The sequence below is a fragment of the Monodelphis domestica genome, chromosome 1 (genome assembly GCF_027887165.1).
Source record: "Monodelphis domestica isolate mMonDom1 chromosome 1, mMonDom1.pri, whole genome shotgun sequence".
NCBI classification, from domain to species: Eukaryota; Metazoa; Chordata; class Mammalia; order Didelphimorphia; family Didelphidae; genus Monodelphis; species Monodelphis domestica.
The window spans coordinates 244,581,009-244,869,366 of record NC_077227.1 but is presented as its reverse complement, the minus strand read 5'-3'; the positions used below and the strand labels follow the sequence as shown (position 1 = coordinate 244,869,366).

Genomic DNA, 288,358 nt, shown 5'->3' with positions numbered 1-288,358 from the left:
CTCAATTCAGGAACGGTTTGTAATCTTACAGATTTATAAAGTTCTCTATACATTTGAGAAATGAATTCTTTCTCAGAGCCACTTGCTTAAAAAGAATAACAACAAAATATATATATATTTTTTAATTTTTTGCCAGTAATTTTCCCTTCTAATCTTGGTTGCATTATTTTTGTTTCTGAAAATTTTTTTAACTTAATGTCACCAAAGTTATCTAGTTTGCATCTCATAATGGTCTCTATATCTTGCCTGGACAGACAATATCCATAGATCTGACTGTTAAATTAGATCTGTGTTGGTGAAGGTGTGGCATGGGTTCCCATGTATGCTAAAGGGACCTAATCCATTACCCCTCTCCACAGTGCCCAAGGATATGTTTCACATGCTCCACTCCTCCTCCAAGTAGCAGAATTCAAGAACTTTCTCTCTCTGCTGTCTAGGGTAATGTAGGCAGGGGCAAGGGAGAGGGGTACATGTTGGGGAGGGGTCTAACAGGCAGCTTGAAAGTACAGTTTGGGCACATACTCATGAAAACATTTGCCAATGCTAGAATAGATCCTGCTCCTCTAATTTGTTTTTGGTATCACACTTTATTTCTAAATCATGCATCATTTTTGACTTAATATGAGTACATAGCATGAGATACTGGTCTTTGCCTAGTTTCTTCCATATTATTTTCCAGCTTTCTTTGAAATCTTTGTCAAATAATGAGTTCTTCCAAAATGTTATATCTTTGAGTTTGTTGAACACTGTATATTGAGTGTCTAATCTATTTCACTGGTTCTCCTTTTTCTTAACTAGTACCAGATTGTTTTGATAGTGACTATTTTATTCCCCAGTTTGAGATCTATTAGAACTAAAGCATCTTTATGTGTTTTTTTTTTATTACTTTGATATATTTGTCATTTTTTCCTCCCAAATGAATGACATTATTTTTTTTCTATCTCTGTGAAATATTTTTTGGTTAGTTTGACTGGTATGGAGCTGAATAGGAAAATTAATTTAGGTAGAATTGTTATGATTGTGGAAAGGAAAACTGAATCAAGCTCTGGACTTTCTGCCACTGAGGTGGAGCAAACAGCAGTTGGAAGGGTAGAGTGAAATTGATGAACAGCAATGACAGTTGGTGGGGGGAGGGGTGACAGAGAGTGATGGTTGCTCTTGAAGGACGCTCTCTTCCCTGGCCCTCAGACTGGAAGGAATGTATTCTCCCTATCACTGGATAGAAACACCTCTATTCCTGGATTTTCCCAACTGTGGGCTCTACCTGGATTCTTGTGATCCTGTCATCAAACAAAAGAATTTAATGGGAATAGTTTGAATTGTAAGGCCTGTCTTTAGGGGCATTAGCCCAAAGCGACAGGCCCAACCAGCTCTTAAGATCAGAACCTTTTCTTTTTCTTGCTCTATACTGCTAAAGACTTTGAACTTAAGAAAACTAGCACAGATTAGCATAGACAGGAAAAAAAGAAACCCTCCACCAGCCTGAGAGGCCTAGCCTCAGCTCAAAAGCTGAGAGAGACCCAAACCCAATCTATAGAAATCCCAATTCAACTGCAATAATTAAAGGGATTGTATAGGATTGAAGAGGAAAAAGAGATAAGGAAGGTTTTATAATAGGGAATGGGACAGTTGAAGGGACAGAGGAAATATGGATGCTAGTGAGGTAAAAGGAGAGAGAGAGATACCCCTGCTGAGAGGCTATCTTTCAAAAATGGGGTTCCTGAGAAATGGGCCAACTATGATAACCTGAGGGGATGTCTTCTCTATTGACTGATGTTAAAGATATCCCAGAGACTCACCTGAGGGACAACCCCACCCTAAGGTCCCCAGAAGGGGTCCAATAAGGACCATTTATGGTTGAATGGCTTATCTTAGGTTCATCTCCCTCTATGTTTCCCTGAAATGATAGTCCTATTATCTGTCTGTGGGTTATTTAACTCAAGATGAATTTAATAACAAGTTTGTATTGGGAAAATATCAGGAAAGATGGAATTGGGATTTCTCTAGCTTGGGTTTGAGGCTCTCTCAGCTTCTGAGCTGAGGCCAGGCCTCTCAGGCTGGTGGAAGGTTTCTTTTATTCCTTTCTAATCTATTCCAGTTTTCTTAAATTCAAAGTCTTTAGCAGTAGACAACAAGAGGAAGAAAAAGTTCTGACCTTGATTCCCCTAAAGGCTGTTCAAACCACTCCCCTTAAATACTTTTTTTTTTCAGACTTTCAAGATCTACTGTTGTAAATGGTTTATGTTTTAATATGAATTATGCCGCTGTCTGGTTGTAGGCTTGTTTGATCTCTTAGTGGCAATATTGGTATTCCCTCTTCGGCCCCACTGTATTTTTTTTTGCTCAGTTACATTGTTATTTTTAGGTATGTCTTGTTGTGGGTTAATATCTTTGCAACTTTGTTTCTCCTTAGTCAGTTGCTTAATCACTTGCTTTTGTTGCTAAAATCATCACTGCCATTTCATTGTCTTTTGCTTTTTTCCCATAAACTAAATGCATACCTTTTTTTCACAGCATAGAATAATTGTATTAAGGAGAATAATTTTCCAGCATATGTGAGAATGAATAAAATCAAGCAATCTACACTAATCTCCAGCCATTGAAAATTTTCACAGATGTTAAGCAGAAAATAAACATAATCTGGAATCATGACAAAAAATAAGTTGTAAACCATATAAAAGAAATGTCCAATCAAGGCTAGATAACCCATGTCAAGTAATACTTTCTTTGCTGTCTTATATCTTGAAAAGCCTTTTGCAAAGAAAAAAATGTTTTTAACTCTGGCCCTTTATGAATTGCCTCTATTTAAAAAAAGAATGAAAAGAAGGGAATTTTTGTGCCCGAGGGAAGCTTGTACTTTTGGTATGGAGAGGGGGAAAGATGGAACCCCCTTTCAAAGTGGGGAACATGAGAGACAGCAGCTATAGTGAGTTGTCTCAGAGAGAGGAGAGGATGTTTGAAGATTTTTCCCCTTCTGCATTCCCCCCTTAGATAAAGCTGCTCTCTCCAATTCACTCTTGTCTCTCTTGCCCCGCCCTCTACTTCTAGAGACCAAAAGGTCTCCCCTTGATCTGTTCACTCACACTCATCTTGGGGAACAGATAACTTTTAATGTTAACTCAATGAGATAATACAAAAGGAATAATGGGCAGGGAACAATGGGAAAAAGAAAGTGGAGAAAAGGGGTCCCTGTATCTATCTAAACTCTTTCCCCTCCATCCTCAAGTTTGTCAGTGGCGGGGTAAGGGGGGGGACTCAGGCCTTGGAAGCTTGAGCCCCCTGAGGGAAAGTCAGGTTGACTCACCCCTGGGCAACAGGAGCTGAGGTAAAGTCTGCTCAGGTTTCTCTTCAGAAAAGTCCCTTCATTTGGGAAGTATTAGGGGGAAAGATTTCCAATTACCAGCAGGAAAAATGGGTAACCCTCAGCAGAAAGTCTTTTCCCCATCTTCTCTCTTTGATGTCTCAAGACAGAGAGATACTCACTGCTCTCTCTGCCAGAGACTACACCTCCCCCCGGATTCCCCTCCTGGGGCCCCTTCCCCACTGAAGTGATCAGTTTCACATAATCTTCAATCTTGGTACTTTTTCTCTATTGCCAGCCTCTGTCACACCTGCTCCCTCCAGAAAGAGTGGTTTCTTATTGTCTGTGGTGTTGCTAGGAAAATTAGCTGCACTCAACACTGCTCTCAAAATGGCTACTTTCCGCAGTCACACAGGCGTTTGAAATGTATGTAGGCCTGATTTCTCTGAAACTTCCCTCACACCTCCAACTGCCCTCTTCTTCCCAAATTCTTGGCAAAATAGTCTGGAAAAACCTAGCTTGCCATGAAAACCAGGAAGGCATCCTTTATTACATTGACTCAGACTATGTATGAGTAATTAAAGTTTTTCCAATTGTTTAGAGCTGATTATTTGTGTGAAAAATGTTTTGTAGATGTCTGGTGTGTCTTTGCAGGTGGACTCCCAGGTATTTTATATTTTATATTTTCTACAACTATTTTAAACAGGATTTTTCTTTCTATCTCTTGCTGTTGGAATTTATTGGCAACATAGAGAAATTCTGATGATTTGTATGATTTTATTTTAAAGTTTGAATCATTGTTACTTTGTTAATTATATCAATCAGGTTTTTTGTTTATTCTCCAGGATTCTGTAAGTATATATTTCTCATATCATCTGCAAAGATCAATAATTTTATTTTCTCATTACCTATTCTAATTGCTTCTATTTCTTCTTTTCTTATTGCTATAGTGAACATTTCTAGTACAATATTTAATGAGGGGGATAATGGACATCCTTGCAGCAACTTCTTTTGCACTTTCTAACTCCAAAGAGTACCCATTTGCTAGATTTCTGACAAGACTTATTTTTTTAAAATATCATTTTGTTTGGGAGGATGAAGTAGTCAGGTAAAGGAACATTAGCAAACAGAGATTCACTACAAAGTAACTTAAATTCTATTTTTACTTCAAGGCAACAACTATGAAAAGGATGAGACAATTATAAATATCTGAACTCAAGTGTTTTGAAATTGCTGGTTTGTAAGTTCAAAAGGTTGCGCTAAAAAGGAGAGTTATCAAGAGTAAATTAGCATTGTATAACTTGGCTGTACTTTAAGACAGATGACATAAAAATCATTAGAAGAGAAATTATTTTCCCCAATAAAACTCATATCAATATGTAATATAGAATTTACCATTAATGGCATTCTATTTCTTACTGCACTACTCTTTTCTGAATATTAACATTTACCTAATTTGGATTATAAAATGTTTCATCTATACTATTCCCATAACTCAGAGATAGGAATGGGGTATTTTGGTTTATAGTATTCAGTATAGTAGGAGAATTGGAGCTTTTCTTCAATTCATTTCTCTAACATGTTTACATGGTGTAATTAGAGCTGAATTATATATCTATCTAATCATATCATTATTGGAGAATGATGATCTTCACAAAATATAGTACAGGTTTTCATTCTAACATGAAATCTTTCCTGATGTTCTTCATCATCCCTATCCTGCACCCAGTCCAATCAACATACTCATCATACATTTTCTCCTTGATATTGAGAGAGAGGCATCTGAGTCAGTAAAACCTGTGTTCAATGCTCTCTAAAATATCTAACACTTATGTGCTGTGTGCATCAGGGTGCATCACTTAACTTAGAGCCTCAGGCACAAAATTCTTTATGTGAGTTTATTTTACACACACATACACACAACTCAAATGCTGAAGAATATATGCTCCTTGATGGAAGAAATATTTCTTTGAATCTTTTCTTTTTTCCTTTATACTACTTACTCTAATAATAATATTTTTCACAAAGAAGGCACTTAATATTTGTTTATTAAGCTGAGCTAAGTATTAGAAGTTATAAAATTTTGCCTTCCATTAGAACTTTATAAATCAGAATATGTTTCAACAAATGTTATGTAATTTCCTGGATCTGTTTTTCTGCTACCAAGTATATTAGACTCTAAGATTTGTTTCTTATCAAGACTTAGTCTAACACTATATAAGTTTGAACTCATTTCACTCAGTAGTTCAGGGTTGAGAACTCACAAAATATTGCCATTTTTCATGACATTGTGTGATCTTGTCAACAATAAGATAGGTATAGTAATGTTGCCTGATGACCATCTAAAGAGTTATTTATCAGGTAAGGGTGATTTATCAAACTAAGTGTCTCTCAGTAAGATGATAGAGCCTTTTTGGTATTGAAAAGGAGGCAAGTAACCAACATATATTGAAATAAATTATAATTATATTGACCTATTCCAAATGGGGCTCCTGATTTCTTAAATAAGATGCCTAAATATATAGAATGAATGGAAAGGAGAACTAAAAGAATGACAGAATGCTAAAATATTATCTTTCATATATAAATGGATATATAGGTTTCAATTTCCCTACGCAAAGTTATTAATTTCCTATATACTAGTGGTTCATAAGCAAATATTAACTTCCCAGAAACAATGAATAGAGCTACAGATTATAATATTAGTAGAGAAAAATATTTTCAATTAATAAGCTCTAAAGAATAACATTAGAAAGTGGAAACAATTACTTTGGTCACAAAAAGAATCCTAGCAATGCATATTAGGCTCTCTTATTCTCTAAAGGAACAAAAGAATATTATTACATTGAATAAAATAAGATCAATCAATCATTCTATATGCATTTATTATGTGCTACCTATGCATCAGAAACTGTGCTACATGCTAAAAAAATGTTCCTTATTTTCAAGGAGTTTACATTTTTGTTTGTCTTGTTCATTTGTTTAGGATACACTAAATATTAACTAAAAATTATGAAGATTATATACAGAAAAAATTCAAACTAATTTCAGGAAGCAATGCATAGGAACTAAAGAATTGGGAGAGGTTGCATGTAGAAGATGGTATTGAAAAAATCAATATAAATAAATTCCTATTTTGAGAGATTTAAGCAACCTCAACATAAGAAATCCATGTCCTATAGAATTACAATGCAATATAAATTAGACAGAAAGAAAACTTATTATCAACAGAATTCATAGAAATTTTATCCAAGAAGCTAAAAGATCTTAATAGCCATGCATTTATTAATGATCATTTTTATCTTATCTTGAGAAATCAATAAATACCTGTGATGACAGACAAGTCAAGGTAGAAAAGCCATATTACACAATTGAAATAGTTAAAAATAGAACTCAGGTCCTTTAATTTTTTCTCATTATGTTACTAATTATTCTTCATTGACTAACTTAGTTTTCTCAAGTGAATCTAAATGGAGATTTAATAAAATACTAATGACAATAAAATTTATTTGTTTTCTTTTCTTTAAGGTTATTTTCTCATAAAGAATTCAAGTGTCATCAGCATTGGAAAACTATTTCAAATTCATGAACACATCTCTTAGCTGGTGTTGAGAACCTACAGTCTATGCCATTATTTAACTAGTTTTAGACTTAAATTACTGGGTTCGTTATGGTGAAGTGCCATGAGCAGGCACTGAATTGAGGAGATAAAGTTGGTCATTTTTTGCATAAACCAAATGCAATTTCTATATTGGGGTGTAAGGGGGGTGGGGAAGGCCTACAAGTCCAAGTGGATTAAAAATAATTCTTTCTCATATAGAAGTTTTTGCACAATATTTTCCTTGACAAATATATATACATATATATATATATATATATATATATATATATATATATATATATAAACTCTGTAAGGTAGGTCTTATTTTGGAAATGAGGAAATTGATAGACTTGGGTTAAGTAATTTTCTCAGGGTCCCATAGGTAGTTAGTTATAGCATGGTGCTTGAATCCATTTCTCAACTACAAGTCCAATGGTCCATTTAATTATTACATTATGTTTCATAGCTTGGAATAAAAAGCTCAATATTAATCATAAGTATGTTGTAGAAACAAAAAGTTGATCTTAAACTTTTTTATCTATAATATTTTTCTATGGCTACATGATTTATGATTTTTCCCACCTTTCTTTCCTCCCCCATCCTGGATCTGGGTTATACATGTACCATTTGTTCAAAACCTATTTCCATGTTATTCATATTTGCAGTAGAGTTATCTTTTAACATGAAAACCCTAATCATATCCCCATTGAACCATGCGATTAATCATTTGTTTTTCTTCTGTGTTTTTGTTCCCATACTTCTTTCTCTGGATGTAGATAGAGTTTTTTCTCATATGTTTCCCTGGATTGTCCTGGGTCATTGCATTGCTGGTAGTAGAAATGCCTATTACATTTGACTGTAGCACAGTGTATTAATCTCTGGGCATAATGTTCTCCTGATTCTGCTCCTTTCACTCTGCATCAATTCCTGGAAGTCTTTCCAATTCACATAGAAATCCTCCTGTTCATCAACATCTTTTATATTAAGGCTCTGTGACAAAGTCTTCAGTTCTAAAATATATAGAAAATTGATTCAAATTTATAGTAATAATAACAAAACATTCCCAATTGCCAAATGGTCAAAGAACATAAATAGGAAATTCTTAGATGAAGAAATTAAAACTCTCTTTAGTCATATGTAAAAAGGCTCCAAAACACTATTGATAATAGAAATACAAATTAAAAGAATTCTAAGATATCACCTCACAACCATCATACTGGCTAATAAAGCAAAAAAGGAAAATGACAAATGTTGGAGGAGATGTGGTAAAAATCTGGATATTAATAGTCTACTGGTGGAGTTGATGATTGATACAACCATTCTAGAGAGAAATCAGGAACCATGACCAAAGAGCCATCATATTGTGCATACCCTTTGACCAAGCAATACCACTAATGGGACTGTATCCCAAAGATCATAAAGATAGGGAAAATAACTTACCCATATATACATATTTAGAGCAGATCTTTTTCTCATGGCAAAGAGGTGTCTGTAAATTGGGGAATGGCTGAACAGGTTGTGTTATATGTTTGTAATTGAATACTTATTGGGACATAAGAAAAAAAATGACAAACAAAATCATCACCAAAAACTTATAAAGACTTAGAAAAAGTGAAGTAAAGTAAAGGGAGCAGAACAAGGAGAATGTTATACATTTTTGCTAACATAATAATATGTAATGATCAGCTTTTAATGACTTAAAATGAGCAAAGATCCAGGACAACTCAGAGACTTATGAAAAAAAGGGATATCCACTGCAAGAGAAGGATCAGAATGCATCAGAATACAAATTAAAGCATAACATATTTTAGGAAGGTGGGGTTGGAACAAAAGAGTGTACATGTACAAAATTTCAGAAAACAAATATTGAGAAATTATATTGGCATAATCTAGAATAAAGATTATAACAAAAAAGGCACAGAAGAGCTATTACAATTGTGACAAGGAAATCACTTTAAAAGACTGATATATATTAATTTAAGGTCGCCAAGGAATTCAGCTATGTAATTCCTAAATGAAAACTCAAGTCAGCCGTCAGCCTTTTATAGAGTTTAATTACAAACAGGAGGAAGAAAGGAATAAGAGAGAGAGAGAGAGAGAGAGAGAGAGAGAGAGAGAGAGAGAGAGAGAGAGAGAGAGAGAAGGGGAGAGAAGGGAATAGGGCTTAAATACCACCCTCTGTTTAGGCTGGGCCAAAAGGCCCAAGCCCTTAGAGAGCTGGGGCAAAGAAAGGAGATCAGTCCCTATTACTCACATGACCAAAAGAAAAAAAAAGGGATAAGGATGAGAGAAGGGAGAGCATATAGTACAGAAGAAGGATTGGGGAAGTTGATAATCAAAAGTAAAACACTTCTGAAGAAGGTCAGTTTGAAACAGGAGAGTGAGAAGAACAGAGGGAAAATAGGATGGGGGAAATACACAGTTAATTATCATAATTGTAAATGTGAATGGTATAAAATCACTCATAAAATGGAAACAGAAAGCAAAATGGATTAAAAACCAGGATCCTAAAATATATTTACAAAAATATATCTGAAGCATTGAGTCAAAGAGTAAAGGTAAATGACTGAAGTAGAATTTATTCAGCTGAAGTAACAAAAGAAAAGCAGAGTAGCAATAAAGATCTCAGATGAATCTAAAGTAAAATTATGTCTAATTAAAAGCAAGAGGAAAATTAATCTTAGTAAAAGTTACCAAATACTATAAAGAAATATCTAACTAAAATTTTATGAATCATGTGATTTAGCATCAAAATATAAAAATAAATAAATGAGTTACAGGAAGAAATAGAGTTCAACTATAGTAGTTGTGAGGAGGCTCAATTTTTCCCAAGATTAATTTAAAATAAAAATTTTAAATAAAAATAAACAAGAAAAAAGTTACAGAAATTAATAGAATTTTAGAAAAGTTAGATATGACAAACTTCTGGAGAAATTTAAATGACATATTAAATGGACACTGAAAAAGAAACTTGAAGTGATAACTAATTGCCTGTCAGAATGAAAGAATGATGGTCCAAATAGCCTATGATTTTTCATTAAACTATATGAAAAATCAAAATTTTTGTCCCTCCTTATATTTCCTATGATGAACTAAGATAATTGCTTATTTTTTTTTTCTTTTTAGGGTCCTTTAAGAGATTATAAGATAAAAAATGAAAGGAAAACTTTATTGTAGTTCAGAATAGGAAAGATCACCTTAAACTAATGAAATATCAACTCTAATTCCTCTTTCTTTTTAATAAAACTTTACAGAACCATTGGCATCAATTTGTTTGCAAATTAACACAGATAACCATAGATGTTTCAATTTCTCTACTTTAAAATTGAGAATACCCTATTTGCACAAAGAATGTGAATATTTCAAAATTTTTAATTTATCTAAGCACTTTCAAGTGGAATAAAGGAAATGAAATCATGTTTTTACCACGCTCACTCCTAACCCTCTCATAAGATTTTTGTAAAATTCCTAGACTACTGCTATTTTCTGTTCTGAGTAGAATTCTAAGTTCAAACATAAGTGACATAGGCCAGCTAATTAAGCACAAAAAGACAAAGGAAAATGTTCTAACAAACAAAAAGGACAAAAATGCTTCAAATAATGTTTATTCTTGCTTTTAAAAATAATTTCCTGAATACTTGCAATTGACCTTCATTACCCCACAAGCATTTTACCTCTGTTCTGGATTTCTTTCTGAAAACCTTAGGCTGGATAAAACAATTCCCTAGCCTGTTTAAAATGTACTCAAAGAGAATAATTAGTATTTCCAGAGAAGAGTATCCATTAGGGGTTAACTTAATCTAATTTGGATCTAAAAGGGTATATTTTCCTGAGAAGTAATTCAAGTGAAACTAAATTGGAATTATGTGGGAGAAAAGTGTGTTACTTTTCATGACTTTTCCTTTTACTTATGTACTCTCTATTTTAGTATAGTATTGCAACAAATGTTAGATTATTGGTTTTCTTTCTGATATTTAAATATGTTTGTGAATATTAGGAAGTACCAATCTATTATATAAAAAAGCAGTGCAATATTCAGACCAATATGAAATCTATAGAAAATATCTTATCTACACTTGGAATAAAGACTAATTCAGAACCGGATTAATTCTAGGATTATTCAAAGTACTCAACTATTTGGTTAAAATTGACAACAATGTGGTATAATGAAAAGTGTACTGAATTTGGAATTAGAGGATTTAGTTTTGAAGACTGGATCTCTTGCCTAATACTTGTGTAGGTTCCATTTAGAAATTTCATCTTTCTGGTCATTATTTCATCTATAAAATAAGCTTCTTGTACCAGATGACTTCCAAGGTTCCACTTAACTCTGAGTCTCTGATGATATGGCCTCTGTGATGCCTTCTAGAATATTAGCAAAATTATAACAAGTTATCTCTTAATTGTTTATTTTTATTGCCTCCAATATTGCTTCCTCAGAATAAAAACTCAGAATTAAAAGTATGTAAAATGTTCCTTATTGTTATCATTATATATCTTTTTGTCTATGCTGACAGGTGATCTCAGAACCACTTTAAGTTATTTATGAACAGAGTCAAAAAAAGGAAATCAGAGGGCTATGAACACACTAGTCTTGGTTGTTTTTCTTCCCCAATCCATTTAATAATAGGACAATGTTTCATTTGCTCTTTTTAGTCAGAGACTACTTTGCTACTGGCTTGGTTATTTTTTAGAGGTTGAATAATTTTGCTTCCATGATTCAATCCTATACTTTCGTTTTCTGTTTCTGAATATGGTCTATATACAGTGGTGAATATTCAGTTTCCCTGTTTGTTAAATTTGCATATAAGGTCCATAGAGATCTCAGTTATTTTAGAGGACTATAAATAACAAATGCAAAAATTTTTATTCATGTTTATGTCTACAATAAAATATTACCTGAAACAAGGGAATCAATCATATGAATTAAGTGAAATCCTTCCTTTTATATTTAGCTTTTAGAAAATAGAGGAGGGATTCAAGTTGGCACCTTAGAGACAGCAAAAGTTCAGACCTCTCAAAACCCTTCCTCACCAATTAAAAGCAAAATGCTTCTAGGGGTATGAAAACCAAATCTAATAACAGGACAGAGCTAAGAAACCCTCCTGATGGACTGAATATATAAGGTACACCCCCAAAAAGTCTGAATTTGAAAACAGTTGTGTTAAAGGGGAAGAAGGAAGGTCTTAGGGCCCCTGGCCCACTTACAGTACTGATCCTCCAGCAGTGGGTGGAATCTCTGGACCAGCAAGGGTACCAGTCAGGAGGGAGTACCTTGTGGGCAAAACTATGCCAGGTTCAGAGCTTTGAACACAGGCAGTGGGGAGATAGCTAGAGGAGAAGTGCAGAGAAGGCAGCCCAATCACAGTCAAGACATTCCATAGTACCCCCTCTTCCCAAGGTTTTGACCTCAGGGAACATCCAGCTCTAAAAGATCAATTCTGCTGGGCTTAATCTTATCAAGTCTTCAGAGGTCAGGAAAGCTCAAGCTCCTACACCCCTGTTCCATAAACTACTCTGAGAGCCTTGCTAACCATTCTCAAAAAGTGAAGGCTCCAACTACTACAGAACATCTTAATAATAATGTGGGAAGTCCAGCTCCTTTTTCAGCTTCTGCTGACAGCTGGGGAAGATCTGATATCAGGACCCAATCTGACCAATCAGAAGAGCAGAGAAGTCCCTTCAGGGCAAAAAAGCCCAAACCCATAGATCTAGCACAAAATAAGAGAAGTAAGACTACAGGCAAATACAAGAGGTAAAGAAGGGGAAAATATGAGAAAACAGCAGAAATAGAAAAAAGAAATTTCAATTGACAGCTTCTATCTAGCGATGAACAAAGAGCAAATAAAAAGGAGGAAGATCAAGGAACACCAAGCAAAAAGACAGAAACTCCACTGATTTTGGATACAGTCTTTGGAAGAACTTAAAAATACAATTCAAAACACAATTAAGAGAGGCTTAAGACAACTGGGAAAATAATTTAAAAAGAAAGGTAAGACATCTGGAAACAGAGGCACATTGAACTAAAATGAGAAAATAGTGTCTTTAAAGCCAAAATTAATCAGCTTGAAAATGAAGCAAAGGAGATGAAAGATGAGGCAAAGGAAATGAAACATGACCAAAGAAAATCAGACCAGAAGGAAAGGGATGACCAAAAAGGCAGGATGAAATTCAGTCTTTAAAAATTAGAATACAAAAATTAGAAGAAAGTAACATCGCAAAGCAGCAGGATACTATAAAACAAAATCAAAAGAATGAAAAATAATTGAGGAAAATGTGAACTACCTGATCCACAAAACAAAAGATTTAGAAAACAGATCCAAGAGAGACAATTAAGAATTATTAGTCTACCAGAAGAGCATGACAAATGAAAAAGCCTGGACATCATAGTACAGAAAATTATTCAAGAAAACTGCCCCAACATTCTAGAACAAGAGGGAAAAATGGAGTTTGAAAGAATCCACAGACCACCTCTTGTACTTAATCCCCAACTGACAACACCCAGGAATGTTATAGACAAATTCAAGAACTACTGGACTAAGGAAAAACTATTACAAGATGCTAAGAAGAAGTTGTTCAGTTACCATAGAACTACAGTGAGGATAACACAGGATTTGTTTGCATCTACACTGAGGGACTGAAAGGCATGGGATATGATAATATGGAAAGTAAGGGAACTAGGTCTACAACCAAGAATCAACTACCCAGCAAAACTGACTATATTCTTACAGGGGAAACTATGGTCAATTAACAAAATAGAAGACTTTCAAGCATTTGTAAATAAAAGACCATACCTGAACAGAAAATTTAATGCCCAAACAGAGAACTCAAGAGAATCATCAATAGTTAATTAAGAAAGGGGGAAAAAAACCTTTTTTAAAGGGACGCAATTAGTTAAAATATGTGTCCCTAGAAGAAAAGAAGATACTGGTAACTCTAAAAACTTATTACCACTTGGGTAGCAAGAAGAATTATACATAGAGGGAACAATGACAAAATATATAGGATGAAATGCTAAGACAAAAATATGTATATAGGTATATGTATGCAAATAACTAGAGTTTAAATAAAAGAAGTTAATACTAAGAGAAATGGGAAAGGAAACATAATGGGATGAATTTATATGTCATAAAGAAGTGCATTGAGGGAGTCAGGGAGAATACCAATGCACTAGAAGAGTTAAAAGGTTGGACATAGGAAATACTCTATTCTTATGTGCAGTGAAATTGACTCAAAGTGGGAAGAGCAAAAAAAAAAACATTGGGGCAGAGAATTTATTTGAGCCCTATATGGAAGTAGAAAAGTAACAAACAGACTGGTGGGGAGGGAAGCAATACAAGGAAGGGAGAGGGTGGGGAGGCAGTTTAAAAAAACTGTAAACAAAATAAAAGTGGAATAAGAAGGAATGGGGAGGATTATAAAGGGAAATAAAATAAAGGTGGGAATTAGGGGGACTGATTAAAAACAAAACATTGGTTTAAAAGGAAATAGTGAAAAAAGAAAGGGCAGGACTAGGAGAGGAAATCAAAATGTTGGAAAATTCACAGCTAGTAATCATAAATCTAAAAGTGAATGGCTTATAATCACCCTTAAAATGCAAACAAATAGCAGAGTGGAATAGAAACCAAAATCCTACCAAATGTTGTCTACAAGAAACACATGGGGAAGGTAAACAAACATAGCTAAAGGTAAGCAGATAGAACAAAATCTATTGGGCATCAACTGAGGGAAAAAATGCAGGGGCTGAAATCATGATATCTGACAAAGTCAAAGTAAAATAGATCTAGTTAAAAGAGATAAGGCATACAAATTAAAAAAAAAGAACATGAACAAATTAAAAATACTCTAATGAAAACTAACTTAAAGGTCCTAAAAATCAAAGGAGAAAGAAATAAAATTAAAAGTCAATGAACTATTGATTTAATAAATAAAACTAGAAGGTGGTACTTTGAAAAAACAAATAATATAGACAAAGTACTTGTTAATCTAATTAAAAAAGAAAAGAAGAAAACCAAATTAACAGTATCCAAGATGAAAAGGGAGACTTTACCTCTAAAGAAAAGGAAAGTAAGGCAAACATTAAAAAACTACTATGCCCAATTAAATGGCAATAAATATGGCAATCTAGGTGATATGGATGACTACTTACAAAAATAAATAATGCCTAGTTTAACAGAAGAAATAGAATATCTAAACAACCCCATATCAGAAAGAGAAATTGAACAAGCCATCAAAGAACTCCCTAAGAAAAAATCCCCAGGACCATCTGGATTCACAAATGAATTCTATCAAACATTCAAAGAATAACTAATCGCAATATTATACAAACTGTTTGACAGAATAAGCAAAAAAAGAGTTCTATCAAATTGCTTTTATAACACAAATATGGTACTATTCCAAAGTCAGGTAGATAAAAAAACAGAGAAAGAAAAGACCAATCTCCTTAATGAACATAGATGCAAAATCTTAAAAAGAATACTAGCAAAAAGACTCTAGCAAGTGATCATGAGGGTTACTCATTATGACCAGGTAGGATTTATACCAGGAATGCAAGGATGGTTCAATATTAGGGAAAACCATCCCTGTAATTGACCATATTAACAAACAAACCAACAAAAATCACATGATTATTTCAATAGATTCAGAAAAAGACTTTGACAAAATATATCACTCATCCCTATTGAAAATACTAGAAAGCATAGGAATAAAAGAGCCTTTCTTAAAAATAATAAACAATACATTTCTAAAACCATCAGTGAACAGCATCTGCAGTGGGAATAAAGTAGAAGCATATGATATGATGGTCTATTTAAAAAATTGTAGAGAATGAATTAAAAAGCTAGTCGAAATAATCAATATCTTTAGCAAAGTTGCAGGATACAAAATAAACCCACATAAGTTCTCAGCATTTCTAGATATTTCCAACACATCTCAGCAGCAAGAATTAGGAGAAAAGATTCCATTTAAAATCACCCTAGGCAATAAAAACAAAAATAAAAACACCTACTTAGCCATCTATCTGCCGAGACAAAGATAGGAATTATATGAACACAACTGCAAAATACTCTCTACACAATTAAAACTAGATCTAAACAACTGGAAAAACATCAACTGCTTATGTGTAGGACAAACTAACATAATAAAAATGACAATCTTACCCAAATTAATATACCTATTTAATGCCATACCCATAGAACTACCAAAAACCTTTTTTACTGAATTAGAAAAAAGCATAAGAAAGTTCATTTGGAAGAACAAATATCATGGATATCCAGGGAAATAATGAAAAAAAATATGAATGAAGTTGGTGGTGGAATACCAGATATCAAACTATATTATAAAGAAAGACAATATGGTACTGGCTAAGAGACAGAATGAAGGATCAGTGGAATAATCTATGGGTAAGTAACCTCAGGTAGACAGTTATAAGCCCAATGACTCCAGCTTTTGGACCCAAAATCCACTACTTTACAAAAACTTTGGAAAATTGAAAGACAGTATATGAGAGATTGAATTTGGATCAATATGTCATACCCTACACCAAGATAAACTCAGAATGGGTGAATGACTTAAATATAAATAAGGAAACTATAAGTAAATTAGGTGATCACAGAATAGTATAAATGTCAGATCTTTGGGGAAATGAAAGATTTTTTAAAACAAACAAGAGTTAGAAGAAATCACAAAATGTAAAATAAGTAATTTTGATTATATTAAATTAAAAAGTTTTTGTACAAACAAAACCAATGCAACCAAAATTAGAAGAGAAAACTCAAATTGTGAAACTATCTTCATAACAAAAACCTCAGACAAAGGTCCAATTACTCCAATTTTTAGAGCTATATCACGTAATAGGTAATATTAGAGTGGCTATATTGGATGCGTAAATGGTAATTAACAAATCAGGTAGCTATATTTCTTTTGTCTTACCTTCCTCCATCTTTATCTCCCTTACTCCCTTTTCATCCATCTCTCTCAAAACCGCCATCTTCAGCCTGTTCAGCTTCCCACTCATTTGTCTTCTTCTTCTCCTTCTAAGTCACTCAAGGAAAGTTATGATGTTTCAGAGGAAATACTCTTTCACTTCTTTTTCTCAAGTAAGGGTTTATTGGGGGAAATTGGAAAAGATGAAGAATGGAGGTAAGAGAGTTGGAGGTTTCCCAGTTATCTACAGTGAATCTTCGGTTGGAGGATATTGAGAGAAATGGCAATTCAATCACTACCATGAAACAGAGCAAGTCAGAGAGAGATATATGGACTATTGTCTTTCTTCTTCTGCCTTCATGTCAGCCAGGCCACCTTGAAATTGATTACCCCAAGTATCAGAGATAAACCCAGCTTCTTCCTTCAAAGTCACCACCATCAGCCAAGAAGCCAAGAAATCAGTCAGCAATTGGCTTTGCCTTCCACTGTTTCCTGGTAACATTCCAAATGGAACTTTGGTTTGATTCACAGGTCACCACTCAGCTACTGCTTCTTGTCTTGCTGCATGCCTTTCCCAATTCCTCTTTCACAACTGGTTGGAGGGAAAGAAAATATACTCAAGAAAAATAGTTACTACAATGGGATGAATTAAAAAGGAGTCACAGAAATCCAATGAAAAAAGCAACACATTAAAAAGGAGAATTGGCCAAAGGAAAAAAGGAAGCATACAAAATCAAGGAAGAAATTAATTTCCTAAAAATTAAAATTGGGCAAATGGAGGCTATGCTTCCACAAGATATCATGAAACAAATATAATCAAAAGTTTGAAAAAAGTAGCTAAAAAAATCTTAACTTCATTGGAAAATCAACTTCCTTGAAAATAGATCCAGGATAGATAACTTAAGAATCATTGGAACACTTGAAAGTCATGATCAAAAAATAATTTTGGAATCATATGATAAGAAATAATTAAAGAAAACTGCTTTGATATTCTTAAAAAAAGAGGAAAAAGATAGAAATTGAAAAAAATCTACTGATTACCTTTTGAAAGAGAATATCTCCCTCAATAAAAAATCCCATCCAGGACTATTAGAGCCAAATTGTAGAAACTCCAGATCAAGAGGAATATTATTATAAGCAGTCAGAATGAAACAAATAATATATTGTGGAGCCACAATAAAGATTACAAAGGACCTAAGAGTTTTAACATGAAAGGACTAGAGTGTATGTAATATGATATTGTGAAAGGCAAAGAATATAGGATTACAACTCAACAATACTGAGCATAATCCTACTTGGGGGAAATAGATATTTAATGAAATATAGGACTTCTAGTTAAACAGGACAGAGGTGGGAAACCCTTTTTCTGGAATCAAATCAAAAGGAACGCCCCCCAAAAGCAGGAATCTGAGAACACTCGGGTCTAAGGAGAAAACAGAAGGAAGGTCCCATGACCCCTCACCCGAAACCCAGAGAGCTGAGCCCCCAGCAGCAGCGGGAACATCTGGGCCAGCAAAGATGCTTTTCTGAAGGGTGCACCTTGAAAATAACCTGGGCCAGGCTCGGGGAGTCCAACATAGACAGCAGGGAATCAGCCGGAGAGAGACAGGGGAAGCCTGCAGCCCAGTGGTTGGGTCCTTCCATCAGAGTCTCACCAGAGACTTTTGCCTCGGGGCACATCTAGACCAACCCAGTTGAACATAATCCCATCAGGAGTCCTCAGAGCTTTGGGAGACCAGGACCTCTCCCCCCTTGGAGTGCAGGGCCTCCCGGAAGTACAGGAATGTTGGGGTGGGCAAAGGCACTGGGGTTCCTTGGGGACAGTGCTGTCCCAGGATCAGAGCATGGAAGTAAGGCAGCAGAGAAGCAGTTTGAGAGAATTGAGAGCAGTAACAATCGAAATGCCAGCAGGCAGGGGAGAGCAGATCCTGAGCTTCCCCGGGAATATAGCGCAGCTTCAGAGAACGGACAATTTGCCTGAGGTTAAAGCCTTGATTGATCATTAGACCCATACATTGAGAGACAGCCCTCCTCACTCAGATTTCTGAGTGGAAAGGGGAGGAAAAACCATAGAAATGGAAAACAGTGCTGAGGGTCAGCCTCCCAACACCAACAAGCAAGAACAAGTGGGTGACCTTTGACACATTTTATGGAGCAAAATCACAAAATACAGAGGAAATAGCAGAGGAAACAAAAACAAATGCTCCAAAGCCTTCCAAAAAAAATGGAAATTCTCCACAAGCTCTTGAAGAATTTAAATTGGAAATTATCAAAAAGATGGAAGTCTTCGGGCAGGAAAAATGGGAAATAATGCAAAAGGAACTCAGCAATCTGAGGGACCAAACTATGCAAATGCAGAAACAACTCAAAGCCTCAAAAAATAGATCAGACCAAACTAAAAAGGAAAACCAGTCTTTAAAGGTCAGAATCAGGCAACTGGAAGACAATGATTTTGCAAAAGAGTAAGAATTAATAAAGGAAAGTCAAAAGACTAAGGAATTAGAAGATAACATGAAATATCTCACTGACAAGGTGACAGACCTGGAAATCAGAGGAAAGAGAGACAATGAGAGAAGCATTGGTCTACCAGAAAAGCCAGAAATAAACAGTAATCTTGATATCATAATACATAATATCATCAAAGAAAACTGCCTGGAGATTCTAGAACAAGGGGACAAAATATGCATTGAATGAGTTCACAGAACACCCTCTAAACTAAATCCTAAAAAGACAACTCCCAGGAAGGTAATTGCCAAATTCCAAAGGTTCCAAGCAAAAGGAAAAAATCTTACAAGAAGCCAGAAAAAGACAATTCACATATACAGGAACATCAATCAGGGTCACAAAGGTCCTAGCAATCTCCACTCTGAATGACCGTAAGGCATGGAACATGATATTCAGAAAAGCAAGAGAGCTGAGTCTTCAACCAAGAATCAGCTATCCATCAAAACTAACTATATACTTCCAGGGGAAAGTATGGTCATATAGCATAGCAGATGCTATATATATATATATATATATATATATATATATATATATATATATATATATATATATATGTATGTATATATGCAGGTCAATAGCAGAATGGATTAGAATCCAAAACCCTACCATATGTTGTCTTCAAGAAACACACATGAGGCGGTAGATACTCACAAGTTCAGAGTTAAAGGATGGAGTAAGACCTTCTGGGCCTCAACTGACAGAAAGAAGGCAGGGGTTGCAATCATGATATCTGATAAAGCCAAAGCAAAAATAGACCTGATTAAAAGGGATAGGGAAGGAAATTATATTTTGTTAAAAGGGACTTTAGATAATGAGGAAATATCACTAATCAACATGTATGCACCAAATGGTATAGCACCCAAATTTCTAATGGAGAAAATAGGAGATTTGAAGGAGGAAATAGACAGTCGAACCATATTAGTCGGAGTTCTGAACCAACCACTATCAAATTTAGGTAAATGAAATCAAAAAAGAAATAAGAAAGAGGTAAAAGAAGTGAATGAAATCTTGGGAAAATTAGAGTTAATAGACATATGGAGAAAAATAAATAGTGACAAAAAGGAATACACCTTCATCTCAGCAGCACATGGCACATTCACAAAGATTGACCATTCACTATGTCACAGAAACATGGCATACAAATGCAGAAAAGCAGAAATAATAAATGCAGCCTTTTCAGAACATAAGGCAATAAAAATCATGATCAGTAAGAGTACATGGATAGTCAAATCAAAAATTAATTGTAAATTAAATAATGTGATACTCCAAAATCCGTTAGTTAGAGAACAAATCATAGAAACAATTAATAGTTTCATCGAGGAAATTGACAATGGTGAGACATCCATTCAATCCTTATGGGATGCAGCCAAAGCAGTACTCAGAAGAAAATTCATATCCCTGAGTGCTTATATTAACATATTAGGGAGAGTAGAGATCAATGAATTGGAAATGCAAATAAAAAAAACTTGAAAGCAAACAAATTAAAAACTCTGAGAAGAAAACCAAACTAGAGATTCTAAAAACTAAGGGACAAATTAATAAAATTGAAAGTGATAGAACTATTGAACTAATAAATAAGACTAGAAACTGTTATTTTGAGAAAACAAACAAAACAGACAAAGTACTGATCAATCTAATTTAAAAAAGAAAAGAAGAAAAGCAAATTAATAGCATCAAAAATGAAAAGAGGGAACTTATCTTGAATGAAGAGGAAATCAAGGCAATCATTAAAAACTACTTTTCCCAATTATATGACAATAAATATACCAATCTAGGCGGTATGGATGAATATTTACAAAAATATAAATTACCTAGAGTAACAGAAGAAGAAATAGAATTTTTAAATAATCCCATATCAGAAAAAGAAATCCAACAGTCCATCAAAGACCTCCCTAAGAAAAAATCCCCAGGGCCCAATGGATTCACAAGTGAATTCTATCAAACATTCAGAGAACAGTTAATCCCAATACTATACAAACTATTTGACATAATAATTAAAAATGGAATTATACCAAATTCCTTTTATGACACAAACATGGTACTGATTCCAAAGCCAGGCAGGCCAAAAACAGAGAATGAAAGCTATAGACCAATCTCCCTAATGAATATAGATGCAAAAATCTTAAATAGGATATTAGCAAAAAGACTCCAGCAAGTGATCAGAAGAGTCATTCACCATGATCAAGTAGGATTTATACCAGGGATGCAGGGCTGGTTCAATATTAGGAAAACCATCCACATAATTGACCACATCAACAAGCAAACCAACAAAAATCACATGATTATTTCAATAGACCCAGAAAAAGCCTTTGATAAAATACAACATGTATTCCTATTAAAAACACTAGAAAGCATACAAATAGAAGGGTCCTTCCTAAAAATAATAAACAGTATATATCTAAAACCATCAATTAACATCATCTTCAATGGAGATAAACTAGATGTATTCCCAATAAGATCAGGAGTGAAACAAGGATGCCCATTATCAACTCTATTATTTTACATTGTACTAGAAACACTTATAGTAGCAATTAGAGAAGAAAAAGAAATTGAAGGCATTAAAATAGGCAAAGAGAAGACCAAGTTATCACTCCTTGTGGATGATATGATGGTCTACTTAAAGAATCCTAGAGAATCAACAAAAAAATCAACAAAAAAAGCTAAACTTTTTTGTAGCTAAAAAAGTTAAGTATAAAATTCAAAATAATGAATCAGTAGCAAATATAGCAAAATATATCAATGCAAAGAATTATCCTTTAAGATTAAACATCCCTAGTTATTACATCATTCACTCCTGTTATGTTCTTGACTGAGAACAAGTCAATGAATTAGTTAGTTGATAATTAACTAGGGAACAATGGAAGATTACGTAACATTTACAGTCACAAAAATCATATATTGCAGAGTTGGGCCTCAGATCCAAGTCTTCTGACCAGCTTATTGGAGACTATATAATATTGTCTCTGCTTTCGTGAATTAATTTTGAGGGATATTATTTTAACATTCATGTTTTCAGATTAATATAGTATTGAGTTAAATAATTCAAAATAATAATTCAAAATTTTTGCATGAGTTTGGATCATGCTGGTTTTTTCCATAAAATTGTACCATTTTTCCTGGCATAGTATTTTAATAAAATTTACATTCCTTAAGTTCACAATAATTAATGATAAAAGGAAATAACTCATTTGGGATGTCAGTTTGGTATTAAAATTTATTATGTCAATCCATTTGTGGACAAACAGTATTAGATTCCAACAACCATAATTGGTAGACTGGGACTCTAACATTCAGTTCCCATCTTAACGCCTTGCTCAGTGAACTGACATCTGAGATTCTAATTAGGTAGTCTTAGGAAGTAAAATACCTATTATAATTTCCATTAATTAGCCTGGGGAACAAAAATGTAGCCACAACCATAATTTAGAATTTTTTCAAGTTTTACAAATGTTGTCTTCAATGTACCTTAAGAAGATTCAAGTCATTAACTAAATAAACTATTAAAACTAAAGGAGAAAACAAGAAAAACCCACTTGTTTATTGTTAGGCATTAAAAAATCAAGATTAACTAGCAAAATAAGAAATTTTATTTATTTTTTCTAATTTGAAAGCTAAATGTTGATATAATTATGGCATTTGGTCTTAAGATTGTTAAAGCAAAAAAGTATATTTATTGAGATTTATAGTGTAAAAATAAATACATCTTATAATGTTTAAACACCCTTCTTCAAAGTAAATATGCATATATTTCTAAGGGTTATAAACAAAAGCCAGATCCCTTAATTTAGATTTTAATTCAATTCAATATGTAATCATAGAATACATGAAACAGAAAAGGCAATGTGCTAAAGTATCTATATTTATAGATAAATGAATACAGTTTTAGCCACACCACAATGGTGCACAAACAGTAATAAAACAATTATGAACATGTTTCTAAGGGGAACTCAGAGTCTAAGTCATAGTATCATACATTTATAATTGGAAGGGACCTTAAAGGCCACCTAATTTGCTTCCTGCCTCTTCATTTTACAAATGAGGAAACTGATACAGATATGTTGTGACTTGATCAATTATATCTAAACTATATCTGTAAAGAATCAATTTAGATAAGACAAAGTCTGACCTCTTGACTCAGCAATAATCTCTTCTCCCGTGACCTACTTCTATTGCCAAACTTTGAAATTAAGCCATTGATCTAACCAATCTTATTGGCTCATCTTATGAAGTTCATAAGGAGGAAGTCACACACATAAAATAACTTTATGATCAATACATTTATGTTAGTTCATCTGAAATGGGCATTCTTTACATTGTGACTGTATTTTTATCTTCCTAGAGTTACCAACAAAAGTTTTGTAACTGTATTCCAAATGTTCTTTCTCCTTGTGCCTGCTATGCCAACTCTTTAATATTTCTCAAAAGATATTACTTTATGAGATTACTCTTTTCCAGTACTCCATATCTCAAAACCCTTTACTTATAACTCCAATTCCTTTGGCTTTACACTGGAGAAGATGCGGCTCTTCCCTGTACCAAAAACTTATTTTTCCTTTTTATTCTATTCTTTCTTTATCTCTTACTGAGACAATAGTCATTGATTATTATCATTTTTCCTATTATATTCAGTCTCTCCACAGTTACTATCTCCTTCCCTACTGTCAGAAACATGTTCAAATGTTCTTCATCTAATAATAAAATCCAGTGATATTTTATTATGCTAAAATTTTGAGCTACATTTTTAGGGAGTTGTGTGTACTCAGGGATTTCACTTCCTTACCCCATATTCAAGTTTTAATATTTATAATTTTAACACCATAATGAAGTGAGTTCTTCCAAATATTCAATATAATCATTTAATTGTTAAATCCAATGACTTTTTGAAGACCTTATCATATTTGACTACCCTTCATATTCTGACACTATTAAACAAACCATTATCCTGGATACATGCTCATCCTATGGCTTTTTGACACTATCCTACTAATCTGACCACTTATCCATGCCATTTGCTAGATTTTTAAAATTTTGCTCAATTGGTTGTGTTTCAAGTCATTTTCTTTTCTTTTCCTTTCCTTTCCTTTCCTTTTTTTTCTTTTTTTGCTCTTGCTATACTCTTTTTGGTGATCTGAGGGGCAGGGTGGTATAGTGGAAAGATATATAGATTTGGAATGAGATTACTTTTATTCAAAATCTTATTTTGAATCTTAAAACTTGAATGACATTAAGCAAGTCACCTGATATTTCTGTGCCTTGTTTTCATTATAATATGAGAGGTTGGGACTAGATAATCTGAAAAGTTTCCTTTTTCCTATATATCAGTCTTTGATTCCATCAGTTAACATTAATTAATGTATCCATTCTGTGCAAATGATACCTAATTTTATATATTTTTTTCTTGACCTCCAGTCCAAATGACTTATAGACTCAATAAATAACATAATTTCAGAGTGGAAATTGTTTAGTACAAGACATTACTAAGAAAGAATCTTACCAACAACACTTTTTTTTAAAACCCTTACCTTCCATCTTGGAGTCAATACTGCGTATTGGCTCCAAGGCAGAAGAGTGGTAAGGGCTAGGCAATGGGAATGAAGTGACTTGCCCAGGGTCACATAGCTAGGAAGTGTCTGAGGCCAGATTTGAACCTAAGACCTCTCGTCTGTAGGCCTGGTTCTCAATCCACTGAACTACCCAGCTGCCCCCTATCTACAATACTTTTTAACATATGGTCACCTACTCTTTGCTTAAAATTTTTAAAGGGAAGTTCTTGTCTGAAGAATTATCTTATTTTTTAATATCTCTAAACAAAAGTATGTTTAAAAAAGTGTTAAAAAGTGTGTCCTTGGTGCAGAGCCAAATGGAAGAAAAGGAAGCATTTCAATTAATCTCTCTGATCCTTACCTTTTTAAAACAACTTTAAAATACCATAAATTAAATTCTGGAGTGGGAGAGGCAAAAAAAAGTCATAGTGAGACATTTTCTTGTCCAAGACAATATAGGAGGTAGGAAGGAGAAAGTCTTTTACACTGGGGTCAGTGCTATCCTGCTGCCAGTGTTGCTACATTGCCAAATATGGGCCTTAAAGGTGGCAACAGTGATAGCACCTTTGGGAGTTGGCAAACCAATGAAAGTTATGTAATTGGTCAGTTGTAAGAAATATACTAAAGGAAACACCTGTATTAGCAATGATAGCAGGAAAGAGCACAATTTGAAAACTCCATTGCTTATATACAGTTTTGGGTAAAAGTTCCAGGGCAGAGAGGGCATCATACAGTCACATGGGATCAGGGAATCTGGAAATCCATATTAATTGTTTATCAAGGGAGCGGAGGACCCGAGGAGCAATACTACTTCCAATTGGAAGGGAGTAGTTACCACATCTCTCTCTAGATCATTTTTCCTTTTACCTTAAATCTCCAAACATCAAGGTCTCTTCCAATGTGTAGTCATACTTTCTCATTATGTGACCAATGTGTATAAGTTTCAGCTCCAATATTTGCCCTTTCAGTGAATATTTGGAATTAATTTCTTTAAATATGGAATGATTGGACCTCCTTGCTATACAAAAGATTATCAAAAGTCTTTTCCAGCAATACAACTCTAAAGTTTAGTTTCTGCTGAACTTAGTTTTTCTTATTTTTTTGCTTTCACAGCTATATGACACTATAGGAAAAATCATGGCTTTAAATATTTAGACTTTTATCAGCAAAGTGATATCTCCTTCTTAGCATATTATCTGGTTTTGACATTGATTTCCTTGCAAGAAGCAAGTGTTTTGGTGTTTTTATTTGTTTGTTCCTTTTAATTTCATGACTACAGTAACTACCTATAGTGATCTTTGAGTACAAGAATATAAAATCTGACACTTCCATTATTTTTTTCCTCTCTTTGCTAGGAAGTGGTAGAACCAATTGCCAAGATCTCAGTTTTTATTTTTATGTGAATGTCAAAAGTAAATCTCTTCCTCTTCCCTGATGTCATCTGGAGGCCAAATAACAAGTGAGTTGAGATAAATGGGCCATTGGAAGTTAAGAACCAACAAGATAGAAAATAATGAGGTAAAAAAAAAACAAAGATGGCAGAGTGATTCCACAGGCACTCCCCCAGTGACCTAGTCAAATTAAGAAACTATGGTTGGTTCCTGAGATGTGATATATGAGAGTTAGTGGGTCAAGAAAAAGATTTATAAGTGAAGGCTAGGAGGAAGTGAGGGTCTTGGGGGTGGATGTGGAGGAGCAAACTAAATGCATGGGGGAGTATAAGTAGAAACCCCATAATGATGGCCACAGATTAGAAAAGCTAAGTACCTCTCTACCTCTCTCCTACTTTTCCTTCTCTTCACCACCACTACTACTACTACTTTTGATTTAATAAAATTCTTAAGCTGCAACCAACTCATAATTATTAATTCTTACAGTTAAGCTTTAAACCAACTTTTATACTTTTCTTTAACTCTTGTCAAAGACTTCTTACTCTTCCTTTACTTTCTGCCATCTAAGTGGTATTGTTTGCATTTCTGTATTTATTTATACTTCTCCTAACAACTTTGATACTGACTTTTGATTTTTTCAGTCTGGCATTTCTCATGATGTACTATGCATATGAGTTCAATAAAAAAGGTGACATTATACATTATTCAAGCTTTGTAGAACTCCTTTTCTAACCTTCAACCAATCAGTTGTTACATATTTGGTTTTAATAAAAATTAAAAGTATGGTAAAATGAGGCATAAATAGCCTTAAAAAAGAGAGCAAATAGTTGAAGTGGAAAAAAGAGGTTCAAAATCTTACTGAGGAAAATAATTACTTAAAAACTTTAATTGAGTAAACATGGCTGCAATCTAGATGTGAATCGCTTCCTCTTCCCAGTACTGAATGAAATAGACTACCTCAAAAGAGCATAACAATCATCTTGGGAAGAAGGGAGGGACTCTCTCATACCCCACATAAACAAAGGTATGTGGGGTTTGAACATTGGCATACAATAAGAAGGAGGAAAAGCTTGCTCAAAAACGTGAACTGAGCCGCCCTTCCCTGCCTCTCTTCCCCCACAGCAACAGAGTAGGGGGTCAGAACGCTCACCAGGACAGTGAGTGAGTGAAGAACATCTCTGTCTGGCGAGGGCACATCAGGGTCCTTGGGATCTAAAGACTGCTAGGAAATGACCTCTCAGGGCAGTTTCACGGGAGTACCCTGTTTACTGCAGAGCAGAAATAGGAAAGCAAGAGCTCAGAGGGTGGGGATCCTGCAAACTTCTAACAGTGAGGAGTCCTGAGAGTCTGGAAAAAGTGCCTAAGGCCAAAGCATTGCTCCTCACTGTAGTGAGGGCAGGGAGCATGCCATGATCCCTGGAAACTGACTGGGATCACCAGAGATCCACCCCTCAGAGCAGTTTTACAGGAGATTCCTGCAATGATAAGAGGTCACAGAGCACCTGGGCCAGTGCGCTGAGCACGGTGGGGGTAGGGGGGGGCGGGAAAAAAACAAAGAAGCTGTGAAGAACTAGTCTGAGGCAACGTAAATTCACAGAAAATCCACCCATATCAACCAGACCTCAGACCAAAAAAGAAAGGGAACAAAAACAACTGAAGGGATGGCTCACACAGCCCAAAATCAAGCCTCCAAGAAAAAAGGGAAAAAAAGTGACCATTGAAAACTTTTATGGTGAGAGTACCCAAGGAAAAGAAGAGAAAGAGGATGAACTTCAAACAAAATCAAAACATTCCCCCCAAATTGGAAATTATCCACAAGCTCTGGAAGAACTCAAATTGGAGTTAATCCAAAAGATGGAAACCTTTTGGAAAGAAAAATGGGAAAAAAACAAGAAAGAGGTCCCAGCCTGATACACAAGACCTCACAATTGGATAAAGAGCTGGAAGACTCTAAAAGAAGGGCAGAACAAACTGAAAACTAATCCAGTCCTTAAAGACCAGAAATAAGCAACTGGAAGACAGTGAGCTAGCAAAACAGCAAGAATTAATAAATCAAAGCCAAAAAATTAATGAATTAGAAGAAAATATAAAATATCTCACTGACAAGGTGACAGACCAGGAAAACAGAGGAAGAAGAGAAAACTTGAGAATTATTGGTCTACTCAAAAACCAGAGATAAACAAAAACCTCTATTCTATACAACATGAGATTATAGAAGAAAATTGCCACATGTTCTGGAGCAAGGGGGCAAAATAGAAATAGAAAGGGTTCATAGAACATCCTCTATACTAAATCCCCAAAAGACAATCCCCAGGAATGTGATCACCAAATTCAAGAGCTTCCAAGTTAAGGAGAAAATCTTACAAGAAGCCAAGAAGAGGAGCTTCCGATTTAGAGGGGCCCTATAAGGATCACACATGACTTAGCTACTGACACTCTAAGAGACTGCAAAGCATGGAACACAATATTTAGAAAGGCAAGAGAGCTGGGTCTCTAACGAAAAATCAACTACCCAGCAAAATTGACTATATACTTGCAGGGGAAAGTATGGTCATTCAACAAAATAGAAGATTTCCAAGCATGTGCTAAGAAAAGACAAGAACTTAGTGGAAAATTCAACATCCAATCACAGAAAGCAAGAGAAACTTGAAAAGGTAAATATAAAAGAAAGGGAAAAGGAGAAAAATCTTATCTTTTTCCTTTAAGTAAAACTCTCTTCTATAAAGACAACATTTATATCAAATTATATATATATATATGAATATATATATATATATATTAATATGTGGGGAAATGTATTGTGTAACTCAAATTTGTATGAATCATAAGAGTAGTTAGAAGAATCATGCATAGGGAAAGATTGGGGGATTAAGAAGATTTGGTGAAAGGGGGGGAAAAGAAAGAAAAAGGGAAGGGGGAATCAATGATACTAAGATTTACTTCAAGAAATAGAGGGGGGAGAAAAAAATAGAATAATTGTGAAAAGGAAATCACTTAAAAGACTGATATATATTAATTTAAGGTCGCATAGGAATTCAGCTATGTAATTCCTTAATGAAAACTCAAGTCAGCAGTCAACCTTTTATGGAGTTTAATTACAAACAGGAGGAAGAAAGGTATTAGAGAGAGAGAGAGAAAAGGGAGAGAAGGGAATAGGGCTTAAATACCCCCTCTGTTTAGGCTGGGCCAAAAGGCCTAAGCCCTTAGATAGCTGAGGCAGGAAAAAGAGATCAGTCCCTATCACTCAGGTGACCAAAATGGAGAAACAGTCTCAGGGGCCTCCACCTCAAACTTCCTTCGGAGCAAGCTTCTCAGAGCACAACCTCTCAGAGCAAAAGCTCTCCAAACTCAACCAATCCTCAGACCACTCTATCTTTAAGGAAACCATCTCAGTTCCCTCCCCTCAGTTCTCATATCTACCAATCACTGTCCATGTCTTCCCTGTGCCAATGGTGGCTCTAGCTTAACCCAGGACAGCCCAGAGGTCTATGGCTTTGCACATGTCTGTTGAAGGTCATATTCTCAAATAATTAAATCTTTATCCTTTGCTGTAGCCTTTCCTAAATCCTGTTACCCTGAGTAGGGTGGAGATTGGAAGTTCCAAGACCTGGTTCTGTCATTCCAAGTATCTCTATTGTATCAATTCTAAAATCAACCATGACTCAAAGAACTTCCTGTTCTATGCTTAAGCATAGGTCAAAGCCCATTCCATTGTTCAGCAAAAGATTTCTGTCCTAAAATAATCTTAAGTAGGGAGGAGAAGGAACCTCCTATGCCAATGGGGTTAACATTCCAATAGAGTTCCCACTATCAGTAGGAAATTCTTCAAGAATGAAATTTCCCAATGGTGAAATTTCCAACATTTATAAGTCTAAGAAATTTTAAGGTTTACATAATCTTTCCCACACAGAGATACACAAGGGAAGGGGAAGGGAAGAATTCTCATATGAGAAGGAGAGGAAGAGTGTGCGAAGTGGTATTATTTAAACCTTACTCTCAGTGAAATCAACTCTGAGAGGGAATAGCATCTAGATCCTTTGGGATCCTGAGTTCTATCTTATCCAACAGAGTAACAGAGAAAGGAAAATTAAGGAGGGGAAGGGGAGAGGAAGAATCAAAAGGGAGGGAAGGAGAGGGGAGAGGGGAAGGGAACAAAAGAGGGAGGAGCCAGAAAGGGAAGCATAACAAGGGAGGAAACTAGGGGGACTGACCTAAAGTAAATTACTGTTATAAAAGTCTATAGCTAAAGAAGAAAGGTCAGAATTAGGGGACAAAATCAAAATGCCAGGAAATCCACAAGTGACAATCATAACTTTGAATGTGAATGGGATGAACTCACCCATAAAATATAGACAAATAGCAGATTGGATTAGAAGCCAAAACACTACCATATGTTGTCTTCAGGAAACACATATGAGGTGGGTTACTACTCACAAGGTTAGAATTAAAGGATGGAGTAAGACCTATTGGGCCTCAATTGATAGAAAGAAAGCAGGAGTGGCAATCATGATATCTGACAAACCAAAGTAAAAATAGACATGATCAAAAGGGATAGGGAAGGTAAATATATTCTTTTAAAAGGGAGTATAGACAATGAGGAAATATCACTAATCAACATGTGTGCACCAAATGGTATAGCATCCAATTTCTAATGGAGAAACTAGGAGAATTGAAGGAGGAAATAGACAGTCAAACAATATTAGTGGGAGACTTGAACCAACCACTATCAAATTTAGATAAATCAAACCAAAAAATAAATAAGAAAGAGGTAAAAAAGGTGAATGAAATCTTAGAAAAAAATTGGAGCTAATAGACATATGGAGAAAAATAAATAGGGACAAAAAGGAATACACCTTCTTCTCATCACCACATCGCACATTCACAAAGATAGATTATACACTAGGTCACAGAAACATGGCACTCAGATGCAGAAAAGCAGAAATAATGAATGCAACCTTTTCAGATCATAAGGCAATAAAAATATTGATCAGTAAGGGTATGAGGAGAACCAAATAAAAAATTAATTGGAAATTAAATAATATGATACTCCAAAATTGGTTTGTTAGAGAAGAAATCATAGAAACAATTAATTTCATTGAGGAAAATGACAATGGTGAGACATCCTTTCAAACCTTATGGGATGCAGCCAAAGCAGTAATCAGAGGAAAATTCATATCCTTGAGTGTATATATTAACAAATTAGGGAAGGCAGAGATCAATGAATTGGAAATACAAATCAAAAAACTTTAGAGCAAACAAATTAAAAACCCCCAGAAGAAAACCAAGCTAGGGATCCTAAAAATTAAGGGAGAAATTAAAAAAAATCAAAAGTGATAGAACTATTAAACTAATAAACAAGACTAGAAGCTGGTACTTTGAAAAAACAAACAAAATAGAAAAAGTATTGATCAATCAAATTAAAAAAAGGAAAGAAGAAAGGCAAATTAGCAACATCAAAGATGAAAAGGGTGACATCACCTACAATGAAGAGGAAATTAAGGAAATCATTAAAAATTACTTTGCCCAACTATATGGCAATAAATATACCAACCTAGGTGATATGGATGAATATTTACAGAAATATAAAATGCCTAGACTAACAGGAGAAGAAACAGAATTCTTAAATACTCCCACATCAGAAAGAGAAATCCAACAGGCCATCAAAGAACTCCCTAAGAAAAAATTCCCAGGTCCTGATGGATTCACAAGTGAATTCTATCAAACATTAAAAGAACAGCTAACCCCAATACTATACAAACTATTTGATATAATAATTAAAGAGGGAGTTCTACCAAATTCCTTTTATGACACAAACATGGTACTGATTCCAAAACCAGGAATGTCAAATACAGAGAAAGAAAATCATAGACCAATCTCCCTAATGAATATAGATGCAAAAATCTTAAATAGGATACTAAAAAAAGACTCCATCAAGTGATCAGAATGGTCATTCACCATGATCAAGTAGGATTTATACCAGGGATGCAGGGCTGGTTCAATATTAGAAAGACCATCCACATAATTGACCACATCAACAAGCATACCAACAAAAATCACATGATTATTTCAATAGACGCAGAAAAAGCCTTTGATAAAATACCACACCCATTCCTATTAAAAACACTAGAAAGCATATGAATAGAAGGGTCGGTCCTAAAAATAATAAACAGTATATATGTAAAACCATCAAAATATATAAGATCAGGAGTGAATCATGGATGTCCATTATCAACTCTATTATTTGACATTGTACTATAAACAGTAGCAGTAGAAATTAGAGAAGAAAAAGTAATTGAAGGCATTAAAATAGGCAAAGAGGAGACCAAGTTATCACTCATTGTGGATGACATGATGGTCTACTTAAAGAATCCTAGAGATTCAACCAAAAAGCTAATTGAAATAATCAACAACTTTAGCAAAGTTGCAGGATACAAAATATACCCGCATAAGTCATCAGCATTCCTATATATTTCCAACAGAGTTCAGCAGCAACAACCAGAAAGAGAAATCCAATTCAAAATTACCTTAGACAAAATAAAATACCTAGGAATCTACCTCCCGAGACAAACACAGGAACTATATGAACATAACTACAAAATACTTTCCACACAAGTAAAACTAGACTTGAAAAATTGGAAAAACATTAACTTCCCATGGGTAGGAGGAGCCAATATAATTAAAATGACCATCCTACTCAAACTTATTTATCGATTTAGTGCCATACCCATGGAACTTCCAAAAAATTTTTTTACTGATTTAGAAAAAATCATAACAAAGTTCATTTGGAAGAACAAAGGATCAAGGGTATCCAGGGAAATAATGGGAAAATTGGTATTCTTGGTATTCAAGGAAGGGGGCCTTGCAGTCCCAGATCTCAGACTATATTATAAAGCAGGAGTCATCAAAACAATTAGGTACTGGCTAAGAGACAGAAAGGAAGATCAGTGGAATAGACTCGGCGTAAGTGACCTCAGCAACACAGTATATGACAAACCCAATAATCCCAGCTTTTGGGTCAAAAATCCACTATTCGATAAAAACTGCTGGGAAAATTGGAAGACAGTATGGGAAAAATCATGTTTAGATCAACACCTCACACCTTATACCAAGATAAATTCCAAATGGATAAATGACTTGAACACAAAAAAGGAAACTATAAGAAAATTAGGTGAACACAGAATAGCATACATGTCAGATCTTTGGTAAAGGAAAAATTTTAAAACCAATCAAGATTTAGAAAGAGTCACAAAATGCAAAATAAATAATTTTTTAAACATTATTTTATTTGGTTATTTACAAACATTATTCATTGGAAACACTGATCATTATCTTTTCCTCCCCCCTCCCCCCTCCCACCACTTCTCCCATAGCCACTGCACAATTCCACTGGGTTTCACAGGTGTTCTTGGTTTGAACCCATTTCCATGTATTTGGTATTTGAACTAGAGTGTTCATTCAGAGTCTCTCCTCAGTCATTTCCTCTCAGCCCCTATAGTCAAGCAGTTGCTTTTCATCGGTGTTTTTACTCCCACACTTTATCCTCTGCTTGTGGATAGTGTTTTTTATATCCCTGCAGACTGTTCAGAGACATGGTATTGTCCCTAGTGGAGGAGTCCATTACCTTCAGTTGTACCACAGTGTATCAGTCTCTGTGTACAATGTTTTCCTGGTTCTGCACCTTATGCTTTGCATCACTTCTTGGAGGTTGTTCTAGTCTCTGTGGAATTCCTTCACTTTATTATTCCTTTTAGCACAATAGTATTCCATCACCAACATATGGCACAATTTGTTCAGCCATTCCCTAATTGAAGGGCATCCCTTCATATTCCAATTTTTGGCCACCAAAAAGAGCACAACTATGAATATTCTTGTACAAGTCTTTTTCCTTATTTTCTCTTTGGGGGACAAACCCAGCAGTGCTATGGCTGGATCAAAGGGCAGACAGTCTTTTATCACACTTTGGGCATAGTTTCAAATTGCCCTGCAGAATGGTTGGATCAGTTCACAACTCTACCAGCAATGAATTAATGTCCCTACTTTGCCTCATCCCTTCCAGCATTCATTACTTTCCATAGCTATCATGTTAGCCAATCTGCTAGGTGTGAGGTGATACCTCAGAGTTGTTTTGATTTGCATCTCTCTGATTATAAGAGATGTAGAGCACTTTTTCATGTGCTTACTAATAGTTTTGATTACTTTGGCTGAGAACTGCCTGTTCATGTCCCTTGCCCATTTATCAGTTGGAGAATGGCTTGATTTTTTGTACAATTGATTTAGATATTTGTTAATTTGAGTAATTAAACCTTTGTCAGAGGTTTTTATAAAGATTGCTTCCCAATTTGTTGCTTTCCTTCTGATTTTAGTTATATTGGCTTTGTTTGCACAAAAGCTTTTTAATTTGATGTAGTCTAAATTATTTATTTTACATTTTGTGACTCTTTCTATGTCTTGCTTAGTTTTAAAATCTTTCCCTTCCAAAAGGTCTGACATATATACTATTCTGTGTTTACCTAATTTACTTATAGTTTCCTTCTTTATATTCATGTCAGTCACCCATTTTGAATTTATCTTGGTGTAGGGTGTGAGGTGTTGATCTAATCTTAATCTCTCCCACACTGTCTTCCAGTTTTCCCAACAGTTTTTATCGAACAGTGGATTTTTGACCCAAAAGCTGGGATCTTTGGGTTTCTCTTATATTGTCTTGCTGAGGTCACTTGCCCCAAGTCTATTCTATTGATCCTCCTTTCTGTCCCTTAGCCAGTACCAAATTGTTTTGATGACTTCTGCTTTGTAATATAGTTTGAGATCTGGGACTGCAAGACCCCCTTCCTTTGTATTTTTTTCATTATTTCCCAGGATATTATTGATCCTTTATTGTTCCAAATGAACTTGGTTATGGTTTTTTCTAAATCAGTAAAGAAATTTTTTGGAAGTTCCATGGGTATGGCACTAAATAGATAGATAAGTTTGGGTAGGATGGTCATTTTTACTATATTGGCTCATCCTACCCATGAGCAGTTAATGTTTTTCCAATTGCTCAAGTCTAGTTTTAGTTGTGTGAAGAGTGTTTTGTAGTTGTGTTCATATAGTTCCTGTGTTTGTCTCAGCAGATAGATTCCTAGGTATTTTATTTTGTCTAAGGTGATTTTGAATGGGATTTCTCTTTCTGGTTTTTGCTGCTGAACTATGTTGGAGATGTATAGAAAAGCTGATGACTTATGTGGGTTTATTTTGTATCCTGCAACTTTGCTAAAGTTGTTGATTATTTCAATTAGCTTTTTTTGTTGAATCTCTAGGATTCTTTAAGTAGACCATCATGTCATCTGCAAAGTGCAATAGCTTAGTCTCCTCCTTGCCTATTTTGATGCCTTCAATTTTTTTTCTCCTCTAATTGCTACTGCTAGCAATTAGATATATAAATTAGATACATATATAAAAATATATTGTTTATTATTTTTAGGAATTACCCTCCTATTCCTTTGCTTTCTAGTGTTTTCAATAGGAATGGATGTTGTATTTTATCAAAGGCTTTTTCTGCGTCTATTGAAATAATCATGTGATTTTTGATGGTTTGCTTGTTGATATGGTCGATTATGTGGATGGCTTTCCTAATATTGAACCAGCCCTGCATCCTTGGTATAAATCATACTTGATCATTTTGGATGACGCTTCTGATCACTTGCTGGAGTCTTTTTGCTAGTATCCTATTTAAGATTTTTGCATCTGTATTCATCAGGGAGATTGGTCTATAATTTGCTTTCTCTGTTTTTGATCTGCCTGGTTTTTGGAATCAGTACCATGTTTGTGTCATAAAAAGAGTTTGGTAGAATTCCCTCCTTGTCTATTATGTCAAATAGTTTGTATAGTATTGGGATTAACTGTTCTCTGAATGTTTGATAGAATTCACTTGGAGGGGAGAAATTAATAAAATAGAAAGTGATAGAACTATTGATTTAATAAATAAGACTAGAAGTTGGCACTTTGAAAAAACGAACAAAATAGACAAAGTACTGGTCAATCTAATTAAAAAAAGGAAAGAAGAAAAAGCAAATTAACAGCATCAAAGATCAACAATTCAAAAATAAATAATTTTGATTACATCAAATTAAAAAAGTTTTTCTACAAACAAAACCAATGTAACCAAAATCAGAAGGGAAGCAACAAATTGGGAAAGAATCCTCATAAGAACCTCAGACAAAGGTTTATTTACTCAAATTTACAAAGAGCTAAATCAATTGTACAAAAAAATCAAGCCATTCTCCAGTTGATAAATGGGCAAGGGACATGAATAGGCAGTTTTCAGATAAAGAATTCAAAGCTATCAATAGGCACATAAGAAAGTGTTCTAAATCTCTCATAGTCAGAGAGATGCAAATCAAAACAACTCTGAGGTATCACTTCACACCTAACAGATTGGCTAACATGACAGCAAAGGAAAGTAATAATGCAGGAGGGGACGTGGTCAACCATTCTGAAGGTCAATTTAGAACTATGCCCAAAGGGCAATAAAAGACTGTCTGCCCTTTTATTCAGCCATTGCACTGCTGGGTTTGTCCCCCAAAGAGATAATAAGGAAACAGACATGTGCAAGAATATTCATAGCTGCGCTCTTTGTGGTGGCCAAAAATTGGAAAATGATGGGATGCCCATCAATTGGGGAATGGCTGAACCAATTGTGGTATATGTTGGTGATGGAATACTATTGTGCTAAAAGGAATAATAAAGTGGAGGAATTCCATGGAGACTGGAACAACCTCCAGGAAGTGATGCAGTGTGAAAGGAGCAGAACCAGGAAAACATTGTACAGAGAGACTGACACACTGTGGTACAATCAAACGTAATGGATTTCTCCATTAGTGGCAAAGTATTGTCCCTGAACAATCTTCAGGGGTCTAGGAGAAAGAAAAAAAAACACTATCCACAAGGAGAGGACAAACTGTGGGATAAAAACATCGAGGAAAAGCAACTGGTTGACCACAGGGGTTGAGGGGATATGACTGAGTAGAGACTCTAAATGAAAACTCTAATGCAAATACGAACAACATGGAAATGGGTTCGAATCAAGATTACATATGATACCCAATGGAATGGCACGTCTGCTATGAGATAGTTGGGGGGAGGGGTGTATAAAATGATCTTCGTATCTAATGAATAATGCTCAGAAATGGCCAAATAAAATAATGTCAATAAAAAAAAAACTGTCATTGTGCAAATGGAAGATAACGACTCCATGAAAATCAAGAAGTCTTAAGAAGAAAAAGAATTAAAAATTATTTGAAAAAGTGAAATATGACTTAGGAAAAATAAATTGCCTAAAAAATAGATCGAGAAGAGATAGTTTAAGAATTATTGGACTTGAGGCAGTTAAGTAGTTTAGCGGATTCATAGGTAAACCTAGAGTTGGGAGTTCCTTTGTTTGAATCTTGCCTTGAACACTTTCTAGCTGTTTGATTCTGGGCAAGCTCCCATTGTCTAGCTTTTAGTGTTTTTCTGCCTTGGAACCAATACAATGTATTGAATCTCAGATATAAGGTAAGGGTTCAAAATAATTAGTGGATTATCTTAAAGTCATGTTCAAAGAAAGATCCTAGACCTCACATTTCAAGAAATCATAAAGAAAAACTGTCCCCAAATTCTAGAAGTAGAATGAAAAACAGAAGTTGAAAGTCTCAACCTATTATCTTCTAAAAAGCATCACCAAATAAAAATTCCCATTAATACAATAATCATATTACAGAGGTTTGGTCCTAGGCCAAAGAAAAAATATTTCAAGTAGGCAGAAAAGCCACTCAAATATTGTAGAGTCAGAGTCTGAATCAAACACTATTTAGGAGATACTATTGGTTAATTTATTTATGAAAAACGATCTAAATTAGCATTATCAAACATGAAAAGCGTGAGTGCACCACTAGTGTAGATGAAATTAAAACAATTATTCAATGTTATTTTGCACAATTCTATGCCAGCTAAACTGACAATCTAAGTAATATCAATGAGTATTTGCAAAAAATATAAATTGTCCAGAATAATGGGAGATGGAAAATAATACTTAAATTACCCTTAGGCAGAAATAAATTCAGAATCGGTCAGCAACTAGTATCTTAAGAAAAATATCATGAACCAGATTAATTTATAAGAAAATTCTGTAAAATATGTTAAGAACAATTACCTACAATTCTATAGGAAGTCTTTGAAAAAATAGACAAAAACTGCCCTAAAAATTAATATCATGACAAAAATATCAGTTGGCTAAGAAAATTGTGGACTGGGACAAAAATGGAGAAATAAAATTATAGGAAAATTTATGTAATCAATAGTAATGCCAAATTTTAAAATAAAATGATAGGAGATTACATAAATATATAAAAAAAATAACATGCTATGGCCAAGTGGGATTTATAAAAGTAATAAAGAGGGCTAATTCAATATTGGGAAAATCTAAGTATGATTGGATTCATTGATAATACAACAAACAAAAGCATGAAATTCTCACTAAATAAAGGAAAACGCATTATCCCAAACACAACATTCACTCTTATTGAAAAAAAAAATTAGAATTCTTAAGCTTAAATTGAAAAATATATATGAACATATATGTATTCATCTTTTGCTTATTTGGTTTCCTTTTTTAATATAATTAAATTAACTAGTGATATCTGCTAAATCTTGTGAGAACCAGATTCTGACATTACAGTATTTGAGTGGTTTCTTTCTAGGAGCTTTAAATATTTTCTCTTTTTTATATATGACTATAATATTGCTTGGAGTTTTTTTCTGAGGAATATCTTTTGGGAGGTGATAAGTAGAATATTTTATATAGAATGATGGTAATTATAACTACTAAAAACTTTTTTTTTTCATTATCAAGGTAGTTAAGAGGATTTGTACATAGAGAAAGCACACTAGTTTAAGCTGACTATGGTGGGATGATTTTTTAAAAGTAAGGAGAAAGTGGAATTCACCAGGACAAGAAGGATGGGGAGAAAGAATGAGGAAATTATCCCACATAAAAGGGATACAAAAGTACTAGCTTTTCAAATGTAAGGAAATATATGAGGGAATGGGTAGGTACACCACACTTCAAACTCATTCTCATTAGAATGGGCTCACAAACATACACAGTTGAGTCTAAAAAGCTAGCTTCTGATGGAAGAAAGCACAGATTAAGGGAGGTTGTGGCCAGAAGTGAAACAAACTGAGGATGGAAAGAGTAAAAGAAAAAAGAAAAGAATAAAGAAGGAAACACAGAATAGAGGGAAATACATAGTTAATAACCATAACTATGAATGCAAAACATACTAATGTATAATATTAAACAGAATGTTACCCAAAATGGTATTTTGCAACTAAATACAGTTTAAAAGCCAAAAACCAAATTGTATAGATTTCACTTTGATACTCACAATAACTTTGTGAGATAGGTAATACAAGTAATATTTCCCTCATTTTACAGATGTGGATACTGAGACCAAAAAAGTTTAAATTACTTGTTCAAAATTACATAATAAGTCAGAAAGAAGAATTCAAATCCAGTGATTTGTACTTACTAGTTGTGTGACTCTGGGAAAGTAACAGACTATCTGTTACGGGTTTTTCAACCATAAAATGGGGGTATTTATACCTAACTTTCAAAATTTGGGGGAAATCTCAAATAATATAATATTGGGAATTGCTTGTCACATTTTGCAACAATGGTAAGAATTTTTTTAATCCTTCCTTCAGTATTTCTTTCTTCCATTGTTTCTTCATTCATTTGTTGCTTCCTACCCTTAATTTCCTTTCTTTCTTCAACATAAATTCTTCTGCTTCTCTTTCAAATCTTTTCCAACTAGACTCCATGTATTATAGGACCTTGAATCAATACCCAAGATATGTCATATTTTGTGTTGATGATTATCTGGTTTAGATAAATCTTTAGAAATTCACCTAATAAAAAATAAACACAGTCTAACTTTGAGTCAGCAAATACTTTAAGAATACTGTCCTAAAATATCGTGAGTAAAAGTCATTTAAATAAATGCAAAACTTTCAGATTTCTATTAAACACTTGACTGGAGTTCCATTACATTAGGGGTTTTAATATTTTCTTTCCATATCTCCATTTGCTATTACCAATGTGACTACTCAGTGCTCTCCAATTACATGCTTGCTATTTACAATGAAGTCAGAGTACCCCATTAATTCTCTAATGAATTTATATTGACTTTTTTTTTCTTGTATGTGAGTTGGCAATGCTTCAGAAATCACTGTTCCTGCATTTTCAAAATGAACATCAATGAATTTTCTCTTTGGCAGAAACTGCAAAAAAAAATCAATTAAAAATCTAATTGGTTTAATAACACCTGGTTTCAAATTATGTGCTGGGCTGAGGCCAAATACTCTTGATTCTCAGGGCTTTCACTGAGAATCTTTCCATATGGATACATCATCTTTTAGGCAAAGGAAAATTATTTTGATAGGAAAATAGAAATCCTAGAAACTATACTAAATTTCATTTCAATTTCTCATACTTCAAATATGTCTAACTTCTCTACCCCAATATCATTGGCATTCCCTTCTTCCTCCTCTCTTCAATAGACTATTGGATTGGTATACATAGCACAACTTAGTTGAATAAATATGTTATTGAGTTCCCACAAAGGGAAAGGGTGTAAAAGTGTGTGGATAAATATGTTCATCAAATTAATGAGTTTCTCAAGTTTTCTGGCAACTCAAGTAGACTTTCTAGATAAAGAATAATAGTAGTAAATAGCAATAAAAATTAATAATAATAATAATAATAACCAAATCATCATTATTACTACCAAATTTCCATGGAAGAGGGCAGCCATCCTCCAGACAGCAGTCATGGTTAGGATCTCAGCAACTGCAACACATCTTTCAGGCCATAGTCTAATTAGGAAGATGTGTAGCACTATAAGCAGGCCCTGCTCTAAAAATACTAAAGACCAGCCTGCTTTGAAACCTCAGGCCTGCAACTATATCTACTACAACTTCTAGATTCTGCAATCCCCTTCCCTCTATGAGGGCTTGTGTAAAGTAGATAGAGTATTTATTAATTCCCTCTACCACACAGGCCAACTCGAATAAAAGGACTGAAATTTGAAAGTTCTCAGCAATTTCAGAGCACAAGGAATTATTTCTCACTAACTTAAAACCAAGAAAAGGAACCATATGTTGTAGAATTCACAATCAGTCATCTATGCAATGAACTGTACAGAAGGAATATATAAAATATTCCTGGAGTGGTGGCATTTAACGAAGAAACTGGAGCAAAAATGAAAAAAAAATCTTATGTCTGCATATCTGCATAGGTTTATCTGCATGTTTATGTATATGTCATCTCATCATCAATCTATGTAGGTGTTATCTATCATCTATCACCTACCTATTTATACATATATATGTATGTATGTTTCTAGATGCATGCAGATGCATTGATTTATCTCCTGGATTCAAGATCAGTGAGGCATAGGAACATAACTCTAAGGTTGGAAGTGATATCCGAGGTCACCAAGTCCAAACCCTATATTTAATAATGTTGAGGAAACAGGTTGAGGAAAATCAAATGATTGTACCAATGTTACATATAGGGACTTGGGTTGCATTACTTGTTCCATCTTTGTCTTTTCTTAAATATGTGACATTGATCAGGAAAGGAGCATTATTGAACAAAGACATTTCTTGTTATATTTTTTTCCTGAATATTTTGAGCTATTCTAGTACTGGTGGCAAAATTCTACTAGAGGATCATTAGAAATCCTTAAGTAGGAAAATTAGAGAAATGTAAAATAAGTCATTGTTTACATAAATTTTAACATTACATACATACATTGCATAATTAAAGAAGCCTTTTTATAGAGAATGACCAGAAATAAATTCTGATAACTACTAAGAAAGTTGCACTTCACTTCTTAAAGTTTAAGGCTATTAAATTATAAACTAATTAGCATATATGTGATATGCATATATATCAAGTTTGTGTGTCAGTATATGAATGTGCGTATATGTATGTAGTATGTATGTGTATATATATATATACTTCTGATAGAAGTACATATCACATAGTAGGAGAACAGTAAATGCTTTTTCATTGACTAAATGATCATAAAGTTCAAATTGGAAGCAGTCTTAGGTATTCTGACTGAGAGAACACAGAAGTAAAAATATTTCAGAAAAGCATAGTTAAAAGAGCATTAGGATTATAATCAGGAAACTTGTTTTATATTCTTAATTTTGCTATAAACTTATATGAACCTATTGGACATCTGACCCCCAGTATTCTGATCTATAAATTAAATGGTTTTATTTGACTATTAGTTTCTTAAAACATTTTTTCAGCATCAAAATTTCATGATTCTATATTATGACTAAGGCAGGTTTTTGTCTCTATATAGAGACGAGAAGAAAAATCAGATTATAAAAGCAGTTTAATATGTCATAGTGTTGTGTATGTGTGCACATATGCTTGGTTTATTTTCTAAACAAAGAGGAGATAAAAAGGAATGCAGTAGTAAAAAAATGTCAAAACTTACCATAAAACAGAAAGGTGAGTGATAAAAATGGGCAGATTAAATAAAAGAATATAATCAAAGAGGTTTCTGGAGCCACAAATACTATGATTTGACTTCCATAAGAGAAGAAAATGGGGTACCACAGTTAATGATAGTCCCATGGGAAACTTCTCTCTGACCTTGCAGAAAGGGGTTCTATTGAAGTTCTTTCCTTCTTCTGAATCAATACATGTAAATAAATGAATGAAAAGGCATATATTAAGGACTTATTGCATGTGAAATGCTACACAAAATGCTGGGGATACAAATAGAAAGGTCAAATACTCCTTGATCGCAAGAGGCTCACAAATGAGAAAGAATATATATGGGAATATTTAGCTAAAAATCAGATGAAAAGTTTCCAACATGTTTAGAGGCCCAGTTGCCAGACTACATCTCTACATAGATTGCTCCCCTAGATGATGATGGGAGATATTGGGGATTTGGAAGCAGAGCAAGTAGATTGGTGTGATTTTCATTCCCAAAGTTTTTGTTACTTTATTGAGCAGTTTAGCAGTAGATGATAGCTGGTTTTGGATACAATGATATATATTCCTTCTTCACAAAGTTCAGGTCCAAGAATGATGGCTGGAGTTGGCTTATGTTGAGCGTGTTTTAGATCAGGAGAGACACTTTTATTCCCAAAATTTTGCACTTGGAATTCTGACTTTTATGCTGAGTGGCATGCTCTCAGGGTCCTTTCTACTTCAGGTAGAGGTGTGGTGAGACCTCAGTTATTCAAATGTGATTGGACATTGTGCCCTTAATGACTAGTCTCTCCACTTTTAAATTTCTGTAGACAAAGGGCATAGATGTTTCTCACAAACAAGCCAAGAGGAATATATATGTCTAGACCAAAAACCCACTCCATCTCAACAAGATAGGATATTTTGGATTATTCACAAAAGCCCCAAAATTGATGAGGATACTATGTCATTTAGACATCTACACAATAGATCAAAAATGTTTTTAATTATTTTTGAGAATAAATTTTTAAATGTTGAATGATCACAAAATTAAAAACAAAAGTCATTTCATGACTTCTGCTAATTATGGTTCACTGGCCTAGTAAAGTCAAGACAAATAAAGGTTATATTTGCTACAAGCCCAGTCATGTGAGAGATTTAAAACAGAACTGGAAAGAAATATAAATATATTATATTTAATTACATGGCACTGATAGGAGATAGGCTAATGTATCTTTTGGATATCAAATCTCAGTGATTCCCAGGCTGGACATTGTGGGATTTTAATGTCATTAAGCTTAACAATTTTCCATTTTTATTTTTGTCTTAAAATGAATTTAATTTCCCTAATTAAAATGTCCACAATACAAAATCATTTGATGACTTAAAGGACAAACTTGGTCTATTTTAGGAAACCCAAACCTGATTAAGTTGAATCATTCAGTACAAGGGAAAGGAAATTCAATTATTAATTTTAGAAACTGAAAAAGAAAACTTTCCTAGTATTGCAATAACTTTAAAAACAATGGCAATTGATATGAAAGTCACTCTAGCTTTTTTCTTTTGAGTGTGACATATATAATACTTGGGTTATGGTCTAATTTTCCAAGACCTAAAAGAATTCAAGGACAGGTTAATGAAAATAAGACAATATATTCCAAAGGAAATTGGGAAGCAGAGCTAAAGTATACATATTCCTTTTTCCTATGTAAAATATGAGTTCACACATTAGATTTTCTATAATGGGTAGAAAACACTTGACCCTTATTATCCTGACACATTACATGGGTAAAAATATATAAATGAGTAGAAGATGAATCCATGGATAAAAGATGAATATTTGTAATGGAATTTTTTTGGTCAATGAATTAATCAATGATAATTAAGGTAAGCATTTTAGGAGGTGCTTTGAATGAAATAAAACCAATGAAAAACATGATCCCTACTTTCCAGGATTTTAAGTTTATTTACTATGCTCTCAATTTATTTACTATGCTCTCAAGGTAAGTATCAAGTTGTCTTTAATGCTGAAGCTTACATTACTATTGCGGTTATTGTAAATTATTCTGTATCTCTGTGTATTAAACTACAAACTCTATGAATTTTATTCCTGTTCCTTTATGTACACCAGCTTTTGAAAGATTGTGAAAAGTTTTTGGATATTGAAGCCCAAATGTTTCCATGGCAAACAGATTGCAAATGTAGAAGACAAAAAGGTTAGTTTTGAGGAGGGAGAATTTGTGGTAGATATCTGGCAATCTGTTGGAACCGATTCAGATTTTATTAGCTTGCAAGAACTTAATGACTCAGGGGAATTGGTCTTATGGTGTTGAACATGTAGAATATTTTAGTTTATGCAATTTTACCCATTTGGGATGTCTTTTTTCCTCTCCTCTTATCTACTCATTCTTCAAGAACTAATCAAATCCCTTCTTTTTCTAAATGCCTTATCTGAGACATTTGGCCAAAAGTGACAAATCTGTCCTCTGCTCTCCTAGAACACTTACTATAGATTAAAAAATGATAATTTGTCAATATTATATTGAAGTATTTTATCTTAGTAATTAAATCCTGTATTATTGAATTCACCTCATATTTTGTAGTCACTCTCAACTAGACTGTAAGCTCTTTAAAATCAAAAGATATATATTATAATAATTTATAATTTTAATATGTCTAGCACAGTACCCTGCAAAAAAGTTCATAATAGATGCTAATTTGATGTCAAATAACTAAACACATACATGTAACTGTTATCGCAAGAGATGAAAGAAGACTACTTCCATCAAAATAACATGCTTTCAATTGTATATATATATATATATACATATATATATGTATATATATATATATATATATATATATATATATATAAGCAATTTGGAACCATACTCAAAGGGCAATAAACTGCATATCTTTAAACAAGAAATACCATTACTAGATCTGTATCTCAATGAGATCACATCCAGAGGAAAAGGACCTAATTGTGCAAAAATATTGACAGCAACTCTTTTTGCAGTTGCAAAGAATTGGAAACTGAAGATATATCCATCAATTGGGGGATGGCTGAACAATTAGTGACATATGATTGTAGTGGAATATTATTGTGTCCTAAGAAATGGCAAACAAGAGATCAGAAAAAAAAAACAAGCAAAATAAAACTTTGAAATACATATAAAGTTGTTAAACTGGAAAAAAAAAAAACACAGAACTATTAAATAGCCAGAAAACCCAAATCTTTAATCAAGAGAGGGATAAGGTCCAAATATTTAGGCCCCCTCAGTCACTCACTCAAAACTACACAGTCAAAGGCTCTGGCTACTCTGGAAGTTACACTGAGCTAGATGACAGCTCCAAGGAAAAAACGAATTTGGGGAATTTATATAACTTTTGGGAAACCAAGGGACAGGGAAATATGATTGATTGACATTACCATGGCTACAAAGAAATGATAGTGTCCAAACTACTCTGAAAGGATACAGGAAGGCTTGGGAAAGGAACCATAGCCAGGGACTAGGGAGTCAGGGAGTGGACTACTTACAATGGACACTAAAGGGAAACATCCAGAAAAAGGTTGGACTTCCTGAGAAATGGATTTTGATACAGGGAGACCTTACTGAGACAAAAAGGTTACTTAACATCTGATCGAAACTTCTAGCTCCACCTAAATTATTTTAAGGTTTATTGTTAGTCTGGAACTCTGAATTTGGTATCTCCCTCTGGGAGAACTCTTATGTGACAAGGTCAAACTTTGAATCTCAAGATCTCAAGTTGCTACACACTTGGGGCTTCTACATTGGTTCCTAGATTCCACATTGACACAGTAATGCAAAGTGAATTGAAAAGGATCAGGTCAATGTTATACACAGTAACAGCAATAATGCATGATTATCAACTTTGAATACCCTGATTTCAGCAATACAAAGAAATAATATAACTCCAAATGACTCATGGCAAAAAAAATATATCCACCACCAAGAAGGAAATGATAGAGTGTGAGTGCAGATTGAAACATACCATTTTACCTTTTATCTTCTTTTTTCTCATATAATCAATGTGTCTTTTTTTACATCACAAACCTAGAAATATTTCATGATAGCACAAATATAATTCAAATCATATTACATGTTGTCTCAGGAAATGGGAAGAGGTAGGAAGGAGAAAGAGAATAAGGGTCACAAAAAGTAAAATAAACAATTATTAAACATTGTTTAAACATGAAATTTAGAAAATGTATTAAATATTATAAACTAAAATTCAAGTAGAATTTTTCTTTGTAGTAATAGTCAGCTGAATGCAGTATGATTTGTAGATTTGGATTGGACACTTGATATAGGTCAGGTAGCCCAGCATTTCATTTTAGAGATGAGAAAACTATATCCAAGAAAATCAAAGGGAGTCAAGGAGTAGAAAAAGGCTATATACTTAGGCTCTTTTCAAGCCTAATACACTTCTCATTCTACTATTTTGAAAATCCCCTTTACTAGATTTTCAATCTCTCTCACATTCAATGATGATTTTAAAAAAGCACTTTCCTTTCCCTTCTTCAGCAATTAGAAGTAAAATTTTGAATAATTTTATCACTTTGTGGTCAATATCTTCCTTTAAGTATTTAACTTCTTTCTCATACAAAGTTTTTTTGTTTCCAATTGATTTTATAGCTTTTAATTGTTCTTTCCTCCTTTTAGTCTTTTATTCAAAAGTTGAAATCTGATCACCTTTGACTTTGGTCTTATTCTCTACCATCAACTTCTTTCTTTTCACTCTTAATATGACTGGCACATGTCCACTTGTGGAATGTGTATGCCTCCTTTTTTTCCTATATGTCCTCTCAGTGTGATATTTTAGGATAGTTGAGGCAAACACATACCAAAAATAATAATAACCCTGATTTGAGCTGGTTAGATGACTCTGGGGATTGGTAATCACTGTAAAATTGGTAATCATTCCAAATCACACTAAAAAACGTTGCTCTCCAACAAGTTGATTAGGAGCCACAGGAATTCGTGGGACAGCTTCCGTAATGAATGAATTCACTTTCCTTCTCAGGTCAGCAAAAGCTGAGATGCTTCACAGGAAACAGCCCTCATCTGAATGATTAAAAGAACAACTCTGGATGTAAATATATCCCTGCTGAGTTCTCTCATTTGAAAACATGATATGTGGATGTGACAACTTGACCCAAAGGACTCTAAAGCAATATGCAAGAAATAGGGAATGATGGAATCTTTCTTTTGGAGGCTGGGTGAGTCAGAGGGGTAATGTAAGAAAATATTGATTAAGGCTTTGCACACTACAAATTCAGGTGTTTTTAAATGTGTGGTAAAATCCACAAATTCAGTCTCCATAAATTCATATTTATGTTCATTAAGAGAAGAACTAGGCTACTTTAATTTTGTCTAGTAATTTTTCCTTAAATAGTGCAAATTCATAAGTTGAAAATTAATGCAAAAGGAAATATTTTTAAAAAGGGAATAAAATGACTTCAAGTATTTCAGAAGCAACATTTACATTCCTAGTTGAAGCATCAATTATTAATTTCATCCAGTCATTTATTAGGCTACACAATTTACCTATCGACAAGTATCTTCTATATAATTCTGTATCAATATGTGGCTGTGTTAAAATGTGATCAATTTATAGTTTAGTTTAGACTTAAGTCTGACATGATATGGGACACTGAGTTCTACATCTTCCTTAGCAAGCAGATGAGAGTTCAGAATGACATAATAAATGTTCTCAATCATCAGAATGTATCACTTTTATTCCTACGTATGTGCTATTGAATGAAAGCTGAGAAGATTATGCAACTATTCTGATTGGTTCCACTACAAATTTAGGTTACATTACTTCACTACACAGCTAAGCAATCCTACTATATAATTTACTCTTTAACTCATTCTTCATAATATTGTTTTCACTTCATCTATGTTCAAATCTCCTGTGATTTTCACCTTTTCTCTTAGAGAGATCCTTGGCTGATATTTGATAGAAAAAAAAAATGAGGCCATTTGCCATGCTCTTTCTCTTATCCATTCTTCTTCATCTCATAGCACTCATATACCTTCTTTAACTTCCTCCTTTACACTTGTATCATCCCAAAAGAGGATTTTACTTCTTATCAAGGCTAATCCCTCTAACAGTTCAAGTGATCCCATTATATATCATATCCTCCAAAAGATTTCCCTCTCATCCTCAATATAGATACATATTTTTAAATTCAAAAATACATTATTTTCCCAATTATTACATGTGATAACAATTTTCAACATATTTTCTGAAATTATAAGATCCAAATTATCTTCCTTCCTCCTTTCCTTTCCCCCTTTCAGATATGGTAAGCAATTTGATCTGGATTATACATGGATTATTGTGCAAAACATACTCATTTTGGTTATTGTTGTATGAGAATACTCATATAAAATCAAAACCCCAAAATAAAACTGTAAATAAATGAATTTGAAAGATAATATGTTTTGATGTGCATCTGAATCTAAAAGTTCTTTTCATGGAGCTGGAAAGCATTCTTTGTCATAACTTCTTTAAACTGGCCCAGATCATTGTATTGTCAAGAATAGCTAATTCTTTCACAGTTGATCATTGTACAATATTGTTGTTTTGTGTACAATGTTGTCTTGGGTCTGCTTATTTCCCTCTATATCAGTTCATGTAGATCTTTCCAGATTTTTCTGAAATAATCCTACTTGTTTCATATAGCACAATAATAGTATATCACATATATATATATATATTATTAATATTATTATTAGAATTTGTTTGGCCATTCCACAATTGATGGACATCCCCTCAATTTCCAATACTTTGTAATCTCTAAAAGAGTTGCTATGAATATTTTTGTACAAGTAGGTTCTTTCTCCATTTTTATGATCTCTTTGGAATTCAGATCCAGTAGTGTTAATAAAGGATGAAGGGTATGCAGTATTATATCCCATTGAGCATAGATCCAGACTGCCTTCCAGAATGGTTGGATCAGTTCACAAATCCACCAACAATGCATTCATGTCCTAATATTGTCCCACATCCCCTCCAATATTTATCACTTTACTGTCACATTGGCCAATCTGATAGGTATGAGTTGTTCCCTCAGGGTTGTTTTAATTTGCATTTCTCTAATCAAGAGTTATTTAGCTGATTTTAATATGATACAATTATTAATAGCTTTAATCTCTGGAAATTGCTTGTTCATATCCTTTGACAACTTGTGGATTAGGGAATGGCTTGCATTTTATACATTTAACTTATTTCTCTACAAATCTGAGATAAGATTTCAATCAGAGAAATTTGTTTTAAAATTTTTCTCTGAGTTTCTTCTTTTCCTTCTAATCTTCATTACATTGGGTTTGTTTGTAGAAAGGCTCTTTAATTCAAAATAATCAAAATTATTCATTTTAATACATCTTATAATGTCCTCTATGTCATGTTTTGTCATAATTTTTTCCTACTCCATTTCACTACCAGGTAAACTATTCTATGTATCTTTAATTTAGTTATGGCAGCACTTTTTTTTGTATCTAAATCATTTAATTATTTTGACCTTACTTGATACAGGATGTGATATATTGGTCTATACTTAGTTTCTAACATATTTTTTGCTACTTTCCCCAGCAGTTTATATTAAATAGAGAGTTCTTATCCCCAAAACTGCAATGTCTGAGTTTATGAAACACTATGTTAAGCTCATTTACCACAGTATACTGTGTTTCTAATCTATTCCATCAACCTATCAATATATTTCTTAGTCAGTACAAGATTGTTCTGATGATTACTGCTTTATACTGAAGTTTGAGATCTGGTGCTACTAGGATACCATGTACACTTTTTTTTTAATTCATTCCCATGATATTCTTGAACTTTTGTTCTTCCAGATGAGTTTTATAATTTTTTAAATTCTGTACAATTATTTTTTTTTTATTTTTTGGCATGACACTGAGTCAGTAAATACATTTGGATAGAATTGTTATTTTTTATATTAGCTCAACTTATCCATATACAACTAATTTTTTCAGTTGTTGAAATCTGACTTTATTTGTGTGAAAAGTGTTAAAAAGCAGTGTTTATATAATTCCTGGATTCATCTTGGCCAAAAGATTACAAGGTATTTTATATTGTCTAGAGTTCTTTTAATTAACTAATTTGATTAAATTATTTTTCCATGGTTACATGATTCATGTTCTTTCCCTCCCCTCTTCTCTCCCTCCTCACCAAGCTGACAAACAGTTTCACTGGGTTATCTAATCAAATCTTCATTGAACCACGGAGTTGATCATATGTTTTTCTTCTGCATTTCTACTTCCCCAGTCCTTTCTCTAGAGGTGGATGTCATTCTTTTTCATAAATTCCTCTGGATTGACTTGGATAATTGTACTACTAGTAGTAGAAAAGACTGTTATATTTGATTATAATACCATGAAACAATCACTGTGTACAATGTTTTCCTGATCCTGCTCATTTTGCTCCTCATGAATTCCTGGAGGTGTTTCCAGTTGACTTAGAAATCCTCCAATTCATCATTCCTTTAAGAACAATAGTATTCCTTCACCATCAGATACCACAACTTGTTCAGCCATTCCCCAATTGAGGGACAACCTTTCATTTTCCAATGTTTTGCCACCACAAAGAGCACAGCTATACATTTGTTTGTAAAAGTATTTTTCCTTATTATCACTTTGGGATACAAACTCTGAAGTTGTATGGCTAGATCAAAAGATATGCTGTCATTTAAAGCCCTTTGGGGATAATTCCAAATTGCCCTCCAGAACAGTTGAATTAATTCACTACTTTAAGAGTAGTGTATTAGTATCCCAATCTTGCCACTTCCCTTCCAACATTAATCACTTTCCTTTGCTACCAGATTGGCTAGCCTGCTAAGTATTAGGTGGTACTTCAGTTGGATTTAATTTGCATTTCTCTAATTATAAGAGATTTAGAACACTTTTTTTCATGTGCTAATTGATAGTTTTTATTTCTTCATGTGAAAACTGTCTATTCATATCCTTTTACCATTTGTTGATTGGGGAATGGCTTTATTTTTTTTTCAATTTGACTTAGTTCCTTATATGTTTGGGAAATTAAATCTTTATTAGAGGGTTTTGTTATGAGAATTTTTTACCAATTTGTTGCTTTCCTGTTAATTTTGGTTGCATTGGTTTTATTTGTACAAAAACTTTTTAATTAGATATAATCAAGGTCATTCATTTTACATTTTGTAATGTTCTCTCTTTCTTGGATGGTATTAAATTCCTTTCTTTCCCACATATCTGACAGGTATACTATTCTATGTTCACCTAATTTATTTATGATTTCCCTCTTTATATTTAAGTCATTTACCCATTTTGAATTTCTTGGTATACAGTATAAGATGTTCTTCAGAACCTATTTTTCCCATACTGTTTTCCAATTTTCCCAGCAGATTTTGTCAAATAGTGAATTCTTGTCCCCAGAACTGGGATCTTTGAATATATTGAACACTAGTTTGCTGAGGTTATTTATCCCTAGTCTATTCCATTGATCCACCCTTTTGGCTCTTAGCCAGTACAATATTATTTTGATAAACACTGGTCTCTTTTAGTTGCTTGCCCAATTCATTTGTCTGCTTTTTCTGTATTTTGCTGATGTAAGTGTTTAGAGCTATAAATTTTCCCCTAAGTACTGTTTTGGATGCATCTAATGAATTTTGTTATGTTGCATACTCATTCCCATTCTTATTAGTGAAATTATTTATTATTTCTATAATTGGTTCTTTGAACCAACCCATTTTAAGCATTTGATTATTTAGTCTCCAAATAATTTTTATTTGTCATTCCAAGGATTTTATTTATTTTAATCTTATTGTTATGATGTGGAAAGTATTGATTTATTATTTCTGCTTTTCTGCATTTGGTAAATTTTTGTGGAGGAAGCATTTTCAACAGAGAAGAGGGTATATTCCTTTCAATTTCCATTCAATTTTTTCAAGAGATCTTTTAGTTCAATCTTTTTCTAAACTTTTATTTACTTCCTTTACTTCTTTCTTATTTTTGGTTTGATTTCTCTAGATAAGAAGAGGGAAGTTGAGGTTCCCCAGTGGTATAGTTTTTCTATATTGAAATTTATTTCATTTCTCATTTAAAAATTTGTAAGCTATAACACTTGGTGGATATAGGTTAAGTAATGATATTACTTCATTATCTATAGTGCCATTAGGAAGGTATAATTTTTTTCCTTATGTTTTTTAATCAGATCTATTTTTGCTTTAGCTTTGTCTGAGAACATGATTGCTACTCCTACTTTTTGTTGTTTTTTTTTTTAACTTCAGATGATGCACAATAAATTTTGTATCCTCTCCTTACCTTTATTCTATGCATGTCACCTTTCCTCCAATGTGTTTCTTTTTCTAAACCCTTACCTTCCATCTTAGAATCAATACTGGTTATTGGTTTTAAGGCATAAGAGTGGTAAGGGCTAGGCAGTGGTGATTAAGTGACTCGCCCAGGGTCACACAGCTAGGGAATATCTGAGACCAGATTTGAACCCAGGACCTCCCATCTCTGGACCTGACTCTCAATCCACTGAGTCACTCAGATGCCCCCTTAATGTGTTTCTTGTAAAAAAACCTAGTAGGAGAATTCTGGTTTTTAATCTACTCTGCTGTTTCCTTCTGTTTTATGGGTAGATTTGTGCTATTCACATTCACAGTTATGATTACCAATTGTGCATTCCTCACCATTATGATTGTCAGCTTTAGGAGGGGGGAGGAATGAGTGGGGGGGCGATCATGAATCATATAACCATAGAAAAATATTCTAAATTTAAAAAAAATTTAAAAAGAAAAAGTCACTCATGACTAGAATGTCTAAAACTGTAAGGAGTCAAGTAACAGGAGAAAGGGGGAGATCATTTCATACAAGCTATAAGTAAATTATAACTGACCTTTACTAAAATTCTTGATATATGTTTCAGTTGAATTGATTTTTCCAGTTCACATGAAGATTTTCATTAATAAATTTTTGTATTATATAAATAACTGATTTAAAGACTTGCAAAAATTTTAACATATATTATCTAATTTTTTGATAACCCTTTGAGAATTCCAAAGAAGGTATGAGTTCCATTTGAGATATGTAGAAAAAGACACTATCATCTTTGGAGAATCTCATATTCAAAATGAAATCCCCATGGGAAATAAATTTCACTCTGACCTGTAATAGTAAAATTGCCATACCTTGGAGTAAAGGGCCTTTCTTGGGAACTTCTAATATTTCGTCAAAATTCAACAGAGTGGACCTTTATGTAGCAATTTTAAAACAATTCCAGTTAAATTCTATTAATCTTCCAAGGAGAATTTTTTGTGGAAAAAATGAAAGTAAAGATGTTCAGATAAATTAGAAATCATATGACCAAACATCTCTCTATGAATATATATGACTGATCATTTCCATTCAGGACATTATTTTCTTCTAACTATTTTTTTTCCTCCAAAAATTCCTAGGAAATTTAGGACTTCCTTTTATTTTTGCATAAAAAATCCATTTTGAATGTCAATATGAAGCACTAATTCTGATTCATAGAATATTTATTAATCACCTACTGTGTATAGAATACTTTGCTAAGCCATGGCATTAGTAAAAATTTGAGATAAGACTAGCTTCCTCTTTTTATAGAACTTTCACTCTATTATGCATATAAGACACAAAGTCATGTCACTGTTGTATATAGTATTATTTGCTAAGTACACTAAAGTTTCTCATTACAAAGTGTGAAAAGTCTGAGAAGAACATTTTTACTGCATAAGAGAGGATTTTAAAGAAGGGGAAATAGTTATATTGCATTTGTAAAGATGAGTTGAATGGGTAGAGGCAAGGCAGCAGAGAAGGTATACAGTTTACACAATCTCTACCAAATTACCTTCCATTAAAACTATGATATAATGCCTCAAACATATGCTGGAGTTGAATAATCCACCAAATGATGGAGTGAAATAAGTTTTCATCCCAAAGTGACTTAGAAGTGCAGCACAAAAGATCTAGTGCACAAGGGTGGAAGTGGAGCACAAAACAGCATCACATGATAGCCCCAACCACAGCAAAGGGTCTTAGGGACAGCTGGATCAGCAGCAAAGGCTTCCAAAGCTTTCAGTCAATGATGGTGAGGGGAGTTGGATAGCTGCTCAGAAGAAGAATGCAAGGGCCTCTGATGGCACTGAAACTAAACAGGGGGAAATAGGATGAGGAGTAATAAACAGCAATCATAATGGTGATTCTTTTTACTTGTCTATTTTAAAAGCCTCATATCTTAAGTATATGGAGAAATGAGTAGTCAAATGAATAATAATGAGTCATTCCCCAAGAGATACATCATGAAAGAATATGAACAATTTTGAAAGACCTTAAGGAAAAATGAAGTCCACTATACCTTTGGACTAGATGGAGATGTGTAAGCTCCAGGATAACTCAGTTAGATAGAACTATTTAAAAGAATGTACCCAAAGAGCATTTTATTAAATAACCTTTACCTTCCATCTTAAAATCAACACTGGGTATTGGTTCTAAGAAAGAAGAGTGGTAAGGACAAGGCAATGGGGCTTAAGTGACATTCCCAGGATCACACAGACAGGAAGTGTCTGAGGTCAGATTTGAACCCTGGATCTCCTGTCTCTAAAGAGCATTTATTAATTGGTTGTTGCAAATTTAAAAGGAAGACCTCAAGAGTGGCTCAAGGATCCATATTTGAGCCTATCTTCTTCTACTAATACATTGAACAAAGACTTCATTGGCATACTAAATATAGGGAAGACATGGAACAGGATTCCATGATTGTGATAAACTAGAATCAAAGGTCAACTCTAAAATGAAAATAATTAGGGCTACATAAAATATTATCTTTATATAGACAGATCATTATACTTATCTGATGATAAGATACATGGGAAAACAATTGTACATGGGTTGCTATATGCATCTCAGAAAGGAGATATTTCATTTCCTGGACATACATGGAAAGTACTATAATTGTGTTAACATGTTTAACTTAATAAATTAAAAATAAATGAAGCTTAGGCATAGTTGTAGCAGAAATTTCCAAGATTCATGGTTTGTTAAGCAAAAAATAAAATTCAAACTGAGATTTAATTAAAGGATAAAAGGTATCTAGAATATGAGAGATGGATATTGCACTTAATTCTGCCAGAGCCAGAATATGTCTGAAATACTTTATTCATTTAGTAGTGAAATGAAAAAATATATATATTGTGCAAATTAATTGCATCCAGCAGGGGAAAGTGAGGATTTCAAAGCAACTGAAGGCAACCCTTTTTGAGGAAGCGCTAAAAAATTGGGAATGTTTGGCCTTAAGAAAATAGAAAACTTTGGAAGGTTATGAAGATATTTCATAATAAGTATTTTAAGTGTTTGAAGGTTTTACAAATGGCAAAGAGTTTGGAGTTATTTTGCTTATCTACAGAAGGTAAAATAATTGTGAATCAATTAGTGTAAGATGAAGAAACAGGTTTTTTTTTATTGAAACTAGTTGTGATTCAGAGTACATAAAAAGAAATAAAAATTAAAAATAAATTAGGATTTAGAAAGTAAACACATGGTAATAAAATATAGTATATTAAGTAATAAGATAAAGTTTTTGAGGGAGAAAATCAGAGATCCTGAATTTATTTATATTAATTTAATCTATCTTTGTTTTATAATAGGATAAAATATACCTATCTCACTTTATTTCAATTGTGAAACTAAATCTACTTCATTGGATGTCTGTACATAAGTCAACAGGAAAAGTAGATGAAAAAGCCTTGTTTGTTTTGTAAAAGAATTATTGAATACTCACACATTCTAGGAGTTAATTTGTACAAAGAAACACATATACATTAATAGCCAATGGTAAACCAAATGAATATTTTCTTGTGGCTGTGGGCTTAATTTTTAAAAGTACTGACATTTATTAAGTATGTAAATTGCTATCTAATTAACTTGCCTCAGCTATCTTATTAAATGCCAATTAAACATATTAAAATTTCTTATAATTTTAATATATCAATAAGAATTTAACTGTACCTTTATTGCCATTGTAATTTTTAGTTAATTACATGGCTAGATGATTTATCTTTTGCATAATTATTAAGTCTTTGCCTCTGTTCTTTATAATAATAAAGGTTTTTATTTAATAATAAATATAGTTATAAAGCTTTTTGATAGGTTCTCTAGAATTTAACCTCATTTTAAACTCCGATGTAGATTCTGATTAGAAAATATTCATTTCCTCTTTTCAGCTGAAATCACATATTGATTCTAGTTTCCTCTTCACATGTAGAATATGTACCACTATAACATGCACTTACTACAATTGTTTAGTATTTTTATGTTTAGGTATTCAATTATTTTTTTCATTGTAAGTCAAGCACTCTTTTAATTAAAAGTGAAAATAGAACCTTCTTTAAAGAAAAAGCCTGTTTGAATCCTTCCACAGGGAAAAGTTCTTATGTTCTTATGCTTTTTTACATCTAACCCAGTACCTTTGCAGTTTTAAGTACTTGGAAACACTTGATGAATAAATGAATGAATATATCCTTCACCCTCACCATATTTACATTTCTAATAAAAAAAACCTACCCCTATGATTTGTTCTCATTATAGCTATCCAAACCTATTATGAATTTGTATACAGAATTAAGTCTAGCTTGTTAATTACATGAGATCCTGTTGTCTCAGATGAGGCAAGAAGGTGAACATTTACATCAAATTCACTATCATATTTCTATTGACTTCATTTTAAAAATGAGGAAACATCTTCAGAGAATTGAAAGTCACCTGAGCATTAATAACTGATAGTTACATAATTTTCTAAGTTTGCAAGGTACTTTAGATGAAGTAATTTATTTGACCATATAATAATATTGCAGAAAATATATGTATTAAAAGACTCATTAGAGCCATTTTGTTGGTCAAAAATGTTAAGCTAAGAAATTCAGTGACTCATCTAGTGCCATAAAATTTTTAAGTATCAAAGAAGAAATTTTAATCATGTTACCTTGACTTTCAGTCTACTGGTTTTCACTATGTCAAACTCCTTTTCAGAGACAAGAATCAGAATGAAAATCCATATACTCTTAATTCAGATAAAGTTTTATTTCCATGAAGCCTTACTACTCTCTAACCTAGGTCACAAATATAGTCATTTTACCTAAGTTATGTATATCATCACTAGACATGGAGAAAGCTTTCTACCCAAGCCCATATCCTGTTCATAAGAGCAAGAACTTCTAAAGATCTAAATGACTGGCATTGAATACTTAGGGGAGAAAATAATACTTCTCTGGGAACAGAAATTGGAGAGAAGTTAGAAGAGACCTAATATCACATATTCTAATTATTTCACTTTGTACATGAGGAGATAAATGCTAAAAAGTGGAAAAAATTATATGTTCAATTATATAATAAATAGGAGTTTTAGAAATTATTCAAATAATAATTTATTTTACATATATAAATATAATTATTTAAAACTGAAATCTTATCATTCTAAACCCAGCACCTAGATACTCATCATATTTTCTTCTCCATTTGAAAGGCAAAGACAAAGAAAGGCTTCTGTGATTTAACTGAGCAATATCACATGTCATTTATTAACACATCAAATTTTTAGCATCAAAAGGGGATTCAAAAGAAGAAAAAGAAAAAATGTTTAATAAAATAAGTTCTGTTCAAAAGGATGTTTATAGGACATGGGTTAGTGTATCAATAGAAAAATGGTTTTTTTGTGTAACTAAATCAAAATTACTTGGGGTAATGAAGATAGCATACATTTTTATAGTATTATTTTGAATAGAGTAAAAATTCAGTAAAAACACTGAAGTAGCTATCTTCAGTTCACTCATTTGGGAAGTGGATTTTAGTTACACAAAGTAAGGAGTTAGTTACAACAGAAGTTTCTGTTCACAACCTCTCTGGTCCTTAATATGATCATTTATAAAATAGGATCATTTGGGAGAAAGAATTAAACTGCTATTAGGAGGAATGTTTAGTTTGATCTGTTCTAAGATCTCTTCTCATTCTCTATAAGAGGTTATCAAATAGTTGCATATTAGAGTTTATCTCTCTCTTTAGCATTTTGAATTGAACTACTTAATTCCCATGACTGTGACTGGAATGAGGAGAAAAATTCAGTAATGCATGTTCTAAACTAAGTGAAGTAAAACAATTCTTTTTCCTACTCTGCTGAAGATTTGTTCTCCTCCTAGACAATTAAAGACCATTTCCTACTGATGGGTGTTTGTTATTTCTTTCCAAATCTTTTCTTGCTTAAGTCTTCCATAAAAATTATTTTAAGCATTATTTTATTTGGTTATTTACAAACATTATTCATTGGAAACAATGATCATTATCTTTTCCTCCCCTCAACCCCCTCCCACCACTTCTCTCATAGCCGGTGCACAATTCCACTGGGTTTCACATGTGTTCTTGGTTTGAACCCATTTCCATTTTGTTGGTATTTGCACTAGAGTGTTCATTTAGAGTCTCTACTCAGTCATTTCCCCTCAGCCCCTGTAGTCAAGCAGTTGCTTTTCATTGGTGTTTTTACTCCCACAGTTTATCCTCTGCTTGTGGGTAGTGTTTTTTAGATCCCTGCAGATTGTTGAGAGATATTGCATTGTCCCTAGTGGAGGAGTCCATTACCTTCGATTGTACCACAGTGTATCAGTCTCTGTGTACAATGTTCACCTGGTTCTGCTCCTTTTGCACTGCATCACTTCCTGGAGGTTGTTCCAGTCTCCGTGGAATTCCTCCACTTTATTATTCCTTTTAGCACAATAGTATTCTATCACCAACATATACCACAATTTGTTCAGCCATTCCCCAATGGAAGGGCATCCCCTCATTTTCCAATTTTTTCCCCCACAGAGAGCGCAGCTATGAATATTGTTGTACAAGTCTTTTTCCTTATTATATCTTTGGGGGACAAACCCAGCAGTGCTATGGCTAGATCAAAGGGCAGACAGTCTTTTATCACACTTTGGGCATAGTTCCAAATTGCCCTCCAGAATGGTTGGATCAGTTCACAACTCCACCAGCAATGAATTAATGTCCCTACTTTGCCACATCCCCTCCAGCATTCATTACTTTCCTTTGCTGTCATGTTAGCCAATCTGCTAGGTGTGAGGTGATACCTCAGAGTTGTTTTGATTTGCATCTCTCTGATTATAAGAGATTTAGAACACTTCTTAATGTGCTTGTTAATAGTTTTGATTTCTTTATCTGAGAACTGCCTATCCATTTCCCTTGCCCATTTATCAATTGGAGAATGGCTTGATTTTTTGTACAATTGATTTAGCTCATTATAAATATGAGTAATTAAACCTTTGTCAGAGGTTTCTATTAAGATTTTTTCCCAATTTGTTGTTTCCCTTCTGATTTTAGTTATATTGGTTTTGTTTGTACAAAAGCTTTTTAGTTTGATGTAGTTGAAATTATTTATTTTACATTTTGTGACTCTTTCTATGTCTTGCTTGGTTTTAAAATCTTTCCCTTCCCAAGGGTCTCACATGTATACTATTCTGTGTTTTCCTAATCTACTTATAGTTTCCTTCTTTATGTTCATGTCAGTCACCCATTTTGAATTTATCTTGGTGTAGGGTATGAGGTGTTGATCAATTCCTAATCTCTCCCACACTATCTCCCAGTTTTCCCAGCAGTTTTTATCGAATAGTGGATTTTTGTCCCAAAAGCTGGGATCTTTGGGTTTCTAATATATTGTCTTGCTGAGGTCACTTGCCCCAAGTCTATTCCACTGATCCTCCTTTCTGTTTCTTAGCCAGTACCAAATTGTTTTGATGACTGCTGCTTTGTAATATAGTTTGAGATCTGGGACTGCAAGACCCCTTTCCTTTCTATTTTTTTTTTTCATTATTTCCCTGGATATCCTTGATCCTTTGTTATTCCAAATGAACTTTGTTATGGCTTTTTTCTAAATCAGTAAAAAAAAAATATTTGGAAGTTCCTTGAGTATGGCACTAAATAGATAAATAAGTTTGGGTAGGATGGTCATTTTTACTATATTGGCTCTTCCTACCCATGAGCAGGTAATGCTTTTCCAATTGCTCAAGTCTAGTTTTAGTTGTGTGGAGAGTGTTTTATAGTTCTGTTCATATAGTTCCTCTGTTTGTCTCGGGAGATAGATTCCTAGGTATTTTCTTTTGTCTAAGGTGATTTAGAATGGGATTTCTCTTTCTAGGTTTTGTTACTGAACTATGTTGGAGATGTATAGAAATGCTGATGACTTATGCAAGTTTATTTTGTATCCTGTAACTTTGCTAAAGTTGTTGATTTTTTCGATTAGCTTTTTGGTTGAATCTCTAGGATTCTTTAAGTAGACCATCATGTCATCTGCAAAGTGGGATAGCTTATTTTGCCTATTTTGATGCCTTCAATTTCTTTTTCTTCTCTAATTGCTACTGCTAGTGTTTCTAGTACAACGTCAAATATTATAGGTGATAATGGGCATCCTTGTTTCACTCACGATCTTATTGGGAATGCATTTAGTTTATCCTCATTGCAGATGATATTGGCTGATGGTTTTAGATATATACTGTTTATTATTTTTACAAACGACCCTCCTATTCCTATACTTTCTAGTGTTTTCAATAGGAATGGATGTTATATTTTATCAAAGTCTTTTCCTGCATCTATTGAAATAATCATGTGATTTTTGTTGGTTTGCTTGTTTATATGGTCAATTATGTGGATAGTTTTCCAAATATTGAACCATCCCTGGTATAAATCCTACTTGATCATGTTGGATGATCCTTCTGATCACTTGCTGGAGTCTTTTTGCTAGTATCCTATTTAAGATTTTTGCATCTATATTCATTAGGGAGATTGGTCTATAATTTTCTTTCTCTGTTTTTGATCTGCCTGATTTTTGGAATCAGTACCATGTTTGTGTCATAAAAGAAGTTTGGTAGAATTCCCTCTTTGCTTATTATGTCAAATCGTTTGTATAGTATTGGGATTAGCTATTCTCTGAATGTTTGATAGAATTCACTTGTGAATCTGTCAGGCCCTGGGGATTTTTTCTTAGGGAGTTCTTTGATGGCCTGATGAATTTCATTTTTTGATATGGGATTATTTAAGAATTCTATTTCTTCATCTGTTAGTCTAGGCAGTTGTTATTTATATATATATTCATCCATATCCCCTAGATTGCTGTATTTATTGCCATATAATTGGGCAAAGTAATTTTTATTGATTGCCTTGATTTCCTCTTCATTGGAGATGTCCCCCTTTTCATCTTTGATGCTTTTAATTTGCTTTTCTTCTTTCCTTTTTTTAATTAGATTGACCAGTACTTTGTTCATTTTGTTTGTTTCTTGAAAGTATCAGCTTCTAGTCTTATTTATTAAATCAATCTTTCAATCACTTTCTATTTTATTAATTTGTCCCTTAGTTTTTATGATTTCTAGTTTGGTTTTCTGCTGGAGGTTTATAATTTGATTACTTTCGAGTTTTTTTATTTGCATTTCCAATTGATTGATTTCTGCTCTCCCTAGTTTATTAATATATGCACTAAGGGATATGAATTTACCTCTGATTACCACTTTGGCTGCATCCCAAAAGGCTTGAAAGGATGTCTCACTGTTGTCATTTTCCTTGATGATATTATTAATTGTTTCTCTTATTTCTTCTCTAATTAAATGATTTTGGAGTATCATATTGTTTAATTTCCAATTAATTTTTTATTTGGATTTCCATGTACCATTACTGATCATTATTTTTATTGCCTTGTTATCTGAAAAGGCTGCATTTATTATTTCTGCTATTCTGCATTTGTATGCCATGTTTCTGTGACCTAATATATGGTCAATCTTTGTGAATGTGCCATGTGGTGCTGAGAAGAAGGTGTATTCCTTTTTATCCCTATTTATTTTTCTCCATATGTCTATTAATTCTAATCCTTCTAAGATTTCATTCACTTCTTTTACCTCTTTCTTATTTATTTTTTGATTTGATTTACCTAAATTTGATAAAGGTTGGTTCAAATCTCCCACTAATATTGCTTTACTGTCTATATCTTCCTTCAATTCACCTAGTTTCTCCATTAGAAATTTGGGTGCTTTATTATTTGGTGCATACATGTTGATTAGTGATATTTCCTCATTATCTAAAGTTCCTTTTAACAAAATATAACTACCTTCCCTATCCCTTTTTATCAGGTCTATTTTTGCTTTGGCTTTATCAGATATCATGATTGCAACTCCTCCCTTCTTTCTGTCAGTTGAGGCCCAGAAGGTCTTACTCCATCCTTTAATTCTGACCTTGTGGGTGTCAACCCGCCTCATGTGTGTTTCTTGAAAACAATATATGTTAGGATTTTCGATTCTAACCCATTCTGTGATTCTTCTATGTTTTATGGGTGAGTTCATCCCATTCACATTCAAAGTTATGATTGTGACTTGTGAATACTCTGACATTTTGATATCCTTCCCTAATTCTAACCTTTCTTCTTTAGCTCTAACCTTTTAATCCAGTGATTTACTTTAAATCAATCCCCCTTGTCCCCTCCCTTGATGTGTTTCCCTTTCCAGCCCCTCCCTTTTTTTCCCTCTACCTGCCCCCTCTCCTTCCCTCCCCTTTTTTTTCCTCCCCCCTCCACCCCTTGGTTTACCCTTCTCCTTACCCTTGTTGGGTAAGATAGAATTCAAGATCCCAATGGATCTGGATGTTTTTCCCTCTCACAGTTGATTTATCTGAGAGTGAGGCTTAAGTAAAAACTATCTTCCTCTCCTTCTTATAGGAGTTTTCTTCCCCTCCCCTTCCCCTGTAAATCTTTGTGTGAGAAAGATTATTCTATTTGATTTTTCTTTTCCCCCTATTTACACATTACATTTCCATATATAAATATATATAGATTGATATAAATTTAGTCCATATAGAAGAGAGTTTGAATAAATGAAAAGATAACAATTTTCTCCTTTTCCCATTCCATCATATTTACCTCTTCAGGTATTCCATGCTCATTGTTTTTCGATATCAAACTTTCCACAGAACTCTGGTCTTTTCTTTGCAAAAACTTGGAAATCTTCTATTTTGTTGAGTGCCCGTACTTTCCCTTGGAAGTATATAGTCAGTTTTGCTGGATAGCTGATTCTTGGTTGAAGACCCAGCTCTCTTGCCTTTCTGAAAATCATGTTCCATGCCTTATTATCATTCAGAGTGGAACTTGCAAGGTCTTGTGTGATGCTGATTGGCATTCCTTTATATCTAAATTGTCTTTTTCTGGCTTCATGTAGGATTTTTTCATTTGCTTGAAAGCTTTGGAATTTGGCAATTACATTCCTGGGAGTTGTCTTTTGGGGATTTAGTGTAGAGTGTGCTATGTGAACTCTTTCAATGCCTGTATTGCCCTCTTGTTCTAGGATCTCTGGGCAATTTTCTTTGATTATCTCTTGTATTAAGATGTCGAGTTTGGTGTTTATTTCTGGCTTTTCTGGTAGTCCAATTATTCTTAAATTGTCTCTTCTCCCTCTTGGAAAATACCAAGTCTGTCACCTTGTCAGTGAGATATTATATGTTCTCTTCTAATTTCTTGATCTTTTGGCTTTGCTTTTTTGATTCTTGCTCTTTTACCTGCTCGTTGTCTTCCAGTTGCCTAATTCTGATCTTTAAAGCCTGGCTTTCCTTTTCAGTTTGGTCAAACTGGTTTTGTAGATGCGTGAAATTCTTTTGCATTAATTCCCACTTTTCCTGCCAGAAGGCTTCCATCTTTTTGATCATTTTTGATTCAAATTCTTCAAAAGTTTGTGGAGAGTTTCCATTTCCTTTGAAGGTTTCGGTGCATTTGCTTTTGTTTCTTCTCCTATCGCCTCTGTATTTTGTATTTTTGCTCCATAAAATGTGTCCAAAGTTGCCCCCTTCTTGTTTTTCTTGTTGTTTTGAGGCTTTTTTGCTTCTGTGCTGTTTGCCATCTCTATCTGAGTGAGGGGGGCTGGCTCTTCTGTTATCTGTCTGGTGTTCAGTGGCTTTAGCCCCAGGCAAATTGTCTGTCTTCCCAAGGAAGCCCAGAATTGCTGGTGTTTCAGTGTTTTGGTGTTACTACCCTCCTCAGTTCCCTCCCGATGCTTCTCTGTTGCCTTGCTTCTATGTTCTGTGCCTGGCTTGACACTCTCTGATGTATTTCAATGCCTTTGCTCGCCAGTGGAGCCTGCACTCTGAGGGGGAGTGGCCATGGCTTCCTGGAGCTCCAAGGGCTGGTGATAGGATTAACCTTAGACTGTGTATGCCCTGAGGCAGGGACCTTTGGTGAGACTCAAATGGAAGGATCTGGTCAGGGGGCTACAGGCTCCCCCCATCTCTCTCTTTTTTCCTGTTGTCTGGGTGCCCCTGAGACTGGCTCAGGTTGTTTTCAGGGTGCGGCCTTCAGAATAGCCAGCTCCCGAGGCCCTTTTGCTTGCCCTGAGGTTACTGCTGCTGCCTCGGATTCAGCTTTCTGTTTTGGGGGGCATGGGTCCTCTGACCTTCCTTTTGCCTACCCCTTAGATCAGAGTGATCTTGGGTTCTGACTTTTAGGGGGCCATACCTTTTGATCCAGGTCCAGGAGGAGTGTTCCCGGGGTCTATTCTGTTGTTTGTTTTGAATTTTGGTGTCCTAGGAGCATTCAGTTTGAGATCTGTAAGGAAGGGTTTCTGGAGCGCCGAACTTTAGCTTTCTCTAAGCTGCCATCTTGATGGGAAGTCCCTTCCATAAAATTCTAAATAAAACTGCCCATAAAGTTATCAGGTGTCAAGAGCAATAATAAAATGTGCTGTTAACAAAATAACCCCAATGAAATAGGGGAAAAATCTGAAGGCCTCTTCCAGATGCTTCCAGTTAAAAATGTTTCCTCTGATTTGCAGTTGTTTATAGAACTGTTAATGATGGAATTTACTCTGAAATGAATGTCTTTCTGATTGCATTTATTTATGGGGTCAATGAGCATATTAGCACCTCATACACTGAATTCTTTAAGGAGTGTGAGGCCTAAGTTCATTGGGTGTCAACATGAAATTCAGTGATGGGATTTCTTCAGCATCTTCAAAATAAGATAGTCATTTCACTATGATATTGGTTGATAAGTATAAGAAGATACCATCACTAAAAAGGCAGGAAGTTTATTAAGGTTATCTTAATGATTTCAGTGTGACTTCACATAAGCAATATTATTCCAAATAGAGATTATGATCTTTTAAACCATCAGAATAATGAAAACAAAATTGTTTCTACATTAGAAAAAAATCTGCATTTATTAAAGAAGTCACTCAATTCTCTTTTTCAGCTCTCTATCTCTTCACTGTCAGGGTCAAATAAATTGGAGTTTTCATTTTATTTTAATAGTCTTTTATTTAATTGAGTTAAATTTAAAGCCACAAACATTTATTAGTACCAATTACAAAGTAAATTTATTTAAAATCATCTTGTAAAAACCGTGTAGCTCTGTATGTTATAGAACCAGAGTAAATATTGTGACCAAAGAAATATATAAGAAAAAAAATGCTGATCTATTCTAGGGTGAAAGGTAGAAGTTGGATACTCTGAAAACTTAATTAGTATCCTCATGAAGTCAAAAGAAAGTAAGAAACACTCCCATTACATTGGGTAGAGTCCTTTTGATGAACCTTTGGGTGTTCATGGAAATGAGTAACCTTGAATGGGCGGATTTTATCTTAGGTGCTAGGATTGCAAAGACAAAAATTAAACAGTCCTTACCACTGAGGGGTTTAGATTGTATTCTCAAATGACAAAAAGAATCATGATTCTTCCCACTAAAGACAGCACAGATATTTAGCTCCTCTCAAGGATGATGATTTTTCATTAATCTGAAAGCTTATTTTATTTTAATTCAATTGAATCATTTTGTTATAAGATGACCTCATCTCCCATCAAATCATCCTATTTCCCCTGTCAAATTATAATTCTTAAATAGTTATTTCTCCCAATTCAATCTTTCTCCAATGATATCAGGATATCATGTAGACCCTTGAAATATCAAATTATAACTTTATATTATCACAAGATAGAAACTGATCTCTAAAAATAAAATCCACTGGCCAGTTATAAGCCATGGATAAATATAATTATACCAAAAAATGCCTTGGCACCATTCAAAATAAATTTATCATGAAGATATCATAGAAAAGGTTGTGATTAAATGTGTTAAAAAGTCTAAAATAGGATGAACATACTCAAACAATCTACAACTTACAAAGTATCAGAATTTTTTAAAAATATTTTTAAAAAATATATGCAATATTAATGAAGCCCAGGCATATTGTTAAAAAGTTATAGAAATAGTTAGATTTCATTATTAAAAAAAAGTAAAACTAAACATAAGAAAATTTAGAAAAATTAATTATGTGAAAAAATAAATTTAAAAATGTTTCTATAACTGGTAGTTATCATTTTACTAAGTAATAATAAAGGCTGGGACACCTAAACATTATTGATTAGTCAGATGTGACAAAACATGAATAATTTTCAGATGAAATTCATGCAGCCTCTAAGATCCTAGGGAAGCATTCACATTCATTCTGTGGTCAAATTCCTCATGTACTCAATGAATGAAATGTGGATATCAAATGATTGTCTCACAAAATTTATTTTTGAAAACAGTGACATTTTCAGTGATAATTCAGAATACTGTAATTGCTACCCAAAATTAAATTAAAGTTATAATTTCAGAATCCAGATTAAGTGATTGATATAAATTATGTAAGGAAATATTAGAAACTATACATCATATCACTATGTAACACCCTAGGATATGGTAAATACTTAGCAAGTCATGATCTGTTATTTTTAATTACATCCCAGAAACTTGATGATTTAATGGAAATTAAATCTTTATGTGGTTAAAAAAAATCTGTCTTTGAAACTAGAACAGTATTTTTAATGTTCTAATTATAAGTAATACTTTTAAAACGTATTTTGCAAGATGTTTGCAAATGTATCTAATATTACCTTGATTATAAAACATATTCTTCAATATTATGAAAAATAATAATAGTTTTGTACCCTGAATTTTCCAATTAACATATTTGTTTATTTTTCTTTTTGTGAAAATGTCTTTTTTATTTAAATTTCAAAACAAATTAAAATACAGATTCTTATATTAAATCATTATATTGGAACTGTAGAGGTTAAAAATCACAGAATTGTGGGCAGCTGGGTAGCTCAGTGGATTGAGACCCAGACACTGGTGGTCCTAGGTTCAAATCTAGCCTCAGACACTTCCCAGCTGTGTGACCTTGGGCAAGTCACTTGACCCCCATTGCTTAGCTCTTGCCATTCTTCTGCCTTGGAACCAAAACACAGTATTGATTCTAAGATGGAAGGTAAGGTTTAAAAAAAAAAAACATTGAAGATCTAAATAAAACAAATTATATTGGAAATAGACCATTATCAGAAGACTTGTTCCTTACCCATGATTATTTCAATATAACATTAATTGTGAAACATTTCAAAATAAATTTTTCATTGCTCATGAATTCCAAGTTACCTTAAATGAAAATATTTTAAAATGTAATGACATAGAAAAGGAGAGTAAATTTATGGTACAGTAAAAAGCTGAGAATAATATCCTTTTCTCCCTAGATGCTACCGACTGTACATCAACAATGCTTTTGATAAACCTTAAGAGAATGAATTTCTACTCAAATATTTCTCAGACAGCAATAAAACAGTTGTTTTTATTAATCTATTCAGTGGTATTAAATAATTGTTGAAAAAGAGATCATATATTTTATGAATCTTAAGTTTCTATTAATAAAGGAATTTTCCATAATTATTTTTTAGACAATTAGGGAATATCTCATTTTTTAAATTCTACCAACATATCCCTTACAATCTGTTCTGTAAACTAAAGAATATTTGAATAGTACTTGTATGTTTCATTTTTGAGGGGGAGGAGTCAGGTGTCCATAATTGTATTAATATATGAATTATTCTTACTCTTTTTTTCCATTGCATTTATCACTTTTGGCATGCAAAGTAGAGCCATGTTGAAAAATTATTATTTTTTAATCCTTTATTTAGCAAATGAGTTTTTTTTTTAGGTTGAGTGAGTTCAGTTTTGAACTATTGTAGTAGCCTTTGTATTGCTTTCTCTCCCCCATTGCTCTCAGTTCATCCTCCACACAGTGATAAATTATTCTTTTTTAAACACAGATTTGATAATATGGAAATTGATTTTGAACAAGTACACACGTAAAACCCAGTGTAATTGCATGTCAGCTATGGGAAGGGGTGGGAGAAGGAGAGGGAAAGAACATGATTCTTGTAACCAAGGAAAATGTTTTAAATTAACTAAATAAAATTTTCAAAAAATTAAAAAAATTAAAAAATATAGAGGTGACCAGGTCATTCCCAACTTCCATTCAGTAAATTAGAATTATTCTCTATCAACTGAAGTATTAAAATTAAAAATTATGTTTGAAATTTAGATGTCTCCTTACACCTTTCTAATCTCATGCATTACTCATACCTAGGTACTTTGTGATACAATGAATCTGGTCTCTTTACTGTTTGCCACAAATACAAATAAAGAACAACAAAAAAATAGTCCCTTCTCCCAAGACATTTTTATTGTCTGTTTCTGATGTCTAGAATTGTCTTTCTCCTTATCTCTACCTACTTGCTTCCCTGGATATCTGACAAGTCTAACATCCTATCTTTTAAAAGAAGCTTTTCTTGATCCTTATTCTTTTTCCAGTGCCAATGCCTTCCTTCCCTTTGTTGATATTCTCAACTTGCTCTGTATGTCATATAGTTGGTTAGTAAATAAGTGTTTTCATAATGTGTCTCTCATCAAACTGTGAGTTCCTTCAGAGAGCTCAGTTTTGAACTATTGTAACAGCTATACTGTAGTATAGTTGTCTTGTCTTGCCTTGTTTTGTTTTTGTAGCTTTAATGCTCAGCAAAGTGCCTAGAACTTAGCATATACTTTACACATATTTATTTATGGACTTTTGATTACTATATATAAACATGTCTGGGGGTATTCATATAATTGTAGTATGATAACAGGTATTACTTTTTTTAGAATTAGCAATGGGTTTCTTAGGGTTTCTAATGTTTTGGGGGTCTCCTAGTCCTGATAGGAACTGCTTTAGTGAAAGTTATAAAAAAAGTTATAGAGTGAATGAAAGGATTAAACTTTATATTCTTTCTGTTTGATCTTATAGACACATCATACAAAATACCTAAAAATGCAATATAGGAAAATTGATAAAACTCAATCTAATTTTTGGCCTTAAGAAGACTTTTTGTTGAGTGGAAGGAAGAAACTAGAAAAATCTTTGAGAGTTGTGTCATGTTAGTATGAGAAATTCTTCTCCAGCCAAAATTAAAATATTTTAATTTCATTGTATACTTACAGAAGATATTACATCATTTTGATAGAGGTGATAGAAAGATAAGTATATTCCTATGAATTATCTAAAATCATTACATAGGTTTTAATTCTCATAGCATTTATTCACTTAAAACCAGGATTTTTAAAACCATATAACAGAGTCTAATGGAACAAAATTTTCCAAAATTATTTTTTCATTTCTGAGGTAGATGCATTCACTTTAAATAAGAGCAGTTTTCCCTTACAGAATTCACAGGCTTCCATTTTAAAAGAAGAAAAAAATGATTAAGGAAAAAAAAAGATTAAGATCCTCTTCAAAGAGGATGTATATAGTAAGTACCAAGAAAAGGAAATGTAACATTGAAAGCAGGAGAATGCTTTACCAGCTTAATCATTTCTGTGTAGAAGAAGTCAGGTGAGAAAATCACCAAGGAAATCCAGTTTAGCAAAAGAAGTAACTGAGAGAAGAAGCTTGTTCCCAGCCGGTCAACAAAATGTTAAAAAAGGGTTTCAAATAAAATGATAAAATAAATAACTAGTGCCGTATATTAACCTCTCCTGATCTCATTTCAACATTACTGAATATGCTCAACACTTTCTTCATTTATTTTCCTTTGCAAAAAAAATCATTTTAGGTCACAGAAAATTTCCATTAGTCAAAGTCATTTTGCCCTAAGTGGGGTAGATTATGGACCTACAATATTAATAATGTGAGAAATTATCTTTGTGAATAACTCTGTATGGTATTTCCTGCACCAATTTAGATGGACAATTTGCATCTAACTTAGAATATTAGAGTAATTATTTGAGTCCCTGAAAGATGTACTAATTTGCCTATGTTCACACAACCACTGTCTCAGATTGGATATGAATACATGTTGTTTGTACTCTTTAAAAATCTATCCACTACACTACAACAAATCATCTAATTATTTTTCCAAAAGGTCAAAGAATAGTGGAGCTAAATAGGAACTTAGAAATGTTCTATTTTGACTCCTTTATTAAGTAAAAAATGTTAAATTGAGGTCTAATGAAATATGACTTTTCAAAAGTAGATTATTTGTATAGTCATAACCAGAAATCATCTTCTGTGATGATTTCTTGAAAGTATTCCACATCTACTTATTTCCCTTAATTTTTGTTTGTTTGATTTTTAGTGTTATAAAAATTCAAGTGACTAGAACTTAGTAGGGTTGCCGTTAGTAAGATGTTTTCCTATAGAAATGACACCTCATTCAAAGGGTTATGTATATAGTACTCTTTGATTGTAACCCCAACATGATAAATTGCAATTTTATTAATTTCCTGTTACCGTAAGCTATGCATAAATATGGCCTGAACTATAAACATTAGTGATGAAAGTAACTTACTTGGTCACATTTTATCTCCTTGTAAGGCTCCATCTTGAGGAAAGAATTCCTTAGAAACAAATTTGGAAGATGGATTGCCTTCCAGAAGTGGAGCTTTGTGGAATGACATCAAAGAAACAATACTAAATATTTCATGGAGTTTTCTAAGATCTGGGTGGTGGTTGAATTGGTTCTGGGATGGGGGTGGGGGTGGGGAATATGAAGTGAGTCTCCAGAGAAAATAAATTATGCACTAAGCAGCAGAGGGATAAGGGCATTTTCTCTGTAATCACAGTTCTTTCTAAAGGCATATAGACCCTATAAAATGAGATAATAAAGTAACTCCACATTTATTCCTTCAGTTCCCTGGAGTTTGAAGTGTATTAATACCTATTGGATTCAGAATAAATAAACTGGATGGCAAAATCATTATGTGAGTTCTATTTTCCAAATATCAATTTGGTTCCTAAGCACTCCAATAACTTACCCTTAATTTCCAACTTAAAGCATGTCAAAAAGCCACTGAAATATAGGACATTATTCCTCTCTCTCTCCCCCTAGCTATAGTAAGGTGACAATAGTAAGATGATGGCCAAGTTTATTAAGACTGGATTCATAAGATGATTTATCTCCTAATATATTTTTCAGATTGAATTTCACTATTTGGGAACACATAATCAAAATGCTTTGAGGGGGAAAAAAGACTGAAAAGGCCTTATGATTAGCCTCCTTTCTATTCATTAAAGAAAATGACATAGCGTGAACCTGATAGGTTTCTAAGTTACAATAATAGTTATCAAATGGGAATTCTATTCAAGAGAATTACATTTTAGGATCTATAATTTTTAAAACTCTTTTGAGTTTATATACATTATTTCTTATTTACTAGGAAGCAAGTGGTGAAGTAATTTTATTTGATGGCTGAAAGTTACATTTTGAAACTAGAATAGGGATTGTTTGGGGGAGTGACAGAATACATGATATAATCAGAGGCAGGAGAAATCATTTCTGCTTAACTTGTTCATCATGGAAAAATGTTGATAATGAAAAGAAATTCAACAAATTAGGATGGAAAAATAGATTTCTGGAATATGTTATACTATTAGCAAAAACATAGGAGCACCAATACACTCTTGGTGGAGCTGTGAACTGATTAAGCTACTTTGGGGAAGTTTTTGGAATCATGCACAAAGGGTAATAAAACTATGTATGCCTTTTGATTCAGCAAAGCAATTACTAGGTTTGTGTCCCAAAGAGATCAAAACAGAAGAAAAGAACATACTTGTACAAAAATATTTTTAGCAGCACTTTTAGAGGTGGTGAATAACAAGAAATTGCAGCAATATTCATTAACTGGGGAATGACTGAACAAGTTGTGATATATTATTGTGATGGAATGCTATCATGTCATAAGAAATAACAAATAAGATAAACACAAACAAAAATCCTGTAAAACTTTTATTAAATGATGCAAAGTGAAGTGAGCAGAAGTAGGAAAATGAAGTACACAGTAACAGCAATGATAAAAGTTTATTAACTTGAAATACCTTAACTATTATCACCAACACAAGGCATCAGGAAACTCTAAGGGACTCATGATCAAAAAGGTTTTTTAAGAATCTTTTCTTTAGTATAATTAATTTGTTTTATTTTTAACAATATGACGAATGTGGAAATATGCATTGTATAACACTTGTACAACACATATCATATTACATGATGTCTTGCAGAGGTGGGAGGGGTGAAGAGAGAGAGAATATGGATCATAAAAATTCAGGACACAAGTATAAATATGTAATCAGGAAAAAATAAAATAATTTAAAAAGGCTTAGGAAGAGGAAAAAAAAACATATCCCATTTATGTGAAATCAGAGGTGGAAGTTGGGAAATGAAAAACCAAGAGATATTTAATTTAAAATAACCACAAGGATAATAAAATACCTGGGAATACATCTATCAAAATGAACACAGAAACTACATAAACACAATTATTAAATATTTTTACACAAATAAAGAAAGGTACAAGTCACTGGGGAATTTTAATCGTTTATGGATAGGCAGAGCCAGTATTATTAAAATGATAAAATCATCCAAACTAATCTACTTATTCAATGCCATCCTAATCAATTCATCAAAAAAATTATACTGAGATAAAATTAATAACAAAAGTCATGTGGAAGAACAAAAAAAAATTAAGAAAAGTAAAATAAGTAATGGAAGTATATAAAGGAAGGAGCTCCAGCAGTACTGTGGTAAATATCAAAACTATCTGGTACTTGCCAAGAAACAGAAAAGTAGATCAATAGGACAGAGCAGACATAAAGCAAATAGTAATAAAAGATTATAGTAGCCTTATATTTAACAAAAAATATAGATTCATCATATTGGGATAAGAAATCAGAATTTAGTAAAAATTACCAGGACAAATTAAAGTATTTTGGCAGAAATCATTTATAGATTAGTATCTTAAACCATTCTCTAATATAAGATCAAAATGAATACATTATATAGACTTAAAAGGAGATATCATAAACAAATTAGAAGAATAAGAAACATATTACCTATCAGATTTAGATAGGAGAGGAATTTGTGAGTAAACAAGAAATTGACAGTGTTGTGATACATAAAATGGATAATATGGAATGCATTAAATTGAATAGGTTTTGTACAAATAAAATAATGATTAGAGAAACACAACAGAAAATTATGAATATTTTTTCATCAACAGTCTCTTCCCTAGATGTCTTCTATCTTAACTATACTGATTGTACTGTTAAATTTATAAGAATAAAAACCATCCCACAATTGAAAACTGGGAAAGAAATACGAACAGTTTTCAGATGAAGAAATCAAAGTCATATATAGACATATGAATAAAAGGCTCTGAATCATTACTGATTAGAGAAATGCAAACCAAAACAATTCTGAGGCATCAATTCCCACAAATCATATTGGCAAAATTGCAAAAGGGTAAAATGACAAATATTGGAAGGGATGTGGGGAAATGGGAGAACTGATACATTATTGATATAACTGTTAGTGATCCAACCATTTTGGAGAGTAATTTGAAATTATGCCTAGAGATTCCCTTAGATCTAGCAATAACATTGCTGAATCTGCTTACCAGGGACATCACTGGAAAATAGAAAAAAAAACTGTAGCAATATATTTATAACAGGTATCTTTGTAGTTGCAAACAGCTGGAAATTGAGAGGATGTCCATCAATTGGGGAATAGATAAATGAACTGTTATTTTATTGTGAAGAAATACTAGTGTGACATAAGAAAAGATGAGCAGATTAATAAAAAAGAACTTATAAATAACTACATGATATCATAAAGACAGAAATGAGCAGAACCAAGAAAACATTTCCTACAGCTACAGATTTCTAATCTGAATAATATTTGTGGATGTTCACCTCCAGACAATGACCTGAAAATGGAAAGGTGAAACAGATAATCCATGTATGCCTTTTTGGTTGCAGAAATATGCCTTTTATCAAGTGGGGTGGGTAGGAAGGTACTTAGATATCTGAAAATAATTTCTAGTAATAAAATTTTAAAAACATATCCAATAAAAAGATAGTATTTAGTTATTTTCTTCATGAAGTGTTTCCTAATATGTAGTGAATTTCTAGTATTCTCTCTCTTAAACCACTTTTTATATTTTCATAAATATGTTAACTTTATACTTATGGAATTACTCGAAAGCATATATGTATTCACATATTATATATAATTCTTTTTACTGCCCCTTTAAAAGTAGTAATATTTCATTTTTTTGTAATTGTATACCTAGAACTCAATAGAGTGATTTACTGAAAGAACTTAATAAATAAATATTAAGAGATTTTTTTTTAAATGATTGATTGAAACAGTGTGGCATGATTCAGAATGCTGACTTGGGAGGCAGAGATATTTAGTTTGAAAGTCTATCTCTGACACCTAATACTAATGTGCCACTAGGAAGTCATCTAACCTCAGCTTTGTTTCATCCTCTGTAAAACTGAAATATCAATACTTGTCATTTAACTCATATTGAGGTAAGGATCTAAGAAAATAATTTTTATCAGCTCTTTGAAAAACTTAAAGCCACACATAGAGACTTGTACACACATAACAAAAATTATTTTATGTATCAGTACAATGATAAGACTCTTTTCCAATAAATAATAGTGTGATATTACAAAAATGTTAATTTCTGTAGCATTGTAAGATGACTCACTATTATGGCTGGACTGATCATTTTCTTTGTATACCCTTAACTGGAATTCCTGGTACCCTGACTCTGAAAGAGCTTCAGATCAATGATTTTGTAATAACAATCACCTATTGCCAGGAGCCATCCGGCCTTGTTGTCTTGACAAGGTCATTCGTGGATGCCAAGAGGTCACAGAGTGACTCTTTGGCAGGATGGAATTGCCCACTCAGCCCCCTTTGCATGACTCCATTCATCAATATCCCTTACTAACGTAATTGATATGATTATTGTTCTTTTCCTAGTCTCAGACAATGTAATATAAGAGCAAAGTATTTCCCTAAAATATCACCAAAAAAGTAGACTCACAAAATCAAACCCAAAAGACTATTATGGGTTAACTTTTGCTTAGGTATATAATTCCCAACAAAAGCTGTACACACAAGCCAAGCCCAGAATATCTCCTACTGCCCCTGTACAGAAACTCATTCTCCTAAAGCCAGTACATATATCATTCCTAAGGAGAGACTTGAACAGGTACACCCAGGGTGGAAAGTGTAAAAAATAGAATCGAATACAGGACTACAATCCCCATGAGCCTTTGCTCCACTTCCCCAGAATGCCTTGTAATCTCACCTGGGCCGAGATCGAGAAGGTATTTAAGTTGATTCAAAGGCTTTTGAAAGGCGCTTGGCTCTTTTTGGACTTCCGTTTTGGAGCAGACATGGCTCTTTCCATAATGTAGGTGAGGTCTAGGCCTCTGGCCTAGACATGTGTTTTTTCTTATCCTGTATTTTCTTTTAATCCTTAACTTTAATAAACCTCTAAAAAATATAATACTCCTTGCAGAGAGAAACTAATTTCTACCTGCCTCAGTCTCCCCATATTCCATAAATTTTAATCTTTACAAAAGGTAACTAGACTGATAATTTGTGGGGGAAGGGGCCAGCTGGGAGTGGCAGTGGGGTATTGTGACTAGCACTTCCTGCCTGCCAGGGGGGTCTTGCTTCCTGGTGTTGGAGGAGAGAGGATCTTGGGTCAGCCCAGTCTGGAGTGGCATGGTCTTCTTGGTTCAGCTGGAAGACACAGGCTTCTGAAGGTCAGCTTTGTTCTTGTTTGCTTTCTGTGTACTGCTAAGATTCTGAATTAGACAAATGAGAGTAGACGGGAGTGGGACAAACACTCCACCAGCCTCTGGGGCCTGGCCTCAGGTCTGAAGCTGAGAAAAAACTCCAATCCCAACTAGTTATTAAACTTTATGTTATTTGAATTCGCAGTCAGATAAGTGTACTATCTTTTCTGGTCATAGAGGGAGCTGAACTTCAGTTCAGTCATTCCAGGACAAACCATCCTTACTGGACCCCTGCTGTTTCTTCTCAGCAGGGGGCATCTCCCTCCCTTGCCTCACCAAGTGATATACCCTCTCTCCCCTCTCTCCTCCATACCCTGCTACAAACCTCAAGTTATCCCCTATTTTTCCAATCCTATTTCCTTTCCCAATAAATATTACAGTTTTTGGCAGAGCCAGCTAGGTTTTCCAACCTATTTTGTCAAGAATTTGGGAAAAAGAAGGCAATTGGAGTTGTCAGAGAAGTCAGGCCTGCATACATTTCAAAAGCCTGTGTGACTATGAAAAGTAACCATTTTGAGAGCAGTGCTGAGTGCAACTAATCTGCCTAGTAATACCACGCCCAAAAGAAACCACACCTCCTGAAGGGAGGAGGGGACTCTTAAAAGGCCAGACTTAAAAATATTTTTTTCTGTTGCAAAAAAACTTTTCAAGATACAAGACGGCAAAGAAACTATTACTTGCCATGGGTTATCTAGCCTGGATTGCATATTTCTTGTGTATGTTTTACAACTTATTTTTGTCACGATTCCAGATTATATTTATTTTCTGCTTAGCATCTATGAAACTTTGCAATGGCTGAATATAAGTACGTATCTCTTGATTTCATTCACTCCCACAGATGCTGGAGCATTATTCTTCATAACCCAATTATACCATGCCCTAAAAAAAGGTGTGCATCTAATTTTTGGGAAAATGGCTGTGACGATTTTAGCCATTAAAGAGGAGATGATGCAAATAAAGGAATTGATTAAGCAACTGAGTAAAGAGATACAATGTGGCAAAGGTATTAACACACAACAAGACACCTAAAAATAACAATGTAGTTCAGCAAGAAAATACAGATGGGGCTGAAGATGGAATACCAATATTGCCACTAAGAGATCAAACAAGCCTACAACCAGATAGCGGCATAATTCATATTAAAACACATAAACCATTTACAACAACTGACCTTGAAAGTCTGAAAAGCCTTCCTGGTTTTCAGAACCAATGAGATGTTTAAAAGAATTTAAATAAAATTTAAAAGAATTTAAATAAAAGAGCAATTAGGCTTTATGATCCAGATTTCCAGGACACTGAAATTCTTCTCTCAGAATTATTTTCCAAAAGGGAAAAATAATTCCTTGATGAAACTAGAAAAAAATCCAAATTTAACATCATGGCCATAGGAAGGAACAGACTTACATTCACTTAAAATCCTGAGCTACCACTTTTTTGTAGATTAAAATCTAAAAATAGATTGTGTATTACAAATCAATCTTCCCAATAAAGGAAGAGCTAAATACCTTCATTGTTACAACCAGGGGATTACAATTTAATCATCACAATAAAGGAAGAGCTAAGTATCTTCATTGTTATAATCAGTAGATAGCTAAATATATTCATCACAGTATTAACCTCTTATTTATATATGTGTATGAATACATATATTCATATACATATATATTTATACATATTGATATCTTGGCATTTCATCCTATGCAGTTTGTTACTGTTCCCTCTAATTCTTCTAGCTACCCAAGTGATAATAACAATTTTTAAGAGTTACCAATATCCTCTTTTCTTGTAGGGACATATATCATTTTATCTTATTGAGTCCCTTAATATAGTTTTATTCCCCTCCCTTTCTTAATTACATTTTTGTGATTTTTGTGAGATCTGTTTTGGGGCATAAAATTTTCTGTTCAGGTCTGGTCTTTACTTTATGAATGCTTGGAATTCTTGTATTTTATTAAATGACTATACTATAATCATATTCTGTGCCTTTTGGTCATTCAGAGTAGATGCAGCCAGAGCCTGTGTTATAATAACTGTAGTTTCATGGTTTCTGAATTACTTCTCATCAGCTTGTAATTTTTTTTCCTTGGCCTAGTAGATTTTGAATTTGGCTATAACATTCCTGGGTGTTGTCAGTTGGGGATTAATTATAGGAGATATTTTTTTATGGGAGGTGGAGATTCTTTCAATCTCCACTTTTCCTTCTTGCTCTAAATTGTCAGGGCAGTTTTCTAGGATAATTTCCTGTAGGATTATGTCCAGGCTTTTTCTTTTATCATGAAGAACAATGAACAATGATTCTTCAGTTGACTCTCCTTGATATGTTTCCTAAATGTTCTGTTTTTTGGATGAGGTGTTTCATATTTTCCTCAATTTTTTTCATTCTTTTGATTTTGTTTTATAATTTCCTGCTGCCTTGTATAGTTCGTTGCTTCTAGTTGTTATAGTCTCATTTTTGAAGACTGAATTTCATCCCTGACTTTTTTGGTCATCATTACTCTTCTGGTCTGATTTTCTTTGAAGGTCATTTTTCATTTTCTTTACCTTATCTTTCATCTCTTTTGCCTCATTTTCAAACTGATTATTTTTCATTTCAAGACACTATTTTCTGTTTCCAGATGATTTATTTTTCTTTTTAAGATTTTTTTCCCAGTTGTCTTCAGCCTCTCTTAATTGTGTTTTGAATTGTATTTTGAGATCTTCCAAAGCCTGTGTCCAATTCACTGGAATTTCTGTGTTTTTGTAAGGCACTCCTCTTTTCCATTTGGTCTTTGTTCATTGCCTGGAAAGAAACTTTCATTTGTAATTCCTTTTGTCTTTTTCTGTTGTTTACTCATATTTCCCTTTCCTTTTCCCCTTTAGTTGCCTGTAGTCTTGCTTTTCTCATTTTGTGCTGGATCTGTGAGTTTAGGCTGTTCTGTTCTGAAGGGTCTCCTTCTCTGTTGTCCTGTTTGATCAGGTAGTCTGATATTCCCTGGCTGACAGCAGAAGCTGAGAAGGATCTGGGCTTCCTGACCTGTGGTCAAGGTTGTTGCCTATAGTTTGTTGCAACCTTTACCCCCTTGGATCTCAATCAGCAAGGCTCTCAGATTAGTCTGTGGGGGAGGGGTGTTGGAGCTTGAGCTTCTCTGCACTCTGAAGGGTTCTTATATGCCCTTATGAATAAGACTGAGCCAGAGTAGAGTTGATCTGCAAAGCTGGCTGTGCCCTGTGACCAAAACCTCCAGAAGTTGGGGGTAAGATGGAGAGTTTCAGATTGACCAGGCTGCCTGCTCTGTGTTTCTTCTCTAGCTGTCTCCTCTCAGCTTGTGTTCTAAGCCCTGAGGCTGACACAACTTTTCCAGCAAGGTTCTCCCTCTGGCCTAGCATCATTGCCTGCCCAGAGACTCCAGCCACCCCTGGAGGCTCAGCATTGTAGTTGGGGGAGGTGTCCTGGGACCTTGCTTCTTCTTTCCTCTTAAATATAAATGCATTAGAGTCCAGGCTTTTTTGGGGGTGTACCTTTTAAGTTGAGTACAGGAGGAGGGTTCAATAGCTCTGTCCTGTTCTTATGTTTGGTTTTCAGTCCCTTGGAAGCACTGTTGTTTTGATCGTTGAAGAAGGGTTTTTGGAGGTCTGAATTTTTTCTGCTTCTAAGCCGCCATCTTGACTCCACCTCCAGTTATAGGCATTTAGAGGTAGATATAGGCAGTTTTAAGAAATAATTATAGGTAGTTTAAGATAAATAATATAGACAAGAGGAAATCTTCTGTTTCTATCTATTTCCTATATTTCTCTCCCTTACTATATTCATTTTATTATATTACTTTACTATCTATTTTTATTAAACTACATTAATTGTTAAAAGCTGCTAGAAGTTTTCTTTTCTCTGGATTAAAGGAATAATATTAATTTATAACTCTACCATATTCTCATTAAAATTGAAATTATTAATAACTGCTCTATTATTTTGTCAAAACTCTAAATTTAATCCTCATAACTGAGTGCGTACTCCCACACAATAAAGAGGGAGAAGATTAATGAATTGGGATTACAACTTTAAAAAATTAGAAAAAAAGAACAAAATAAAAATACTAAGATAAAAACTAAATTGGAAATCCTAAAAATTAAAAAAAAATAATCAAATTGAAAGTAAAATAATTAATAAATTAATAAATAAGACTAGGATCTGGTGCTTTAAAAAACAGTTAAAATAAAGTACTAGTTAATCTAATAAAAAAGAAAGGAGAAAATCAAATTAGCAGTATCAAAAATGAAAAAAAACATCTCAACTTTAATGAAAAAGAAATTAAGATAATTATTTTAAATAATATTATATTTGATCATTTCCAAGCATTATTCATTAAAGACAAAGGTCATTTTCTTTTCCTCCCCCCCAACCCGCATAGCTGACGCGTGATTTCACTGGGTATCATATGTGTTCTTTATTCGAACCCATTGTCATGTTGTTAGTATTTGCATTAGAGTGTTCCTTTAGAGACTCTACTCTGTCATGTCCCCTCAATAGCTGTAGTTGGACAGGTGCTTTTCCTCGGTGTTTTTACTCCCACAGTTCGTCCTCTGCTTATGAATAGTGTTTTTTCTCCTAGATCCCTGCAGATTGTTCAGGGACATTACACTGCTACTAATGGAGAAGTCCATTATGTTCGATTATACCACAGTGTATTAGTCTCTGTGTACAATGTTCTCCTGGTTCTGCTCCTCTCACTCAGCATCACTTCCTGGAGGTTGTTATAGTCTCCATGGAATTCCTCCACTTTATTATTCCTTTTAGCACAATAGTATTCCATCACCAACATATACCACAATTTGTTCAGCAATTCCCCAATTGAAGGGCAACCCCTCGTTTTCCAATTTTTGGCCACCACAAAGAGCGCAGCTATGAATATTTTGTACAAGTCTTTTTGTCCATTATCTCTTTGGGGTCCAAACCCAGCAGTGCTATGGCTGGATCAAAGGGCAGACATTGTTTAATTTCCAATTAGTTTTTTATTTGGTTTTCCATGTACCATTACTGATCATTATTTTTATTGCCTTATGATCTGAAAAGGCTGCATTTATTATTTCTGCTTTTCTGCATTTGTGTGCCATGTTTCTGTGACCTAATGTATGGTCAATCTTTGTGAATGTGCCATGTTGTGCTGAGAAGAAGGTGTATTCCTTTTTATCCCTATTTATTTTTTTCCATATCTCTATTACTTCTAATTTTTCTAAGATTTCATTCACTTCTTTTACCTCTTTCTTATTCATTTTTTTATTTGATTTATCTAAATTTGATAATGGTTGGTTTAAGTCTCCAACTAATATGGTTTTACTGTCTATATCTTCCTTCAATTCTCCTAGTTTCTCCATTAAAAATTTGGGTACTATATTAGTTGGTGCATACATGTTGATTAGTGATATTTCCTCATTACCTAAAGTCCCTTTTAACAAAATATAATTACCTTCCCTATCCCTTTTAATCAGGTCTATTTTTGCTTTGGTTTTTTCAGATATCATGATTGCCACTCTTGCTTTCTTTCTGTCAGTTGAGGCCCAGAAGTCTTACTCCATCCTTTAATTCTGACCATGTGGGTGTTTACCTGCCTCATGTGTGTTTCTTGAAGACAATATATGGTAGGATTTTGGATTCTAACCCATTCTGCGATTTGTCTATGTTTTATTGGTGAGTTCATCCCATTCACATTCAAAGTTATGATTGTGACTTGTGAATACTCTGACATTTTGATATCCTTCCCTAATTCTAACCTTTTCTTCTTTAGCTCTAACCTTTTAATCCAGTGATTTACTTTAAATCAGTCCCCCTTGTCCCCTCCCTTGATGTGTTTCCCTTTCCAGCCCCTCCCTTTTTTCCCTCTCCCTGCCCCCTCTCCTTCCCTCCCCTTTTTTTTCCTCCCCCCTCCACCCCTTGGTGTTCCCTTCTCCTTACCCTAGTTGGGTAAGATAGAATTCAAGATCCCAATGGATCTAGATGTTCTTCCCTCTCAGAGTTGATTTCCATGAGAGTAAGGATTAAGTAAACACTCTCTTCCTCTCCTTCTTATAGGAGTTTCCTTCCCCTCCCCTTCCCGTGTGAATCTTTGTGTGAAAAAGATTATTCTATTTGGTCTTTCTTTTCCCCGTATTTACACATTACATTTTCCGCACATGTTAGTATACATAGATTGATATAAATGTAATCCTTATAGAAGAAAGTTTGGATAAAAGGAAAAGATAACATTTTTCTCCTTTTCCCTTTCCTTCATATTTACCTTTCAAGGTATTCCATGCTCTTTGTTTTTTGATATCGAACTTTCCACAGAACTCTGGTCTTTTCTTTGCAAAAACTTGGAAATTTTCTATTTTGTTGAATGCCTGTACTTTCCCTTGGAAGTATATAGTCAGTTTTGCTGGATAGCTGATTCTTGGTTGAAGACCCAGCTCTCTTGCATTTCTGAAAATCATGTTCCATGCCTTACGATCATTCAGAGTGGAACTTGCAAGGTCTTATGTGACCCTGATTGGCATTCCTTTATATCTAAATTATCTTTTTCTGGCTTCTTGAAGGACTTTTTCTTTTGTTTGAAAGCTTTGGAATTTGACGATTACATTCCTGGGAGTTGTCTTTTGGGGATTTAGTGTAGAGGGTGTTCTGTGTGCTCTGTCAGTGGCTGTATTGCCCCCTTGTTCTAGAATCTCTGGGCAATTTTCTTTGATTATATCTTGTATTACGATGTCGAGTTTGCTGTTTATTTCCGGCTTTTCTAGAAGTCCAATTATTCTTAAATTATCTCTTCTTCCTCTATTTTCCAAGTCTGTCACCTTGTCAGTGAGATATTTTATGTTCTCTTCTAATTTCTTGATTTTTTGGCTTTGCTTTTTTGATTCTTGCTCTTTTACCTGCTCGTTGTCTTCAAGTTGCCTAATTCTGACCTTTAAAGCCTGGTTTTCCTTTTCAGTTTGGTCAAACTGGTTTTGTAGATGAGTGAATTTCTTTTGCATTAATTCCCACTTTTCCTCCCAGAAGGCTTCCACCTTTTTGATCATTTCTGATTCAAATTCTTCATATCAGGAATTTATGAGAAAGAATGCTATCCACATCAAGTAAAAGAACTGTAGGAACAGAAAAGCAGAAAAAAAACATATGATTCATTACATGTTTTGATGGGAATATAATTAGTGTTAACATGTTAAAAAATACTCTACTGCAAAAATGAATATAGGTTTTGAACAATGATACTTGTTTAACCAAGTGGAACTGCTTGTCAGTTCCTGGGGGCAGGATGGAGGGAGGAAAAACCTGGGGAGGGGAATCATCAATCATGTCACCATGAAAAAAGTCCAAAATAATAAATCTTAAAAAATGATACTATAACCTTGGAGATGAACAAATTAAATTGAAATTTTCATTATACTAGAAAGTGAAGAGGGGAAAATAAACTAAAAGCTATGGAAAATAGAATGGATTAATATGGAAAATGTCCAATTGAGTTTTTGAGAGAATCAGTAGTCCTGACAGTCAAAGAAGAGAAAGCAGTACCCTTCTTATTTTACTGAACAGTCAGTGCCAGACCCTAAGTTAGGAGTTGAAGATTTGTAAATAAGGAATAAAAGAAATCTAGTTTGACTGTATTTTATTGAGTGGAAAAAAGGAGGAATGTGTTAATGTTAAATATCTCTAAGAATGTTGCAAGTAAGAATGGCCAGGAATGTTAATATAAGAATGTTAAAGGAGGGAAGTTAGGAACAGTATTTTTTACTGCCTGTAATAGATTGGGCAGGTGCCTAACAGCTTGTGGCTACTGAAGCTCCATGTAAGTGTTTTGGGCCAAAACAAAATAAAAATCTCTATTTAATAAATATTGGAAAAGGTTTGAGGAAAGATAAGGAAAGGTAACAAAAGTTGAGGTTTAGGATTGATTCCCTAGTCTTTAAGCCGTCTAAGCTTTTTCCCATACCACTAGCCTGCAAAGGTTTGCTTCCTGCTCAAAGAACTTGAACCTCCTTAAAATCTTCCTTAAAACTATCACTAAAAACCTGGGGTCTATAATAAATTAATTCTGCTAATTAATACTCCTCTCAGTTATATAAGTAAGTTTAGTGCCTCCTTGAATCCCATTCAGTTTTAAATCAGTTCAGTTATTCACTCCCTCTACCCAATACAAGCCTTTCCAACTCTAGCTAGGTTTTTCAGCCTAAGCAGCTCACAAAATGGCTTGAACCTCTCAGCAGCCACACAAAGGAAAAATAGTCTCTCTTCTCTTTTCTGTTGATTTCCCCCACAAACTTATTCCAGAAACTCTAACCTGTTCTCCTCCTTCACCTATCACTGTTTTTTTTTCCCCCAGGGAACAGAAACACCAGCCTCCTTCTAAAGAAATCTTCTAGTTCATGCTCTAAGACATTTTTTCCATGATGCCTTCACTGATTATCCTTGTCCATATCAACCTCTTCTTTCGTCCTTATATAACATTAAAAAAAAGTTTAATGAGCTTATTTAGGAAAAACCCCAACCAACTCAGGTTATCCAGAATTACAACTGGCCCCTTTCCCAAGATTCTGTTTGGCCTTAAAGAAAGCTTACCCCCTATTCTTTACCCTGTCCTTACCTGCTAAGATCCCAATTACTCCAAATAGTCCTCATTAGACCTATGGTTTAATTAATCCTAATAATTGTGTAATAAGATTTCAAAGGTAGATATATCAAACTCTGAAGGAATTTAAATGCCACAAAAATTACTTTATGATTTATACTAGATGTGATAGTAAGTCACTCTATAACATGGAACTTATTCAAAATTTGGATCTCCCCTCACCTTACAAGTAAATTTCAGATTCTTAGTCTAGTAGTCAAGTTTGTCCATAATCTAGAACCATTTAGCCTCACTTCAAATTTCTGCTCCCTTATTTATTTTCTCCTATGTTGCTTTTAGTCATGATTTCTCTATGTCTGGGATAGCCCTCTTCATCTTCCTTCTCTTCATTACTTATTCCTTTTTGTTCTCTAAAGTTCATGCTGAAAGACATTTTCTCCATGATGCCTTCACTGATTATCCTTGTCCATATCAGCCTCTTCTTTCGTCCTTATATAACATTTAAAAAATGTTTAATGAGCTTATTTAGGACTGTTATTTTGTGCATTATAGAGTATTGACTCCATATCATATCATCATAAGTTCCACGATGGCAAGAACTATAACATACATAAAATGTATAGCTCCACCAGTGCTTGCTTTTGGTGGTTTTCAATGTATAGGCTGTTTCACAATTCTTAGTGCAGTTTTGTATTATTAAACTTTAAGTAGGGTGGGATAAGTTATGAATCTTATTAAGATTAAAAAATGTACTGACACATGTAGATATGATATATATCATAGATGCTTAAGAAATGGTTAATATCATGCAGGTAAAATATCTGAAATAAGAAATTGTGTGTCTTTCCTTCAGGAAAATTATCTATGCCTCAGATTTCAAGTGAGGTATGAGTTTACAACATTTACCTTCACACTGACAAACCTTAGTGCAGACATTCTTATTTTGGGGACCAGAGGGAGTAAGGAGCATATTGGACAAACTTTAGGGTACCCACAAACATATAACTAATATTTAAAATTGTATTTCAATAAATTTGCTTTATTTTATAATTATAAACATTTTATTTAAAAATATATTATGAGAAGGGGTCCTTAGGCTTCACCAAAGGTCCAAAGGTACCCATGACATGCTCAGAATATTTAAGAACACCTGCCTTAAAAGGTTATTTTTGTGATTCAGCAATTGAAAAATAATCATCTTGTGACCTACTACCTGAGGTTAAGGCTCTATTAATTTTGTTGCCTGGTCCTAAGGCCTCAAAATTATTGTATATGTGAAGAATTTTGTGATACATTTAAGAACTTATGATCAGCTACAACAGCCTCAAATCAATATCATAAGGGTTTCCCAGGGAGAAAAAAACAAATATTGCATACTATTAAACTCTGAATTCTAGATAAAATGATATAAAGTGATTTTGCTTACTATTTCCAGTTTAGATACCAATGATGCTGAAACGAAAAGAAAACTTAGTGTACTTTAAAAAAAATTCACGTGGGTCTGGAAATTGGATAAACCAAAGCAACTTCTAAGTGTCATTAAGCTAGATTAAAGTCAGACATATTAAGTTTCTCTTAAACTATGCTAAAGAAAAACTATGCTAATGGCTCTCTAGATTAAATTATAATAATTTAACTGTCATCCCCTCTGAGTTAATGGAGACAGCAATTAAATGGGGTCCTTTTTCAGGGCCAATGTTCTACTAAAAGGTCAATAGTGAACATGCTAGATTGCAAGAGATTAATGAAAAAAATCACAATTCACAGTTGAAGGACAGTATTTCATTTGTCACTTAAATATATCTAGGTGCTCCAAGGTCCTCCAAGCACCATTACTCGATCAATCCATTATTTTAATTTCTAACCAAGAAGAATCCTTTTTTTGATCCAAGAAATTTTGTGGTAAAGTCAAGAATTTTCAAAGTTGTTTTTTCAATGGATTGATTTGAGAACTGAATTTACATATCTCCTTGTTACTATCTCTGCCAGATTGAGCACCTCCAATTACAAATGAACACATTGAAATAAATAACATAAAGGGATCAAAAGAGATACAAGTATTAGAAATGAATACCACTGAGGAGGAAAAGAAGAATAGCCACGAGGTTAAAAAGTTAGGAAAATGCTAAAGGAAAACTAATACAGCTGCCCAGAACATGGAGAAAGCCTTGTGGGAATTCATAATAAATGAACAAAGGTGATTAAATTTAGTTCAGTGCTTGATAGTACCCATGGGCTAAGTCTGACTCTCAGTATATAAAATATATAACATAGTGTTAGCTTGAACATCCACTGCTAGGTTACAGGAAACACACTTAAATTCTACCCTTGACCATCTTTCACCTGAGGAGTAATTTATTGCAAGAATTTCCCCTTTTCTTGGGTTCACAGCTCAAATTACTGGTTTCTCTCATGTGTTCAGTGTGTTAATTTTCCTCAGAAATGACTTGTTTTGTTGGTACAGGATGCCTGAACTATGTGAAGAGACAAAAAGCAATTGGGATTAGAATCCAAACTATTCACACCTATGCATGCCATTTTGTGAATGTAAAGTTCTATCTCTGTTTATGCAGACTGCCTACTGCACTCAGATGGAACTATGCATGCATAAATACACAAAGTATTTTTTTTATTTGTTAGCACACACATTTTCTGTGATGAAAACTCCATCTACCAAAATATTTTGGACACTTATGTGACTTAATATGGTGCCCAAAGGTAATAAAAATATTCATGACTGTTATGCCTAAAGTCATATATAGTGACATACTATATGCCAAGGAAAGTACTTGAACCCATCACTTCCTGATTCCAATTACAGTGTTTTATTAACTTTGGAATTATGCCTCTCTAGACAGTCTAATGCATTCAGATGGAACTATCATTTCCAATATATTCACGAATAGATAAAGTATTTTTTAAAATGTTGTTAGCATAGGGAAAGCCCAAAGTGGGAACTCCCTTTAGATCTGTCAATCTAATGTGACTTAGAATGTTGTATGAGTATAATGAAAACTTTAATAACTGCCATACTTAGAATCATACATAGTGACAAATTATGTGCTAAGGGAAGTACTTGATTCCCTCTTTTCCTGATTGCAAGGCCAGCTTTTTTTTTTTTTAATTTGCACTCTAATTCTTTCTTTCTAACTAAGGCAATATGGTATAGTGAATAGATAGATGACTCAAAGTCTTTGACAAATTGATTTTATAAGTGACCTCTGACATTACAAGAATGAACTTTTGCTTTGTTTTTCATCTTCCTAGACCAATGGTATCAAAGATCCAATCACTAGTTTATGATAATCACTGTTATGATAATTTTAAAATATCTATCACACTCTTTAATTAGACAAGTAAATGAGAGATCAATTAATCAATTAAGAATCATTTATTAAGTATGGTACAGTGCCAGAAACTATATTAGAAGAAAATGGAAATTGATTCAGATTGATCAATGAGATAATATTAAACACTTTAAAAACTTTGAAGTGCATGAGACTCCTAATGAAAGTGGTCATATGAAAGAGCATAGAAAACCCCAACTCACTTAAATCTGTTTCATGTATCTTTTGTAATTTATCTATATGCCTATATCCATACATATGCATATATATATATATATATGTTTGTTATAATAGCATTCAAAATGGAACCAGAACAATAATGATCAAGAAATACATAAAAAAGAAAGAATAAAATATTTTACCCTCCTCAGGATTGCAGAAAAAGATAGGCAGAAATATCAGGCTAGAGTGATATGGTCCTTGAAGGGAAAATAATATAAGTTCCAATAATTAGTCCTGAATTCCACTGCTGTGTTCTAATCAAGAACACCCCACAGATTTGAAAAGTGCTCAGTGCCTTAACGAGGATGGTCTGAAACTAAAGTTCACTTCAAGGGATACCAGAAAGCACAAAGCTGTCACTGGGGATCTTAAAGTCTACTGGAATATTGAGCTCAATTATACTTGTGTTGTTAGATGTTTTCAGGAAAATATACTAAAATCTGGGAAAGGCTTAAATGGTGCATTATCTTTCCATATAAAATACAACAGGAGCTCAAGATCCAAGCTTCTGGATGAACTCACTTTTAGGGGAAAAAACTGCTAAGAAAATAGGAAACCTATGGTGGAAACTAAGCACAAAGTGACATCTCCCACCAGTTCACTAGGTAAAGTCAAAATGAATAGATGATTTGGAAATAAAAAGTGACTTCATAAACAAATTAGGAGAGCTTGGGGTAGTTTACTTGTCATATATAGAATTTATGTCAAAATAAGACAGAGAATACTACAAGATGTAAAAGAAATAACTTTATATTAAACAAAACAGGGTTTGCAGAAACAAAACCAATGCAACAGAGAATAGAAGGAAAATATCATCTGGGAAAAATATTTTTTTAAATAAATAGCTCTGAAAAAGACCTCATTTCTCAAGTATGTAGAGAAATGAGTTAAATTTATCAGAATACAAAGCACCCCCTATTGACAAATTATCAAAGAACACAAGCAAGAAATTGTAATTGAAATTAAAACTCTCTTTAGTCATATATATATATATATATATATATATATATATATATATATATAAACAGGCTCGAAATTGCCATTGATTAAAGAAATAAAAATTGAAATAATTCTGAGATACCTCCATATACCTATCAGATTGGCTAATATGAAAAAAATGAAAATGAAAACTTTTGAAAGCAATGTGGTAAAACTGGTACACTAATACATTTAATAGAGCTGTGAGCTGATATAGCTATTCTTAAAACAATTTGGAGCCATCCCCATAGGGTAATAAAACCCATAATAAAATAAATCATAAAAAATAAAAAAAAACATCAATACCACTATTGGGTCTACATCTTAAAGAGATCAAAGAAAGGGGAAAAGGAACTAAATACTGACAGAAAAATAGTTAGGAACTTTTTTTTTTGTCATGGCAATGAACTATAAACTACCTCAATAAGTTATGGTATATGACAAACCAAAGCATGGAAAGACATAAGAAATTGCTCATATCAGGGATTCAAGGATGGTTCACCATTAAGAAAAAATATATATAATTAATTTTATTAAAAACCAAAGTTTCAACATAACCTGAAACCAGGCAAAACAAAGACTAAATTTAAAAAGGTAGCAATATTATAAGGATTATGGAAAGAGAAGTATTTTATATATTATTTGTTGAGCTACTAATAATATTAGAAGTCAATTTGGAATTATGGTAATAAATTAAACAAGTGGTCCATACTCTTTGAGCCAGTGAGAGAGATTATCAGACAATAGTTAACCACTTTGTGGGATATAAATATAATGGACTACTACTGTGTCTTAATAAGTGATGCTTGTAATCAATTTAGCTAGAAAAAGATCTGTATAAGCTGTGGAGTTAAGTATATTTAAAATATATACACTGTTACTATAACATAAATGACAAAATGACAACTATAATTTAAAAATAAATGTAACAAAATTATAGAAATTAAATGAGACTTAAAGGAAAAAATGAGAGAAATTATCCACAAAGTCCTCCTTTTTTCAGGTGGTGGGTCCACAAGTGATACAGATTGTAAGTGTTTTTGGTCTGTTAAATATTTGTATCAATATACCAACTTTATTTCACTTTAATTTTACTTTTTAAGCCCTTACCTTCCATCTTATAATCAATACTTCATATTGGTTCTAAGACAGAACAGCAATGGCTAGGCAATTCGGGTTAAGTTACTTGCCCAGGTCACATAGAAACGAATCTTTTTCCTCTTTAAAAGTATATGTTACATACTATGGCTCCTAGACAAGAGGAGTTGGAGAAACATATTGACAAAATAATTTCTAATAATTTCCTTTATTTTCTCTTTATTTGTTTTGAATTTTTGTTAGAAATCAGGTTTTCTTCTTCCTGATTTTGAATTGCTGAACCATTGATCAATTTTATTGAGTTTTTTTAATTCACACTTAGCTCTTATTAAGCCATTAACTAGACATTTTTGTGATATTTTCTTTAATTTTTACTATTGTTCTATTTGTATTTGAATTTTTTCTTATTTTCTAATTTAATAAAATGTTTTTCAAAACATATTTTGACTAAATATTTTTAGCATATTGATCTATTCATGAAATTTACTATTTTCCTATTTTTGATGAAAATGTTTATGACTATGCATATATTGTCCTCTAAGAACTTCTTTTGTGGAAATCCCAAAGCTTTGGTTATCTTATAAATTGTTTGTCATGTTTTTCATGAAATTGTCCATTATTTTTGATACTTCGATTATTTTCTCAGCAGTTCCTTAGAATTAAATTATTTAAGTTCAAATACTTCATTCAAATGCCTTTAGTCTTTAATCTTTAAGGAAGTAAGGGTAGAGAGAGGTTATGTGAAACAGGTAGAGCTATGAACTTTATGTTAGTAAGACTTGATTTGAAATCCCAACTCACAAATTCACTACTTATTTGATCCTGGACAATTTACTTAATGAGGGAGTTATATTTTATAGTCTCTAGATTCTTGGGCACCTCTAAATCTTTTATGCTATCATATCTATGATGTTCTATTTCTCATTTATTCCAACACAGTTCACTTCCAATTTATTTTTTCATTTTTCATTCATTTCTTTTTAAAATTTATTTTATCATTCAACCCAGAAATTCATATCCATCGTTTGTTGTAAGATCATACTCATACAGAACCAAAACCTACAAGTAGAACAGTAAATACCCAAATGTGAAAGATAGTATGCTTTTTCTGAATCCATCTGACTCCAGCAGTTCTTTCTCTGGAAGTAGATATCATTCTCCAGTCTTTCAGGATTGTCCCAGATCATTACATTGCTGAACATAGCCAAATTTTTATAGTTGATCATCTTACAATATTGCTGTTGCTACATACCATATTCTTCCTGTTCTGCTTATTTTGTTCTGCCTCTGTTCATGCAGATCTTCCCAGCTTTTTCTGAAATCATCTTGGTTATCATTTCTTATAGCAATTCATTTCTCCCAATAACTTTCAAAGTACCTGTTTTATAGCTCTTTTGTTATTTTTTCTCTGCTTATTTTCCTGATACTCTGCTTGTATTTGCAAAATACTTATTTTGGGTTTTTATGTCAAAATTTTGGTATAATTTTATATTCACAATTTTCTATTGTTTACTCATTTCTTCTTTCACATTTCCCTTTCTTTTCTACTTTTTTCATATTACATATACATACATACATATAGATACTTTACATCTATGCCTATATATTTATATACATGCATATGAATATATAATTGACTCATATATTTCATCCCCTAGCATATCAAAATTAAAGTGATAACTGTTCAAGTGTGAAATCATGTCCAAAGGGCCATAAAACTGTGCATACCCTTTGACCCAGAAATATTACTACTAGATTTCTATCCCAAAAAGATCAGAGGTGGCAGAAAGGACATACTTGTACAAAAATATTCATAATGGCTTTTTTTATGTGGTGGCAAATACTGGAAAACAGAGGAGATATCCTTCAATTGGAGAGTAGTTTAACAAGTTGTGTTACTTGGTGGTAATGGAATACTGATGTGTCATAAGAAATGAGAAATAAGATAGTTACCAAAAAAAAAAAAAAGAAAATCCTGGGCATTTATATGAAGTGATGCAAAATGAAGTTAGCACAACTCAGACAATGTTGTACATAGTAACAGCAATAAAGTATAATAATCAATGGTGAATTACACATTTTATCAGCAATGCAAGGATCCAGGGCAACTCAAAGGGACTCATGATGAAAAAAGGCTATCCACCCCCATAGAAGGAACTAATGTAGAATGTATGCACATTCTTCATTTCATTTTTTCCATTAATTTTTCTCTGGTGTAAGTAGTATGCCTTCTTTCACAACATGATGAATATGGAAATATGTATTATATAAAACACACATACAACCTAGAGTATAAAACCTCCTGTCTTGTGGAGTTGGGAGGAGTCAGAGGGAGAGAAAGAACATGTATTTCACAGCAAATGTTTATGAAAAATTATATTGATATATAATCTGGAAATATAAAATTAAAATGTAAAAAGAAATCAGAACAGAGTAGGGAATTTAGGGAAATAATAGACCTTGTTATAAAGTTGATAATATCATGAAGGTGGGAACAATATAATTAGGTACATAGCTGGGTTGTGAGGAAAAATATGATTGGTAGGAAGTGGGAAAACATAGGCTAGAAACAATTCACTCCTTCCCTCCAGTGACTAAAAAAATCACTTGAGTGTAAATTCAAGATTAAAGATAGAGGATGGGACTCTGTATAACAAGGCAAATATTCTCCTTGAAGGATAGCTTGGCGGTGTAAAGAGAATAGACCAGAGTCCCATGGTGCCCACTCATTCCTCAAGGATAGCATATTTCCCTGAGGCAGGAATATAACAGTGATTAGCAGGAGATCTAGATTCCTTAAATTAATACAGGACAGTTAAATTTATGCACTATGTTCAGAAAGGAAGAACCAGCATTTAAATAGTAATAGAAAAAAAGCAATAAACTGTAAATGAGATGAATAAAAATGATATAAAAACAATTTAATCTCCTCAGAAACAATTGTAGGTTGGTGAATTTTAAGTTATTTTAATAATGAAGATGAAAATGACTGATATGTCTAAAACTGACTCAGTTGTGGTTCTAATACTTCTTTCATAAATGTTATCACTGGATTAAGATAAATACTTCAACTATTAATTAATATTTGATAGCGCTTTGAGGTTTCCAAAGTGCTTTAAAATATTTCATTTTATCTTCATAACAACCTTAGGATAGAAATGATACTATTATCATGATTTTGCAGATGAGGAAACTGAGGTTGAAGGAAGGGAAATGACTTTCCCAGGGTCACTTAACTAATACATATTTGTGTCTGGATTTGAACTCAGGTCTTTCTAACACTGCATTCCCTCCTTTGTACCAACTAGCTGTCTCATGATGCCATGAAAGAAAACATGTGAGGTTTTCAAGTGTGAAAATTTAATTGTAATTCTATTATCATATATTTTCCACTATAATGGGTACTCTGAGGGTGGAGAGACTTCATACTGCTCAGTTTTGCTACACCAAAGCAAATAATACATTCCGTAAGTGAGTATAGAATTGTCGAGGATAGGAAACTAGAATAGGAGAGTCTGAGGAATCACAGCTTAGCATGAAATGACAGTACCTGGAAGAAGAGCTAAAATGATTAAGAGAAAAAGGGGCATAGAAAGAAGAACTGGAAGGATATCAAAGTGAAATTTGCCTGAATTTAAGAATATATTTCAAAAAATCATAATTTTCCTTCCATGAATCATTTTACAATTTTAAAATTTTTAATCTTTTAGGCATTTAATTTTATTATAACATATTTAATTTTTATAACCATTACTTTCTGTTAAGTATCAGTTCTAAAGCAAAAGAGATGCAAAGGCTAGATAATTGGGGTTAAGTGAGTTGCATGGGATTTTGTAGATTGGGACCAGATTCAAGGCCAGATTTGATTCTTTCTGACGGGAGTTCTCATACTTAATCCAACTGGGCTACCTAGCTGCCCCAATCCTCACTTATTTTATACTTATTCATTTAAATATACATAAATGTACATATATTTTTGTATATATATACATATATATCCTTGTCTATTAAAATATAAATTTATTTAACCTAGGGCTTGTTATTGGGGGGTGAAGTTAAAATGTCTAATTTCTAATATTTTCTTGTATACACAAAGTCAATAGACATCATGCATTTATTTGGTGCTTGCTATTAACAAGATACTATCATTTGCTGAATTGTTAATGATTTTGAGTTACTATGAATTCTCTCTCTGTCTGTCTTTTTGTCTCTGTCTCTCTCTGTCTCTCTCTTTCTGTCTCTCTCTCTCTCCCTCTGTCTCTCTCTATACATACATACATACATACATACATACATACATATATACATACATACATACATACATATATATAACAATTTTCCCCAAACATCAATTATCTCTTTTAATGGAAATCTTCAGGAGAAATGTAGCACCTTCACCTTAAGTATAAGCTCAAGAATTCTGTAAGATGCCTTTTCCTTATAGCATCATATCATGTTATTACACATAAAAAGTTGCTCAATCTATGATACATATGCTTCTCCTGCATTTATTTTTCCATAGTATTTTATTGATTTTAAAAAAAAATGTTTGCATGGTTACATGATTCATGTTTTCTACCTACCCCTTTTCCTCCCCCTCCCAAAGCAATTCCACTGGTTTATAAATGTCTTATTACTCAAAACCTAGTTCCATATTATTCATATTGGTAAAAGAGTATTCTTTTAAAAATAACAACCACAAATAATATACCCATATAACCAAGTGAGAAATCATGCTTTTCTTCTGGGTTTCTATTCCCATAGTTCTTTCTCTAGCTGTGGATAATATTTTTTTCATGAATTTCATGAGATTTTTCTTGATCATTGCAATGCTATTTAGTAGCAGAGTCTATTTATTACATTTTATCATCCTGGTGTATACTGGTTCTGTTCATTTCACTCTATGTCAGTTCATGGTGGTCATTCCAGCTCATATAGAAATGAAGTAGTTCATCATTCCTAATAGCACTATAGTATTCTATAACCATCAAATACCACAACATATTCAGCCATTCCCTAATCAAGGGACACTCCCTCATTTTCCAATTTTTGCTAACATAAAGTATACCAATAAATCTTTTTGTGCAAATTTATTTTTTATCCTTTTAGGTGTGACAGAGACTGGCACATAAGAAAAATGCCAGGTTGAATAGTGTGTGAAATTGATCACCTTAATGGGGGAGGGTCCCCAGGAGTTTGGAATCTGGAGAAGGAGAAGACTCTGGCTGGGAGAGGAGTTAGTCTTTCTCTCAGTCTTGAGAAGCTAAAAACAGAAGGTGGGAAAAAGTCTTTCTCCTGAGGGTTACCCCATTTTTCCTGCTGGTGACTGGAAATCCTCCCCCCCAAAAAAACTTTTCAATTGAAGGGACTTTCTGAAGAGAAACCTGAGCAGACATTACCTCAGCTCCTTTTGCCCAAGGGTGAGTCAACCTGATTTTATCTTATATGAGATACCATCTCATATACACCATCATACACAATCATACACCATCAGCCACACAAAACCTTCTTCTTGCCTCCCCTCTTCCAAAGCCAAGAGACTTCAGCCTAGGACAGAAGCTAACATGGATCTGTTCGGAGCTTTTTCCCCCTTCAGCTTGGCTTGCCTATAACTGATTTTCCTGGGAATATTCACCTTCATTGACAAATGAAGTCCCCATGTTTTGTCTGTCTTGCATGCATAAAATTCTCTCTTCCTTCCACATCCTCCCATTTTTTTTTTCGAAAAAAATGCACCTTCCATTTTTAATGATACTTACCTTTAATATAATTCTATCTATTCTCAACTCTGTATTATCTGAAATATACCATTATCTTCCCAAAATAACAAAATCCCAACTAAACTTAGCTATTCTGTCAACCTAGATGCTAAGCTAAGAGTGGGTATTGGAAAGAGGTTTAGGTAAGGGATTTACACAAACATAGTTATTTCATAACAAATCCTGTAACAAGTTTTCAAATCATTCCAACAATTTCACTAACACTGAGAATATGCAACTGTCCTATCTCCTAATACCTATAAATTTAACAAAGAAAATTCCAACCACTAACAAATACTAACATACACTAACAATGCAATCTAACTTCTATACGTAAGAACTATGTCTGTCTCTACTTTCTTAAGACTTGTACAAATTCTCTAGGCTGTCACTATAGTTAATCATTAGAATATATTAATAAATTACTCTAATATAGTTAGCTTGTTAGCCAATTAGTATTTACATGTGTGCATAGGTTGAACTTATTACATTTGTATATCCTTCTAGATTTCTGGTCAAACTCATGCAGATAAGAAATTTCTTAGTCTGTATGATATTTTTACAGAAATTCTATCAGTGTCTTTTTGTTATTCTACTATGCATATTGTATACTTACCCATTCCATATCTTCCTATGTAGCATGTGGATGCATATACATGATGTTAACATGTATGATGCATTCTTACATATCCTTATGACCAAAACTTACAAAATTTCAAAGTCCTTCCATGTCCTTTTATGTTGCTTATAGAACCTTTTTCTTCCTCTCTGGTCAGCATATCACTCTTCTATCTTCTTTCACTTTTGATTGAAGACTTGTGTTCTTCAAATCAGGATCTATCTGGAGTAATCAGGAACCAGGAATACAGGGGAACATGTATGCATGCTAGACTTGTACATGTGCATGCATGCTAGAGTGAAGTTTACATTTGCATGGAAGTAAGTTGATATCTTCATGAATGCTTGTTAGAATTTATCAATAATTCTTCATGTCTACAAGTAAGTCATACATATGTTCTCTTTATGCATGGGGGTAAAATTTCCATATGTGTATCTTTATGAATGCAAATAAGCTATACATGCATGTTCCATGGGTGGGTGTGAGCATTATGCCTAAGTTCTCAAGATTTTTATTAAGAATACTGATTTGAAGTTGTTTCTAATATTTTGCGGTGACTTTTTTTTCATTTGAATTAGTTTTTTTAGTCAATTTAGAATAGTATTCCTTGGTTACAATAATCATATTGTTTCCCTCCATCACCTCCACCCACCTTTCCCACAACCAACTCACAATTTCATTGGTTATTACATGTGTCCTTGATCAGAAGCTATTTCCATGTTGTTGTTTGCACTAGGATGTTCATTTAGAGTCTGCATTCTCAACCACATTCCCTCGACCTATGTATTCAAGCAGCTGTTTTTCTTTGGTGTTTTTACTCCCACAGTGTCTCCTCAGGATGTGGATAGTGGTTTTTCTCATAGATTCCTCCAGGTTGTTCGGGGTCATTGGATTGACACTAATAGGGAAGTCCATTACATTCGATTGTACCACAATGTATCAGTCTCTGTACAGTGTTTTCCTGGTTCTGCTCCTCTCACTCTGCATCAGTTCCTGAAGGTTGTTCCAGTCCGCATGGAATTCCTCCACTTTATTATTCCTTTGAGCGCAATAGTATTCCATCACCAACATATACCACAATTTGTTCAGTCATTCCCCAATTGAAGGACATCCCCTCATTTTCCAATTTTGAGAGACCACAAAGAGCACAGCTATGAATATTTTTGTACATGTCTTTTTCCTTCTTATCTCTTTGGGGTACAAACCCAGCAGTGCTATGGATGTCCTTTGTCCTTTGTCCTTTTCGTGTCCTTTGCCCATTTATCAATTGGAGAATGGCTCGATTTTTTGTACAATTGGTTTACTCTTTATAAATTTGAGTAATTAGACCTTTGTCAGATGCTTTTGTAATGAATACTATTTCCCAATTTGTTGCTTCCCTTCTAATTTTGGATGCATTAGTTTTGTTTGTACAAAAAATTTTAATTTAATGTAATCAAAGTTTTTTAATTTACATTTTGTGATTTTTTCTAACTCTTGCTTGGTTTTAAAATCTTTCCTTTCCCAAAGATCTTACAAGTATTCTATTCTTTATTTGCCTAACTTGCTCATAGTTTCCTTCTTTGTATTCAGGTCATTCACCCATTCTGAGTTTATCTTGGTGTAGGGTGTGAGATGTTGATCTAAACCTAATCTCTCCCATACTGTCTTCCAATTTTCCCAGCAGTTTTTATCAAATAGTAGGTTTTGGTCCCCAAAACTGGGAACATTGGACTGATCATAGACTGTTTTGCTGAGGTCATTTACCCCAGGACTATTCCACTGATCCTCCTTTCTATCTCTTAGCCAGTACCAAATTGTTTTGATGACCACTACTTTATAGTATAGTTTGAGATCTGGGATTTCAAGTCCTCCTTCCATTGCACTTTTTTTTTCATGATTTCCCTGGATATCCTTGATCTTTTGTTCTTCCAAATGAACTTTGCTATAGTTTTCTTCTAATTCAGTAAAAAAGTTTTTTGGTAGTTCAATGAGCCTAATAATAACTAAATAAGTAAATTAATTTGGGTAGGATTGTTATTTTTAATATTTTAGCTCATCCTACCCATGACAATCAATATTTTTTTCAATTGTTTATATCTAGTTTTAATTGTGTGGAGATTGTTTTGTAGTTGTGTTCATATAGTTCCTCTGTTTACCTCGGCAGATATATTCCTAAGTATTTTGTATTGTCTAGGGTGATTTTAAATGGAATTTCTCTTTCTAATTCTTGCTGCTGAAATTGGTTAGAAATATATAGAAATGCTGATGACTTATGCAGGTATATTTTATATCCTGCAACTTTGCTAAAATTGTTGATAGTTTCAACTAGCTTTTTGGTTGATTCTCTAGGATTCTTAAAATAAACCATCATATCATCCACAAAGAGAGTTAGCTTAGTCTCCACATTGCCAATTTTAATATATTTAATTTCTTTTCCTTCTCTAATTGCTACTGCTAGTGTTTCTAGTACAATGTTAAATAATAGAGGTGATAATGGGCATCCTTGTTTTACTCCTGATCTTATTAGAAAGGATTCTAGTTCATCCCCATTGCAGATGTTTGCTGATGGTTTTAGGTATATACTGTTTATTATTTTTAGGAAAGGCCCTTCTATTCCTATACTTTCTAGTGTTTTCAATAGGAATGGGTGTTGTATTGTATCAAAGTCTTTTTCTGCATCTTTTGAAATAATCATGTTTTTTTTTTTTCAGTTTGCTTGTTAATATGGTCAATTATGTGGATGGTTTTCCTAATATTGAACCATCCTTGCAATCCTGGTATGAATCCTACCTGGTCATAATGAATAACCCTTGTAATGACTTACTGGAGTCTATTTGCTAGTATCCTATTTAAGATATTTGCATCTATATTCCTTAAGGAGATTCGTCTATAGTTTTCTTTCTCTGTTTTGAACTTGCCTGGTTTTGGGATCAGTACCTTGTGTCATAAAATGAATTTGGTAGAATTCCTTCTTTGCTTATTCTTTCAAATAATTTGTATAATATTGGGATTTTTGTTCATGACTGTTTGATAGAATTCATTTGTGAATCCATCAGGCCCTAGGGATTTTTTTCTTAGGGAGTTTTTTGATGGCTTGTTCATTTTCTTTTTCTAATATGGGGTTATTTAGCTAATCTATTTCTTCCTCCATTAGTAGAGGCAATTTATATTTCTGTAAGTATTCATCCATATCACCTAGATTGCCGTATTTATTGCCATATAATTAGGCATAATAGTTTTTAATGATTGCCTTAATTTCTTCTGCATTAGAGGTGAGGTCTCCATTTTCATCTTGGATATTGTCAATTTGGTTTTGTTCTTTCCTTTTTTAATTAGACTGACCAGTGCTTGGTATATTTTATTTGTTTTTTTCAAAGTAACAGCTTCTACTCTTATTTAGTAAATCAATAGCTCTTTGACTTTCAAGTTTATTAATCTCTCCTTTGATTTTTAGGATTTCTAATTTAGTCTTCTTCTGAGGATTTTTAATTTGTTCACTTTCTAGTTTTTTAATTTGCATGCCCCATTCATTGACCTCTGCCCTCCCTAGTTTGTTAATATATGAACTCAAGGATATAAAGTTCCCCCTGAGTACTGTTTTGGCTGCATCCCATAGATTTTGAAAGGCTTTCTCATCATTGTCATTTTCTTCAATGAAATTATTGTTTCTATGATTTGTTCTTTGACTAACTGTGTTTGGAGAATCATATTCTTCAATTTCCAATTAATTTTTTATTTACCTCTCCATATAGTTTTACTAAATATTATTTTCATTGCATTGGAATCTGAGAAGATTACATTTATTATTTCTACTCTATTGCACTTGGTTGCCATTTTTTATGCACTAATACATGGTCAATTTTTGTGAATGTACCATGTCCTGCTGAAAAGAAGGTGTATTCCTCTTTGTCCCCATTTATTTTTGTCCACATGTCTACTAACTCTAATTTTTCTAAGATTTCATTCACTTCTCTTACCTCTTATTTATTTTTTGGTTGGATTCATCATGTTCTGATAGAGGAAGGTTCAGATCTCCCGTAGTATAATTTTTTTCTATCTATTTCATCCTTGATCTCCACTAATTTCTCCTTTAGAAATTTGGATGTTATGCAATTTGGTGCATACATGTTCAACATTGATATTTCCTCATTGTCTATACTGCCTTTTATCAGGATATAATTACCTTCCCTATCTCTTTTAAGTAGATTTATTTTTACTTTTGCTTTGTCAGATATCAAAATTGCGACTCCTGCCTTCTTTTCATCAGTTGATGCCCAATAGATTTGGCTCTATCCTCTTACTTTCACCCTATGAGTATCTACCTTCCCCTTGTGTGTTAGTTGTACAGCATATGGTAGGGTTTTAGATTCTAATCCACTCTGTTATTCTCTTGCATTTTATGGGTGAGTTCATTCGATTCACATTCAGAGTTACAATTACCAGCTGTGTATTTCCTAGCATTTTGATTTCTCATCCTAGTCCTGCCATTTCTTCTTTTACTATTTCCTTCTACACCAATTTACCACACTGTTTTTAATCAGTCCCCCTAGTTCCCACCCTTATTTTACTTCCCTTTCAACCCCCCTTCTTTCTTATCCCCCCTCTTATTTTCTTTGCAGTCTTTTTAAAACTATCATTCCACCCTCTCCCTCCCTTATACTGCTTCCCTACCAGTCCATGCATTACCTCTATAGGGCATGAATCTATTCTTGTTGTTCCCTCTTTGGGTCAATTTTAAAGCACATAAGAGTTGAGTATTTCATATCTCCAACCTCTTTACCCTTCCAGTGTATTAATGTTCTCTCCCCTCCTGTCATGAGCTTCTTTGAGACATATAAATTTACCTCCTTTTGTTTCTTTTCCCATTTCTTTTACTATTAACCTCTTTTTTAACTCTAGTTGTATATACATATATATATGTATATATATATACACATGTATTGTATTTATGCATGCAAATATTTATATACCTATTTATGTCTTATCCTTTAATCCTATACAGTTTGTCACTGTTCCCTCTAAGTGTAATTCTTCTAGCTGCCCAGGTGATAATAACAATTTTTAAGAGTTACCAATGACCTCTTTTCTTATGGGGATATATATATATATATATATAATTTTAACTCATTGAGTCTTTTAAAAAAAAGTTTTTCATGTTTTTTGTTTTGTTTTGTTTTATTTTGTTTTTCTTTGTTCCCTCTTTTTTACTTACATTTTGATGATTCTCTTGAGTTCTGTTCTTAGACAACAAATTTTCTATTCAGGTCTGGTCTTTTCTTTACAGATTCTTGAAATTCTTCTATTTTGTTGAATTATCATGATTTCCCCTTTAAGAATATAGTCAGGGACTTCCGGTCAAGATGGCGGTGTAGAAGCAGCGAAAGTTCAGACCTCCGAAACCCTTCCCTACCGATCGCAAACAGAGTGCTCCTAGGCCACCGAAATTCAAGCTGAACAACAGGATAGACCTGGGGAAACCTCCTCCTGGACCTGGATCAAAAGGTACCGCACCCCAAAAGCCAGAACCCTAGATCACTCAGATCTAAGGGGTAGACAGAAAGAAGGTCCCAGGACCCATCCCCCCCAACCCAGAGTGCTGAGCCCACGGCAGCAGCGGGAACCTCAGGGCTCTGAGGACTCACCTTGAAAGCAACCTGAGCCAGTCTCTGGAGCGCCCAACACAGACGGCAGGGAAGCATAGAGAGAAGGGGGAAGCCTGTGGCCTCCTGGCTGGGTTCTTCCCTCTGGGTCTCGGGGGAGGTCCCAGCTTCGGGGCACCATCTGAGCCCAATCCCATCGGGAGCCCTCAGAGCTACTGAAAGGACAGAGGGCTCAGGGCTGGCAAAGGGGTGGCTCCGAAGAGCCTACCTTGAAAGTAACCCGGGCCAGTTTCTGGGCACTCAACACAGACTGAGGAAGAGGAGGTTGCTGCTTTTCTCTATCTTCTTTTTTGGCTCCAGGATCATTCGGCCCACACTACCTGAACCTAATCCCATCAGGAGCCATCAGAGTCCAGGCAAGCCACTACCCCTCCCCTCTTAGAGAGCAGGGTCTTCTGAAAGAACCAGTTGAACCTAATCCCATCAGGAGCCCTTAGAGCTGCTGAGAGGACGGAGAACTCAGGGCTGGCAAGGGGGGTGCTCCGGGGAGCTTGCCTTGAAAGTAACCCGGGCCAGTTTCCGGGCATTCAACACAGACTGTAGAAGAGGAGGTGGCTGCTTTTCTCTTTCTTCTTTTTTGGCTCCGGGATCATTCGGCCCACACTACCTGAACCTAATCCCATCAGGAGCCATTAGAGTCCAGGCAAGCCACGACCCCTCCCCCCTTAGAGAGCTGGGTCTTCTGAAAAAACAGAAACCTAGAGGCGAAGTCAAGATGGCAGCCTAGAAGGAGCATAGACCTGGCAGCCTGGCTAGAGCTTTAGAGATCCTCCATATCTGCTCCAGCCGTCCAGGAAGTTTAAAACTCAGAATAAATCCATCCCAAATAAGCTGAACTAAATCCCATCAAAAGTCTCCAGAACACAGGGAAGCCCAGGCTCCCCATCCATCCTCACTGACTGCTGAACTTTAAGCCAATCAAAAGCCTCCAGAGGACAGGAAAGCTCAAACCCCCAACAACCCTCCCTCAGAGTTTACACCAAGAGATCCTCTGTTAAAGCTCCAAGAGGAGAGACTGATAGAAGTCCCTAAAAAACAGAAAAATGAGAGGAACAAGAGCACAGACAAATACAGGGAGGAAAGAAGGGGTGAATTTGAACAAACAACAGAAACAGAAGAAAGAAACTACAATAGACAGCTACTACTCACCAAATGGAACAGAGGGGGAGAGATCAGCAAACGATAAACCAGAAATCCCAGCAAATTGGATACAGGCTGTGGAAGAACTCAAAACACAGCTAAGAGAGGCTGAAGACAATTGGGAAAAGAACTTAAAAATTAAGATAAGTCATCTGGAAACAGAGGCACTTGAACTAAAACAAGAAAATAGTGTCCTGAAAGCCAAAATCATCCAGCTGGAAAATGAGGCAAAGGAGATGAAAGATGAAGCAAAGGAGATGAAAGACAAGATAAAGAGGATGAAAGACAATCTTCAAAGAAACTCAGACCAGAAGGAAAAAGACGACCAAAAAGCCAAAGATGAAATCCAATCTTTAAGAACCCGAGTAAAACAACTAGAATCAAGTGACCTCACAAGGCAGCAGGACACTATAAGACAAAACAAAAAGAATGAAAAAATTGAGGAAAATGTGAAGCATCTCATTCACAAAACAGACGATTTAGAAAATCGTTCAAGAAGAGACAATTTAAGAATAATTGGACTACCAGAAGACCACGACAAAAGAAAAAGCCTGGACATAATACTAGAGGAAATTATCCAGGAAAACTGTCCCGAAATCCTAGAACAAGAGGGGAAAGTGGAGATTGAAAGAATCCACAGATCACCCCCTGTTTTTAATCCCCAACTGACAACACCAAGAAATGTTATAGCCAAATTCAAAAACAATCAGATAAAAGAACAGGTATTACAAGCTGCCAAAAAGAAACCATTCAGATACCATGGAAACATGGTGAGGATAACACAGGATCTTTCTGCATCCACACTGAAGGACCGAAAGGCATGGAATATGATATTCCGGAAAGCAAGGGAACTAGGCCTACAGCCAAGAATAAAATACCCATCAAAACTGACTATATTCTTACAGGGGAAAGTATGGTCATTTAACACAACAGAGGAATTCCAAGCATTCATAAATAAAAGACCAGACCTGAACAGAAAATTTGAAGTCCAACCACAGAATTCAAGAGAATCATCAAAAGGTAATTAAAAAAGAGGGGAAAAACAACAACAACAACAAAGGTTTTTTTTAAGAGACTCAATAAGTTAAAATGATATGTATCCCTATAAGAAAAGAGGTCATTGGCAACTCTTAAAAACTGTTGCTATCACCTAAGCAGCTAGAAGAACTACACTCAGAGGGAAGGGACAAACTGTATAGGATGAAAGGACAAGACATAAATAGGTATATAGAGATATGCATGCATAAATACATTTACATGTGTATGTATATATATATATATATACATGACTAAAGCTAAAAAAGAAAAGAGGTTATGACTAAAAGAAATGGGAAAAGAAACAAATGGGGGTAAATTTATATGTCACAAAGAAGCTCATGGCGGGAGGGGGGAGAACATCGATACACTGGAAGGGTAAAGAGGTCGGAGATAGGAAATATTCAACTCTTACGTACTTTGAAACTGACCCAAAGAGGGAAGAACAATCCAATCCATTGGGGAAGAGAATAGATTTGCGCCCTATAGAGGAGTAGAAGGGTAAAAAACAGACTGGTGGGGAGGGAAGCCGTACAAGGGAGGGAGAGGGTGGGGGGGGGAATTTTTAAAAAGACTACAGGGGAAAATAAGGGAGGGAATTAAAAGGGAGGGGGGTAGAAAGGGAAATACAAGGGGGACTGATTTAAAGTAAATCACTGGACTAAAAGGTAGAGCTGAAGAAGAAAGGTTAGAATTAGGGAAGGATATCAAAATGCCAGGGAGTCCACAAGTGACAGTCATAACATTGAACGTGAATGGGATGAACTCACCCATAAAACGTAAACAAATAGAAGAATGGATTAGAATCCAAAACCCTACCATATGTTGTCTCCAAGAAACACACATGAGGCGGATAGACACCCACAAGGTCAGAATTAAAGGATGGAGTAAGACCTTCTGGGCCTCAAGTGACAGAAAGAAGGCAGGAGTGGCAATCATGATATCTGATAAAGCCAAAGCAAAAATAGACCTGATCAAAAGGGATAGGGAAGGTTATTATATTTTGTTAAAAGGGACTTTAGATAATGAGGAAATATCACTAATCAACATATATGCACCAAATAATATAGCACCCAAATTTCTAATGGAGAAACTAGGAGAATTGAAGGAAGAAATAGACAGTAAAACCATATTAGTGGGAGACTTAAACCAACCATTATCAAATTTAGATAAATCAAATCAAAAAATAAATAAGAAAGAGGTAAAAGAAGTGAATGAAATCTTAGAAAAATTAGAATTAATAGACATATGGAGAAAAATAAATAGGGATAAAAAGGAATACACCTTCTTCTCAGCACCACATGGCACATTCACAAAGATTGACCATACATTAGGTCACAGAAACATGGCACACAAATGCAGAAAAGCAGAAATAATAAATGCAGCCTTTTCAGACCACAAGGCAATAAAAATAACGATCAGTAATGGTACATGGAAAACCAAATCAAAAACTAATTGGAAACTAAACAATATGATACTCCAAAATCGTTTAGTTAGAGAAGAAATCATAGAAACAATTAATAATTTCATCGAGGAAAATGACAATGGCGAGACATCCTTTCAAACCTTTTGGGATGCAGCCAAAGCAGTAATCAGAGGTAAATTCATATCCCTGAGTGCATATATTAACAAACTAGGGAGAGCAGAGATCAATCAATTGGAAATGCAAATAAAAAAACTCGAAAGTGACCAAATTAAAAACCCCCAGCAGAAAACCAAACTAGAAATCCTAAAAATTAAGGGAGAAATTAATAAAATTGAAAGTGATAGAACTATTGATTTAATAAATAAGACAAGAAGCTGGTACTTTGAAAAAACAAACAAAATAGACAAAGTACTGGTCAATCTAATTAAAAAAAGGAAGGAAGAAAAGCAAATTAACAGCATCAAAGATGAAAAGGGGGACATCACCTCTGAGGAAGAGGAAATTAAGGCAATCATTAGAAATTACTTTGCCCAATTATATGGCAATAAATATACCAATTTAAGTGATATGGACGAATATATACAAAAATACAAACTGCCTAGACTAACAGAAGAGGAAATAGAATTCTTAAATAATCCCATATCAGAAAATGAAATCCACCAAGCCATCAAAGAACTTCCTAAGAAAAAATCCCCAGGGCCTGATGGATTCACCAGTGAATTCTATCAAACATTCAGAGAACAGTTAATCCCAATACTATACAAACTATTTGACATAATAAGCAAAGAGGGAGTACTACCAAACTCCTTTTATGACACAAACATGGTACTGATTCCAAAACCAGGCAGGTCAAAAACAGAGAAAGAAAACTATAGACCAATCTCCCTAATGAATATAGATGCAAAAATCTTAAATAGGATACTAGCAAAAAGACTTCAGCAAGTGATCAGAAGGGTCATCCACCATGATCAAGTAGGATTTATACCAGGGATGCAGGGCTGGTTCAATATTAGGAAAACCATCCACATAATTGACCACATTAACAAGCAAACCAACAAGAACCACATGATTATCTCAATAGATGCAGAAAAAGCCTTTGATAAAATACAACACCCATTCCTATTAAAAACACTAGAAAGCATAGGAATAGAAGGGTCATTCCTAAAAATAATAAACAGTATATATCTAAAACCATTAGCTAATATCATTTGCAATGGGGATAAACTAGATGCATTCCCAATAAGATCAGGAGTGAAACAAGGATGCCCATTATCACCTCTATTATTTGACATCGTACTAGAAACACTAGCAGTAGCAATTAGAGAAGAAAAAGAAATTGAAGGCATCAAAATAGGCAAGGAGGAGACCAAGTTATCACTCTTTGCAGATGACATGATGGTCTACTTAAAGAATCCTAGAGATTCAACCAAAAAGCTAATCGAAATAATCAACAACTTTAGCAAAGTTGCAGGATACAAAATAAACCCACATAAGTCATCAGCTTTTCTATATATCTCCAACACAGCTCAGCAGCAAAAACTAGAAAGAGAAATCCCATTCAAAATCACCTTAGACAAAATAAAATACCTAGGAATCTACCTCCCAAGACAAACACAGGAACTATATGAACACAACTACAAAACACTCTCCACACAACTAAAACTAGACTTGAGCAATTGGAAAAACATTAACTGCTCATGGGTAGGACGAGCCAACATAATAAAAATGACTATCCTGCCCAAACTTATTTATCTATTTAGTGCCATACCCATGGAACTCCCAAAAAATTTCTTTACTGATTTGGAAAAAAGCATAACAAAGTTCATTTGGAATAACAAAAGATCAAGGATATCCAGGGAAATAATGAAAAAAAACACTAATGAGGGGGGCCTAGCAGTCCCAGACCTCAAACTATATTACAAAGCAGCAGTCATCAAAACAATTTGGTACTGGCTAAGAGACAGAAAGGAGGATCAGTGGAATAGACTGGGGGAAAGCGACCTCAGCCAGATAGTATACGATAAACCCAAAGATCCCAGGTCTTGGGACAAAAATTCACTATTTGATAAGAACTGCTGGGAAAATTGGAAGACAGTGTGGGAGAGATTAGGAATTGATCAACACCTCACACCCTACACCAAGATAAATTCAAAATGGGTGAAAGACTTAAACATAAAGAAGGAAACCATAAGTAAATTGGGTAAACACAGAATAGTATACATGTCAGATCTTTGGGAAGGGAAAGACTTTAAAACCAAGCAAGACATAGAGAGAATCACAAAATGTAAAATAAATAATTTCGACTACATCAAATTAAAAGGCTTTTGTACAAACAAAAGCAATGTAACTAAAATCAGAAGGAAAACAACAAGTTGGGAAAAAATCTTCATAAAAACCTCTGACAAAGGTTTAATTACTCAAATTTATAAAGAGCTAAATCAATTGTACAAAAAATCAAGCCATTCCCCAATTGATAAATGGGCAAGGGACATGGATAGACAGTTTTCAGATAAAGAAATCAAAACTATTAACAAGCACATGAAGAAGTGCTCTACATCTCTTATAATCAGAGAGATGCAAATCAAAACAACTCTGAGGTATCACCTCACACCTAGCAGATTGGCTAACATTACAGCAAAGGAAAGTAATGAATGCTGGAGGGGATGTGGCAAAGTAGGGACATTAATTCATTGCTGGTGGAGTTGTGAACTGATCCAGCCATTCTGGAGGGCAATTTGGAACTATGCACAAAGGGCGATAAAAGAATGTCTACCCTTTGATCCAGCCATAGCACTGCTGGGTTTGTACCCCAAAGAGATAATGGACAAAAAGACTTGTACAAAAATATTCATAGCTGCGCTCTTTGTGGTGGCCAAAAATTGGAAAATGAGGGGATGCCCATCAATTGGGGAATGGCTGAACAAATTGTGGTATATGTTGGTGATGGAATACTATTGTGCCCAAAGGAATAATAAAGTGGAGGATTTCCATGTGAACTGGAACAACCTCCAGGAAGTGATGCAGAGCGAGAGGAGCAGAACCAGGAGAACATTGTACACAGAGACAAACACACTGTGGTATCATCGAACGTAATGGACTTCTCCATTAGTGGTGGTGTAATGTCCCTGCACAATCTGCAGGGATCAAGGAGAAAAATACACTATCCAAAAGCAGAGGACAAACTGAGGGAATAGAAACACCAAGGAAAAGCAACTGCCTGACTACAATGGCTGAGGGGACATGACAGAGGAAAGACTCGGAGCGAACACTCTGATGCAAATACTAACAACATGGCAATGGGTTCAAGTCAAGAACACATATGATACCAGTGGAATCACACGTCGGCCACGGGGGGTGGGAGGGAGGAAAAGAAAATGATCTTTGTCTTTAATGAAAAATGCATGGAAATGATCAAATAAAATACTATAAAAAAAGAAAAATATTAAAAAAAAAAAAAAAAGAATATAGTCAGTTTTGCTGGGTAGTTGATTCTTGGTTGTAGACCTAGTTCCCTTGCTTTCCAGAATATCATATTCCATGCCTTTCAGTCCTTCAGTGTAGAGGCAGCTAAATCCTATGTTATCCTCACTGTGGTTCCATGATATCTGAATGACTTTTTCTTAGCAGTTTGTAATATATTTTCTTTAGTCTAGTAGTTCTTGAATTTGGCTCTAACATTCCTGGGTGTTGTCAGATGGGTACTAAATACAGGAGGTGATCTGTGGATTCTTTCAATCTTCACTTATCCCTCTTTTTCTAGAATATTGGGACAGTTTTCCTGAATCATTTCCTGTATTATTATGTACTGGCTATTTCTCTTGTCATGGTCTTCTGGTAGACCAATGATTCTTAAGTTGTCTCTCCTCGAACAATGTTTAAATCTTCTGTTTTGTTAATGAGATGCTTCATATCTTCCTCAATTTTTTCATTCTGTTGGCTTTGTTTTATAATGTCCTGCTGCCATGTGAGGTCACTTATTTCTAGTTTTAGTATTATGGTTCTTAAAAACTGGATTTCATCCCTAGATTTTTGGTCATCCTTCTCCTTCTGGTCTGATTTTCTTTGGAGGTCATCTTACATCCTTTTTACTTCATCTTTCATCTCCTTTAGCTAATCTTTTATCTTCTTTTTCTCATCTTTCATCTCCTTTGCCTTATTTTCAAGCTGGTTGCCTTTGGCTTTCAGGAGACTATTTTCTGTTTCTAGATTACTCATCTTAGTTTGTAAGTTTTTTGTCCCAATTGTCTTCAGCTTCTCTTAATTGTGTTTTGAATTGCATTTTGAGTTTTTCAAAAGCCTGTATCCAATTCTCTGGGATTGCTGATTTATTGTTTCATGATCCCTCTTCCTCTGTTTCATTTACTCTTTGTTTATTGCCTGTATAGAAGCTGTTGATCTTAATTTCTTTCTTCTTTTTCTGTTCTTTGCTCATATTTATGCCTTCTTATTACCTGTATTAGTCTGTGCTCTTGCTCCTCTCATTTTTTTTTGGTTTTGGGGTTTTCTGTCAGTCTCCCCTCTTGTAGCTTTGACAAAAGATCTCTCTGTGCAGTCTGTGGAGGAGGGATGTTGGAGTTTCAGCTTCCCTGTCCTCTGGAGGCTTTTGATTAGATTAAAGTCCAGCAGTCTGTGGGGGAGCGGTGTTGGAGCTTGGGTTTCCCTGACCTCTGAAGACTTTTGATGGGATTAATTTCAGCTGGGTTGGGCTGGATGTGCCCTAAGGCCAAAACCTCTTGGAAGCATAGAGCAATATGGAGAGTGTCCACCTCTCTAACCAGGCTGCCTGCTCTTTGCTCCCTCTCCAGCTCCTTCCCCACCACCTGTGTCTGATGCTCTGAGCCTTTCACAGCCCTGCCCACAAGCTACACCCTCCAGACAAGAGCCTTTGCCTGCCGAGAGGTTCCTGCTGCCTCTGGAGGCTTTGCATTCTAGGGGGGTGAGGAGGGAAGGGTCCTGGGACCTTCCTTCTGCCTTCCCCTTAAACCTGAGTGTTCTTGAATTTAGGCTGTTGGGGGACATACCTTTTGGATTGAGTCTAGCAGGAAGGTTCCTTTGCTCTGTCTTGTTGTTAGGCTTGATTTTCAGTCCCCTATGATCATTCAGTTTGTGATTGGTAAGGAAGGGTTTTCAGAGGTCTGATATTTTGCTGCTTCTATGCCACCATCTTGACTCTGCCTCCTCAGTCATTTCTAATGAAAACATATATCTAATCCCTCCCTTATCCTAAACCTCCAAAGGGACCCTTGGGACACTTTTATTCCTTTTTGAGGTTACCACTAAGATGTTACTTTGGTACACGGCACTGTGGAGATATTGAAATTACATGCACTTTTTATGATTAACTCATATGTGTTTAAGTTGCATTGTATTTTAGGATTATAAAATATAAAACACATATTACCTCATTCCATTTGTCTCCGGGAAAGAAAGGTAATATGAATGCTACTACTGAGACAACTGAGAATAAGAACAATCAAGGAATTTACCCAATGATACTTAGGAAGTTAATGTTAGAACTAGTATTTCCTGGTCTAACGCGCAACCCAGCATTCTTTCTACAATGCTGTGCTGCTTTAGTGCCATATTTAAGGAAAGACACTGACAACTAGGTGAACCTATAAGAAGATAACAAAGATGGAGAGGGCAGTGGAGAAGGCTCCTAATAGGAAGGGTGATACATGTATATAAATGAATATATTGCAAGTTACAGAAATATTTGTAAGTTACATCAGAAAATAAAGAGAAAATAGAGAGAAAGAGGAATGGCCCCTACTTGAAGAGATCATAGAAGAATATGAGCTATTCATAAGCTGGACCTTGGAATAAAAGTATAGTTTAAACAGAAAGAGATATAAATGGGGTTTATTCCAAATTGTTGAGACTTTGCACAAGTTTTCAGAAAGGTAAGAGGAAGCTAATGGATGTTAAGGAATGACTAGATAATCAATTTGATTATTTGCAGAACTGGGAATTGAAAGGAATATTTCTATGACTCCTTTGAACTTCAAATCAATGATCAAATATTTCTTTGATAACAATATTTTATATAAGAATAATATGGAATAAATATTAAAAAAGATTGGAATTAGATCAAGGAAGATATGAATCTCAGGATAAGGAATTTACATTTATGTTTATTAGGTTGTTATTTTTAAAATTTAAATTCAATATTATTAAGTTTATATATAAGTAAATGACAAGCTACTATTTTTCAGCAATGGATTAAAATGTTCAAAGGTATTTATTGAGATAGTGATTTTTATATTGATATGAGATATATTCAAATGAAGATAATCTGGAGTCAGAAAGTATTTAGGAAGCTATTGTAAAAGCCAGGAGAGAAAAAAAATAATGGCCCAAATTAGGATGTTGACATTAGAAACAAAAAAAAAGAAGGAAACAGAGTAGATATACCACAAAAGTTGAACTGAAGACTTGGCAACTGATTGCATTAAAAGATGAAAGAGAGTTCTATTTTCTCATAACATTGTCAGTCTTATTTCATATCCATGATGGAAAACTACAATGTAATGCAAAATATATTTCAATTGCTGTATCTAATGGAAAAGAGCTAATGATGAAAGGAAATAATCTGAAGCTCAGCAATTTAAAAAGGGCAGTTTTGATGGATTATTTCCTTCTGCAGATATTGAAAATCAGAATGGTATTTCAGAAATATTGGGGCAATATACAATTAATTATAAATCATTACTATAAAAAGGACACTATAAAATTGCATTGACAGATAGGTTTTCTTTAATTTTTCTCACTCTTCTCAAGGGTCCAATAACTGTTTTTGGTAATATACCAGAAACATGCATAGTTGATTCTCTGCCCCCATGGAATTAATTATTGCAGAAACCATTCTGTCTCTATTCCTTCAAATTTAGAAAACCAGGTTTTGAGATCAGACACTGATGTGTAAAAGAGTAATATGGCACCACAACCTTTGCCTTACTTTTTGCTTTTTTAATAATAGCATTACCTCCAACAGTTGACTTCTGTTTTTCCTATATGTTATATCAAATTCATCTGTTAAGCAAAATCTGAAGCTCCTCTGAAGTTGCATTATAGAATTTGAGTAGTATTTTTACACTAAATATATTATTGTATGCAACATAAGGTTTATAAAGTACTTTTTCACAATAGTTTGATAGTCAATAAGGAAAATGAGATTAGTTAAATTAGGAATCTGGGTATAAACTCACATGTGTGACTTAAAATATACTATTCTTTTTATTATACCATAATACTCTTTTCATACTACTTCTCTCAATTTAAATATGTTATCACTTCTCCAAATGTTCTTAAAACCTCAGAGTAAGTAGAAATAAGCTATTTAATTTTCTTATTCTTTCTCAGTGATCATTCTACCCAGAATCTGTATTTCAGTATAACAATATGCCTATCTTTGGCTCGTGCCTTTAAAAATCTGTTCATTCACCTATACATCATATAAATAACTGAATTCTAGACATTCAACTCACAACTTGGAAATGGATAGCTTTCACGTCTATATTCCCTCCATCAGCCAAAATGGAAAAAAAAAAGCTGTTTTACTTAATATGGGCTTATTCAATAATATTTGTTCAGTATAGTTATAGGGGGAAAGCACCAGAATATAACAGTATTTAAAACCCAGTACATTAAACTGATTCACTGTAACAGAATAACATTGAATACATTAATATATGAACTTAAAACCATAAAATTAAATCTTAAATAAAACAATCAGCAAAATACAATAAAATAGAGAGGCTTTTATAAAACATTGGAGTCTGAAAAGTCTTAAAATATATCTTCCAGTCTCTTTAATGTTCCTTTTTCTATCTATTTAGATCCCTATTATCAGTGCTCTTGGGTCTCCTGTAGCGAGGGAGAACTCCTTGCTAAGCATAGTGTGAAAGAATTCCAAATTGAATGAATCTTAGAGACTGGGAAGGCCAGAACTGCAAAGGGTTGATTCTCCTCTGAATCTAAAGCAAGATAAATAAAAGGATCAGTGAACTCATGGAAAAGCATCCTAAAGCTGGAAGCTATATGAAACAGGCAATGCACTACTCTCATAGAATATGCTGTGCTTGTAATCAACTTCCTGTTTGGAAAAATCTCTTCCTTATCCTCATCCCCCCATTCCCCAGATACCCTGCCACAAGGAGGCTATTTTTTGCCTAAGGAAAGAACATTCCACTTTTAACAAGTTGGTTTGTGATTTCAAAGACACAGTGGCAGCTCCCAGCAGTCTGGGTCGTAAGGCTGGGCCTGGGATTGGATGAGATATCTGGGGTGGAGGCCAGAGATGAGGAGTAGAGTTGTTTGGGCCTGAGGCTGGGGCTGGGGACAGGGCCATAGCCAGGTGAGCAATCTGGGTCAAGAAGGCCAGGAGCAGATGGCAGGAGGCAGGAGCAGGCAGTAGGAACAGGAGGAGAAGCAAGACTAGAAGCAAGCTGCTGGGATTTAGCAGCAGGAACAAGAAGAATCAGGAGAAGTGGCTTTGCAAAGGTGGGTGGGGTGGACAAAAAGCCTTGGCAGGAGAAACGTGGCTTTAAAATAATTATCTAGGCTATCTTAAAAAAAAAATTGAGAAGTTCTCATCTGACTAGTGGTTGCCAAAACTGTAAAAATTAAATTTGTATCTCTAATAATAAAAATATTATGTTTTATGAGGTTTATTAAGGATCACTAGAAATAAAGGAATAAAGAGGATACAAAAGAAAAACCATATGTCCATGGATGGTTAGCCATTTTCAAAATTTCCCCACCTTACCACCTTCACTGCTGATGCTACATCATGCAAAAGAAACCAAACAAACAAACAAAAAAAAACATGGGAGGTGTTACTGCCAGTTAAATACCAATAACAGGATTTCATCAATATGGAGCCACAGGAGAGTTTATAGGGAATTCTGGGAAATACCAATGATTTCTGGGGAATGAAGTCAAAGTTTCAAAATCTCCATTTATAGAACTGTTAATCTCTATTCATGTATGTGTCTTCCTCCACCCTCCTAAATTCAAATTCATTTTCCCTCCATAATTTTGTTCTAGGCTGTATTGTGGTAGGCTGAAGTGGCTTTGGCCTCATTACAAAGAAATTTCTATGACTCAGTCTATAGATAAATGAGTGAACACTTAAGTGTTCACAATGTGATAATTCTCTTCCTTTGAATGATCAAATGCCAGAACTCACAAGTCAAAAATAAAAATACTTGGCCCTGAGAATGAAATACAATGATGTGTTTCTAAATTGGATGACTTAACAATATTAAGTCCCAGTTTATCTAGATTTCTTTTGAATGTTTTGATAGGCCAGGAATGGATTTCTCAGGTGAGTGATAATGTAGACATGAAAGTTATCAAGGCTACCTTAACCTAGATATTACAGATGGGTTGTGAATAACAATTCTGCCATATCTTACATTAAAGAATATGTTAATTTCTACATTCTACTATGTTAATTTCAACCTGGTTACTCATATTATAGTTGCTCATATTAGTATTCTGCTTAAAAATACACCCATATTTATTTTACAACTGGTGAATATTGCCCTCAAATAATTTTATAGGTATTTTTCTTTATTTTAAGTTTTATATGCATACAATTCCCTAGAATTACGAAGGAAGTGAAGTCTATCTTTGGTGACCACAGATTTAGTTTTCAATGTCATTTCCCTGAGAACATTTAAGTGTCCATTCATTTATCTATAGAGGGTTAAGATTAAAATTAGTTTCTCTGCTAAAAGTATAATATTTTAAGAGGTTTTTTAAAGATTAAGAATAAAAGAAAATACAAAATAAGAAAGCACATGCCTATGAGGTCCTAAAGGCCCATTCAATTTCACTTACTACATCTTGGGAGATGTGTATCCCTAGAAGTGGAAGATGAGAGAGCAGGCCAGTAGGCAGAGCTCCTTTAAATAACAACCTGTCATCTCACACTCAGGTGAGACTACAGGGAATTCTGGGAACTGCCAAGGACCTCTGGGGATTGAAGTCCGGGGTTCAAATCTCCATCTTTACAGGACTGTGTCATAGAAATTTCTTTATCATGAGGCCAAAGCCACTTCAGCCTACCACAATATAGCCTAGAACAAAATTATGGAAGGAAAATGAATTTGAATTTAGGAGGGTGGAAGAAGACACATACATGAATAGAGATTAACAGTTGTATAAGTGGAGAAATTATTATTTTATTATTTTTAGGAAAGACCCCCCTTTTCCTATACTTTCTATGGTGTTGTATTTTGTCAAAGGCTTTTTCTGCATCTATTGAGATAATCATGTGATTTTTGTTGGTTTGCTTGTTGTTATGGTCAATTATGTGGTTGTTTTTCCTAATACTGAACCATCATAAATCCCACCTGGTCATAGTGAATAACCCTCCTGATCACTTGCTGGAGTCTTTTTGCTAGCATTCTATTTAAGACTTTTTACATCTATGTTCATTAAGGAGATTGGTCTATAGTTTTCTTTCTCTGTTTTTGACCTGCCTGGTTTTCAAATCAGGACAATATTTGTGTCATAAAAGGAATTTGGTAGAACTCCTTTTTGTTTATTATGTCAAATAGTTTGTATAGTATTGAGATTAGATTTTCCTTGAATGTTTGATAGAATTCACTTGTAAATCCATCAAGCCCTGGAGATTTTTTCTTAGGGAGTTCTTTGATGATTGTTCAATTTCTTTTTCTGCTTTAGGATTATTTAAGAATTCTATTCCTTCTTCTATTAATCTAGGCAATTTATATTTTTGTACATATTGATCCATATCACCTAGATTAACATATTTGTTGCCATATAATTGGGCAAAATAGTTTTTCATGATTGCCTTAATTTCCTCTTCATTAGAGGTGAGATCTCCATTTTCATCTGTGATACTATTCATTCGGTTTTCTTCTTTTCTTTTGTTTTTAGTAGATTGACCAGTACTTTGTCTATTTTGTTGCTTTCTTCAAAATACCAGCTTCTAGTCTTTTTTATTAATTCAACAGTTCTTTCTCTGTCAATTTTATTAATATCTCCCTTAATTTTTAGGATCTCTAATTTAGTTTTCATCTGGGTTTTTTAAATTTGTTTGTTTTCAAGGTTTTTTACTTAAATATCCAATTCATTGACCTCTGCCCACCCTAATTTGTTAATATTTGAACTCAAGGATATAATTTTCCCCCGCAATACTGTTTTGGCTGAATCCCATAGATTTTGAAACAACGTCTCATCATTGTCATTTTCTTCTATGAAATTATTAATTGTTTTTATGATTTGTTCTTTAACTAAGTGATTTTTGTAGAATCATATTATTTAATTTCCAATTAATTTTTGAAATGGCTCTCCATGTATCCTTACTGGTCATTATTTTAATTGCACTATGATCTGAAAAGGTTGCATTTATTATTTCTGTTTTTCTGAATTTGTTTGCCGTGTTTTAATGCCCTAGTATATGCTCAATCTTTGTGAATGTATCATGTGCTGCTAAAAAGAAGGTGTATTCCTTTTTGTCGCTATATTATTTCTCCATATCTCTATTAACTTTATTTTTTCTAAGATTTCATTCACATTTCTTACCTCATTCTTATTTATTTTTATATTTGATTAATTTAGATTTGATAGTGATAGATTCAGGTCTCTGACTAATATAGTTTTACCATCTATTTCCTTCCTTGCTACTTGTGTATTCCCCAGCATTTTGATATCCTCTTCTAGTTCTTTCCTTTCTTATTTTTTTATATCCTTTTAATCAGTTTCCCTAAACCCCACCCATAATATGCGTCCCTTTCTTCCCCTTCTCTTTTTTCCCTTCTTATTTTTTTAGGGTCTGTTAAGTTTCCTCCCCCCTCTCTTTCCCTCCATTTTCCCACTCCCTCCCCCCTCTCAACTTTAATTTTCCCTTCTCACTTTCCCTGTTGGATAATATAGAATTCAAGATCCCAATGGACCTAGATGCTCTTCCCTCTCAGAATTGGTTCCACTGAGAGTAAATTTTAGCTATTAACTACTAGCACTCTCTTCCTCTCCTTCTTATAATAGTATTCTTACCCTCCCCTTCCCATGTGCCTCTTTATGTTATAGGTTATTTTATGTATCTTATTTCTTCAAGTTTCTCATAGTGTCACCTTCAATTCCCCCATGCCTTTTTATTTATTTATTTATTTTTGCATATCATCTTATACCACTTATTATTCTGATCTGTTCTGGTGAATGATTCTTCTAAATACTGTAGTAATGACTATAATTTTTGAGTTACAAATAACATTTTCTCAAATATTGATATAAGCAATTTGATCTTATTGAAGCCCTTGAAGAAGAAATTTTGAATAAAAAATATTTTCCCCTTTCCCCTTTGCCTTTTCATGTTTCTCTTGACTTTTGTGTTTGCATATCAAACTTTCCACTTATTTCTCATCTTTTCTTTACAAATAGTTGGAAATCTTATATTTTTTGGAATGTCCATACTTTCCCCTGGAAGTATATAGTCAGTTTTGATGGGTAGGTGATCCTTGAAGACCCAATTCTCTTGCCTTTTTGAATATCATACATATTCCCAGGCTTGAGGTCCTTTAATGTGGAAGCTGCCAGATTGTAATCCTGATTGGTGCTCCTTGGTATCTGAATTGTTTCTTTTTGGCTTCTTGTAAAAATTTCTCCTTAGCTTGGAAGCTCTTTATTGCTGGGAGTTGTCTTTTGAGGATTTAATGTAGAGTGTATTCTACAAACTCTTTCAATGCCTATTTTGCTTGTTCAAGAACATCAGGGCAGTTTTCTTGGATAATTCCTTGTAGTATGATGTCAATATTTCTATTTTATTTTTGGGTTTTCCGGTAGACCAATGATTCTCAAATTCTCTCTTCATGATCTATTTTCCTGATTTGTCATCTTCTCAGTTAGATATTTTATATTTTCTTCTATTTTGTCAGTATTGTGACTTTACTTTATTAATTCTTGCTGTTTTGCAAAATCACTGGTTTCCAGTTGCCCAATTCTCATCTTTAAGGCCTGGTTTTCTGCTATAATCTTTTGATTTTCCTTTCGGTTTCATCTATCCTGCTTTTCAGGGCTTCCAGCTGTTTCTCCAATTAGGAGTTCTTGTCATTTAAACTGTTAATTTCTTTTTGAACTATTTTTCACTTTCTTGCCAGAAGACTTCCATCTTTTTGGTAAGCTCCAATTTAAATTATTCAAGAGCTTGTGGCCAATTTCCATTTTTTGGAAGGTTTTGGCACATTTATTTGGATTTGCTCTTCTGTTATTACCTCTGTAGTCTGGATTTTTCCTCCATGAATGTTATCCAGGGTCATTGCCTTCTTCTTGTTTTTCTTGGTGTCAGGAAGTTGTTCTTGGACACTGTTTGCCATCACTATGCTTGTTTTTCCTTCCCTTTCCAGTCAGAAATCTGAGTGAGGAGGGATGGCTCTCTGTGTATGAATATAAGGAGCAAGGATTTTGCTTGAGGCCAGCTCTCAAGTCTCTGCAGTTTCTGCTGTTTGCTTCCCTTCTCTGTGCTATCTCCTCATGGCTATCCACAGTCCACACTCTTCAGCCTGCTGGGGTTTCAGGTTTAGCTTCTCTCAGAGGTATATCTTTAGTGGTCTTAGTCAAGGACCTAGAGGTGCCCCTCACTCACTCACTGATTCTAGCATATGCTGGCTCTGATTCTGGCTCCATATGTGGGGTGGGGGAGGGTTGATCAGCTCATGTTTTGGTGGAAGCTTTTTCACCTTCTTATGGTGTAGAAAGGCCCAAATTCCATGTAACTTCAATGCTGCATGCTGCATCCTACTGTAGTGTAGAGTCCCTTTGTTTATATGATTTTGTTTTTTTTTACTTTTTGAGGTAGTCTATATCTGTAGGTGGTGAGGAGAGGAAGAGTCCTGAATCTAGACTGCCATCATGTTTACCCAGAAGTACTTTTCTGCAAAATGTTAATAACAGTAGCTACTACTTCTCAAGGTTGTGCTGAGGATAAAAGGAGATAACAAATGTAAAATATTATTGGCAACAAAAGATTAGAAACATCCTAAATATGAGTGAGTAAATTGATTGTGGCATAAGTATTAAGCTACTTTTTAAGAGTATTAAGCTACTTCCTAGCTATGTGATCCCAAGCAAGTAACTTAAATCCCATTACCTTGTATTTACCACTCTTCTTTCTTCATATACAGTATTGAGTCTAAGAAAGAAAGAGTTTTTTAAAAGAAATAATTAATGAAATATTATTGCAATGGAAGAAACAACAAATATGAAGAATTCTGAAAAATGTGAAAATAATTATACAAAGTGATAGGAAGTATAGAAAACCAAACCAAGAAAATATGTAAAGTAACAATAATAGCATAAATCTTATGAACACTGAAAAGCAGTAGACCCCTAATTAATCATGGTGCCCTATCTTTTTCTCAGTGCACTGATAAAGAGGCATATTTCCTTATTAGTTGAGAATTATGACTATGGACAGGAATGTAATTATCGAGGAAGTTTTGATATTTTAATTATTTTAACATTCCTGTGATATTTCTCATTTTTATTGTGAGGAAATAAGAAAGACAAATAGATAGATTGATAGGCAGATAAACACAAAGACAGAGATAGAGATAAAGAATCATGGATTTCATTCAAGGGAGAATTCCGGCAAATCGCTATAATAGCAATCTATGCATAGAGACATCATGGATTGGCAGTTCTTCCATATCTATTTCTTTTCTAAACTGGAAGCCAGTTTAATATTAAGTATTTAGAGAGATTAGTATCTCTTTTTTTTCAAATTCTAATTAACTCCATCAAAGAAGGCAGGATATAGTAATTAACTAATCACAACGAATGAGGAGAATTTTATACAAAAATGTACTTTTGGTTACACCAGTTTACATTATTGATTATTGAGGTGAGGAAAGACAGAGAAGGGGAAAAACTGATCATAGATTGATTTATATAGCCAATATTGCCTTTTCTTAAGCTTAAGCAAAATTTCCATTTCATGATCAATACATTTTTTTCTATTTGGTGATAAATACACAAAAATATGTAAATCAGGATACAAGTAGATTTTATGTATTTAGTCCTTCCTTAGTAATTATTACAATGAACTTTATCCATAATCTATACAATTCTAGTGGAAAGGGCTATGATTATTGACAAAGTCACTGTATCCTGAATATTAAGGAAAATTCCTATATACCAGCATCAGATAATAATAGTTTCTAAAAGGAATGGTTAAGGCATAAACCATCTGAAAATACCCTGAAGCAAAGTCTGAGGAGTTCAAGTTTGCTTTGTGTCTAAGAGGTGATTTATCTCTATTATAAGACACAATGAATCCAAGAATGTGATGGTTCAAGTTTATGATAAATGAAGTTTTTACCCACCAAAATTAAAAACAAAACTCTCCTGAATTGAATTTATCCATGGTAAATTATTTGTAAGAAAATGAACTTATGATATCATCTGTAATAGGACAATTCTCAGACAAGGAAATTCAATCCACCAATGCATGTTGTAAACTTATTTTCAACTCATATATTTAGAGTTACCAGAGGACTGAAAGTGATATATCTAGGTCCTTATAGACAATAAATTTAAGAAGTATATGTGAAACTCTTTAAAGGACAGCACACTCTTCTCTACACCATGATATCTATAGTAACCTTCTATTTGAACTACGCTATTTTTGCAATTTCATTATTGTAAGTCTCATTTGAGACATATTATGAATTAATAATAGTGATCAGTGTCTGTTTTAAAGGAAATTGTTATTGTATAGGTTATTTTTGGCAAGATCCATGTTTTCAAAGAACCTAGGAACACAAATAACTATATCCAACGAAACTGATTATAATCCTCCAGGGAATAAAAATGATGTTTAATGAAATGGGGGAATTTCAGACTTTCCTGAGCAAAATAAAGAGCCAAATAGAAAATTTGATGAGCAAATTCAACACCCAAGAGAAGCATTAAAATGTTGAATGAAAACTTAAGGGCTTTTAATAAGATTGCATTGAAAACATTCATACCATGGAAGGTGATAATTAAAATATCTATGATACATGAAATGCTTAAGGTACTTGAATTTGTAAGATATATAGAGTACATAAGACATTTTAGAATTATATTACTATTAGATAAGGAGTATACATTTAAAAAGAAGGAATAAAACTGAATAGAGTAGGTTGATATAAAAATCAAAGAATTGGAAAGAGTAAGTCATGGGAAGAAGAGAATAAGAGAAATAGAAGGGAATAAAATAATTCTTTTGAAGTGCATAAAACACCTTGAGATAGAGGAAAAAATGGAAGAGTTATGAGCTATGCTTGAACCTTACTCTTTTCAAGATTAGGTCAAAGTGGGAATAACAACCACACTCAATCATCTATAGAAATGTACCTATAGGTAAGTTGAAGAGTAGGGATAATTGGGAAAGTGAAAGATGAACAAAGGAGAGAGGCAAAGAGACAGACAGACCAATAGATGGAGACAGAGAGATAGAAACAGAGACAGAGAGAAATGAGTGAGCAGAAAGAAAATTAGATGGAGAGAAACACATATGGGAATGGGATAAATTCACCCATAAAATGGAAAATGATAATAGAGTGGATAAAAAAAAGAAAACTATAAATGCAGTAGAGTAGATTAAAAAAAAAAGAAAACTATAATATGCTGTCAACAAGAAAAAATATTTAAAGCAAAGAGAAATATAAAATAAAAGTAAGGGGTTAGAGCAGAATCTCTATGCCCCAGCCAAAAGGGGGAAAAATCATGAGTACCAATTATGATCTGAGATAAAGCAAAATTAAAAGTCAATCTAATCAAAAGAGTTGAGGAAGGAAGTTACATCTTAATCAAAAGCACCACAAACAATCATACAGTATCAATACTAATTATATATGCACCAAGTGGCATAGCATCCAAATTCTTAAAAGTTATATGATTTACAGGAAGATATGGTAAAACATTGCTATATAATTAGTGGTACATGTAACTTAGCCTTCCCCTCTCAGAATTAGATAAATCCAACAAAAAGTAAACAAGAAATAATTTAATGAGATAAATATAAATTTAGAAAAATTTGATGATATAACACTGGAGAAAATTCTATGGATGAGAAAGGAATATACTTTTTCTCAGCAGCACATTGCACCTTTATGAAAAATGATGATATTACAGGGTCTAAACACCTCAGAACCTAATGTAGAAAAGTATAAATATTAAATGCATACTTTTCAGACAATAAAACAATAAAAATTACATTTGAGATGGGGCAGCAGAAAGAAAGACTAAAAACAGTTTTTGGAAAACTAAATAATCTTATCTGTAAAAGTGAATGAGTCAAAGAACAAATCACTGAAACAATCAACATTTCATCAGTTTAAAATAAAATAAAGGGTTTTTTGACTCATACTTAGATAAATTCAATAATTAATGTAGCAGTATTATACTCTGCTTCACTATATATAATAAAATATATTCATAAACATACACACATATATATATAGCTTTATAACACATAATAATCTTATTTAAATCTGTTTCTTAACCAATATCAGACTGTTTTGCTGCTTTATAATATACTTTGAGATCCAACAGAAATAAACCATCTTCCTTCATATTTTTTTCACTAATTCCTTTGATATGGTAGGTCTTTTGCAATTCTAGATAAATTTGGTTGTTATTTTGTAGCTCTACCAGGTATTTTGGGTAGTTTGTTTGGCATGACACTGAATAAGTAAATTAATTTAGGAAGAATTGTCAATTTTTTTAAAATGTTGGCTCAGTTTATACATTCTGATTGGCATGGTTTTTTATATGATTTTATTTATGGGAAGAGAGTTTTATAGTTATGATCATATAAGTTCTGGGTTTGTCTTGGAAGGTAGACTTCCAGGTATTTTATAATGTCTAAAGGTATTTTAAATGAAATTTCTCTTTCTATATCTTCCTGTTGGTCTCTATTGGTAGTAGAGGGAATAGAGTTTTGTTTTGTTTTTTCATGATGGCTACTTTGTTCTGAAATTTCTTCCTTTCTTCTCTTAGGCAAGTTTTGCAATATATGTTAATATAAATTAGATTCTGTAACTTATTTTTTAAATGGCAGTAATTTTTAACAAAGTTTTATCCAATTTGCTCCCATATCAGCTTCATCAAATGGGTGACATAATGCCAGCAGTGATAACCTTACTCACATTAAAAAAAATCTAATCCCTCATTTCTCTTACCAGGTTGTTCTTAATTAATTTACCTTCTTGTCCAAAAGCTGATTTTGACTACAGTTTTCTACAAATCAAAATGTTTCTTATTATCCAAGTAGAAACATGACCAATCACCACATGCATATAATAAAATCTTTCAGGGTTTTAGCTTTTGGTTTATTTATAATATACTGAGGATTGTTCTCTTAAACAAGGGATTGACTACTTCTTCCTCCAAATAAGCTTCCAGATCTGGATTTTGCTGGTATTTGAATTATTACAGAAAGCTGTTCTCTGTAGAACTTATTATTACTATATCAAAAGATACTAAAATCCATTTTTTTACTTAGACATATTTTCTTCTAGTCAGTCAAATCATTATTAGAAAGACTTGCCTTCCTTGCTTCTGCTTTCCTCACCTCCTAAAGTTTTGACATTTCCAGCATCACAACTCTCACTGAGCATGTACTTTTAAATAAAATATGTACACACATAGGGCTTTTGATGTGATCCCTTGAGCCTGTGCTAATGGACCCTGAATAAGACATCATATATAATGAGAAAGGTAAGCTTCAACTCTTCAATTAGACCTCTTCCTTACTGGATATATTTGATAGACTCCTCTTCATGCAAGCTTTAGACTTTAATTTAACAGAGTAACAAGGTGACTTTTTATTATTGGCTTTAATTGTATTAGTAAGAATAGGTGTTACTTGTATATTGGTGTGTATGTGCGCATGCATTTTGTTTGTGTGTATTTTGAAGGATGGGGTAAGAATGCTGAAAGGGAAATGTTAACTGTTGATTTTGGTTTCCTTTGAAATCCAAAGAGATGAAAGCTGTATCTTTATCATTAAATGTGTGTGTCTGTTGAAAATGTTTTAGGAAAAAATGTTTCTTTCAAGACTCCTACATAATTCATCTATATGTAGATGGATTTTTTGAAAGCCAGGAAGATCTGCAGGTGAATATTAACTTTGAGAACTACTAGCTCCTCCCTGCCAATTTTTTTCTTCTATTAAACTCTGAGCTCCCTAAGAAAAGGGTAAATGGTGTGGTTTTCTTTGTTTTCCCTGAACATGCATGGTGCATAGAATATAACCATCACTTAATGAATTATTGTTAAATGAATAACAAACTATGTAAATACTGGTGAGTATCTTAAACTTTCTAAGCCTCAATTTATTATCTTTGCAAGAATTTTTAAATAATACCTAAACTAATTATCTCTATGAATTGTAAGGATTAAATGAATTGATATATATATATATAAAGTTTTTTTGCAAAGTTAAAACACTCTATAAATATGACTGCAATGAATGTTATTATAAATGATAATTTTTGGCATTTAATGCCAATATAACACTATTTCTTTATTAATGGTAAAACTTCGGTGTAGAACAGGAAGAATGGCATACTCAACTTCTTTTTTCTACTTTAAAGGTTAAAAATTAAAGGGTTGGACTAAATATATGAGAAATGTGATCACTGAAATTAATTACTCAAGTCATAATAACTTTTATGGTAGTTTATTTACAAAAAAAGTAAAAGAAATGAGAGAGAGAGAGAGAGAGAGAGAGAGAGAGAGAGAGAGAGAGAGAGAGAGAGAGAGAGAGAGAGAGAGAGAGAGAGAGATAATTATTCAGGCCTGGTCCAAACCAGGCAAGGCTTCAGAGTCCCCAGAAAGGTGGGGGCCAGAAGTAAATTAAACAGGAGTTCTAGAGACTAGGCCTTCTCCAAGATTAGGAGCCTCTTCAGAGGCTAGTACCTCCAGAAAAGCCAAGAAAATGAGTTGGCCTTTCATTCACCCATGTAGCATTCCTAAGGAAAGATCCAAGGGCAGTCTGAGGTCCCAAACTGGAGATCCTCTAATGCCTAGTTCAAAGGAGAAAAAGCCCCTTACAGGAAGTTACCACCATTTTTCAAGACAATTTTTTGCATCACTTCCTGTGCCTTCCTTCCACTTTTATGTGTACCAATTACATTTTTAGCTTTGGTTTGGACTTCCTAGGCGGCAGTCATTTTTGATTTGTCACTCACTAGCATATGTAGGTCATAAACCTCCCCTTCCCACTTAAGTATTAAGAGGGGGTATATACATTCCTGGTGGTTAACATGTAAAAAATGGGCAGGAGAGAGTTAATCCCATCTCCACACTAAAAAAACACCAGAGGGATCGTTTAACATGTAGAATTAATCAGCAATGAAATACTTGTGTGTTTTAACTGGAAGGTTGTAAAGATTAAATAAACCTCCTTTCTCCCCCTCAAAAGGTCAAATGATACATGTATTAGAACAATACATTAATTTCATTTTGGCTTAATCAGTGATATGGGAATAAGCAACACACTTTCATTTGAGCCAGGGAGAGCCTAGTGCGTTGATCTATGGTTTGATCAATAGTGCTGAAATTGTGAATAATCATAGAACATGCTTTAAAGTAACACCAATATCACTGTTTCAGACCAATAATTGTAATAAAACAAGATTAAGTTAATGCTATTATCAATACTGGCTCTTGTAGGTGTTGATTAGTTTTATTTTACAATATTTCATCTTATGGGGAACATAATTAGAACATTTAATATTGAAGTTTAGCTTTAAACAGGATCCATTTCTTATTAAATTAAAAGGAATTGAATAACATCCATCATAAGACAGTAATAAAGAATATGAATGAATTATTTAATAATTACTTATTGCTCATTTTAAGGTCATTTTTCAATCAAACTTTATTTTAAAATGTTTTCTCTTGAAATCAATGAGACCCTCAAATTGTTGCATAGTTGTAGCATATTTATTTACCTGATTTGTGAACTCTTATAAAACCTAAGGTGATACCCCCTCTTTCTAAAGTTATAGTTGTAATTATTCTGGGAAAATAGAAAGTATATGTCACATAGAAAAGCAAATCAAAAATGTCATAGATGAAATAGCCAAATCCAAGTACTTTCAACTAATAATATATAATTTATGCTTGATAAATGTTAAAGTGAAATAAGTCCTTTTAGTTGTAGACTCCTTTATCAAAGGGGAAAACAAAACTCCTTTTACTTTATTGTATTAGCATTTACCTATTGGGCTATAAGGATTAACAATACAAGTTAATTTTTTCCCATTTACATTCAATTTATTCCTCTGAGCCAAAGTAAGAATGTTACCTATTGAATATTGTTTAGGAATTTGACCAGGAATATTTTATATAACACTATTCATAAAACTTGTGTGACATTTTATAAAGATGGTACCATAATATAATATCACTTGGAAATAATAATTTTATCCTATATTCAATCTAAGTATGTTTTTTTTTCTTTTCATTTTATTCTAAGATGGAAATATTATTTGGAAAAAGGTCAAAGGCTCTTTATTTTAATTTTTTTAATATCACTTTATGTAGTATAAATGTCTATTAACAAAAGTAAATATATTTACTTTAAGACTCCTGAGAGAAGATAAAACACTTCAATTTTAGTAGGTTACAAATATCTAGCTTCCTATCTAGTGGATTGTAGCTTCCACAAAAAAAAAAAAAAAAACTAGAAAATTATCAAATTAAAAATGGAGTACAGCACTCCTCCGACAGAGAAAGAAAACATGAAAAATATTCAAAACCTACCAAGGTCAGGGAAAACTGATGTAGACTCAAACTATTTAGTGGGGGAAGGGGAGATTTTAGTAAATCGCTCAGATTTTCTCATTTTACAAAAAACAAAGTGGCCTGTAGAAAACAAGTATCATGATATCATATAAATTGAATGCCTTTGCATTAAGTATAAAGGCAACTTTTTCAATTTCGAAATATTTTATTAGTCCATTTTAAAACTATAAATGATACTGCACATGAAAATTATTTCTATTGGCTAAAGAAACTTGGGAATTCTCTATGAATGATCTATAAATATTAAATAAATTCAAATCAAGTATATAGTAGAAAAAATAATATACTTCTTAGGAAAAATAATACTTTATTTTAGACCCAAGTTATACCTAACCCTTTCTATGACTCTTCTCTTTTTGTTTGGAAGAAAACCTTATGAGTTTTGAAGGGCCTAGAGGGTTTTAGACCACTTGTAGATTTAGATCACATTGAAGCCATTCAAATATGGCATTGGGTGACTTAGAGAATAAGTTGAGATCCCAAAACAAAGAATGATGATGAATTATGATTGAGAATTATCTGATAGTGAAGTAAAAATTGAGAATTAAGTTGAGAATTTTGTAGAATGTATCTTCAGCCAGATATAGATCAATTTGTTGCAACACTCATCTGCTGATTTTTGTGATTTGGTGATTGATGATTTTCTGTCACTAAATGAGAGGATGCCAGACCACTTTGGAAGAATTGAAATTTGTAGATACTCAGAACTAGATTTGAATATAGCAAGAAGAAAATACTGAAGTTTAAGAGTGTTTTCCTTTTACACAGGGAATAGAGTTTACATTTAAATAAAAGTAAAAGTCAGGAAAAAATGCTAGGGAAATGAGAAAACACATTTTTAAAAATAACCATAGAAAATTATTATAAAAACAAAGTAGAACAAGGCACAAACTCAGAATGGAAAAATTACACCAAAGCAGCTATCTGTAAGCTAATAAGAAAAATGGGAATTTATGTTGGGCTCTGGAAGAATTAAAAAGATTTTTAAAACTCAAATAAGGAAGGTAAAGGAAAATAGGGAAAAGAAATGAAACTGATGAAAGAAAAAAATGAAAACTTAAAAAGCAGAATTGACCAATTCATAAAAGAGGCTTAAAACAAACAAACAAATAAAAACACTGAAGACAAGAATTATTTAAAAATTAATTGGTGAAATAGAAAAAAAAAGGTACACAAATCTAATGAGGAAAATAACTCCTTAAAAAGTAAAATGTAGGGAGCCAAGATGGTGGTGTATTAGCAGGTGTTTTCTGAATCTCCTACCAAATGATCATTAAACGAATCTCAAAAGAACAGAATTCTAAACCAGATGGAAAAGGGGGCTTTTAAACTGGATGCAGCCTTAAAGGCAGGGAGTTTTGGGGGATTCCCATGCTATAAGGGAGAGAAACTGCACACCTCTCCTCAAACCACTTACCATGTCAGAGTCAGAGCAAGGGTTGGGCCAAATTTAATTCTCTGGGACTGGCTGAAATCCCCACAGACTTACCCTTGAGGGCAGTACAAACCTTGGCAATTAGACTTGAGATTTGAGGATGATGATCATTGATCCTGGGCAGCAAAGCTGGATGCTTGGATAGAAACAAGGCTGGGCACAGTCCAAGAATCAGGGAATAGAAAAAGAGCCTTAGGACAAAATGTTTTGTGGCAAAAAGCGTGTTACACAATGAAGATTACAGATCTATCTGCCCTAACTTTAAGGCTTCTGACTGGCAAGGAAACATACTACCAAATCTAAGCCCTATGAGACAGAAGCTAAGAAAATAATGTCCACCAACATGCAGAAACCCCAATTGGCTAGTGGGGAAAGGAATAAGCAACAGAAAAAAAAAAGTCTTGATCATTGAAATTTTCTGTGGTGAAAAAGAGCAAAATACAGAAGCAACAGCAGAGAGTGACAAACAAGCAAACATCCAAACTTTCAAAAAAAAAAAAAAACAAGGAAATTAGTCACAAGACCAGGAGGAACTAACAAAGGAGTAGTTAAAAGAACCAAGTAAGAAAGACAGAAGAAAAATGGGAAGGAAAGTATGAAAAAGAAATGAAAGTAATAAAAAAATGCTTAAAAGACAAAATTGCCCATATGGAAATAGAGGTACAGAAATGAAATGAATTAGTAAGAAAATTGGTCATTACAATTGACCTGATAGAAGCCATGTTAAAAAAAAATGGATTTTTAAAGGAAAAGCTATTGTAGCTTAAGGATGAAATAGATAGTAAATCTATACTAGTGGGGACCTCAACCTTCATCTATCACATCTAGATAAATTGAACCAAAAAAAAGAGAGAAAGAAGTAATAGATGTAAATGAAATCTTAGAAAAAATAGAGTTAAAAGATATATAAAAAGAAAAGTAAATAGAGATAAAAAGGAATATACCCTCTTCTCAGGAGCTCATGGTACCTTCACAGAGATTGACCATACATTGCTAACAAATGCAAAAATAAAATTAAATCCAAATTTTTCAGATCATAATACAATAGAAATTATAAATAATAAGAGTATATTAAGAGTCAAACTTAAAAAATGATTGGAAATAAAGTAATCTGATTTCTTCAAAACTGACTGGTTAAAGAACAAAGGATAGAAACAAATAAAAAACAACATATAAAAAGTATTGGGATGCTGCAAAAGAATACTCAGGAGAAAACTTATCCTTGAGTGCCCATATTAACAAAAAAAAAAAAAAGAAAGAAAGAAAGAAAGAAAGAAAGAAAGAAAGAAAGAAAGAAAGAAAGAAAGAAAGAAAGAAAGAAAGAAAGAGGAGATTAACAAATTTGAAATGCAACTAAAAATTAGAAAAAGAACAAATTAAAAATCCTCAGATAATGACTAAATTGGAAATCCTATAAATCAAATGAGAAATTAATAAAACTGAAAGTAAAAGCAGTATTGAACTAATAAAAAAGAATAGGAGATGGCATTTTAGGGAAAAATAAAATAGATAAAGTTTTGATTATTCTAATTAAGAAAAAGACAGAAGAGAAGCAAATTAAGAGTATCATGAACAAAAAGGGTAATTTCACATCTAATGAAGAGGAAATTAAGGCAATTTTAAGACCTATTTCACTCAATTATATGTTTATTAATATGGCAATCTACATGAAATGGTTGAATATTTTTAAAAAATATAAATCCATTGATTAACAGAAGAGAAAATAGAATACTTACATGACCCCATATCAGAGAAAGAAATTGAACAAATCATTAAAGGACTCCCTAAGAAAACATAACCAGGGCCAGATTGATTAACAAGTGAATTCTATCAAACATTTAAAGATCAATTAATCCCAACATTTTATAATATATTTGACAAAATAAACAAAAGTGTCTTACCAAATTATTTTTTGATACAAATATAATACTAATTCTCAAGCCAGGATACCCAAAAACAGAGAAGAAAGACCATAGACCAATATCCTTAATAAATATAGATGCAAAAATAAATAAAATACTTCCTAAAAGGCTACAAAAAAGTTATCACAAGGATTATACATTATAACCAGGTGAGATTTATACCATGAATATAAGGATGGTTTAAGATTAAGAAAACCATTCACATAATTGACCATATCAACAACCAAACTAAAAAAAAAAAAAACAACCCGTGATTATAATCAATGGATGCATCATACAACAGCCATTCCTATTGAAAACAATAGAAAATATAGGAAAAGAAATGCCATTCCTGAAAATAATAAATAGTATTTATTTAAAACCTTCAGCAAGTATCATCTGCAAGGGGGATAAATAAGATGCCTTTCTGATAAGATAAGGAGTAAAGTGGAGATGCCCATTATCATGACTATTTAATATAGTACTAGAAATGCTAGCAGTAGCAATTAGAGAAGAAAAAGAAATTGAAAGGATCAAAGTATGAGAAAACTAAACCATCATTCTTTGCAGATGACATGGTGGTATACCTAGAGAAACCAAGAAAATCAACTGAAAAACTAGTAGAAACTATAAATAACTTTAGCAAATTTGAAGGGTAAAAAAGAAACACACAAAAATTATCAGCATTCCTATATATTTCCAAAAAAACTCCAGGAGCAAGAGTTAGAAGGAGAAACTCCATTTAAAATTATTCTAGACAAGATAAAATACCTAGAAATCTACTTACCAAGAGAAATTCAGGATTTATATGAACATAAGTACAAAACACTCTTCATAGAAATAAAACTTGATCCAAACAGTTGGAAAAACATCAGTTGCATATGGGTAGGATGAACTCATATAATAAAAATGGCAATCCTACCTAAATTAATTTACTTATTCAGTGCTATACCTATTAAACTACCAAAACACTTTTTTATAGAATTAGTAAAAAATATTACAAAGTTCATCTGGAAATCATCAGCATTTATTTATATTTCCAATGCATCCAGGAGCAGGAGTAAGAAGGAGAAACTCCATTTAAAATTACTCTAGACAAGATAAAATTCCTGTGAATACACTTGACAAGACAAATTCAGGAAACTACAAAATATTTTTCACACAATTAAAACTATACCTAAACAATTGGAAAAAATAATTGCTGATGGGTAGGATGAGTTAACATAATAAAAATGACCATCCTACCCAAACTTATTATTTAGCACCATACCTATCAAACTACCAAGAAACTTTTTTACCAAATTTGAAAAAAAAAATATAACAAAGCTCATTTGGAAGAATAAAAGATCAAGAATATCAAGGAAAATCATGAAAAAAAATGTGAAGGAAGGAGGTCTAGCAATGCCAGAACTTAAAATGTACTATAAAGCAATGGTTATCAAAACAATATGGTTCTAAGAAACTGAATGGAGGATCAGTGGAATAAGCTTGGGGTAAGTCACCTCAACAAGACAGTCTATGATAAACCCAAGTAGTCCAGCTTTTCGGACAAAAGGACACTATTTGACAAAAACTGCTGGGGAAATTGGAAAACAGTATGGGAGAGATTAGGTCTAGATCAACATCTCACACCCTACACCAATATAAAAGCCGAATGGATGAATGACTTGAATATAAAGAAGTAAATTTTAAATAAATATAGGTGAACACTGAATAGTGTATACTTATCAGATCATTGGGAAAGTAAAGATTTTAAGACCAAAGAAGAATTAGAAAAAAATTACAAAATTTAAAATAAATAATTTTGATTACATTAAATTAAAAAGCCTTTGAACAAACAAAGCCAATGTAACTAAAATTAGAAGGGAAACAACAAATCGGGAAAAATTTTTCATAACAAAAACTCTTACATAGGTCTCATAACTCAAATATATAAGGAGTTATCTCAATTGTACAAAAATTAAGCCACTCCCCAATTGATAAATAGGTAAGGGACATGAATAGGCAATTTTCAGATAAAGAAATCAAAACTATCGATAAGCACATGAAAAAGTGTTCTAAATCTCTTATAATTAGAGAAATGCAAATCAAAACAACTCTAAAGTACCATCTCACACCCAGCAGATCAATTAAAAGTCTGTCTGTTCTTTGATAAAGCCATAGCACTGCTGGGTTTATACCCCAAAGAGATAATAAGGAAAAAGACTTGTACAAGAATATTCATAAGCTGTGCTCTGTATGGTGGCAAAAAAAAAATTGGAAAATGAGGGGATACCCTCAGATTGGGGAATGGATGAACAAATTGTGGTATATGTTGGTGATGGAATACTATTGTGCTCAAAGGAATAATGAACTGGAGGAATCCCATGTGAACTGGAGTGAACTCCAGGAATTGATGCAGAGTGAAAGGAGAAGAACAAGGAGAACATTGTACACAGAGACTGATACACTGTGGTACAATCAAATGTAGAGGACTTCTCTAGTAGTAGCAATGCAATGATGCAGAATAATTCTGAGGGATTTATGAGAAAGCACACTATCCATATCCAAAGGAAGAACTATAGGAGCAGAAACACAGAACAAAAACAACTGTATGTTCACATGGGTCGATGGGGATATGTTTGGGGATATAGACTATAAATGATCACACTAATGCAAACATCAACAATATGGAAATGGTTCTGATCAAGGATACATGTATAACTGGGTGGAATTGAGCATCAGCTATGGAAGGGAGTGGGAAGAGGGGAGGGAAACAACATGACTTGTAACCAAGGAAAAATATTCTAAATTAACTAATTAAATAAAATTAAAATAAATATAATAAAATAAAAGACTGTCTTCCCACATGGGTTGATGGGGATATGATTGGGGATATAAACTCTAAATGATTACCCTGGTGCACCTATTAATGATATGGAAATAAGTCTTGATCAATGATACTCATAAAACCCAGTGTCTTGGTTATGGTGGGGGTTGGGATGAGGGAAAGAAAAGGAATCATGTAACCATGGAAAAATATTCTAAATTAATTAATTAAATACATATTTTCAATTTTAAAAGTGTTCATCTGGAAGAACAAAAATCAAGAATATCAAAGGAAATAATGAAAAAAAAAAGAAGGATGGAAGTCTAGCATTACCAGATCTAAAACTACACTACAAAAGAGTGATTATCAAAACAATATGGTAGTGACTTAGGAGATAGCAGGGTGTAACAATGGAATATACTTGGGATAAATGACAGTAGTAAGATAGTGTTCAATTAAACCAGAGATCCGAGCTTTTGGGAAAATAATCTAGTATTTGACAAAAACTGCTGGGAGAACTGGAAAACAGTATGGGAAAAATTAAGTCTAGATCAACATCTTACACTTTATACCAAGATTGTTTTAAATATAAAGAGGGAAATTGTAAACAAATTAGATGAACCTGTCAGATCAATGGGAAAAGAAATAATTTAAGACCAAACAGGGGATAGAGAACACTACAAATGAATAATTTTGATTATATTAAAATTTTAAATTCCATAAAACAAAACCAAAGCAACCAAAATTCGAAAGGAAGCAACAAATTTTGGGGAAAATTTTGTAACAAAATCCTCTGACAGAGGACTCAGTTCTCACATTTATGATGAGCTAAGTCAATTGTACAAAACATCAAGCCACTCCCCAATTGAAAAAATTGGTCAAGGAACATGAAGAGACAGTTTTAGATAAAGAAATCAAAACATCAATAAAGCACATGAAAAGGTGTTCTAAATGTCTCATAATGAGAGAAATGCAAATCAAGAAAATGCTGAGGTACCACCTCACACTAGCAAATTCGCCAATATGACAGTAAAGGAATGCAATAAATGTTGGAGTAGGTATGGCAAAATCAGGACACTAATGCATTGCTAGTAGAGTTGTGAATTAATCTAGCCATTCAGGAAGGCAATTTACAATTATGGGCAAAGGTCTTTAAAAGATGAATACTATCAGATCCAACAATACTACTACTGGGTTTATATCCCAAAGAGATAATAATAAAAAATTCTTGTACAAAAATATTAATAGCCATGCTCTTTGTAGTGACAAATATTTGGAAAATGAAGGGTTTTCCTTCAATTGGTGAATGGCTGAACAAATTGTGGTAAATGATGGTGATGGAATACTATTATTCTGTGAGAACTGATGATATGGAGGCTTTCTATATGATCTGGAAGAACCTCAGTGAATTGATGCAGAGTGAAATGAGTAAAACCAGAAGAACAGTGTACACAGAAAATAAAACATTGTGTAACTATCCAATGTAATGTACATTGCTAATAGTAATAATGCAGCCAGGACACTCCTGAAGTACTTATGCAAAATAATGCTCTCCACATTGAGAGAAAGAACTATGAGACTAGAATTGCAAAAGCCAAATATATGACATCACTTATCACATATATGTGTATATATATATATGTATATATATATATATATATATATATATATGGATATGTAATTTGGGGTTTAGGCTTTAAAAATTGCTCTATGGCAAAAATGAGTAATGTGGAAGTGGGTTTTAAGTGCTAACATTTGTACAAACTATTGGAATTGCTTGCTAGCTCTGGGAATGGGGAGGGGAAAGAGGAGGAAATGAAAATGAATCATGTAAACATGAAAACATATTTTTTAAAATAAATTAAATAATTATATTTTTAAAAGTAGAATGTATTTCTATGCAATGCCAATAAAATCTAGGAGTGAGAGAAAGAGAAATTCCATTTAAATAATTCGAATCAATACAAAATATCTAGTAATCTACTTGCCAAGACAAAGGAATTGTGTTAACACAATTACTAAACACTTTTCACAAAATTAAAAGTTACATCTAAACAATTGGAAAAACATTAATTGCTCATGGGTAGGCCAAGCCAGTGTAATATAAATAACAATTCTACCTGACTTATTTACTCATTCAGTATTATGCCAATAAAACTAAAATGAATATTTTTATAGAATTAGAAAAATAATAACAAAATGACTTTAGATGAACAAAAGATTAAGAACATCAGATGAATTAATGGGGGGGAGGGAGTGAAAGATGGTGGCCTAACAGTACCATATTTCAAACTGTACTAAAAAGCACTACTTATTAAAACAATCTGATACTGGATAAGAACTTGAATGGTGGATCAATGGAATAGATGAGGTGTAAATGACCTTAGAAATATAGTGTTTGATAAAACCAAAAAGTCAGTAGTCCTAACTTTTGGGATAAGAACTCACTATTTGACAAAAAAAAACTGCTAGGAAAATTGGGAAATGGTATGGCAAAAAGTAGATAAAGACCAGTATCTCACACCCTATACTAAAATAAAATAAAAATGGATATATGATTTAGACATTAAGGGTAATATTATAAATAAATTAAGGAACAATAGAAGAATTTACATGTCAGATCTATGGAGGAAGGCAGGGTTTATGACCAAACAAGTGACAAGAACATTGTAAGATATAAAATATATTTTGACTGCATTAAATTAAAAAGATTTTGTTTAAACAAAATCAATATGATCAAGATTAGAAGGGGAAATATCCTGGGGAAAACTTTATAACAAATTTCCCTGATAAAGTTTTCTTTTATCAAATACAGAGTGTACAAAATCCAGTGCATAGGAGTACAATTTGTTTCCCAATTGGCAAATGGTAAAATAATATGAACAAGCTATTTTAAGATAAAGAGATCACAGCTATCAATAATCAAATGAAAATCTTCTAAACCCCTCTTTTTTTTTTAAACCCTTACCTTCCGTCTTGGATTCAATACTGTGTATTGGATCCAAGGTAGAAGAGTGGTAAGGGCTAGGCAATGGGGGTCAAGTGACTTGCCCAGGGTCACACAGCTAGGAAGTGAGGCCAGATTTGAACCTAGGACCTCCCATCTCTAGGCCTGGTTCTCAATCCACTGAGCTACCCAGCTGCCCCATAAACCCCTCTTTTTTTAGAGAAATGTAATTGAAACAATTCTGAGGTACCATCTTACATTCATCAGATTAGCCAATATGATAGTAAAGGAAGGTGATAAATATTGGAGAGAATGCAGCAAAATCAGAACACTAATTGCTAGTGCAACTGTGAATTGATCCAACAGTTCTGGAGGGCATATAGGAATTATACCCTAAGGGTGATATAAGAATGCATACCCTTTGAACCAGTAATACCACTACCAGGTCTATATGCCAGAGATATTTTTTTAAAAGAGGAAAGGACCTACTTGTACAAAAATATTTATAGTTGCTCTTTTTTGAAGACCAAGAATTGGAAATTGAAGAGAAGTCCATCAAATGGGCAATGGCTGAACAAATTGTTGTTTATGTTGCTGGTGGAACACTATTATGCTAGAAGAAATGATGAACAGGGTGATTTCATAAAGCTGGAAAGACTTATTAGAACTGATGCAAAATAAGCAGAAGCAGAAAAACATTGGTACAGAGTAACGGCAGATCAAAACAAACAATTCTTCATCTTAGTTTATTCGGGCTTTTATTTTGGAGTTTTAGTTTTATATGATTATTCTTATATACATGAACAATATGGAAATATGTTTTGCATGATAATATAGGTATAACCCAGATTGAATTGATTGCCAGCTCTGGAAGTTGGGACAGATGGGAAGGAGGAAATAAATTTGAATCATATAACTTCAGAAAATTTAGGTGGAGATTTTTAATTATATCTAGTTGATAAAATAATATATCTTTTAAAAAATAAATAACCTTATTTTATTTGGTAGTAAAGGCAAAATTAATAAATAAATAAAATCAGTAGAATTGGCCAAGTGGAAAAGGAGATTTAAAAGCACAAGGAAGACAGTAATGTCTAAATTCTTTTAAAAATTTGGAATTTGAATTTGAAAGGAAATGACTGCATCACAGGCCATGAAGTGACAAAAAATTCAAAATAATGAAAAACAGAAAAAAATGTAAAATATTTATTTGAAAGAGCAGCTAAACTGTAAAATAGAACCAGAAGACACAATTTAAGGGCAGATAATTTTTTAAGCCTAGACAATATATTCTAAGAAATTAAGAAGGAAAACCACCCTAATAATTTTGAGAGAATAAAATATAAATTGAATGAATCCACTTGTCACCTCCTGAAAAACAATTCCCAAAGAAAAACTCCCAGGAATATTATAGCCAAGTTCCTGAGTTTTAAGGCCAAGGCAAAAATACTGCAATCAACAATTCAGATATCAGAGATCCATAGTTATTAATACACAAGACAATAGCTTCTACATTAAAGCATTAGAGTGCTTGGAATATATTCCATGAGGCAAAGGAGCTAGTTTTCCAACCAAGAATCATCTATCCAGGGGGCAACTGGGTAGCTCAATGGATTGAGAGCCAGGCCTAGAGACGGGAGGTCCTAGGTTCAAATCTGGCCTCAGACACTTCCCAGCTGTATGACCCTGGGCAATTCACTTGACCTCCATTGCCTAGCCCTTACCACTCTTCTGCCTTGGATCCAATACACAGTATTGACTCCAAGACAGAAGGTAAGAGTTTAAAAAAAAAAAAAGATCATCTATCCAGAAAGAAAAAAAATGCAAGTATATCCTATTAGGGAAAAAAAATGGTCATTTAATGAAGCAGGGAATTTCCAAGAATTCCTGATGAAAAGATAAGATATGATGATATGTATTTGTCATGTGCCCATAGTAGAATGTAAGTTCCCAGAAGGCCAGAAGTCTTTTTTTATTGTATATAACTGTTAGTTAAATAAAAAATGAATGATGGTTCATTTATTCATTGATGAGAATAAAAGATAAGGTATGAAGTGAAATTTTCATGTTGAAATTCAAGCCTTAAGAGAAACAAAAAATGAAAATTGGAAAGAGAAAACTTAAGAGATTCAATGTGGATAAATTGTGTTGCTATAACTTTTAACTCTTAAGAGTTATATCATTATTGGGGCAGTTAGAAGGAGTATATATACATACATACATACATACATACATACATATATATGTATATATATATATATATGTATGATTAATCCACTTGTTACCTCTTTCTCTATAATTGACTATGATGACATAATAGCCAAAAAAATCAAGAGGTGAAAAACATGATGTAAACTATGGCAAATTATCTCATATAAAGAGGCATTAAGAAGCTATTAAAGTAGAGGGGAGGAAGAGGGTGATAACAGGCAGTACTTAAACATTACTTTCATGGGAAGCAAATCAGAGGATATCATACTCAATTGGATATAAAAATCTATCTTACCTTATATGATTAAAATGGGAATAAGAAAATGAAGGGGCTAATAGAAGGAAGGGTAGTTAGAAATAAGTACTTGTGAGGAGGGAGAGTGAATAGAGAGAAAGAGCAGAAATAAAAAGGGAAAAGAAGATAGAGGAGAACACAGTACAAATTGAAAAATGAATAATTTTAATTTATATTTAAAAAGGTTTATACAAACAAAATCAATGCAGTCAAAATTAGAAGCAAATCAACAAACAGAAAAATTTCAAAATAAATTTCTCTTATAAAGGCCTCATTTCTCAAATATATAGAAAATTAAGTAAAATTTAGAAGATCAAGTTGTGCTCTAATTGACAAATTGCCCAAGGATATAAAGTAGGTAATTTTTTTCAATGAAGAAATCAGTTATCTAAAATTATATGGAAAAATTTCTAAATTATTATTGATCACAGAAATGCAAATTAAAACAACTTTTAGGTAGTACTTCATACATATGAACTTGGCCAACATGATAGTAAAGGAAAACAGTAAATGTTAGAATGGATTAGGCGAAGTTGGGAAACTAATGCATTCTTTTTGAAATTGTAAATTGATCCAATGTTTCTGAAGGGCATTTTGGAAACTTGTCCAAATGGCTATAAAATAATGTAAAACCAGTAATAAATAAATAAATAAAATTCAGTAATACCATGATTAGCTTTGTATACCATAGAGAGTTTCTTAAAATCACATATTTGTACATAAAAATTATGTATAACAGTTCTTTTTGTGGTGGCAATGAATTTCAAATTGAGGAGGTGTCCATAAATTGGGGAATGACTGAACAAATTGTAACATGTTTGTGATGGAATATTATTGTGTCATAGAGAATTATGGGCATGATGATCTCAGAAAAACATGGAAGGTCCTATGTGAACTGATGCAGTTAAATGAACAGAACCAAGAAAGCAGTTGTCAATTGAGAAAGACAGCCATTCTGATCAATAAAATTGATGCAAGACAACTCTGAAGGACTTATAACAAAGAAAGCTATTCACCTGGAGAGAAAGAATTAATGGAGTTGGAATGCAAATCAGAACATTGTGTTTTTACCTTTATTTCTGTGTGTGCTTTATGGATTTTGTTTTATAACAGTATACTCGAACAATATGAACAATATGGAATATGTTTTGCATGACCATGCAGTTGTAACACAGATCAAATTCCTTGACATTTCAGGGAGAGTGGGAAGAGAAGGAAGGATGTCATTTAAATATTATAATTTTGGAAAACATGTAAAATGTATGACATGTAATTATTAAAAGTAAATATTAACAGACGATATCAACTTGGAATTGTCTGAATTCAGTGGGAAAATTTGCTTTAATTCTCAGACTTGCTAGGATCATAGATTGTCATCAACTTACAGAATTGTAATGCATTTTTAAATAAAAATTTAAAAATCAAATTAATTACACCAAGCTCTTTTTAAATGACTAATTAGCAATTCAATGACATGAACAGAAATAAAAAACATTTAAAAACTTGTGTTTGTGAACTTGAACTTTCCTTGTAGTTGGCTGGTACTCTGCTATCTGAGCCTCTCCCCCTTGGGACTGGAAAAGACATTAATTCCTGAGTGAGATAGCAGTTTTAATGCTCTAGAGATGAATATAAAGTGTGAGACTTAATGCTAGCCGGCTTCCCAGCATGAGTAAAATGTAGTAATAATAACTCAGAATGAGTGAACCAGAAAAGGTTCCAATGCTCACAGCTTGGATAAAAATCCGAAGATACTTATACCAATTTTTTTTGTTGTTGTTTTGGAAATAGCCCAAGAGCAACCTCTTTTGGGAAATTGCCACTACTCGTGGGTCCTGTTGAGGTGAGAAATACTGTAGAATATCTTTATCTTGGGTTTGGCTGGATTTTGCTGTTATTCCACATTGTCAAGCCTATTGAGTTTTGTGGACATCTGTAGTCAATACCACTGTAAGTTGCATCCCTTGAGATCCAAATGTGAATAGCTCTTCAGAATTTTTTACTGATTCTTTGTAGCAATGTAATATGCATTAAACTATTAGCAAATATATATAGATGTATACACATATACCCTTATTTCAGCTTCTTTTTCACTGTGAATTGCTCTATCCTACATACAACCAAACATCTAAAGTGATTTCCAATTGTTAATTAATAGCAGATGCAGAATGCTTGATAGACTTCAAGGTGAAGGAGGAAAATCTCAGCATTGTCACCTTACAGCTTGAATGGGGCAAATTTCTTTCATAATAAAATTTTCAGATTGCTCTGAATTTGTAAATAACATTAGCTCACATCAGTTATATGTACTAGATAAGTTTTCTATGATCCATGTAGAATGTATTTTACATCGTATTCAATAATCCAATATCTTTATCCTTTACTTTCTACTCAGTAACTTGAAATCATTTTTTTCAGAGAAAGTGAGAAAATAAAAGAGAAAAAAAACAACTGAAATAAAATAAGGGTTAAATAGTTCTTCCTAGAAAGGATTTAGTCAGTTGTAGAAACTGAGTGTAAACATTTGTTCCATGTGCATAACATAAGGTCAACATTCTAAGGAAGGAAAAAAAAATGTTTTGTGTGCCAGCTTAATAAGGTAGAGGTGTAGGTAATGTGGAAAAATTGGGACACTAATACATTGTTGGTGGAGTTATGAACTGATACAATCATTTTGAAGATGAAACTGGAACCTTGTCCAAACAGCCATCAAAAAGTGCACATTCTTTGTACAAATAGAAAATTTTGAACCCTTGGACTTCATCTCTCAACATCCCTTTCACTTTGTTCTCACCTTTGCATTGTTACATGTGTACATAAAGTTTCTATAACTCTACCGTCTCTCTCTTCTCTCGTGATCATGGCTGAGTTAACCTTCTCTTTCCTCTAGCTTTTGTTAATAAATATTAAATAAAATACTTTAGGTGATTGTATATTAATTTTTATGTTTACAGTTTGGCTACCTATGAAGGGATGGAATTCTCAAAAAATATTTTTAAGCCTTAAAAAAGAATATAGAGTAGATAAATTTTGTAATCTGTGTTTCTCTCCTGACACTTCTCATGACCATCTGTTTGAGCCAATGTTCCTGCTGCTGCTGCTGCTGTTTCTTGCCATTGCTCCTGCCATGGTCTCCCTATTACTGCAAAATGCTGTGAAGTCTGAGAGTTATTTTGAGTTTGGAAGTACCTTCTTGGTCCTTCACAGAGGGTGACATATAAATCTTTCTAACCCTCTCTATCCTCCTGAACATGGGTTTCCAACCATTTTTCAGCAAAGGAACACAGAAGGAACAAAAATAAAGTTTTTCAGCCCCACCCCCTTCTAGTTTCTAAGCCAAATTTCTAAGCTGCCATTGACGTTTTTTTTTTCTTATCACCCTATAACCCAACATAACAGGAAGTCAGATAGCCCAGTGTATTTGAAGCTGAACTTTTTGGGATTTTGACTCTGATTTATGTCATTTCTCTCCTAACCCAAAAAGACTAAAAGAAGCCAGGCTTTCATATGCAAATATTCTTTGTTCTCCCTTGAAGTTTTTCCCTTAAGGAAAAGGGCAATGTTGAATAGCTTTTCCAAGCCTCTTAGCTAATTCTTAACCTCCAATTCAGAATCTTTTGTTTTTTTTCTGTAAATAAATTCCATTAAGCTTTATTTGGGGAGTAAACATGTTATAAAGCATGGCCTGGTTTCCTGCAAATCTCAAACAGCTTCTGTTTTCAGAGACTCTTATCAAACTAATGTAGCTTATAGCTTTAGGATGTTTTTTCTTACTTCTGTTGATGGCAGTTTTTTGTGCTAATTGGATACCTTGCAGTTGATAGCTTGACTAATCTTAAGATTCAGATGGGAGATCCATCTCCTTATACCCTCTTTTAATTTTGGCCTCCCCAGTTTCTGCACCAAACCTAATATGAGATTCATCCACACTATGCTCAATGTGAGTATGGGGAACCCCAGAGGTGTGGCAAAAGGAATGTAAATGGATGAATCATACTGGAGAGGGGAAGGAACTTTGATGAGATCTAGAAGTTTATGGATGGTAACTTTTTCAATTTTGTTTCCCCTCCATAATTGTGAAGAAATCCATTGGAATTGAAAAGGACTTTTTAATAAACTGCCTCTCATGCTTATTATATTTTACTGATTATTTGCTTTCAGGTTTAAATTTTTTTCAAGTTTGTATATTAATCTAATCAATACTATTCTGCTATGCTGAATCATTTTAGTCTACTGTATTTTGCTATTAAATATATTCTGTTAGATGATCTTTATTTGTACCTTTCCCTATGACTGTACTGAAAAGCATAATATTGTAAATGCCCATAAACACCTTTTACAAACTCTCTTTAGTAAAAAAAGAAAAATAAAACAAAACAAAACATATGTCTATAGGAATGCTGAGGTTGTCACTAGATCCATTGAGGTTATATGTTGCCTATATGGCCTTTTTGTTCCATTTTGCCTTGGTTAATTGTCACATATATAATGGGTGGATTCCATCAAAACTGGTTTCAATTGTATACTACCTTTGGAGAATATAATGACCTAAATATCTCAATTGATTTTAAGGGGTCTTCAGAAATAATTTTTAGATATTTAGGAACTTCTGAATTATTATATATAAATATATACATATTTATATATATATATATATATATATAAAACAATGATTTTTGAATTAAAGATAAAGAATGAAATAGAAGTTCATGCCACAAGTTTTACCTAAAGCATAAAGCTGAGTAGTTTTGAAATTTTTTTTATATATATTTTAACTCTTCAGTTTAATCTACCTCCACCACCCCTTCACCAGTACAATCTAAATTCTTAGTGATGTTTTAGATCCAAAAGATTTTTATCAGCAGTGCAGTGGTTTGTGTTTTATCTAGGCTACACTGACAAATTTTGGAATGATGGCAGTAATAGACTTCATTAAAAATATCTTTTCCAAAGTTGAAAGATTTGTTGCATCTATAGAATTTGTGACAAGTATACATAAATGTCATATAGCAAGTGGATATATAGAAACTCACATGAATCCTATATGATAGTGTAAACCTTAAAATTTCTTAGACTTATAAATGTTGGAAATTTCACCATTGGGAAATTTCATACTTGAAAAATTTCCTACTGATAGTCTATTAGAATGTGAACCCCATTGGCATGGGAAGGTCATTCTCCTCCGTACTTAAGATTTCTTTAGGACAGAAACCTTTTGCTGAACAATGGAAAGGGCTTTGACCTATGCTTAAGCATAGAACAGGAAGTTCTTTGAGTCATGATTGATTTTAGAATTGATACAATGTAGATACTTGGAATGACAGAACCACATCTTGGAACTTCCAATCTCCACCCTGCTCAGAGTAACAGGATTTAGGAAGAGCTGCAGCAAAGGATCAAGATTTAATTATTTGAGAATATGACCTTCAACAGACATGTGCAAAGCCACAGACCTCTGGGCGGTCCTGGGTTAAGCTAGAGCCACCATTGGCACAGGGAAGAGATGGACAGTGATTGGTAGATGTGAGAACTGAGGGGAGGGACTTGGATGGTTTCCTTAAAGATAGCGGGGTCTGAGGACTGAGAGGAGGTTGGAGAGGTTTTGCTCTGAAAGGTTGTGCTCTGAGAAGCTTACTCTGAAGGAAGCTGGAGGTGGAGGCCCCTGAGACTGTTTCTCCATTTTGGTCATGTGAGTGATAGTGACTGATCTCTTTTCTTGCCTCAGCTATCTAAGGGCTTGGGCCTTTTGGCCCAGCCTAAACAGAGGGGGTATTTAAGCCCTATTCCCTTCTCTCCCCTTTCTCTCTCTCTCTCTAATTCCTTTCTTCCTCCTGTTTGTAATTAAACTCCATAAAAGGTTGACTGCTGACTTGAGTTTTCATTAAGGAATTACATAGCTGAATTCCTTGGCGACCTTAAATTAATATATATATATATATATATATATATATATATATATATCAGTCTTTTAAGTGATTTCCTTGTCACAATAGTGGTTTTGTTTACTATTGTCATTAACTGGGATATTGGGAATTTTGGGAATTTTGGTACTTTCTTTGAATGTGCATTACCTACTGTACAACTGTTTTATAAAACTGTTATTTTGTGAAAAATCAATTTCACTCATACAGTGGTTCATGACCAAGTTAAAAAAGAAAATTGATCTCATTTTCAGTTAAGAAACCTTTGTATTCTACCTTTCTTTGTCTGACACAGTGTGTCACTGATTGTAAGCTATATATTTTTGATTTTTAAAAGATTTTTTAAAAAATTGTTTTTTCCTCCTGGTATGTGCAATACAGTATTTGAGTTTGTTGTGGTTTTTTTCCCCTCTCCTTTTTTGAACTCAAAGTACATGTTACCAGTATTATTAAGATTATTTTTTTTTATTTTGCATTAGGGCAAGTTTAAAAGTGTCCATTAACCCTAATGTCAATGCATACCCAAAAAAGCTTTAGACTATAGATATAATGACATACATTGCTTAAAAAATATGGGACTTTGCTTAATGATTCTGTCTTATTCCAAGAGAAGGGAATACAAAAAAGAGTCACTGAACAGAACCAAATAAGGACAAATGTTAAGGTAAAATTTAGGATTGTTGACTGAATATATTATATTAGTGGTCTCCAGGGATTAAACTTCAATCTCAATGAAATACTCTTGTCAGTTTGGGATTTTATGGTGGTTTAATAACAACAGAAGGAAGAAATTAAGAAGGAGAAAAGGAAAAGGGTATAAGATTTTCTCCAGGTTTCCATCAGCCAAGGGAAGTTCAGAGGCCTCAGTCAAGGGGCCTTCTCAGCAGATTAAATCTAGTTTGGCTTTCAGCCAAGTGGTCTCCTCCAAGATGAGGGGCTTCCTCAGAGGATAGTGCCTTAAGGACGTAAAGGAAAAGGGGAGTCAGCTTTATCACTCACCAAGGCTAATTCAGGGAAGATGCCTCATCTAAACCACTCTTAAAGTGATCCTCCCAGTGACCTCCACTGCCACAGTCTGCCAAAGCCTCAGGCATGCCAAAACCCACCAAGAGCTCCCAACACCACCAAGAGAGTGCTCACAGGAAGTGATGCAAAATACACAGGCAGTTCTTTACATCATTTCCTGTGTCTCACATATACCAATTGAAGCTTAAGTTTGGCTTAGGATAGCCCAGTGGATCAGTCATTTGTTTCTGATTTGTCACTTGCTAGCACATGGTGGTCATAGGCCAATCTCTACTACAGTAAATCCTTAAGTGGGGGTGTTTACATTCCTGGTTGCAAGAATTCTAAAGACTAGGCATGGTGGAGTAAATCTAAAATTCACACAAAGGCTAACCTGCATAGTGCCTATTGAGTACAAGGTCTGAGATCAACCCATCACAGTAGGATTGATAAAATTTTGAACCAAGACAAGAGTACTTGAACTTCTTTGGGATATGAGGTTGAGGCTGTTGTGACATATATCAGAGGCAGGTCTTCCCTAAGCCACATTCTACCAAGCACCTCACTTTGGCTGCCGTCCTGGCCAAAGTATCCCTGAAAAAAAAGATAAAATCAGACATGGGATGCTCTTTCACCATTTACTACTGAAATCTAGTCACTTTTCTCTCTTTCATAGTGTAGCAAACTTTCTGTAGTCCTGGCTACTGATTGGGTAAGTGCATAATTGCTTAAATCACTTTAATTGATCCCTGATTCAAGGACACATAAGACTCTCATAGATAAGACTTTGATATTTTATATTTCATCCACAAATTATTTTTTATCACTTGAATTTGTTTCTTAATCCTTTTTCTTTTCTTTTGCCAATTGATTCATATACCTCATAACTGAACCATGCATCCCTGAGTGATCCCTGTGTTTGTTATTATCCTCCTCAGGGGGATGACTATGTTATTGTTGTGAACTTTGATTTGAATTTGAGCCTAATTTGGAACAAGAGACTACCTCCCTGAATCCAGAAGATGAAACTTTTCAGAGAAGTTGCCATGAAGATGCCTGCAGAGACTACAAACTGCACCAGAAGATCCACAGTGAACTTAGGGATGTGGTGATTTGAACTGATTTGGTTTTGTATGTATACTCTTATGCAGAAGGGGACTGCCCCTAATTGGTTTTTTGTCAATGAGCCTAGTGATCATTGATTTTGTTTTCTTTCCCTTTTATTCACAAATTATCGCAATTACTAAGTTGGTTATGATTAAAATGATACCTTTGGGGAAACTGTTCTCCCAAAAGGATCGGGGGGGGGGATATAAGTGGAAAAATCTTGAACCCTTTGACTTCATCTCCCAGCATCCCTTTCACTTAGTCCTCATATTTGTGTTGTGACATTAATAAAGTTTTTGTAACTGTCATTTATCTTCTCTCTCGACCACAGTTGAGTTAACAGTGTCTTTGCTCTAGCTTTTATTAATAAATCTTATTAAATATAATGCTTTAGGTTAATGTATATTAATTTTTAAGTTTATACCTTTGGCCCAACAATATAACTATTAGGTCTTTATCCAATATAGATAAAAGATAGGAGAAAATAACCTACCTGTACAAAAATATTTATAGTATTTTTCATTGTGGTACAAAAAATTAAAAAATGAAAAGTTTTGTCTGTCAGGTGGAGAATGGCTGAAGGAGTTATGCTATTTTAATATCATGGACTATTGAACTGATGGACTAGAAATATAAATTAAAATATACCACTCTTCAAATTATTTCCTCCACAAATCTGAAGTAGAAATATGCATCTTATATTACAACCATGATGAAAATGGAAATATGTATTATATGATTATATATATGTATATATATATACATACATACATACATACATACAATCTATATCATATTACCTGACTTCATGGGGAGGGAAAAATATGGGAGGAAGAGAAAGGATATGGATTACAAATGCCAGAAAATAAATGTTTAAAATAATAACAACTTGTAATCTGGAATATCCTGGACATGGAATGTTTTAATCAAACATCCACTAAATTTAGCACTAAGATATCTCAAAGAGATTAATGATGACAAAGTGTATTGATCACCACAGAAAGAACCTATGCAGTCTAAATAAAGATTAAAGCACACCATCCTTCACTTTATCACTTTCTTGGATTTTACTCTTCTCTAAGTGATATGTGTCTTCTTTTATATAATGTTTCAGGACAGCACATGTAAGACCTATATGATATTTTCTATCCTCTTCAAGATGAAGTTGAGGAAAGGGAAAAATAGAATATGGATCAGAAAATATCAGAAATCAATTATTAAAATAGAACAGATATGAAAAATATGTATATAGATAAAATTAGCACTAGATGGCAATCTCAGAGAGGTAAAAAGGAATGTTGCGACCATGGTACAAGCAGGAAAATCTGTAGTCAAAAAATTAATCATCAAAATGCTGACAAGTTTCAAATCTGGGGGTTTAAGATGTGTTTTAGGTTAATATGCTAGCAATTTATTGACTTTAATTAAGAGAAAAAAACAGTGCAATGTACCTTTTGACAGCAAAGCATTTAAGTTCTTGTTTTGGAAAGTACCCAAAGGGATAAAGCATTTCAGGGAAATGAATTGAGCACTTTACAATGTGATTTTGGGTTTAGAAATTTTGTTCCCTGACAATGATAGAGTCTCTTAATCATATACTATTAAACTCCCTGTGAAGGTCATTAATACAAACCATAATTATGCAGTCCCAGTTTATGGAATTTATAATTCTCCTAGCTCTAATGATGATCTGTTCAGAGACCTATTAATCTGAAAGTCATAAGGTTATATCAACCTTACCTGTTATTTTTTCGGGGAATCATTATTAGTAAGATAAAAAAATTTACCGGAGAATATTATATGCCTCCACCAAGTTTATCTTATGTTACTCATCACCACCTCTCCAACTGCACATCCACCCTATATTCAATCACAGTCTGTATGGTCATTTTGGGTACAGACTGTAACTTAAGACCTGACTATGACATTTACTAGCTATGTGACTAGAGGAATCTCTTAACCTTTTAGAAGTATAGCTCCTTCCACTGTAAAACAAGAATCATAATAATTCTATTACTACTTTCCCATGGCAGTTATATTGGTATTAGGCATTTTGTAGTTACCTAAATATTTTACCGATCTACGGAGTAATGATATATTTCCCTCTTTGGAAGCCTAAACATATATCGCAACTATATTACAAATCTCGAAAATTATTCCTAAAAAATAAAGACATTCATTGTGTAATCAGAACCAATATATATGTATATATTTAGATATATATGCATACATATATTGTTATATCTGTATGCAAAATTTTATATGAATATATGTATATATGGAGACAGACAGAAAGAGAGAGATAGGGAAGAAGGTACAGTATAAGGGAGAGAGAAGGAAGGCCTTCAACTTGTTGAATTTTGTCTATAGAAAATTCTTGGAAAGATAAGAACATCTCAGGAAGAGAAAGCACGGATGTGTTGTTATATGGACCAGAAGCAAGAAAGTAACAATTTAAGCTAATTGATCTAAATATTATTGTCATTGCTAAATGAAGTGATAATATTGGGAGTATGAGTTTAATCTTTATGTATGAGGCACTTCCGAGATCTTCCAAAAAAAAATAATGGGAGCAATTTTTAAGCTTATCATTGGGGGAGGGGAATGGGAGGATACAGATCAAGCTGAAATGTGTTAATTTAAATAGAGCAAAGATGGCAGAATAGAAGCAAAGAACACTCAAACCTCTCTGAGAATCCTCTCCAACTAAATTGAAAATATAGCTTCAAAACATTATTAGATAGTCAGAACCAACAATGGGAATGAAGTGAGGCAGCCATCTTGTAGAAAGTAATTTCAAAGGTAAGTAGAGAAGGTCTTTCTCACTAGGGTGAGAGAAGAGTAGAGCCACAGCAAGGACATACCAAGGAGTACCAGTGTATGCCAACAGTGAGGCCTCCTCCCACACATATATCACCTTCATTCTTTGAGGTTTTGAATCAGAACCCAAGTCAACATTGACACCTAAAGGACCTGCTTAGGGCAACAGAAGAAAAGCCCCTGACTATCCTTTGAAATTCTAACCTCCACCACAAGCCTGAAGTCAGCCCCTACACTCCAACAAAAGACAATCCACAGTGTACCTGCTTAGTATAACCCCAATTTCCCAATTCAAGGCCTAGAACTACTTTAAAAGCATGAGGTGAGTCCATGAATCCCAGCATATAGTAACTGACCCTGGTCTTGATGCTTTAAGGCATTTGCAGACCCTGGACAGAGATTGAATTAGCAGTGGGAGGTAGCTTCCAGTAATCTCAGCACACAGGCCACTTTATCACCTTTGGAGAAATGAAACATGCAGAAATGAAGAACAATGGCTGATGATAGCAGTAAGGAAAAAATGAAGTTTAAGAAAGACGCTCCTTTACTATGAAAACAGAGCCCAACTTTAAAAGAATAATAAAATTTTAAAAAAAAAGTTAAGAAAATGAGCAAGCATTTTTTAAAAAATCACATAATTCTAGAAAATGATAATGGAGACAAGGAAGAGCAAGGTAGGCACAAACTTAGAAGAGGAGAATGAGATCAAAGCAACTACATGAAAATGTCAATGAAAAGAAGCAAGAATTAGCCTCAGATACTGGAAGAACTAAAAAATGATTTCAAAAGTCAGATAAGAGAGAAATAGGAAAATGGGGAAAATAAATGAATCCAATTAAAGAGTCAACAGCTTTGAAAAGGAGGTACAAACATACTTAAGAAAATAACTTGAAATACAGAATTGAACAATTTGAAAAAGAGGTACAAAAATTCACAGAAAACAATACCTTAATAGTAGAGTTGGCCAAATAGAAAAAGAGACTCAAAAGCTTCCTGAAGAAAATAATTCCTTAAAAATAGAATCAGGTACATGGAAGGTAACAACTTCATGAGACAATAAGAAACAATAAAATGAAATGAAAGAATGAAAAAAAGAAGACAAAATGCAATATTTCAAAATGACTGACCTGGAAAATAGATCTAGGAAAGAAAATTTATGAATTATTGAATTATCTGAAAGCCATGATCAGGAAAATAAATACCTAGAAGGGAGTCAAGATGGCGGCTTAGATTCAGTGAAAGGCCAGACCTCTATGGAAACTCTTCCACATCAATCAAAATAAAGTGCTTTGAGAGGAAAGGAAACCAAATCTAATAACAGGTGAGAGCTAGGCAACCCTCCTGCTGGATTCAACTTAAAAGGTACACCAAAATAAAAGTCTCAATTCTTGAATTCTTGGGTTAAAGAAAAAGGAAAAAGGAAGGTCCCAGTAACACTCCCACAATACTGTGCTGAGTTTCTGGTGGTCCCTGGAATCTCAGGGTGAGGGCTCTAGCCTGGAAGGAATGCCTTTCTGGGACAGCTGTGCCAGGATCAAGGTGCTAACCACAGTCAGCATGGAGGCATCTGGAGAAGGGCAGAGAGGACAGCCTAAGCACAGCCAAAATTCTCCATCTTGCCTCCCCTCCCCTTCTAGAGATTTTGGCCTCAGGGCACATCCAACTCCTCAGATAAGCTCTTCCCAGGCTAATTCTTATTAACAGGGCAGATAAGAAGAATTTAGAGGGCAAGAAAGCTCAATCTCCAACACCCCTTTCCCACTGACTCCACTGAGAGTCTTATTGACTAAGTTCCCAAGGCAAAGACTGCAAGTACTACAGAATTCCTTCATAACAGGGTGGGAAACAGAGCTCCTTTTAGCCTCCACACCTCCACCTACAATGACAACTTTTGCTGCCAGCTGGGGAAGATCTAACCTCAGGAAAAATTTGAGTAAACAACAGAAAAAAATAAGAAATTTCAATTGACCGCTTCTATACAGTTAATGAACAAAGAAGAAATGAATCAGAGGAGGATCAAGGAACACTAAGCAAAAACACAGAAATTTCAGGGAATTGGTCACAGGCTTTAGAATAACTCAAAACACAATAGAAAAAAAATTAAGAGATGCTGAAGACAATTGGGAAAAGAGCTTAAAAATCAAAATAAGTCATCTAGAAACAGGCACATAAACTAAAACAAGAAAATAACGTCTTGAAAGCCAAAACTGAAAAGTTTGAAAATGATGCAAAGAAGGTGAAAGATGAACTACAAAGAAAATAATACCAGAAGTTGAAGGATGATCAAAAAACCAGGGATGAAATTCACTTTTTAAAAATTAGAATCTAACAACTAGAAGCAAATTACTTCACAGGACATCAAGAGTCTATAAAACAAAATCAAAACAATGAAAAAAATTGAGTAAAATATGAAACACCTCATTGACAAAACTATAGACATTGAAAATACATCCAGGAGAGACAGTTTAAGAATTATTGTTCTACCCAAAGATCATGACAAAAAAAAGTCTGGACATCACTCTCCAGGAAATTATCCAAGAAAACTGTCCCAACATTCTCCAACAAAGGTGGAAAGGGGAGATTGAAAGACTCCAAAATCACCTCCTGCATTTAATTCCCAATTGACAGCACCCAGGAATGTTTTATTCCATTCAAAAACTACCAGACTAAGGAAAAAATATTACAAGCTGCTAAGAAGAACTCTTTCAGATGCCATGGAACCACAGTTAGGGTAATACAGAATCTGGCTATATCCACACTGAAGGATAAGAAGGCATTGAATATAATATTCCATAAAGCTGTACCATTTTGTGTATATATGTTAAGTATTGATATTTCTTCATTATTTATGCTGCCTTTCATTAAGATATAATTATCTTCTTTATCTCTTTTAATGACATTTATTTTTGCTTTAGCTTTATCTGAGATCATAATTTCTACTCCTGACTTCTATATCTCACTTGAAGCCCAGTAAATTCTGCTCAACTCTCCTACCTTTACACTGTGTATATCTACCTGCCTCACTTGTGTTTCGTTTAGACAACATATGGTAGGATTCTGTTTTTTAATCCATTCATCTATCTGCTTCCTTTTTATAGGTGAGTTCATTCCATTCACATTCATACTTATGACTTCTGTCTGTGTATTTTCCTCCATTTTGACTTCCTCCTCAGGCTCTACATTTTCTCTGATAGTTCTTATCCTCCCTTCCATCTTTTCACTTTTATTCAGTTTCCCCCCTTTTGCCTCCCTAATGTAACTCCCCTTCCTAGCACATCCCCTCTTATTGATTCCCTTCTTAATATAATGCCTTTTAACTACCCCCACCTTCTTATTCCCTTGTATTGCTTCCCTCTCCACAAGTCCTTTTATTACCCTTTTACTTCTCTATAGAGCACAAATAAATTCTCTTCCCCAATTGATCTGATTGTTCTTCCCTCTTTGAGTCAATTTCAATTAAGGTAAGAATAAAGTATTACCTATTTCCAACCTCTTTCACCTTTCCATTGTATTGGTGTTCAAACTCCCTACCCCCATGCACATCTTTATGAACTATAAATTTAACCCATTTTGGTCTCTTTTTCCATTTCACTTAGTATTATCCTCTTTTTTACACCTCCTATATAAATACAAATATACATATAGGTGCATATTTTTGACATTACATTCTATAAATTTTTTTATTATTTCCTCTACATATACTTCTTCTAGCTACCATGATGATAATAACAATTTTTAAGAGTTACCAATATCCTCTTTTCTTATAGGAATATAAATCATTTGAATTCATTGGGTCCCTTAAAAAAAGTTATGTTTTGTTTTTCCCCTTTCTTAATTACCTTTTGGCAATTCTCTTGGTTTCTGTATGGGTATGCATTTTTCTTTTTAAATCCAGTCTTTTCTTTATGAATGCTCGTAGTCATCTATTTTATTAAATCACCATACTTTTCCCTGAAAGAATAAATCCAGTTGTGCTGAGTAGTTGTTTCTTGATTGCAGATCCAGTTTGCTTACTTTCTGGAATATCATATTCCATGCCTTCTTGTCCTTCAGGTAGATGTAACCAGATCCTGTTTTATCCTCACTCTGGTTCCATGGTATCTGGATGACTTCTTCTTAGCAGCTTGTAATATTTTTTTCCTTGGTCTGGTGGTTCTTGAATTTGACTATAACATTCCTGGGTGTTGTCAGTTGGCAAATAAGTACAGGAGGCAATCTGTGGATTCTTTCAATTTCCACTTTTCCCTCTTACTCTAGAATGAATGGGAAGTTTCTTTTGGATAATTTCCTGTAATATGATGTCCAGGCTTTTTCTTTTGTCATAATCTTCAGGTAGTCCAATGATTCTTAAATTGTCTCTCATAGATCTGTTTTCATGATCTGTAGTTTTGTTATTTGGGTGTTTCATATTTTCCCCATTTTTTTCATTCTTTTGCTTTTGTTTTATTGCAACAAAAAAAAACAGCACAGGTATAAATAATTTGGTACAAGATTTTTTCCTTATTATCTCTTTGGGGCATAAAGCCAGAAGTGATATGGCTGTTCCAAAGAGCATGAGGTCTTTTAAAATCATTTGTGCATCGTTCCAAATTGCCATATAGAATGGTTTGATCAATTCACAACTCCACCAGCAATGAATTAGTGTCCCAATTTTGCCTCATCCTTTCCAAAATTTATTACTTTTTTTGACATCATATTAGCCAATCTGCTAAGTGTGAAGTAGTACCTCAGAGTTGTTTTGATTTGCATTTCTCTAATTATAAGATATTTAGAACACTTTTTCATGTTTTTAATGGTTATTTTGATTTCTTTATCTGAAAACTGAATAGTCATGTACCTTGTCCATTTATCAATTGGGGGATGGTTTGATTTTTTGCTCAGGTGATTTAAGTCCTTGTAAATTTTAGTAATTAGATCTTTGTCAAAGGTTTTTGTTATGAAAAAATTTCCCCAAAATTATTACTTCCCTTCTATTTTTCGTGACACTAGTTTTGTTTGTACAAAACATTTTTTTTAATGTAAGGAAAATTATTTTACATTTTGTAATTTTTTTCTATTTCTTGCTTGGTCTTAAAATATTTCTTTTCCCAAATGTCTGACAGGTATTCTCTTTTATGTTTACCTCATTCACTTCTGGTTTACTTTTTTATATTTAAGTCATTCACCTAGTCTGAATTTATCTTGGTATAGCATGTGAGATGTTGATCTAACCCTAATCTCTCTGATACCATTTTCCAATTTTTCCAGCAGTTTTTGTCAAATAGTGTGGTTTTGTCCAAAAGCTGGGATCTTTGGGTTTATTGTGCACTACCTTGCTAAAGACCTTTACCTTATGTCTATTCCATTGATCCTCTCTTCTGTCTCTTGGTAAGTACCATATTGTATTGGTGGTGACTGCTTTATAGTACAGTTTTAGATCTTGTACTATTAGCCCCCATACTTCACTTTTTTTTTTATTAGTTCCCTTGATATACTTGATCATTTGTTCTTCCATATGAACTTTATTATTGTTTCTTTCTAATTCAGTAAAAAAAGTTTCTTGGTAGTTTAATGGGTATAGCACTAAATAAGTAAATTAATTTGGGTATGATTTTCATTTTTATTATATTAACTCATCCTAAACATGAGTAATTAATGTTTTTTTCAAATTGTTTAGATCTAATTGTGTGAAAAGTGTTTTGTATTTGTGTTCATATAGTTCCTGTGTTTGTCTTGCCAAATAGATTCCTAAATATTTTATGTTATCTAGAGTGATTTTAAATGGATTTTCTCCTTCAAACTCTTGCTCCCAGGATTGGTTGGAAATATATAGAAATGCTGATGATTTATAAAATCGTGCAACTTTGCTTAAGTTGTTGATTATTTCCACTAGCTTTTTAGTTGATTCTCTAGGATTCTTTAAGTAGACCATCATATCATCTGCAAAGAAAGATAGCTCGGTCTCCTCATTGTCTATTTTAATACTTTCAATTTTTTTCCTCTGATTTCTACTGCTATTGTTAATAGTACAATGTTAAATAATAGAGGTGATAATGGGCATCCTTGTTTCACTCCTGATCTTATTTGGAAGGTTTCTAATGCATCCCTTTTGCAGATGATACTTGCTGATGGTTTTGAATATATACTATTATTATTTTGAGGAATGCTTCTTCTATTCCTATACTTTCTAGTCTTTTCAATAGGAGTGGGTGTTGCATTTTGTCAAAGGCTTTCTCTGCATCCATTGTGAGAATAATGTGATTTCTGTTGGTTTGTTTATTGATATGATCAATTATGTGAATTGTTTTCCTAATAGGAAACCAGCCTTGCATTCCTGGGATATATATGGGATATCCCCATGTGGGATATATATATATATATATATATATATATATATATATATATATATATATATATATATATATATATATATATATCCCACATGGTCATACTGATTAACCCTCATGATAACATGCTGGAGTCTTTTTGCTAGTATTCTATTTAAGATTTTTGCATTTATATTCATTAAGAAGATTGGTCTGTAGTTTTCTTTTTCTGTTTTTGGTCTTACTAGCTTTGGAATCACTATCTTTTATGTCATGAAAGGATTTTGATAAGACTCCTTTTCTCATTTTATCAAATAGTTTGTGTAGTATTGTGATTAATTGTTCTTTAAATGTTTGATTGAATTCATTTGTGAATCCATCTGGTCCTGAGGATTTTTTCTTTGGAAGTTTCTTGATGGCTCATTCAATTTCTTTTTCTGAGTTGGGGCTATTTAGGGATTCTATTTCTTCTTCTGTTAATCTAAGGAATTTATATATTTTTATACATATTCATCCATTTCAATTATATCATATTCATATTATTTGGCAAAATATTTCTTAATAATTTTCTTAATTTCCACTTCATTAGAGGAGAGATCATCCTTTCCATCTTTGATACTGTTAATTTGATTTTCTTCTTTTTTTTATTAGATTAACCAGTACTTTATCTATTTCACTTGTTTTTTTTTCAAAATACCAACTCCTACTCTTATTTATTAGTTCAATATTTCTTTTAATTTCAATTTTATTAATTTATCCTTGAATGTTCAAGATTACCAATTTGTTTTCATCTGGGGATTTTTAATTTGTTCTTTTTCTAAAATTTTTAAAGTTTTAAGCCCAATTCTTTGATCTCCTCCCTCCTGATATTGTTGCTATAAGCATTCTGTGATATAATTTTTTCCCATGAGTAATGCTTTGGCTATATTCATTAGGGTTTTATATGATGTCTCCTCATTTTCACTCTCTTTAATGAAGTCCATAATTGTTTCTATGATTTCTTCTTTAAACCACCAGTTTTAAAGAATTAAATTATTTCTTTTTCAAATAATTTTCAATTTGCCTTTCCATGGACCCTTGTTAATTACTGGCATGGATTCTTAATAAATTTTGAACTTGTGACAGACTCCCTTGTTCCCCTCTGGCCCTATGAATCAATTATTTGAACTCCTGCTATTTGTATATGTTTGTGTTTCACTCTTGCTTACTTCATCTGGTTTCCTGGGAAGCCTTAAATTCTTATCTTTTTTGCCATCCATTCTCTGCAGGAACTTGATGTAGAAGGGCTACGTGATAATTAGATATAGCATGAATCATTATTTTTTTTTAAATCTATCCTGTTGTTATACTTTCCCCTTCCATATAAAAGATCTCTAATAAGAATGGACCCAACTCATAGTAAAACATTTGTGAGGAACATGTTTATAACATGTATGTGACAAGTGATTAATAGAGTTCCTAGTTATTCGGAGACCTTTTTTCACCCTTTTATATCAACTCCTCATGAATTTCCTCTTAGAAATAGCAAGCACTTTACCAGTCTCCAAATGTTGAGGTTCATAGCTAACAATTCTTTCCATAAGGGTTTCCAAACTCTAAAGCTATACTTTCTAGATGTGTCTAGTTTATTATAAGTGTAACACAACCCCCCAGATTCAAGCTCTGCCTTTGCTGTCCTAGATTTACTAGTTAAAGTTTGTGGGGACTTTGCTAATGACAATGATGAAACTTTAAATCCTCTGTATGTTCATATCTCACAAGGTTGTAGAACTTTATTGGCTCCTAGCAGCACTCTATAAACTTCCATTTTAGATGCAGTCTTCTATTAGTTTAATTTTTCTGATAACATGGTCAGTGCCCCTCCTTTGAAAGTAATTAATTATTTCTCTAGATTCTGTGACATTCAGCTCTTAAATTTTAATTCTTCTCTCACTGGATTCAATAGCTCTGATCTAGCTCGCTCTCCTTCTCTGTCTTTCTTTTTTCTAGAGAGAGAGGGAGATTGATAATGCCATACAGGAAAAAGTGAGTGATTAATGAAAATATATGTATATATCTATAAGTATATACATATATATTCATGGATATGTATATATGTATAGAGATATATTTTTCTATATATCTATATAGATAAATACCTATTTATATCCATCTATAGATACCCCAAAGTTTTGACTTAATCTTATTTTTATCAATTTATATATATATGTATATATATATATATATATATATACATATATCCTGGATGTCATCATCTATCTTTAACCAATTATCCAAACTGCTTGTTATTCTTTTAAATCAATTAAAGACTTATTCATACCTTGTTTACTTTTTATTTATTGAATGTTTCATCCCATATGTCTGGATCTTGTTTTTAATTGCCATCTGGGTGGAATGTTATATTTACATTTTCATTTCTTCTTTTATTCTTAAATATATTGAGACCTAAAAGCTCCCACTGAGAAGGGAATAGAGTACTGCCTCCATTAACTAGCCTTCACTCTCCCCAGTGAACTAACAAGTGACTTTGGAAGCCAAATAGAGCACATTCTTGGATAGGTGTTATCTTTCAGATTGCTATGAAATTTTAAAACTTATAATTCTAAAAAATATGTTTATTATCATGTAGGCAATGTGAAATTAGGTTATTTTGAATACACAATTGTAAATAATAATAACAGAATGAACATGTAACAATAGAGGCAAAATGAATTTGAATTCTTTTTTATTACCAGATATGATGGATGGTATACCACTAGGGTCAATTATTCAGTCAATAACCATATATTAAGTGCCTATATGTCATATATATATAGTAGTCTCTCGGTGACCGAGAATGACTATTGTCTTTGTGCAGTTTCATCTACAGTGTACCCTCATGTGGCTTTGGAGTCCAAAGACTGAGGCGCAGAGTTTGTGGCACATGGGGCCTGGGACGCCAGTTGTTACGGGAGGTGCAGTTGTGGCCTGGTGTCTGCGTTCACGCGCAGTGGCAAGACGTCGAAGTCGCTCATCTTCAAAGGTGGTGGCAGCATGGTTAATGTGGGTTTGCCAGCTGCTTCTGTCAGAGGCAGCGAGTTCTAGTTGCTTTGGTATCAAACACTATTCAATACTGGCAATATTTTATTTTTTAAACTTGTGCAAATACAATTGCCAATATTGCCACAATGCAAAAATGAAAGTACAAAAAGAGGCAAAAGATAGTCTCTGCCCTCAAGCATCTCTCATTGTAACAGGGGTGAAAACAAATATGTACACATAAGTGATGTTTTACAGGATAAATGACATAATGAAAAGAGAAAAGACATAAGAATTAAGAGGGATTGGGAAATATTACTTGTAGAATAAAAATTTTAGTTGGGAATGTTAGTTGGATTAGTTAGTTAGTTAGTTGATGGAGTCCATGAAAGGCAGGAAGTGGAGAGAGAAGGAAAAGTTGAAAAACCAGAGAAAATTTTAGATCTGAGAGATATAGTGCCTTCTTAATGAAACAGCAAGGAGTGCCATTGGATCAAAAATTATGTACATGGCAGAGAATATAATACAAGAAAACTAAAAAAGCTATCTTGGGTGAAAATATTTAGTCTTAGATGAATTTATGATTTTGAGAAATATAGAGGTCTTAGATCTTTCAGTATATTTCACTGAAAGGAATTTCTAAATCAAAGGAGATTCAACAACCAAGGGAAAAGGTTAAAGTCTTGGTTTAGTTTCCCAGAAGACATGGACCTGGTGACAGGTAGTTAGATAGTACAACAGCTAAAAAATAAAAATAAATATAAAATAAAACTTGCAATTGACAAATTGAATTTGTTGGTCCCCATATCAATTACAGTTTCATATAAAGTTCAGAGTTGTCATTTGTTTTTCCTTTGGTCAATGGATGTTATAGTCCATTTGCTTCTTCTCACTTGTGGGAAACTACCTTAACTACTAATGCCTAAATAATGTGAAATACCATATGTAATATTACGGTGATGCATTTTAATGATAGGATGCTATTTTGAACAGTAGTTCATTGAATAACTTTTGAGAAGATCTTTCAGTGTACATTTGGAATTATTATGAATACTTTGTCTCTGTTAGATTCAGGCTCAAATTAGAAATATCTATCCACTTCTAATGAATTCTACTAAATAGAAAAGAGAATCAATTTACAGGAAGCAAGGAAACTGAAAAATGTATAACAAAAAAGCATTCACTGAACAATTCTTCATTCTGCTCCTTATTGCTCCTTTATTCTTCACTCTCAGTTTCCAGAGACAATTCCTAGGAGGAGCTAAGCTATAACCTTGACAATGCCTAGCATCAAACTGTCTTCTTCACCTTGTCCACTTTTTGGCTCTTGTCTGGCAATTATCATCCCAACTCCATTGCAGCACTTGCTCTGGAAACAACAGTACCAACAATCAATAGTTTCACTGACTGGAAATAGTACATCAGTTAAATGCTTTATTGTTCTACTAACCATTTTGTGGCTTCACATGCTCTGGTTCCCTTCCCTGATCATCACCATTTCCTTTTATTTGTTGCTTCTATGATTAAGCTCCTTGAAGGCAGAGAATTCCTGTTTTACAATTGTATACCTTATTCTTAGTACATTGTTTTGCACTTAATAACCATATCAGGTAGAAGATACCTGATCTCTAAAGTATCTGAGTTACTTTGTATTGATCTTTTTAATGCAGGAATTTTCTAAAGACAATAATAGTCATAGAAGCTATGAAACTTTGCATAAAACACTGAGAATAACAATCTAAAATGGAATGGCAATCAACTTGCATATAGCAGAGAATTGATATTGAACTTGAAGATATTACAATAAAAGAAGTATTGTGAACTGCAGTGAGGAATGAGCAGTAAATAACTATTATCTTGTAAGCTCAAAATCATCCCAGTTCACAGAAAATTGAAAATAACAACAGACTTTGTCATGCTCCTGAAAACATTGTCCATGTCTTTCATACAGAGACACATAAGAATTCTGTATTAATGGATCTTTGGAAAAAAAGAGATTGAATGGAATGTAGTGGCAATATGATAGATCTTACCATTTTTACCTCTGATACTTATGATCTCTGTGATCTTAACTCTCCTCAAAAGGAACATACAGAGTTAGAAGAGAGAGAATTCTTCCCTTTTCCTCTTTTGACCAAAAGTTTTGGCTATCTAAGCTTTCAGTCAGTGCAAATCTAACTAATGCTAGTTTTACTTCTGTAATATACCAATTAGATTTTTTCTTATGAAGAAGGGGAGTAATTTCCCTAAAGGGCTTATAACTTTAAACATGTATGTCTCATAAGATTCACAGGAAGCATTGAATAACATGACTTTTCTTCATAAACAGTGGTGACATAAAAATGTTATATTTTGCTATAGGAAAAATATTTTTTCTTTAAATAGTTGGAAGAAATCTCAAAATATTCTCCCATTTCACTAATTAAGATAATGAGAAAATGAGAATTCCCAACTCATCAATTTTTTCATCAGTTGACTTGATAAGTTTAGAACATTATGGAAGATTATTTGAAAAGTAAAAAAAAAATTTTTCTGACAAGAGCACCAAAGGACAATAAGTGATCAATAACAAGTGGTGGAAATGATGACTTATATTAATTTGTGAAATAAAATTTTTCTGAAAAAGAAACCAATTTTTCATTAATTGAAATTCTATACTCTTTAACAGGTAAAAACTTCTAAAACAGTGTATATTCTAAATGGCTCAGAAACCATTGGTATTAACTGAGAGAGATTCTTGATGATAATAAAAATTAAAAAAAAACATATTCAAAGCAGATTTTCTTTTAAAGTGAATTTAAGTGCAAAATCTAATAATATACCAATGACTATGATCTGTGAAATTGATAGTAGCAAGATTAATAAACTAGTTTTCATATTTTATTCCCAACAAGAATATGATATCAAGTAAACTAAAATGAACTTTTCTCTTCTCCATTTTCCCCCAGTGGTTTTTAGATTTCAAGAATTACAGGAACATGCAGAGATCCATGTGCATATTTGGGTGTATACAAGAACAGCTTAAATTTCCCAATGATTATTGTGCTTCTTTGATAGTAACTCCCTGTCAAAGTCAATCCTCATGAATTTGTCAAATGTTTTGGATAGCAGTTTGTTATCATCAGTCCAGGTCATTTGAAAGTTAAAATCTGACAAAGTTGAATATTTATCTAGTTGTGTTTCTGATGCATTTTTTTGGAAGAGTGTAAAAAATTTAAGAAATGCTGCTCTTATTGTCAATTAGTAAACTAGAAGTGGAAATCACATTTTCTCCATCATTAAAAAAGCCTCTCTCCTTCCAAAAAATCCTCTAACAAAGAAAAACATTTAATCAATGGACATAGTGATCCTTTCATTATACCACCACTCTCATTTAGAGTAGGGACAAAATATGTTCAGTATCCATCCATTCCACAAAACAATATTGCTTTGATAGCATGTGTATAGGACCTTTCTCCAACAGTGTGGTTTTATAGCTCATTAAGGTCCTCAGAACTTGTGAGATTTTTTGCATGTCTTTTTTGATAGAATTCGCATCCCCAACTGGTGAAATGACTCTGTAGTTTTTAAAGTTTGGGGATATCACTATAATTCTTAAATTGCCCAAATAAATCTGCAGTATCTTTCTTCCTTTTCTGGCAAAGAATTTATCAGTGATCTCTTTTATCCTACTTTTTGTACTTAAGTTGCTCCAAATCATTATTGATTAAAGAAAATTAAAATTAAAATAACACTGAGATACTACTTCATAACTATCAGATTGGCTAATATAACTAAAAAAGGTAAATCATAAATGTTGGAAGGGATGTGGGAAAATCAAGATACTAATATGCTGTTGGTGGAATTATGACCGAATAGAACCATTCTGGAAAGGAATATGGAACCACTACCAAAGGAGCATGAAACTATGCATACCTTTTGACCTACTGATACCTCTGCTATGTCTATTTCCCAAAGTGATTTGAGATAAGGAAAAAAGGACCTACCTATACAAAAGTATTTTTAGCAACTCTGTAGTGGCAAAGAATTGGAAACTGTGGGAGTATTCATAATTTACAGAATGGCTAAACAACATGGGATATATAATTGTAATAGAATATTTTTGTGCCATAATGACAGATAGGATGAATTCGAAATACTTATATGAAGTGATACAAATTGAAATGAGCAGAATTAAAAGAACATTCTATGCAGTAACAGAAATACCATATGATCATCAATTGTGATGTACTAAACTATTATCAACAAAGCCAATTCTTGAGCTATCTACAAGGAACACATAATGAAAAATGCCATCCAGAGCCAATGAAGGGACTGTTGAAGTTTGATTACAAATCAAAGTATATCATCTTTTATTTTATTTCCTTTACAAACTTTTATTGTATGTGTCTATATCTCCAATCACAGTATGAACAATGTGGAAATTGCATTGCACTAAAGCACTGGTATAAATATCAAACTATTTGCCACCCTGGGGAAGAAAGAGAAGGGAGGGAATTTAAATTATAAAAATGTCATAAATCAGTTGTCAAAAAATTTGTCTACATGCAATTGAGAAGGAAAAAAAAGAAAATGCAATTGGAAATTCCTATAAATTCAACACAATAAAGAGAAGCTCTAATCTTAGAACCCTCAATCTGCACCAGGTGCTAGGCCCATTGCCTCTGTTGCAAAAAGCAACTGAGACTCAGATATTAAATTCTTGAATGCATCATGTACTGACAAGGCCTTTCTGGATATTTGAGGGAATGGTGTTGTATCACCTTTTTTTTTTTGGCCTGATCAGAGTAAGATAGCATAAGACAATTTTTAAAAACTCTGAATTTTGTCTGTTCCAGAATTCTTAGAGGATTTATATATATTTATGTATTTTCTTAGAATTAGCCCAATTTTCAGAGAAAATAGTAACGTGTAATTACACAGCAGGCATATTACTATTATTATTATTATTATTTCTCCAATTTTTAATTTTATTCAAATAATAAAGTCCATATATAGTTAAGTATTTTCTGTCTATTGTGGACAGGAGTGGGACAAACTCTCCACCAGCCTCTAGGGCCTGGCCCTATACTCTGAAGCTAAGGAAAAACTCCAATTCCAACTGGATTATTAAACTTTATATTATTTGAATACTCAGTCAGATAAGCGGACTATCTTTTCTGGTCAGAGAGGGAACTGAACTTCAGTTTCAGTCATTCAAAGACCTCATTGGACCCCTGCTGTTTCCTCTCAGCAGGGGGCATCTCCCTCCCCTGCTTCACCAAACAGTGTTCCCTCTCTCCCCTTAACTCCTCCTTACTCCTATACAAACCTCCCATTATTCCCCATTTTCCCCAATCCTATTTCCTTTCCCAATAAATATTACAGTTTTTGGCAGAGCCAGCTAGGTTTTCCAACCTATTTTGTCAAGAATTTGAAAAAACCAGGCCTGCATACATTTCAAAAGCCTGTGTGACTGTGAAAAGTAACCATTTTGAGAGCAGTGCTGAGTGCAACTAATCTGCCTAGTGATACCACGCCCAAAAGAAACCACTCCTCCTGAAGGGAGGAGGGGACTCTTAAAGGGCCAGACTTGAAAACATTTTTTCTGTTGCACAAAGCTTTTCAAGATACAAGATGGCAAAGAAACTATTACTTGCCATGGGTTATCTAGCCTGGATTGCATATTTCTTGTATATGTTTCACGACTTATTTTTTGTCACGATTCTGGATTATATTTATTTTCTGCTTAGCATCTATGAAACATTGCAATGGCTGAATATAAGTATGTATCGCTTGATTTTGTTCATTCCCACATATGCTGGAGCATTATTCTTTGTAACCAAATTATACTATGCCTTAAAAATAGGTGTGCATTTAATTTTTGGAAAAAAAGCAAAAGATAGGGCGGAGGGAAGCTCATCGTTCCAATGGGGAGGAAAATGCAATCACAGAAAACATTCAAATTAGCAGACCTCATGGAAACAATGACTCTGAAAGCAGGGATTATATTACAAAAGAAAATATCAATGATATAATAGAAAAGTCAACTTTAAATCCTTATGCAGAAGAATGCCAACCAACAGTAACTGCACAAGAAAAAGTAAACACAAACATTGTCATGCCCTCCTTAAGTCTCCATGATAATGCAAATCCCTTGCAAACTGATGATGGATTGCAAAATGAATGTTCAGAGAAACAAGAAATGTCTGTAGCAGAAGAACAAAACTGGGATTTGAACAAAATTGAAATAGGGGCACCTATGGTCCAAGTGTGCCAAGAAAATGAGAACACAGAATCAAGGGTTATGATAAATGCGGGTAATGAGATCTACCCAGCTCTTATTGATACAGGAACAACTAAATCTGTTTTAAATACATATCCTGAAGACAGCCAAATCACAAGTTACATCCAAGTTAAAGAGCTTGCAAAAGACTTGGGGAATATAGAGATCACCAAGCAAGAGTCAATGCAAGACACGAATCACACAGAATCACTATATTCAATAATGTTTGATTCAGAAAATGAAGAAGACCAAGAACCTTATGAATGTATCAAACCTTACGATCAAGATCACAAAACTTTACAAGAGGGAAAGACAGATAATTACATTCACAACTCAAATCAAGAACAAATGATCCAGTCAGAAGAGTTAGTTAAGGAAATAAACTACACTATCACAATAGAAGAAATGCTGGCAGCATTGGGAGTCAAGAATTACGAAGAACTTTGTGAAAAGTATGTGGAAGTGGATAAAGTGGATAGAGACACTAAATATGCAGTACAAGAAAATCATATACCTGATCCAAAACAAAAGGAAGAAGAAGAAAACAATGTAATGCTCCTACCACATCTTCCTTTCTCTGACGTAGAACTTCTCACAAACTAGACTGTCAATTAACAAAATATATTCAAGCTTTATAGACAAGAATAGCAGAATTGCATGAAATGGGCTTGATACAACAAACAGTACCCCTGGATTACAATTTGCACGGCATCAAATCAGGAGACATAGTATACTTAAAAAATTTCAATAGAAAATTGGCTACAGACATAAAATGGACTGGACCACATGAAGTATTGCTTACTACCCCAACAGCTATAAAAGTTGCAGTGAAAGATTCATGGTTTCACTGTTCCCATGTGAAACCAGAAAAAGTTCAACAGCACTGTAACAGACATCGAAGATAATTAGACAAAAGATAGGGCTGAGAAATGAAAACAAAAACTGATTAACATAAAAAGTACACCACAAAGAAATAATAGTGACACATAATGTTCGAGACAACTTTCCAGCCCAGAGGAAAAGCAACCCAGAGGAAAAGCAGCTCAGAGGAAAAGCAACCCAGAGGAAAAGCAGCCCAGAGGAAAAGCAGCCCAGAGGAAAAGCAGCCCAGAGGAAAAGCAACCCAGAGGAAAAGCAACCCAGAGGAAAAGCAAACCAGAGGAAAAGCAACCCAGAGGAAAAGCAAACCAGAGGAAAAGCAACCCAGAGGAAAAGCATCCCAGAGGAAAAGCAAGCCAGAGGAAAAGATTTTAAACCAGAAAAGATGCTAGAGACAAGAAACAAAGAAGAAAGGCTGAAATGGACAGCTAAGACTTTGAACGTTGTAAATTTGTTTATATAAGAAAAGGACAGATCAAAAACGAGACTTATATGTAAGACTGAGTGTGTTGAAATAATAAAACAAAAGTAATTTCACATATTAGGGAAATAACATGCATCACTACATAACATGGAAGAAAGAAGAGATCCATCAGTCAACATGAGAAGTGGAAATCTGAAGAAACTTGATAAGTATTAATTCAACCCAACACTATTAGACACAAAACACAAAATCACAAACTGACATATTGAGAGACCTTGTTTATATAAACAAGTGTCTGAAATTGTATTTATGCAAAATGTAAATATGTATATAGTTAGTTCCATAAGGTCTTAGGCAAATAGAAAGATCAATAGATATTTCTAGTTGACTGACATTATGATGTGGAACAATGTAAATAAGATATTAGTTTTAGTTAATGTAGAGTAAGTAGTATTAGCACTAAGATTCAAATTTCTTGTAATAGTTTGTTCAACATTTATTGTACTAAATTTATTGTAAAATCCAAAACTACCCTTGCCCAAACTTTCCTGCTAAGATTTCCTTAGAGTAGATTTAGTAAATTGGTAACTATAATATAAATATGTGACCTTGGGAAGGTCACAACACAAAAAAGGGGACGATTGTGGAAAGGAAATTAGACTGACAGTTTGTGGGGGAAGGAGCCAACTGGGAGTGGCAGTTGGGTCTTGTGACTAGCACTTCCTTCCTGCCATGGTGGGACTTGGTTCCGGGTATTGGAGGAGAGAGGAGCTTGTTCGGCCCAGTCTGGAGCGGTATGCTCTTCTTGGTTCAGCCCGAAGACACAGGCTTCTGAAGGTTAGAATTGTTCTTGTTTGCTTTCTGTCTATTGCTAAGATTCTGAATTAGAACAACGAGAGTAGACGGGAGTGGAACAAACTCTCCACCAGCCTCTAGGGCCTGGCCCTATACTCTGAAGCTAAGGAAAAACTCCAATTCCAACTGAATTATTAAACCTTATATTATTTGAATACGCAGTCAGATAAGTGGACTATCATTTCTGGTCATAGAGGGAGCTGAACTTCAGTTTCAGTCATTCAAAGACCTCATTGGACCCCTGCTGTTTCCTCTCAGCAGGGGGCATCTCCCTCCCCTGCTTCACCAAACAGTGTTCCCTCTCTCCCCTTAACTCCTCCTTACTCCTATACAAACCTCCCATTATTCCCCATTTTCCCCAATCCTATTTCCTTTCCCAATAAATATTACACTATACCAGTGTAAGACCCAATTCCATTTCTATCAAGGTCATGAGATCAGGACTTAGTGAAATATGCAATTTTCCTTGAGGAAGATTTGTTTTTTGTTTTGTTGTTATTGTTGGTAAGGTTGTAATTGTTGGTAAAGTAGGTGAAGGATCATGAATAATTCTTATTGGATATTTCCACATTAAGCAACCCTCTCCTCCTTCACCAGAATCTTTTGATATTGTGGCAACGCAGAGAGAGACAGAAGTTAGGAGACTAGCTAGGAGACAGAAGTTAACCCTTTTTTCCAAGGTTAATAGTAAACATTTTACTTTCTTAGAAACCTCCCTCAGTGAGATGCATCATCTAAGTGACCGTAGAGTGGTCCCTTCTAGAGGCTGAGTTGTGATAGAAGAAGAACAGGATAATGGTCAACATTTCCACTGGGTAGTTAAAATGTCAAAATACATTCATGTAAAAATTATCCCTCTGAGGGGGCAGCTGGGTAGCTCAGTGGATTGAGAGCCAGGCCTAGAGACGGGAGGTCCTAGGTTCAAATCTGGCCTCAGCCACTTCCTAGCTGTGTGACCCTGGGCAAGTCACTTGACCCCCATTGCCTAGCCCTTACCACTCTTCTGCCTTGGAGCCAATACACAGTATTGACTCCAAGACGGAAGGTAAGGGTTTAAAAAAAATTACCCCTCTGATAAAGCATGCTAGAAAGTTGCTAAGTGGTTATTTTGATTACTTCTAATATCTGATACCAATATATTCTTTACTAATATAGTTTAATATGTAAAGGTCTGGACTTAAAGTCTGGAATACTTGGGTTTTTGTCCTGCTTCTGATATGTTAATTTGGTGACTTCTCAAAAAGCATTTAATCTCTCAGTGGTCCATTAAAAAAATTCGAAGAATATATGTTCCAGATAAACTATCCATCTATTTTGTGGAGGAAATTTTTATATCAAGAGTAACTTATAATGGTTAAATCACATGGCAAGGAACACTATCCTCCAAAGGAATTTTTATGTATGCCTATAGTTTCAATATTTATAAAGCTTTCTTGTTTTCAAACAGATGGTAGTAGTATCACCATATTCTGATACAGCTTAATTTTGCTTAACTTAGCTATGGCCCTTGTTAAATCTAGGTCTGTGGTAAATGAGTGATGTGATTTGTTCTGACAGAAATCCATTGGTAAAAGGTCAATATAAGTCCCAGAAGCAAATGTATTATCTCAATTCATTATTAACAATCAAAATGCATCTCTGCACTTAGACATATGAGATTGCATATGGAGGCTATTTCATGATAAGTTTCTGATTTGGATTACTTTTTCAAGTTATTGACAATAGATTAATGAAAATTGGTGTGTTTCGTATTTATCTAATGGTGTTTGGTTTACAAAGCATTTTCTCAAAACAAACATCATTACCCACAGATAAGGAAACTAAGCATCAAAATTAAATTATATTTCATAATTCACATAGGTCAGGAATTTTCCTCTATAAGATTCACATATAGGTATCCTGCTTCCAAAATCAGTGAAATTTTCACTATAAGAGGACTGAAGAAGCAAGAAAAAAAGACTAAATATTGATGAACATTTTAATTATTCCATAAGGTAGAAAAGGGCTTGCTGACAGATATTTTTTCCTCACCTGAGTAGGTTTTTTATTTATTATTATTGGAAATTATATACACATCTATGTAGACATAAATATATGTGTTATATATGTGTATGTATATATCTGTAAGGCTACAAAACAAACATTAAACCTATTGGCAGGTACTTAGTGTTATAAATATTGTGTGTGTATTACTTAGTACTGTAATAGATAATAATAAGGGACTATATTTGATTGTTAATGAAGGAAGGGGAAGCTGAAGAGGCTGAAGAAGAGGGAGGCTGGAACAGGGAGGAAAGGGAGGAAGGAAGGGTAGGCAAAAGAAAGAAGATAACTTCCTTATCTATTAGTTATCATTAACATCAAATATAATCCCTTATTATTATCTATTACAATTTGGCATCCAGACTGACTGAATTCACAATCTCTAAAATAACAGCAAAGATGTTCGAACAAGTGATCTGTTGGGTAGTTATGCTGGCAGCCATTAGAGGCTATTGAATCTATAACATCCTATACAGCAAAATGACCAAAATGATAGTAGATTCAGTGGAATACATAAGTCATACCACTATGTTCATACTCCACTTGCCATTTCAAAAAGAAACTATTCTCTGTCAAATACTGACACAGATCTACATCATTTCCATGGCTGCTATATAGACACTGACTTACCTTAAGAACATCTACAGATTTGTGATTCCCAAGCAGACAGCAAAGATTATGGTAGTGGATACAAACTTGGAAACCTTTGTTAAGAACATGTTTGAAAAATTTATGAAGGCAAAAGGGCTATATCACATTAAGGATAAGGGAATTTGTCAGTCAGATAGTACACCCAAGGATAAAGACAGAAAGGCCAAGAAAATAAAGTCCAATGCACAGGGAAATGACAGTGACAAGGACACTAAGACAAATAGTGAACCTGAGAAAATTTTTCCACTCAAAGATGTTACCAAGATATCCAGTACAGGTGGTGTGTTACATTCAAAGGTTCATAGACAATTTACTAGCCAGGAGTTAGATTCCTTGAAGAAAAGGGTCCCAAAATTTATAAACCAGCCTTATAAAACTCAGAAGGAACTGAAGCTTTTTCCAATTGTTTGAAAAAGATTTTCAAGATGTGGAATTTTTTTTGGCAGAACATTGCCAATTCATTGAAAAGACTAAGTCAGAAAACAACCTGACAATTTGGCACACAGAGGAGCAAAGGGAAGACCTTGATTTTTCTAATCCCAGCAAAATGACATACCTGGTGAGATGTAGGGAAGACTCGCTCCAAGCCATTAAGATGTGTTCTTCTAAACCAAATGAATAGGCAAGATTTGACAAATTGGTACAAAATAAAGGAGAACATCCAGCGTCTGTTATTGATAGCCTGTCTGAAATGGCTGAATCTATAATGGGTTTAGAGGCAAACACTGAAGAGTCTACATTGCATGTACAGAGACAATTTTTGAAAGGGTGCACACCACACTTAAAAATCTTTTTTAGACATATTTTCCAAAATATGACACAGTGAGTATAATTGAATTATGTGATATGACAATGTATATTCATGATAATCATACAGATCAAAATAAAAAGGTGCAAGATTTAAAGGAAAAATTAGAAGGATCTCAAAATAATTAAGAGATAAGGAGATTGAAGAAATCAGAAAGCTGAATACTGTTAGGACCTACACAAACCCTGCTTATAAGCCAAGAACAGAACAGAGAGAGACTAGGCAATGTTTTTTTTTTCTTCCATAAGACAGGGAACCTGATCAAAAACTGTTTTCTGAAAAAGAAATATGAAGTAAATAACAATAAAAGTACACAAGCAAAATACAAAAAGCAAAACCCCACTTGTTGGGCTCATTGTTGGGCTCCACTCAACAGGAAACAGATTTACAAGAAATGAGAAATTCTATTAAATCAGGAGTTAACCAAAATATTCAGACATGGTTAGGAGAGAATTATGAAGACAGGATTATAATGTATGTAGTTTGGTACATGGAGACAGAGACAATAGTGAAAGACTTAAATTTAGGAGAAAACAGATAAGAAACAGTGAAAAGTTGGTTCAAGAAATTGAATCTGTGAGTGATGACAAATGCAAAAGATCACATGACAGGCAGAGACAAGTAAAGCAACTTGATGCAGAAGTTAAAAACATCATTTCTCAAATATCAACAGAGAGAAGAGACTTAGAGAAAAACTGTATAGTAACCACACGTGAAAAAAGTAAAATTCAAATCAAAACAATCTTGGAGAACTTTTTTCATTGCTTATTGGTCACAGGGATTGAATTTTGTAAATGAAAAAAATCAGAAAAAGTCACATAAACACGAACAGGAGTTAGTGAGAAATACAGAGAAACAAAATGTCAATTCCCTAGGGCAAAATGACTATAACAGAAAATTAAAGCATAAATTTACTGTTACCAATGAGGTAACTATTAACAAAGATATAAATACTTTGGAAACAGTCACAGATTTGTATAACAAAATCCCACAAAACTCAGTTAATTCTTCAAATAGGTATATGGCACAGATCTCCTGGGGGGGGGGGGGGGCAAACATCTAATCTGAATCCTGAAGCTGAAACTTTCTATTCTAAAATGACTGATTTAGACAATTCAAAATTTAATGAAAATAAAGCTGACATTACATTTGAAAATAATAATCCTATTCAAAGTAAAGGAGGTGAAATGACAGTTAAATTTGAAAAGAGGAATGGAATGACACACTTAGTAACTGACAGAACAACCAAGGATTCAAATGACAGACTTGAAGCCAACATTCTAAGTGGCAGAGGGGAGTCTAGTCAAATAAACTTATATGAGATAAACAGTAGCTATGATTTGAATTCATTGTCCAGTGAAGAAGAGGATATAGTGCAATCCACCTCAAATGAAGATTTCGTGGGAAATGATTTAAATTAAGAAGATTTAGCTGATTCAAACATACATGTGGCAGAGGGTAACAAAGAAATGAACAGTGACTCAGTAGCAATACACACCTTAGCTACACAGCCATAAACATATGTATGGAGTACTGTGGGGAAGAATGAAGGCACACATCCTAATGATGCAGGTGAAAATGCAGATGTACTGCACTTATTCCCAGAGCAAAACATCATAGAGGGAAAGTATTCTATCTCTACACAGTCAAAAGACAGGGAAGATGAACAAAACCTTCAGGCTGATGATAGAGTAGAAACTGTGAATTTTAGCAATAGCATTGCATATCTGCAAGAAGAAATTAACCCCATACCATCAACTATAACACCTCAAAACAAAAATCTAAAGCTTAGCACTGAGAAACAACCAGAAACTGATTTGGGAAATATAAAAGCTGGTGGCATAGGATTAGATCAAAACCCAGAGCCAGAGTTAACAACATCTGACACAGATTTACAGGGCACTGAACAAAATCCAATGAATAACATAAGGATTACAGAATTTGGTGACTCAGAATCAGAAACTGAGTCAGAAGGAACACCAGATGGTGTAATAATAATGGACCAAGAACCTTACCAATTTTATAAGCTTTATGAGGAGGTGGATGAAGTGGATGTGTAGGGCACAAATGAGAAAACTGAATACCAGAAACCAGAAACATGAAAATCTTATCAACATGATGAGGATGAGATGATCTTTGGGCACAGAACAAGTTGTATACCAATGGAAGAATTTTATGTTAGATTAGGAGTTGATAATGAAGGTAACTTTATAGAGAAATTGAATTACATGGCTTATTCAGATAATGATTTTGAATGGGAAGGAGGATATCAAGGAACATATTAAAGAACTGGAGGAGAAGAGATAGATATAAAATTTCACATCTATTCTCTAACTTCAAAAACATGACAAATACCATTCATGTAGTAAGAGTGAAACCAAGATTAGTTTGAGTTCCATAAGGTAACACACAACACAAAACCTTATGAGAATGAAGACTAGTCTTAGGTAGGAAAATAGATATATTATGGCAAGAGAACAATTAAGTAATTCAATAACAAGAAAAACTCCTGAGCTTTTAGCAGAACACTCCAACTTTATAACTATGACAGATACAAACACCTAGAATGCTATTGAAGCATCTATTCACATTGAATGAATTTGTTATCAAACATTTTAACAACAAGTTATATATGAGAAGTGAAACAAGTTATCCATATCTCTCAACCTTCATCCTAAAACAATCTGTACCAGAGGAAGGACGAGATGGAGGGTATGCCATGACGATATTATATTACCTCATAGTTTCAGGTATCTCACAAGAAAAAACAATGTGGTCATGTCATCATGAATGAATGAATGAAGATACATGCAAATGAAACCTGAAAGACAAAAAAAACCCAACTCCTAGTCGTGAGCAGCAACATGAATAGCCCTGGAGAAAAATCAGTAATAGTCTTTGTGAATGAAAGCCTATGAATGGAAAACAAAGGAAAGCACACAAGACTACATTATCAACAGAAAGTACAGACGAGAGCATTGCACATGTTAAAATGATAACAGGAAAGTACTTCTAAAGCAAATAGAAAGTTCTGGAAAGGAATATGGCCAGTAAAATAGAGAAAAAGGAAAACATGCATTTAAAAATTAACTCCAAAGAAAAGTCTCTACATAATCTATACAAGTCTCTGCCAAAAAGAACAACCATAGTAACAGCAAATGTTACTGTTTCAAATGAAAACATTACTCCATGACCAAACGAAATACCAATATCCAAATTTTATCTCCAAGACATATCTAAAAGACAGCATACAATAAATCTCCTTGTGAAAAATTCAAAGATAAAAGATAAAACTTCAAATTTATATTCTTAACATAAATATAAGAACTTATACTATACTGCATACACCCGCTCATGAAGATGATCACATGTAAAGCTTACTTCCACACATGAAGAATAACTAATGAATTCTTAACAAGCACTTATGAAGAATTCATAGCTTACTTCCATGCCCAATGAAAAATTTCAATCTTACATACATGCACATATAAAAATTTATATGCATGCATGTTCCCGATTGTTCCAATATATTCCTGATTTTCCAGTATGTTCCTTAATATTAAAGAACATCGGACTCCAATCAAGAATGACAGCAGAGGAAAAAGTGCAAAGCAGCACAGATGACAAGAGACCAAGACACACAGAGTTTCTACAATCAACATCAAAAGACATGGAAGGACTTTGAAAGTTTGGACTTGTAATCATGAGGTTATATGACAATACAACTTACATGTGAACATCACATAAATACATACACAGGCTACACAGAAATACAATGTAGAAAGAAATCTCATGGAATGGATAAGTATACAACATATGCATAATTGCAAAACACAAAATTAACACTGATATATAAATTTCTGTGGAAAATTCAAACAGACAAAGGAATTTCTTATCTGCATGAGTTTGCACAGGAATCAAGAACAATGTATTATATTTGTACATATGTGAATACTAATGAACTGACTATATTAGAATAATTTATTAATGTTCTAATAACTAAACTATAGGGACAGTTTAGAAAGTTGTTCAAAGACTTTGGTCTTAGGGAAGTAGGGAGAGACATAAAAACTACTTAAGTATAGAAGTTAGATTACACTATGATTTTAAGTTAGCAATTGTTAGTAATAGAAATTTTACTCAGTTGAATTTATAAACATTAGGAGATAAGACAGTTACATATTTGAAATACTGTTGAAATTGTTGGAATTGTTTAAAATTGTTACATGATTATTTTGTTCAGAACTATGTTCATGTTAATTCCCTATTACCTAAATCATTTTCCTATACCCAATCTTAGCATAGAACTAGATAGACTGAATAACTAAGGTAAGATTAGGATTTGTTCTATTGGGAGGGTAAAGGAATAGTTAATATAGTACAGAGTTAAGAATTAGATATTTAGAAATAAAACAAAATATATCTAAAAGGTAAGTAAAAATAAAAATGCTGTTTGCATTTTTTAAAGACAAAAAGGGAGAATAGTGGAAGAGAGGAATTGGAAAGCATGGAAGAGGCAGAAGCAGTGGTGACCTGTCAGTCAAATGAGAGGTTCCATTTTGGAATGTTACAGGGAAAACAGTTGGAGGCAAAAAACAACTGCTAGCTGAACCCTGGATCCCTGTTGCTTTGTATCAGGAAAGGAAGAAGATGATTTCTCTTGGACTTTGGAAATCAAGCTGGAGGTGGCCTGGTGACTTTGAAGGCAGAAGAAAGAAGGACAATAGTCCAGATATATCTCTGACTTGCTCTGCTGATGAAAGACATTTCTCTCAATTTGAACTCTATCTCAAAATCCTCCAACCTGTAGTATAGGGAAATTCCCAAACCCTCTTACCTCCATTTTCTATCTTTTCCTGTCTTCCCCAAATGAACCCCTTACTTAAGATAAAGAAGAGAAAGACTATTTCATTTGAAACACCATAGCTCACCCTGAGTGATTTAGAAAGAATGAGAAGAAAGGAGGAAGGGGAATCTGAAGAGGCTAAAGAAGAAGGAGACTGGAAGATGGAGGAAAGGGAGGAAGGGAAGGTAGACAAAAGAAAGAAGATAACTGCCTTATCTATTAGTTATCATTAACATCAAATATAGTCCCTTATTATTTATTACAGTATTTTATGACAATCACTAGACTAATTTCTGGAGAAACAATGAAAGACAAAAAAAGTCATTTTCTTATGGGGCTCATAATCTAATGAGGGATAACTATATAGTAATAAACAAATCAACAGAGGGGAATTACAAGAATTAAGAGGGATTGGATAAGACTTCCTACAGAATGTTGTATTTTAGGAAGAACTTAAAAGAAATTATTTTTATATATGAATGAAATGGAGCATTTATGAACTACATACTATGTTCAAAGTCTTGTGTTTAAATCAGAGGAAAAAATACAAACGTAAAACAATCACTGCTCTAAAACAGCTAACATTTTAGTGGAGGAGACACATTTCGACTGTAAATCAGAAGGGAAAGTCCAGGCATCTTAGAGTACAGCAACTCAAGATATGGTAGGACTTATTTAATGTCATTTCCATTAATAAAATGACATCCAATTCTTATTTTAAAACATTTTTTGACTATTTAAACATTATTTTATTTGGTTATTTACAAACATTATTCATTGGAAACAATGATTATTATCTTTTCCTGCCCTCAACCCACTCCCACCACTTCTCCCATAGCTGGTGCACAATTATACTGGGTTTCACATGTGTTCTTGGTTCGAACCCATTTCCATTTTGTTGGTATTTGCACTAGAGTGTTCATTTAGAGTCTCTCCTCAGTCATTTCCCCTCAGCCCCTGTAGTCAAGCAGTTGCTTTTCATCGGTGTTTTTACTCCGACAGTTTATTCTCTGCTTGTGGATAGTGTTTTTTAGATCCCTGCAGATTGTTCAGAGACATTGCATTGTCCCTAGTGGAGGAGTCCATTACCTTCCATTGTACCACAGTGTATCAGTCTCTGTGTACAATGTTTTCCTGGTTCTGCTCCTTTCGCTCTGCATCACTTCCTGGAGGTTGTTCCAGTCTCCATGGAATTCCTCCACTTTATTATTCCTTTTAGCACAATAGTATTCCATCACCAACATATACCACAATTTGTTCAGCCATTACCCAATGGAAGGGCATCCCCTCGTTTTCCAATTTTTTGCCAACACAAAGAGCGCAGCTATGAATATTCTTGTACAAGTCTTTTTCCTTATTATCTCTTTGGGGGACAAACCCAGCAGTGCTATGGCTGGATCAAAGGGCAGACAGTCTTTTATCACCCTTTGGGCATAGTTCCAAATTGTCCTCCAGAATGGTTGAATCAGTTCACAACTCCACCAGCAATGAATTAATGTCCCTACTTTGCCACATCCTCTCCAGCATTCATTACTTTCCATAGATGTAATGTTAGCCAATCTGCTAGGTGTGAGGTGATACCTCAGAGTTGTTTTGATTTGCATCTCTCTGATTATAAGAGATGTAGAGCACTTTTTCATGTGCTTATAAAAAGTTTTGATTTCTTTGGCTGAGAACTGACTGTTCATGTCCCTTGCCCATTTATCAATTGGAGAATGGCTTGATTTTTTCTACAATTGATTTAGCTCTTTGTAAATTTGAGTAATTAAACCTTTGTCAGAGGTTTTTATGAAGATTGCTTCCCAATTTGTTGCTTTCCTTCTGATTTTAGTTATATTAGTTTTATTTGTACAAAAGCTTTTTAATTTGATGTAGTCAAAATTATTTATTTTACATTTTGTGACTTTTTCTAGCTCTTGGTTGGTTTTAAAGTCTTTCCCTTCCGAAAGGTCTGACATGTATACTATTCTGTGTTCGCCTAATTTTCTTATAGTTTCCTACTTTATGTTCAAGTCATTCAGCCATTTTGAATTTATCTTGGTGTAGGGTGTGAGGTGTTGATCTAATCCTAATCTCTCCCACACTGTCTTCCAGTTTTCCCAGCAGTTTTTATCAAATAGTGGATTTTTGACCCAAAAGCTGGGATCTTTGGGTTTCTAATATATTGTCTTGCTGAGGTCACTTGCCCCAAGTCTATTCCACTGATCCTCCTTTCTGTTTCTTAGCCAGTACCAAATTGTTTTGATGACCACTGCTTTGTAATATAGTTTGAGATCTGGGCCTGCAAGGCCCCCTTCCTTTGTATTTTTTTTTTCATTATTTCCCTGGATATCCTTGATCCTTTGCTATTCCAAATGAATTTTGTTATGTTTTTTTCTAAATCAGTAAAGAAATTTTTTGGAAATTCCATGGGTATGGCACTAAATAGATAGATAAGTTTGGGTAGGATGGTCATTTCCACTATATTGGCTTGTCCTACCCATGAGCAGTTAATGTTTTTTCCAATTGCTCAAGTCTAGTTCTAGTTGTGTGGAGAGTGTTTTCAGTTGTGTTCATATAGTTCCTGGGTTTGTCTTGGGAGATAGATTCCTAGGTATTTTATTTTGTCTAAGGTGATTTTGAATGGGATTTTTCTTTCTAGGTTTTGCTGCTGAACTATGTTGGAGATGTATAGAAATACTGATGACTTATGTGGGTTTATTTTGTATCCTGCAACTATGCTAAAGTTGTTGATTATTTCAATTAGCTTTTTGGTTGAATCTCTAGGATTCTTTAAGTAGACCATCATGTCATCTGCAAAGGGAGATAGCTTAGTCTCCTCCTTGCCTATTTTGATGCCTTCAATTTCTTTTTCTTCTCTAATTGCTACTGCTACTGTTTCTAGTACAATGTCAAATATTAGAGGTGATAATGGGCATCCTTGTTTCACTCCTGATCTTATTGGGAATGCATTTAGTTTATCCCCATTGCAGATGATATTGGCTGATGGTTTTAGAAATATACTGTATATTATTTTTAGGAATGGCCCTTCTATTCCTATGCTTTCTAGTGTTTTCAATAGAAATGGATGTTGTATTTTATCAAAGGCTTTTTCTGCATCTATTGAAATAATCATGTGGTTCTTGTTGGTTTGCTTGTTAATGTGGTCAATTATGTGGATAGTTTTCCTAATGTTGAACCAGCCCTGCATCCCTGGTATAAATCCTACTTGATCATGGTGGATTACACTTCTGATCACTTGCTGGAGTCTTTTTGCTAGTAACCTATTTAAGATTTTTGCATCTATATTCATTAGGGAGATTGGTCTATAATTTTCTTTCTCTGTTTTTGGACTGTCTGGCTTTGGAATTAGTACCATGTTTGTGTCATAAAAGAGTTTGGTGGAATTCCCTCTTTGCTTATTATTTCAAACAGTTTGTATAGTATTGGGATTAACTGTTCTCTGAATGTTTGCTAGAATTCACTTGTGAATCCTTTGGGCCCTGGGGATTTTTTCTTAGGGAGTTCTTTGATGGTCTGTTGGATTTCATTTTCTGATATGGGATTATTTAGGAATTCTATTTCTTCATCTGTTAGTCTAGGCAATTTATATTTTTGTATATATCCAGCCATATCACCTAGATTGCTGTATTTATTGCCATATAATTGGGCAAAGTAGTTTTTAATGATTGCCTTGATTTCCTCTTCATTGGAGGTGATGTCCCCCTTTTCATCTTTGATGCTGTTAATTTGCTTTTCTTCCTTCCTTTTTTAAATTAGATTGACCAGTACTTTGTCTATTTTGTTTGTTTTTTCAAAGTACCAGCTTCTAGTCTTATTTATTAAATCAATACTTCTATCATTTTCTATTTTATTAATTTCTCCCTTAATTTTTAGGATTTTTAGTTTGTTTTTCTGCTGGGGGGTTTTAATTTGATTGCTTTCCAGTTTTTTTTTTTGTGTGCATTTCCAATTGATTGATTTCTGCTCTCCCTAGTTTGTTGATATATGCACTCAGGCATATGAATTTACCTCTGATTACCGCTTTGGCTGCATCCCAAAAGGTTTGAAAGGATGTCTCGCCTTTGTCATTTTCCTCGATGAAATTATTAATTGTTTATGTGATTTCTTCTCTAACTAAACAATTTTGGATTATCATATTGTTTAATTTCCAATTACTTTTTGATTTGGTTTTCCACGCATCGTTACTGATCATTATTTTTATTGCCTTGTGATCTGAAAAGGCTGCATTTATTATTTCTGCTTTTCTGCATTTTATGCCATGTTTCTGTGACCTATTGTATGGTCAATCTTTGTGAATGTGCCATGTGGTGCTGAGAAGAAGGTGTATTCCTTTTTGTCCCTATTTATTTTTCTCCATATGTCTATTAACTCTAATTTTTCTAAGATTTCATTCACTTCTTTTACCTCTTTCTTATTTATTTTTTATTTGATTTATCTAAATTTGATAATGATTGGTTCAAATCTCCCACTAATATTGTTTTACTGTCTATTTCTTCCTTCAATTCTCCTAGTTTCTCCATTAGAAATTTGGGTGCTCTATTATTTGGTGCATATATGTTGATTAGTGATATTTCCTCATTATCTAAAGTTCCTTTCAACAAAATATAACGACCTTCCCTATCCCTTTTGATCAGGTCTATTTTTGCTTTGGCTTTATCAGATATCATGATTGCAACTCCTGCCTTCTTTCTATCAGTTGAGGCCCAGAAGGTCTTACTCCATCCTTTAATTCTGACCTTGTGGGTGTCTACCTGCCTCATTTGTGTTTCTTGAAGACAACATATGGTAGGAATTTGAATTCTAACCCATTCTGAGATTCGTCTATGTTTTATGGGTGGGTTCATCCCATTCCTGTTCAAAGTTATGATTGTGACTTGTGAATTCTCTGGCATTTTGATATCCTTTCCTAATTCTAACCTTTCTTCTTTAGCTCTACCCTTTTAATCCAGTGATTTACTTTAAATCTGTCCCCCTTGTCCCCTCCCTTGATGTGTTTCCCTTTCCAGCCCCTCCCTTTTTGTTTCCTCCCCCTCCCCCCTCTCCTTCCCTCCACTTTTGTTTTCCCTCCCCCCTTTCCCCCTTGCTTTTCCCTTCTCCCTCCCCTTGTTGGGAATGATAGAATTCAAGATCCCAATGGATATGGATGTTTTTCCCTCTCAGAGTTGATTTTTCTGAGAGTAAATTTTAAGAAAAACTCTCTTCCTCTGCTTCTTATAGGAGTTTTCTTCCCCTCCCCTTCCCGTGTGAATCTTTGCATGAGAAAGATTATTCTATTTGATTTTTCTTTCCCCCCTATTTACACATTACATTTTTCATGTATTAATATATATATAGATTGATATAAATGTAGTCCTTATAGAAGAGAGTTTGAATAAATGAAAAGATACCAATTTTCTCCTTTTCCTTTTCCATCATATTTACCTTTTCAGGATTCCATGCTCTTTGTTTTTCAATATCGAACTTTCCACAAAGCTCTGGTCTTTTCTTTGCAAATACTTGGAAATCTTCGATTTTGTTGAATGTCCATACTTTACCTTGGAAGTATGTAGTCAGTTTTGCTGGATAGCTGATTCTTGGTTGAAGACCCAGCTCTCTTTCCTTTCTGAAAATCATGTTCCATGCCTTACGATCATTCAGAGTGGAACTTGCAAAGTCTTGTGTGACCCTGATTGGCATTTCTTTATATCTAAATTGTCTTTTTCTGGCTTCTTGTAGGAATTTTTCTTTTGCTTGAAAGCTTTGGAATTTTGCAATTACATTCCTGGGAGTTGTCTTTTGGGGATTTAGTGTAGTGGGTATTCTGTGAGCTCTGTCAGTGGCTGTATTGCCCCCTTGTTCTAAAATCTCTGGGCAATTTTCTTTGATTATATCTTGTATTATGATGTCGAATTTGCTGTTTATTTCTGGATTTTCTGGTAGTCCAATTATTCTTAAATTTTCTCTTTTAGCTCTATTTTCCAAGTCTGTCACCTTGTCAGTGAGATATTTTTTGTTCTCTTCTAATTTGTTGATCTTTTGACTTTGCTTTTTTGATTCTTGCTCTTTTACCTGCTCATTGTCTTCCAGTTGCCTAATTCTGACCTTTAAAGCCTGGTTTTCCTTTTTAGTTTCGTCAAACCAGTTTTGTAGTTGCGTGAAATTCTTTTGCATTAATTCCCACTTTTCCTGCCAGAAGGCTTCCATATTTTTGATCATTTTCAATTCAAATTCTTCAAAAGTTTGTGGATAGTTTCCATTTCCTTTGGAAGGTTTCGGTGCATTTGCTTGTGTTTCTTCTTCTATCTCCTCTGTATTTTGTATTTTTGCTCCATAAAAATGTGTCCAAAGTTTCCCCCTTCTTGTTTTTCTTGTTGTTTTGAGGCTTTTTTGCTTCTGTGCTGTTTGCCATCTCTATCTGAGTGAGGGGAGCTGGCTCTTCTGTTATCTGTCTGGTGTTCAGTGGTTTTAGCCCCAGGCAAATTGTCTGTCTTCCCCAGGAAGCCCAAAATTGCTGATGTTTTGGTGTTTCGGGGTTACTACCCTCCTCAGTTCCCTCTGGATGCTTCTCTGTTGCCTTACTTCTATGCTCTGAGCCTGGCTTGACACTCTCTGATGTATTTCAATGCCTTTGCTGGCCAGTGGAGCCTGCACTCTGAGGTGTGGGGTGGGGCATGGCTTCCAGGAGCTCCAAGGGCTGGTGATAGGATTAACCTCAGACTGAGTATGCCCTGAGGCAGGGACCTTTGGTGAGACTCAGATGGAAGGATCTGGTCAGGGGGCTACAGGCTCCCCCTGTCTTTCTCTGTTTTTCTGCTGTCTGGGTGCCCCTGAGACTGGCTCAGGTTGTTTTCAGGGTGTGGCCTTCAGGCTCCCTAAGCCCTTTTGCATGCCCTGAGGTTCCTGATGCTGCCTCGGATTCAGCACTCTGGGTTGGGGGAGATGGGTCCTGGGACCTTCCTTTTGCCTACCCCTTAGATCCGAGTGATCTTCGGTTTTGACTTTTGGGGGGCCGTACATTTTGATCCAGATCAAGTAGAGTGTTCCCGGGGTCTATTCTGTTGTTTGTTTTGAATTTTGGTGTCCTAGGATCATTCAGTTTGAGATCGGTAAGGAAGGATTTCTGGAGCTCTGAACATTAGCTTTCTCTAAGCTGCCATCTTGACTGGAAGTCATTTTAAAACATTTTACAAGTCTTTAGTTGCAAAATTTTCTTTCATTGTCTTCCACGGTTTGACTATAGCACCCATGGGAGCAGTTGACAGGTTACAGGCCCATAATGATTACTTGCCATAACTATGACTATGGATACTTGCCTGAAAATATTTCTGTTATCAAGACTCCTGGGTTCAGTATTCTAGACTGTCTTCAACAGTATCTGAAGGGAGATGGTTAAGGTGTTGGTAGTGCCATGAATTATTTGAAACAGGTTATTATCTTCATTATCCAGACTTTCCCTTCCTGTGAGGGACAGTTAGTTGTCAACTGGAGAAGTTGACTTACCCCTTTTCCACAAAAGCTGACTTCCCAGCTTATGCTTGTGAAATCTGCTCTAAAAAGAAGTCTAGTGATTAAAGGAGTGTCACTCTAAGAGTCATTGTATTTTTCAGCTATTGATGGCAGTTCATTGGTCTCTCAAAACATAGTGTGATCCATATTATCTATCTATCTTGGTTATCTACTATCTAAAATTTATTTTACATAGTTTACTGTAATTTCAATATATTTTGTTAAAAAGTCTCAAAAAAGTGGTAGCCAAATCCAAAAAAAGGACTCTAGTTATAATCTAATTTGAACATAATACATGGGGACTATCACCAACCTAGTCCTCGACAATGGGTTCTCTCATTGTAACTTAATACAGCATCATGTGGTCATTACATCACATACCTGAGCTTCTAGTCCACTAATACTACAACATTTTCTCTCTCTTCTCTCTCTCCCCTACTTATTTAGCTAAGCTTCTTATATCTTTTACTTTTAGAAAAAAACTTGATTTAAGACTTTACATTTATTTATAGCAAATTGCATTTCACCTCAAATGACTTAACTTTCTCCCACACTACAATATTTTGGAATTCTGATTCTGACACCCAATATATTAGTTAATGCTCTCAGCTCTATGAAATTTATGCCTTTGCAAAAGCAAAGGATCTAGGCATTCATCTAAGGTATTGAGAAAATAAATGAGTACAAACCCTTATGTCACTACACTTGAGAATTTCTTCCTAATGGACTTCATAACATTAATAATTACTCTTTATATCTAGTCATTTAACAAACTCGCCTCCTCATAGACTTTACAAAGTTGAAAGAACATTAGTGTTTTTCTAACCATAATAACAACTTAAAAATTCCCATTTTTAACAAACTCTTCAACCCTTCATCCCCTTAATGAAAACATGAACTCAAATGAATTGGTATTTGTATTCTCTTCTCTCTTAGCACCATCAGTCCTTGTCCCCTTAGTTATTATCATCTTAGTTCCTTCACTTCTTAAGCTCTTTGTCCCCCTATGCCTCCAGGGTTATCAATTCCCCTTCCCTTTCAATCCCATTAGACTCTTTAGTTATTTACTTTCCTCAGACTCTTTAAGCTTTTAATCTTTCCACTTCCTCCTGAACCTCAAGTTTCTTAATAGCTGGTTCAAAATATGTGTATTTGTTCATTCATCTTTTTAATTAAGTAATTTTGTGCAAAGGGGTTTTGTGCAAGATCCTTTGATATTATATTTTAAGTATTCTAATTCCTGAGTTAACTCGCTATTTACCTAAAGTCCATTTTAGCTACTTGTTAGTGAAAAAAAGTATTAAGTGGTAAAATTAATCTAAGTGAAATGTTATTATATTCAGTCTTTCCCAGATAAATTCAATGAAATATACTTCATGTCAACAAATAGATGTTAAGTCTGTTAACTATGATAGGTGCTGAAGGCAGGGAGGGAGATTAAAAATATCATAATATCTTCATAAAAGACTGAGTTTTAAAAATGATACCGAGCCCTTCTTATTGTTTTTAAATGCCTCACCTATCTTCTGCTATATAATTACCTCTTTTTTTTACTTTTGAGATGTTTTATATAACAAATGGATACCATTTTTTTCTAAGTGAAGAAGAGCCTAATATCTCTTGAGTAAATTCATTCAACCTTTGAATATATTTTATTGGTAAGGAGTTTTTTTTTTAATATAGATTCAAATCTGAATTTGCTAGTCTCATTAGAAATAAAATTATTAGCCCAAACAACAGAATGTTGTAGGAAAAAAAAACAGAATTGAATTGGGACTTGGTTCACATTCTGATTGGGTGACTTTAGAAGAGTCACTTTACCACTTGATTGACCAAATGTCTTCTCTATAAATTTAAGAAATATTACTAGATAATATTTAAGATGTCTTCAAGTTTCAAAAATCCCATCATCTAGTTCATGAGGCCTACTCCATTAACAACATTGAGTAAGATCTCCATTTTAGACTAGTAACATTTTCTTTTTCCACAATTACCAAACTCATAAATCATGGAAATAGTTTGATACATTTTCTTTGGATATATTAAAAAATCTGTACTGCTCCCATTTATGAACAATAACCAGAACGTTTATTTCATTTTACCTGTGTTCATCCACTTCCAAAATACTGATAGTAAATAAATTCTAGTATCATCATCAAGTTTCCATAAATCCTTATTCATCTCTTCTAAGGTATGAGTTGATCAGAACATTGCAATTCCACATCTGGTTTGCTATGGTCATATGTATAAATATTTTCAGAATGATATGCTATTGTTTCCTGCTAATTAATAGTCATCAATTAGCACAGCATTCTAGCTTTTATTTTAAAACCAGCACTTGTTCAAATATTATTATCCTCCTTAGATTTAGTTTTTCAATAGCAATTATTAACAGGCTATATAATTAAAGAGGCACAAGTTTATTATTTTAAATAGGTTCACTTATTAAGTCTATAATTGCTAAATTCTCCACTCCCAGACAATTCAGCTGCACATTAGACTATCTGACAATTATGTTCATTTGCATAATTCAGACATCAGAGACTATTTTGAAAAAGGCAATAGATTTTGATAGAAGATGATAAATGAATTTGTACGACCAGACTAGCTCCCTATCAAACCAGGTGTGCTTTTCAATTTCCTTTAAACATTCTTACCTAAAGATCAGTTAGATTTTGCAATCAGAAATTTTTACTTGTATGAAACTGCATTTACATCCTCTTTGTTAATGAGAGTTAACTCTATTAACAAAGTGGAGTATGATCTTCATGCTAGGCTAGTCAAATGGTTTTCCACATTTACTAAACTGATGGATTAGGGAAATGTTATAAACATAAGTTACCTAAATTTTAGTGAATCATTTGACAAAGTCTCTTATGATATTCATGAAACAGATTCAATGATGGGGCTAGACAACAGTGCAATTAAGTAGATTCAGAACTGATTGGATGGGTGGATCTAAAGGGTAATGATAAGTGTTTTGTTGTTAGCTTAGAAGCAGGTCTTCAGACTTTAACCCCTTCCCCAAATCTTTACTTCTCTCTGTGCTGTTTAATATTCATCAATCATTTAATAAGGACTTTTTGAATTTTACTTTTATTATCATGGAAAACACACTGTTAAACAAAACAAACCCCAAATATAAAATCTTAAATATTCTGAGGTGAAAGATAATATGCTTTGCTCTACATTCATCAGACTGTTAACAGTTCTTTTTCTGGAGGCAAATACCATTCATTGTCATGTCTTTCAGGATTGTCCCAGATCATTGCATTGCTGAGAGTCGCCAAGCTTTCAAAGCTGATCATACAATATTGATGTCACTGTGTACAATATTCTCCTGGTTCTGCTTATTTCACTCTTCATCAGTTCATGTAGATCTTTCCAGTTTGTTTTTTTTCCTGAAATCATCCTGGTTATCATGTCATATAACACAATAGTATCACATCACCATAGTATATATCACAATTTGTTTAGATACTCACCAGTTCATGAACATGTCTTCAACTTCTAATTCTTTGCCACAACAAAAAAAGAGTTTCTTTAAATATTTTTGTACAAATAGCAATACTCTACCCAGCAATACATTAATATCTCAATTTTGCTGTAACCCCTCCAAAATTTGTCACTTTTCTTTACTGTCATATTGACCAATCTGATGGATTATGAATGAGGTGATATGTCAGAGTTGTTTTGATTTATATTTCTCTACTCAAAAGGAATTTAGAATATGTTTTTGTATTCAATTATTGATGACTTTGATTTTTTCATCTGAAAATTTCTTGTTTATATCCTTTGACAATTTATCAATTGAAGAAGAGCTTGTATTCCTGTAAATTTGACTTCATTCTTTATAATTCTGAGAAATTGGGCCTTTAGGAGAGAAATCTGTCACGAAAATGGTTGTTATTTTCCTTCTAATTTTGATTACAATAGTTTTATTTGTTTTAAAAAAGCTTTATAAGTTTAATATAATCAAAATTATTCATTTTATATCTTATTATTTTATATCTTGTTTGGTCATAAATCATTCCTTTCTCCAAATATCTGTGAGATGTACTATTCTAAAGAATCACTATATCTAAATCATATATCCATATTGACAATATCTTCTTTTTAGGTTGTGAGATATTGGTCTATAACAAGTTTCTGCCATCCTCTTCCATCATGTAGTTTGCAAAGAGTGATCATTTTGTTTCCTCATGACCTACTTTAATTCCTCCAATTTCTTTTTCTTTTCTTATTGCTATAGCTAGCATTTCTAATACAATATTCAAGAATAGTGGTGATAATGGGTATCCTTGCTTCACTCCTGACCTTATTGAAAAGGCTTCTATTATTTACATTGTAGATGATACTTGCTAATGGTTTTAGATAAATACTACTCATCATTTTAAAGAATGATCCTTTTATTTCTATACTTTCTAGTGCCCTTCATATGAATGTCCTTCATATTTGCTCAAAGGCTTTTTCTGGATTAATTGAGATAATCATGTGATTACTATTAGTTTGATTATTAATATGGTCAATTATGCTGATAGTTTTCTGAATATTAAATCACACCAGCATTCCTGGTATAAATCTCATTTAGTCACAGCAAATGATCATTGTAATATGGTATTATTTTTCCTTGCTAATATTATATTTAAATTTTCTGCATGTATATTCATTAATGAAATTGAACTGTAATTTTCTTTCTCTGTTTTTGCTCTTCCTGGCTTGGATAACTGTGTACTATATTTGCATCACAAAAAGAATTTGGTAGATTTCTTTCTCTGTCTATTTTCCCACATAATTTTATGTAGTATTATGAGTAATTATTCTTTAAATGTTGGATAGACTTCACCTGTGAATCCATCTGCTTCTGGGAATGTTTTCTTGGGGATTTCATTAATGGTTTTTTAAATTTATTTTTCTGAGATAGGATTACTTAATATTTCCTCTTTTATTAATCTGGACAATTTGTATATTTGTAAGTGTTTGTCTATTTCACTTATATTTTCAGATTTGTTGGCATATAATGGGGCCAAATAGATCCTAATGATTTCTTTAATTTGCTCTTTATTTGTCATGTTTACCCATTTCCATTTTTGATACTGGTTATTTTATTTTATCCTTTACATTCTAAAGTCAAATTAGTCAATGCTCTATTTTATGTGTTGGAATTTTTTTTCATAAAATGAATTCCTAGTCTTGTTAATTAGTTTAGTCTTTTCTCTTACTTTAAATTTTATTAATTTCTCCTTTAATTTTTAGGATTTCCAATTTAGTCTTTAATTGGGGATTTTCAATTTCATTTACTAGTTTTTTAGTTGTGTACCCAATTCATTGAACTGCATTTTCCCTACTTTACTGATGTAAGTGTTTACAAATACACATTTTCCTTTAAGTATTATTTTGTTTTCATCCCATTAATTTTGAAAAGTCCTCATTGTCTTTCTCATTAATGAAATTATTGATTCTTTCCATATTTTTTTCTTTTACCTATGCCCTTTTTAGCATTGCATTATTTAGTATACAATTAAATTTTTATTTGCCATTTCATGGATAGTTATGCATTATAATTTTTGTTATGTTATAATATAAAAAGAATGAATTAGTTACTTCTGCCTTTCTATATTTGGTTGTGAAGTTTTAAAGACTTAATACATGATCAGTTTTTGTATGAGACACATGTACTGCACAAAAGGAGCCATAATTCCTTTTATTCCCATTCATTTTTCTCCAGACATTTTTTAGTTCAAACTTTTCCAAAATATTATTCACTTCCTTTCCTTCTTTCTTCATTATTTTTTGGCTTAATTTATCTATATCTTTGAGGGGGAATTCAAGGTCCCCCACTAGTATATTTACTGTCTGTTTCTTCCAGAGGCACATTTAATATCTTCTTTAAAAACTCAGAGGCCACACCATTTGTTGAATATAATATTAAGTACTGATGTTACTCTGTTGTCTGTAGTACCATTTAAGAAGATATAATTTCCTTCCTTATCTCTTTTATTTTTTAATTTTATTTTTTTGAAAAATTTATTTAGTCAATTTAGAACACTGGCATTTTGCAGTATTTTCTCTTTGGCTTGGGGGCTATTGAATTTAGTTTTGATATTGATGAGAGTTGTTATTTGGAGATTTCTTTCCATAGATGATCTGTGAATTCTTTCAATTTCTGTTTTACTCTCTTATTCAATAATATCAGAGCAGATTTCTCTGATAATTTCTTGTATTCTGATGTCCAGATTTTTTAAATCATGGCTTTTAGGAAGTTCAATAATGTTTAAATTGTTTCTCCTATATATTTTTTCCAGATCAGTTATTTTTTCAATAAGATATTTCATGTTTTCTTTTTTTCATTCATTTTATTTTTTTAATTGTTTCTTGATGTCTAATGAAATCACTAGCTTCTAATTGCCCCATTCTAATTTCTGAGGAATTATTTATTTCCATGATCTTTTGAGTCACCTATTATCTACAATGATTTTAAATGGAATTTCTAATTCTCGCTGCTGAGCTATTTTGGAGATATATAGAAATGCTGATGACTTATGTGAGTTTATTTTGTAACCTGCTACTTTGTTAAAATTGTTGATTATTTCAACTATCTTTTTGGTTGATTCTCTAAAGTTTTTTTTTTTTTAAGTAGAACACCATATCATCTGCAATAAGTGATAGCTTGTTCTCCTCATTACCTATTTTAATACCTTCAATTTCATTTTTGTCTCTAATTGCTACAGCTAGTGTTTCTAGTACAATGTTAAATAAAAGAGGTGATAATGGGCATTCTTGTTTCAATCCTGATCTCATTGGGAAGACTTCTAGTTTATCCCCATTGAAGATGATGTTGGCTGATGGTTTTAGATAGATACTCTTTATTATTTTTATGAAAGACCCTTCTATTCCTATGCTTTCTAGTGTTTTCAATAGGAATGGATGTTGTATTTTGTCAGACTTTTTCTGCATCTATTGAAATAATCATGTGATTTTTATCAGTTTGCTTGTTAATATGGTCACTTATGTGGATGGCTTTCCTAATATTGAACCATCCTTGCATTCCTGGTATGAGTCCTACCTGGTCATAGTGAATAACCCTTGTGATGACTTGCTGGAGTCTTTTTGCTACTATCCTATTTAATATCTTTGCATCTATATTCATTAAGGAGATTGATCTATAGTTTTCTTTCTCTGTTTTTGACCTGCCTGCCTTTGGAATCAGTACCATATTTGTGTTGTAAAAGGAAATTGTCTGATCTCTTTCTTTGATTATTCTATCAAATACTTTGTATAATATTGGGATTAGTTGTTCTTTGAATGTTTGATAGAATTCATTTGTGAATTGCAATAGAGGCTGGCACTAGAGGAAAAGTGCCAGACTGAAGAGTATATGAAATTGATCACCTCGACAGGGGAGGGGAGGGGCCCCAGGAGTAAATTTCCTGATGAGAGAAGACTCTGGTGAGGAGAGCAGTGAGGGTCTTTCCATCTTGAGACATCTAAGAGAGAAGGTGTATAATAAGACTTTCTCCTGGGGGTTACCCATTTTTCATACTGGTGACTGGAAATATTTCCCTCCAACATTCCCATTCCCAAATTGAAGGGACTTTCTGAAGAGAAATCTGAGCAGGCTTTACCTCAGCTCCTGTTGCCCCCAGGTTGAGTCAACCTGACTTTCTCCTGGGGAGGCTCAGGCTGCCAAAATCTGAGATCCCCCCAAACTTGAAAAGGGATTAGATAAAGTCAGGGACCCCTTTTTCCCACTTTTATTTTCTCATTCTTCCCTGCCCATTATTCCTTCTGTATTACCTAATTGATTTAACATTAAAAGTCATCTGTTCCTCAAGCTGAGTGTGAATGAATGAATCAAAGGGAGACCCTTTGGTCTCAAGTAGTGAAGTAGGGACAAGAGGGACAAGAGCAAATTGGGGAGAGCAGCTTTGGCTAAGGAGGGAAGGCAGAAGGGGGGTAATCTTCAAACCCCATCTCCTTTCTCTGAGCCAACCCGTTACAGCTGCTGTCTCCCTTGAACCCAGCTTTGTTGAAGGGGGGGTTCTCCTCTTCTCTTTCCCCCCATCTCCATACCAAAGGTCCAAGCCTCCCCTTGGGGGTACATCCCTTTCTTCTTCTTTTATCTTTTTTAAAACAGAATCAATCTGCAAGGGATCTAGGAGAAAAAACACTATCCATGAGCAGAGGACAAAATGTGGGAGTAAAAACACCAAGGAAAAACAACTGCTTGACTACAGGGGTTAAGGGGACATGTCTGAGGAGAGACTCTAAATGAACACTCTAATGCAAATACCAACAATATGGAAATGGGTTCGAATCAAGAACACATGTGATACCCAGTGGAATCGTGTGTCGGCTATGGGAGAGGTGGAGGGGGGGGGAGGAAAAGAAAATGATCTTTGTCTCCAATGAATAATGTTTTGAAATGACCAAATAAAATATTGTTTAAAATAAACAGAATTCATCTGGTCCTTGTGATTTTTCATTATGGAATTTTGGTGGCTTATTCAATTTCTTTTTCTAATATGGGGTTGTTTAGGTAGTCTATTTCTTCCTCTGTTCTTATAGGCAATTTAAATTTTTTAAAATATTCATCCATATCTCCTAGATTGGCATATTTATTGCCTATATGGCAATTGAACATAATAATTTTTAATGATTGCCTTAATTTCTACTTCATTAGAGGTGAGGCCTCCCTTTTCATCTTGGAAACTATCAATTTGTTTTATTTTTTCATTTCCTTTTTTTAATTAGATTAAAAAGTACTTTGTCTATTTTATTTTTTTTCAAATTACCAGCTTCTAGTCATTTTATTAAATATAGTTCTTTGACTTTCAATTTTATTAATTTCTCCTTTGATTTGTAGGATCTCTAATTGAGTCTTCTGAGGATTTTTAATTAATTCACTTTCTAGTTTTTTTTAATTTGCAAGCCCATTTCATTGACCTCTGTCCTCTCTAATTTGTTACTATATAAACTCAAGGATATGAATATCCCCTTGAGTACTGCTTTGGCTACATCCCATAGATTTTGAAAGGATGTCTCATCATTGTCATTTTCTTCAATGATGTTATTAATTGTTTCTATGATTTGTTCTTTGACTAACTGTGTTTGGAGAATCTCATTGTTTAATTTCCAATTAATTTTTGCTTTGACTCTCCATGTACATTTACTAATTATTATTTTCATTGCATTGTGATTGGAGAAGGTTGCATTTATTATTTCCGCACTTTTGCACTTGTTTGCCATGTTTTTATGCCCTAATATGTGGTCAGTCTTTCCAAATGTACCATGTGCTGCTGAAAAGATGATATATTCCTTCTTGACCCTATTTATTTTTCTCCACATATCTACTAACTCTAATTTTTCTAAGATTTCATTCAGTTCTCTTACCTCTTACTTATTCATGTTTTGATTTCTCTAGTTCTGGTAGAGAAAGGTTAAGGTCTCCTACTAGTGTAGATTTTCTATCTATTTCATCCTTGATCTCCACTAGTTTCTTCTTTAGAAATGTGCATGCTATACTGTTTGGTGCATACATGTTATGTACTGATATTTCCTCATTGTCTATACTGCCTTTTATCAGGATGTATTTGCCTTCCCTATCTCTTTTAATAAGATCTATTTTTAATTTGGCTTTGTCAGATATCATGATTGCAACTCCTGCCTTCTTTTTATCAGTGAATGCCCAAAAGATTTGGCTCCATCCTCTTACTTTTACACTATGCATATCTACCTTCATCATTTGTGTTTCTTGTAGACAGCATATGGTAGGGTTTTGGATTCTAATCCACTCTGCTATTTGCTTGTGTTTTATTGGTGAGTCCATTCCATTCATATTCAGAGTTATGATTACCAGCTTTGTATTTCCCAGCACTTTGATTTCTACTTCTAGTCCTGCCTTTTCTTCTTTCACTATTTCCTTCTACACCAATTTTTTGTTTTTAATCAGTACCCCTAATTCCCACTGTTATTTACTTCCTTTTCTGCTCCCCTTCTTATTTCCCCCTTATTTTTTACAGTATTTTTAAACTACCCCCTCCCTTTCCCTCCCTTGTACTGCTTCCCTCCCCAACAGTCATTTTGTTACCGATCTACTTCCCTATAGGGAACAAATGGATTCTCTGCCCCATTGGATTGGATTATTCTTCCCTCTTTCAGTGAATTTCAATGCACATAAAATTTGATTATGTCCTATCTTCAACCTCTTTATCCTTCTGGTGTATTGATGTGCTCCCCACTCCCACCATGAATTTCTTTGTGCCATATAAATTTACCTCCTTTTCTTTCTTTTCCCATTTCTTTTAGTATTAACCGCCTCGTATAGCTCTTGTTTATACATATATACATATATATGTATTTACGCATACATATATATATATATATATATATATATATATATGTCTTGGCATCTCATCCTATACATTTTGTCACTGCTCCCTCTAAGTGTAATTCTTCTAGCTGTCCAGGTGATAATAACAATTTTTAAGTTACCAATTATTTCTTTTCTTATAGGGATACATATCATTTTAACTTATTGGGTCTCTTATAAAAAAGGTTTTTTTTTGTTTGTTTTCTTTTCCCCCTCTTTTTAAAAACCTTTTTATTATTCTCTTGATTATTCTGTGCTTGGGCATCAAATTTTCTGTTCAGGTCTGGCCATTTCTTTTCAAATTCTTGGAATTCTTCTATTTTGTTGAATGACCATAATTTCCCCTGTAAGAATATAGTCAGTTTTGCTCGGTAGTTGATTCTTGATTTTAGACCTAGTTCCCTCGCATTCCAGAATATCATATCCCATGCCTTTTGGTCCCCAAGTGTAGATGTAGTCAGATCCTCTATTATCCTTACTGTGGTTTCATGGTATCTGAATGACTTCTTCTTAGCGGCTTGTCATATTTTTAACTTGGTTTCATAGTTCTTGAATTTGGCTATAACATTCTTGGGTGTTGTCAGTTGGGGATTAAGTATAGGAGGTGATCTGTGAATTCTTTCAATCTCTAATTTTCGCTCTTGTTCTAGAATATCAGGGCAGTTTTCTTAGATAATTTTCTGTAGTATGATATTCAGACTTTTTCTTTTGTCATGGTCTTCTGGTAGAGCAATGCTTCTTAAGTTGTCTCTCCTAAAACAATTTTTTTAAATCATCATTTTTTGTGAATGTGATATCTTCATATTTTCCTCAATTTTTTCATTCTTTTGATTTTGTTTTATAGTGTCCTGCTGCCTTGTGAAGTCACTTCCTTCTAATTGTTGTATTCTGATTCTTTTTTCTCCCATTTGATGTAGTTAATTTTGTTAATTAAAACATTATTTCTTGGTTACAATCATCACATTATTTCCCTCTCCCTCCCCCACCCACTCTTTCCCCAGTCAATGAGGAATATCATTGGGCATTACTTGTGTCCTTCATCAGAACCTATTTCCATCTTGTTGTTTGCACTAGGATGTTCATTTAGAGTCTACATTCCCAACCACATCCCTTCAATCCATGTATTCAAGGAGTTGTTTTTCTTTGTTGTTTTTACTCTCACAATGTTTCTTCTTGATGTGGATAGTGTTTTTTGTAGGTTGCTCCAAGTTGTTCAGGGTCATTAGATTGACATTAATGGAGATGTCTATTACATTTGATTGTACCACAGTGTATCAGTCCCTGTGTACAATGTTTTCCTGGATCTACTCTCACTCTGCATCAATTCCTGGAGGTTGTTCTAGTCCCAGTGGAATTCCTCCACTTTATTATTCCTTTTAGCACAATAGTATTCCATCACCAACATATACCACAATTTGTTCATCCATTCCCCAATCTGAGGGTATCCCCTCATTTTCCACTTTTTTACCACCACAAAGAGTGCAGCTATGAATATTCTTGTACAAGTCTTTTTCCTTATTATCTCTTTGGGGTACAAACCCAGCAGTGCTATGGCTGGATCAAAGGGCAGACAGCCTTTTACCACCCTTTGGGCATAGTTGCACATTGCCCTCCAGAATGTTTGGATCAATTCACAACTCTACCAGCAATGAAATAATGTCCCAACTTTGCCACATTCCCTCCAGCATTCATTACTTTCCTTTGCTATCATGGTAGCCAATCTGCTAGGTGGAAAGTGATACCTCAGAGATCTTTTAATTTGCATTTCTCTGATTATAAGAGATTTAGGACACTTTTTCATGTGCTTATTAATTGTTTTGATCTCTTCAGCTGAAAATTGCCTATTCATGTCCCTTGCCCATTTATCAATTGGAGAATGGCTTGATTTTTTGTACAATTGGTTTAGCTCTTTATAAATTTGAGTAATTAGACCTTTGTCAGAGGTTTTTATGAAGATTGTTTCCCAATTTTTTTCTTCCCTTCTTATTTTGGATGCATTAGTTTTCTTTGTACAAAACCTTTTTAATTTGATGTAATCAAAATTATTGATTTTACATTTTGTGACTTTTTCTAGCTCTTGGTTGATTTAAAGCCTTTCCCTTCCCAAAGGTCTGACATGTATACTATTCTTTGTTCACCTAATATGCTTATAGTTTCCTTCTTTATATTCAGATCATTCACCCATTCTGAGTTTATCTTGGTGTAGGGTGTGAGGTGTTGATCTAAACCTAATCTCTCCCAAACTGTCTTCTAATTTTCCCAACGGTTTTTATCAAATAGGTTTTGGTCCCCAAAACTGGGATTTCTGAGCTTATCATAGATTGTCTTGCTGAGGTCATTTACCCCAAGTCTGTTCCACTGATCCTCCTTTTTGTCTCTTAGCCAGTACTAAGTTGTTTTGATAACCACTGCTTTATAATATAGTTTGAGATCTGGGACTGCAAGTCCTCCTTCCTTTGCATTTTTTTTCATGATTTCCCTAGATAACCTTGATCTTTTGTTCTTCCAAATTAACTTTGTTATTTATTTTTTCTAATTCATTAAGAAGTTTTTTTGTAGTTCAATGTGCATGGCACTAAATAAGTAAATTAATTTGGGATTGTCGTACCTGTACCCTAATTCCCAAAAACATCACCAAAAGATCAGACCCTCAAGCCCAATCCCAAAAGACTATCATGGGTTAACTTTTACTTAGGTGCATAATCTCCAGTGAAACCACAGCTCCAGGATAAGCCCAAAACTTTCCAACTCACAGAAATTTATTCTCATGAAGCCACACACAAATCAATTTTAAAGGCCCATACAAAATGGGTCCACCAAGCTTCAATATGCTTCAGTGACTCGACTTCACAAACCAGTAACTCACCAGTGGGAAACTCCCTAGTAAACCCTGAAAAATGACCAGTCTAATATTAAATCTGAATTTTGTTCCCAGTACCTCTCAACCTCAATGATATGATTGTTGAATTGTCTTTTAAGAACTTCTGATTGATTGCTTCTAATAAGTAAATTTCCTTGATTTTTTTGTAAATTCAAAAACTTCTTCACAAGAGAAAATTAAGCCACCTGTGACAAAAACATTTAATTTGTGTGATACCTTTATGGCTGTCAAGAATCTGTAATCTTATTTACAAGAATATAGAATGTTAATCAAGTGATTTGTTAAAAGTTAATGTATCACTTTTCCAATTATCTCCATTTGGACCTGTGTGTTAGGTAATGAATCTGTGCCAAGAAAATGGGTATAAAAATGAACTCCAAGCCTGGGAATGGCAGAGCAGTTATCAGATTTATCAGATGCAAAGCATTCCCATGGCTTTAAAGATACAGCTGTCTTCCATTTGTTATTTATTCAGTGACTAAAAAAAACTAATTGAAACTATTAAATATGACAAATTTGAAGAATGTAAAATAAAATTACAAAAATTATCATTTTTTTCATATTATTAAGACCAAGCAGCAAAATGTAGAAAAAGAAAATCCATTTAACATACTTGCAGACAATATAAAATACCTGGCAGTATATCTGCAAAGAGAAAGTCAGAAACTATATGAACCACAATTTGCCAAACACTTTTCACACAGAGATCCAAACAATTGGAGAAAAATATTCATTGCTCATAGGTAGGCTAAGCAAATATAACAAAAACAATGATTCTAGTTAAGTTGATTTTCCTATTGATTGCCTTAAGAATTAAAATACAAAAATATTTTTTGAAGTTTTAATTTTCTTTTTTATTTTAATTTTTTTAAGAAAAATTTATTTATTAAGTTTAGAACATTCCTTGGTTACAAGAATCATATTATTTCCCTCCCTCCCCTCCCCATAGCTGATGTACAATCCCTCTCAACTCATATGATCAAGCAGTTGTTTTTCCTTGAAAATACTGAAATATTTTATGCTGCAAGGAAAAAAAAATAAAAATTATCTGAAAGAAAGGATTACAAATATTATGGGTAAATGTTAAAGAAAACAGACTTGTAGTTACAGGCTTGGAATGTTATTATAAATTGATAATGATCAAAATAATCTGCTACTGCCTAAGAAATAGAGCAATGGATCAGTGAAATACATTATGTATACAGTAGTAATTGACCATAGTAATCTAGTACTTGATAAATTCAAAGATCCAAAATTTGGGGGAGAGAATTCTACATTTGCCAAAAAAAAATTGTGGGAAAACTACAAAGCAGTTTGGCAGAAGCCAGGCATAGAACAAGATTTTATGCTTTATAATAGCAAGAAAAAAATCTAAAAAGATAAGTGTGAAGATGGAATCAAATTATCTTTGTCTATCAATCAGCAACTTCTAAGTTAATCAACCAAAAACTTAAGGACCCCTACTGAGTACCTTAAAAGTCACAAAGTATGAGAGTTCCCAAGTCACTTGCTAGAGTGGGTGACAACTCCAGAGGCCACTGCCCCACCCCTGGGCAGTGCTAGACAAATTGAAAGACTGTGATTGGTTCCTGTAAAGTAGGAAAGGGAAAGGAAGTGAATTGGGAAAAGGACTATAAAATGTCCTGAAATTCCTGTCCAAGGGACTTCTCCTTTGAACTTCTTCTCCTTTGGAGAACGTCTTTGGAGTCTCTCTACATTGGTGAGCTGGACTGTAGGAGGAGGCTTTTTTCCCTGGATTCTGAATTGGCTTACAGTTGAGTAGTTTGCCTTCCTTTCCTGGCTTTTGGACAGATTGGTTCTGGAGATGCTTGCTTTAGTTTTGGGAGAGGTTGCATTGGTAGAACCCTGGCTGAAGACAACTCCTAGACTTCTGGCTTAGGATTACTGGGAAAAAATCCACAAGGAGACAGAGTCTTGGGGAAGTCCTGCTGGGGCTGAGACTGGCTTCTCAGGAGGACTGGTAGACTTATTAGAATCAGTTTATTTATCTACATTTTCCCACTGTCACTCTTTGTACCTCTTTGTAAATAAAGCTGCAAAAAGTAATTTTGACTCAGCTGCAATATTTTTAAATCAGTGATCATAATATTACTTTTAAAACTTTCATGTTGGGATAAAATCTTAAATTTAAATTGTTACAATGAGTTGTATCAAAAGTAAATTATTGAAAGAGGCAGCTAGATAGTTGAGTGGATTGAGAGCCAGGCCTAGAGACAGGAGATCTTGGGTCTAAATGTTGCCTCAGTTTCCAGATGTGTGAACTCAGGCAAGTCATTTAACCCCCACTGGCTATTCCTTACCACTCTTCTGCCTTGAAAACACTGTACATTAATAATTTTAGGATGTAAGGTAAGAGTTATGTAAAAATAAATAAGCAAATGAGGACAGCATGGAAAATGTATCTGTTATATATATATTAATAAAAAAATTTATGGCCAAAGAGGAGAGATAAGAATGTGGGAAGTAAAATAAAGAATTTTAATCATGTGAAATTAAAAAGCCTTTGCACAAAGGAAGATATTGCAGACAAAATTAGAAGGAAAAAAGAAACTGGAGGGAAATCCAGAAAATTTATATGATAAAAGCATCAATTCTAAATATATAGAAAATTGAGTAAAGTTTCTAAAAAAAAAACCCCAGCTCTTCATTCTCCAAATAATATGTGATCAAAGTATTTGAATAGGCAATTTTAAGAAGGCAAAATCAAAGTTAACATAGATACATAAAAAATTAAAATCACCACTCATTAGAGAAATGCATTTAAAAAAAAACCCTCTGAGATAACTTCAAAAGTATCAAATCAGCTTTGGAGTTATGGACTGATCAAAACATTTTGTAGACTATATCAAACCATTTCCAAAGTATTAAAAACCTGAGCATATCCTTTGATCCAGCAATACCACTACTGTGGCAATATCCCAAAGATATCAGAAAAGAAAATAATTTATTTTTATGAAAATATTTATACCTCTTTGTGATGACAAAGAATTGGAAAATGAGGGTATGACCATCAATTGAATAATGGTTGAAAAAGGTGTGCTTTATGAGTTTGATGGAATATTGTTATTCTATAGTAAATGTTGAGTAAGTTGGTTTTAGAAAAAACTTGGGAAATGTATTAACTCAACCGAAGTGAACTGAGCAGAACCAGAACACTATATGAAAGAATAGCAACAGTGTAGTGAAAGACTTAGCTACTCTATTCAGTAATTATCCAAAGGACCCATGATAAAAAAAAAGCTACCCACCTCGAGAGAAAGAGCAGATGAACTGACTATGACTGATTAATATTTTTAAATCCCTTTATTTATATTTCTTTTGCAATATGTCTAATATGGATATATGTTTTCAAGTGATCATATATCAATGCAAATTTTCAAAGAAGACAAGCAGGTAGAAGAGACAGAGTTCAGAATTCAATTGTTTAATCACTGCTACTATTTTAATTGTATTTGCACAATAATTAATAAAAATAAATTTTAAATAAATAAAATTTGGAAGATGAGTGAGCTTTGCAATGTTTGTCCTTTAATGACAAAACTAATAACCATGAGTAATAATTGAACATGTTGAGACTTCATATACAGAAACACTTTCTAACTTTTAGAGCTATACAAAATTAGATCAATATGCCTCAGAATATAAAGGGTTGTAGTGTCCTTCAATTATGTAATTCTGTAATTCTGATCCCCACAATTAGCTATGAGAGTTTCAGAAGATCTATCTGATTCCTGACTAGCATTATTGCTTTATTTCCATTCACTGTAATACTTTTGTTAAGTCAATAGGTTGTCATTACAAGTGCATTTTAACTTCCATGAGTCTCATAATGACACATATTTATAGGGAATGGCAATTGTAAATATTCAAGGACAGATATAATGAAGAGGATAGCCAAGGACAAATTTTCATTATTATTGTCTATTTTTGCATACTGACATTTACATGTTTATTGTTTGTGAGTTCATAATAATTTAAAAAAATAAACTGAGTGGATGAGTGTGCTAAAAACTTGAGTATCATGATCTATTTTAATGTATGAGGAGGAGGAGTGAAGCCTCCAATCTGTTAAAATTTGGCTCCTTGAGTGAAGCAAGGATGCCCATTATCACCTCTATTATTTAATATTGTACTCGAAATTCTAGCAGTAGCAATTAGAGAAGAAAAAGAAATTAAAGGTATTAAAATAGAAAATGAGGAAACTAAACTATTGCTATTTGCAGATGATATGATAGTATACTTAAAGAATCCTAGAAAATCAACTAAAAGGTTAGTGGAAATGTTTAACTACTTTAGCAAAGTTGCAAGGTACAAGATAAACTCACTTAAATAATCAGCATTTTTATATATTTCCAACAAAATTTAGCAGCAGAAAGTAGAAAGAGAAACTCTATTTAAAATAACTCTACACAAAATAAAATATTTAGAAATTCATGGACCAAGACAAACACAGGAATTACATGAACACAACTACAAAAAACTTTTCTCACAATTAAAACTAGATCTAAATAACTGGAAAAACATTAATTGCTCATGAGTAGGATAAACTAATATAATAAAAATGATAATCTTATGCAAATTAATATACATATTCAGTGCCATACCTATCAAATTACAAGAAAAACCCTGTGATTTATTATCCTACAGAAAACCCTGCTTAGAGACACTAAGCAATCTATATCCATTGTTTCCATCTTCTAAATCATTATCAACCATTGTTCCTGCAAATGGTTTACCTAATCTTTTAGCCTACATTATTTTACCTATAAATCGTGTACCCCAAATCAATAATCTTTGTCACCACCCAGCCAGAGGATGTGTGTTTTTGATCTTTTAGTCTGACAGCTTGACACTCCTATAAGCCCAGGTCATTTCTTATATCCCAGTTCAATGACCCACATATAATTTGTCAAACAGAATGTGACAGAAGGGTGGATCATTGGAATAGACTGGGGTAAATTACCTCAACAGGTTAATGTTTGATAAGCCCAAAAATCCCAGCTTTTGGGACAAGAAATTGCTATTTGACAAAAACTGCTGGGAAAAATTGGAAAACAGAAGGGGAAAAATTAGATTTAGATCAACACCTTGCACCCCATGCCAAGATCAATTCAAAATGGGTGAATGACTTAAATATAAAGAGTAAAATTATAACTAAATTAGGTGAACATAGAATAGTACACCTGTCAGATCTGTGGGGAAGGAAGGAATTTAAGACCAAGCAAGAGCTACATAAAATTACAAAATGTAAAATGAATGACTATGATTATGTCAAATTAAAAAGATTTTGTACAAACAAAAGCAAAGCAAACAAAATTAGAATGAAAGCAACAAACTGGGAGAACATTTTTATAATAAAATTCTCTGACAAAGGTTTAATTTCCAAAATATATAAGGAACTAAGTCAAATTTACAAAAAAAAATAAAATAAATAAATCAAGCCATCAAGCCATTCCCCAATTGGCAAATGGTCAAGGGACATGAATAGGTAGTTTTCACAGGATTAAATCAAAACTATCAATAAACACATAAAAAAGTATTCTAAATCCCTCTTGATTAGAGAAATGCAAATTAAAAGAACTCTGAGGTACCACCTTATACCTAGCAGACTGGCCAATATGGCAGCAAAGGAAAGTGAGAAATGTTGGAGGGGATATGGCAAAATTAGGACACTATCACATGGCTGATGAAGTTGGGAACTAGTTCAACCATCCCGCAGGGGGCAATTTTGAATTATTCCCAAAGGAATTTAAAAGAATGCCCACCCTTTGACCTAGTCATACCACTGCTGAGTTTGTACCCCAAAGAGATAATAGGGGAAAATATATGTACAAAATTATTCATAGCTATGCTCTTTTTGGTGGCAAAAAAGTAGAAAATGAGGGGTTGTCCATCAATGGGGGAAAAGCTAAACAAATTGTGTTTATCTGATGGTGATAGAATATCAGAAACTCAGAAGAATATGATCAATCATGTAGTTTCACAGGGATATGATTAGGGTTTTGATGTTAAAAGATCAATCTATTGTTAATATGAATAACATGAAAATAGTTTTTGACAGGGGGAAGAAAAAGGGGGGTGGTCTGAATACATGAATCATGTAGCCATAAAATAATTCTAAATATGTTAAATTGACCTATCTATATGTATATGTATCTATATGTATATCTATATGTAAGTAATATTAAGCTCTCATATACTTCTAACATTTTAATATATGCATGTGTAACTCCTCCATCCTTCATATCTCAAGCCATTTCATTAACATGGGAAAAACCAGATATTTTTATAGATTTTTTAGTCATATATGCTTGTTTTATTCCCCATATAGCCATGGTTTTATTCATAATTTTAGATTTGAAAGGGACATTATACATGAACTTCTGTATCTTTTTAGTTGTATAAATATTGAAATACATGTAATCAAAGAGAAAAAAAATGACTTGCCAAGAGTATATATGTAATATGTGAATCACAGACAAGGAGATACAAGCAATTGACAATGAAATGCAATTAAATATAGCATTTCACTGAATATTTCCTGTATAGAAAATTCTAATATGTAAGTTTCAAGAATAAAAGTAGATAAAAGGAAATATTTCTAGAAAAGAATCTCTTGTTCTTTGTTTTATAGTATGAAAATTTTTATTTAATTAATTAATTTAGACTCTTTTTTTTCATGGTTACAAGATTCATGTTCTTTCCCTCCCTCCCACCAAACCCCTTCCATAGCTAGCACATTATTCCACTGGGTTTTACATGTGTCATTGATTAAGACCTATTTCCATATAATTGATAATTGCACCAAGGTGATCGTTTAGAGTCTATATTCCCAATCATATCCCCATCTATCCATATGATGAAGCAGTTGTTTTTCTTCTGTGTTTCTATTCCCACAGTTCTTCCTCTGAATGTTGATAGTATTCTTTCTCATAAGATCCTCAGAATTGTCCTGGACCATTGCATTGCTCCTAATAGAGAAGTTTATTACATTTGATTGTACCACAGTGTATCAGTCTCTGTATATAATGTTCTCCTGGTTCTGCTCCCTTCACCTTGCATCAATTCCTGGTGGTTGTTCCAGGTCATATGTAATTCCTCCAGTTCACTATTGCTTTGAGCACAAAAGTATTCCATCACCAACAGATACCACAATTTGTTTAGCTCTTTAACATCATAGAAGTTAATTAGTATACTTTCTCATAAATTATATTCATTACATATATATTTTTATGCTTTACTTTGTCTCTTTAAAATTTTGAAAAGCAAATATAAATTTATTGGTTTTAAGTACCCTCATGTCCCCCTCTTCTCTTGAAATTCTACTCTACTACAAGGAATGTATTAGGAATGAACTTTGCTGAATGCAAGAATATGGAACTTCTTTCTCACTTTTTTCATCTATTCTTCACTAACCTGTAATTATCAGCCAAAAGGAAGAAAGACAACTTTACATTCTCCTTAATTACATAAAACCTTAGAATGGATATGGAATCTAAGAAACTTTACAAATAGGGTCATCATGGCATTGAGACATTATTCTAGATTTAGTTTATTTCTCAACAATGGTAGAAGGATGCTGATAATCATCCATTTCTTCTGTTTTAAAAATTTTGAAATTAGTACCCTTGGTCCTCATACTGGAGGAAGGGGAAATACAGGAGCTAGAATGGGAAGAATCTACATAAACAAATCCAAGATAATGTTTCCAAGAAGAAAAGCCAAATTGATGGGTCAGATTGTAATACAGTGTTGAGGCACATAATAGTACTGATCAGAAGACTTTAGACAGAAATCTGTCTTTTATTATATGGCCTTTGAGAACATGATCAAGGTCTTAAAGGGGATTTATGATGGTTATTCCTTCTTCTCTTTAGACCCTGAAATGAATTCATGTCTCTCTCACTGTTATAGAAATTCTAAGAGAGATTTTGAATTTGTAAATAGACTAATAGAGATAGAAAGGAACATTACTATATTGTTAGAAAAGGAAAAGAAAATCCGCAAATAGCATGGAAATACCTAATCATCAATGGTAAATCCTTAAATTAGATCAGATTAGCAGAATCACTTTTTTGGTCTCATATACCATATGCATGAGATATCTTCATTATCTCCAAAGTATGTAGAGTTGGCTCCAAAGCTTGGCTTTCTGCCAGAGCTTCATAAACTATTTACAAATGTAATAATTAAAATTAATGAGTAAAAGGTTACATTTCCTCCCAGAGTACAGAAATCAAAACTAGCATTTACTTTCTTATCACACCCCCTACTAAAATTTCTTTTAAGATAGCATTCCTTTGACAGTTATGAATAATGACTGTTAAAACTTGACATTATATACATCATTTAAATTTGGTAAATTTGATTTGTTTCTTCTAATACTATTAACTTTACAATATACTATAATAATCTATATTCAGCTATATTGTTCAAGACAAAATTTGTGTCTCAGTAGTTTGAAACATTTTGAAATTCTTTCACACACTTCAAAACTTAATAAAACAGAATATCTAACCTCTAAGAGACAGTCTTGCTCAGAATGGCTCAATATTATTTGAAAACTGATAACATGAGGAAGAATATTAATCTATTGCAACTGATGAAAATATAAAATTTTATTGAAATTATTGATTATGACATTAATCAACTTACATTTATAAAAAAAAGTTGAGTTTACCATATTTATTTAGGCAAAAACAAAAACATGTTTAGCAGTCATGTAGGAGATATTATAGTATCTTTGCTCATTTACTTGTAGCACAAGGAGATTAGAACAGTGAAACAGATTTCAGAACTACATAATGTTTTTGGCATTTCAGAAATCAGCAGCCTTTTATAGAATTTGACAAGTTGAATTCTAAAATTGAAAGATTAAATCCCTGGATATGTAAATTATTACCATAAGGTAGAATGAAGTTTCTCCATGCAAAGCCAAATCAGATAGCCATGTGTGTCTTTCAAATAGATAGACATAAGGATTACTTTATCATCTTGGTGGCACCCCCAGAATCAATTGTCATTGATTGGGCAATGGTTAAACAAATTGTCGTATCTGATGGTGATGGAATTTTATCAAGCTGAAAGGAATAATGAACTGGAGGAATTCCATGTGAACTGGAATGATCTCCAGGAATCGATGCAGAGTGAAAGGTGCAGAACCAAAGAATATTGTACATAGAGACTGATACACTGTGGAATAATCCAATGTAATAGATTTTTCTACTAGCATCAATGCAATGATCCTGGACAATCCAGAGGAACTTATGAGACTAAATGGTATCCACATCCAGAGTAAAAACTGTGGAAACAGAAATAAAAGTAAAACCTATGATCAATCTAAGAGTTTGTTAGAGTATGTTTAGGGTTTTGATGTTAAAAGATCACTCTACTGCAAATATAAATAACACAGAAATAGATTTTGAACAATGATGTATGTATAATCCAATGCAATTGCTTGTCAACTCTGGGAGAGGGAAGAGGGGAGGATCATGAATCATGGGAAAATATTCTAAATTTAAAAAATAAAATATTTTAAAAATTTAAAAAGATAAACATGAGCATGAGTATTTTAGGAACTTAGCTAGGATGGTAGCTAGTTTTTAAAAGTATTCTGGTGCCTAAATTCTCATAAACTACTTCTGGAAATGAGAGGCCTTATAACCAAGACTATGAAGGAACAACATAAGTCAATAAGGATATTGGTGAAGTGAGCTTTGTTTTTTCTTGCTTGTTGATATTTGGTTTAGATAGCTGCTCTTTGGAGTTAATGAAAATGCCTCTGACTTTGAAATAAAAAATTAAATAAAAGCCTACCTTTCACATGATGAAGAAATAGCCATGTGCTTCATTGAAACCAGAAGCTGGAAACAGAGGGAAGCTTATACACGTCATAGAAAATTCATTAGGGCAGCTTCAAGTAAAGGGAAAAAAAAAGATGCAGTGTGATGTTATTATTAATAGGTATCAGGGGTCTTGTTGCATGAGAGGAATGAGTTTGACCATCAATGTATTTTCTATATATTCTTCCATATGCTTAACTTCCTTTTATGTGTCTTTCTTTGTGTATTTTTCCACCTGTCTCCCAAAGTGGCTCTACTCTTAGTTGCTATATATATAGCAACTAAGAGTATATATATGTATGTATGTATGTATATACATATATTTTTTGTAGGAAAGTATACTTCAGGTTTATAGGGGAAATAACTACATTCCTTACTCTATCATTTCTCTAAATGGCTTTAATTCAAAGTTATTTTTCCACCTGTACTAATAGCAGAAACACCTAGCAAAGAAGCTCAAAATTTTATTTGAAAAGATATTGACCCACATAGTTCACTTGTACTAGAATAGTCTTATCTGAATAACTCATTCTATGACAGGAGGGATCTTTTCTTTGTATAATGGTATTATTGCTTCAGTTTATTTAAATATTTATACATGTAACTTTTGCCTTATCAGATAATTTTATATCTATATTTCTTTATTGTAATAATTGTAATTAATTACTCATGTATTACAGTCACTCATAGCTGGGGTAAAAATGCATTGTCATGACATTCTTCCACTCATATGTATATATGTTTTATTAAACAATGATTGATTTTGTTTTTCAACTGGTATTGTATAGTGACAAGAAGAATAAAAGATATCTTAATGAGAAATCATTTTTTTAAATCTGAGATTAACTCTTTTGTCTGTCCTTAAGAGAAGAGGCTAATAATGTAAATGTACACTGGCATGACCACAACTATACAACAGCATTGGAGATAAAGTGAATAAACTGTAGGAAAGAACACTAGAAGATTGTTAGAATGATTTCATTTCGTTAATACAAAAGTATAAATAAAGATTTACGATAAATGCTTAAATTGTGCCCAGATGCGCATTGCATGGCCAATAGGAGACAATAAGGACAATTACATAATAAATTTTAAACCATTATTGATCCAGCATTATTGCAAAAGAGTATAAGAAACTGAATGGTTATTCTCGAAGTGTGGGAAAAATATAGACTGACAGATGTTAGAAATCCTTAAAATATTTTTTTCAACTGTATAAACAGTAGACATCAGTGATCCTTATTATGGATCACCTTCCTGCCTTGGCCTTCTTCATAATCACAAAAACTCATTTTGAACATGCTTAGTTAAGGACCAATTCAGCAATCCTAAAAATAGTCATATAACTAAATTTGTTTATAACACGTAAGAATTCTCTAAAGTCATTATTGAATTTTATAGATCCCATATTGTTCATGGGTAAATAAGAAGTTTGATCACCTGCTTGTCCTAAAGCCATGACTCATGAATAGAGTAATCATGCCCCACTACTTAGTTCCCCAGACAGTCTGCTTACCTTTTCCCTTCACAGTTAGAGATTCATTAAGGGAAGATGACAGATTTATGTGGTCTTTGAATGAATTCAGCACAACATGAACCTAAATTAAGCTCTTGTTTCTTAGCAAAATAAGCTGTGGCTTGATTTTTGCTCTTGACTTTTTCAAAGTACAAGAACAAAGAAAGAGGTTGAAATAATATTTATCTATATAAGTATTTAGATATAGATAGATATATAGATAAAGAGATATATGCATATATCTATTATTTATTTATGCATATACAGATAGATACTTCTATGTTATCAAACATATATAATGCATATATATAGTGTGTGTAAATCAGCTGAATTTATTAAATTAATTAAATTTAAAAATATTAAATAAATGTTGAATAAATCACCTTTAATGTGAATGTGTTCATCAAAATTAACAATATTAATTATTTAAATGGAACATCATAATTTCTTTATTTAAGACATCTAATGATTAAGTGATTTTTTGTCTCTATTATTGCCTGAAATTTCCTGTGATAGCTAGACTTTTTTTAACATGTCCTTCAAACTGAACAAGTCAGTCTGAAGTGAGTCATGTGTCCTGTGAGGCAGTTACCTTTTTTCTCTAATTTGATCTGTTATTATAATACAGGCACATATTGGGTTTATTCTTCCTAGTTATGAAGGCTACATAGAAAACTTATAAAATAACCTGACGTTTCTTTTTTATTATTTCTTTTTAGCCAGGTACTCTTTATTGGTAAGTGATGATAATATTTTTTAAAAGTTCAATTTCAGAAAGAAAAAATAAAAGGGAAATTCACAGATTGCTTTATGATAAATATTTTTTAAAAAACAATATTTTGTTTCTCCAAATGATAAATTAAAAATATATAAAAAACATATATATATATATATATATATATACTTTTTAGTCCTAAATCCTCTCCCTCATCCTTTCCTCCCTTCCCTGTTTGTTAAAATGACAAATAATCTGATAAAGATTTTACATATGAAATCATGTAAAACATTATTCATATTAATCATTTTGGTAAAGTAAAATAGAACAGAAAATGTGAAGTGTAATATAGTATGTTTTGATTTGGATTCAGGTTCCATCAATTCTTTCTCTTTAAGCAGCTGGCATTTTTCATCCTCTGCCCTTGGATCATTACAATGTTGGGAATAAATCAGTCATTTAAAAATTGCCATCATATAATATTACTCTTAATGTGTATAATATTCTCCTGGTTGTGCTTACTTTATCTGCATAAGTGCATGTAAGTCTCTCCAGGTTCTAGTTTTTAACTACCCACTCCTGTTCATCATTTCTTATAGCACAATAATATGCACAGGCCAGGCAGGAGAAATCCTATACCCCTTCCCTCTCTTCTCCTTAATTCTTTCCCTCTATATTAATTAAACCACCATAAAATTTCCAAACTGACTTGGGTATTTTATTTGGGATATTCCCTGGTGACCAAATTAATTTAGATTAAGTCACAACCCTAAAATTACCCTTACACATCTTATTTCCTCCCTAATTTATCCTACTTTTTAATCCATTCTTCCTGTCCATTCTCAAAAGCATTTTGCTTCTAAGAACAATCTTTCTCAATTTACCCTAGCTTCTATCCCTCCCATTCTCATTCTACTTTCTTGAAAGGTAAGATTCATTTCTATATCCAACTTTATATTCTTCCCTCTGAGCCAATTCCATTGACAGTAAAGTTCAAGCATCTCCTTTCAACTCCCCCATTTTCTCCAGGAGTGTAAAATATTTTTGTTCTGTTTTTATGTTAGATAAATTTAGTCTATTCTACTCATCTCTTCCTGTTTTCCAAAAGCATTCCTCTTTCTTACCCTTTAATTTATTTTTAAGGTACTATCCCATCTTATGCAATTCACAACTTTGTCCTCTGTCTAATTATACTCTAACTGCCCAAATAATGATTCTTAAGTTCTTAAGAATTGCAATATCACCTTCCTATGTATGGATATTAACAGTCTAACAATAGTAAATCTCTTATGAATTTTCCTTCCTGTTTACCTTTTCATGCTTGTCTTCAATCTTGTATTTGATGAAGTTTTCTTTCCAGCTTTGGATTTTCCATTAGGAATATTTGAAATTCCTCCATTTCACTGTTCATTTTCCCCCTAAAATACTATTATTCTCAAAATTCCTGGATAAGGGATTCTTGATTATTGTTTTAGCTCTTATGACCTCCATAATATTGTATTCCAAACCCTCTGACATATGCTGAAAAATACTGTTACCTTAACTATAGCTTCATGCTATTCAATTTTTTGTGACTGTTTACAATATTTTCTCTTTGATCTGAACATTCTAGAATTTGACTATAAAATTCCTGGGAGTTTTCATTTGGTGATTTCTTTCAGGACCTCTATCAGAAGAGGCATTTAATTTCTATTTTACCCTCTGGTTCTAGAATATCAGGAGAGGTTTTTGTTTGTTTGTTTGTTTTGTTTTTTACATATAATTTCTAGAAAGATGATGTCATCTTTTTAAATCGTGACTTTTATGTAGTACAATAATTCTTAGATCATTTCGCTTTGATCTATTTTTGATGTCAGTTATTTTTTCCAAAGAAATGGTTTACATTTATTTTGCCCAGTTTTAATTTTTAAGAAATTGATTTGTTTTTGAGCTGTAGTATTTTTTTTTCCATTTGGCTAATTCTATGTCTTAAGGAATATTTTTCCTCCAGTGTATTTTTTTTCATATTTTTTTAATGCATGGCCAATTCTGTTTTTTAAGAAATTCTTTTCTTAAGTGATTTAAAAAAAAAAAAACAATTGATCGGGGGCAGCTGGGTAGCTCAGTGGATTGAGAGCCAGGCCTAGAGACAGGAGGTCCTAGGTTCAAATCTGGCCCAGCCACTTCCCAGGTGTGTGACCCTGGGCAAGTCACTTGACCCCCATTGCCTAGCCCTTACCACTCTTCTGCCTTGGAGCCAATGCACAGTATTGACTCCAAGATGGAAGGTAAGGGTTTAAAAAAAAATTAAAAAAATTGATCTATTCTGTTTTTTTTAAATATTATTTCATTTAGTATTTTCTGCTTCTTTTACCAAGTTGTCTACAGTATTTTTCATGATTTTCCTGCATTACATTCATTTCTTATCTCAATTATTCTTCTTTGTCTCTTAGTTAGTTTTTAAAATTCTTTCTGAGCTCCTACTTTAATTTGGAGGGCACAATACCAATTTATATTTTTCATGGAGCATTTGAATGCAGTAGTCTTAACTTTGTTGTTTCCTTCTGAGTTTGTCTTTTGCACTTCCCACTGACCAAAGTAACTTTCTAGATTAAATTTATTTTTTGATTATTTATTGAATTCCTAGCCTTTTTCCTTTGTATGTGCATTGTTAAAAATGTCCAAATAAGAAACAAACAGGTAGGCACCATGTTTCTGCTGAAAAGAGGACTTTTCTAAGTTCCAGTTTCTTGGTGGAAATCTGTTTTCAGTTCTTCTCAGGTGATATGATCAAACAAAACCAATATTTAATATTCTCCCATTTTGTGCTCTGTTTTTTCAATTACTACAACCACTTTTTTCCCACTGGGGGTCTATAACCAGGGTCCCATGTTGCCCTGTGGCCAGGAGTACTGTTGTGTTAATCTTTATCTTTCCTCTGGGACTGCTACTTGCCCTGAAACCTAGTTCTGTGTATGGGCAATATAATAGTCTTTACCCAGAGTCAGCAAAGGGAGTCCTTTAATCCCTTTCTGACCAGTTGTTCTACCCCCTTACCATCTGTGGCAGAAAGCTCTGGAAGCCATTGCTTCTAATTCAGCAGTACCCAAAGCCTATGTTCACTTGCTAAAGTAGGGCCTGCCTTGGTGTGGTGGTCCATGTTCCAAACCCACTGCAGTGCAATACACCTTTTGAACTGACCTTTAAGTAATTTTGTGCTGAAAAATTGCTGCTTCCCATTCTTTTGCAGGTTCTAGAATACCAGAATTTGTCTCAAAGTTTCATATCAATATTGTTTGGAAGGAAATTTCATAGACAGCAGGGCAGTCTTTATTCTCTTTCTGCCATCTTGACTCAGCACCCATAACCTGACATTTCCAATGCAATTTGAGATGTGGGGTATAACTTTAAAAGAGACTGAATGAATCCATTCTTAATAATGTTATTAAGCTACAACAAGTCTCATAATTTTAATTCTTATAGTAAATTACTTAACACTACAATGTTCCAGCTAACTCTCTAAAAAATGTAAATTAAAGATGAAACACTGATTTTCATTGTTGGAGGGTATTTCCTATCTGAGGATTGGTGAAAATATATTTATGTAGAACAAAACACAAAGCAAACAAAATAACACAAAATAGAACAAGTGGGGAAAATACATAAAATGCTCTCTCTCTCTCTCTCTCTCTCTCTCTCTCTCTATATATATATATATATATATATATATATATATATACATATCTCTATATCTATATAAACAAAAACATGAAATAGAAGGGAAGAATGCATATGAACATCCATATGTATATACACATATATGAGAGATATATCTATTCATCTCTATTTCAAGAATATGCACTTCTCTGTCTATCTATCCATCTATCTAATATATCTATCTGCTGTAGCAAGAGATTAGTGTGTCACTTCTAGATTTGTTATTACTTTCCTTTAATGTAGTCTAATTCAACTTCTGTACTGTAGTAGTCTCTCAGTAACTGAGGATGACGATTGTCTTTGTGCACTTTCATCTGTGATGTAGATGAGTGTGCACAAAGACACTTGTGCATGAAGATTTAAGTGGGAAAGTCGATGCACAGAGACAGTCCCACTCTCTCGGCGTTGGAAGCCTGGGTCCAGTGGCAGGAAAAGTCGTTACACCTGGAGACTTCCTCAGCTTCATTGGATGGCCGTGTTGTCTTTTGTGCTCCAACACGCCCTGAGCACTCCACAGTGCTTTGCTGCATCGCCATCTCAGTCGTTGAACCTTTTTGTTGGTTTCTTCCGCCTGTTCCGCTGAAACAGTCTTCACATGCTGGGTGAGCAAAGCCCTGGTTCACCAGGGGTCGACATTGACTGGATGGCTACCCTCACCAGGTTTAGCCGGCCTGTCGAAGCCATTGGCCGGGGCGTGGCCACTGCCCCATGCTAGCAGCTACTAGGAGCCACAAGTGAGAGCTGGGTGTCAGGTGGGGGTCAGAGGCTGGAGAGCTGCCCTAGGAGGGCATGACAAGCCCTCCATACCAAGGTGCTCCCCCTCCCTGAACACCCCATACACCCCTCATCTTCTGTATAAATATACATACATACATATATACATACATACATATATACACACATACATATATACATACATACATATATACACACATACAGAAACTATGACATTAGAGGTCTGAGTGGTTATATGGTATCTTTACAGAAGTCCTCATGGGAAAGGTGGCATGTCCAAAAGTCAAAACCCAGATTGAGGTCCAATAAGAGTATCAGGAGGATAGCAAAAACTATCTTTGGGAAGGGACACAGTAAGTGACTCTCTTGCTTGAAGTGAGCTTTTCTCTCTCCCTTCTCCGGAGTTTTTGTGGCTTGACATGCACTGGCATGTCTATAGCCAGCCACTTAACCTAAGTTTGGGAAGCATGGAAAAGGTTTTTAATTAATGGTGATCATAACATGGTGATCAAATGATCTCTCTCTCCCACCCCTCCTCTGTTTCTGTCTCTGTGTGTCTAACCTTTAATAATAAATAATCATAAATTAATACACAGACACCAGAAAATTTTATTATAACAAAGGAATTGTGCTAATCTCTGAGGTTACAAATTAAGAATGCAATATTCCATTTACTCAAGAAGCCTATATTTATTGTAGAGAAAGAGGGAGCCATATAGAAAATATACACAGGTAAACATAATACAAGTTATGTAGTTATAATGATAATGGACAGATTAATATAAAGTTGCTCTATCAAAATTTGAGGAGGGAGAGAATACTCACAATGGGAAGGTAAAGAACAGAGGGATGAAAAAAGTCATTCTGGAGAGTATGACATTTTAGTGAGATTAGAAATAATAAAAGAATTCTGAAAGCCCAGGATATAAATGATGGTCATTCTAGGCTAGGGAAAATGATTGTACATTCTAATCTAATTGTATATATCAAATTCAAGAAGTAGCTAGTAATACAGTTTGAATAAAATCTGTTTACATATTACTCTATAATAGATTTATGATTTGTGGGTAATCTATCCAATTCCATATGGTGGTTTTGATGATAGATGTTCTTGATCCACTCAGCTTTTTCTAGTGTAAATAGCTTGAACTCTGTTAACTGATAATGGATCTCATTTAGTTTACTCTATCATATCCCAGTACTTGATCCCATTCTTGGGTTCAAATCTTACCTCTACTGATTACTACTTTAGGTAGAATAAAGCTATTCCTTAGCCCTAAGTTACCTCGTTTGTACAAAACAGATGGTTATACTAAATGGACATTTAGTTCTATTAAGCACTGAACCACAGGGGTCTGTATTTATGAGTTTAATGAAATTCATTTCTATACCAATAGCAATGCTTGATTAAAAAAAAGTTTCATATACATCTATCTAATCTCATTTTTTCTAACATTTTTAAATTATCAGTATAGGATAATGGTTTCAGAACTGAAAGTTACCACATAGATTATGAAATCTAAACACTTCATTTGGCAGTTAAAAAAACTGTTTCAGATAGTTTAAAAAACTTAATCAAATAGTATGTGTCTAAGAAAGGATTTGACTCAGGTCTTCTTTACTCCAGGTTCAGCATTCTATCCTTTATGCCATGTTCCTCTTCAGGGAACTCCTAGGAAGGAGCTTACTCAATAAATTCATGTTTATCTTTATTTGTATATAATTTACATACATATATATATAATTTATAAATTCAAAATATTTCAGAATCACCTCTAGCACTCAAAAATTTAAGTGATTTGGCCTGAGTTACAGAGCTGCCATCTTTCATAAATGAAACTTGAACATATAACTTCCTGATATTGGAGCTAGTGCCTGTTCCCACTATGCTTCTAAAGCTATTACTTTTTCTTATGAAGATAAAAGAGATAGTTATATAGTAAATTGAGTCCTGGGGCTGGAGTCAGGAAGATATTCATTAAAATCTAAGCTGAGAACTTTCTTAGCTATGTGATCTTGGACAAGTTACCTAAACATTGTATGCCTAGAAGGCTAAGTGGCTTGGGGTATGGAGTTCTGGGACTCAAGTAAAATAGACCTGATTTTGAGTGTGGCTTCAGACACTTCCTAACTGAGTGACAATGGGCAAGTCAACTTAATTTCTAATTGCCTGGCCAAAGGTAACACTGGATCCATTGGAGAAGGAAATGATAAACTACTCTGGTATCCTTGCCAAGAAAACCTCATTGATATCTGTTTGGGGATTAGAGAATATGCATCAGTATGAGCATATCAGGGAACTAGAAATGGGCCTTGAAAGAAATTTTGAATTGAAGAGTCAGAAACAGGAAAGGAGATCATTCTATTCATGGAGGATGACATACACAAAAGTGGTGAGATAGGAGGGGACAGGATAAGATGTTTTGGACAAGTGAATTAATATTGATTAGTATATATAGGAAGACAATATGAGAAAATAACTACTGTTCACTTTAATGATTTTTAATTTATTCTGCTTTAGATTTAATGATGGATTGCTTTGGAAAGATATAGTTGATAGTCATATTTTTAAAAAGTTCTAAATTATAATTGAATAGAGAAGAACAAAATGAGTCATTCTGAGGGTACCACCTCATACCTAACAGATAGGCTAATGTTACAGAAAAAAGTGAATGACAAACATGGGAGAGGATGTGTGTGGGGGGAACAAACTAGGATATTAATGAGCTGTTGGAATCATCAACTTATTTAATCATTCTAGAGAGAAACTTGTAATTAAGCACAAAAACAATTTGACCCAGTAATACTACTGATCTGTGTTCCAAGGAGATCAAAGGAAAAGGGAAAATACCAATTTGTAAAAAAATATTTATAAAAGCTCTTTTTGTGATGACAAAGAGATTGAATGTGTGAGGATGCCCAAGAATTCAGGAATAGCTGAACATGTTATATATGATTGTCACCGAATACCATCATGTGAAAATAAATGATGAGCAAGATTGTTTTAGGAAAATCTGAGACTTAGGTGAACTGAAGCAAAGTGAAATGAGCAAAACCAGAACATTGTACATAACAACACCAATATTATATGATTATCAACTGTGAATGACTAGACTATTCTCACCAATACAATAAACTAAGATAATTCCATTATCTTATCAACAGAATTAATCTACATACACATTAAGAACTCAAAGTAATTGTACTCTTTAACTTTCCTTATTTTGTTTTGTTGGGTCTTACTTTTTTGGTTTTCTTTGGTATTATTCTACATTTTCTTTTTTAACATGACTAAAATGGAAATGTTTTGTATGCCTGCAAATATATAATATACTTTAAATTTCTTGACTTCTAAAGAAAAAAGGGGAAAGAAAGACTAGGGAGCTCCAAATTTTTTAAAGTGAATGTCAACAATTTTTGTTTGCATGCAACTGAGAAAAAATTATAAAGAAAAGAAAAGAAAAGCTATAATTAATTTAGCCAATAGCAAAAGTAGAATTCTGTCAATTCTACCCTCTAAATGTCTATATTTCTTTAAGGGGATATATGACAAGAGAGATATTGCACCTCCCCTTCCATGTAGTTCTGGAGAATTTTGTCATAAATGTCATCTATGTTTTACCAGTACAGAGTATTGGGGGAGTGGGAATGAAAAGGTCAAGTTCATAAAATCTGTTACAGTTTGCTTTGCCACTGTATTTAAAATATGTGCCAAATGTTCTCATATTTCTGCAACCTTTTTTTATATTTTGCAAAGGAAAAACACATAAGATTTCTCCAGCTGTTATGCATGCTAATGAATTATTATTGGATGCACTGAATTAGTAATGCTATTACACAATAATCTATTTTATTTGCATATGACATTATAATCTTCTTTTTTTCCAATCACCTACTTTGAAAAGCTTTCTGTAAAGCATCAGAAAGAAAACCTTCAAGGGATAAGAATGTTGGGGAGAGGTTCCTTAAATAAATATAATGGTAATTTTCTATTTTCTCTTTTTTCTCAAATACATCCCTCTTACTTAGCAGACCTATTGAAAAGGAAAGAATGAGAACATGAATTTGGAAATAACTTATAGATGGTCTTTGACATTCCCTACCAGGAAGCCACTCATCCGTGGCTCTTTTGGGAGAAGATATTCCCATTAATGGTGTCTGACATGAAAACATCCTGTCTTTCAGGGCACAAAGAATATAAGAAAACTCTGACCTTGATTGAGAAACTTGAAATTGATAATGTTAAATTAAGAATAAACAGGGCAACCTCTGTCAAATAATTGAGGAATGACTGGATAAATTATTGTAATTTTTTAAATTAATTTATTTAGTCAATTTAGAACATTATTCCTTGATTGCAATAATCACATTATATCCCTCCCTCCCCTCTACCTACCCTTCCTGCAGCCGAATCGCAATTTCATTGGGTATTATTGTGTCATTGATCAGAACCTATTTCTATGTTGTTGGAGTTTGCATTAGATTAGGATATTCATTTAGAGTCTACATCTACCATATATAGCCTTGACCCAAGTATTCAAGCAGTTGTTTTTCTTTGGTTTTTCTACTCCCACTGGTTTTCCTCTGAATTTGGATAGTGATTTTTCTCATAGATTCCTCCAAGTTGTTCAGGACCACTGCATTGCCACTAAGAAGTCCATTACATTCAATTGTACCACAGTGTATCAGTCTCTGTGTATAATGTTCTCTTGGTCTGCTCCTCTCACTCTTCATAAATTCCTGGAGATTGTTCAAGTTTCCATGGAATTCCTCCACTTTATTATTCTTGGAAGCACAATAGTATTCCATCACCAACATATACCACATTTTCTTCAGCTATTCCTCAATTGAAGGGCAGAGAGTCATTTTCCAATTTTTTTGCCACCACAAATAGCACAGCTATGAATATTCTTATACAAGTATGTTTTCCTTATTATATCTTTGGGGTACAAACCCAGCAGTGTTATGGCTGGATCAAAGGGTGGACAGTCTTTTATCGCCCTTTGGGCATAGTTCCAAATTGCCCTCCAAAATGATTGGATCAATTCACAATTTCACCAGCAAATCATTAATGTCCAGACTTTACCATATCCCATTCAGCATTCATTACTTCACTTTGATGTCATGTTAGCCAATATGCTAGGTGTAAGGTGATACCTCAGAGTGTTTTGATTTTCATTTCACTGATTATAAGATATTTAGAACACTTTTTCATGTGACTATTCATAGTTTTGATTTCTTTAACTGAAATTGCCTATTCATCTCCCTTGCCCATTTATCAACTGCAGAATGGCTCAATGTTTTGTACACTTGGTTAAGTTCTTTATAAATCTGAGTAATTAGACTTTTGTTAGAGATTTTTGTTATGAAGATGGTTTCCTAATTTGTTGCTTCCTTCCTAATTTTGGATGCATTAGTTTTGTTTGTACAACAATGTTTTAATTTGACGTAATCAAAATTATTGATTTTATATTTTGTGACATTTTTTAGCTCTTGGTTGGTTTAAAGCCTTCCCTTTCCCAAAGGTCTGACATGTATACTATTTTGTGTTCACCTAATCTGCTTATAGTTTCCTTCTTTATATTCAAATTATTCACCCATTCTGAGTTTATCTTGGTGTAGGGTGTGAGATGCTAATCCAAACCTAATCTCTCCCATGCTGTCTTCCAATTTTCCCAGCAGTTTTTAACAAATAGTGGATTTTGGTACCAAAAGCTGGGATCTTTGAGCTTATCATAGACGGTCTTGCAAAGGTCATTTACTCCAAGTATGTTCCACTGAACCTCCTTTCTGTCTCTTAGCCAATATCAAATTATTTTGATGACCACTGCTTTATAGTATAGTTTGTGATCTGGGTCTGCAAGTCCTCCTTCCTTTGCATTTTTTAATAATTTCCCTGGATAACCTTCATCATTTGTTCTTCGAAAAGAACTTTTTATGTTTTTTTCTAATTCAGTAAAAAAGTTTTTTGGTAGTTCAATGGGTATGGCACCAAATAAGTAAATAAAATTTTGGTAGGATTGAAATTTTTATTATGTTAGCTCATCCTACCCATGAGCAATCAATGTTTTTCCAATTGTTTAGATGTAATTTTAATTGTGTGGAGAGTGTTTTGTAGTTGTGATCATATAGTTCCTGGGTTTGTCTCGGCAGATAGATTCCTAAGTATTTTATACTGTCTAGAGTGATTTTAAATGGAATTTCGCTTTCTAATTCTTACTGCTGAGATGTTTTGGAGATATCAATGCTGATGACTTCAGTGGGTTTATTTTGTATCCAACAACTTTGTTAAAGTTGTTGATTATTAAGACTAGCTGTTTGGATGATTCTCTAAGACTCTTTATTTAGACCATCATATCATCTGCAAAGAGTGATAGCTTGTTCTCCTCCTTGCCTATTTTAATACCTTTAATTTTGTTTCCTACTCTAATCACTACAGCTAGTGTTTTTAGTACAATGTTAAATAATGGAGGTGATAATGGACATCCTTGTTTCACACCTGATCTTATTGAGAATGCATCTATTTTATTCCCCATTGCAGATGATGTTTGCTGGTGTTTTTAGATGAATGCTATTTATTATTTTTAGGAAAGACCCTTCTATTCCTATGTTTTCTAGTGTTTTCAGTAGGAATGAATGTTGTATTTTGTCAAAGGCTTTTTCTGCATCTGTTGAGATAATCATGTGATTTTTCTGTTTGCTTGTTAATATGGTCAATTATGTGGATGGCTTTCCTAATATTGAACCATCCTTGCATTCCTGGTATGAATTCAACCTGGTCATAGTGAATAACCCTCGTGATCACTTGCTGGAAACTGTTTGCTAGTATCCTGTTTAAGATTTTTGCATCTATATTCATTAAGGAGATAGGTCTATAGTTTTCTTTTTGTTTTGGACCTGACTGACTTTGGAATCAGTGCCATATTTGTGTCTTAAAAGTAATTTGGTAGAACTCCTTCTTTGTATATTCTGTCAAATAGTTTATATAATATTGGGATTAGTTGTTCTTTGAATGTTTGATCAAATTCATTTGTGAATCCACCTGGTCCATGGGAATTTTTCTTAGGGAGTTCTTTGATGACTTGTTCAAATTCTTTTTCTCATATGGGATTATTTTAGGCTATCTATTTATTCCTCTGTTAGTCTAGGCAATTTATATTTTTGTAAATATTCATACATATCACCTAGATTGCCATATTTATTGCCATATAATTGGGATAATAGTTTTTAATGATTGCCTTGATTTCTTCTTCATTTGAGGTGATCATTATCATGGATGCTGCCAATTTGCTTTATTTCTTTCCTTTTTTAAATTAGATTGACCAGGACTTTGTCTATTTTATTTGTTTTTTCAAAGTACCAGCTTCTAGTCTTATGTATTAAAATAATAGTTCTTTGACTTTCAGTTTTCTTAATTTCTCCTTTAATTTTTAGGATCTCTAATTTAGTCTTCATCTGAGGATTTTTAATTTCTTCACTTTCGAGTATTTTTTTTTTAATTTGCATGTCCAATTCATTGACCTATGCCCTTCCTGGTTTGTTAATATGTGAACTCAAGGATATAAATTTCCCCCAAGAATTTCTTTGGCTGCATTCTATAGGTTTTGAAAGGAAGACTTATCATAGTCATTTTCTTCAATGAAGTTATTAATTCTTTCTATGATTTATTATTTAACTAACTGTTTTTGGAGAATCGTGTTGTTTAATTTCCAATTAATTTTTTATTTAACTCTCCATGTACCCTTACTAATTATTATTTTCATTGCATTGTAATCTGAGAAGGTTGCATTTGTTATTTCTGCTCCTTTGTACTTGTTTACAATGGTTTTATGCCCACAGTCAATTTTTGTGAATGTACCAAGTGCTGCTGAAAAGATGGTATATTCCTTTTTGTCCCTATTTATTTTTCTCCACATATCTACTAACTCTAATTTTTCTAAGATTTCTTTCACTTCTCTTACCTATTTCTTATTTATTTTTTTTGTTTGATTTATAAAGTTCTGATAGAGGAAGGTTCAGGTCTCCCACTAATATAGTTTTTCTATCTTTTGTATCCTTGAGCTCCACTAGTTTCTCCATTAGAAGTTTGGATGCTATGCCATTTGGTGCATACATGTTGAGTACTGATATTTCCCCATTGTCTATACTGCTTTTTATCAGGATGTAATTACCTTCACCTATCTCTTTTAACTAGATTTATTTTTACTTTAGCTTTGTCAGATATCATGATTGCAACTCCTGCCTTCTTTTTATCAGTTGATGCCCAATAGGTTTGGCTCCATTCTCTTACTTTCACCCTATGTGTATCTACCTTCCTCATGTGTTTCTTGCAGATAGTATATGGTAGGGTTTTGGATTCTAATCCACTCTGCTATTCACTTGCGTTTTATGGGTAAGTTCATTCCATTCACATTCAGAGTTATGATTACTAGCTGTGTATTTGCCAGTTTTTTGATTTCTTATCCTAGCCCTCACTTTTTTTCTTTCAAGATTTCCTTCTACACCAATGTTTGTTTTTAATCAGTCCCCCTAGTTCCCACCCGTATTTTACTTCACATTCTATCCCCCTCCCTTCTTATTTGCCCCCCTTATTTTCTTTGTAATCTTTTTAAAACTACCCCCCTATGAATCTTGAAATTTTTCAGACTTGTGAATGTTAAAAAATTCCCCATTGGGGAATTTTTCATTGGGACAATTCCCTATTAGGGACCATTCCCCATCTAAAATGTGAGAACTCTACTTGGATCAGAAATGGGAGGACCTCTACTCCACCCGTACTTAGTACTGCTTTAGGGAAGAGAACTCCTTGCTAAGCAATGAAAGTACTTTAACCCATACTTATAATGAGGCAAAAAGTTCTTTAAACCATGCCTATTTTTAGAATTAATACAATAGGGTGCTAAGTACCTATTAAAGGTCAGGCAACTTGTAAACTTGCCAGGAGCAAAGAGGTGAAAACTTATTCAGAAGTTTTTTTCTGGTTCAAACTTACTAAAGGGATAAGTTGACCCAGCAGTGTTTTTTCTGATTCAAACTTACTAAAGGGATTAGTCAACCCAGCAGTGAATTCAGAATGGGTTGTCCTTTGGAAAACGTCTACTGTGATTGGTAGATGGAAGAACTTAGGGGAGGTGACATAGGAGAAAACCCCCTATATAAGAAAAAGCATAATCTCTTGAAATCAATCCTTTTGGATGAATCCTTTTAGATGATCTCTTGAGAGAGGTCTGGAGAAGGGAAGCTCTTGGAGGACAATCTCTAAGGAGGTCTATTTTGTTAAATGACCATACTTTCCCCTGTAAGACTATAGTCATTTTTGTTGGGTAGTTGATTCTTGGTTGTAGACCTAGTTCTCTTGCTTTCTGAAATATCATATTCCATGCCTTTCAGTCCTTCCGTGTAGATGCAGATAGATCCTGTGCTATCCTCACTGTGGTTCCATGGTATCTGAATGACTTCTTCTTGGCAGCTTGTAATATTTTTTTCCTTGGTCTGATAGTTCTTGAATTTGGCTATAACATTCCTGGGTGTTGTCAGTTGGGGATTAAGTATAGGAGGTGATCTGTGGATTCTTTCAATCTCCAATTTTCCCTCTTGTCCTAGAATATTGGGGCAGTTTTCGTGGATGATTTCCTATAATATGATGTTCAGGCTTTTTCTCTTGTCATGATCTTCTGGTAGACCAATGATCCTTAAGTTGTCTCTCCTGGAACAATTTTTTTTAATCTTCTATTTTGTGAATGAGATGCATAATATTTTCCTCAATGTTTTTAATTGTTTTGATTTTTTTATAGTGTCCTGCTACCTTGTGAACTCACTTGCTTCTATTTGTTGTATTCTGGTTCTTAAAGACTGGATGTCATTCCTGGCTTTTTGGTCATCCTTCTACTTCTGGTCTATTTTTCTTTGGAGGTCATCTTTTAGTCTCTTTGCCTCATCTTTCATCTCCTCTGCCTCATCTTTCATCCTCTTTACCTTATCTTTCATCTCCTTTGCCTCATCTTTCATCTCATTTGCCTCATTTTCATGCTGGTTGATTTTAGTCTTCAAGGCACTATTTTCTGTTTCCAGATGACTTATCTTAGTTTTGAAGTTGTTTTCCCAATTGTCTTCAGCCTCTCTTAATTGTGTTTTGAATTGCATTTTGAGTCCTTCCAAACCCTGTATTCAATTCGCTGGATTCTCTGTTTTATTGCTTGATGGTCCATGCTCCTTCTCTGTTCCATTTGCTCTTTGTTCATTGCCTGTATAGGAGCTGTCCATTGTAATTTCTTTTTTCTTTTTCTGTTGTTTGCTCATATTTACCCCCTTCTTTACTCCCTGAAGTTGTCTGTGCTCTTGCTCCTCTCATCATATTTTGGGGGGATTTGGGGCTTTTCTGTCAGTCTTACCTCTTGGAGTTTTGTCAGCAAATCTATCATTGTAGTCTGTGGGGGAGGGGTATTGGATCTGGAGTTTTCTTGTCCTCTGGAGGCTTTGATTGGTTTAAAGAACAGCAGTCTGGAGGGAAGGGCCATTGGAGCTTGAGATTACCTGACTTCTGAAGACTTTTGTTGGGATTGAGTCCAGCTGTGTTCGCTTGGATGTGCCCTAAGGCCAAAAACTCCTGGAAGGGGGGAGCAATATGGATCATCTCTGCTGCTGCAATTAGGCTGCCCACTCTGTGCTCCTTCTCTAACTCCTTCCCCACCACCTGTGTTCAATTCTCTGAGCCTGGCACAGCTTTGCCTACAAGGTATTCCCTCCAGATCATTGCCTTTGCCTGCCCAAGATGTTCCTGCTGCCTCTGGAGGCTTAGCACTCTATGTGGGGTAGGAGTCCTGGGACCTTCCTTCTCCCTTCCTTTTAACTGGACTGTTCTCAAGTTCCGGATTTTGTGGGGGCATATCTTTTAAATTGAGTCCAGCAGGAGGGTTCTTTGGCTCTGTTTGTTTTTTAGGTTTGATTTTCAGTCCCCTAAGAGCATTTAGTTTGTAATTGGTAAGAAAGGGTTTTCAGATATTTGAACATTTGCTGTCTCTATGCCACTATCTTGACCTCTCTCACCTCTTTTTGATCTAGAAAGAGCCTCTGTCTCTCTGTATCTCTCTGTCTCTGTCTGTCTCTTTCTGGTAGAAAGTCAATAAAAACTTGAACTACTTAGACCCAAGAAATATAGTTTATTTTATTTATTAAAATCTTTATACATGTCCCATGATTAGGATTATATAGAATAACTTTTGATGTGCTAGAGATTTTCCTGAAATTTAACTAATCATTTGATATTTGTAAATATAATTCTCCCCTTCTAGAGAAATGCCATATTTTCATTCAGTGGAATTCAATTCATGAAACATTCTGTCCCTTACTATCATGAAATCTTACTAGTGTTAAGATGGTATTTATTAATTTCTATGTTTTATATTTAAGAGGAAAAAGAATAATAAGTTTTTTTTTTCCAGAAGGAGACCACTTGCTCTGCAGGTCAGCTGTTCTGCTTGTCAGTTAGTGACAGTTAAAAGACTATTGCCAGGTAGAGTGAGTCATTTGGAGACTTTTGGAAAGGACTTTTGTTTCTGGATCTCCTAGAGTGAGGAGTGTGTGACTCACTCTTTCTAGTTGGAGACAGATAAGCAGAATTAAGACCTTAATAGACTTATAGATCATTGATAATGTGGATAGATGGGTAGTTAGATGGTAGATATATTAATAGATAGTCAGACTAGAAAAGAATAGGTGAGGGCTTCATACTAGCAGAAGATACTGCCCTCTGAGCCAGATAGATTTAAGGTTTTTTTAGATAAATTTAGTTTGGATTGGGATTAGGAGAATAGTTACAAGCTATTATAAGATTACTCTTACTTTCCTGCTTCAAATTTCCTATCCATATTTTCTTAAGAAAAACACTATTTGAGTTAATTAAACTGCTCACTGGCTTTTTTTCCCCTTTTAAACATTATTTTATTTGGTCATTTTCAAACATTATTCATTAGAGACAAAGATCATTTTCTTTTCCTCCCCCCCCCAACCTCTCCCACTGGTGATGCATGATTCCTCTGGGTATCACATGTATCCTTGATCCAAAATCATTTCCATGTTGTTGGTATTTGCATTAGGGTGTTCATTTAGAGTCACTCCTCAATCATATCACCTCCACCACTGTAGTCAAGCAGTTGCCTTTTCTCGGTGTTTATGATCCCACAGTTTGTCCTCTGCTTGTGGGTAGTGTTTTTTCTCCTAGATCCCTGCAGATTGTTCAGGGATATTACATTGACACTAATGGAGAAGTCCATCATATTTGACTGTACCACAGTGTATCAGTCTCTATGTACAGTGTACCTCTTGGCTCTGCTCCTTTTGTTCTGCATCACTTCTTGGAGGTTGTTCCAATTTCCATGGAATTCCTTCACTTTATTATTCCTTTTAGCATAATAGTATTCCATCACCAACATATACCAAAATTTGTTCAGCTATTCCCCAATTGAAGAGTATCTCCCCATTTTCCAATTTTTTGCCACCCAAAGAGCACAGTTATGAATATTCTTGCACAAGTCTTTTTCCTTATTATCTCTTTGGGGTACAAACCCAGCAGTGCTATGGCTGGATCGAAGTGCTCACTGGCTTTTGATCAAACTCTTGCCCCCAAAATTTAACCCTCACACAAATTAAGGAGAACATTGGACTTTCACAAAAGATATGCAGCAAAATCTTATCCTTTATGGGTTTTCTACGAGGATTAATTTACATCTTGGGGAAAAATATGTCACCATTCCAGAACTGAGTATTTCTGTGAAGAGGAACTCCATGTAATCATTTATCAAGGAACAAAAACTAGTTGAGAGGTATAGCTGAGTGCAGAAGAAAACTGTGACAAGATAGAATTAGGCAGGAGAGTATTATACTTAATATGGGATAGCAGTGGAAGCTATCTAGCTCCCTGAATACCAACTTTTCATTTTTCTTGTTTTATTCAAACTATTGCCTTATAGTGTTTGTTTGTTTCTTTGTTTGTTTTTTATTGTTCCTCAGAATCAGTTTTTCATATATCCTGGTGCTGCAATGGCATTTCAGATTTTTGAAAATTGTCTATACTGAGAAGTAAATATCTTTTACATTCTGTATTAAGATTTTCAATTCATGCTTCACAGAGACCAATTAGTATCATATTTACCTGTTAGCATTAGATTAATAATAGCATGTCATTGAAACAACTGTTATTTCCTCTTGAACTAAATTTAATATTATGTTGTCATTCAAGAAAATAATTATATATTGTTCTCTTTTCCTTCCTTCATTTTCCTTCCTTCCTTCCTACTTTCCTTCCTTCCTTCCTTCCTTCCTTCCTTCCTTCCTTCCTTCCCTCCTTCCTTCCTTTTTCTTACTTATGAGAAAATATAATAATGTGCTTTAGGACCTATGAAGTCCTTCATGTAATAGAAAAAGAATGATCACTTAGTCCAAGCATTATATTCATATTCATGAGCCATGTGTTTGGCTCATTGTTCTCTCCTTTTACTACATGGTCTTTTACCAGAAACCATAATCTAGAAGGAAATCAAAATCAAATGAAGGGGACTAGGCTAAATAATGCCCTCTGAATGCATCCTCAGTTCTGATTTCTCAACTTAAGCCAATCAATGAAGCATCTTTTCAGTTACAGAATGTCCACATTATGCAGATTATAAGATTAAATTAGTACCCAATAACTCCAAGTATTATATTTTATAAGATGTATCAATAATCACTTCAAATAGAGGAAATAGAAAGAATAAAATAAAAGCCTGAGTAAAAAGAAGTATTCCTGACCAGGTTAGTGGAAGAAGAGAGTGAGAGATGGGATTACAGAAACTTTATCTCCAAAATGTAAGGATATAATATGAGGATGAAACTGAGATTCTGGGAAATGGAGTCCTGGGGTACAAAATTCCAATGGAAAACAGGTATGTAAAAATCTCCTAGATTTACATGACTAGTGTCCTCTGGAATCAGTACACTTAAACAACTTAAACTTACACTTAAACTGTAAAGATTTACAATATTGCAGTTTTTAAGAGAAAATTACAATAATTTGGGGATAAGAAGGAAATAAAAGAGAAAAAGAATAAAACTAGTATTAGGTGCATTAACCAAAAAAAATTGAGTTCAGACCCCTTTGACATAAAAATGTACATTCAGAATAAATGTGTTCAACCCCTCCACAATTCAAATCATGAAATACCAAAGTTCATTCTGGATCTTTTGGTGCAATATGTGGTTTCTGCAGGCATTTTCATAACACCTTCTCTAAACAGTTCACTTTCTTGATTTGGGGAGTTAGTAAGTCTGTTATCCTAAAATTACTCTCAAAAGAATTTAAACTTTGCATTCTGGGATAATAATGTAATCCCGCCTGAGGCTGGTATTGACAAACACACAGATCACCCAGGGATACATGGCTGAGTCATGAGGTGTAAGAATGAATTGTCAAAAGAAAATCAAAAACATAAAAAAAAACAAAAGAAAAGAGAAAAAGTAGCTTCTGGATGAAATATAAAATGCCAAAGTCTCATGTGTAAAAATTCTAAGTAAGGAAAAATAAATTTCTAACAGGTCCTTAAATTGGGACCCAATTAAAGTGATTTATGTCCCTCAAGCCTGTAGTAGAAATTACACACTTATTCAATCACTAGCCAGGATTACAGAAAATTGCCACACTATAAAAGAAAGAAAAGGCACAAGATTTTGAAGCAAATGGGAAATAGCATTTCCTGGCCATATTTTACCTTTGTTCTCAGGGATAGGGGAGCCAGAATGACAGCCAAACTGAGATACTTGATAGAAGTGTGTGCATCTGGCATTAGGGGCATCTGACTTTGCAAAAAGCCACTTCCTCAAACCCCAAAGTAAGTTCATACCCCCTACCTTGGCACAGAAGCTAATCAATCCCACTGGGATTGGTTGGTCTCTTTGATCTTTTGCTCATTGTCACTGTGCAAATTAACTTTGTGCTACTTGGCACTGTGCAGTGGCTCTTTTGTGATCCTTTCACCTATAATCAGTCAGACACAATCATTAATAAAAGTCCCATAACATTAAATAATCAATGGCAAGTTTCCATAGTCTAAAGCTTTTGGGTATGCATTGACAATAGGGCTAAAGGACATTTTCAATCTGCCATACTACAAAATCAAAAAATATTAATACTGGTAACATACACTTGGAGGAAAAAAAGAGAAAAAAGAAAACTCAAATACTATATTGCTCATACAAGGGAAAACAATAATAAAATAAAAAATATGTAGTTCACAATCAGTAACACACTGTGTTAGCCAAGGAGAAGCATGATACAAAGGTTTCTCACCCCAAAATGAGATCTGTTTCCACAGTGTGATAGCACATAATTTTCACCAAGTAACAGATTTTTAAAACAGAAGTACAGAAGGTAATGCACATTCAAAGAAGTAACAAAATCCCCAAAATCATAATAGCTCATTTAATGACAATAGCAAACAAACCTGCTATCATTATAATTCACATGATTCTATAGCTACTTCTTATGGGACATTAAAAAAACAAAACTATGAAGCTTAAGGATACTTATCACAGGTTCTACAAATCTAGCTAATTTTTCAAACTTAGCAAAGACATTTCTAACAAAGTCTATTACTGCCATCTTTTGAAAATGTGGCAGGAGAGCCCAGAAAAAATAAACCTCTGTACTAATGATGAAAATCTTTTGGGTCAAAAATGTCACCAAGGATCTAGATCATTCTGGTGGAAGGGTAGAGCAAGCTGAAGAGTTACAAATATAAAAACCCATCTAGGGGTTACAAAGCCCCGTGGAAAAAATCCTTCCCACCTCCCAGATGAGATAATAATTCAACCCAGAAAAGCCCCTTTGGAAACATATCTCCTCTGGTATAAGACAGCATAAAAGGTGGGTCTTTATATGTCCCATCCATTGCAATGTGGAGGCAAGGTATACAATAGTGAAAATCACTTCAGATGTCTCATCCATAACATTTTTATAAATGCAAAGGTGGGGAATACAATAGTGCCTTTGCACTTCACTTCAACTGCTAAATAGATCCTTACCTCTTGTTACAAACAATTCAAAGGTAGACAAATGATCAGTCAGAGGTAGTGGTGCTACTAGACATCTGAAAATCACTTCTGAATACCCCTTAAAATAAATTTAAATTCTTAAGTCATTAAATTCTCCAAAGGTTGTACACAGGTTGTAACCAGTTTGATGGAGTCCATCCATTATCATCTATGTGAAAATTTAAAAAGGTAAAAAGGGACAAAGACCATTTAGGCAACATGTGACCTCAATGTATCTGGTGACAAAACCAGCATCCATAAGGACCTATCGTTTTGCCATGGAAAAGGATTTGTGCAAGTTAACTATTGGCTTATTTTCTCCAGTCCAATCATAGGGGGAGGAACAAATAAAGACAATGTAACAGCACATATAGCTAATGGACAAAACACAGTAGCTGAAAATGACATAGTGTAACAGAAGATATTATATTAGATTAATATGTGAACTTAAAAATATTAAATCTTAAAACAATCTGCAAATGTATGTCACAGGATGTGAACAATCAAAGTGTCATTTTCTCTAATTCTGATAGATGAATTATAGAGATTTCTTCACTTTTGGAGGGGAACAAACTGAAACAATTAACATCAATAAAGCAGTGGGGTCTGAAAAGGTTTAAAATTTACCTCCAGACTCTTTAAGGTTTCTTGCCCACAAGATCATCTCCAAGCAAGCTCCAATCCTCACTCAACTCTGAACTCCAACTACTCTGAAATCCAACTACTCCGAACTCCAACTAACTCCAACTACTAAATTTCAAACTCCCCTTCCTTTTAAAGAAATTTTCTCTTGTGTAACCTCCCCTATATTTTCACATCTACCAATCACAGTAGACACTTTTTCCCATGACTGCCCATTCTTAGTTCTCATCTTCTTTTGTTCTCACCTTCTCTGGTTAGATAAAATCCTCTGATTACCTCACACCTCTTTTGTTAAGCTTGCCTTTTGAAAGTTGCTTGACCTTTTAGTGATTAATTTAACCTTTATAGGTACTTAGCATCCTTTTTTATTAGATCTAAAAATAGACCTATCTTAAGGTTCTGGCTATGAAAAACAAACAAACAAAAGAGCATGATTATGAGCAGCTTATCAGCAGGATCAAAATTTATTTTCTCTCTATCCTTTATTCAAAGGCTTAAAAAAAACTTCAAGGATTTTGTCCCTTTCATGGTTCACAAGAAATGTGTAATATTTATTGAGAAAATGGGTTGGATTGTAGAACACGGGATATGACAGTTTTTATAATGGGGAATGGAGGAGTTGAAGGAAAAGAGGGAATATGGCTCCTGGTGAAGTAACAGGAAAAAGATGCTCCCTGCTGAGAGGTTATTTTTGAAAAATGTTGTTCCTGAGAAATGGGCCACTTATAGCCTGAGGGGATATATTCTCTTTAGGATGATGTTGCAGATACCCCAGAGCAGATAAGCATGAGCCCTTCTGAGGGATAAGCCTCCCCCCCAGACCAAAGTCACCCAGCAGGTGTCCAATAAGGATGGTTTCTAGTTAAATGGTGTCCTGAGGTTCAGGTCCCCATATTTCCCCTGACAAGATCGTCCTCTTATCTGGTTGAGTTTACTTAAATAAAGATAAAATTTAATAACAAATTTGGATTGGAGAGAAGAGGGATTTCCCTAGATGAGGTTTTTTAGTTTCTCTCAGCTTTTGAGATGATGCCAGGCCTCACAGGCTGGTAGAGGGTTTCTCTTATTCCTGTATATGCTATATCTATGCTAACTTTCTTAATTTCAAAAGTTTTAGTATTAGACAGCAAGAGGAAGAAAAGTTCTGACCTTCAGAGCTGGTTGGTCCTGGATCTTCAGGCTGACACCCCTAAAGACAGGTCTTACAGTTCAAATTGCTTCCCATAAGTTCTTTTGTTGATGGCATGATCACAGGAATCCAGGGAGAGGATATAGTTGGGAAAATCAGGGAAATAGAGGCACTTCTGTCCAGAAACTGGGAGAGAGACCTCCTACCAGTTCCAGGGCCAAGAAGGAAGTGCTAGTCACAAGACCAACTGCCTCTCCCAGTTTCCCCTTCCCCCACCAACTATCAGTCTTGTCAATATCTTCTCTCTAACATTCCACCTGCTGTTTGTTCCAACTCAGTGGCAGAAAGTCCAGAACTTGCTTTAGTTTTCCTTTCCACAAGTGTAAGATTAAAATTAATATCCAATAACTTCAAGTACTATATTTTATAATATGTATTAATAATCTCTTGAAGTAGAGGAAATAGAAAGAATAAAAAAAAAGCCTGAATAAAGAGAAGCATTCCTGACCAAGTTAGCAGGAGAAGAGAGCAAGAGGTGAGGTTGCAGAAACTTAATCTCCAAAATGTAAGGACATAATGTGAGGATGAAAGTGGGATTCTGGGAAATGGAGTCCTGGGGTTCAATTTCATGTGACCAGTTCTTTGACATGTATGTAGACATTGGTCAATATAATTATATTTTCTCCTTGAAATTATTTCCCAAATATAGTTAAATCTTAAGGTTGTCAATTCCACGAAAATTTAGATATTGTTAAACAATTAAAAATTTTGAATGATCTTACAAAATTAATATTTAATATTAATAGTTAAGCCTGAGGGTAGAGGGTTTTTTTAATTGGCTGAGGGGTTTCTCATAACAACTCAAATTATACTATTTCAATATATTTTTATTCTGACTATTTGAAAGTCCAGTGCCTGAAAATATGTATATGGTAGAAAGAAGCCACATCTGTTCTCAGAAACATGAGAGCTAAAATACTTTTCTAAATTCAAAATGCAACTGGAAAGCAGTTGGTTGCATTTTAAAAGGTAATTGCTACCAAATAATTTATAGGTGCACAATCATAGAAAAGAAGAAGAAAATAACACTGGTTATAACCCAGTAAATTAAAACCAAACAGTCTACAGGCCTGGTATCGTGTTTAGGATTAATTGGATCATAGCAGAATGCTCCCATTATGAAGATCAAATATAAGGGAAAAACTCATAAAGTTTGAAAACATATCAATGTATTTTCGTCCCAGCAGATGCCTATTATTTATATTCTATGTAAACAAATGTTAATAGCATTGTTAGAGTTTACAGAAGAAGAGGAAGAGAAATGGGAACTACCAAACTACCTCCTTAAAGATAGATATGGAGACCAACAAAACAAAATACAGGGGAACAAATCTAATTTAGTTTTACAAATAGTATATCATCAAAAATGGGATAAAAACATCAGGATGTTAGAACATAGCATGCTTTTATAACCCCAGAATTTAGCACAATGCCTGGTGTAAAGGTTTTTAATAAATATTGATTAAATGAGTCTGATACAATGGAAAAAATATGGGAAGTGATTTCAGAGAGCTTGTATTTTATCCCAGCTTGGAAATTTGTTATGTACATAACCTTGGTCAAGTAATTTTGCCTCTTTTATCCTCAATTTCTTCATTTTCAAAATAAGATGGACTGAATCAGTGATAAACCTAGGATCTTATGAATTGAAGTTGGGAAATGGTGAATTGTGATTGGGTAGGATACATCCTTAAGTATTTGAAGACTAGTCATGTGGAAGATAGATGATGTTTGTTCTGATTGAATCTTGAGGAGAAAACTGAGAACAATGGGGGTAAGAGTGAGTATAAAGAACATGTGCAAAAGTAGGAATGGGTTTCTATTACCAGAGGTATTTAAGCAGTGTCTAGATAACAAATTAATGGGAATTTAATAAAGGATATTATTTTGCAGATAGGTAAAACTGAATTATTTCTACTATTCCTTCTAAGTTTGATAGCCTCTTTTTAATGTTTCCCATCCTTTTCATTTTTAACTTGTTTTTCTTCAATACTTTATATACACAAAATAGTAGTAGAAAAGAAGATTCCCAATGAAGGTACAGGTCTGATATATTTCCTTCAACATTTTTCTCAATATTATTACAGAAAAAAGGAAGAAAAAAGGAAAGAAAGAAAACTTTTTTCACATATACCAGAAAAGTATGTAGTAAATAAAACCATATTAACCTCAACTTAATTTAATCTCAATTATACATAGATATACCTATACAGATAGATATTTTTGTATATACATATATATATTTTTGTGTATATATATATATATATATATATATATATATATATATATATATATATATATATAGTTATTTCTAAGGTAAAATATGAAGTAACGATTATTGGCTATCCACAAAGTCACATAGTCTACAGCTGAAGCTAGTTACTTTATCCTATTAAGTTATGAAAACTAAGACTATACATATATATCTACAGATGATATGAGCAACTATCTACACATAATTCCAATAAGTGGCTCAGTGTTGACCTGAGGTACCACAGTTTCAGAAAAATATTCATGTTATATGTGAGTGAAAACTTATAAATAATCTAATTCAACTCCCTCATGTTATAGCTGAGGAACATGAGACACAAAGAAGTTCATGAGATCTAATAATAAGAAGAGCCAGGTCTTATGACTCTAAGTGGAATTTCCTTGTGCTACACCTTTACAAATCTTGGAATTAATGATAGCAGATATGTGGAGAAATAGAGAATACCTTTCTTGGGTAATAGAAAGAAAGTTCCCTTCTTGAGTGATGAAAAGTACCTTTCTGAGGTACTGAGGACATGATTACCTATACCTATACTCATTCAGCAACTGCATTGGAAGACTCTAGTCTGGCCAATGCTAGCAATAACAAATTGCTTAGAGCTAGAAAAGGGAAGGTAGACAAATAAAGCAACTACCGAGGCAGTTTATATATGTTGAGATACTGCAATTCAATTGAACAGTTTGTGAGAAATAATTTCTCTAAAAATATCCACTTTTCCTTTAATTACACAGATCAATTCTTTGAATGGTCACATATCTACTAAACAATTGCAAAACTCTCCACTTAATTTTAATTAGCTATGCATGAACTAACTGGGATGACAATCAAGCAGATGGCAAATTAATGAATTTAAACTTAATTTTTCACTAAATTTTGAAGACCCTCATAGATCAAACCTCTCCTCTCCACGTTGCCACCCTCACTATCATTCCAATCTTTCATATTGCTTCTATCTTCTCATATAAACTGAGTCAACAGTGGGAAGAATCTAACTGTTGAAAAATGCAAAAATCAAGAAAAAAGTGATCAGCAAAATAGAGCCTAATAGAAATCTCACTGTATAAGGGAAAACAATAAAGTAAGAATCACAAAAGAGACCTATATACTCATCTTAGCTTTTTTTTTTCTTTATTAGTTTTGTGATCTTGAACAACACACCTTATTTGATATTATTTACTGACATTTTTCAAGCTATCCTCATGTAAAATCTATACAGTGAATATTTCAGGACAGGCATTATATTTTAATCCAAAAGATGATTGAAAATGTCCCTCTCAGTTCCAAATATTTTTTTAATCGGACTATTTCTGTGATCTTCCAAAATTAATAGTATCCATAATATGCCATTTAAAATCTAATCTAAAACAAATACAATCTTCAATGTATCTATATATTGATTTGTAGACAAATTTCATCTACATTTGTGCTCATAACCTGCCATTCACATTATTTATATATATATAACTTTAAAAACTCATCAATCAATTAACAAGAATTCTCAATCATTTATTATAAACCACGAGCTGTTATAAAGCCTAGAATTTATAGTTAACATTTTTAGATTATTTAAAAGCTTTCAAATTATTTTACATAGATAATTTGATTTCAATTTTGAAACAATTGCACATGATATGATATTATTATCTCCATTTTACAAATGAAAAACCAAAGTTGCAAAAAGTTGAGTTGACTAGAGATTTGCTGGTACTAAATATCTGAGCAGTTTTGAAATCAGGTCTTCATGTCTTCAATGTGGCATGGTGGATGCCATTTAAAATTTTGTTGAACTTGGATGCCATATCTCTACATGGCAAATAAGTTAATTATTTGCTGAGTAATGAGCTGTAAAATTTTTACATATTGTTTTGATAACTAATTTATCAGTTAAACTTCTTTAGTAATACCACAATTTGTTCAGCCATTCCCCAATCAATAGACACCCCCTGATTTTACAATTTTTTTTTGCCATCACAAAGAGTGTGGCTATAAGTATTTTTGTACAAGTAATTTTCCTTATTATCTCTGAGATACAAACCCAACATCAGTATGGCTGAGTCAAAGGATAGGCATTCTTTTAAAACTTTTTGGGCATAGTTCCAAATTGCCGTCCAGAATGGTTGGACCAATTCACAACTCTACTAGCAGTGTATTAGTGTTCCAATTTTGCCACGTGCCTTCCGACATTTATTGTTTTCCTTTGCTGCCATATTGGCCAAGATGCTAGGTGTAAGATGATACCTCAGAATTATTTTAATTTGCATTCCTCTAATCAGGAGGGATTTAGAACACTTTTTCATGTGTTTATTGATTGTTTTGATTTCATCATGAGAAAACTGCCTCTTCATGTCCTTGGCCATTTGTCAACATTGGAATAGCTTGATCTTTTATAAATGTCACTTAGTTCCTTATGTATTTGGGAAATTAAACCTTTGTCAGAGAGTTTTGTTATAAAAATATTCTCTCAGGTTGTTGCTTTCCTTCTAAATTTGGTTGCATTGGTTTTATTTGTACAAAACTTTTTTTTTAATTTGATATAATCAAATTCATTCGTTTTACTTTTTGCACTTTTTTCTATTTCTTACTTGGTCTTAAATTCCTTTTTCCCACAGATCTGAAAGGCATACTATCCTATTTTTACTTAATTCATTTTTTATTTCATTCTTTTGATCTAAACCTAATTTTTCCAATACTGTTTAGGAATTTTCACAGCAGTTTTGGTCAGAGTGGGTTTTTGTGCCAAAAGCTGGGATCTTTGGGTTTATTGTACACTATCTTGCTGAGGTCATTTACCCCAAATCTATTCCACTGATCTTCCCTTATTTCTTTTAGCCAGTACCATATTGTTTTGAATACCACTGCTTTTTAGTACAGTTTAAGTAAGATCTGGTACTGCTCAGCCCCCATCCTTCACATTTTTTCATATTTCCTTTGATATTCTTGACCTTTTATTCTTCCAGATAAACTTTATTATATTTTTTCTATTTCTATAAAAATGTTTTTGATAGATTGACCGGCATGGCATTGAATAGGCAGATTAAGTTGGGTAAGATTGTCTTTTTTATTATATTAGCTTATCCTACACAGGAACAATTAATGTTCCTTCAGTTATTTAAATCTAGTTTTAATTGTGGGAAATTTATTTTGTAGTTGTGTTCATATAATGCCTATTTTTGTCTTGGAAGATAGATTCTTAAATATTTTATATTGTCTAGAGTGATTTTATTTTATTTATTCAGTATTTTTAAAGTATATTTATTTAATTAATTAATTTGGAATATTTTTCCATGGTCAGATGAGTCATGTTCTTTCCCTCTCCTCTTACCACTCCCCTCCCATAGCCAATGATCGATCCCACTGGGTTTTACATGTGTCATTGTTCAAAATCTATTTCCATATTATTAATATTTGCACTACGGTGATTGCTTAGAGTTTATATCCCCAATCATATCCCCAGTGAACCATGTAGTCAAGCAGTTGTTTTTCTTATGTGTTTCTACTGTTGAGAGTAATTTTAAATGAAGTTTCTCTTTCTAACTTCTGCTACTGGGTTTTGTTGGAAATATCTAGAAATATTGATGATTTATGTGAGTATATCTTGTACCCTGAAACTTTGAAAACTTTTTAGCATTTTTGCATTTATATTCATTAAGGAGATTGGTCTGTAATTTTCGTTCTCTGTTTTTGGTATGGCCTGGGCCAAGACTCCAGACTTCTCCACAGATTTAAAATTCCAAGGCTTGTGTTTTGGCTTGGATGACTATTTGCCCATACAGGATCTCAGGATCTGACTATTAGCTCGAGCTTATGTATAGAACCTGTGACAGCAGATGTGAGTTGGGCATTCGGGGAGGGAGGTTGTGGTTTGCCCTTGGTTTGATCTTAACTTCCTGCTCTAGTCTCCTGCTAGCTCTGCTCCCCTCTCATCTCAGTTCCCCAGATAGTCTCTTCTTACCTTTTGTTTTTTTTGTGTTTTTTTTCCTGAGGTTGATTCACTCTCCTTGTTGGTTCTTTCACTTCTGTATTTGTTTCATAGTGATATTTTAATCCTGATTGGAGAGGATTTCCATGGTGAAACAGGGCTGTCACTATAGTTACTCCTCCATCATGCCTCCAACCCCAGAAGTGTAGTAGTAATTATTTTTTATAATCAATGTGCATATTCTTTCCATAACTTATATTCTATTTTTTGCCATTAATAACTAAAAAATAAGTTGTTGAAGTTACTTTAATTGCATACCATATCTATCTGTCTATCTTCTAGATATTTAATCTTCTAGTTTTATGTTATTCTGAGTCATAAACAAAGCTGGTATAATTTCAAAGTTAAATTCAGGATTTTTAACCTCTGACAAAGGTCTAATTTCTTAAATTTATAAGGAGATAAATCAGTTGTTCAGAATATCAAGCCATTCCCCAATTTATAAATGGCCAAGGAACATGAATAGGCAGTTTTCAGAAAAAGAAATAAAAACTATCAATAAGTACATGAAAAGGTATTCTAAATCCCTCCTGGTTCAATAAATACAAATTAAAACAAATCTGAGGTACAACCTCACACCTAGAAGATTGGTCAATATGATAGCAAAGGGAAGTAATAAATGTTGGAGGGGATGTGGCAAAACTGGGACATTAATGAATTTCTGGTTGAGTTGTGAATTGATTCAAGAGTTCTGAAAGACAATTTGAACTATATCCAAAGGGCTTTAAAAGATGGCCCGCCCTTTGATCCAGCCCTATCACTGCTGGGTTTATTGCCCAAAGAGATAATAAGGAAAAATATGTGTACAAAAATATTTATAGCCATACTTATTTGTGATGGAAAAAAATTGTAAAATGAGGGGGTATCTATCAATTGGGAAATGGCTGAAAAAATTGTGGTGTCTGATGGTGATGGAACACTATTGTGCTGAAAAGAATATTGAACTAGAGGAATTTCATGTGAACTGAATAACTCCAGGAATTGATGCAGAGCGAATGGAGCAGAACCAGGAGAACATTGTACATAGAGACTGATATTCTATGGAGCAATAAAACATAATGGACTTCTCCACTATCAGAAATGCAATGATCCCGGACAATTCTGAAAGACTCGTGAGAAAGGATGTTATCCACAACCAGAGAAAGAACTATAGGAGTAGAAATGCTGAAGAAAAACATTTGTTTGATCACATGGTTCGATGGAGATATTACTGGGGATGTTGACTTTAAATGATCACTCTATTGCAAATAGTAATACTATGAAAATATTTTTGAACAGTAATACATGTAACCATGGAAAATATTCTAAATTAACTAATTAAATAAATGAATTTAAAAAATAAATTTAGGATTTTTATATTAACTCCACTTTAGGAGGAGCCAATGTTTTAGGAGGAAAATTTCCATATTATTCATATTTGTAATAGAATGATCTTTTAACATCAAACCCCTAATCATATCCCTATTGGACTATGTAATTGATCATATGTTCTGCATTTCTGCTCCCACAATTCTTTCTCTGCATGTGGATAGCATTTTTTCTCATAAGTTCCCCTGAATTGTCTTGAATCATCACATTACTGCTAGTAGAATTGTCTATTACATTCTGTTTTGCCACAATATATCACTGTCTGTGTACAATGTACTTTTTTCCAGTCCCTGCTGCCATGGTTGCTGCCAGTCTCTCCTCTTCTGAAGCTCTGAGATCTGCTGCCCAGCCTTCACACTCTTCAACCTCATGTCTCAAGTCTCACTGCCAAGGCCTTACACTGTCTTCAGGATTAAGTCTAGGGTGCCCTCAGTCAATCCCCAAGAATTTAGAGATTGCCTAGGCCCTCATTTTGACTCTGGAATGGTAGGTGGTGTAGGGGAGGGATGATCAGCTTGCTCTTCAATAAGTGTAGTTTTGGCCCCTTATAGCATGAGAATACCTAAATACTGTCTACCTTTAAGGCTGCATCCAGTGGGAGAGCACTTTTATTTGTCTGATTTTGATTTATTTCCTTTGGAGAAGCTTTGTAATGATTGGTTGGAAGGAGATACAAAAGGCTTCTGGTACTATGTTGTCATCTTAGCTCTCTAAAACAAGACTCATTCTTCTTAGAATAAAATTATTTAGCTTCCAATTATTTTTAATTTTCCTTCTACCTCTGTGTTGAATGTAATTTTTTTGAATTATGTTCTCAGAAGATACATTTAATATTTCTACTTTTCTACATTTGTTTGTAATATTTTTGTGCCCCTTTATTTGGTTAATTTTTGTGAAAGTGCCATGTACTTCTGAGAAAAAGTATATTGCTTTGAATTCCTATTCGGTTTTCTCCAGAGGTCTAACATATCAAACTTACCTAGTTTTATTTAGCTCCTTAACTTTTTTTTTATTCTTTCTTATTGGGGGGTTAGATTTATCTAGTTATGAGAAGGGAAGGATGAATTTCCCAAATAGTATAATTTTACCATCTATTTTGTTCTGGGCAGTATTGTTCTTGTTTGGGGATTGGATATTGATAACTGATTGACACTACTCAGGTGGTAAATATAGGTAAATGCTGTCAGGGTGTCTGCATTGAAGCCTGTGGATGAACTGGCTGGACACAGCTTAATCCAACACTTCTTTATTATTAACAATGAGGAGAGGCAGAGACAGGATAAAGGAGGTATGAATAAAATAGGAAAACTGTTATCCTAAATCTAAGATTTCTAAATACAACACCCCAATCTAAATCCTCATGGATTTGCTTCTTGTTCACCAAGGTGAACCTCCTTAAACTATTCTCAACTATCTAAACCTTATTTCTATCTAACTAAACTTATTCTAATATAAAACTTTCTGTTTATATTAACCTCTCTAAAGTATCTATGAAAATTAACCAACTCCCTTTCTAACTGCCAGAGTTAGAGATCAATAGCCTGTCTCCCTCCCAGCAGGGAGTTAAGACACTCACACTGTTCCAGTGAAAGCAAACAGAGCCCCCTCCTGGCAGCTTATCTCTCTCTGGGAGAAAGATCTACATTCCAACAATTGTCTTCAATTTAACAGATGTTCTGCCAATTTCTCAAAGTTAATTCTCACAGAAATCACTAACAGATAGTCCCAGAGAAAATTTTCTAGCTACCTGCTCCAGAGAGGGAATTCCAGAGACAGGCGCAGGGTTCTGTAACTGCCTTCCAAGCATGCAAATATTCTTTCTGCTGGTTTCTTAAAAAGTTTTCTGTCCTATTTCCAAGTTTTCTTCTTAAAGAGAGGGCAGCAAACATTCTGTGGTTGTTCTCTCTCTTATAGAAAATGGAATTCAATTACAATTCTATCTCTGGTCTGCATCTCTGCTTCTAATTAGAATAGATAACTAATCAATAACTAATTATAATAAACAATTTCCTTGCATAACACATATATGTTTTCCTTTAGGAATTTTAATACTTTGTCATTTGGTGAATATATGTTTAATGTTGATCTTGTTTTGTTTGTTGTCTATGATACCTTTTTGAAGATGAAATTTCCTTTTTTCTTCTTTTAATTAGATCAATTTTTACTTTTGCCTTGTGTGAATTCATAAATGCTATTCCTGTTTTTTTTTTACTTTAGCTAGACTATTATAAATTCTTCAGCCTTTTACCTCTGTGTGTGTCTCTCTACTTTTCATGTGTTTTTTATAAAGAGCATATTGTAAGATTCTGTTTTTTAATCCACTCTGTTATCCTCTTCTGTTTCTTTGAGAGTTTATCTCATTTATATTCAGAATTATGATCACTATCTTTCTGTTTCTCCTCTTTTCTCCATATTTATCCTTTCTCTCTCTCTCTCTCTCTCTCTCTCTCTCTCTCTCTCTCTCTCTCTCTCTCACTTTCTCTCTTTCTCTCTTTTCTCTGTGTGTGTATCTCTCTGTGTCCCTCTCTGTTTCTCTTTGGCCTTGTCACTCTGTCTCTGTGTTTGTCTCTCTGAGTCCCTCTTTGTGTTTGTCTCTATGTCTGTCTGTCTGTCTGTCTGTCCTTTCAGGTTTTCAGGCTTTCACTATTCACAGACATTTTGTTTCTGACTACTGACTCCCTTACATCAGTTTCCCTCTCCTCCATCTCCCACCATTTGCTCATTCCTCACTCCCTGCTAGTTCCTTGTCAAATAAGATAAGTTTCTATAACCAACTGGGTGTGTAAATTATTCCTGCTTTGGACTAATTCCGGTGGGAGTAAGGTTCATGCTTTACCCACCAACCTTGCCATCTTCTCCTCCACTACTGAAGTAAGATTATTTTCCCCTTCCATCTCTTTTATTTTCCCAATGGGTTCCTTTTCTCATTCCATTTTTAAATATCATAACATCCGTGCTACATTGGGTGAGCTGTTCCCTCCTTTACCTGGTTTGTTCCTTCTTTTCTTCATTTTTTAAAGTTGTTTTCCATGCTGATTTTTGTAGATGGGTGGAAGCAGTTTTTTTTCTCCACCATCTTAGCTGCCAGAAGTGAAGTAAGTGTCCCTCACAGTTCTGTCCTGAGTCCGCTTATTTTATTATTTTTCTATCCTACTTGGTGATCTTGTAAGCAACCTCGGATTTAGTTACTATTTACTGATGATTCGAAAAATCTGCTTATTATGCCCCAACTTCTTTGCTGATTTTCAATCTCACCTCCAACTACCATTCAGACATCTTAAACTGGATATCTAGTTGACATATTAAACTAAACATTCCCAAATCATAACTATTTACCTTTCTCCCTAAATCTCCCCCTCCACCTTCCTTAAATTATATTAGAAAGAACAATATTCCAGCCCCTCTTGCTCAGAGCCTTGGGATGATCCTAGACCCCTCACTATCTGTACCCTCTGCCCAGGTTCAATTTATTGGCAAGGCCTGTGTATTTTGCCTTTGCTGCATCTCTTGATTATGCCCCTTTTGCCCTTCTGACATTGCCACCACTATAGTGTAAGCCCTCACCACTTCAATGACTATTGAAATAGCCAGCTGAAGTATCTGTATACCTCAAGTCTCTCCACACTCTAATTCATCTTCTATTCAGCCATTAAAATGATTTTCCTAAAGTGCAGTTCCAAACTACTCAATAAAATCCAGTGGCTCCCTACTTTCTTCAAGATCAAATGCAAAATCCTCTGCACACAAAGCTCTTCATTATCTTGTTCCCTCCCACAATTATGGTCTTCTTACATCTTTTTCCCTAATGTATACTCTTTGATCCAGTCATACTAGTATACTAGATGTTCTTCAGACCTGATGCTCCATCTCTTGAATCTGGACATTTTCCTGTTCATTTCCTTATTTCTTGAGAACCTCTTTTTCCTCATCTTTGCCTACCAATTGTCCTGGCTAACTTTAAGTCACAAAAATTCTTTATTTTACTGGAAACTACTCCCATTCCTTCCTAATACTAATGGTTTCCCTTTTAATTATCATTTTTAAATTCATCCTAAATATAATTTATTTGAATATATTCATTTGTGTGGTTTATTCCCCCATGTCCCATTAGATTATATGCTTCATGAAGAGAAGAACTGAATTTTGCATGTTTTTCTTTTGTTCTTAGTACAACTAAAGGGTTTGCCTACATCAAGTCTCTCCACATTCTAATTCATCTTTTATTATGCCATTAAAATTATTTTCCTGTAGTACAGCTTGAACCTTGCTACCCCTGTACTTACTTAGTATACTTAGTACAATGCTTGGCCAATAGTAGGAACTTAAGAAATGTTGATTGATTGATTGATTCACTGTCATTTGTTTACTGTCAGATTATTTAGCAAACAACTCCTCCCAAAATTCACTCAGTTTAAATTTATACACTAATCAAAACTCTTATAAAACTTACCTATCATTTCAAAACATTCTTCCCCTCTTTTTATTTTCAAAGGCTTCAGTACCAGGTTTACAATTTGCTTCTCTACCTTAAATTGCTTCATTTTAAACTTTATATTATTAGACATAATTGTACATCTCTTTACTCTGAGTATACCTTAAATCCAGGTCTTGAGTCCACTTCTGTTTTCTCATTATATTCTGTCATTTGGTGACAGGAGTTTAATAATATTCTTTATGAAAATAAGTCCCTAATCTATATATCTATCTCAAGTATCTCTCCTGAGCCCCAGACAAACATTTCCATTCTCAACAACAACAAAAAAATAAATTATAATAGTTATCCTTGAAATGTGTGTGCAACTTGAACTTAATATGTTTAGATTGAATCCATTATAACTTCTCCCAAATCCTTCTCTTTCTTGAATCCAACATCCTTCTAGTCACCTAAGTATTTGAAATCACCATTGCACTTTCCCATATACTTATTTAGTTGCCATATTTACTCTCCTCTACACTACATACCCATCTAACAAATTATGAGTATTAAAGCAAACAAGATATTCTGAGAAAAAAAGGTAAGGGGCAAGTAAATTTTAGGTATGAAGGTTTCTTGCAAATGTACAAATTTGGGATTTGGAATCTTATACAATTTTATAGACCTGTAAAGTGAATTAAGCGATGTAATGTAAAATAAAATAATTAATATTGGAGAGTCAGGTTTTTAATGTGTTATATTGATAATAACTAATACCTGAGTAGGGAGAATAAGTAGGTATTAACATTTAATTTGGGGGTAGTGAAATGTTTAAGCTTCTCCATCTAATTCAAGGGATAATATCCTACTTACCACTTGGCTGTTCCTCTTCATACCTGAAGAGGACAAAATGAAGTCATGTAATGTCTTTTATCTCATTAATAAATTGGATTTAAGTGAGGCAAAATTGTACTATGTAATCAGTCAATTTCTCACTTCAAGAGTCATAGAAGTGCAATGGTAAGACTAAAGTGAAGACAACTGGTGGTGGCTCTAGAAATAATGGTTGGCTTTGGCTTCTTCAATTTCCAACGAGTCTATAAGCCTCCACAATACCTGCATTTTTTATAATTTTATTTTATTTTTTATTCAATTAAGAATATTATTCTTTGGTTACATTAATCATATTCTTTCCCTCCCCCCCCCAATCTTCCTGTAGCTAACACGCAATTCCACTGGGTATTACATGCATCCTTGATAAGAACCTATTTCCATGTTGTTGATATTTGCACAAGGATGTTCATTTAGAGTCTACATCCCCAATCATATCCCCTCAACCTATGTAACCAAGCAGTTGTTTTTCTTCTGTGTTTCTACTCCCACAGTTTTCCTCTGAATGTGGATAGTGTTCGTTCTCATAGATTGCTATGGGTTGTTCAAGATCACTGCATTGCCACTAATGGAAAACTCCATTGCATTCAATTATACCACAGTGTATCAGTCTTTGTGTACAATGTTCTCCTGGTTCTGCTCATTTCATTGCATCAATTCCTGGAGGTCATTGCAATTGACATGGAATTCCTCTGGTTTATTATTCCTTTGAGCACAATAGTATTCCATCACCAACATATACCACAATTTATTCAGCCATTTCCCAATTGAAGGGCATCCCCTCATTTTCCAATTTTTTGCCAGCCCAAAGAGAACAAATGTGAATGTTCTTGTACATGTCTTTTTCCTTATGATCTCTTTGGGGTACAAACCCAGCAGTGCAATGGCTGAATCAAAGGGCAGACAGTCTTTTAGCACCCTTTGTACATAATTCCAAATTGCCCTCCAGAATGGTGGGATCAATTCACAACTCCACCAGCAATGCATAAATGTACCAACTTTAACACATTCCCTCCAGCATTCATTAATTTCCATTGCTGTCATGTTAGCCAATCTGCTGGTGTGAGGTGATACCTCAGAGTTGTTTTGATTTGCATCTCTCTGATTTTAAGAGATTTAGAACACTTCTTCATGTGCTTATTAATAGTTTTTATTTCTTTAAGTGAAAATTGCCTATTCATGTCCCTTGCCCATTTATCAATTGTAGAATACCTTGATTTTTTTTCTACAATTAATTCAGCTCTTTATAAATTTGATTAATTAGACCTTTGTCAGAGGTTTTTGTTATAAAGATTGTTTCCCAATTTGTTGCTTCCCTTCTAATTTTGGTTGCATTCATTTTGTTTGTACAAAACCTTTTTAATTTGATATGATTAAAATTATTGATTTTACATTTTGTGATTTTTTTCCCTAAGTCTTACTTGGTTTTAAAATCTTTGCTTTCCCAAACATCTGATATGTATACTATTCTGTGTTCACCTAATTTGCTTATAGTTTCCTTCTTTATATTCAAGGCATTCACCCATTCTGAGTTTATCTTATTGTAGGGTGTGAGATGTTAACCCAAACCTGATCTCTCCCACACTGTCTTCCAATTTTCCCAGAAGTTTATATCAAACAGTGTATTTTGGTCCCAAAAGCTGGGATCTTTAGGCTTATCAAAGGCTGTCTTGCTGAGGTCATTTATGCCAAGTCTATTCCACTGATCCTCCTTTCTCTTACTTTGCCAGTACCATATAGTTATGATGACCACTGCTTTATAGTATAGTTTGAGATCTGGGACTACAAGGCCACCTTCCTTTGCATTTTTTTTATGATTTCCCTGGATATCCTTGATCTTTTGTTCTTCCAAATGAACTTTCTAATGTTTTTTTTTTCTTTTTTTTCTAATTCAGAAAAAAAGTTATTTTTTAGTAGTTCAATGGGTATGGTGCTAAATAAGTAAATTAATTGGGATAGGATTATCATTTTCATTATGTTAGTTCATCCTACCCATGAGAAACTGATGTTTTTCCAATTGTTTAGATCTAGTTTTAATTGTGTGGAAAGTATTTTGTAGTTGTGTTCATATAGATCCTGTTTGTCTTGGCAAATAGGATCCTAAGTAGTTTGCATTGTCAAGGGTGATTTTAAATGGTATTTCTCTTTCTAATTCTTGCTGCTGAGATGTGTTGGAAATATATAGAAAATCTGCTGACTTATGTGGGTTTATTTTGTGTCCTTCAACTTTGCTAAAGTTGTTGATTATTTTGACAAGCTTTTTAGTTGATTCTCTAGGATTCTTTAAGTAGACCATCATATCATCTGCAAAGAGTGATAGCTTGGTCTCTTCATTGCCTATTTTAATACCTTCAATTTTATTTCAACTCTATTTCTCTAATCTCTTCTTCTCTAATCTCTAAATTCTAGTATAATGTTAAGTAATAGAGTTGATAATGGACATCCTTGTTTCACTACTGATCTTATTGGGAAGGCTTCTAGTTTATACTCATTGCAGATGATATTTGCTGATGATTTTAGATATATACTGTTTATTATTTTTGGAAAGGTTGTTCTATTTCTATGCTTTCTAGTGTTTTCAATAGGAATGAATGTATTTTTTCGAAGGCTTTTTCTGCATCTATTGAGATAATCATGTGATTTTTTGTTGGTTTCCTTGTCAATATGTTCAATTAAGTGGATGGTTTTCCTAATATTGAACCATCCTTCCATTCCTGGTATAAATCTTACCTGGATATAATGAATACCCCTCATGATCAATTGTTTGAGTCTTTTTGCTAATATAATATTTAAGATTTTTACATCCATGTTCATTAAGGAGATTGGTCTATAGTTTTCTTTCTCTGTTTTTGGCCTGCCTGGTTTTGGGATCAGTACCATATTTCTGTCATAGAAGGGATTTGGTAGAACTCCTTCTTGGCTTATTCTGTCAAATAGTTTGTATAATATTGGGATTAGTTATTCTTTAAATGTTTGATCAAATTCACTTGTGAATCCATCAGGCCATTGGGATTTTTTCTTAGGGAGTTCTTTGTTGGCTTGTTCAATTTCTTTTTCTGATAGGTGGTTGTTTAGGTAGTTTATTTCTTCCTCTATTAGTCTAGGCAAATTATATAATTGTAAATATCCATCCATATCACTTAGATTGCCTTATTTAATGCCATATAATTGGGCCTAAAAATGTTTAATGATTGTCTTAATTTCCTCTTCATTAGAGGTGAGGTCTCCCTTTTCATCTTGGATACTATCAATTTCGTTTTCTTCTTGCCTTTTTTAATTAGATTGCCCAGTACTTTGTCTATTTTATTAGTATTTTCAAAATACCAGTTTCTAGCCTTATTTATTAAATCAATAGTTATTTGGCTTTTAATTTTATTTATTACTACTTTGATTTTTAGGATCTCCAATTTAGTCTTCATCTGAGGATTTTTAATTTGTTCACTTTCTAGTTTTTTTTTTAATATGCATGCCTAATTCATTGACCTCTGCCCTCCCTAATTTGTTAATATGTGAACTCAAGGATATAAATTTTCCCCCGAGTACTGCTTTGGCTGCATTTAATAGATAATGAAAGGATATTTCATTATTGTCATTTTTTTAATTAAGTTATTATTTGTTTCTATGATTTATTCTTTAGCTAACTGATTTTGAAGACTCATATTGTTCAATTTCCAATTAATTTTAATTATCTCTCCACATATCTCTCCAATATATCTCCCTTATTAATTATTATTTTCATTGCATTGTGATCTGAGAATGTTGCATTTATCATTTCTGCTCTTTTGCACTTGTTGGCAATGTTTTTTTTTTTCCCTAGTACATGGTCAATCTTTATGAATATACCATGTGCTGCCAAAAGAAGGTGTATTCCTTTTTGTCCCTATTCATTTTTCTCCACATATCTACTAACTCTAATTTTTCTAAGATTTCATTCACTTCTCTTGCCTCTTTCTTATTTATTTTTATTTGATTTATCTAGTTCTGATAGATGATGGTTCAAGTCTCCCTCTAGTATAGTTTTTCTATATATTTTATCTTTGTGCTCAACTACTTTCTCCTTTAGAAATTTGAATGTTATGTCATTTGGTGCATACATACTGAGTATTTACATTTCCGCATTGGGAATACTGCATTTTATCAGGATGCAATTACTATCAGTATCTCTTTTGACTATACCTATTTTTACTTTGGTTTTATCAGATATCATGATTGTGACTCCTTCCTTCTCTTTATCAGTTGATGCCCAATAGATTTGGTATCATTCTCTTAATTTTGCCCTATGCATGTCTACCACCCTTATATGTGTTTCTTGTAGATAGCAAATGGTAGGATTTTGGATTCTAATCCACTCTGATATTCTCTTGCGTTTTTTGGGTGAGTTCATTCCATTCACATTCAGAGTTATGATTACCAGCTATGTATTTCCCAGCTCTTTGATTTTCACTCCTAGTGCTGTCCTTTCCTCTTTCACTTTTTCCTTCTATTACCAGTGATTTTATGTAATTGGTCCCCATAATTCCCACCCTTATTAATAAATAATTAAATAAATTAATTTATTTCCCTTTTATCCCCCTTCCCTTCTTATTCCCCTCTTATTTTCTTTAAAGTCTTTTAAACTATTCCCCCACTCTCTCCCTCCCTTGTATTGCTTCCCTCCCCACCAGTCTTTTTGTTACCCTTCTACTTCCCTTTAGGGAACAAATCAAGTCTCTGCCCCAATATATTTGATTGTTCTTTCCTCTTTGAGTAAATTTCAGTGCAGGTAAGAGTTGTGTATTTCCTATCTAAAACCTCTTTACCCTTCTAGTGTATTGATGTTCTCACCCCCTCCCACCATGTGCTTCTTTGTGACATATAAATTTACCCCATTTTGTTTCTTTTCCCATTTCTCTTAGTATTTACCTCTTTTTAAACTCTAGTTGTGTGTTTGTATATATATATATATATATATATATATATGCATAAATGTATCTACATACATATTTATGTCTTGGCATTTCATTCTATACTGATTGTCACTGTTCCCTCTAAGTATAATTCTTCTAGCTACCCAGGTCATAATAACTTTTTTCTTTTCTTCTATGGATACATATCATTTTTAATTATTGGGTCTCTTTAAAAAAGGGGGTGTTTGTTTTGTTTTCTGTTTTCCCCCTTTCTTAATTACCTTTTGATGATTTTCTTGAGTTCTGTGTTTGAGCATCAAATTTTCTGTTCAGGTCTGGTCTTTTCTTTACAAATGCTTTGTTTTATTCTATTTTGTTAAATGACCATACTTTCCCCTGTAATGATATAGTCAGTTTTGCTGGGTAGTTGATTCTTGTTTGTAGACCTAGTTCCCTTGCTTTCTGGAATATCATATTCCATGCCTTTTGGTCCTTCATTGTAGATGCAGCCAGATCCTGTGCTATCCTCACTGTGGTGTCATGGTATCTGAATGACTTCTTCTTAGCAGCTTGTAATATTTTTCCTTGGTCTGATAGTTCTTGAATTTGCCTATAACATTCCTAGGTGTTGTCAGTTGAGGATTAAGTACAGGAGGTGATCTGTGGATTCTTTCAATCTCCAATTTTCCCTCTTGTCCTAGAATGTTGGGGCAGTTTTCTTGGAAATTTTCCTGTAGGATGATGTCCAGGTATTTTCTTTTGTCATGGTCTTTCAATACACCAATAATTCTTAAGTTGTCTCTCCTGGAATAATTTTCTAAATCATGTGTTTTGTAAATGAGATATTTCATATTTTCCTCAATTTTTTTCATTCTTTTTATTTTGCTTTATAGTTTCCTGCTAACTTGTCAAGTCACTTGCTTCTAGTTGCTGTGTTCTGGTTTTTAAAGACTGGATTTTATTCCTGACTTTTTCATCATCCTTCTCCTTCTAGTCTGATTTTCTTTGGAGGTCATCTTTCATCTTCTATACCTCATCTTTCATTACTTTTCTCATCTTTCATTTCCTTTGCCTCATTTTCAAGCTTATTGATTTTTGCTTTCAAGACACTATTTTCTGTTTCCAGATGACTTCTCTTGACTTTTCTCTTCTTTTCCCAGTTGTCTTCAGTCTCTCTTAATTGTGTTTTGAAATGCATTTTGCATTCTTCCAAAGCCTGTGTCCAATTTTCCAGAGTTTCTGTGTTTTTGCATGATGTTCCTTCATCTTCCTCTGTTACATTTGCTCTTTGTTCATTGCCTGGATAAAGTTGTCTACTGTAATTTCTTTTTTCTTTTTCTGTTGTTTGCTCATATTTTCCCCTTTTTTTCTCCCTGTAGTTGCCTGTACTCTTGCCCCTCTCATTGTGTGCTGGATCTGTGGGTTTGGGCTTTTCTGTCAGCCTTCACCCTTGGATCTTAGCAAGACTCTCAGAGAAATCTTTGAGGAAGGGGTGTTGGAGCTTGAGCTTCCCTGCCCTCTGAAGGCTTGATGAGATTAAGCCCACCTGAGTTGTACTTGCAGAGCTGGATGTGCCCGGAGGCCAAAACCTTGGGAGAGAGGGTCAATATGTTGCATCTCTGCTGCTGCAACTAGGCTGTTACCTCTGCACTTCTCCAATTGCTTCCCCACTGCCTGTGTTCAAAGCTTTGAGCCTGGCACAGCTTTGTCCAGAAGGTACTTCCTCCAATCTAGCACCCTTGCCTGCCCAGAGGTTCCAGGCACCACTAGATGCTCAGTGCTCTAGGTGGGGGAGGAGTCCTGGGACCTTCCTTCTTCTTCCCCCTTAAATCTGAGTGCTCTCAAATTCAGGCTTTTGGAGGTTGTAACTTTTGAGTCCAGTAGGAGGTTTCCCTAACTCTGTCCTGCTGTTAGGTTTGGTTTTCACTCCCCTAAGATCATTTCGTTTTTAATCAGTAAGGAAAGGTTTTCAGAGTTCTGAACTTTTGCTGCTTCTACCCTGCTATCTTGACTCCACCTCCCCTCAATGCCTGCTTTTGGTGCCTCTGTGACATTTTGAACACATTATTCTCATCTGCCCTTCAGGTGACTTGGGCAAACTTTGAGGTATTTCAGTTACCCTCAAACTGATTTAGTCTGCCCTAAAAGATAATTTACTGGTGTGGAACTACTGAGCATGCTACAGCTTTGGGGATCCATAGGTGAGAGCTGAATGACAATTAGAAATCAAAGGAAGAAAGCAACCCTTAAAAATGTCTTTGGAAGCCCCCACACCAAAGATATAAACAACCTATTCTACCCTTTAGTTAACTTCAGAATGCATTCATACATGTGGGTATATATGTATGTATATTAATATTTATGTGTATTTATATGCAAATATGTTTATGTACCTATATTTTCATGTCTGTGATTTTCAAGTCTAATAAAGGAAGTTTCTGTTTCATCTTTGTCTTTATATCTCTAAAAATTTAGCAAAGTAAATGACTATTACAATTGATGAATAGATTGATTTTCTTCATGTAGCTATTTTGTAGGGTCTCTAAGTGAGTAATATATAAGTAAAAAGAATTTATTACAAAGTGTCTTTCATTTTTGTAATCTAGAAACTCTTATATGATATTAAAACACTGCAGTTATGAGGAAATAAACAAAAAAATGAATTTCTTTCCAAATTAAAAAAAAGAGAAAGAACAAAGAGATGAAATAGAAGATCATGTAAAATAATGAATTAGGCACATTTTGTGATTGGTTAAAATATAAGATGTGATTTTGAGGGTTTCCACTGATCATTCTCATCCAATAGTCATCTTGGTTCTGTTTCTAACAAATTATATCTATTATTAAACTTAGTTGTCATTTCAAATTTCAGAATGCTTTTTTTAACTAATGAAATTAATAAATATTTTAAGTATAATAGATTTTGTTTTGTGCATGCCTAGATTACTTAACATAGATAAACTCATGTGAGAAACATCATATACTTGCTTCTGTAGAATGCATTTCTCTATTTCTCTCCTACATGGACCAAAATAGCATCTTTGTCACAGCATTAGAACAGAATTTGCCCTTCATTTAGTATGTCTGCCTTTCCAACATAACTCAGGAGAGTGAAAAACTCAAAGGAAGAGCACAATGAAGTTAACTGTGTGTAGAAAAGGACTACCTCTCCCTCCTTCTTCTTTTAGCTTTCATGGCCTTTAGAATTCAGCTGGGGTTTTCTAGCTACTATGGGGCCAGAATTACAGATAAACTGTTGTTGTCAGTCTGGTACAGAAGCTCTCAGAACTCAGAATACCTGATATTTGAGCTCAAGGATGTTCAGAGAGGGACATTCTAGGCTTGAAACTTGGTAGGATAACAATATGTGAGAATCACAGTATGTTGTGAATCTGATCTCCCTCCCTTCTCCAGAGCCTGAGGTATTGTAAGGAAAAGGTTATTCTCTATATTATACTCTGGTGATTCTGTGGGTGGATAAGGGAAGTGAATCTTCTTATGGTTTTGAAGTACTAATTCTTTGTAATGTATAATGCACCTAGTAAGTGATTAAATAGAACAATGGTACAGGACAATTAGGAAAACATTAACATTGGAGATTTGAACCAGGGACAGAGAAACTAGATGTTTCTAAACCCTCTTAACAGTACCAAAGAATTCTGGGGAAATCTGAAATGTAACTTACCTTGGCTACAAAGGATAGTCAATGTTAACATAAGATAATGTATTTGAAATGTGTTAACTTAGAAATAACACAGAACTACTAAATTAGTCAGACAAACCAAGTCTTTAATCAGGAAAGAGATAAATCAAGGAATCTACCTCTATCACCGACCCAAGTGCTAAAAACTACTCAGAGTAAACACCCTGGGGCTCCGGGGACATATCCCTGGGAGAATGCACCTCACTAGATGATTTCTCTGAAGAACAATAAAATTTGGGGAATGTATATAGCATTTGGGAACTAAGGACAGGGAAGTATTATTGATTGACATTACCATGACTACAAGGAAATGATAAGTCCAAACTATACTGACAGGACATGAACAGGCTTAGGAAAGAAACACTAGGGGAGGGAGGGAGGGAGGGAGGAAGAAAGAAGGATGATAGGAAGGAAGGAAGGAAGGAAGGAAGGAAGGAATAGAGAGAAGAAAAAGAGTGTTTTTCTTATGGAAGTAGCAAATCTTTATTAATGACTCAAAATTTCCACAAATTTTTCATGAAACTGGTGTGAGAAGTGAATAAAAGCGTAGGGCCCTACAAAGTAGGAATAGGATCATTCTCTCTGTTTTGATTCCCTGCTTCTCTGCACTGTAACCAGAGCACTGCTGTTTTTCTTTAAAGTGTAGAAGCCAATTGAGTGACAAGCACACATTTGAAGCATCTCTCATACCTTTCAAGCTGTCATTTTTTTTTCTGAGGGCAACAAATTTTGTTAGGAATGATAAAACAAATCTCGTTGGTTTGACTTTTTTATTTGAAAGTTGGGGAGTTTCTATAGCTACTGTAAGTGTTATCTAGTTCTTTACTGTTCAAAATTTTTATTGCCTTTCTTTGTATAGTAAAGTGTTTATTTCCTAGGAGAATGGATGAGAGGTCAATATCACAATCCATTACTGTGCAATAACCTTACTCTGTCCTTTATTAAAGAATCAAAAAGATATTTTTCTTCCTTACCTGTTGAAATGCTTTAGGCAACTCTGTTTCACATTCATTCGTAGTAATGCAATCTTTCCCTTGTAAGTGCTTGGAGATCTTCAAACAAAACACATGATAACAACAACAAAAAAAGTTACTTTCATTTTTATTATTAGTTTCTGATCATTTTTTTGTGGAGGAAATATATAATCATTTTAATGGATTATACAATTGATGGAACTAAGGTACAATATCAGTATCACAATCAACATATCCATCATCATCAAATCATTACTATCATCATCTTTAATATTCTCATCATTACTTATTGAATGCCTGCTTAATAGAAGGTGTTAAGCAGTTTGCTTGGGTCTAGATCAGTTTGAATAGATTGGAAAACTCATGTGTTGGAACTGACATTAATAATCAAGGGTTTTTTTTTTTCCTTCAAGCCCAATGCTCTATAGAGATGATGTTTAATCCATTTTTATAGAACCACATTATTTTCTATTCTCTCTCCTAATTTCATTAAGTAGTGCTTTCTACATATTGAAAGTTACATAAAGAAATATCATTTGGCTTAAGCCCTTTATTTAATAGATGAGTGTTTTGCTCAGTGTTATCACATTCAAAAATGAGAAGTAGACTTACCTAAAACCTTTATTTAAAAAATCATTTATGTTTATGAATTTCCAAAATTATTCTTCCTTCTTCATATATAGTGAGTCATTTTTTATAAAAAAAATGGAGGAAGAAAGGAAGGAAATGAGGTATTACTAAGGACCTATTATGTGCCAAGCAGCATGTTAAGTACTTTACGAATACAATATCATTTGATCCCCATAGTGACTCTAGGATATCAGTAATAACATGATCTTCGTTTTACAATTGAGCCCAATGGAGAAGAAGTAAGTTGGCATTTGCCCAGTGCCAAATTTTCTCTATCCTGATTTGAACTTAGATTTTCCAATGCCCTATTCATTATATCACTTATCTGTCTACAATGTATATATTCAATAAATAATAAGGATCAATTAAACACCTACTTCATTCCAGGTAATGAGCTAAGTGCTGGAGATACAAAAAAAAGCAAAGAAAAGTCTCTGCTTTTAATCAGTTAATATAATGGTAATAAAGATAGGTAAAAAAGACATTGTGGGAAAATGACAGAATAGAATATAGAGTTTTCTAGTCCTCCTAATATCCACCACAAACAACCAAAAATAAGTTCATAGAGGTAAAGCTAAAAGCTTCAAAACCAGACAGGAATGAGGAGTAAAGCTGAATATCCTGAAACAACTGTGTAGAAAGCTTTATACTTCTCTGACAATAGCCCTAACACCACAGGACCTGGTAGCAGGAACAGAGAAAGCAGAATGGAATCAACAAGGTATTCCTGGGACATAGGCCTTGCAACAACACCTTGTTTGCTGAGATTTGGAGCCAGCATCAGTGAGGATACTGGGAGCAGCTGTGTGTAGACTCAGGAGACTCCTACTGGCCCAGAGATAGGAAATGAAGGAGTAGACACAGTGGATTTTGTAGTAGCTGAAGGCAGAAATTTGATCCCTGATGCTAACAAATGAGGGACTTTGGAGGCTCAAAGAAAGTGGACTTAACACCTGCTTCATCCCAGGTTATAGCAGTAGAAGAGGAGTGAGGAAAGACCGTGCATTGTTATGTGTGATTGCTATGAGACTGGAATCCCATCAGTTATGATCATTCCTAGGCAAATAGAGTCCTGATTGTAGTCACATGGGGAATTGGATTTTCTATTTGTAGTAGCAGTGGCACAGCATACTGTAGGCTCTGGTCAGAAAACCTGTGGTCAATTATGGATTGTCAATTGTCAATTGTGGTCAATTGGGCTAGAGTCTCCAGATTATAAAAAATGCAGTAACTAAATAGAACCTAGGTAAAAGCTAACCAAAAAAAAAAAATCCTGAAACCTGAGAGATCATACCCAAACACAATAGGAACCCTAGGAGTTCAGTAATAATAATATTAATAACAACAACAACAATAATAATAACAATAATAATAAATTAAATTTATTGGCCTGGCCATTGAAATTTTGAAGTAAATAAACACATAAAAAATAATGAGCAAAGGGTAAGAACTGTGAAAGAGGCTGGCAATAGGAAAAAGTGAAGAGTATGTGAAATTGATCACCTCAATGGGGGAGGGGCCCCAGGAGTGAAATTCCAGAGGAGGAGGAGACTCTGGCTTGGAGAACAGTGAGGGTCTCTTGGTCTTGAGATGCCGAAGAGAAAAGATGGGAAAAGATTTTCTCCTGAGGGTTATACATTTTTCCTGCTGGTGACTGGAAATCTTTCCCCCCAACACTTCCCAATTAAAGGGACTTCTGAAGAGAAACCTGCGCAGACTTTACCTCAGCTCCTGTTGCCCAGGGGTGAGTCAACCTGACTTTCAGTGGGGCTCAGGCTGCCAATGCCTGAGTTCCCCCAAAACTCAAGGAGGGAGATAAAGGTTTTTAGATAGAGATAGGGACATCCTTTTTCCCACTTTCCTTTTCCCATTCTTCCCTGCCCATTATTCCTTTTGTATTACCTATTTGAGTTAACATTAAAAGTGCTATATAGCTAAGGTCACTGATAACTCTGGCATTTTACATGTGAAGGTTCATAAGTCATTCACCACCCATGACATAGAGTATTTACATAAACATATGCCTACATTTTTATTGGAGCCTCATCTTGCAATTAAAGAACTAAAGAGAGCATTTCACCTCTATGAATCAGATTTTGAGGATATAGAAATTCTTTTATCTGAACTTTTTACACCCCAAGAACATAAAAATATTTTATTGCACAAACTAGAAAAGATTCTTCACTCATGAGCTGGCCAGAAGTTTTTGAAGATCTGGATTTTTCTAGTCCAAGATCAATGGCTTATCCAAGATAATGCTATGATGATCTATTGCAGGGAATGAAGTAATTGTCAGAAAGACCCAATGCATGGAGAAAATTTGATAGATTATCCCAAGAGCAAAATGAACACCCAAACACATTTATTGATTGCCTTATTGAAAAAAACAAACTGAGAGACTATTAGGTTTATAACCCTAATTCAAAAGAATCCGAAGCACATGTGAGAAGACAATTTCTCAAGGGCTGTGATAAGCCCTTGAGAGATTTCTGCAGGAATTATTATCCTACATTTGACACCATCTCACTTAATGAACTTAGAGACATTGATGCCTATCTTCATGATAACAAAGTAGATCAAGAAAAAGAAAAGGATGATCTAAAGAAAAATCTCCAAGAGACCTCTTAAATATTAAGGCAGAAAGAATTAGAGGAGGTTAAGAACCTGGCTACAATTAAGACATTTAGCAGACAAACCACATAGTATAGACAGACACCCCAAAGTCAACATAGGGTGCAGAGATATACCAGGACTTGATTTTTGTGTTCTTGTCAAAGACACATAGTAAGAAACTGCCCAATGAAACATATGAACTATGAACAGGGCCAAAATAAGAGAGATGGGAAATGTCAAAATGCATATTATCAAGGAAAAGTATATAATAACAAAAACTATGGGAGACAGGATTCTAATAGCAATCAGTGTTGCTCTTACTGAAAACTTAGAGAACAGGAGAGCCCAGACCTGATACCCATGGAAGCAGCAATAGCTTCTGGAGCAAAACCCCATTATTCAGAAGTTGTAGTGAGAAATAAGCATTATACTGCATGATGACAGGCTCTAGCATTATCTAGTAAGAAAGAGATGAATTTGGAGGGTACCCCAGGGAGGAAACATGAGGGCATGAACATAAAGAGAAAAAAGGGAGATGGTAGAAAGGAAAATTTAAAATTTAAAATATAAGTGATGGAGAAACAGATAGTTGGGTAAGCTGCCAAGGGAAGCAACTTAAGAACAAAACAAAAAGCTATAATTGAGATGGAGTGTGAAATTGCACAGATAATAGCAAACATGTAACATGACATTTATGGTTCACAACACATGGGCACACAAAACTGCATGGAGAAAAGCAAGGAACAGATTAAATGCTTTTTGGAAAATTTTTTAGCTTGCAAAATGGATCTAGGCAGTGGAAAATCAAATGGGGCTAGAAAATATTTAAAACGGCAAATTAAGTATCCAGACCATTCTGACAAAATAGCCAAATGAGACATTGTTGCAAGAGACTTTGGAGCTGATACATGTATGCATCTAAAAGGGCAAAGAAAGGAAAATGAGGGGAGAACTAACTTATACCCAAAAGCCAAAGACTTTTACCCACAAAATTCTATGACACTCAAAGATACAAGTTCTGGGGATGGGTTTAGCACAGATCAATACCAAAATTCTATTGACTGTCTATTCCCTGAACCAGATAAGGCAAAACAATTTAAGGAGTGGGAACAGAAGAGTTTTTGATAGAGAAAAACAATCCAAGCAGTTCTAAAACTGAAATTAATACAAACACAAACCTGTCCTCTGAGCAAGCTATTATCTCACAGACAGCAGTGGTCCAAAGTGATACAGAGCTGGTTAATAATAGTGGATTGAATAAGGATGGAATAACTAAAGAGGGGATGGTAGATTGCACTATAACATCTATAAAACCTGAAACATCTACTAGTTATACAAGTACATTACAAACCCTGGGGCAAGAAAGTAAAGATGATAATGGGAAATCTGTGTATGTAAACACCATAATAGCTAATTTACAAGAAACTCCAGAACCATACCTTGGTACAGAAGTGGGAGAACAAATGCACAAACCTCTCACTGATATAGGGGCAAGTGGATCTTTATTGAAGTCATTCCCAGAAGATACCACCATAGAGGGAATGGTTTCTATGTACTCCAGTAACATAATAGCAGGTCTGCAGGAAGCATTAAACCCACAAGAATCAAAGTTGTCACCACAGAACACAGAATTAGAGCATATTACTGGGCAACAGCTAGAAAAAGAATTGGGAAATATATAAATCACTGAATTAGGGTCAGACCAAGACACAAAATGTGGGTTAACATCACCTGACACAGAATTACAACAGGTCACTGAACGAAAGCTAATGAAAGACCTGGAGAGTACAGAAATCAGTGACCAAGAGTCAGACTCAGACCCAGATGATATAGTACCAAAATGGTACAATAATACTTGAACAAAAAAGTGATGAAGAACAGGAACCCTATGAGTACATCAAGCTCTATGATAAAGTTCACAAAGATTTAGATAAATGGGACACAAATTGGCATAATGAACACCTGAATTCAGAACAAACAATTTATCCCGATTCTGATTCTGATGAAGCAATTGAAAACATATGAAACTCTTTATCAGTAGAGGTAATACTGTATATTGCAGGAGTCAGTAGTTATAAAGAATTTTGTAAGAAATATAACTTAGGGGACACTGATACTAAATTGGAAGTAATATGATATAAAACTTGGTACTAGGACTGGTTTGAGTTCTATAAGGTAGCAAACAAAACAAAACCTTTTAAGAAGTCAGACTAGTACTAGGCATAAGATCTGACACTTAATCCATGAAGTTACCTTAATCAAATCAGGAAAAAATCCTAAACCATAATTCAGTCCTGGCTGAAAAGAAAACAAAACTGAGACAAGTCCATGAACCCCGATAAATGTAGATGAGAAACATCAAAGGTGTTATTGGAGCATCTTACCCAAACAAAAATTATTACATGAAATCAAAAAAGAATAATATCCAAGACAGATAGTATAAATTTGGGTTAGTTAGATTAGGGAGGATTAATGTAGCCTGTGAAACACAGGAGAAATGGTTCTTTGTAGAACCTGGGAGTTTATTTGGGTGGATTTAGAATCCCCTAGAATTATTAAACCTATATATAAATTTCTATCTCAAGCCTAGACTAAAAAAACATCAACCTCTATAATCAACCACACAGGAACAGAACAATCACCTTACAATCACATATTAAGAAAGATACCTACATTCATTACATAAAAAAAGGAATCTAACTTGCACACATAAGTATGGCACAAACAACCTGTATAAATTTTCAATCACTTGCATCAAAATATTCACTCTTACATGCACACACACATTAATCTTACACACACACATGATCCTGTAGCTCCAGATACCTGAAATCATCTTTCAAAGTGAGATGACAGGCAAGTATGTATCCTGTAAAGGAGAAGGCACCTGGATCTGTGACAAACTTCAAGCAATACCAAAGAATGGAAGATACACGGACAACTGGAAAGAACTTTGGATCTAAGACATTAAGGGGAATGAACTTCAGGAAAATGGGTCATGTAAGATAAATCACTGATCACATTAACTTCACATATAGGGAAGTACATTAACTTGCACATTAGAATAATATGCATCCACCAGACATATCTAGAACACAAGCAAACTTCACATTGACATTAGGGGCTGTGCCATGAATAAGGACAACCCATAAATTGTATATCTCTAGTACCAAAGGATATATATGTATATATGTATTTTAAAAATTTGACATATGTGAATGTGTTTAAATAACAGACATGTATATATGTAACATGTATATATGTAAATATGACTAATTTAGATAGTAAGGAGAGAGTTAAAATACTAACTATTAATAGACAGGGACAGAGTAGTTTAGGGTGGAAAAGGGAATGTTGTAACTAGAGAGGTAATACAGGGACAGAATAAATCAGATTTCATTATATATATATATATATACATATATATGTATATATATATACCTATAAATGTTATGAATTGAAATATGTATTGCATAAGACATAGGATAGTTCAATTTTACTTAAGATTTAAATTTTATATTGATTGCAATAGGAATGACCTTTATATTAGGAAATTGTTATGTTGTAAAAATTTTTGTTGGTACATAATCCTAACCATTTTCCTACAACTCAGTCTTAGCATAAAATAGGAACTTAGATTAGCAAATAGACAGGTTAGGATAAGATTTTATTATTTTGGGAGGTGGGAGGTTAGATGGGAAAAGAATCAGTAGCACAGATAGATTAGAATAGATATAGAAGATAAGTAACTGGTGTGGGTCAGGGTGGCACCATGAGAACAACAGGAAATGGAGGTTTTGTGACAGAGGCTGGCACTAGGAAAAAGCGCCAGGCTGAAGAGTATGTGAAATTGATCACCTCTATGGGGGAGGGGCCCCAGGAGTGAAATTCCAGAGGAGGAAGAGACTCTGGTTTGGAGAACAGTAAGGGTCTCTCAGTCTTGAGAAGCCAAAGAGAAAAGGTGGGGAAAAGACTTTCTCCTGAGGGTTATGCATTTTTCCTGCTGGTAACTGGAAATCTTTCCCCCCAACACTTCCCAATTGAAGGGACTTCTGAAGAGAAACCTGCGCAGACTTTACCTCAGCTCCTGTTGCACAGGGGTGAGTCAACCTGACTTTCTCTCAGGCCACTCAGGCTGCCAAGACCTGAGTTCCCCCCAAACTCAAGGAGGGAGGGGAAAGCATTTAGATAGAGACAGGGTCCCTTTCTTCCCACTTTCCTTTTCCCATTCTTCCCTGCCCATTATTCCTTTTGTATTATATGATTGAGTTAACATTAAAAGTTATCTGTTTCCCAAGATGAGTGTGAGTGAACGGATGAAGGGGAGACCTTTTGGTCTCGAGTAATAGAGGAGGGACAATAAGGACAAGAGTGAATTGGGTAGAGCAGCTTTAGCTAAGGAGGGAAGGCAGAAGGGGGGAAATCTTCAAACCCCCTCCTCTCTCTGAGCCAACCCGTTACATCTGCTGTCTCCCCTGAACCCCGCTTTGAGAAGGGGATTCTCCTTTCTTTCCCCCTCTCCATACCAAAAATCCAAACTTCCCTGTGGGGTACAAAACTTCTCTCTTTTTTTAAAAAACAGAACCCAGCTGTTGATAGATATCATAGGGATAGAAAAGACCTCAGTTTAAACTTATAGGACAGTAAAGTAAAAATACCTACTTCAAAAACAGAAAATAAATATAATAAATGACCATTATCTCAAAATAAGTTTTTGGAAGAACTGAAAAAAGACCTCAATAACCAAATGGGAGGGTGAAGGAATATTAGAAAAAATAAGAGTAATGCAAGAAAATCAAGATAATTATGAAAGAAACATCATCCAAACAGAAAAAGACATACTGAAACTCACAGAAGAAAATAATGTATTAAGAACTAGAACTGAATGAGGGGAGTTAATAGTTTCCTAAGAAAATAAGAAAAAATAAATCAAATTAAAAAGAATTGTGAAGATGGGATTAACTCTTCCCAGCCTACTTTTAGATTTAATCACCAGAAGTTTATACACCCCCACTTTACACTTAAGTGGGGGGGGGAGGTTTGCAACCCACATGCAAAGTGGGTGACAACTCAGAAATGTATGACTGCCACCTGGGAAGTCCTAAGAAAATTTTAAAACTACAATTGATCCCCATCAAGTGGGGGGGGGGGGGAACACAGGAAGTGATGAAAAGAAGCATCTTTAAAAGTAGTTGCAACTTCCTGTGAGGTGGTGGTTGGAGCTCTTTTGAGGTTGTAAAGGCTAGTGGAATATCATTTGGTGAGACTGATATTGATTTTAGATTGGTGAGTGGAAAACAGCTGACCTTCCTTTCCTGACTGCTAGAGAGATTAACACCATATAGGCCACCCTCTCAGAGTCCAAGTGGGTGATACCTATTTTACCTCTGGGTCCTCTGGCTGGACCTCTGGAGCCCTACTGGAGCAAAGCTAGGCACTAGATCAGATATTTAGCTCATTAACCTAGATTTCTTACTCTATCCTCTTTCTCATTTCTCTACCTCACTCTTTCCCTCTATTTTGTAAATAAAACAACTATAAAGTCATTTTGATGTGAGATATATTAATTTTGGTGACTACATTTCTTATATTTAGTCCAACCTTAATTTTTAACCCTTATAGAACTGAATAATAGCTGAGACTATGAAATATCTTATCACAAGAACAACTGACCTGGAAAATAAATAAAGAAGATATAATATAAGAATAGTCGGGCTCCCAGAAAGTTATGATTTTTTAAAAAGAGTTCAAAGAACATACGTCAAGAAAGAAATCCTCAAATCAAAGAGTAAAAAATGCAAAGATTTCACCACTCTCTTTCTAAAAGAGACCAAAAAATGAAAATGTACAGGAACATCATTGCTAAGTTCTATAGCTCCCAAGTTAACAAGAAATGCAATAAGCAACAAGAAAAAAATTTAAATAGTGTAGCACTAAAACCAGAATAATTTAAGACTTAACAGCCATAGAATTAAAAGAATTCAGGACAAGGAACATAGTTTTTCATAGAGTAAAAGAACTGGGTTTAGAATCAGGAAGACATATGTAGCAAAGATGAGAATAATTATGAAAGGTAAAAGGGATATTTAATGAACTAAAGTAGTTTCAAATATTCTTGGAGGGAATTCAGAACTCAGCAGAAAACTTAATAGAAAAGAAAAATACAAAGGTGATGAAAGGTTAATCATAAGCAACCTAAAATGTTAAATTCATTGATTCCTACATGGGAAAATCATTGCCTAGGTATTTTGTGGAGGCATTTATGGATGGAATACTAGAGATTGAGGTGAATGGAATGGAATGAGCCTAATTGGTAGTGGAATAGATCAGGAGGAGCAGGAGTGGAATGGCTATCTCATATGAAGGCAGAATAAATGAAGAGAGTGACATGGAGAAGGGGAGGAGAGGGTGGAAGGACAGGAATATTAGAATTCTACTCTCATCAGACCTGAGAAAAAGAGAGAACCACATACAGTGTAATTAGAAATATTGTGCTTTTGAACTATATTACCCAGGAGACCACTCACTTCATGTCATTACATGCTGACATAGACAGAAGATAAATTGGGTAGAGTTATGTGTGTAGGCCTCTTTCCTTCAAAGGTTCACAGTTTTGATGGAGTGGGCCTCTTGAGCAGGTAGATTAGCTTGGACACATGTTTGTTTTTTAAATTTTGTTAAATAGTTACCTTTTATTCCTTTGCTTCTAGTGATTATTAATAAATCATAAAATATAGTATTTGGAGTTATTGTATAGTAATTTTAATTTTTACAATACACAATTTGAATGGTAATTTTTTTCTTAATGTACAAAGTAAAAGAAGGAAAGCTCATGGGATAAAAGATGAACTGGAAAGGAGAGTAAGTATCAAGTATTTGAGTGGGAATAAGGTGAGGACGTAGGAAAGGACACTTGGGACTAGCTAGGGGAAAAACAGTTTTAGAATTGAACCTATACCAAAAATTAGAAAGACGTTGTGGGGATAAGGAAGGGATTTTTGGTAAAGGGAATAGAATAAGAATTTTAAAATAAGGGGAAGGAAAAAAGAAGAGACCTTTTGAACAATGGACCAATTTGGAACATGAGATAGCAGAGACAGAGTAAAAGAGGATTTTTGGAGCACAAACAATGAGGATGAGCAAAGTAGATGGAAATGCACTGCTAATAACTATGTCATTGAGTTTAATGATATTAATTTGCCCATGGGAAGAAAATGGATAGCAGAAAGGATCAAAAATCAAGATCTGAAAATGTGTTGACAAGAAACACACTAAAAATGAGAGAGACACTGAGAGTAAAGATGAGGGACTAAAGCAAAATATACTATTTCTCAATTGATCCAGAGAATGCAGGGGTAGCAGTCATGATCTCTGACAGAACTGGGTCAAAAATGATATAATTGGAAAAGTTTAACAATATAAGTATACTATGTTGGGGAAGGAGTATTACTAGAATAATGTAGTAGCATCAGTATTTTACTTGTATACCTAGTGTTATAACATTCATATTTTTAAAGGAAAAAATAATTGAGAAACTAATGGTAATAGATAATTTTCTCTGCTCAGAACTAGATAAATGTAACAAAAAAAAATAAAGAAGTTAAGGAGATGGATAGAGCCTTAGATAAGTTCAGTTAGATAGATATTTGTAAAGTTTCCACCCACCTGCATGAGATTAGTGGTAATCTGAGTCTGAGCATACAAATAATCCAAACATAGTTTCTGGTGGGACAACAATGCTCTGAAGAGCTTAAATATTCTACAAACATCATACTTTAAAACTCATCATATAATGGAGGTAATCCTGCCTTGCTGAGTGGTTGTGGCTTTGGAGCAAAAGTTACACTGGGAATGACCAAGATGGAAAGATTATGGTCCTGACAATAGATTGAGTTTCCTACTATGAAGATGGCATTAACTCTCTCCTTGTCTACTTTTAGATTTAATCACCAGAAATGTATACACCCCCACATTTCCTTAACTGAGGGGAGGACTGCAACCTACATGATAAACTGGGTGACAACTCAAAAACAACAGGCTGCCCTGGGCAGTCCTAATAAAATTCTAAAACTGTAATTGGTCTACTTAAAGTGGAAGGAAGGCACAGGAAGTGACACAAAGAAGGGTTTTTAAAAGTAGTTTTAAATTCCTGTGACCAAGGCTTTCTCCTTCGAACTTGGCCTTGGAAGAGCTATGGCTTTGAACCTTGGACTGCTCTTGCAATTTCCTTTAAGTATACCACATGATTGAGTAAAAAGGCTGACTCCTTTCCTGGCTCCTGAAAGGACTAGCATCCAGAAAGGCCCCCTGCCCCATCTTGGAGTAGGAAGCTGCATAGCTGGAGCCCTTGTTTAATTTACCCCAGGCCCCCCAGCTTGGGCTTCTGGAGCCCTGCTGTAGTAAAGCTAGGGTCAGAGCAAACAGCCATTTTGACTTGAGATATATTCATTTCAGTGATCACAGTCTCATATATTTAGTCTAAGCTTAATTTTTCAACCCTTACACTGCCTATGGACCAATCTAGTTAAATATGGTTCTGGTAATTTATGCTAACTGAGAACCAGATGGGTTAAGTTAATGAAATTAAATGCTGATAGAAACATGGAGAAACAGGCCTAAAATTACATTGCTGGAACAACTGTGGATTGTTTTACTTTGAAACCAAAATGGAAATATACATTGAGCTGTTAAACTTTCTGTGCTCATTGACCTAGTATTCCATTTCTAAGATTATGATCTAAGGGAATTATTGAGTGTGAATAGCTGTGTATGTATGAAAATATTCATGGAATCTTTATTTGTAATGGCAAAACAACTGGAAATAACATAAATGCAATGAGTAGAAGAAATAGCTGAATAGATTGTGATATTTCAAAATAATGGATTATATTATCAGTAATGACAAATATTGGAAATATAAAGAAAAAGAGAGAAACATATGAAGAGATGAAAAGAGAATAAGAATAATATCACTGTCCTTGCATTACAAATATAACAGTCACAAAATCAAGAGGAAAAAAATATATCCAAAATGAACCCAAAGGGACCTGAAAAACAGAGGATGTTTATCTTAATATATAGATATAGATATAGATATAGATATATAAACAGATATAGTCAAGCTATATCCTGAATCTCTAATGAGTTGCATTTATGATAATTTATGAATGTTGAATATAGTTTTAGAAACTAAAAGAAATCCCTTACATCCTCTATTTAGACAGTACACAGAGTCAAAGTTGGTGGAAGGAATTTAACATTCATTCTTTTCCCTAATTATATGACTTCAAGGTAACATTTCAACCACTTTTCTAAATGGTGATAAATTCATGAAGCTAAGTTATCTAGAGGATGGGATTATTTTATCAAAGTTAATTCCTCCACAGACTCACAACCTTAAATGTTGTTGTCAAAGGTTAGTGGTTGAGGCAGGTTTGAATTATGTTACCTAGCATGAGAAGGCAAAGGGAAGATATTGTGTGAAAGATCTGATGGTATCTCTAATGCTTTTTCCTTTCTGCCACACTTGGTTTAGCTATTTTCCAGAAAGTGGCTTGAGTTGTATCTGTATCTGGGCATGTATTGTATGGAAACTAAGACAATTTAATCAATTTCATTAGGAAACTATGAAAATTACTCTTTTTCTTCTATTTTACAATAGGACTGAAAAGAAGGCTTTAAAATTATGTTTTTTTTTCAAAAGATGATATAAATTTATACATGTGTAAAAATGAAGCAAACCTAGAAGGCTTAGAGGATTCATTTCAATGCTCACATGAAAATTCAGTAGCTCTTCTGAAACCTATTCCATTTTTTTTCTTTATGCAGACTGGGCACTAGAAATCTCTTGGGAAGCAGTATCCCTCATGAAATTCTTGGCACTTAGACTCTTAGTAGCTAAATAAGTCCAGAACTGTGATGAGAGAGAGACAGACAGACAGAGACAAAGAAAGAGAGAGAGACAATAATTGACAGACTCAAAGTCACAGAGAGAGATAGCCTTTGTTCTATACCTCAAAGATTTAAGGAGGTCTAATCCTCGAAAGGGAAGGTTAACCCAGAAACCAGTAGATTCAGATAGAGGACAAAGAAAATTTATCATCTCGCTCAAAAAAATAAAAGCTTAGAAGAAGAAAGAACTTGACCCTTGCATAAAGTTCTAATTCATAAAATAAAACTGGAACAATTAAACAGAAGATACTACTATAAAAATATTAAGACGAATTTTTTAAAAGAAATATATTACTGGAAGAAATTAAGGAACAAAAAATATTATCTCCATATAAATGAGAAGAGATCTTGGAATGAAATATTACATAATGATGAATGAAATATAATATGTATAAGTATTATATACATGTACATAGTTTTATGTGCATGTGTACATGTAGTATATATGTATACATATACATGTGTATCTGTATCTGTATTAAAAAGCTAAGTAAAATCAGAATATACAAAAGGAAGATTCAAGAGAAACCTGGAAAGGTCAATTTAGTTGAACAATTAGAAAAAAGTTCTAAGATAAAGCTATTCCAAAATTAAAACAGGGTGTAAAAAGGAATATTACTTTAGAAACTTAAGGTCTTCAGAATAACATTTAAAAAAAGAGAGAATGGGGTAGATTCGTTCTATTTTTTAAAAGATTTTAAGGAGGAGAAAGAATATTTAGTTGAAAATGATTTTTTTCTAAAAGAGAAAAAATGAGAAGCCAAATTTCATAATGTATGAATTTTATAAAACCAGTCATTCATAATAATAGCACTTTCAGATCCCAAACATTAATGTTTACTTAACAATAAGGGGAAAAAGTAATAGTCCCCATTTAAAGAGCTAATAAAGTTCTTACAAACATAAAGAAATAGATTACAATAAACACATAAACCTGAATACTTTTACACTAGTTCAATAAATGGAAAAAATGGACATACATGCAAAAATAGCAAAGAAACACATGAGGGAAGTAGGCCTATGTGTTCAAGTTAATTTAGAATTTTTGCTGCAGCTTTAGATGTTATTAGTTCATTTAGGAATATTGGCAACAATGGACACTATTTCTTTGCTTACTTGATAAATAACTCATGACTTAGGAGTATGAGCAAATGTGCAACCAGTATTGTAAATAATAACTTCCATTAGGAAGAAATCATAACTCTGTGAATGGTGAACACAATATTTAGTTAATTATTACCTCCATTCATCAGCTAAGCAAATCTTTTATTCCCTCTTCCATATCACATAACATTTATGATCTCTTTAAAAATGTAATCCACTTTTTAAAGAGTGCATATAAAGTGTTAGTTCTTAATGTGTCTATCGATTCTCTTTATTCCAAAGAATAACAAACCTCTTTCAAACTAGTATTTTCTGTGTTATGTACAGTATTAAAGACGTTTATTCATTTACCAATTCAGTTCTGATTCTGAATGGTCAGAATGGAGTTTATTGTATCACATCTCAACTTGACCCCATATGTGAAAGAAAATCAATTTAGAGTAAGACAGCAAAGCAACTGCAAAGATGACTGTTTTTCTTTCTCAACCAAGAGGTGGAAGCACAGTGTAAGAGAAGCTAAAGAGAGCCATCGCTTTTAGATGGTTGCAAATGGAAATGATAACTTGTCAAATTTATTGCCATATAATTGGGCAAAATAGTTCTTAATAATTACCTTAATTACCTCTTCATTAAAGGTGAGATCTCCCTTTTCATCTTTGATGCTGTTAATTTGATTTTCTTCTTTTTTATTAGATTAACCTGTGCTTTATCTCTTATTTATATATTTTTTTTTCAAAGTACCAGCTCCTAGTCTTTTTATTGGTTCAATAGTTCTTTTATTTTCATTTTTTAAATTTCTCCTTTGAGTTTTCAGATTTCCAATTGAGTTTTTATCAGGGGATTTTTAATTTGTTCTCTTAATAGGTTTTTAAAAGTTTCATGCCTAATTCATTGAACTCTTCCCTCTCTTATTTGTTTATATATGCACTGAGGGATATAAATTTCCCCCCCCCCCCAAGTACTGCTTTGGCTACATTCCATAGATATTGATATATTGTTTTTTCATTGTCATTCTCTTTAATGAAATCAGTAATTGTTTCTTTGATTTGTTCTTTGACCCACCCAGTTTTGAAGAATTATTTAGTTTCCAATTAATTTTAAATTTGCCTTTCAATAAGCCCTTGTTAATTAGGATTTTTATTGCATTATGGTCTGAAAAAAATTGCATTTATTATTTCTGCTTTCCTACATTTGTTTTCAATGTTTTTATGCCCTGTTACATGGTTAATTTTTGTATATGTGCCATGTGCTACTGAAAAGAAGGTACATTCTTTTTTATCCCTATTTATTGTTCTCCAGATATCTATAAGCTCTAATTTTTCTATCATCTCATTCACTCTCCTTACTTCTTTCTTATTTATTTTTTTATTTGATTTGTCTAGTGCTGACAGGGGAAGGTTGAGATCTCCAACTAGTATGGTTTTACTGTCTATTTTCTCCTTAAACTCCTTTATTTTCTCCTTTAGAAATCTGAATGCTGTACCATTTGGTGCATATATGTAGAGTACTAATATTTCTTTGTTATTTATACTGCCTTTTATCATGATGCAGTTACCTTGTTTATCTCTTTTAATGAGATCTATTTTTGCTTTGTCTTTGTCTGACATCATAACTTTTACTCCTGCCTCCTTTGTCTCAGTTGCAGGCCTGTAAATTCTACCCACCCTCTTACCTTTACCCTGTGTATGTTTACCTGCCTCAAGTGTATTTCTTGTAAACATATGGTAGGATTCTGGTTTTTAATCCATTCTACTATCTGCTTCTTTTTTATTGGTGAGTTCATCCCATTCCCATTCACAGTTATGATTATTATCTGTGTATTTAATTCAATTTTGGCTTTCTCCTTTGAATATGCATTTTCTTTTATTCCTCTTACCTTCCCCTCCAAATCTTGCAGGGAAAAAGCTAGTATTTAAATAGATAGCACTTTATGATTTTCAAAGTGCTTTCAAAATATTATCTCATTTTATTTACAACAACCCTATGAGATGGGTGTTAATATTTTCCCCACTTTATATATAAGGAATTTGAGGCAAACAGAGGTTGAGCAACTTTCCCAGGATCACAAAGCTATTAATCCCCTGAGGTCACATTTAAATTCAAGTCTTCTTGATGTGGTACAAATCTCTTTTCAGGTATGCAAAATATGTCCAGTATAATATAATGCTTCTTTTATTTTTAGTTTGTACCTCTCTCTTGTTCCCCTCCTCTCTCATCCATCTATTTGTCTCTGTCTGTCTCTGTTTCCCTATATAGACAGATAGACAAATATACATATATACACCCACATGCATATACCCAAACATCTATATGTACATAGACATATGTACATATATTATATTATATATAATAATATATAATATAAATCAAATATATATATACTATGATTTATATTATATATAATATTACATATAATTCATATATATATATAAAATGTGTGTGTGAGTGTGTAATGTACTAATTAAATGTATTTGGGCAAGTATCTAGGATAATGATTTGGGGGAGTATTTCTTAATCATCTATAATATTGAATTTCTGCTAAAGTCAATTTTATGTCAACTCTGATTTACACAATGTTGGAGAATGCACTTAAATTAGTCCCCTGATAAATGACACTCCTTCTTCATCTGGGACAATTGCCAAAGGGGATAAATTGTGTTATGCATTATGATAATTCTAAATGCATGATAAATATGGCTGGAGGCCCATTTACAAAGCACACCTGGTGCAGCAAATCCACACAGCTGTTAACAGGTGTGAACTCATGATTAATAGCATATAATCTGTTTCTTCATTTCAGGACTATGCCTATCTTGATCATTGCTTATCCGTGAATAAATCTCAAATGGGTATAATTTTTTTCATGCTATTATATCTATCATGCTTCTTTATTTTAAAGAAATCAATGAGATTTTTTAATGACCATTTCAGTCAAGTTCAGTTTGACCTTCAAAATACTTACCTATCGGCTTTGTTCTTTAAATGGATTTGTCAAAAGTAGAGTCTCATATTTTATCATTTATATGCAATGATAAGTCCTAACTGGACCTGAATATTCCTGAATCTTAAGAGAGTTATTATTTAGCCATTAAAGACCAGAGGATCAAAATAAAAATAAAAATAAAAATAGATCTTTCTTTTGCATATATTTTCATTTCAGCAAATGTTTATCCACACTTTGAAGGGTCATGACTTCATCTTGATTATCCTAAACTTAATCCAAGGCTATGAATGAGAGGCAACACTCAAGGATCTTTTGATACCTTTTCTTTTTGTTAAAAACAAAGAATGATTATATATGATAGTATAGTAGTAGTCTCTCGGTAACATAGGAGGATGATGATGGTCTTTGTGAGCTTTCATCTGTGATGTAGATGAGTATGCACAATAACACTTGTGCATGAAGGAGATTTAAGTGGAAAAGTCGATGCACAGAGACAGTCCCACTCTCTCTGCATTGGAAGCCTGGGTCCAGTGTCACGAAAAGTCGTTACGCCTGGAAACTTCCTCAGCTGCATTGGATGGCCATGTTGTCTTTTGTGCTCCAACATGTCCTAAGCACTACACAGTGCTTTGCTGCTTCGCCATCTCAGCCGTTGAACCTTCTTATTGGTTTCTTCTGTCTGTTAGGCCGAAACAGTCTTCACATGCTGGGTGAGCAAGGCCATGGTTCACCAGGGGTCCACGACGACCCGATGGCTACCCTCACAAGGTTTAGCCAGCCTATCGAAGCCGTTGCCTGGGGTGTGGCTACTGCCTCATGCTAGCAGCTACTGGGAGCCACAAGTGAGAGCTGGGTGTCAGGTGATTATATATGATATGTATTACCTGAAGGACATATTGCTACTGTTTGCATCTGGGACCTTAGTCCAGTGTTTTGGACATATCATGCATGTACATAACCTGTCCTCCTCTCTCTTTTCTTCTTTTAGAGACATTTTTTTTTGGTGGTAGTCAAGTTGTCTTTTATCCCTCTAGATAATTTCCTTAGCTCTCACAGAATCAATTATCATCAGTATACCAGTGATTCTCAAAACTATTTGTCTGGGAGGCAGCTGTGTAGTTCAATAGATTGAGAGCCATGTCTAGAAATAGAAAGTCCTAGGTTCAAATCTGGCCTCAGACATTACCTAGCTGTATGACTCTGGCAAGTCACTTAACCCCAATTGACTAGTCCTTACCACTCTTCTGTCTTGGAACCAATACCAAGTATTGATTATAAGAAGGAAGGTAAGGACTTAAAAAAACTATTTGTCCACAGTAAAGTATGATGATCAGCTATGAATGAAAACTACTATAAAAATGGAAGAAATCAGGACATTCTTCAAATTATTTCCTCCATGAATTTTTCTCTAGTCTAAGCAATATGTGTCTTTCACAATGTGATTAACATAGAAATATATTGTTTGATAACAAATGTACAACATACATCATATTATCTGTCTTCTTGTTTAAAGGCAAGGAGGTGGAAGGGAAGAAGAGAATATTAATCACAAAATGTCATAAAACAATTATTTTAAAATTGTTTTGAAATGTAAAAATTAAAAATTTAATAAAGATAGGTAGTAGACAAAGAAGAAATGAATGAACAATAACAATAAAACTATGTGTTCAGCTCCACTGAGCTGAATTCTTATATCCTTACATCTCTTATTATTCATTGGAAAGGTTAACTTGAATATCTCATAGACATGTTCAAAACTGAACTCGTTCTACTCAAATATTCACCTCTTCCCTGTGTTTTGCTGGAGCCAACTGGAACTAGTCCTATAGGTCAATTGTTAAATGATCAGTGCATACATATGGACAAACACTACAAAGAGCTTGCTTAATTTTTATGTTGATACGTAGAATTAAGAAATGGATGATAAAATGGTAATAAATTACACATGAAACTTAAAATTATGTAATGGATTTACATTCCTACCTCACCCCCAAAAAGCTAAATTATTATTATTACATTTATCAGTACATTACTTTATCTTCCTCATATCAATATGACTATAGAGAATTCTACCATCCTCCTAATTAATCAGTCTTACTACTTAAGTGTCAACTTCAACTCATTTTTCACATTTATACCCTCAAAATCCAGTTAGCAAGTTCTATTTTTAACTTCATAATATCTCTATTCTATTCTTTTTCTTTTCCCTCACACTGCTACTACTTAGGATTATATCTTAATCACTTCATGACTCAACCATTACAATAATAGCCCTCTTATCATTCTAACTGACTCGAATCTCTCTCCTTTCAGGCTATTCTCCACCTGTCTATCAAATTTATCTTAAAATCCTGACCTGATCATGTCATTCAAGGATTTAATAAATTTCTTTTTTAAAATATTTTATGTTTATTTTTTATTTAGAATATTTTTCCATGCTTACATGATTTACAATTCCCTCTATCCCCCAGGCCTCCTGGAACTGACAAGCAATTTCACTGGCTTATACATGTATCATTATTTAAAACCTATTTCCATGTTATTCATATTTGTAGTAGAATGATCTTTTAATGTCAAAAGCCTAATTATATCCATATTGAACTACGTGATCAATCATATGTTTTTCTTAAGTATTTCTGTTCCCACAATTCTTTTTCTGGATATGGATAGTGGTCTTTCCCATGAGTTCCTCTGGATTGTCCTAGATCATTGCAAGGCTACTAATAGAGATATCTATTACATTCAATTGTGCCACAGTGTATCAGTTTCTGTGTACAATGTTCTCCTGGTTCTGCTCCTTTTGCTCTGTATCAATTTCTGGAGGCCTTTCAAGTTCACATAGAATTACTCCAGTTTATTATTCCCTTTAGCACAGTAGTATTCCATCACCATCATATAGTACAATTTGTTCATCCATGCCCCAATAAATGGACACCCTCTCATTTTCTAAAATTTTTTTTGCCACCACAATGAGTGTGGCTATGAATATTTTTGTACAAGTCTTTTTCTTTATTATCACTTTAGGTTACAAATCAAGCAATGTTGTGCCTGAATCAAAGGGTAAGAATTATTTTAAAGCCTTTTACTCATAGTTCCAAATTGCCCTCCAGAATGGTTGGACCAACTCACAACTCCACCAGCAATGTGTTAGTGTCAATTCAATAAGTTTTAATGGCACTCTAACTCTAATCTCAAGGGGTTTTATGACCTGGCTTTGTGAAGAACACAAGGATCAAATTAAAAATCTCCTGTTTGACTTTTGAGGCTCTTCATAATGTACCTGCTTCCCTTTGTAATCTCTTTGTACCATACATTCATTCTGTGATTGGTCTCTTTGCTGTTCCTCACATAAGACAGCCTTTAACTGAAATTAAAATACCTTTATACTTACTCTCCCATGACTAGAACTCTCTTTTTACTCACCTCTGCTTCTTTGCTTCCTTCATTTCTTAGCTAATGTTCCACTTTTCTACAAGAAGTCTTCCATAGTCTTCCCAAACCTTATTTAAAGCCTTTCTTCTGAGATAACTCCCATTATGTGTGTGTATGTGTGAGTATATGTATTTATTTGTATCTGTGTGTGCATAAAGTTAAAATAACAATGAGTTATTGATACAATTCTGGCTATGATTCAAACTTTAGTCTCATGGTTATATATGGCCCTGTCCTTTTCTACATGTGTCCTCCACACTTTAACCTAGTACCTGAAACTTAGTGGATGCTTCATAGAAATTTCTTGACATAAGGTGTCTATACCCAAATTCTGTAGTTAGAACCTGGTAAGAAATTTAAGACTTAATCTATAAGCACCTTGGAATCCATGGATCATTCTTCTAATAAGAGTTGCAGTGGTATATGGGTCTTACTCTTGAGGAGTATCTTAGGGGAGGGGGATGAGGAAAGAAAAATAAACGGCCTCCTTTGTTAAATGTTGTCTCATTAAGAAAGAGCCAATTATCTGCCTAGAGATGTTTACTAATCTTTAGGCAAAGCCATTTTCCAGAGTGATTGTAAACAGAGTAGATTATTAAGAAGATCAAATGTTAGAACTTAATTTTTAAAAGAACATTCTTTTACTTTTGTTCTCTAGCCAATTTTAGCATCCTTTAATTTTATTTATAATTAGTCTTGGCAAGGTCTTTTACTGCTAGAGTGTAACTCTAGTGTCACTCTGAAAGAGATAGGCAGACCTCAAGTTAAGTAAATTATGAAAATATCTTTTGTTATGGGAAAAATCTTTTTTAGACAAAGTCTTTTGTTATGGGCAAAAATGGAAAGAGGTTTATGTAATTCTCAAAAATTACCCTTATTAGTAGAGAAGATAGAAGAAATTTATTAAAAAAGAGCATGGAAAAATAAACTGATTATGACAATATGATATATGTAAATACGATGATATGGAACTACATGTATACATGATATGATATGTATGCATATGAATGATTTTTTAAAAAATCAATCAAGGACTGAAAGAGAGGGTTTCACTTAGAGAAAAGGGAAGGGAGAGATAGAATAGGGGTAAAGTATATAACAGAAAGAGACATCAAAAATCATTATAGAAAGGAGAGGTTAAGGATGGTGATGGGCAATGCTTACATTTACTCTCATCATAAAGGGCTCAGAAAGGGTAAAACAAGTAAACTCAGTGGGGTATAGAATTCTATCTTACCCCACAGAGAAGTAGAGAGGAAGAAGACAAGGGAAGAGGGAGGTAATTGGAGGGAGGGGGTGGGGGTGACAAAAACTAAAATACTGGTGAAGAGGAATAGAGGGAAAGGGAATAGTGCAGGATTTATAGGGGATAATATGATAGAGGACAATACATGCTCAGTCATCATAACATTGAATGTAAATGGGACGAACTCACCCATTAAACAGAAGGGGATAGGAGAATGGATTAAGAACTAGAATCCTACTGTATGTTGTTACAAGAAACACATTTGAAGCAGGGTGACACACAGATTCAAGGAGAAAGGGTGGAGCAGAATTTATTATGTGTCATCTAAAGGAAAAGAAAAACAAACAGGAGTAACAATCATGAAACTAGACAAAGCTCAAGTAGAAATTGATCTGATTAAACGAGTTAAGGAAGGAAGTTACATTCTGTCAAAGTACCATAAACAATGAAGTAATATCATTAATAAATATCTGTGCACCAAATGGCATAGCATCTAGATTTCTAAAGGAAAAATTAAAAGAGCTCAAGGAGGAAATAAATAGTAAGAATATATTAGTGTGGGATCTGAACCTTTCCCTTTCATAACTAGTAAAATCAAAGGAAAAAATCTGACAATCTTAAGGAATATAGCCTTGACATCTGTTTGGAGGATAGACTGGTAAGTATAGATGCTAGATTCCAGGACACAGCTCAGGAATCTATTTAAATAATCCAGGTGACATATGATGATGGTTTAGCCTCAAGATCCACACAATCCTGGAATTATCCTGTAATTCTTTTTGCCAATGGAACACTAGAATGAAAAGATCTAGGTTTGAATCTCAGTTTTTTGCCACTTATTACACATGTCATATTTTCCTTGCAAATGTGGGGTGACAATAGAAAATGACAATAGTCATTCTATTCATAATCCTGGCAGCTTTCTATATTTTCTTCTTGACCTGAGAGCTCTGGAATTTGGCTGTAATATTCATGGGAGTTTTTATTTGGGGATCCCTCCCAGGAGATTTTTGATATCTCCTTTCAATTTCTATTTTATCTTATGATTCTAGAATCTCAGTGCAAATTTAAAAAAATATGTTAAAATATTATATCTAAACTTTTATTCTTATCATGACTTTTAACATAGTCCAAATACATATTAAATTATCTCCCCTTGCTCTAGTTTCCATGTCAACTATATTTTCAATGAGACACTTCACATTTCTGCCTATTTTTCATTGTTTTGATTTTGTTACATTGTTTCTCAATGTCTCACAGAGTAATTAGCTTCCAATTGACCAACTCTATTTTTTTAATATTCTTCAGTGGATTTTTGTACCTCCCTTTCTATTTAGTTATTGTTTAAAGTTTTTTTGCTGTATATTTTTATGCTTCTTTTGCAATTAACTTTATTTTATTTTTAAGATGTTACTTTCTTCAGTATGTTTTATTCCTCCTTTAAGAAACTGTTAAGTTTTTTTCATGATTTTCTTATATCATTCACACTTCTTGCCCTAATTTTGTTTCTAACATTTATTTAATTTTTAAAGCATTTTAAAATCTCTTCCAGGAATTCTGTGTGGTTTTGTTTTGTTTGCCCTGAAACCAATTGACATTTTTCTTTGATGTTTTGCATGAAAATCTTTTGACATTTTCTTCTTCTGAGTTTGTGCTTTGATCTTCCCTGTCACCATAGTAATTTTTTTTCATCTTAGTCTTCCTAGCTTCCATCTGTCTTTCATGTGTGGAAAAAAGCAATAAATTATATTTGATCCCATAGAAATGAAACATAAAAAAGCAACAAAAGCTAATAGTGATATTTTAATGCTTGTTTTTTTTTTTCAGAAAAGGCCAATTCCCATTATTTTTTCTTTCCATTTTTACCATCTAACCACTCTAAAAATAACTTAATTACTCAAATTATTCTTTTTCTGCCATTTATTCTTTGCAATTAAAGCCTTGGATAGCATCATCCATTTATTTTTTTCTCATTAGGAGACCCAGTAAATTAAATATTGCTAAATCCAGTGAGATAATATTATCAACACACTGGGAAGTAATGTACAATAAAATAAAGTAATATACAGGAGCAAGAAGTATTTTTCAATGGCTCAAGTGATTAAGAAACATAAACATGTGATTTTAAAAGAAGAATTCACAACAAAGATTGTTCTCACTCATTAACAATAATAAATTTTCAAGGAAAGGAGATGCCATGTTATCAAGTCTCTAACAATAATATAAATTATTAACAGTAGGTAATATTCATACAGTGTTTTTTCATGCCAGATCCTATGATAATTATTATCTCTTTTGACTCTGATAACATTCTAGGACAATTGGTAATATTAATTAACCTCAAATTATAATTAAGGAAGTCTAAGTAAACAGAAGATATGTGACCAGACCATGGTTATATAAATTTCAGAATGTAGATTGAACACAGGTGTTCCCAACTCCAATTATGGTACTCTTGCTGGATCACTAGTTTTCCCATTCAAAATTATTTAGTACTTTTAAAAGTAGAGAATTTGATGGATGGAACAGATTACGTATATAACAATCAGAAGACAATAAACTTATGCTCAAGTTTAATGCATGATAAATCCAAAAGTCCCAGCTACTGAGGAAAAGATGAATTCACTAGTCAACAAAAGCAATTGTAATAACTACTCCACAAACTGAAAAGCATTCTAGCAAAAACTAGGTATAGTAAAATACTTTGTATCACATAGTACAATATCCTTTAAGTGAATATACATTTTAGAGATAAAATGTCATATATTAAGCAAATTACAGAAGCAAGGAAGAAATAAATTTTCTTATTAAATGATAATAAGATAAAAGGAATTTATAATAAACAGGAGTTAGAAAAATTTGTATCAGTTAAATTGGATAATTTTAATTATGTATTTAAAATCACAAACAAAAATGATATAACTAAAATCACAGTTATTATTACTGCTCTTTTGTACTTGTTTGCAATGTTTTTATGCCCTAGTACATGGTCAGTCTTTGTGAATGTACCATGTGGTGCTGAAAAGAAAGTGTTTTCCTTTTTGTCCCTATCTTTTTTCCTCCACATGCCTATTAATTCTAATTTTTCTAAGATTTCATTTGCTTCCCTTACCTCTTTCTTATTTATATTTTGGTTTGATTTATCTAGCTCTGATAAAGGAAGATTCAGGTCTCCCACTAGAATAGTTTTTCTATCTATTTCATCCTTGAATTCCACTAGTTTCTTCTTTAGAAATTTGGATGCTATGCCATTTGGTGCATACATGTTGAGGATTGATATTTCCTCATTGTCTATACTGCCTTTAATCAGGATGTAATTACTTTCCCTATCTCTTTTGACTAGATCTATTTTTACTTTGGCTTTGTCAGATATCATGAGTGAGATTCATGCCTTCTTTTTATCAGATGATGCCCAGTAGATTTGGCTCCATCCCCTTACTTTTACCCTATGTGTCTACCTTCCTCATGTGTGTTTCTTATAGACAGTATAAGGTAGGGTTTTGGTTTCCAATCCACTCTGCTATTCTCTTGTGTTTGGTGGGTGAGTTCATTCCATTTTATGATTACCAGCTGTGCATTTCCCAGCATTTTGATTTTCACTCCTAGTCCTGCCTTTTCATCTCTCACTATTTCCTTCGACACCAGAGTTTTGTTTTCAATTGGTCAACCTAATTGCCACCCTTATTTTACTTCCCTTTCTACCCCCCTCCCTTCTTATTCCCCTCTTATTTTCTTTACAATCTTTTTAAACTACCCCTACCCTCTTCCTCCCTTGTATTGCCTCCCTCCCCACCCCAGTCCATTAATTACTCTTCTACTTCCCTATAAGGCACAAATCCCAATGGATTGGATTGTTCTTCCCTCTTTGGGTCAATTTCAAAGAACTTAAGAGCTGAGTATTTCCTATCTCTAACCTCTTTACCTTTCCAGTGTATTGATGTTCTCCCCTCCTCCCACCATTTCCTTCTTTGTGACATAAATTTACCCCATTATTTTTTTTCCCATTTCTCTTGCTATTAATCTTTTTTTTTAAACTCTAGGGGTGTGTGTGTGTGTGTGTGTGTGTGTGTGTGTGTGTGTGTATTTCTGCATGCATATTTATGTCTTAGCATTTCATTGTATACAGTTTGTCACTGTTCCCTCTAAATATAATTCTTCTAGCTACCCAAGTCATAATAACTTTTTTTAAGAGTTACCACTATCCTCTTTTCTTGTAGGGATACATATAATTTTAACTTATTGGGTCTCTTAAAAAGGGGAGGTTGTTTTGTTTTCCTTTTTCCCCCTTTCTTAATTACCTTTTGATGATTCTCTTGAGTTCTGTGTTTGAGCATCAAATTTTCTGTTCAGATCTGGTCTTTTATTTACAAATGCTTGGAATTTTTCTATTTTATTAAATTACCATACTTTGCCCCGTAAGAATATAGTCAGATTTGCTGGGTAGTTGATTCTTGGTTGTAGATCTAGTTCCCTTGCTTTCTAGAATATCATATTCCATGCCTTTCGGTCCTTCAGTGTAGATGCAGACAGATCCTGTGTTATCCTTACTGTAGTACCATGGTATCTGAATGACTTCTTCTTTGCAGCTTGTAATATTTTTTTCCTTGGTCTGGCAGTTCTTGAATTTGGTTATAACATTCCTGCGTGTTGTCAGTTGGGGATTAAATACAGAAGGTGATCTGTGGATTCTTTTCCCCCTTGTTCTAGAATGTTGGGGCAGTTTTCTTGGATAATTTTCTGTAGGATGATGTCCAGGCATTTTCTTTTGTCATGGTTTTCTGGTAGGCCAATGATTCTTAAGTTGTCTCTTCTGGTACAATTTTCTAAATCTTCTTTTTTGTGAATGAGGTATTTTATATTTTCCTCAATTTTTTTTTCATTCTTTTGATTTTGTTTTATAGTTTCCTGCTGCCTTGTGAAGTCACTTGTTTCTAGTTGTTGTATTCTGGTCCTTAAAGACTGTATTTCATCCCTGGCTTTTTGGTCATCTTCTCCTTCTTGTTTATTTTCTTTGGAGGTCATCTTTCATCTTCTTTTCCTCAACTTTCATCTCCTTTGCCTCATTTTCAAGCTTATTAATTTTGTCTTTCAAGACACTATTTTCTCATTTTAGTTCAAGTGCCTCTGTTTCCATATGACTTATCTTGATTTTTTAGTTATTTTCCCTGTTTTCTTTAATCTCTCTTAATTGTGTTTTGAATTGTATTTTGAGTTCTTCAAAAGCCTGTTTCCAATTTGCTGGAGTTTCTGTGTTTTTGCTTGATGTTCCTTCATCTTCCTCTGTTACATTTGCAATTTTTTCATTGCCTGGATAGAAGCTGTCAACTGTAATTTCCTTTTACTTTTTCTGTTGTTTACTCATATTTTCCCCTTCTTTTCTCCCTGTAGTTGCCTGTACTCTTGCCCCTCTCATTGTGTGCTGAATCTTTGGGTTTGGGCTTTTCTGTCAGACTTCACCCTTAGAGCTTAGCAAGGCCCTCAGAGCTGTCTGTGGGGGAGGGGTGTTGGAGCTTGAGCTTCCCTGCCCTCAGAAAACTTGATGAGATTTAGCCCAGCTGAGTTGAACTTGTAGAACTGGATGTGCCCTGAGGCCAAAACCTCAGTAAGGGGGATGCAATATGGAGTGTCTCTGTTGAGTCTAGGCTGTGTCCTCTGTTCTTCTCCTCAATCTGTCTCCTAGCCGCCCATATTTGGAACCCTGAGTCTGGCATAGCTTTGCCTGTAAGGTATTCCCTCCATATAACTAAAAGTAGAAGGACAATGTTAACAAAATAAAACAAGCTTCATGACAAGTTTCTCTAATAACACACACACACACACACACACACACATATATATGTGAAAATGATTTAAATTTATATGAATAATAGCCATTCACCAATGCTAATGGGGAAAATTATAGATCCTCTATTGTGAAGACTTGCTGGACCCTTTTTGCCAGGGCTGCTTTCCTCTTTTTCTTTTGGTATCCAACTGTCATTCTTCTCTCATTTCTGTCTCTAAGAAACTTTAGCATGTGAAGTGGTCACATCCCAATAAAACCAAATCATCTAGGCAGATGGGCTAAAACAAGTGAGGGTTACCGGTAAGCCTCAAACCTATAAATGAATTAGGTGGGTATCTACCCTAAAAAAGACTTCCTCGATGGAATGGGTAGATGAGAACAATTTATTATAAAAGTCATGAAGGTGGTAGAAGCCAGTGCTGTTAAGCACTTAGTTCTTAGACACTGAAGTTGCTAAGATTATTCTCTGCTTCCCAAACCATTGCCAGGCTTCTTGACTTTTGACTTCACTGGACTTCATTGGCTTTGGAAGAGAGCGTAATGTTGATAACTTTAAACAACTCTATCTCAATTAAATCAAATTTATGTATTAGTCAAAAGACATTACCAAACTATATTATATTTTGTCATTTTTCTATTTTGCTATCCCATTGTTTTATTATTTTACTCCAATCTCAAAGTCCTCTGACTCCAGGGAAGTGGCAAAGAAGCAAGTGTGGATACACTGGGAGCTAAATTTATTAGTCTGCAGAAAGGAGGCCTAATGTATAGGATAATCTCCCTAGAACTAAGCAGCAGTAGAATTTGGAATTTTCCAGATTTTAGAGGACTTTTTTAAGGACCACACTTTCTACTTCCTGGTGTGAGCAAGGGGATAAAAAAGGTATTGTAAGAATTATTTGTTTCACCCAATATAACCCTGGCTTGCTTACTCTGGTAGTTGATCTTAACCTGCTGTCAAAACACATAGCCACAAAATTAATAAAAACTTTTGCAAAGATGATTCCACTAACCATTGGTACCTGGAATCTACACATGCTTATGGACATCATGAAATCCAGTGGACTTGAAATATGAACAACCCTTGTTATAAGAGAACTCAGCAGATATCCCGTCTAAATAGCAGCATTAAATGAAACAAGGCAGGCAGAAGAAATCCAACTTACCAAAGTTGGAGCTGGAATCAGGTTTTCCTATATCACTTGCTGTGATATGGAACACAGTAAATCTGCCCTAGGCTTTACAATCAAATCTAATCTTATCAACAAACTTATATGCCCTGAAAAGAGGGTGCATGTCACTTTCATGACAATGTGAATGCCACTTGCAGGAAAGTGCCATGAAACCATCATCAGTGCATATGCTCACAACATGATGAAAATTAATGAGACAATATTTTTCAAATGCTTAATGAAAAATCATACAAGGCAAGAACCAATACAAAGACACTTTAAAGAACTGATGGAGCTTGAATGCAAATTAAAGTACATAATTTTTCACTTTAATTACTTCAAAGGGATTTTTCTTTTATAAATGATATGTCTTATTTTACAACATGATGAATATGGATATATGTCTAACATGATAACGCATATATAACCTATGCCATATCACCAGCCATCTCAGGAAGGGGAAAGGGGAGAGAGGAAGAAAATTTGAATGAGAAAACTATTTTTTAAAATTTTATCTACATGTATTTGGGGGAAATATAATGATAAATATAAAAGATTTTCCAAAGAACTTTGGTATTTTATTTAGAATATTTTTCCATACTTAAATTACTCATGATTCCCCCGCCCCCCAATTCCCCAGCCCTCCAGGAGCCGACAAGTAATTCTACTGGCTTATACATGTATCATTGCTTAAAACCTATTTCCATGTTATTCGTATTTGTAGGAGAGTGATCTTTTAACATCAAAACCCTAATCATACTTCTATAGAACCATATGATTGATCATATGTTTTTCTTCAGCATTTCTGTTCCCTCAGTTCCCTCTGGATGTTGGTAATGTTCTTTCTCAAAAGTTCTTCTGTTTTGTCCTAGATCATTGCATTGATTCTAGTAGAAAAGTCTATTACATTCTATTGTACCATAATGTATCAGTCTCTATGTACAATTTTCTCCTGGTTCTGCTTCTCTCAGTCTTCATCAATTCCTGGAGTCCTTTCCAATTCACATAGAAATCTTCCAGTTCATTATTCCTTTCAGCACCTAGCATTTCATCACCATCAGATACAATAATTTGTTCAGCCATTCCCCAATCAATGGACACCCCACAATTTCCAATTTTTTTGCCACCACAAAGAGTATGGCTATGAATATTTTTGTACATTTATTTTCCCTATTATTTCTTTGGGGAACAAACCCAGCAGCGATATGGCTGTATAAGCAGCCAGGCAATCTTTTGAAGCCCTTTGGAAATAATTTCAAATTGCCCTCCAGAACGGTTCATAATTGTGAATCTCAAAAATTCTCAGACCCTACTTCATAAGATTTGATTAAGACCATTCCCCATTTAAACAATGAAGGTACTTGATCAGGAATGTGGGAACTCTACTTCACCCATACTTAAGTATGCCTTAGGGGAAGATAAAGTTGTAAAGTCCTTGCTGAACAATGAAAAATACTTAACCCATACTTATAGTAAGGCAAAAGCTCTTAAGCTGTGCCTATTTTTAGATCTAAAACAAAAGGGTACTAAGTACCTATAAAGGTCAGGCAACTTGTAAACTTGCAAGTGGCAAAGAAGTGAGAACTTACTCAGAGGTTTTAGTGTTCTCAGGTGTGAATTACTCAAAAGTTTAGTCTACTCAGGTGTGAATTAAGAATGGTCAGTCCTTTGGAAAATGTCTACTGTGATTGGTAGATGTGAGAACTTAGGGGAGGTACATAGGAGAAAATTCTCTTTAAAAGGAGGTCAAAAGGAGGTCTAGAGGGATAGAGCTGGCCAAAGCTGAACTGGTGGGTCTCTGAACACTAGAGTCTTGCTTGGGACAAATCTTGTGGTGAGTGGATAAAAGACTGACTGATCTCTCTCTTAAGGCTTAAAAGCCTATCACTTTTCTCAATGTTTCATCTTACTCTCTTTCATTAATTCCTTATTTGTATTAATTAAAATCTCCATAAAAACCCAGCTGACTTGGGTATATTTCATATTTGGGAATTTTTCCCTGGCGACCACTATATTTTTTATTTGAAACCATATTTATGTGGTCACAGTTTAAGACCTCCACTCTTTTATCTGTAACAATTTATGGCAAACTACTTTAATTGTTACATAATGGACCAATTCACAACTCTACCAGCAGTGTATTAGTGTCCCGATTTTGCCAGATTCCCTCCAACATTTATCACTTTATTTTGCTGCCATATTGGCCACTCTAATAGGTGTGAGGTGGTATCTCAGAATTGTTTTAATTTGCATTTCTCTAATCAGGAGTGATTTAGAACACTTTTTCATGTCTTTATTGATACTTTTGATTTCATCATGTGAAAACTGTATTCATGTCCCTTGACCATTTGTCATTTGGACGATGACTTGATTGTTTTAAAAATTTGACTTAGTTTATTATATATTTAGGAAATTAAGCCTTTGTCAGAGAGTTTGGTTATAAAAATGTTCTCCCAGTTTGTTACTTTTCTTCTAATTTTGGTTGCATTAGTTTTGTCTGTACAAAACTTTTTAATTTGATGTAATCAGAAGTCATTCAATTTACATTTTATAATGTTCTCTGTCTCTTGCTTGGTCTTAAATCCCTCCTTTCCCACAGATCTGACAGGTATACTATTCTATGTTCATGTAATTTATTTATGATTTCACTCTTTATATTTGTCATATACATATTTTGAATTCATCTTGGTATGAAGTGTAAGATGTTGATCTAAACCTAATTTTTCCCATACTGTTTTCCAATTTTCCCATAAATTTTTGTCAAATAGTGATTTCTTGTCCCAAAAGTTGGGATCTTTGAGTTTATTAAACACTAGCTTACTAAAGTCATTTACTCCTATTCTTTTACATTGATCAATCTTTCTCTTAGTTTCACATTTTTTCATTATTTCCCCTGATATTATTGATCTTTTGTTTTTCTAGATGATCTATTCTATCTAATTATAGGTAGGCTTGGGGTGATGATGTAATGGTATGAGGGCAGAAAGCTCTGTGAGCCCCCTGTCACTGCTGATTGAATTGGCCCTTATAATGCTGATAGCTTAAAAAGTATCCTCAGGCTTAGGTGTAAGTTTGTCATCCCTTTCTGATCTTGATCAGGTCAGGGACTGCTCAAATTCTAACTTAGTCTAAAGGTTTTGGTCACACTGTGTACTTCATCTAATCAGGCACACCCTTGATTGTCCTGTCTTGGAGCTCCACCAAAAAAGTCAGTATTTGGTACTTAGTACTATCATCCACCCCAAATTGTAAATTAAGTCCTTGTCCCAAGGCCAGACTAGAATTTCCTGGGCTAGGGTTCTGGACTTCTTCACAGTTTTGACATTACAAGGGTTATGGTTTAGCTTTTTCCTCTATTTGCTCAGGCAGGGTCTCAGGATCTGGATGTTGGCTCAGGCATAGGTTCCTGAACCTTGTACAGCAGATATTGGGTGTGGAGTGTGGCTCAATTTTGACTTGTTCTTCCTTCTCTGATATTGAAATCACCTTAAAAGACTGATATATATTAATTTAAGGTCACCAAGGAATTCAGCTATGTAATTCCTAAATGAAACACTCAAGTCAGCTGCCAATTTTTTTAATGGTGTTTTAATTACAAACAGGAGGAAGAAAGTATTCAAGGGAGAGAAAGAGAGAGAAAGAGGAGAGAAGGAAAGAGGGCTTAAACTACCCACTCTGCTCAGGTTGAGCCAAAGTGGGCCCAAGGCCCTGGATAGCCAAGGCAAGGAATGAGATCAATCCCTATCACTCACATGACCAAAATGGAGAAAACAGTCCATGGGCTTCTCCAACTCCAAGCACTAGCCTCCAACTGACTCTCTCCCTCCTCACAGGAAATCACGAGAACTCCTGAGGCTGTCCTCTACCTCACTTCATGTGTCTCACATGTGCCAATGGTGGCTCTAACTTGACCTCGGACCGCCCAGAGGCCTGTCCTTTTTGCACATGTCTGTTGAAGGCCATATTCTCAAATAATTAAATCTTGAGTTTTGCTACAGCCCTTTCTAATCTTGTTACCCTGAGTAGGGTGGAGATTGTAGTTTCCAAGACCTCATTCTGTTATTCCAAGTATCTCTATTGTTATTTATCAGGAAATAGCTAAATCCCATCTTCTAAAGAATGGTCTGAATAGGGTTGAGTAGTTTTGAAATTCACACCTCCTTGCTACAGCTTCTTGCTGAGTGTGTTCTTCTCTCACCCCAGTGCCCCAGATATTCATTGCCTACCTTTGTTTTTTTTTTCTTGAAAGTTGTTTCACTCTGCCTTCTTGTTGGTTCTTTCACTCCTATATTAATTTTGTGGCAATATTTTAATTTTGGTTGGGAAAGATTCTCATGTTGGTATAGAGCTGCTGAGGATTACTCTGCCATCTTGGCTATACCCCCAGAAGTCCAGAACTTTGGTATTAATTGTGAGGTATAGAAGACATTGTCATAGCCCTATCCATTATGGCATATCTACATCAAAAAAAGTTAATGTGCTCTGTACACAAAGCAGAATTATAATTGCTCAAAAGAAACATGAAATATACAAATCAAGTTTAGAAATATCTATGTCCCAAACCTATGACAACCAAATAAACATGACTTATTTGTTCCTGATCTATGTTAAATCTCTGTATTGAACTGATCAGTCACAGTCAAATACACTGAACTTTGACATAATGATGTTATATTGGTACCCCTCAAGTACAAAGTACAATAATCAATTAACCAAAAACCTGTCAAAAAAGACACATGTTGGAGGTGTTCTGGGAAAATATAAATATTAATGTGT

General features: G+C 33.9%; 1 long non-coding RNA gene across 1 annotated transcript; it reads right to left on the bottom strand.

Moving 5' to 3' along the window:
• Nucleotides 1–161,369: 161,369 nt before the first annotated feature.
• Nucleotides 161,370–287,963, bottom strand: LOC103102644 (uncharacterized). The gene is made up of 4 exons (XR_001628356.2): nucleotides 287,809–287,963; nucleotides 254,706–254,783; nucleotides 245,125–245,147; nucleotides 161,370–161,657 (listed from the first exon to the last, which is right to left on the bottom strand). It is a non-coding gene; the product is annotated as an uncharacterized LOC103102644 (long non-coding RNA).
• Nucleotides 287,964–288,358: the final 395 nt, after the last annotated feature.